Source organism: Hippocampus guttulatus, chromosome 5 (genome assembly GCF_054856545.1).
Source record: "Hippocampus guttulatus isolate MCC_2025c chromosome 5, RoL_Hgut_1.0, whole genome shotgun sequence".
Lineage (NCBI taxonomy): Eukaryota > Metazoa > Chordata > Actinopteri > Syngnathiformes > Syngnathidae > Hippocampus > Hippocampus guttulatus.
The window spans coordinates 10,604,551-10,892,908 of NC_141265.1; the positions used below are offsets into that span (position 1 = coordinate 10,604,551).

The 288,358-nt window shown below is 42.5% G+C and overlaps 3 protein-coding genes and 1 long non-coding RNA gene across 6 annotated transcripts; all 4 read left to right on the forward strand.

Annotated features, from left to right (window-relative positions):
* The first annotated feature begins 2,817 nt into the window (after nt 1-2,817).
* LOC147205020 (tetratricopeptide repeat protein 28-like) lies at nt 2,818-127,229 on the forward strand. Of its 2 annotated transcripts, XM_086111746.1 has the most exons (24): nt 2,818-3,530; nt 57,603-57,750; nt 64,369-64,641; nt 67,073-67,203; nt 91,906-92,413; nt 100,599-101,395; nt 101,498-102,042; nt 103,555-104,078; nt 108,588-108,697; nt 112,712-112,841; nt 112,938-113,156; nt 114,915-115,080; nt 117,007-117,147; nt 119,604-119,748; nt 119,860-120,039; nt 120,153-120,697; nt 121,465-121,712; nt 121,812-121,936; nt 122,014-122,245; nt 122,538-122,614; nt 123,428-123,451; nt 124,086-124,215; nt 124,306-124,413; nt 124,922-127,229. In XM_086111746.1, the coding sequence occupies exons 1-24, from the start codon at nt 3,504-3,506 to the stop codon at nt 126,517-126,519; spliced, it is 7,131 nt and encodes a 2,376-aa protein (XP_085967872.1). In that variant the 5' UTR covers nt 2,818-3,503; the 3' UTR covers nt 126,520-127,229. The 2 variants fall into 2 exon arrangements, with proteins under 2 accessions (XP_085967872.1, XP_085967873.1); XM_086111747.1 differs by lacking the exon at nt 123,428-123,451.
* Nucleotides 127,230-129,144: 1,915 nt separating this feature from the next.
* On the forward strand, nt 129,145-145,834 carry LOC147205021 (phosphatidylinositol transfer protein beta isoform-like). Its single transcript, XM_086111203.1, has 11 exons — nt 129,145-129,229; nt 131,239-131,269; nt 133,066-133,211; nt 133,459-133,550; nt 133,682-133,689; nt 133,790-133,864; nt 133,937-134,020; nt 138,355-138,432; nt 140,609-140,719; nt 140,972-141,094; nt 143,344-145,834. The coding sequence occupies exons 1-11, from the start codon at nt 129,210-129,212 to the stop codon at nt 143,389-143,391; spliced, it is 816 nt and encodes a 271-aa protein (XP_085967329.1). The 5' UTR covers nt 129,145-129,209; the 3' UTR covers nt 143,392-145,834.
* Nucleotides 145,835-151,183: 5,349 nt separating this feature from the next.
* Nucleotides 151,184-166,793, forward strand: mn1b (MN1 proto-oncogene, transcriptional regulator b). Its single transcript, XM_086111739.1, has 2 exons — nt 151,184-155,617; nt 165,391-166,793. Exons 1-2 carry the CDS (start codon nt 152,122-152,124, stop codon nt 165,609-165,611), a joined length of 3,717 nt encoding a protein of 1,238 aa, XP_085967865.1. The 5' UTR covers nt 151,184-152,121; the 3' UTR covers nt 165,612-166,793.
* Nucleotides 166,794-179,708: 12,915 nt separating this feature from the next.
* Nucleotides 179,709-189,124, forward strand: LOC147205023 (uncharacterized). Of its 2 annotated transcripts, XR_015100945.1 has the most exons (5): nt 179,709-179,985; nt 180,077-180,345; nt 180,922-181,055; nt 181,420-181,526; nt 187,264-189,124. It is a non-coding gene; the product is annotated as an uncharacterized LOC147205023 (long non-coding RNA). The 2 variants fall into 2 exon arrangements; XR_015100944.1 differs by having other exon boundaries at nt 180,077-181,055.
* The last annotated feature ends 99,234 nt before the right edge of the window (nt 189,125-288,358 follow it).

Below are 288,358 nucleotides of genomic sequence, written 5' to 3' on the forward strand. Positions count from 1 at the left end.
TATCCGCCACGGATAATACGGTTTACCTTTTTCTTCTAATATGGTAGCCGTGTATTCATAGTCTTGATTTAACAGCAGAGTATATGTCTTCAATTAAATTAAATACATCTCAAAAGGAACACAAACAATACCATGAACCTAGTGTTCCATTGTACATACTGTCTTCCAAAATCAACAGTGTTTTAATCTACCACAGATTTCCCAGCGATGCTGAACTCGTTCATGATTATGTCTATTGCTCTGTCCCAGAACCTGCTTTGCTGGACATTCCAGTGCAGAATAGCATTTCATTCAAAGTAAAAATTATATCTTCTAACTCTGGATTATAAAGATTTGCTGGATCCGATGATGACAGTTGATTATATACAAGGTAAACTAGGGAAAACTTACCCATAACTTTCAGCAGCCTTACATTTACATTGTGAGTTTTTTTTTTTGTGTGTGTGTGCTTTCTCATTGATCCGAAGCAGAGCACAGCACTTCCCTTGCCACACACACACATGGAAAAAAGACAATTTAGATAAGCATAGAACCTATTTTACCTATTTTCTGTTTAATAACTGGAAATGTTTACACAAACATTAAAACATGATCAAATGCATATGCTGTCATGAAACGAGAATGTTCTTTAGCATGTTGTTAACCTATATCTAATGTAGCCACATTGTTATGAAGAGTACTGACTTAATACCTGTGGCTGTAGGAAGAGGCATGTATTAAAACTAGTGCTGTCAGTTTAGCGCGTTATTATCGGCATTAATTTAAATCAATTTTAACGGGATTAAATTTTTTTCTCGCGAGACTAACGTGGCACATGTCACAGCGGATGTTCGGTTGCTCTATAAATAAACAAACTGGAAACAAAACAACAAGCGCGCTCCACAGGTCCACGCCCATGTCTGTTTTGCCAGCCACGGCAGCGCAAGACACCGAAAACGGATATTTAAAGAGTTCATGAATGGAAAGTTTACTTTTAAAAAGTTGTCAGATGGTTCCACTGACAAGACCAAAGTTACCTGTATGTTTTGCAATCGTAAACTGAGCTATCATCATAGCACGTCGAGTCTGAAATACCACTTAATGGCCAAGCACACAGCTGATGTGAGTACTCCTTCCCATCGTCTAAGACAGACAGCTATGGATCATTTCAAAGCGAAGAAAATGGATAACACGGCGAAGAACAAATTTGCTGAAGCCATAGCTAAATGTATGGCTACTGCATGCAAGCCTGTCAACATTGTCCACAGCTCGACTCAAGCTGAAATCATTCGCATTGTGTCTAACGACTCCACTACAGATTGCCAGCGAGAGCCTTCATTACAAGCTGTGTAGAGATTGTACGAATCGGAGAAGGCTAAGGTATACCAAGAGGGAGAAGACACTGTTTCGGGGGAGAAATAAGAGACTAGGTTGATGAGCTTCTGGTGAATAAAGAGCAGGTAGCCTGTTGAGTACGATGTTTGCCACTGACACGATTGTTACTTGTTTGGAACTATTTTGTGTGGAAGGTTACCATGTTACGTGTCCATATAAATAAAGGGGGTGGAGCGTCTCTGTGTTCGTCTGACAGTGACGGTGCGCCGAGGCACGTCGATAGTTCAGCGGTGCAGTGGTAGCGACCACTCTGAAAATAAAACGTCTCCAGTGTTGTGCGTGCCTCGAACCAAGTGTAGTCATCCGAAATGATGTCTACACAAAACCATAGAGAGACTTCCGCGCAAGAAGGACCAACAGAATCAACATAGCCTGACTGCTGTGTTCAAAGCAAACTTGAGAAAAATGAAGTATCCAACCATGGCTTAAATCCACTATAGGCTGAGTACTAGTTTACCTTAGATGTGCACTTAATAATTTAATATTGTTCTGTTTTGATTCCCTAAATGGAGCTGCTAAAGGAGCTGTTGTGTGACAAAATATTCTTTTCACTGTTGTTGATGGACAGTAATATTGTGTGAGAGATTATGTGTGAATAGCTGCTCCAAGTCAAAAATGTTCATGTAAAATTGAAAATCGAAATTGTTGTTTCAGTAAATATTTGCATTTTGCATGTAGAAAACTGATCCATGATTCCATATTGATGAGAGCATTAAAACGGGGGAAAATAGGACCAAAAAATATAAAAAGAAATTTAGAAACAATAAAAAATGTGTGAGTAATCAATATTAATTATGAGTTAATTACGACAGTTGCGTTTTAATCCCGATTAAATATTTTAATCGTTTGACAGCACTAATTAAAACCTTTTATGTTTTTTACAAGGACTCAAAATTACTGTGTACATCTCTGTTGGTTAATTTAATTTGTACACATCTTTTAAACACGGCTTTCAAAATACAATATTTGAAAAGCGAAAAAGCTCAAACTGTATTTTAACAACGACAATGTGCAACATTATATTTAATTCCATTGCTTTTTATTGTGTGTGTGTTTTAATACAATTCAGTAAAATACATTATTAATCAATTCTTATAAAATATTATTGAACATATGACAAGAATGTCATGTTTTTTTGGGGGGGGTGCTTGTAATACATTAATCGCCTTTGAATTCATTCAATGGCTTGGGGTCGTTGTTTTGAAATCCAGTTACTTGAATTACGCGCTTGTTCACGGAACGAATTAGACTCTTAAATCGAGCTACCACAATACAGTAGTTTAAAAATCACAACCAACAACAACACACAGCCCACCCCATCATTTGATTCGGCGGCACTATGACCCTGCGGTTCCTTCCTCCCCAGTGAGTAAAGAGTGAAGGGAAGGAAGTCATCAGAAAGCTCCAGTCCAGTTTGTTGCTCTTGCACGAATCAGTTGATCCTTCCAGCTCCTCACAAATTCCAGGGATTTTTTGGGGGTTCTTGTCCCCTCCTCTCTCCTGAAAATAATCTCCCCTCCCCTTGTCCTGCTTGGACTCTTTTTTTTTTGGGTTACTGTTTCTCTACGAGTACATCCGGGGGGAAAAGTATTTCTCCGCCACTGGAAAAAAAAGGAGCGAGAGAGATTGTGATGTACATTTCTGCATTTGGAGACAAACTCCCGTCTTTTGCTTGTTTTCCTTGGATTCGAGAGGACCATCTGGACGCAGTCTGACGGCGTTCCCCACTTAGGAAAACGTTTTGAAAAAGTTAAAATCGTATTTTCTTGGTGTGATCAGACGTAAATGCAACGATCATTGCGTACCTCCAGCCAAGGGAGTGGGTCAACAGCGGATCGCTGCTTTGGATTTACGCACACAAACCATCGCGCGCACCCGCTGACAACCGACAACGGTGACTCTGAATTCTTCCCCGACTACTACTGGATTTAAACCGTGTATGAGCCGCGTCAACCGCGCTGTCGAGCTCCACAAAAATTGCCGCAAACTGAGCCTGGCACATCTCATCATGCGTCGCCCTTTGGAGAAGATGTGAAGTGGCAGCAGCATGATTTGCGCCCTGAATTTCCCCCAATCTACATTCCGTTCTCCTATAATATCTTAATGCTGGCCCATTTTGGTTTACAAATATGATGAAATGGCAGCCCCGGAAGAAGGTGAGTCCGCCCCCCCACATTGTTTAGCCAATTTTGGACATCTGTGACTCACAAGTTGGAGAGATACATACCGAGTGCTAAAAAAGCTCAAGAGTGGTGAACTTTAACTACGACGTGGTTTAAATGACTATTTATATTCATAGGATTATAACAGATCTTTTTTTCTTACTTTACAGAAACAATTTACCAGGAAGCAATTTAGCAGACAGTGGACAGATGTGCAGTCAGTCTGCAATGCGTTGTCAGTACAGCACAGCACAGTAGCCGATATGCTGAACCTTTGTAAAAAAAAAAAAAAAAAATTTTTTTCTAGACCCTTTATTGACTCTCTTATCCAAATAGATGATACACTTTTATGTAGAGAGTGAAACGTCAGATGAGTTGCCACTTTTCCTGTGACACAATTGAAAGGCAAAAGAAAAAAAAGGTAACTAAATCCTTGTCAAGAAAAATGTTTTGTTGCGGCATTCTTTCGTAGCTCACACTCCATGTTATCTACCATGGAAACAATCTCAAATCATCTGGAATTTATAAAAATGTGAAGGCACTGAAATCACTGTTGTACATTTTTGCCAGAAGGGGGCGCTTGTCTGACAAGTAGTGGAGAAGGTGCGTTTAACACAAAAAGCTGCTTTTTGGGCAAATACAGTAACACACAGAGAAAAAAATCCCACCCTTCCAGGTATGCAGAGGTAGTTAGTAATTAATTTATTGTTAAGATGTGTTCAGAAACAGTTTCTGAACTTTCTCCCCATGCCTGCTTACTGTTTTTTTTTAAATATATGTACACAGACAGCTGAGACATGCTGCAGCTGATGATCTTTTGAGCACTCATGACTACTGCCAGATGCAGTGTAACTTTTACAACTGTGATGGATTATAGGTGATGACTGTTGACTCAATGTGTTTCAACTTAGTAGCTCATGCCCTCCAAAATAAGCGTGGTTGCTAATCTCAAATAAAGAGTCGTTAATGTAGATGATCTCAAAAAAAGAAAGATGAGCTCAAAAACAAGTTTTGGAAAATGCATTTTGAGCATGTGCTAATGAAGTTTACAGCTATGCAGCATATCTGCCCAAATCATCATTGGGACCCTTTTTCAGGACAAAATGCCCTTCCCCAATAAAGGAATTGTCTTGTAAGCAATGAGAGGTCAATCTTGAAATATTGCAGAAGTAACTGTAGCCTTCATATGCAGATTCTTTTCTGAAAGTGTGTACTGAGCACACACACCAAGCAACTAATCAGGAAGAAACATTGTTACATCACTGTCTTGGTGTAATGATAATTAATTAACCTGTTGGGGGCGTGTGGCACATTGTGTATGGATGAGTTTGTGGCAGCTGGTTGTTGAACATGACAAAGTAAGAAAGTTTCTACATGAAATTTAAGATTTTGTTTTGGAGGAAAATTAAGGTCTTCAGCATATTGAAGGTGTCTGACACACAGATAATGCACTCATTTTCACCAGTTGTTTAAAAAGGCACAATTATGACAAAGTGGTTAAGTCAGATGTACCATCAACTTGTCATAGAATTATGAAATAAGACCCCCAAAAAAGCCCAAACACAGTTGTGACTTTTATCTGGAATCAACATGATTTAAACATGAAGCCTATTTTAACATGCATGTCACGGAACACACAAGATACCCTGAGAACGACCATGCGCTGTAATTTTTCAGATATCCTATAAATCGTCTTTACAACAACATTAACAATGTCACGCTACATTGCCTCAAAACCAAGAACAAAATGTTCCTTCACGATAAAAAAAATGGAAAGCATCTGTTTAAATATCAAGTTTAGTCTGTCTATCACGCCACAGAGCCATTTGTCCTGTCATGCCATGTTTGTGGCACTAATTTACACCTATGCTTTGTCTCTCTAGAACAGATTCGCACAGGCTGACTCAAGCCAGTAACATTCTCTCATAGTGTAAATCTCTTCAGCATCCTGTGCCTCAACTGGGTGAGCCACTCTTGGTCACCCTACATTGTAAACAAAATAGCAGTCTTCAAAATTCTGAATCCAGCAACACTCCCATAATGTGTATAATGTGGTGTGTTTGCTTGGCTGTGTACAAGATGGTTCTTTTCCAAGGATTTCAGTGAAATTGAAAATGGGACTTCTTGCTTGCATACATTATATCTATGATAACCTTCCATGTGACTGTTTGTGGGTCTGGCCCACCTCATGGATGGATCTGAAATTTGAATGTGTTGGAGAGATGAGGCATGAATGAACTAACATGTTCTGAAAAGATGATTGAGCAATCTGTTTTTCGATTTCTGTCATGCCATTTGGTTAACACCAGAAAAATCGTTTTTATATGGTGGGGTGCAGGTTTGTGAACAAAGGCTGCAATATTTCGTTTCTGCTGCCTGCCCTGCATGAATCAATACTTTCTGAATGAAGAGCTTTTTGATTGGCTTCTCATCCAGATTTAAGTACAGCTTGTGAAGGCTGACCCTTTACGTAGCGTACAAAACCTTTATATTTTGTGTGCAAGTGCTGGGGAATGCAAAATGACCCTCTACTTTGTTGCAGTAGTGCTGCAGACGGCGCTGGGAGCGTATTAAAGACTCTAGAAAGGTAAGTCAGCGAGGCAGGGAGAGATGGTGGTGGTGCTAAAAGTCCCCTCAAATCAATTAGAGGTGCTGATAGAATCTCCCCAGGTCGCATTTCGACTGGAAAAGTGTTGGGAGGTGCAGGTTACAAACTCAACATATCTTGATTTGATCACACGAGGCAATGTGAGCTTCTAATGTGACTGATCTTTGTGCTTGGCTCTTAATTGGGTCTTAGTGCGGGACTCCTGCTGATACATTGGTTAGCGGTTACTCGCAAATGTTTTTTGTGTGAGCAGAACTTTGCTGGCCAAAGTTTGACCTGAGACTTGTTCAGCTGTGTGGTTCTGTAGTAAATTTGTAGTTGTGTAATTCTGTTTCATTTGTCATATGACTGAGCACTGATTGTTTTGTTTTTGTTCAACACCTTTATGGTTTGTATAGATTTACACATATTGTTGGAAAACCAGGAGAACATGCATTTCTGTTTTGCTTCAGGGATATTTTTAAATCACCTTTGTATACTTTCATTTACAGGAGAGGTGTGATTTCAACGCATCGTGTTTTGTCATATTTCGAAGCTAGATGAACATACCATGTGACACTGTGACCAAGTCAAAGGACAGTTTGTTTTTTGTAGTTTCCAGATACCAGATGTGTAATGGTTTCCACATTGGTGATATAAGGCCTTCTCACCTGTGTGTGACAGCATGCCACACTCATGTTTCTGAGGTCAGATGCTCTGCAAGCTCACCAACTTATTTGTGATTTATTTATGGGCTAGGTGGCCAGTAAAAAAGAAAAGAAAAAAAAAGAGGATGGCCTTTCCCTGAGGGGAAAAAAGGGATGGCATTTCACTCTGTGATGCCTAATGCCAGTGGCACCAAATCAGTTTTGGGAATATGAGATACGACAATAAAGGAACAAGTAACAAGAAGTGCTGGAAGAGAGTAGTAAGTGTCAACAGAAGTCATTTCGGGCTGAGACAAAGGTGCTCTATCGACCAAGAGGATTTTTGTACGGAATGTAACACTGTTTTATCCCCAAAGACAGCATGCTCACCTCACTCACCTCCACACGTCTGATCTGTTGCTGTGTTTACGAAAACGTCTTTCTTTCGGTTTCATCCGAATAGGAGTACAGCCGAAGTCTATTTCTTCTTTGTTTACCCCAAAACGCAAATTTTTGGACTCCACAGTAACTGTGCTTTTTCTAGACCACCACATGCACGTGTTCCCAAGCTGTAAAAGTCAAATGTCAAGGTTACCAAAGCAGTGCCTTTCAAGCAACTACTACACTCTAATGAATGATACACCCTTGTACCATTAACGCTTAGCATAGAAGATGTACTTTTCCTCCGAAGAGCGCATGCATCCCTTTTAATGGCTGACTATCCTGAAATGCAACAATGGAAGTGGTGCAGGGAAAACAGACTCAGAAGGAAATCCTGAGTGTGTAGCTGCTACAGAAACAGACTTTGTATCAAATTAAGTTCTCTGATTTCAGTGGCAGTTCTGATGAAATGTGGCTCAAATGTATAATATATACTTATATATTTTTTGCTGTGTGTGTCGGTCATAATGTGTTCATGCGGGACTGAGACTGAGACATGAATGACATGGAACAAGAGGCTTGATGCAGGGATTCAAGACAAAGACACGTAATCGCTGCACTACTGCAGACATGCAATTTCAGGTTTGATAGCAGAGTGGGGTGTGTTGGAGGCTATGGAAAAGATACATATCCAAGATATGAATTGGGAGTGTAAGAGGGAGAGGATGAGAGTAATGCAACAGGTATGATTAATGATTTGGACCGATAGGACCTGCTGTTTTTTTTAAAGATATTTTTTTTACACTGCAGAGTATTTATGGATTAGCATGTCAAGAGAAATTGGATGTGGATACATGACCGCCCCTCATGGCTTTGGTCACATGGGGGTAGGGGGGGGTGTAGTGGTGCGGCATTGGAGACTGGGCCAGGTAAGCAGGAGGGAACTGCAACTCAGCATTTCATCGAAAATGTTAGTGCCCAACTTGTGGTGCTGTTGTTCATCCCCAGCCCATTTCTCCCATTGGGAAAACTGGACAATGATGGACGACAGTGGGAAGCGCTACCTCGAGTACAAGGCCAATGCACATTATTTTACAGTACTCTACACACAAAATGCAGGTTTCTGCCTGGTGAGGTACTCTTGAGAGGTCAGTGTCAAAATACCCCAGCAGAAACAATAGATGTAATTGTGCCTGGGCCAGCCTGCTCTCATTAATCCTCATTCTTTGGAACTATATCTCACACAATGTGTGTAGAGATGGATTTTTGGATTGGGAATAGTAAACGTGAAAATTGATTTTACATGTGCAACAGTCTATTTCCATGCTCTCTTCCAAGCCTGAGAGCACCCATTTCTGATTTACCACAGTGTTCTTTTACCCTCCAGTGCCCCTGTAAGAGCAAATGCACCTATATTTGAGTTTATCGAGGTCACTGTTCCACGAGTGTGGTCAGCTGCTCAAGAGGTGCCTGCCTCTGAGAGCCTCCGTGGGGAATAAAAAACAAGATCTGACTTGATGGACCACATCAATAGGAAAACATTTCCCTGGTCTCTGAGGTGGAACTGACTTCTACTTGATTCCTTTCACTGGTTAAGCTCCTGTGGTGTGAAATCAACCTTGCACATACTGTTGCGAGTCAGAGTTTCATATACCAACCGGCCTTGTAATTTATTCGGGAAAAAAAGGGCTGTCAATGGCGCTTGAGACATATCCTTTCACCGTACGTCTCGAAAACACACATACTTTTCCCTGTTTCACAGCATTTATCGGTATAGAGCTGCCAAAACCACAGTCCTACATTCTTGTATAACTCCGACTGGACTTGGTCCAGTTGGCGGGGTACAGCATCGGCTCAGTCCTTAGTCCCTGCAGCTGTCTCCAAGTGATGTTGTGCTGGATGTTGTGACCGGCTGCTACAATGCTCTTTGAGAGTCTGTGATCCAGTTTGGATTGAGACGTGAAAAGCACCGCTAATACCACCCTGCCACCAACTGACGCCTGCTAATTCCATCACTTCTTTTGTCAGAGAAATGATTCATAAGCCCTTTTTTTGAAGGCTTAATTTTGTGCGAGTTTGACCCTGGCAAAAGCTTTAGTCACGCTTTTATTGTCTAAGATGGCACCTGTGTGTTCAATATCTAGCTCATGATTATACGAGAAATATTTATTGATGAACAAATTAAAAATTGCTGTCCCTTTCAGCCAGTTGTGAGGGATTTATTATTATTATTATTTTTGCAGTCAGTGTAGCAGACACACATTCTGGCCTCAATTAATATGTCTTCAAGGGTCATAGAAACAACCGACCCTGCAGCAAATTGTTTTAGTTCCCAGGACCGCCCCCCCCAGTGATCGGGAGCTGCCTTGCCTTAATTTGTCATGCCAGAGTTGCTAAGTTTGCTTTTTGTTTTCAACTACTTGCTATAAAATCCTGCTGAAAAAAAAAATGGCTCAGGAGTCTTCTTCGTCTGTGTCGCTCATTTCTTTCTTTTTTTGAGCAGTTGCCCATTCAAATTTGAATTCATGCTATTGATGCATGTACTTTAATATTGGACCAGTGTTTATGACTGAGCGGCCCAGCGGTCCAGTGGTTAACATGTCGACCTCGCAGTGCAAATGTGCAGGTTTTGATTCCGGCTCCCGCCTCCCTGTGTGGAGTTTGCATGTTCTCCCCATGCCAGGGTGGGTTTTCTTCGGGTACTCCGGTTTCCTCCCGCATTTCAAAAAAATGCATGGACGGTTAACGGAAAGCTCTAAATTGTAAAAGATGTGAGCGTGAGCGTGGATGATTGTTCATCTCTGTGTGCCCTGCGATTGGATGGCAACCGATTCAGGGTGTCCCCCGCCTACTGCCCGAATACAGCTGGGATAAAACTCCAGCACCCCCACCCCGACCCCGCGACCCCTGTGAGAATAAAGTGGATCAGAAATGTTTATGACTGTGAAGATATGAGGGCCAAGTGCCCTTCCATAGTCTCAGTGGGTCTGTTTCCAATGGGAGATTCATGATTCAATTTCTCCTAGCAACACAGACAGACAGGCTGTGACTGACAAGCAGGCTAAGATAGATTCAGAAATGAGCACTGAAGAACAAACCATACTATTTTCCTCTCCCGTCATTTCATACCTCTTCGATAGACATTTCACCACACTTTTAGTTGAAGCCCATAGTAAATCTTCAGTGAACTCAGCACTTCCACATTCGGTTTATGGTGGCGTGTTAATGGCAGGCTGGCACGTAAATGCGCAGTGACAATAAGGGAAACGTGTAAAAACTTTTAGTCAAAAAAGCAAGTTGATGCTGAGCATAGAGGAACGCTGCAGTGGTTGCTGGAGGAGCTATCTTCTCCTCTTTGAAAACCAAAACCTTTTGATGCCGTTCCAACCTCATAAGTAGTCACCGACCTCTGAATATACGAACCTGTTATACAACCCCAGGATATCACACATTTCGGAAGCATGCATTTGCGGATGTGATTTGAACATTAAGTCCTAAATGAATCCTCCCCGCTTCTATTCTGCATTTAGCTGCAGCATGTACACAAATGGGAACAAGATGATCATTTGAAAATATCTGCATTGTTGTTTTGCTTTACCGGTGCACCATAAAATGTCCTTCTTTTGTGTTTGTCTTGAAAATTGTTGCCTTGACAAGTGAGCAATATCTTGGTGCCAGATAATATGTGATCGATGGCAACTGCTATGTTATCATCCATCTGAGATGCTGGAATGCTGTACCTCCTATCTTGGAGTGTGAGGTTTCCCTCCTCCACGCTTCTTGGCCTTTATTCTTGTAACTTGAGGTCGGAGACCACATAAAACATTAAATTGTTCAGCAATTTGGATAGTGCTTAAATTACCACTGCGAAATTTGGAGCATCAACAACTTTTAAGTACAGTATTTGACTATTTTACAGCAGGTTTAATGGTGGCACGTAACACTACATTAATGGAAGTAATGCTTTTACTGCCATCTGATTTTTGTTGCTTTTGCGACCTGTCTACGAGATGAAGTCATGCTGAACAGAACATGTTCGCTAGTGGTCTGTCTTCTGCAAGTAAACATGGTTTGTACTCGGTTCAGCTGCTTCAGTGAGGGTTGTAATGAAAAAAGATACATAATCACTCTGCGGATCAAAAGGTCATAATTTGGCACACAGTAGTCGAATAAGTGCTTCAGGTGTGAATTTGTCCTCCTAATTTATATTTGGGAGCACGTGTTTTGACCCTCCTCTTCATTTTGCCGTTGCCAATTTTGTCCCTGTTGCGATAAAGGCTGGCATTGTTGCTGCCACCAAAGGGGTTGTATTTTTATCTTTGCTAATTTGTATGCAGGATTATACCAAGGCCACTTAACCCATTTCCACTAAACCTTTTGTGGGAGGGCGTGTACAGGCCAAGGAACAGGCTATTAAAAATTTAGGTGAGGAACTTTCCACCTTTGGGAATATTGCAGCTCATTCATGGTATACAGGCTCGTCTGGGTTTACATTTGCATGCTTTCAGTGTTTTATCGTATTGTGGCTAGCAATGAGGTCAACCGGAAGACGTAAAAAAAAAAAGGTGGGGGGGGGGGAGCAAGTGAAGAGCCAGACAAGGTCCTCCACCAATTAACAGTAATGGGCACTGTCATCGTTCCCACGGAGTTGAGAGAATATTCCCGTGAACAGTGTTTTGAACAAGCCACGTTTGAACGTGTTGCTGCTCTGTGTGAACAAAAGTCGCAGTTCACATCAGTGTTAACTTCATTTAGCCTCTCTATAGAGTTTCAAGTTATATGTTGGCATTTAACTACTGGACCTTTTGTTTTATGGTTTGGTTGATCATCCTAGTGTTTTAATATACAATGTTTGATTCTCTTGTGTTTAGAGTATGTTTTACAATAAACAAACTGAGAGAAACGTTGAGCACACTGAATCTGAAACGCTTATTTGAAAAATTGTCCTAGTCCCAGACCCATGCACACGCACACACCAGTTTGTATTGCAGGATTGTTTTACTCCACAGATACTGAACACATCCCACTTGTGGTTGCTGGGCCGTTTTGCAGCGCACTTCGTCCAATTGGCATATTCATGTTGACTGCTTTTTTATTTTAAATTTTTTTAAAATCCAATATGACTGTATGGCTTGAGCCAGCAGCAGGAACATCAAACAGTTGAAGCTTCTGAAAGTGCCGATTTTGTTGTCGCGCAGACAACAGTGACTGTAGTATTCACAGCTTTGTTCATGGAAACCTGGATCTTCCTGTTGTGATCTTAAAACTCCCGTGAATGAAGAAGATGCTTATTTGAAGCTGTTTCACCTTTTCGGTCAACCTATCTCACAATTCATTCTTCATTCCAATGCTGTGCTGCAGCTGTACCCATGCTAGGAAAGCAGCGCCGGAGGCAGTTCAAGTGGAGGCAGCCAGGATTGGTGGTTCCTCTGAAGCACATATGCATAGGATATGGGTTGTATCTCAAATGCATAGCATTTGGGTGTTGGGTTGTAAAGAAAGTCGTTGTAACAGTAGCGGTGCACTTAGTTGTCCACTTGCGAAATATACACAAACAACATTTGGAAAATGTTTGACCTTTGATCTCGCATTTATTCGGTGACCTCCATTTTTCACATTAGCTCTTGCTGCACATGCTTCATTGTCTCAATCTGAGTGCCTGTTTAAGTGCTTTCCTGTTTAGGAAATTAGCATCAAATGATCTTGTTTGAGTACCCATCTCCTCTTGCCGTTTGCGATGGTGAGTCCCAGAGGGGGTTTTGAGAAGATCTGATCTGTTGTTTGTTGAGAGGTGGAGGAATTATGAAACCCGATTAGAATATGGTTTGGCTTAATTAAGATCTTTTTTTTCTTCTCTCTCATTCCATCTATCAATGTGTAATCAAATTACAGATGGTGATTTTGCTGTTACCATCAAAGGGAAATGTAACTGGTCCCTTGAGACGGAGGGGGTTGCCATGAGATGTGATACTCCTCCCAGCTGCCCGCACACCTCCTCCACACACTGGTCTCGTCTTCTCCAAGCGGTGTTCAGGAGTTGACAGATGTCTGAGCAATCGAAAAGCTTTGTCTGTAACATTCTGCACTGTCTGAAATAGATCTAGACCGACGCAGTCCATTTTGATCGTCAAAGTGAATTCGAGACTAATGAACGTAGGACTAATAATTGGCTGATTGTATCCTTTGTAGTTTTTTTTCCAAGATGTCAAAGTCAAATGCAAAAGGTACAAAACAGTATCTTCAGCTGTGCTTCCACCAAAGCTCTCTGACAATTGCACTGTACCTACACAGCTTGCCTCAGCTTTACTCACTGTTGACTCTTTCCTTTGACTCAAGCTACATTCACACTGCAGGGCGTGATGCCCAATTCTGATTTTTTTAAATCCAATTTTTAAATAGTATATACACTCACGTTATAAAAAAACAAATGCGGCTTCCAATAAAAAAGCAACGTATCCGTTTTGTGCAAAAAGCATGACGTCCAGTGATGTGCACCCAAAAGAAAAAAAATCATGTCACGTGGCACAGAGTTTACAGAAGTAAATATGGTCCCGCGTCGAGGGCCTCATCTTATTTCATTGCCAGATTGGCAAAAAACAGGAGGTAGACATATTTTGGGCAAATTAAATGGGGAAATCTTTTCGATCTCTTCATTTAATGAAGCCAGCTACAAAAGATGACGTCATGTCATGGACCCATCCACCACAGATGACATCACGTCATTGACATCTACCAAACAGGCCGCGTTATTAAGAAATGAACAGTTGAATTAATTAATACTATCACCATGCTTCAGGTGGGATTAAATTAAAGTTAAATATAAAATCAATACTGTAAATCAGATTCATGAACGATTATTGCCATTAGTCTTCCCCCCAAGTGCTTTCCCCGCCCGTGCGGAGTGCACGTTGGGCTTTTGATGCTCTATAGGTCGGATGCATACGGATGCGTGTCCGTACTGCAGATGGACTGCATGCCTAACTGATTTATATCCAAATCCAAAGGAGAGATTCTAAAATTTTGGAATTGTACTGTTCACATGACAAAATCAGATGTGTGTGGGCAAAAACAAAAACAAAACAAAAAAAAAATCGAAATTGAGCTACAGTGTAAGCAGCCAAAATTAGGCACCACATGACCCTATTTCCAGTACGTGGGAGACTGGGTTCCAAGTGCATTAAAGTGATAGCAAATGGATGACTTAAACTGTAAACCAGAGCTTTCCAACTTTTATTGAGCCAAGGCACACATTTATGTAAGAAAAATCTCTCTGGACACGACCAAACTAAAATGTCAAAACGTTGATTAATGAAATAACGATGATCTCATCTCAATCCACTCCCAAATTGACTCTCTCAGTGTCCTGTTTGAATGGCAAGAATTGGGTACAGAAGAGCATTGAGCTGTTCTGCTGATCACAATGTGTCGCTGGCATTTGGTAGACCAGAATCCGATAACTTTACTACAAAAATCAAAGACTCAGAGACAGAGCTGCTTTTAAGCAGCTTCATTTTGCTTGTCCACAGGCGACGGCTCACATGCCAAACTTGAACATGAATTGCATTACGCTTTTGTTAAAAAGAGGAATGTTGGGGGTTCTGTCATCAAATATTTTAGCAGATCTCTGGCAATGGACTGAGAAAGTATTTCAGCTGCATGTGGACCTCAGACTTAATTATCACCAGATGGCTGAGGACCTCTCATATTAGTTTCTGTCGTCCTTCCTCCCACCGCTTCTGGCCTGTCTGGTTCCTCCAGCTCCTTTGTCTTTCTTTCAAAGCTTTCCAAGTGTTGAAAACTTTTTTTGGGGCTGACAGCATCTTTTCTTTGTGCATGTAGAACATCAGCGTGGCTCTTGCATGGCAAGCTGATTGGAAAGATCAATAGTTGGCCTTCAGCTCCAGCCGCCAGAAAGAGAACTTAAAGGCCAAAAAATGCAATTTAAGCACATTTTTCTCCTCGGAGATGACACCCATATTAGTGTCAACATTTTGCCATCCAATCTCATATCTTCTTTGCGCTCTTGCTGTCTAAATTCAAACACATCTTCGTTCCTCATCTACCTCCACATATCGTCTGTGCTCCATCTTTATGCTGGTGTCTCCGAGGAAGAAACAGCCTTTAGCTGTAAATTGGCCCATTTCTCACATTTCATTTTGAAAAGTTGCAGCAGGTAGAGATAAGTCGGCGAGAACCTGCCAGCCCAGCACATTAGTAGAACAGAATTCATTAGTGCACCTGCCTCCTTGATAGAGGAGAATGACAGTTCTCCTCTGGCAGAAATTGTGTTTTTCTGTATTGCGTTTCAAGCCCTTCAACATTTGTACACAAACAGCTTCATATTGTGGTGGTGAAAGGAAACTGGAACAAGCAGTTAACGCCGAACATTTTCCAGCGGGCTCAGTGAAAGAAAAATCTCAGGGCCCTTCACATTTTCTGCAAATGTTTAAGTCCATAAAAGCATAAAATTAGATATCTGTGAAGCATAAAATTAATTTGGAGACCTTTGTATAAGGTCAAAGGATATTTTCAAATGAAACCAGTAGCTTCTTGTTTGACGTACAATATTAATGCACAGTAAGATGTGTGGAATTAGTGTGTCCCGTCACACATGATTCCAGCTCCGGAGCCTCTGTCGGTCTCATGGGGCCCATTATGAATTTAACATATTGTTGTGGTGCCTGCGTGTAACATTTGAGACCATTTTTAAAAAACGGCGGTCACAGCGGATTTTGCTGTTGCAGTCATTTTCCTGACACCATTTTTTTTCTGTCACCACTTTTTCGTGGTCGGAGATTAGTGGGAGGCGAAGTGCAGCAGCCAATTGCAGTTTTATCTTAGTCCTACCATAGACTCCTCGCTGTCTGCAGCCCTCTCCTCAGCCCAATTTGTCACGAGATCACTCATTGAGATTGGTGTCATTTTTAGTGGGGGCTGGTGTCTGCCCTTAGAGAGGAATCACCATTGCAACTGAGATGAAAAGGGGAAATGCAGATGATCCTTAATCTCCCTTGAGCTGTCTCACCTCCTCTTGCCTTTCTTTGCCTCTTTATCTCCTGATCCCATTTCTCTTTCATTCAAGGTCCCATTGACCTCTCAATTTTTCCACCCCTTGAATGTTTTCCTTTCTGATTTTGTTTCACATGTCCGGATCTCTCTCTTGTTCCTTTTACCCATTGACTATTCACCATTTCTCACTTTGTTTTCCACTCTTTGTCCTTATATGCATTGTTTCACCTCATCTAACCCGTGTAAATATGTAGGCTAATCTGGGTTTTTATGAGATCGTGTGCTATAATTATTACTACAGGACTCCCTCTCCAGTGCAAAGACAGATTAGCATTTATTTATTCACCCTTGGCTAATTGAAAACCATTCCGGCTGGTTCCAATCAGGTGTTCTGCTCCTGTCGCAAATCGAGCCACGGCCGCTCTGATGTCCACAAACCTCTGTGCCCGCCTCCCGAAAAACCGAAAGCCCCTTTTTTAAATGGGCGCCAGTCAAAAGGCTCTCTGGGAGAGTGCTGGGAAATGAGGTTAAGTGTGCTGCTTGACCGACCTTCAATATCGCGACGCCCTCCATATCACAGTCTGACAGGCCGCAAGAGTGCGCAAAGAAAGGCTTGGAGTGGTGTAATTGCAAATTCTCTTGGAAACCAGAAAGTAGAGGAAGCATTAAAGATTCTGGCCTGACTGGTTTTCATGCATGGAAGATATGAGATCACCATGCTAGCTCTTAGCTGCCCTTCTACCCAATAAATCACAGTCACAGTGCATACATCTAATCCCTAATTCAGACTGGATGGCGGGAGAACATTCTTAACTGTGCTTGGAGAAACTATCAGCACAGAGCAGATAATTATGTATTCAGTAGGTCTTCTGCTAGTTCAGATCTCCAGAAGAGTGTCTGTGGGCTGCTATTTTTTTTCCCTCCATTCACTATCTGATCTTGTGTTGTCACTTGAGGATAGTTGAGTAGAATGTGTCGAGACTCTTTGGAAACAAAGTCCTCCGGGTTGCCTCTGGACATGTTCCGCCATCAAGAAGCTAAATTTATGCAACCCTCATCATGCCTTCAGAACAGGAAAAGAAAGATTTAATCTTTCGGATGGCGCTTAAACGAGACGGGGAAATTGACTGGAAACTTTTGCGATCATAAAAGCAAGTAGTATACCATCATGAGAACATGTTTCTTGTCTTCATGATCACTCACTCCCATTTATTATTTTTCCAATCGCAAATGTCCGACTGTTTGCTTCTCCATTTCACGGGGAAACTGGAAGATATGAGCTTGTGAATGAAAAAAAAAAGTGAATTTACACTTGATCTGAGAATAATCGGTACATTTGCTGGAGAGGCGAGTTTCTCCCAGTGCATTTCGAGAATAGCAGTACATTTGGTTGTGTGAGACAGCCACCATCTTTCATTTTCTTGCATTTTCCACCCCATTATTTCTCTGTCAAATATCAGGGGTTTTCTATTACGCGATGGTGCTCTTTGGTTTGACCGCTGTGACGTATTTCTTCTTTCCACCTTGACCTTGACACGTCTATTGATGTTATTTTTCCACAGGATGTTTTCTTTGGGCACAAACACACACAAAAGAAGTACGTCTCCTACCTTTATGCCATCGCATGACACCAAAAGGTTTGCGTCAAGGCTTCAGAAATGAGATGTACAATGGCACTGCGTCAAATAGCAGCAGGCTGAATATTAGCACTGCGTGTTTTATCAAATGTTTACAGTTTCTTTTCATTCAAAGAAAGACAGTATTTTTGCTGCAGAGGCAGAGGATGCAGGGACTGCTCCAAAGCGAACACCTGCTCCATTAATCGCACACGATGCACGTGATGTGCTTATGAGTAATCACTTGAAAAACGATAAATCCCAGGGAGGAAATGTAAATCAGTGTTTACACTATTTAGGCAAGCATCCATTTTCATGAAGTAGTCAACTATAGAGAAAAGAAGGAAAGTTGGATTTAGACTCTTTTAGCAGTGTATGAGTTGTTAGATGAAACTTCATGCTGATGTTTTCATTTTTAGATTTTTAATCAAATTTGAATCTAAACTCGAGCAGTGGATGGACAACCTTTGACTCGTATGTGTCCCTAAGATACACAGTCAGTGAAATAGTACTTCATCATTCTTCGCCATTCTTGATCAAATCTGGTCCCACCCTGTCACTTTTCACGGGTCACCTCCATTACCTTACAGAGAGGCGGGCATTCCGTCACTACTGACGGAAGAAGTTCTGTCCGTCCATCACTGACTTTCGTCCGCTTTGCTGATGATTGACGACAAACAAAGCACTGACAGAAGTGGGTTTCCGCTCATGGAAGCTCCTCAATGCTCCGTCCACCCACCGTGATGTGTGTTTACAACAATTGACATACTTCTTTATATGGCGGCAAGGGAAAAAGACCCAAGTTGCCTTCTGTATTTTCAGGAGCGATGAGCTATGAACCTTGACATGAAGAGACATGAGATGAGCTCATAGTATTCAAAGTTTTGGGCACAGTGCCTCAATTACACAACTAATTAAATGACCTAAGAAGTCAGAATATAGCTTTGAATACTAGAGACATTTTTATAGTTTTTGTGAGTTAGGTTTTACATTTCTGTTCATTTTTGGAAAGAGGGGTTAAATAGGAGATTTTGAAATAGACGTAGAACCACACTCAATTTGAGAAGTTGGCGGTGATTCACCAAATGGTGTTTGCCACCCGCCAAAGACAGAAGAACAAGATGCCGAAAAAAAAATGCATTTTGGTGTTTTAGGGGTTAAAACAGCGACAGGCTGCCACCAGTGTGCTCTCGCTGTAGTTTACATACAGTCCAGTAGCTGTGATGTGCAATGTGAAATGTATTTGAGTGTCAGCGTGTGAAAAGCTCTTTAGTACACTCCAGTTTTAATCTGTTGGACAATGGCAATTTGGTTTTGTTTTGTTTTTTCGACAGACTGATGTTTTGAAAACTGAGGGACTAGCAGACGGGTGAAATTTGCTCATCAAAGCGCGGTTCGAATAACAATTTTTTTGATTTGTTAAAAGAGCCTTCTCACTGTATCCCCAGCACATGCCGTTTTGAAATCTTCACATATTATCCAATTGGCTCTTCGCCTCTCAGACCTTTCTTGGTCTGTGGTCCCATTTCATCTGTCTGTCATCTTCATCGAACGCTATGACTGATGGGGCGTCCTGTCTGCCAAAGCTCTTACAGATGATTTGCGAGAAGGAGAATTTTCCCTTTGGCTAATTGCGCATGTGTGTTCACTGTTCTATTTTTTATATTCTTGTATTCTTAGTATGGTGTTGTTTATGTTTTGTTTTGTTTTTGAGGTAGAGTTTTTTTTCCTTGTGTAATTTCACTGAAGAACAAGTGTCTGCAGATCTGTGTCATCACCACCTCCAGACTAATTCTCAGCTCAATAGCGATCACATAAGTCGTGTAGTGAATGTTTAATGATGGTGGATGTAGAAGATTGCCGTGTACTTGTCCTGATTAAATATTTAGCGGCGTCTGACGGATGCGTACGGACACTGCTTACGCTGTGAAATGTGCGAACATAACTGTTCCAGCTGTCTTATTTGCTTGGGAATCATGGGCAACTGGGACGGCAATCGAGAAGAACGAGTGGGAGACAGACTGGGAGGTGAGAGGGGAGGTTATATTTAGTCCCGTCCTTACAAATGTGCCCTATTTCCTTGCTTTATGGCTCACGCCTGCCACGGAGGACTTGGTTTGTCCTTTTTATTACAGTGGACATTCGGCATTGCTAAAACAGAACTAAATCACATGTCAGCAGACAACTGGGAGACTTGTGCTTCGTAGTTTAACGTGATGGTGAAAGCAAATGTTGCCAATTTCTGTACACTGCTAAATGGACGATACCTTTGCCAAAAAATGGGTTTCCAGCTACTGTTAGTTGTTCTTCAAAGGAAAGATACTGAAGGTCTGGAAAATCCAGCAAGGCATCATATGTCTTGGATTCATTTTGGAAAATCAAAGTGGAAATCAAAGAACTAAATTGGTCCCAATCCATTTACCTGTCGTCTTGTCTGCAGTTTAAAAAAAGAAAGAAAAAAGATGAAGGTATATTTTGCAGTACTAGCTTGATTTGTTCTGTAGCTTGCTCTGACTGCTCAGTATATGAGTCAATGAATGTGGAAAATCTATTTTCGGCATTGTGGCTGCCTACTAGGCCGACATCAATTGCTTTTATGTTTTTTCCATGTGGATTACAAAGATCTTATGCTGCTTTTAGCATTGGCTACCGCGCAGAATTAGACAGCTCTGTTACAGAAAGACTTGGATACAAAAGAGTATTTTATATGGATTCCTTCAGCTGGATGGCTTAACAGTGTCTAGTTCTCTGTTTGTTTTAGAATCATGTATTGGTGTCACATCGAGGCGCAACCGAGTGGAGACCTCATTCATCATGACACTTAACCTTTTCTCATCCACAGCTTTCTTCATTTAACTATGTAGGGCACGCCCGTATTTGCATGGTTTGATGCTCGCATATTTATTTTTTCAATATAAAAAAAAGTAACCCCCCCCCCCCTTTTTATCTTTTTTTAAGCCAACCGCTGTTTTTCATCCCAGATCCTTATTGTCCATTTATCCCATCTTATTGAACTTTTTTCCCCTTTAATGCATTTATTTTGTGCGTTATTTCCATGTGGATTTTCGTTATTATTGGCCCGGGCCGAATAGTAGCGGACCACTTCTTAGAGTAATTTCCGGACTACTGAGCACCTGTATAAAAGCTGAAACCACTTAAAAACAAAAACAAAAAGTAAAATAATTTATATACCATGTATAGCACAGATTCAATTCAATTTAATTCAATTGTATTGATAGAGCACTTTCGAACAGCCATCGCTGCATACAAAGTGCTTTACATGGAGCAATTTAACATATACAATAAACAGTAAAACAAATCGGTAATTAAGACGGTAGAAAGCACTGAACAGTAAAACCAAGAACTAATCTAAGTCATGCTGAGTCGAATGCCAACCAAGAGAGAGGGACCAGCAACAGAAAAGGCTCGATCCCCTCTAAGCCTCAGTTTAGTTCTTGGTACTTCTAATAATGTCTGGTCCGCAGGGCTGAGGCGGCGGGCAGGTGTGCAGGGGCGGATGAGCTCAGAGAGGTAAGGTGGCGCGAGATTATTCAGAGATTTGAAAACAAATAAGAGGATCTTGAAAATAACTCTAAAATGTATGGGGAGCCAGTGAAGGGATGCCAGAGTAGGAGTTATGTGCTCCCTCTTACGAGTCCCAGCCAAGAGGCGGGCAGTGGCATTCTGAGATGTCAAACTCAAGGCCTGAGGCCCAGATCCAGCCCACCACATCATTTTACGTGACCCGTACTCCTGTTTCCTCCCACATCCCCCCAAAAAAACATGCACAAAAGGTTGATTGAATGCTCTAAATTGCGTGTGTGATTGTGAGCTCGAATGCTTGTTTGTGTGGCCTGCGATTGGCTGGCAACCAGTTCAAGGTGTGCCCCGCCTGATGCCCAAAGACACCTGAAATAGGCTCGAGAACGCCCGTGATTCTCATGAGGATAAGTGATTCAGATCATGAATGGACAGATAGGATTTCTTGTGTTGACACATATGTTCGGGGTGAAAGAGAAATGCTCCGAACGTGTCATCATTTTCACTTCTCACCAAGAATAATGTTGGCATGCGTGGGTATTTGTCAACATTTGGAACAAGGAAACGACCATTAAAAATAAACAAATAAAGACCCGATGGACATTTCCCGAAAGTGGGTTCCTGAGATGCCACACCATGTTGACAATGAAGTTTAAGAATTTAATGGGATGAATGCAGAAACCACACATGCATCACGAGGGAGAGAGGTCTCTCAATTATAATTCTGTGTATTGATGACAGTTATCAGACCATAGAATAGTACCGATAGATACTTCTCTGAGTTCAATTCATTGACAAGTTACGTACTGTCGTGCTGCGATGAGGGCACACTGTTTATAAAGCTGACAGTGCACACAATCCGGAAAACGCACCTCACAATTAGAATACGAGCCTGACTCTTAATCATTCTTCAGTAAATCAGAAAATAGCATTGCTTGCTAGAAATATGGCTTTATACTACATATGCTGTGGTGTGGCGTTGGAGGCAGGTAGAGCAAAGGCCTAACGAAGCAGCATTACCGATGTAAAAAAGTTTTCGGTTAAGATGGACACACTGCAACATTCCTAAACTGTCTCTAATTCCTGACAATGAACAATTTGTGATTGAAGACAAAGCATCCCTCTAATGAGGTAATAAGACACAGTTGGGGAGAGGATGAGGCCCAGAAATGGGTTGGCGCTTAATGACGAGAAACATGGAGCAGAGGCTGTTAAATTACAGACAACCCAAAGTGTATTAAAAGCAAACAGTAAGAAGTCCGAACACAAAAATCAACAGGACAAAAGGTGAGATTTACAGAACTGGCTCTCACGGGCCGTGTAGTTCCAAGAGCCTGACAATATGCAGAGATGAATACTTTTGTGCATTACTGTCAGAGATGATATAAAAACTCGGCAGGAGGCCAATGACTGAAAATCCACCACGAAACTTGCTTCTTTCATCATTTCATTGTGGACATGCGACTGTCTGCATGTAGAAGTCCAACTGAAGTCAGCGAGACCGTAGACGTTTCCTGCCAACCTACTGCAATGTTTATTCTGATGAGTACCTAACTCTGTAAAAAGGTGAGTCTCGATAATATCAAAATAAAACATAGACGACTTTTGAAATTATACTCCCACTTAGGTTTGAACAGATAAGGCAGATGTGTTTTACAGGAGAGACCTTACAGAATTACAGTACACTTAACACCACACATTTCATGTCTCTTGGAACTTAGCCCATTCTGAGGGGGCAGTCTTATCTCATGAAAATGATTGATTTGCCACACCTCCCACTCTAACTGCAGAATTAATGCTTTTGCTGCCATGACGGCCGGAGGCGGAGCTAAGGGATTTAACTTGTCAAGAAGCGTCTATTTGTGGAAGCAGAGACCAAAGTGTGGAATAAGCAAATATCCGTTAAGACCATAAAAGCATTTTCTCTCATAGGGGCAGCACTTAATGCACTTGCCAGGTGGTACGCCGATCTGTTTGGCTTGAAAGTGGCAAATTTTCATCCAGCGTAGTTTCCAAGTCATAGGTGGAGAAACTGGGAACGGCTCATTCACAGACACATTTCAGAAATACTCAGCTAACAAAAGATTAATTTCAAATGGCACCCCAGAAACCTAACTATGTTTAATTCAAAATTCAATTTTCTAAGATGTGTCCACTTTAACACTTAAGCCCAAAGATACGGCAATGCCGCAATACATATGCAATTTTTGAATACCTTATTTACTAAAAGCCAAGGTGGTGAAAAGGTTAACTCTCAAAGCTACAAAAGAATTGGGCTGGATGATGATTATTGTTACTGATATTGAAATCATGACTAATAAGAAACAATAATTCATTGATTTAAAAATCTAGCAAAACTCAATCACTCAAACCTAACAACATACCTTTTCATCTCTGCACATTGAACAAGTTATTCTTGAACACTCTATTCTGTCTGTTCTGTCAAGTAGAAAATAAACTTCTATATGTATATATGTATACACACAGTATATGCACATGCGCACTCACACACATACACGACAAGAATGGAATTTTTTTCTTCTTTGAATCCTTGAAAACGGAAGAACAGAAAATCGAATCAGTAACTAAGTCAAATAATAATATACTAAGGTGATAGCAAGAAAAAAAGTACCAGCTTTGTCTACTGTGCACACCTCGGCCTCTTAGAACCAATAAAGTGCTCTGTATGAATTGAGTACACACTTAGAAAGAGTACTAGTAGAAGGAGAAAGCTGCGATTGAGCTTGATTAAAATATGACTACATTTTCACAAATTCGGAAGAATGTGTGCTTTGGTATATTAACATGCGTGAATATGTTTCTACAGCGTTTGTGTGTGTGAACATTTTGAAGGAATACCACTCCCAGAGCTCCATTCTAATTTCCTGTTACCATGTCTATGGGATTTTATATTGACTTTACCATGAGCACTGGCGATGTTTAAATACACAATGTGTTGAATTGTTTTTGTTGTGTCTTTAGTTGACATCAACAACTGAGAGCACGTTTAGGGAGGGCAGAATCACATATATGTCTCACGCTTGCTGTGCAAGCAACATGGTACATTCAGGGTACCTTCATATCAGAAACTTGCAAACACACGCCGTTTGGCACATGAGTCTTTTCAATTATGTTTCTGAGATCACGAGAAGCCAAAATTGAAATCAAGATAAAATTTCGATTAATTGGCTACCCCTACAAGAGAAGCCTCCACAGAGCAATGGGTAGGATGAAACTGGGTCATGTTATATTGTCAAAGGTTAATTAATGTAAAGCCTTAGTAATGTCCCCTGCTCAAACATCGAAAACAGGATTCATCAAACATTTTGAAACTAAGAGCTCCTTCTTGGCTACTGATTAATGGAGGGCTACCAGTCTGATAGTATGCACTTTCTCACTCAAACGACCGTCATATGTTATGATTAATGATATTCAGACACTGATCACATTAGCGATTTCTCACAATAATTATGAAACAGATCAATACCAATTGGCCACACTTTATTATAGATACCTGCCAGTGTTTACATTTTGACATGATCGCTTCTGCAATATTCCTGGAGAGTGACAGTGTCTAATCACCGGTGAGCTATTTTTGGAATAGGCCCACGGGCTAATCATGTAATCCTTGAGGACTCCCTGGTGCCCCCGCGGGCACCATTTTGGTGACCCCTGATCTCAACTCATGGGGGAGACAATCCAGCTGTGATGAACGAGATGTTTGGATCACTAATCTGACAGTCTCAGATGGAATGGTGGTTGGATTGTGTTTATGTCATCATAAATACAACCAAATTGTGACCATTGTTTCGGCATATTTCAAAAGAAACCTGTGAGCTGTGTAGCTTTGAAAGACAATAGTAATCATTTAAATTTGGACTTGTGGCCATGCACAGAATACTTTCATGACTGAATGTGGATTCTTTACAAACTCCCTGAGGTTTGTGGTTGCACTATTATGATATTTTCATTGTGTGGTACTTTCACGATGTGTATGTTCTGTGTTCAAGTTGTTCAGTCGCAGCTTTTCATTAGCTGGACCATGCCAAGAACCCAGCATGCCATTTGAAAAGGGATGCTGGAGGTAAGATCCTACAGACTGCATAAATTGCTGAGACTTTGAGTGAGGACATGTTTGTTATATAACGTTCGGTATACGAATGGTGGGTGAACACTAATAGTTGAGGCTGGTAGATTGTGGTCATTTTTGTGGGAGGTTAATTTTTTTGAGCGGGTTCGTGTGTAGGCAGAACCAAAGAAATACATGTGCGTCACCTCTTTGGCATCATGACTGCTGAGCGGTCCAAATTCTGCCTCTCACCCAAAGTCAGCCAGGATAGGCTCCAGGTCACCCCTGAGCCGAATGAGCACTCTTCTCTACTGTTGTTGTAATATGTCTTTCAGACCATATTTTTTGTTGGTGGTTATGTTTTGGCCGACGTTTGGGGTACCGTTCTGAGTGATCCAGGCAGGATAAGAAGTTAAGGTACGAAGGAAGCCTTATATGTGCTTTCATGGTTTGGTGGTTTAGCTATAATCCGATTGAATACACTTGGTGAGATGGATTTGGTGGGGGGTAGCAGTCAAGTGTGAATTGGCAGGAAACCAGTGCAATCACACCTGCCACTCCATTTCGTCTGCGTCTTTTAGCTGATTACAGGCTGCAATTAAAAATTCTAATTTTATCTGATTCTCTATTATGCAGGATTTGTGCAGATTATTAGATTTTTTTTTTTTTTGGAGAGGTGGGGGCTCACATTCACCTCACATCTAAAATCTGTGAGCTTGGTATCTCAGACTGATTCCACCTACACACCTTCATGTGTGAACGTGGTATGTTTGGTTTTTGGTCAGGGAGACTGTGAAATATCGTCGAGTGAGAAAAAGCCGGTGCGCCGGGAGTCCTTCACATCGACGGTTCTTATTGAAGACAACTGATGAATATTTAGAAGCTGCATTCTCCGTAAAGAAACACATTAGCAGCAGATTTAGTGTGCCATGTCATTGACTTTGTTGTGGTTTACCCAATCAAAATGCAAGCAGGATCCTAAACAGGTAAAAAGAAGGAAGACTTTTTCAAATTAAAGGCAGCAGTTCAATGCTAGAATAAATGAGTGGCAAAAGCATTCCTCCAAAGCAATCTATAGTAGCCCATCCAACCATGAAGGAGCATACAATAGCCTGAGCAGTTTCTTCTCAGCATTAGCGGTCTTGTGTGGGATGCTGTATAATCTACCTGCCAGATTAAGATGACATGGTCATTGTCTAGAAGAGAGAATTGAATTATGGTGTGTGAAGGGGCTTTAAATAAGATTATAGGGAAAGCGCTCATCCAGTGTGCGAGTGATGTGCAAAGTCAGGGGCTTGGCGACACGCGCACGCACACACACACACACACACACACACACACTAGCTCATGCATTCATAGGTCTTAAACTGTTTTGCATACTCTTAATCACCACAATGCAATAAATGGAGGTGAACCTTTCCAAATGAGCGCACGTTGGGCTGACAGCATAAGCGTTCACTCATATTTTTTTGCATCTCAAGCGCACTATGTATAGTTTTATTATTCATAGGGTTGACTGTGTATTCTCTTCTTTTACCTGTCATTTTTACCGACTTGACTTGCTTGAGTTCCCTAACCCAACTCTATTTGGGCTAATCCTCTGGATGTGTGTTATTATTTTAACTACTCTGCAGTACACTAAGTCCATGTATCTGCTCTGTTTAACCACAGATAATCTCCTTACAAAAGGGTAAATTCTCAAGATCTTCCCTCTCCATATTTACGCTTAACCTCTCTCCTTCTATGTTCCTCCTCAGGCGACGAGTACAGAGGATCTGCATTGATATTGTCGGTATTCCATGCACATTTTTGTTGTCTGTGTGCGTGGTTGAGTGTGATGTGATCACTTCAGTTTCTGTGGATACAGTCATCCTCGACCATGTTGTGTGTGTACGTGTGTGTTTTCCCTGTGGGAAAATGATATGGAGAGAGCCTGCAGCAGCCTGCATGTATTTTATCACCATTGATCATCAGATGATAGAATACACATGCCTGAACAATAGTGATTCTATCAATGAAACATAAATGTCTTCATAATTTTATATCGGATCAGATCACAGAATGCGCATGTGTGTGTGTGTGTGTGTGTTGAGAGTGAATGGATTAGAATTAGCAGATGGAGTGTATTTGCATTAGCCACCGGGGTGCTAACACAGACGGAATCATTCTGGTGTGCAGAGCTGCCACCAGGTTTCTTCTCACTGGGGTAGAGTCAGGCTGGGACAGCCGGTGTGGAAATTAATGGGGGTTACGGACTGGTCCAGAGTCCAGCCTGTCTAAGATGATTAAGATCATCAATGTGTTAAGTGGTAACAGTGGGCTTAGTGGCTATCAGAGGTGTCTGCGTATATATACAGTATACACACTGTAATGCAATTTCTGCACTACTTTGCATGTATAGTGAACAATGTTAGTTTCTAAAATGGTTTAATTACAACGTTATCAATTCCTCATATGAAGTTAGGGATACAGGTGAACTTGACCTTCTTTAAACCTTTGAATGAATGTGTCGAACTCGGCGCTTTTTGCACACCTGGTTGTTTTCAGCTGAATGGCAAAATTCACAACAGGTGTTTGATCCATAAAATAACCAACAAAGCTCCTTGTTCTTTTACAATGGTGATGCAAAGACTCCTTCGCATTATGTGGCTGACATCATGAGACCAAGGACAACATCAAATAATTGATCAACATTAGTTTGCCGTTGCGACGTTCCAGAGGATGAAACCATGTTCTCTTAGACTCTAAGAGAACATAGAGTATCACAGAGTGTCATCAGCAGGTTGCAACAGAGATACAGAGAGACTGGAAGAGTAACAGAAAGGCTCTTTGTAAAAGAATAGCAAGCTGTGCAAAAAGCATTGAAACGTTGAACGGTTGGGCATGAGCACTCAAAGGTTTAGAGAAGGTCAAATTAAGTTCACCTGTAAAGGTTGCCGTGTATTTTATGCTCATCCTTCCTGAAAGCTGAATATTCCTATTTCTGTAGGTTTTTGTGAGAAGTGTCGGGCATGAAGCATTCGAGAAGGAAGGATGTATAATTATGAAATATGCTTGATAACTTAGCAGCTAAGTTTCTTTCTTGCACATTTTTAAACTTTTTTTTTCTTCAGTATTGCTTGGGGAGTGCAGTTTCAAGCTCTCCACAGGGGGTTGTTTCAGTGTTTTGCTAGGCGAGGCTTGTGCTGCTGCCAACCATCACATTGCCTACAAAAAATATTTTTCTTTCCTCTGTGAGATTTTTTCCCCCCCTCTCCATGTTCTTCGTTTTGAAAGTGAATATGCTTTCAAAGCAATATTTTTTGAAAAAAGTATTCACAACTCTGGCAGGATTTGTGACAAGTTTATAAAATGATTGTGGTGGAATACATCTTTTTTTGGTGGTGGGGAAGGGGGGGGGGGTTGTGGGGCGATAATTTATTGTCCTTAACTAGTATCTGCTGCAATGACTCATCAATGTTGGAGTCCAAAATGTATTTTGGAAGTTGTTGGTCACGTCTGTCCTTTTAGATCTCCTCCCCTCTGGATAATTGTGCACACTATTTAGGGGCAAACAGACTTTTTCCGACAGAGGTCAATGGGGAAACATCCTGCCAATCAAAACAACCTTTTTTGGACAAAAAAGGAAATTGCCTTGAGCCCACTTCCTCATGCGGAGTTGAAGTTCAATATGTGAGCAAATGCTGCAGCTCAGACAAAAACAACACCCACTTTATCAGGATTGTAGTCCTTTTCAGATCAGTAGTTTGGACCAAATCCACGGGTGGAAGTTCAATCACCTTGAAAGACATGTAGGGCTTTAGTTTAGGCTGCATTTCAAATATTAGGGATCCAGATTGCCCTGGCGGAGGTTTTTCTTCCGCATTTGCGTCCTGGTATTGATTTTGCGTTTCCAAATTGATATCATTAGCAGTGTTTACGAAAGCTAGAAGAATACAGTATAGATATTCTCTCACAGTTCACCTCCAACCCATACACATCAAGCATTGGTTTCAGTTTACTCTGTCTTTTGGGTTTGATACAGAAAAATGCAACACCCAACACCCGTCTGTTCCAGTAATATTTACTGTTATTGTTGTCAAAAACAAATTGGTCTTTGTAAGGTCAGACAGTCAGGACTGCTGTGATCATTACGGCTCATTAAGATCCATACAAATCAATACGTACTGCTTCCATTTGCTGAAAACTGCAAACAGAAGGTATTTGGTTTTTGCTGAGCTAATGTTACAGCAACCACAAGGCTGTGCAGGGTGAAAATAAGATTAAGATTGCAACTCGGCTAAAAGTACCATGAGCGTTTTGCAGTTAAGGCACAACTTCTTAGTGCGCTTGTTGTGGTTTACAAGTTTGCTGGGTTTTTTTGGGGCGGGGGGTATTTATTTATTTATTTTGATCTTATATTAACATTTTTTTAAAGTTTTAGTGCAAGGTTCTATTTTGCGAAAAAAAAGGATTATTTTAGAGGCAGCACGATGCTAACTGGCTAGCATGTCCGCCTCACATTGCAGAGGTCCAAGATTCGATTCCGGGCTCCTCCCTATGTGGAGTTTGCATGCCCAGGCACCCCATGCCTGCGTGCCTCTGGGTGCTCTGGTTTCCTCCCACATTCCAAAAACATGCATGCTAGGTTAATTGAACGTTCTAAATTGTCTATAGGCTTGACTACGACTTTGAATGTTATTTTGTCTTTGTGTGCCCTATGATTGGCTGGCAGCCAGTTCAGGGTGTGCCCAGCCAACGGCCCGATGACAGCTGGGTTAGGCTCCAGCACAACCGTGACCCTCGTGAGGATAAGCGGTTTCCGACAATAGATGGATGGATGATTCTTTTTGAGAACAAAAAAGTTTGGATGGCATAATCGGAGAAGCAGCTTTTCTTTTGTCCTCATTACAAGCACTCACTCTAAACTAACCTTGTCCTGGAAACTGAGAATGTCTGCTGAGCATGGATTTCACTCCTCCCCCTCCCACTTTTCTTCACGCTCCTTTACGTTTTCTACTTCTCTTTCCCACCCTCACACTGCTTGCCTCCCCATCTCAGGCCAGGCTGTTTTCCTCCTTCCTAACCCCCCCCCCCCTTTTTTTTTAACCACTTTTATTCTTTTTTTTTTCTTTCTTTTGTCCATCTTCTCTTGGTTCTCACTTTTTGTCTCTGCACCATTTCACTCTTAACCACTGAGACGGGAAATTGTGTTGCCTGCCTTTTTACTCCTGATTGTTTTCTCTCAGAGAAAGGTGGATTTTCAATTAAAGCAAGTAAGATATTCTTTATTTGTCCCACACTGGGGAAATTCACAGATTGGCATTAATTTAATAAATAATAAATAAATTAAATTGGCAGCCATTAGAAAATCAGCAACACTGAAGCACAGGCAGCCTTCACACATGCCGCTTCCATGCTGCTTCTGTCCACCCGTAGGAAAAACTTGACCTCAACCTGACGTTGGTTCATCCCAATATCAGCTTCCACTGTTATAAGGTCTCTTCTTATGTGTTAAGAGTCTGACTGACCCGAAGACCCTCAGTTTGGTCATTATCTTCATAGCTCCACAAATGCTATTTTCACACAGCAAATGATCACAGGATGAGGTGGGATGAATTGCTGCCCACGTTATGGGGGGGAGCATTTGCAATTTTGCTGAAAAGGGTAAGTGCTGGCCTTTGAAAGGGAGATAAGAAACTTGACGTGAAAATTTGATTGGAAGTGGTAGAGTAAAAGCCATGACAGCAAGGGGCTTTGAAGGGCTGCACCGTGAATGCATTCTGGGCAGTTGTCCTCATACTGTGCAAAAACACAAATAATCCAGGGCTCGGTGAAGGAGTTTGACCAGCAATAAGACAAGGCCCTCAAAACAGACACCATACAGGTTACATGTGTGATATATTCAGCGTGTGAACACCCTTTTGGCAATAACACTATACATTATTTTCAGATTGATTTGATCCTCTTCTAGTTTCGATTACCACTCACCTCATTGTCAATTTCCATCTTTCATGCATCCCAGTCTTTCCTACTGTTCTTGTGTGTGTGTGTGTGTGTGTGTGTGTGTGTGTGTGTGTGTGTGTGCGCGCGCGTGCGCAATGATTTGGCATACACAGCACAATTTGACATGTTGAGGGAAAAGATTAGATGCGGAAACACAAAATATATTCCGCATTACACTCTCATTTCCGAGCTTCAGCAATTGATTTTTATTTTTTTATTTTTAAATCACACATTGGAGTGCCTGGGCTGCCAATAGCGAAGAGGGAGGTGTGGCAAACTGCCATTATCAAGCCAAAAACTCAAATTCACACATGTAGAAATTCAGAATGAAAAGAGGATGAGCAGCAATAATCTGTTTTTGCGGACTGAAGCGTGTCGAAAGGCATTTTGAGGGGAGCAGCTGTGTATGAGTTTCTCCTCCGCTGAGGCTTATTGTCCTTTACTACATGGTGCAGCCTAAGCCTGCCCTCTGGGTCAGATTGCTCGCAAAATGCCTCGTAGCCTTTTGCAGGATTCCCCTGGTTTGAGCTTATCATTCTTGCACACATTCGGCACCGACTTTGGGAAGCATGGGCGCTGTCCCAGTGAGTTCAGACTGTGCCTTCCTGATGACCTAAATATGTATCATCATCATCATCATGCTCCCTAGATTACTAAACCATTGAAAATATCTAATTGGTTAACATGATAATAAACTGCTTAATCAGGAAGAAAGGAAAAGTTATGACATTGATTACTATGTCATTGATAAGACTGCAATAAGTGGCAGTGTTCTCAGGTGTGCAAAGCTGAGTGTAGGTTTCCCTGATTTTGTCTAGCTCAAGGCAAAATACAGGAGAACAACTATTGCTTCGGGCCACAGATGATGGTTGCAGACGCAGACAGTCGTGGAAAACTCAGTTTTTCCACACAGTGTGAATGTTGTTTGTTTTGTGTGTTGTTTATTTCACATACAGATATGGATATTTTGGAGTTCTGATTTGAATTACCCCATCAGTTAAAAAAACCCCCAACAAAACAGAGATTGCTGTATTTGGAAGCCCCATGAAGTGTTTGCAGTTCGCTGAAGCAGCCTTCACACTGCCCGCGCCTGCCTGCCTCTGAAGCTGTGGTGCGGGTTGATCATCTGGCGGGTTGCCTGTCTCGTGGTGGGAGGCTCCTGGCTCGGTATCTCCAAGTAGCGTTTTCATGGTTCATTCCTTGCCAGCCGTCTGGGCTTGCAGCCTGCAAAGGTGACTTGGTTTAGGGGCTTGAAATAATTCACTTAGTTTGTGTTCGTCTTAACGGTCAGAATAGTGGGTGTGTTTAATGCACAGCATGTTTGCGTGTTTTCAGTGAGGATTGAGAGGAAAGCATATTTAACAATAAAGATGACCTTGACCTTGAACATTTCAGTTCTGAACAGAGATTCAGAACAAATGAAGTCTGTGAACTAAGGTTCAACTGGACTCGACATTTTCCATACTGGGCTTATGTTGGGTTCCATTAGATCAGCGGTGTCAAACTCATTTTTGTCACTGGCCACATTGTAGTTACAGTTTCCTTCGGAGGGCCGTTCTGAATTTTGGGAACCCCATATAATTGTTTAATCACCTCCACATATTACATACACAGCGCACAACAAATTGATGGTTAAGTAATTTTAAAATCAGAAGTCAAGAATAATGACTGTTATTGTGGATTACATATGACAATTTGAAATTTTGGTTCAGACTTTAGCAAGCATCATGGAATTTGACATGCTTGATTTGCTTTCGTGGGCTACATAAAATGATGTGGCGGGCCAGATCTGGTCCCCGTGCCTTGACTTTGGCCTCTGTACATTAGATTGCGCAAATGGATTTAAAGTTGTAGCCTGTCTTTTTTTATGTAAGGAGAAACCAAATCTATCCATCCATCCATCCATCCATCCATCCATCCATCCATCCATCCATCCATCCATCCATCCATCCAAGTCAAAGGAAATGCCCATAACTGTGAATTTTTAGTTCGCAAAAAAGAGAATAACATAGTGAGTGGTTTATTGCTATGAGGAGGGTTTGTTTGTATGTTCACCACTTGTTTTCATGATCTTTGCGGACTTCTACTCAAAGACCAGAAACATGGAGGTTTGCGGGATTATAGATTCGAAACTGCTCCTGTGGCCATTCAGGAAAGTGCTGTCTGTCTCCATATGTCAGCCGTGTGCTTGACTAATGGACTGTCCATCTTGTATTGTGTCTCTTGCACAGAAGGGCTTGGTGCAACTTTGTCACAACCCTGTACAAGGCTAATTGATCACGCCACTGCACTCAGCACTGAGCCACACTCCTCGTCTGCTAATTTATTTACCATGACCAAACAAGTGTCTTAATCGGCTTACAATATGTCCTGGTAATATTTCACTAGCACCCTGCAAACAAATATCCCCTGAATCGAAACAAGTCCAATAGGATTGGATCCATTCATAAAATGTTGGCGTGTATCATGCTAACATCAGCCAGTTAGTGCTATCCTTTGGCATTGATGCTTTCTTAATTGTTTGTCAATTTTCCGACTTTTGTTCGCTGTCTCAATTAAGATGATAAGTGATTCGAAGCCCTGTCAGGAGAGGGAACATTAATCAGGCTTGAAAGGCATGGCGAATGATATGCCTCAGAGAGTGTGTTGGTGAAAGAGGTATCTTATGGAGCTTTCCTTCACAGAACTTTTGCATCTGCGACTTCTGTCTTTCTATACTCACAACTCAGGTTAACAAGTTATCTTCCCAGAAAAAAAGTGTTTTGTTCGCATGAATCTAGAGATTAGATTTGAAAGTTGTTGGTGTCTGAGGAATTGTCTCGTCGCTGACGTGATGCATGTTACTATTTTGTGTGACATTGTTCTCTTGTGTTGTTCTCTAACATCAGCTTTTGGTGCACCATGAAGCATGAATATTTTGCAGGTGCATAAATAGACGCCTATAACGTCTCTTTGATTCTCCTCCTACAGTTGTACGATATTGGGGGATTGAAATTGACCCTTATGGGCTTTAAAACAAAGCGCTTGTGTTTGCAAACAGATGCATAAATTACATGCTGTAGCAGCTCACAGACATGCACAGCCATAGGGTCTGAGTATATAATTTCAGAATCCATCGAGCTTCCAAAGTTTCTGGTTAAACATTCCGGGAATATCAACCTGGTGATCCATCTCTGGCCAACAAGCCAAGAAGTTGCTTCCTGTTCTCATTTCACAAGAGAACACGTGGATCACCTGGAAGTTTGTGCTCAATCCATCCTGACACTTACTTTTAGCTGACAAGAAATACAATTTCTTTTTTATATTGAAAGGCAACTATCCTGTATGTTTTTTTTTTAAGTTGAACATTCTCGACAATTTTTTTTCTAACATTTTAACTTCATGAAAGATAAACACTCTCATGCACATAATATGGAAACCATTCCAGGGATATTCCTCTTAAGCGATGAAATAATTATTCAGGGTGGAGGGAGTTTTGGACAAACCTATGATTCCGACTTAAATGGGGACACTTTTTTGATGGTTCTTTTCTGCAGCATGACCTGACCCCAATCCCATCAAATACCTTTGTACATCAGATGTACTGTAGGTGTAGAGATAGCTCCTATTTATTCTTGGAGGCAACTATTGTATGACATTTCACCGCAATACATCAATTGCTTTAAACTGATCAATTAAAAACACAAAAAAATCTTAAACCACTTTGCGGCATGTTTGGGTCACAACTTTCAACAGTAGCGCATTTTCCAAATACACATTTGCTTTGTGAAATCTCTACCAATTATGGGTGCTTCACATCATGACTGAAATGTAGATCACCCAACGATTGGATGCACACTGACTCAAAGAGTAGACAGCATATAAGGTCAAGCCTTAAACAGAAATGCAACTTACATCACAGCAGAGGAATACATGGAGAACTGTTACAACAAAATCCCAGACTTAAAATACCAGCCAGACGTTTCTAGGGAAACGTAGATTTCTGTTTACCAGTGTGACCTCGCTCTCGTGTGGTTTTATAGTTTCTGGAAAGGAAAACTTTGAATAATCTGCCAAATTCGATGATAAGTGGTTTCTGATCTGGGTCTACATGATGAAAACAATAAGGTTGTGGACTTCTAGCAGATGGACTGTTTCCCTCGCGCGAACCTCCTGCACTTTATATACTGTTGTACAAATCATAACATTTCGCTATCATAGTGCTAACTCGAGACACCTTTCTTCCCGTGAGCTTCTTGCTTAACCTGATACTTGATGCCGATGAACCATGGCTGATATAATCATAGCAGACCCTGTGTGGCTGTGATGCCAGCACATTATCAGATGGAGTAAATCAGTTTATGGATTAATCAAATGCAGACCCCGCACGTCGTAATACTGAACCCCCCTGCCTTTTCCTCTGTCTTGCCTCTTCATAACATTAAATTCAGCTGAGTTTATTCTCTGTGCACTCAGGTAGGGCTCCACCTCCAGTCTTTTTTTAAGGCTGCGATGTGTTCATACTGTATTTGCCCCCAGGTCATCTGATTGAATCAGTTCCGCAGTGTCGTGAAAAGTGTGGCACTGATGGGCGAGATATATTGTTAAAAAAAAAAAAAAGACTGTGTTTGAGGTGTGAGGGTGCTGTTTAAGTGCTGGGAAGCTCTCAAGACACATCTGGGTCTGCCCTGACACTTGAAGCATGCTTCCAAAACACCCACATAATCAAAGAGGTGGGGAGGGGGACCTGATTGCTGCAAGTTCAATTTCAAAAGAATTATGCCTCCAGCAAGCATTAATTTGATTATGTTGTGTAAATGCTCACGAGAGGGAATTTCTAAATACGAACAAAAATCATTCACATCAACTTCATGCATCTACTCACACACAGTATTGTTTTCCCATTAACACATTTCAAGTGTTAAATCAGTCATCGCCTTCCTCTCTTCCCTTAATATTAAGCATATATAAATAACGCAAAGACATGAGGAACGGAAAGAAGTATCACACATGCAGCTATCCAATTAAGTATTTTTGTAGGCACCATACATAGATAATGAAGGAAGCGGGGGCTGCTGGGAATTTGTATGACAGAACCCCCCTCACCCTCCCCTACACTACCGCTAGCAAGAGCAAGACCTCCTGGTCTTTTGTATATAGCAATAAGACGAATTAAAATCAAATGAAACCTGACCATGCTCACAAAAGACTTAAAATTTTGGTAGATTGCATTTATAACCTTTGACTCTCCTCTCAGCAGGCCTCAGCTCTCTGATACAACAAATACAGTGAAATGACAAGATGTGGGGGTTTTTTTCAGATACACTATTAGTTTTTATAGGTATTTCCTGAGACTAGCTCGGAGCGTTTCTGCATAGCTGACGTATCTGTACAGAAACAAGAGTGTCTTTGGTGCGCCGGTTCAAGGAAAACAGTGTCTTAACACTGGTTAAGACAAAGCGAAGCGATGGACACAATAAGGCAGCAGCAGCTGAGCAGATAAAACAAGTGTGAGGGGGGTGGAGCCCAGAGTGCGAGAGATGAATAACTGTGTGACAGGTGGAATGAAAAAGCTACAGCGGGTATTCGGGGAAGTGTGGTTATAGGTGGGTGTGTGGTGTGGCGTAGCCCTGTGTTTGGGTCATACATCACACTAATAAAGCAGGAGGACACAGCACAGCGCTATGCAGAGCAGGGGTTGAAAAATGTGCTGTGCTTGCAACCCGCTCGATCTGATTGAAACCCACCACTCAGGAGCTACATTTCCTCACATCCCCAAAATGCTCCTTATTAATCTTCCGTTGCCCTGTATATTCTCACTGATAATCCCCCAAAACAGACGCATGGGCACATATTAGTGCTCCACGAGAATCCAGCATGCATTTGCAAGCATGCCACTCTGCTCGAGCCTTAACATTTAATGCAGCGACATGGTGAGTAAGGTGTGACTCAATTAAATCCCATCAGGTCACCAATTTGAGAGTGTTTAATTGCTAAAAGAGGCCAATGAATATATGAGTAGAGTTGGCTCCAAAATTGGCCTACTCTCTGTCAGACTGTCAGATAGGCGTCGTGTTTATTTATGTGAGAATAGTTGAGAGGAGCCCAATAATGCAAACAATAAACACTCATATTACTGCCCTGATTCTGTCAATTAACAGTGGAGCATTATTTTCATTGTACTTGATTTATGTTTTGGCTCTCAGTGTGCATGGGCAAGTGTTGGTCAATCGTTATGTTTACTTACTCCAGAATTATAAGCATCTATGACATCAGTCATGAATGAAAAATGCTGCATGGACATTATGTGACTCTAAGTGACAAATTATTCATGATCAAATTATCTTACTCTTGCATTCAACTAACTGCTCCTCTGCAGAGTAGCCAAAGAAATAGGTAACCAAAGTGTCAAACTTGGCTCGAGTTGAGACACGATGACAGTAAAATGTAAGTAGTCTGACAATTTCATGCTCAATGCTCATTCACTACATCGTTCCAAGCTCTGGCCTTCCTTTGTGGTGTTTGTGTGTTCTTCCTGTTCCTGCATGGGTTTTCTTTGGCTATGGCGGTTTCCACCTACATTCCAAAAAACATGCATGGCAGGCTAATGCAACACTCTAAATTGTCCCGAGATGTGATTGTGAGATTCAATGGTTGTTTGTTTCTGTGTGCCCTGTGACTGGCTGGAAACCAGTACAGGGTGTAGCCCCGACTACTGCCTGGAGACAGCTGGGATAGGACCTAGCACACCCGCAACCCTCGTGAGGAAGGCGGTTCAGATGATGTAATGCATATTGCATACAAATCAATGTTGCCTTTGCAAAACAAAAAGTCATGTTAAATTTATTTATCTAGCCTTTAATCACAGAAATGTCTTAAAAGGCTTCACATGCCTACAGTTGACAAATATTAATAACATCCCCTGATATCTTGAACCTCAGGAGGGCGAGTCCCCCCCCCCCCCCCCCGAAAAATATGTCAAGGGGAAAAATGAGAAACCTTGAGAAGGGTCCGCAGATGGGGGGGAAACCCCCTTCCAGGATGACCAGGCTGCAATGGATGTCGAGTGGGTAACATTTAACACACAATATGGTGCTTATCAGCTATCAGTTAGAATAATGTAAGAGTCCATTTAATAAGATCAAACGCTGCAGGAAGACAGCGAGTCCTCTTCAAAACCTGGCCTGGTTGGTCAATGAAGAAATCTCCATCGCAGCACCTCCAAGTAGGTGGTCCACCTCAGATCTCCAGAACAGTCAATGGAGATCTTGTCCAGATCAGTTGTAGCAGAATTTGCACAGTGACGTCCAAGTGGGATAGTACCCTCTCCAGACAGATGAAGTGGCAGTCAAATAGGCCAACATGTAGTTCAACTAAATGCAGGGGTATACAAATAGGCATGAAGTCGAGTTTTAAACATTCTTGTTGAGGGAGTAGCTCACATTTCCATGAGCATGGTATTCCAGGGCCCGAATAGAAATTGTTGTAGAACCTGCACACTTTTTGGTTCTTTTGATCAGTAAGACCAGCGTGTAAAAATGTTCGCATGCGGTACTACAAAATCAATGAGCTAAGAACGTGCTAAGCCGAAGTCAATAGCAAAACCTTAAAATCTCATGTCAAGTGGACCGGGAGCCAATGCAAGTTGGCTAATATCGGGGTAATATGAACTAACTTTCTCGCACTTGTCAAGATTCTAGTTGCAGCATGTTGTATGAACTGCAGACTTTTTATCCTAGACCCAGAGAGACCAGAGAGCAATACGTTGCAATAATTGAAGCGAGACATAACAAACACATGAATTATGATTTCTGCGTCACGAGCAACTACACAAGAGCAGCAAAATAAATTTAGATAAATGAAAACGCTGATGGAGTTTTTGAGTCTGGCAGGTTATGATCAATGCCCTAAGAAGAAGCAGGAGACAGTCAATGTGATTCAATTGGTGTTCAGCCGTGATCAACTGACTGTAATATTTCAGTTCTGTGTGTGTGTGTGTGTGTATGTGGTGAGAGGTCTTAGAGTTTGCCACTTAGTGATAACCCATTCACCTCCAACGAGAATGGCTGCCATGTGCTCCAGTTGTACCCCTGGGCAAATTAATTAATGTTGAAGGCCATCTGATGAGCACACTTCCAAACACACACACAGATAATGAAGAGGAGAGCTGAGATACATCTGACGTTTTGTCCACGGTGCATTTTGTATAGATCCATCACTGTTGGCAACATCCCTCCAATTTGAGTGACCTACTCAGGACACTAAGTTCTCCTCAGAAGTAGACTGGACTTCTTTCATAAATAAGGGGCGACTTGAGGTGGTGTTGTGTGGGGGTTGGTTCGAGGTGGAGACTGCAATTGACTCGGATGCCATTTTCATTAATGTCCTATTTTATTCTTCAGCGTTGTTCATTACAGTTCAAAGGTTGGTGTGGGCCAACTTTCGCGACTGGAAATGAGGATTTCCTGGGATACAAGAGGTCCCCAGGCAGTGAACCGGGTCTTTCGAAGCCTTGTGGTATTTGACAGGGCAGCTGTAATTGCTCCTTGGAGACTGTCAGCGTCATCAAAACGAATCCTTTTTGAAAGCTTGCTCAGCTTTGAAGAAGGGTGAAAATACAGCACGGGAGGCAGCGAAGCAAGGCAAGATGTTGATTCGTTTGATGCTACTAATTTCTAGATCTGTCGACAGTCTTCCTTAGGTCTTCTGAGGCTTGATAATCTCTGCTATGTACTTTTTCCTCTCAGCGGCCCATTTTATTGCTTCAAAATCAATTTTCTTTTCATTTTTGTCAATTGTGGAAAACTGGAAAACATGAGCAAGTGTGGCCAAGCCCCCGGGTCCCTAAGGGCCCATCCAGGGACTGGCTGTCAGCTTGTGGCTGGATGTTCAAAGGCCCAGGCTGCTTTTACCTTCACTTGAAAACTGTGTTTACGGTGATTCCCAGTACCGCTTGAGTGTTACACTGTGCTGGGTCATGTGAGGGACTTGCGGGGTTTTGGGGTTTAATTTTTTAAGAACAACATGCTTGGAAAAGCAATAGTCGCATCTGCCTGTAGATTGTTTGGCGCAGCATCATCTAAAATGGGCTTTCCTTGAGGCTGTGATTAATGTACGTCTGTAATTGACCAGAGTGTCAGAAACCATTTGCTTTTGAGTGTGTAGAGCCAATGGATGTGGGTTCAAGATTGGAGGGCAGAGGCTACTACGGAAACTGTGTGCAGCATTTGTGCCTGCGTCTGCATGTGTGTGTATCAGACTACTGGATTGATGGGCGTGCAACCTTTCCACCGCCTTCGACTGACCGTCACTTATTCTCTGACACCCAAAACAAGATCATATCAATTTGTACTGAACTTGCCATCTCCACCTTGCGTAATGCAGCCCTTTAAACGATATATAATTCATTTGCGCAGCAAACCCTTTGTGTTCCACTGGTTTCAGATTATTTTCCATAAACAGTAGTGTCCATCTCGATGGATACGACCCAGTTGTTGACCCATGAAGAACTCTTGACCGATGCTGCCATGTCCTCGAGACTGGGTGCAGTGAGACGCTGGATTTTGACCGACAGGCAGGCATAGAGAGACAGACTGAGTTTGACCCAGACACACTGGAATGTAAATAAGGAGATCGACAGAGATTATACTGCCTGCTTTTTAAAATAGCCCTGGTCCTTGTCCAAGTCACACCCCCTTCAGAGGTCAAAGATGAGGGTATTTTTTTTCTTTACGTGTCATTTCTTTGGACTCGATCTTTTCAGAAGGACATTTTCTTTTTTGTTTTGTTTTATGAGGTGCCGTTTATTTACAGCAAGGCTCAAACATAGTGCGTCGGTAAAAGATCGGCCAGATTCCCCCCCGCCCCGCATTCCCGTGACGGCTGCCTTTTGCCTCCCTTCACTTCCTTATCCTTTCATTCTGTTTCTGTCCTCCCCTCTGGCTCACCTCCCTCACTCCAACATGGCCTCATGGAAATTATTCATAAATGGAAAGGGATGAAAAGTCTTGAGTTCATTGGCTCTTTTTCAAATTACGTATTCAAACCAGGGAGACAACACAGAAATAACTAGGGCACACATTTCTTCAGTGTGTTGAAAGGTTATTTGTTATTAAGGCAGCCTCAGAGTGAATTGCTTTTGCTTGTAGTACTTACATTACGTTACAGAAAGTCTTTCGATACTTATATGTCATGTCTTCGTTTATCGTAGTTGCTTGTTATTGCAACACAAGTGGAGCCTATACTACCAGAGACAAATTCCTTGTGTGTTCATAAAGATGATTCTGATTCTAATTCACCCCTGGCTTTTTTTGGCATTCACGTACTTTTTTTATTTACACCACATAGTTACTGATTGATTGATTGATTGATTGATTTACTTGCATGGAATCACAGCAGAATACTGCTCGGCATCAGGGGAGGTTACCATGACATTGGTTTGATCATGATGCTGTTATTTAAAAAACAAATCTTTAACATTTTTTCCTCGATGATTGAATTGAAAATGGTGAAAAGAATCCTTTCTGGACCATTTTCCAACTGTGTTCAGTGTACAAATAAAAAAATGCAGCGTGATTTATGGTAACATTGATTTAAAAAAAAATGAAATAGCATCATAATGAATTGAAACAAGTCATGTTCACATTTTTCAATGGAAAGTAGGGTTGAAATACTATAACAGCTGTGCGCATAATTGTCTTTCCAGAAGCTCTCCATTTATGTTGTTGTGAGAGAAAAAGAGAGGGGGCTAGATTTGCCTTCCTCGTTGTCTTTTCCCTTTCACTTAACTCTTTTGTTTTCGGTCGGTTCCATTGATGAGAATCAACTCTCCATTCTCTCCTCAAGCGAAACTAAGTGCTGCCGCGACTCTCCAAACTGTCAGCTCCAAATTGGCAGCCTGACCTTCTCTTTCTTCCTTGAGGTGTCTTTCCAAAGGCATACCTCTACCATGTGAAAAGAAATGCAATTAAGAGGTGACATAAACACTGAGCACCCGTTGTAGTCATCTCTTGGTAGAAGGAGAAGGGCATTGGGTGAGTGGGAGGAGGGTGTTTAGAGGACATGACAGCTGCCATTGTGACATGTATGCATAGATAGTGGTCTATTAATTGGGATTTGCAAAGGTGAACAGTGGACAGACAGTGGAGAATGTGACCCAGTTTCAATTAATAAGCTTTGACCTTGACAAGAAAGCTGTGTTAACCTCGTCGACTGTGTTGGCTTGCGTGACCTGATGCTTTCATTGTTGGCGGTCACAATAAAAACTTGGATGCTCAAGTAAAGTGGGGATGCAAAGTGGACAGATTTCTTAGATACTCTACATTCTTGTCTTTCACACGCTGCTGTTCAGGCAGAAAAACTAACTTGAAGACTTTGTGCTATATATGGCTTGGAATAATAACTCGGGCCTATCTGCAGATATTTCATCAATTACCCACATTGGAAACACACTCTAATTGTATTCTGATAGTACCTTGCTGCTTTTAATTCAAGAATAAGAATCTCACTGGTGGGGAATGGCTGTTTAATTGGCATTTAAGGTGGCTGACATTTGGAGCAACCCACTGAATCTGGCCAAAAGTCCGAAAGGTGTTGTGAAGAGCTGTGTAATTATTGTGGTCTCCCCAGGCAACGGGCTTAATAAGAAGAGAGAACGACTCCGCATTCTCCCCCATGCATACATCACAGACATTCATACCACTTTCATAAATAAATACCTGTGCAATATTTCATCCTGTATTTGTCATTCACTCGAATGAAACCATCAGACAGTTTTGATTTGAGTTGACATTTATTATTATTATTATTATTTTCATATTTGAGACTATTGTTGTTTGTTTGCTTGAGTTAAATCAATCTGCTTGGTTTGTGTTCTAAAAAGCCCTGCACCATGGATCCCAAAAATGTGTTTGTACAGTAGATGAATGGCTCCTTGGCCTTCTCCTTGCGGGTTGTTTAGCTTTCAGACCCCTGACAGAGGCAAAGAGACTCCCTTTGGGAAACATGAGGCACTTCAGGTTGAATGGAATTCTCCCTGTATTCTCCAAAGCTCTCTTCATCTGCAGGCCCAGGGGGAAAAAGCAGCCGAAACATTTTTTAAAATAGGATGCTTAATCCAGCAGCACTGAATGAAGGATAGTAGCGTGTGAAGTTTTTTTTTTCCTCCCACCCAAGAGAAAAAAAAACACTTGAAAAGAGGCCGGCGTAATGAGCCATCACTAGATGATATTAGAAAGTTGCTGTATAAAACAACTCTAGAAGTTTAAGGCTGAGTGCAGAATGCTATCGTAATGCCACAACATGATAAATGATGCAGGAAGGATCGTGTTGGTGGCGACTCACTATGAAACATTCAGCACAGAGATATTCTTTAGCACAGAGAACTGACACATATGAACGCAAATATGCAAGTTTGACCTTAGTTTCAGACAAATAAGAGGCACTTTGAGGCTACGGGTAAATAAAGTCTACATGTGAGAAGGATCTCTTCTCTTCATATTTTATAATTATCACAGTAAGCATGATTTAATGTTCACCCTTGGCTGCATCGTAGTTGAGTAATAGAGCATCAATCACACACAGTGGCTCCCAATGATAAGGTATGAGAGTGAATTCTCCCCACACATGCGTGCGTGTGCATGTGCCCCAGGGCTATCGGCTCAGTAAATGATGCTGGTGGGGTTGTCGACAGAGATGGGGGTCATCACTCCATAGAGAGACTGATAGGTGAGTCATATGGCCCTGCAATATGGTTGTGGTTGTGGGGGGCGTTGACCTTTTCACAAACCTTTATCACAGAAAACCCACTTTGTATTTTGATAGTTTTTTTTTTCAATCCACTGGCTTGAGCTTAACGTGTAAGGTTGAAAATAAAACGATGCCATCATCATCATTCATCAGACTAACACTCAATCTGTATGCCGTATGGAAAATGACAAATTAAACCAAGAATAACCAAACTTTTCCATTAGCCTAACGGTTGGATTGAATATAAATGATAAGTCATGCTTGGAGAGTAACACGCTTAGCTGCTACGTTAGCGTGGCAACAGTGCTAACCCAATGTGATGGATGGCACCTTGCATTGAGCGAGTGTAGATTCGTAAAACTTCACACGTTGGAGCCTTCAAAAAGGGTGCTGGTCACTGAGCTCCCAAGCCGATGATGCAGTGGTGGCGTGACTTCGAAGCCCGAGTAGACTATTACAGGCACTATTAGACCATTCCAAATCCACACATCAAAATAACAACATAATAAATAATACTATAAATCATATCGTAATATGATCGCACGGGACTACCAAGGCACGGAAAGGAGCCAGCTATGACTCTCACACACAGTGCTGGAGTGGGGAGAAATCGCTCGCCTCCAATTGTGAAACTGCTTCTTACACAAATATCTTTGTTTTATTGTAAGTTAGAAAGTAGACCCCAATGGTAAAATGTATGGAAAAAAAATTAAATATACAGTATTTGAGTAATTTTTACAAGACCGTTAACAAAACCGTTAAGGTTGGGTCTTATCGATTTTCCGATCTTTGATAATTCAGCCCCAGTGCCAGTTTATGACTGCGGCTCGGTACTCATCCCTAGTTATCACTTACTGGGACAGGACAATGATCACTTCCTGTGTACTACCAATAATATAGTAGCATTTCATTTACCGTATTTTCACGACTATAAGGCGCCATTAAAAGTCTTAAATTTTCTCCAAAATGGACAGGACGCCTTATAATGCAGAGCGTCTAGTGTATGCGCCGAGTTCCAAAGCCTGACTGAAAGCACCTCTGGCCGACACGCTGTTTATATAGAGAAAAGGCGGAGTGAGTGACGACAGGCATGCGGAAGTCCGCCAATGAGTGAAGGGTGGGCGTGTAAGAGGACTCTAAAGGCACGTCCCTAGCAGGTACCAGTCACCAATGAGTGAAGGGTGGGCGTGTAAGAGGACGCTAAAGGCACGCCCCTCGCAGGTACCAGTCGCCAATGAGTGAAGGGTGGGCGTGTAAGAGGACGCTAAAGGTACGTCCCTGACAGGTACCAGTCGCCAATGAGTGAAGGGTGGGCGTGTAAGAGGACGCTAATGGCACGCCCCTAGCAGGTACCAGTCGCGTGAGTACATTGTAAAATGGTGAAATAAAGTACAACCGAACTCAGTTTTGCTTCCGTTGCCTTTTTAAAAATGTGTTTTTAGCATGCGTGCATGCATGCCGTATGTTTAAGCTGGCGTATGTTTTACCATGCCTGGCTGCGCCCAATAATACAGTGCGTTTTGTGTATGTGTCAAATACAGAAATATCACCCCTTACTGAGACTGCGCCCAACAACACGGTGCGCCGAATGGTCGTGAAAATACGGTAAATTAAAAAAAATGCACTATAAAATCTAAAGTGATGTGAAGAACATAGTCTTTGTCAGTACCGTGCACTCATTTGGTCCATATTCATTTGCAAAATATTTTGCCACCCTTTGCCCAGAGTAATCATTAGTATCAAAGAAGGGTTTAGTATTCTTTTTGGTGCATGCCTTGACACGGAGTGGTCCTCAGCTTCTGTTGCTATTAGTGTCTCGGCCTGCGGCTGCTCAGTCACCACTTCAATGAGAGCTTTCTCTAAGCAGGACCATCTCTCTGCTGCAGCTGCCGCCCTGCTAACTCCTCCTGCCTGGGAGAGAAATACGATGCGACAGAGCATCCATAGTATTTTCTTGCCCCGCCCCGATGTCTTTGACTTTTTTACTCCACGCATAGTTTCACATCCAATTTGTCCATCGCCCAGTGACGCCTATTCCCCTAAGACCACAGCTTTTGTGGGATTGCTGGTGCCCCCTGTGATTGTGTGTCTTTATGTGGACGCTGTTATTGATTATCTGTGTGACTGGGCTGTTGCTGCTGCCATTGTCACTGCGATTCGGTGTGCTGTGTTGGGGTATGCCCGGCATATTTGAACGTGGGTGTTGCAACGAGGCAACTTGTTCACAAGCACCCAAATTCTGAAGAAAAAAGTGAGGACCCTGAAAGATGAAATTGAAGTATATTTTCGCTTGTAGAGGCATCAGTTCTTCTCCAAGTTGACGATATATACTTGTCAATTTGTGGCATGGCTCCATGCGTGTGATTTGTGCAGACACATCGGCAAACAGAAATAGCCACCTCCCCAGACTTTGGACAACTTTACCAAACTTGACAGTATGTGCTGGTTATCAGAAGCCGATGCTGATAGTTCTGTGAGCGAATGCTAATCAGTGCTAATGCCACATTTCTGCTGTCTATCTTTTAGCTGTGACATGATGAAATGATAAAGATTCTGCGGAATCTTTGACCATGGAAAAATGCCAATGTGTATATGTGGTATGTATTCCCAATTTTGATCGGACACCCCGGCAAAATTCTGATCGGCTCGCTTGCAAGCACGTTATTTGAAACGGTTCAAAGAATAAGGATTTCCTTGGTCGTGTAATTTTGCACTTGATAAGTGTGCAAGCATTTTAGACACTCAACTATTTGCATACAAACAATTTGCAGGCAACTTTTCAATTCTTGCCCCAGTTAAGATGGATCACAGTACTTTTCTAAAAGTGAATGGGTGCAGTTTCTTTCCTTCCTTCCTTCCTTCCTTCCGTCGTTGTCGTGAGGAGAACTCATACAGTACAACTGTGTCGCTCTCACAGGCAGCGTTCCTCTGTGGCCACTGTGATTAATTCCTTTTAACAAAGCAAAGCGAGTCTTGCTTGTCTGGATCACTGTGTTCTCCATCTGAGTGCGCACTCCTGTCACCATCTATTGCCAGACTTTGTATGAAATGAGAGCCACTTTCACCTTTCTCTGGTCCTAAGCTCGCCAGATCCTCAATTTTCGACACTTACGCTCCTGCTCTCTTGGGTTTTGTGTTCAGATGATTTTCTTTTTGACTGCATTCTGTAAAAACAGCTGGAAGGGGTACGGCCAGGCTCATTGATTACTGACAGCAACAAGAAGAAATTTGTCGTTGCCATAACTTCACATTGTTTTTTTGTTGTTGTTGTTGTTGTTGTTTTACAAACACATAAAACTTCCGACGGCTGGTCACTCCATGTTATAACTCAACAGGTCACTGAATCACACCGCCTGCATGGAGCTCAATATCAAGCCAGAAAATTACAGTTAACTTGATTAGAAGGCGGATACAATTAATGATGCACGGCGATGGCCAAAGAACGCTGGGGGAACTTGCTGTTTAATGAGCTAACACTGAGCCTGTGCAGATGTGCTCCACAAGCAGTCAATGTTATCAGAGGCGGGCAACTCCCTTCTGTAGAGCTCTGCCAATTAGCTGAATTATGGGACTTGGCGATCATGATTACCGTCGAAATGGTACTTGTTGCTAAGAATTGCATTAGTGCTGCTCGTTAAATTATGACAAGGGATTGTTCTTTTTTTCCTGATGTGACATATCACTCCTGTAAATTGCACTACTGTTGAGCCCAGCTGCCCAAGTGACCAATAATTCTCAGCAGGGTTGGAGAAGCGTTGAGACCTGGCTTCATTAATGAGGAAATTCAACACTAGTCCACAATAATTGTACTTTTTGCTTCTGGTTGAGAGATTTCCCTTGCGGGCCAAAGTACTGGAGCGCGTCATATATATGATAAGTAGAGGCGCCTGTCTGCATTGGATTCATTGCCCACTTAAATTGGTGCAGCATTGACTTCACATAGCGGTGAGGTGGAGAGGGAATTAACGAAATATGAACCCCCATCCAGTGTGTTGTGAATTAAAGTGCATTTATCTTGGCCTGTCTTGGGAGATTTTACAATTCACAAGCATATCAAAGCAGTGGCGCAGGTACCCCAGTAAAAAGATGCTGCTGGTGTACTAGGAGGCAAGAATGAGAAACGGGTCAGACTCAATAAAGAGCTCTGATCGCTCGGATGGCAGAAGGCATGAGAAGTCGATGAGGATGGAATAACAAGTGGCATCTCCTTCATGCATTGAGCCTTTGTCTTGTACTCACCTATTTCCGCTTGCTATAGACCTCATCCTCTCTTTTGACCCTTCGTGCTACTTCGCCTAGTGGCCTTCCTCACACAGTTCTTTTCTCTCAGCCGTTCGCTTTCTTTATCGTGAGTTCAGCTTGCATTTACCCAACCATGATTCCACACTTGCAGAATAAAACGCAGTGAGCCCCATGCCGGGCTGTTCATAAGCAGTCTCCATAACAGCAAGCTGGGAGTCTTTTGAAGTGGTGCAGGGTAGCACCGGTGAAGCCACAAAGTCAGGTCAGCCATGTTGCTGACTCTTGTTTGATGAGGCAACTCCCCGTTTGGGCCAAACCAACCTAATGAACCTAACACAAGTGCTGACATTGACAGGTGGCTCTTTGGACTGAGCGACTATTTCAGAGGGTAATGACTTTGCAGACGTCCACTTTTTGGAATCTTCACATGATGCGAGCAATACCAAACCCTCGACCTACCCACCTACTCATGTATCCGTGTATCTAACTCTTAAGCCAACTTGTTAGCACATCTGCCTCACAGTTCCGAGGTTGTGGGTGAAATAAGATAAAAACAATGGAGCGATCGATCTGTATTCTAAACATTTGTTACCGTCCGACTCAATATCAATGAGTATGTAATATTTTGCGATAGCAACGTAGTGTGTCATATATTCTGAGGGTGTGGGAGACAGCGTCCGTATGACATAACGACCAGTCATAATGCCTAATGGTGGGTCGTGAGTTTCCATGTTGAGAGCATGTGTTCCGTCGAAGTATTTACCAAGAGGAGGGTATTGAGCTGACCGTCAAAGCCAATTAAGGGAGTACAAATGAAAATGGAGGATGTGTTGCCTCAGGCCAGGAGAGTACAGTGTCAGGGCCAAGCCGTCTTTTCTGTTGTCACAGTGCGGATAAACGAATCAGTGTCGCTTATGGTCAAGTGAGGTCCAATATAAAGAAGTTGCACACCTCTATAACGTTCTTGTGTGAGTCTGCCAGTGGATTTCTATTAAAGTTTTCATGTTTCGCCTTAATCTTGTAGAGATTGTAAGCTTTGCTGCAGCCTGAAGTTTGTTCCTTTTCAGGTTCACCAGCTGGCCTTGACTGATTAAAGCTCCTTTGCTTGATTAATGCCCACTCGAGCTGATAACCAGCCCCTGTGGCTGTGGGGTTGGTGGGCAATGCTCAAGCTGAGCGGAACCAGGAAACAAGTTAAAAGGGGCATGGAAATCTGTTTAACTCTTTAACCCCTACCCCTACCCCCCATTCTTGTACCTCCAGACTCTTAAGATGCTAATAAGAATCTAAGAATGCTAGCTCCGTTCATGTGACAATTCGAGCTATAAATCACCATGGTAAAGTTTGACGTTTTTTTTTAAACTTTAGAATTAATGTGTTATACGCTAAAGGTGTATTTCTGTTTTATCTGCTGATTTGTCTCTTTTCCATTGGTATATTTCCTGTGTGCAGCCATCAGTTATGGTGGACAGTCAAGTGGCGGAAAGAAAATTTAATTTCTTCTACCAAACAGGAGTTTGTGACAGAGTGTCACTGAATGACCTCACATTTTATCGCGATTGTGATGTTTCATCTGTTTGTGATAAATGAGCAATATTGATATTGTGTTAGTCTCACTTTGACTGTCTAAATGCATGTGCACAGAGTGACACACTCACAATTATGGTCTGGACCTTCTTCAGATTTTTGTTATTTGGTAATTATTTTTCTGGAGCATCCCGGGGGCCACATGGTACAGGCACAGTGAATACAGAGTGTTCAACACAGATTCCACAGACGTAACCATGACCTTTTCCAATCTGAAGTCCTGCGCTAACCGCCAGTTTGATGAGAGCCAGCTAATCGATGCCCGGTCGCCTTGAGAGAGTACCTTCATGTCTCTAAGACCGAAATCTCAACTCGGAATACTGGCTTTTACCTGCCGCTTTTTGTCACCCCTTCACAGAATAATGAAACATTTACTATTTAATTGCCTGCTCCACAAAGAATGATCATTTTAATTTGCCCTCATTAAAGCTGTCTAATCTAATGGGCTCATTAAGGGGCATGAATGGAACCACAGTCAGCGGCCTGGACAACTCCCTCTGGGAGGAATCCATCAATGGATCATAAATATTTTATTTTGTCTTCCTACATATTGTAAGGTGCCTCAATTTGATGCGCATACGTGCTTAACGTGCACCTGTAATGTCGGAACATAAAATCTGTTTTGTCTCAACCATGCATCCTCAAATAACAGTGCACACACACACACACACACACACACACACACACACACACACACACACACACACACACACACACACACACACACACACACACACACACACACAAGATGGGGAAAGGGGCATGGAAATATATATATATATATATATATATACTGTATGTATATACAGTATATACTGTATTTCTTTATATATATATACTGTATATATATGTATATTTAATCTTCAGCAAGCACTCCTGACTTCCATATTTTGCTCTGATGCGGATGCTAACCTGCAACTTGTCAGTCCCTTGGCCAAGTTAACATATCCAAGTCATCATGGACTGAATTGTGGTCACCCTGTTGATCAAATCTAATAATTATCTAATCATTGATAATAAAGTACTAAAACATCCACTTAATACATTTAATATATCCTGTACCAAAATGATTATTTCTAATATTCTGCCTTTTTCTGCTTCATAATAGCACATTTTCTAAAAAAGCAACCCGCATCCCCTTAATCGTCTAATGAAAGTTCTCCTATAAAAATCACTATGCTGGTCACATTCTTTAGGGAGGTTATCTGCTTGGTGTCTGGGGAGTTATATGTTGGCTCACAAATGCATCCATTATAGCACAAAGATGAAAGTTTCAGTTTTGGCTCAATATTAAGGAAGCTTCTGACCACTGACCACAGACCTATGCTCTTTTGGGAAGGAGATCAGTACCTGCAGGAAGGTGGATGGAAAGTCATCGATTTGGCTGTGGAAATAGATTTAATGATGAACTGGCTCCAAATTTGTGGCATTCATTCTGTCACTTTGAATGGCAGGAGGCCCAAATCAGCACTGACTCCTTTTTCACTGTGTACTTTCTTTCTCCTTGCTAATTTGTCATGGATGGCTATTTTCATTGGATATTAAATTACCAGTGAGCAGTTGACATTTTGTGTACAGTGTTAATTCAATATTGCACCTTGAAAGTGCAGTGAAGGAGATGTGCACCAGGTCGTGGAGTTGCATCTTTAAAACCATTACGACTATTTTCTGTGTCATTTTGGAAACTCGGGAACTGTACCTTTTAGTTACAAAGCCAAGAAATGGAGGTAAGGCAATTCTTTGTTCAGTTGGACCATTAGTGTGGATCCTATGGGCTGTGTAGAAAGCTGATTGCAAGTAACGTTTGTTGCAGCTGGCTGGATTGTTGACGATGTATTGACATTTCTTTCAGCTTTTGTGTGAATGTGTGCGTGTGTGCGCATGTGCCTGTCTACGCGCAAACAATTTGTAACCTGCGGTACCGATTTGATGGTCTGATGTGGTTTCCATTAAGGTGCTGGCAGGGGTTCCATCCATATTTGTCACTCTGGTAGCAACTGCCCTGTGACTTGTCGGATACCATCTGTTTAAGGTGAATGCTAAACACACCAAAACAGTGCACAATTGAGGTTCCTACAACCTCTATTGAGTTCCACCTTTGAGAGCATCCCTTGCACTGGTTATCACAAAGCATGACCACTATCCATTCATAAACTGACTATTGCATGCCAGGGGATCTGCCAGACATTTAAAGAAACACGACAGGAACGGAGTTTCAATTTTACAAATCCATTTCTGATCGGTAACCACAAATGTCAGTTCTAGTTATCTTAATTCGAAGATGGATTTTGCAGGCTAAGTAATAATTTATGTAGACAAAAGTCAATGTTGTCAGGCAAGAAATATTCATCACAAAGAAATTATTATTTTTTAATTTTTATTTTATTTTTTTATCTGATCAAGACATTTCGGACAATTCTATTTAGTGCCCTTTAGAGATTTTAAAAAGTGAGATAAATTAATTATAATCTGCATTTAATTATTTTTTTCAACTCTTTACCAATAAATTGCCAATAAAAAGCACTCGCCCAGACGTGCAATACAAAAGATTGATACACAACAACGGCAAAAAAAATGGATTAAAACATTTCTTGTTTTTAACAGATCTATGCAGATGGATTCCTAGCCACAAACATTCCGAGACTAGTCCCAAATTCTGCCTGCAACTTTTAGTTTCGACTAGCAGAACAAATTTTGCTCATTACATTTGTCAATCTCCAAATTTGCACAGAGCAAGGTCAATAAAAGAATAGTTTTGAGCTGCAACTAAAGATTTTTTCTATAATTCATTTATCTGTCCATTTTTTGAGTAATCAACTTTTTTTATTTAATTGCAAACTCCTTCTTTTGTTGTTTTCTTTTTCAATTGAGTCGTAAAACCTATCATTTGGGCAGGGATTTGTAGACTTTTTACGGGCGTCTGGAAAGTTTCAAACAGAATTGTACCCTACAAACGTAGACTCAGGAAAGTGGATCGAACAAAAATATTTATTTACAAAAAAGGCACGAGGCCGACAAAGTATATATAATGACGCTGGGCAAGCCAGGAAGAATGCAAAGAAAACAAAAAGCGCTTGTACAAATCAATGAAAAAACACAAACACTTAAAAACACCAAAAACGATTTACTTGAATAACGAAGAACATGAGCAAAGGCAAGAGCCGAAAGAAATGGAGAAAACATAAATCAAGGCCAGAGGCAAAAACGGAACGAGGGTCATAAGAGACAGTCTTGACAAAATACACAAGAACAATGACTTGAGCAAGGCGAAATGATCCGATATCTTGACGTGAGTCCATGAGGTCCTTAAATAGTCCCAATAATTGTAATGCCAGACAGGTGCTCAACAGGAATACCGGAACGCCTCTCTTACGGTATGGGATCATGACACCGTCATACATCTTATATCTTGTTGTAACTACTCCTTTTATGATTGGCCATTGTTTTGTCAACTGTGCAAGGGGGGGAAAGCATTCTGCTTTAGGGCAAAACATGAAATGTTGATCATTATTCATTTTTATGAAAGATGTTAGACACTGAGGGATAAACAAGTGCAAATACTTCCAGACGTGCTTTCAGCGCTGAGGACACCACCGTGCCTGTCGTCTGCTCAAGATGAGCCTAAGAAGTCAGGGAGGACATATGCCGAGGCATTAATCTGTTAATAGAAAAGAAGCCTCTTACAACTTGTCTTGTGTGAAACTTCCAAAACTTAATCTTGTCAACTTTCTGTTCAGTTGCTCAAACTGCGGGCTTAATCGTGAACAACAGCGCTGCCACAAATGAAATCTTATCAAATGGAACGTGTGCAGATGTGACTGTGCCCATCCATTTTCCGATCTGCTTTTATCCTCACAAGGGTCGCGGGGGGTGCTGGAGCCTATTCCACAGCTGTCTTCGGGAAGCAAACGGGAGACATCCTAAACTGGTTTCCAGCCAATCGCAGGGCACACAGAAACGAACAACCATTCGCGCTCACCCTCACACCTAGGGACAATTTTGAGTGTTCAATCAGCCTGCCATGCATGTTTTTGGAATGTGGGAGGAAACCGGAGTACCCGGAGAAAACCCACTGAAAACATGCAAACTCCACACAGGGAGGCCGGAGCTGGAATCGAACCCGGTACCTCTGCACTGTGAGATCGACGTGCGAACCACTTGTCCACCGGGCCGCCCTATGTGCTATGTATATTATTATTATTATTATTATTATCATTGTTTATTTATTTATTTATTACACTCAAAGTCTGATGGCTTCCCACAGTGTGTAGCAAAGTGTACCAGAGCGAATTCCTTCTCATTTTTTGCATCATTTCCCTCTTCCTCCTAAGCATAAAGACATGAATATTTAAAAGTACATCAAACAAGCATTCATAAAATATTAAAAGGCTTGAGAAACAAGAAAAGCTTTTATCCTCCCTCTTATGTATATATCTTCCTGAGGCCCCCCCCTCCTCTTTCTCTCTCTCTCTCTCTCTCTCTCATCCATGAATTTTACCCACGGGTGACAAACCCTCCCCCTCAATATACTCCTTTGTGGCATGCACACATTGATGCATACAACAGGTAAAGATGAGAGGCAGGACGGCCCGAGACCTCTCAGTATATACAGTGGATGTGCTGCATGATCAAGAGTCTTGTATGGTTGGTTACGCTGCACAAAATGCACAACACATTCATGACATTTTAAGAGACCCCTATAATCTGTGGGGATTGGACCCTCAGAGAGTAGCTCTCTAAATTTGCATGCGGTTTGGGGAGATCGCTTTTGACCGGAGGATCTGAAATATTACCATTCAAAGGGCAAACACTCTCTCCTTTCTGTGCTGCCTCTCTCCGTCTGGCCAAGAGCTAGCTGTGCTAATTGCCGTAGAAACACCTCAAAGCTGCTGTGTTTTTAGAAAAGATCCTGTTAAGCATAAATTTAAAAGAAGGTTGTGCGAGGCTAATATATAGCTCCCCCCTCCTTTTTAAATTCCTGATTGCAAGAACATAACCAGTCTGTCGGCGGTATTTCAGCAGCTTTGTTCTTTTACTTTCTACTATTTGGGTGATTTTCCACTGCAGGAAGTCCGAGTAGTTGCCAGATGGCTCTAACATTTACTGGAAGGCCGCTGGTGAGGTAAATTCAAAGTGTGCCAGCTGCCAAAACGAGGACAATGTGGAGGAAGCATCAAAAGAGCAAAGTGAAGCATAACAAACTGCAACACCACATTCTTTGTTTCCTCCATGGTTCTTTTCAGATTTCTCTTTACATCAGCCTTCCTAGTTTTTCCAACAACGTATCATCACCTGCGAGGGCCACTTTAAATACATAACCTGCCCCGGATTGGGTACCGGTATTTGTTTTGAAGGGGCACCGGAAAACAACCCTTTGCAGTGGAATATCACCTTTTCCTGCTCTCAAGGCTTGCACTTGAATGTGACAATTTCAGTTTGCAGTCTTCAGTGCTTTACTCCAAATTTGACTTCACGTATGATAATGTAACTTAATTCAAAGCAATCTATGATTCATGAGATGGGTCACTTAAATTGACTCGTTGGATTCTACCAAAGTGGAAGTTATATTGCGTGTCTGCGTGCATTTCAGTGGAGCTGCATGATAGTTGAAGGCAGTGGGAGATTAATGAAAGAAAAAGCAAATCTTACATGACTACGTGGCATATTGATTCTGTCATATTTGCGGCGGCTGTTTCACTTAAGCATTCGTTCTTGTGCTTGTGTTCGCAATATTTTCATGCATTCTCCCCTTTCTGTCTGTAGCAGAGCGGAGTGTAAACGAAAAGGATGACAATTCTTGTTTGAAGCAAGCCTATTTTATGCATCTTTTTTTTTTCCTCTCCCAGTCAGGGTACGCCGCTTGAGAGAATAAAGCCAAAGACCTCTTGGAGCGCGCATTGTTGACGAAATCTAATCAAAAAGAGAAGTGCTTTTAAATGTCTCTTGTCCCCCTGGGCAGGACATTTGTTGGCGTCTCTGCTCCCACCAGTGTGTCCTGGCCAAACTCCACAGCCACCAGATGTAATTATTATTGAGCGGCTATCCTGTCCGGCGCCCCCCCCCCCCCCCCCCCCCATATAATAACAACATTTGGACAAAGATTAATGCTTTGAATCACATTTTTGTTGTCTTGCCGTTTTCAATGGAGTTGTGATGGCATATCACTTACGGAGAAATTGGTAGTCAGTGGGCAGCGCGAAAGGGCGGGGTTGCTCGGAGGGAAGTAAAATTAATTACTGCTCTCTTTAAATTCAATGTCATGTCTCATTTTCGTTAATCCCCTCGGCCCCTTTCACTCTCAGGATTTCTGACTTTCTAACAGAGAAGCTTGTAAAGACCAATGAAAAGAGTTCCTAGATGCTAATAGCAAATTAGCCTCCGTGTCACTTTTGGAGCTGTTGGATTGACAGACATTGCCAGATTGTGGACTGGTCTACTGTTGCAAGCTCAAACACCCAAAATGCAAAAGTTACAACACTTGATATGGTAAACGGTCTGATTCTTATAGCTTTATGCACAATTAATCATTTTCCCCATAGTGCTATAACAGCATGCTTCCAGCACTTTTTCACAGAGACAGTTTGCTGGAGATCGGTCGGATTTAGTGGTTTGGCTTGAAAAGACAGAGCTGGATGATGTTCAGTTTCTCTGTGCTACTGTTGGTAAACTCGTCAGACTCACTTGGCCAAGGACATGAACGTGTTTCTGCTGGTACCTTAATGAAGCAATGCGATCCCTCAAAAATCAGTGCTGTTTTATGTAGAAGCTGTAAAATTTTCCACAACATGAGTTGCGAATCCTGTCGTGACTCCCAATATGTGCCATGAACATGTCATACCTTGGTTTTCTCATAAAACTGATATATTTTGACATAACATCAAAGCTAAGGTGGGTGTTGGGCATACTATTTTGATAAATGAGATCGTAAAATAAAGTTATTAAATTGCATGACTCGTTGGTCAAATCATGTACAATTCTCATGAGAACACAAGATATTCCATCATGTGGTAGGCTTACACTGTTCCAAAAATATGCAGCCTGTCAAGCAGTTTTTATGCTCCTGAATTATTATTCTGTCAACACTATGACGAATGGAGAAATGCAGTTAAATTCTGTCTGATTCAAGAACAGAATCAAATGTCCTAGCTTATGGCACCGGTATACTCCTGAAGTGAAAAACACAGAATGTCTTCTCACTTTATAACTATATGCACTGAGAAAAATAATGTTCGCTCTAAGGCATGTATGGACATCTTTCATCGAACCTTGGATCATTCTCCTTTTTCTTTCAGTTACGTTTTTTAAAATTTTATTTTATTTTTTTAAGCAGAGCCGCAGTCTTGTCACTGTTATGGTTATGTGCCTGTCCTTGCGACAGGAAAAAAAAAAATAGAAAGCACATTTATCAAGCTAAAATAGCAATTGTTCCTGAGAAAGCAGCCAGCCTAAGTGGAGCACATGCTTTTATCTTTAATTTATAATCTAATTAACAAGAACAAAAAGCCCAGTGATGTCAGTCAGTATAATAAAAGTTGAACAAAAGGGACACGGGCGCCTGAGAACTGCTCATATGGTCATAAACAAAATAATAATGTGCACTCAGTGTGTTGGATAAAATGAAAGTTTAATGTATTGCTTGCCATAACTAAATTTTGTTACCGTCCTCTCTCTCAATAGGCATACTTCCGACAGGGTGTTGCCCTTCAGTACCTTGGTCGCCATGCCGACGCACTGGCCGCATTTGCCTCCGGACTGGCCCAAGACCCCAAGAGCCTTCAGCTACTGGTGGGCATGGTAGAAGCTGCCATGAAATCTCCTCTACGGGGTAAGAAACTCATTAGCATGTTGTTTATGTATGCCGGCATATGTCAGTCCGTGTCTCCGTGTGCTGAAAGAAGCTGTCGGTCTGTCTCACCATCGCCATAGATTTTGTCCCGCAGGTGCCAAAACGTCTGGGATGATCCTCCTCCTGTGTCAGTCAATAAGCATGTTTGGCTGACTTTACCTGTCACTATTTACTCAATGTGCGGGAAGGCCGGCTCTATCTGTCGAACCACTGACTGCCGGTGTCATGTACTGAGCCCTTGCCTCTTAGGTCTGATGCCCGCAACTTCAGCGTATCTTATTGTCAGCCTGATCACTCTCGCAGATAGCCCGTTATCTTAATGAAGATCTAACACTAATGCCATTGTGTGTGTGCTTGGCCCTGACAAAGCAGTTTCCCCAGAGCTGAGTGGATTTATAAATACTGTGCACTAGCTCAAATTTAGACTAAAATGTGTGTTTTCTGTTTATGCATCATTATCATTCAACTGCACTGACCTAACTGTGCATGAGTAATCAGCGTGAGGCGGTCTAATGAGGCCCTAAACAAACCTGGCAATGATTTCACTTCAGATGACCACTGCAGTGGAATTTAATATGCTTCAGATCTGCGTGGACTACATCCCCTCTTCCAAATTCAACTGTAAACAGCAGCTGTATCTTTTTCGGACCTTGTTTAACCATTCAAATGCACATTTAACCAGGATATCAGTGGCATGGATTGACTTTGTTTAGTTAGATTTTTTTTCCTCCCCTTCTTTTTCGTGTTTGTTCTTGTGCAAGGAAGGTATTTAGACACTTTGCCGTGAATCAAGAATGGAGTTTCCATTGAAGTGACGTCAAGTACATAGGCTCGTAACTGGAAACAAAACAAGAAAACAGCTTGGGCGCAAGCCCAGACTGAAGCATCGTGGACAAGAATGAGTCCTCCCTGTAGGGGGAGGGGGGTGGGGACCAGGGCCTTTTAATCTCCTAATTGTTTACCGTATTCCCTGCAGTTTGGCACATCCAGCTAAGGACCTCATCCAAGGTGTGTTGAAGAGATGTTCACTAGGTTGAAGGATTAAGAGCAGTGATCCTCTCCGGGAGGCTGTCGGCACACTGGGAATCTAATCAATGTTAGGCCTGTAAACAGGAAGGATAACCAGCGTTAGTTGGCCAACGTCTGCTGATATGTGAAAGATAGGCACCCGCGAGCAGCACCATGTCCTGCCTCGTTAATCCAGGACATTCCTTTTCCATGCATATTAATGGAAATGGGAAAAAAAAACATTAAAACGGTGGGACTACTTCCTTGAAAAGCACTTACCGGCAATTTAATTTTGAATACCAAAATGTGCCTCTTGTAAAAATCAGTGAAATATCCTTAATGCCTTAGGCATAATTTATGCCTTTGGCTTTCAAGTCATTTTTAATTGAACATGAAAGTTGTGCTCAGCGTTAATCATTTAATCATTCAAAGCAGTTGTAAGTGTAATCACTACACTCTCCACTATATTTTATCGGGGTTGTTTGTATTTGGCCTAGAATGAGCTAATTGTTTTTGTGTGTGTGTGTGTGTGTGTGTTCTGTTTTGTTTTTGGGTTTTTTTCTGGAAGAATGTTTATACTGAGTTGGCACACTGCTTGACTGGTTAGCATGTCTGCCTCACAGTGCAGAGGTGATGGGTTCAATTCTGGCCCTGGCCTTCCCTGTGTGTAGTTTGCATGTTCGCCCTGTGCCTGCATGGGTTTTCTCGGGGTACTCCGGTTTCCTCCCACATTCCAAAAACACGCATGCTCGGTTAATTGATCACTTGAACTCGTCCCTCTGTGTGAGTGTGAGCATGGATGGTTGTTAGTCTGTGTGTGCCCTGCGATTGGCTGGCAACCAGTTCAGAGGGTGGGATAGGCTCCAGCATGCCTTTGACCCCTGTAAGCATAAAGTGGTTCAGATGATGGATGGAATTTTAAACAGTATATATCTTTTGCCTTTCTGTTCTGTAGACATCAGAATGTTGGAGTTGTAACTTTCCCTAAGCATATTTCAAAACAACACCCCCCCCCCCCCCCCCCCCCGCATGCCTTCCACCTTGAAACAGAGATTATCAAGGCGTTTTCAAGGACTCTATATGGGCTGCTTTGATTAAGAGTTTCTTGCTTCACACTTAACATCATGTGTGTGTCTCTTAAATTCATACCCAAGCGTCATTTATAATTCAGCCCATTCTGTTTGACATGCGGGCCTTGCGTAGATCAAGGTTTCTGCTCATTATGCCAGATGCAAGCAGTTGTTGTGCTATCATGTGACTCATCTAGTGTTTTCCACAACAAAGAAATCTCACACAAGTGGAAAGTAGAGCGATCTCACCTGCAACTCTTTTCCGATAATTGAAGCAGATTTCTTTTCCCCTTAACTGTTGCTTCCATGTGGATCATAGACCAAGCTGTTGGCCATCACAGTTGTTTTACGTCTTAGAATAAAACTATAATTGCATGGATGATCCTATTCATTTAGATGGCTCAAGGCTAGAAATGGTGAAAAAGGCCCATTGACAGATACAGTAAATTGTGTTTCCCCTCAAATGTTAACAAACCATGATTCCAATGAATTGGGACCTTGCCCATCCATCCATCCATTTTCTGATCCGCTTATCCACACAAGAGTCGCGGGGTGTGCCAGAGCCTATCCCAGCTGTCTTCGGAGAGTCGGCGGCAGACACCCTGAACTGGTTGCCAGCCAACCGCAGGGCACACAGAGACAAACAACGATACATGCTCACACTCACACGTAGGGACAATTTAGAATGTTCAATCAGCCTGCCATACATGTTTTTGGAATGTGGGAGTAAAGCAAAGTACAAAGAACACCCACACCAGCACGGGGAGAACATGCAAACTCCATACAGGGAGGCCAGAGCTGCAATCGAACCTCTGCACTGTGAGGTTGACGTGCTAACCGGTCGACCACCGGGTTGTGTAAAATGTAAATAAAAACAGACTCCTTTAAAACCCATTCATGACACTCACCTGCTTCCAATTAACCTGTTAACCTGTTGAATGTTCCAAACAGGTTAATTCTTTGAGCAATGCTCAACTTTCCCAGCATTTTGTTTCCCCTGTCACAGTTTTTTTGGGGGAAGGTGTTGCAGGCATCAAATTCAAAATGACTGAATATTTGGAAAAAACAATCCAAAAAATCTTTGAGCATTCGATTCAGTGTATTCAGTTGAGTAAAGTTTGAAAAGGATTTGCAAATCATTGCATTGCCTTTTTAGTTACGTTTTACACAACTTTGGAATTTGGGTTTGTCTACGGTCTTTTCCACACAGAAGATCCCTCCACATTAACAAGTCACAAGAATGTTTCACATCAAGGCACCAACACCCACCGGGATTGATTGTTTCATTTGCCATTATAAATGATTGCCTTTTCAATGGATGCCGTGGCGTGTTTATTTCCGTCCAGCCCCCGCTTAAGTCAAATTAGAATGGCATCAGAACTGACATTGACCTGATCTAACGCACCATCCTAAACTGGTTTCGGAATTTCAAAATTACATTCAATGCTCTCCTCTAAAAAGCAACATTCGTTCCACATTTTTGTGTTTCCATTGCATTGCATACATCTTTTGTTTTAATCACAGTCACGGATGGTAAAATTACTTATGAGTCTCAATTTTATAGACAGTTTCATAAAGTTGAATTGCTTTCCAAAGTTGGATCTAATGAAAAGGAGATGCTTTTCTTCATCTTAGCTCTTATAAACTTCAAGTCAATGAACAAATCAATCGTTAATATTATTTTCATTCCTTTACTGAGTAAACTTTCTGACAAGACTGAAGTGGGTGGGGAGCACTTAATTAGAAATGTTTCATTTTACCATCACATCTTCATGCATACCCTGAGGAAATTAGTGCAAATGATCTCTGCTACCTTTTTCTACGCCGCATATTCAAACTTAGTTAAACATCCTTATGAGATTTTGACAGTCTTTCCATTCTTTGTTAATTGGGCTCATGAGAAATAGCCACTATCTTAGCTTCAAGGCGTTGAAGTGATCCTTTTGTCTCACTGCACTGATTTTCATTTGCCTAAAACAATCACCTTGAGATAACAGTAATATCTCAGTGATATCCTAATTCTCATAAATGAGCCTGCACAATACCGCACATTTGGTTACAGTGCACAAAATCAATCTTACAGAGCAAAGAAATAAAAATCCTGGATGATTTTTTTTGCCCCCACTTTATCTTGTGTCTCATTATTTTAGATGCAAGACATCCTAATGTATGTCTTGCTCTTCTACTCTATGCAGTATGTGATGCTAATGTGTGCAGAATCGTCCTTATAAAGGTTTAAAGAAATAATATTTGACTCCTTGTGTTCGCGTGTGTCGAGTTTTAGCGTCTGTCTTCATGTGAAACAATACCCTTGGGGATAGTCGTAACTACCTGTTCATGAATACAACAGTCATGACACCATTTTCCCCCCTAAAGGATTCCCTCCATGTTTAATTTATGACGCACCTCTCCGTGTCACTTCTAAAGGCAATTACAATCCATGAATAGGTTTTTATATGCAACCTCTCTCCGTAACTTGACATTCTGTCAAGTACCTCAAAGGCAATGTTCTTCAGACTCTTCAGCTGCATCTCTTTGTGTATGTGTGGAAGGTAATCTGCATCTTTGTGAGGCTCTAGGAATCTTCGGGTGTGTTCCAATAGCCTAAGTATGTTTCTTTTCCTCCCAAATACCGATGCTGAGCTGGGTATGCAATGGGAAGAGTAACACAACAAATTCGATTTTTTTTTTGCCCATATGTGACCAGATCTGATTTTTTTTTTTTTTCAAAATCACTGGTCACTTTCATACTTCGGTTTCCTCCCACATTCCAAAAACATGCATGGCAAGCTTATTGAGCACTCCAAATCGTCCCTATGCGTGAGTGTGAGCATGGATGGTTGTTCGTCTCTGTGTGCCCTGCGATTGGCTGGCAACCGGTTCGGGGTATCCCCCGCCTACTGCCCGAAGACAGCTGGGATGGGCTACAACACCCCACGCGACCCTTGTGAGGATAAAGCGGATCGGAAAATGGATGGATGGATGGTCACTTTCCTATGTGTTCCAAATGTGTATCAGATTTTTTGCAATGTGACCTCAGTTGGGACGGACAGGTTACATGTATTCGACCTATATATCAACAAAAGCCCAATATGGGATGCCTGCCATTGCGACCTTGTTGAAGTGACCTTGAGCAAAATACTGAAGCCCCAGTTGCTCCCTGATGCTGTGTCGTCAGTAGGTAGAGGAGGAAAAAGTGTTAAAGCACTTCGGGTATCTAAGGTAGAAAAACACTATGCAAGGGAAAGCCCATTTACCATCTGAGCGGGCGGAGGAGAGGGCTTGGCAATCATATGGGATTCTGCTGAGTTAAATCAGCAATGTTTAGGCAGCTAACACGTTCCGCTCTTATCTGAAACCAATTCACACATTGTTTCGAGTCGTGCATTAAATTATTACTACTTTTGGTATTAAATTATTGTGAATGCCGGGAGACGCTAAGTAACAAAGTAGTGCAGTCGGTGCAATATATTTCAATGGCATGCTTCAATTACATGATGAGTAGGTGGACGTGAAGTGAAGAGAACCGTATGTATTCCCATCGGCGCTCTCGTTGCTGATTTTACAACAAACTCACAGCCGTTAAGAGTTGCGGAAATGGGCTGTTGCAGCTCTAATGATTAAAAAGAAAGGAAAAGTGTATCGTTCAATACAGTGCACACCGAACCGTAACAAGTAGTAGAACAATTTGATACAGATAGATGCATCATTTTTTTTCTTTGCATTTATAATGGCCATCAATTATAAGTGACTTTTTGCTATTGGAGTGCTGGCTCGGTCCCCATTCACCCAAGGAATCGCGGCTATCCACTAGACGCTGCATGGCCATTATAAATAACCTTCCCACAGATCCATATGATTGTAAATATGTGTCAGTTATAAGGAATTGAAACAAAAGCTGTGTTCCTCCAAGCCACCACCCCTGATCGGCTCGTTCGATGCTGGTGTCTGCCAGAGGTCGTGCAATCTGAAGGGGCTGTGAATCCCCAATCCCATGCGGCCCAACATTGATTTATGTCATTGTGTGCATTTTCAACCTCTTCAAAGGTCACTTTATGTGTCTCTGCTCTGCATTGCTTTGCCTCCACGACATGTGGACTATTATGCATTATCTTCACCATCAACTCCACTTCAGTCTGCTGATGTCTCTCATAGTCACTTATCTTTTTGCCTACAATTGTTACAACCTCATTTTTATGATGTGCACAATACTGCAAATCTTGCAAAGTAGTAGTAGTAGTCAGGTCAGGGTCAAAGCACCTCAAAATTATTCATACATGTTATTTTTGGTTAAAGTGAAGTACCAGTGAAATCTGTCACTCGGTGAAGATACAGATTGTGCTCATGGACAAGGACCCACTACTGGAAGAATGGAAATGTTGATATGAAGCAAAGTAATACGACAGCAAGATATTGTTGTCAATCACTAAGTCAGCACACGGTTAGATTTTGTTGGTGTTTTTTTTTTTCTTTCCACATTCTACTTCTAATCCCGGTCTCACTCATGTTCCTCCTGCAGAGTCTCTAGAGCCAACTTATCAACAGCTGCAAAAGATGAAGCTGGACAAGAGTCCCTTTGTGGTGGTGTCTGTGATAGGCCAGGAGCTGCTGACAGCTGGCCACCACACAGCTTCTGTTGTAGTTCTAGAAGCAGCTTTGAAGATCGGGACGTGCAGCCTCAAGCTGCGTGGCTCTGTCTTTTCAGCGCTCAGCAGCGCCCACTGGTCACTGGGCAATACAGAGAAGAGTACCGGCTACATGCAGCAGGACTTGGAGGTGGCCAAGACCCTAGGTAAGAGGACTGGGAACTGTAGGAATTGATAAGCATTTAAATCTTCAATTGACCCAGCAGGTCCACAACATGTTTTTTTTTTTTTTTTTGCATAAAGATCTTCAACATTCCGTAGTGCATTGAACGCCTTTTTATTGCCGCGGATACTTTGTAGACCAACCCATAATAGGTGAAAATCAAAATACATATATTAAGACCATATAATCATTTTGTGTTCCGATCCGGGCTTTATGATGCAAATTCTGATCATCCATGCAGGAGATCGGCCGATACCAATCACATGGTCTAGCAGCATATTTTTCACTTTCAGAGCTGTTTTACGTAAACCCTCCCACATCCTGGAAAGACTTTTTAAAAAGGTTAAAACATTTTTCAAAAGTATTCCTTAGTGCCTGTTCTCACAACAGTCGTCCAAATCAGAATCTAGGCGTGCTCACTACAATGTTTTTAAGTTACAGTTGAAAATAAACTGAAAAATCATTTTTAAAACCAAGGGAATCATGACAGGTACATGTATTTTAACGCCAAAATGTTCAACCAGGACACATAATGTATGTTTTTCAAACGAAAATCAGCTACCTTAATGCTAACATACAGTGCAAAACGCCATAGATGAGAAAACGGAAATTAGAATAGATTTTATTGTTCATATAAACCTTCAACTGCCACATTAAGACACATGAACCAGCAACACATACAGTACAGCACTGTAAAACAGTACATCTTAATAAAAAGAGATGCGTAAGCAGAACTTAAACTTGCAAAACAGAATCAGTCATTCCAAAAAATGATCAACATGCAAACATAATTTTTTTTTTGTAATAGTAAATTACTTCCTAAGAGTACAATAACATTTTGGAGCAATTTTAGTAGGTGCACTGATAATAATATAATAGCATTTTTTTCCATTCTCCTGTTTTACTGATAATAGAGCTTAGGGAATAGCGGGGAGTTTGATTTCTTGCATAGGTGTACTTCGCCATGGTCACAAAAGCTCAGCGCCCCTTCTTCCTTATATTTCGTCATCGGTAGGTGAATTAGAAGACATTGTTCAAGCGCTTTCAGTAACTTGAAGGTAGAATAGGGCTACACAATAACTGTTAAGTAAAACTCCAATCACTTAATACTTAATAATATTCTTTTAGTTCTTAAGTTGTTTGAGTTGTTGAGCTTTAATGAATCAATGCAATGGTTTCCCCAAACATTTGAGTTGAAATAACTCACGTTTTACCTGAAACAATACTCATAGGCATTGTCTCTCTGCTTTATGGGGACGACTACCGGTACTGTTATTGGAGTGCAGTTGGGGACCTTTTCTCTTCTTAATGCTTTTAATTACGCGATATTTCTCTTCCAGTAGACCTCGGTACTGCCCATCATGTTGCAGCTTCACGTGCTACTATGTTGAAGTTGCGCAACACAAAATTCATACTTAACTGTGTCAGGTAAAAATCTAGTTAAAAAAAACCAAATAGCTGTTTTAAAAGCGGTGATATAGCAGGGATTAACCGCAATACACATTTTCACGCTGGGATGGATAGTAACATTTACAAGCAGTTCAAATCTGATTTTACTCCAAATTCACCAAATATAGCATCATTCAAATAATACAATGACAAAGTTTGAATAAATTGAAACAAAACATTTAGTTTCAGTCTGGAAAAGCTAATGATGATGAAGGCAAAACTGCTCCTAATTTAAATGGGCTTTAAAAAAGAAGGTAATACATGATTGTGTCATTTTGCATCTCACAAGCGAGGCTCTAACAGGTCAACAAGTAGAAGAGTAAACTGCATAGCTTGTGAGCTTGACACACAGCATAGCCCTGTCATTGGGTAAATATTGTACAGTTCTTATGAAACTTCTTAGACGACACAGGGTTACCTGGTAAGATTTTGTTTTGTTTTGTTTTTGAAACTTTGTGCTAGTATATGTGACACAGTTGTATTCACATTTTTGTGAGATTTTCATATTAAAATTGTTATTATCCACCCATTTGAATCTTCCCAAGCCAGATTTGGCCCCCAGGTTTTACAAAATAATCAATCAATTGCTCAATCAGCTCATACAGCTTTGTTTCACATGTGCAAAAAGAGGTCTTTGTTGAGAAGAAAACAAAGACTAACCTTGCATGACCAAGCAAAGCCTCTGCAAATGTGAAACTGTGATGCTTGGATTAATCGTGGGCATTTATACTTTGCAAAGCCTCTCTGTTAAAATGAAAAACATGTTTCCATCTAAACTTTGGGGAGGTGAGTTTAACACGACTAGCTGTCAGGGAAACCATTCTACTGTTGCGAATGTGCGCAAAGCATTTCTCCCTTTAAGGGTCACACCATGGTTGAACACTGATAACTAGAAATGTTTGGTAACACCGTCTGCTTTGTAATCACCTGCTGCCCTGAGGATAATGAATGTAATTCATCTCCAGGTGACCAAACAGGGGAATGTCGTGCTCATGGGAATTTAGGCTCGGCATTCTTCTCCAAGGGAAACTATCGTGAAGCTTTGACCAACCATCGGAATCAGCTGGTTCTCGCCATGAAGCTGAAGGACAGAGAGGTAAGACGCGCGCACGTTGTTTTCAAATTGGAAAAGCAAGCTACCTCTACAAGATAATGAGAGCTGGCAGCATTTTTTTCAGTGTCTTATCAGCTGTTTGTGTGGGATTGTACTGTACCAGGTTTTCAGCTGCAGTATTTTTTTATTATTATTATTTTTTTTTTAAGAGACCTGAAGGACACACAAATGCTGCTGCTCTATTTACTAAGAAAGAGGTATTGAGTTGGAATGAAGGTGACATTGAAGGAGGGATGCATTTCAAGGACAAGGCAATTAAAATGACCTTTTTACCTTGTAACACTGTCATGCAGATACATAGACTGCATTTATATGTTTCATGTAGCGGGAAATAAAGGTTTATTTGAGGATGTAATTCAGACAAGTGTGATGTGGAGATAGACTGGTTAGCACATCCGCCTCACAGTGCAAAGATTGTGGGTTCGAAACCAGCCCTGGCCTGCCTGTGTGGAGTTAGCAAGTGCTCCCCTAGCTTACGTGGGTTTTCTCCCGGTACTCCCTTTTCCTTCCACATTCCAAAAACATGCACGGGAAGTTAATTGAATGGTCTAAATTGTCCCAGGTGTGATTGTGAGCGCGAATGGTTGTTTGTCTCTGTGTGCCCTGCAATTGGCTGGCAACCGGTTCAGGGTGTACACCGCTTTCTGCCCGAAGACAGCTGGGATAGGCTCCAGCACGCCCCGCGACCTTTGTGAGGATAAAGTGGATCGGAAAATGGATGGATGGATAATTCAGACAAATGAAGTTTATTAGCCATTGAGAGCAAACAAAAACTGTCCTGTGACGTCCTCCATCCTGTCCTTTGGCCTGTGTGCTCATTGTCAGGAGCTGACAGGTGCTTGTATTCCAACACAATTGCCATCAGCCAAGGAGAAAAATAGCCTCCATTTCCCCTTCATTCCTTATCCTTCCGACCAGGCTGTTGAGTTTGCTTGTTTGTCCTTGCTGATATCACGAGGCATTTAAACAGTCCAGTCAAAGTCTGAACAATGCAGCAGGACAAACGTTTCAAAAATTAGATCAGAGCTCTCCTCGACAGCTCTCCACTGCACATTTTTAGGATATGTGCAGTGAGAGAAATATGATTGAGGGGAGCACGAGTTTAGAATGGGGGTTGTGTGAGTGCTGAAGTAACGTATGCAAGGCCCCTAGTCTGTGGCAGTAAACGTCTGATTTGTTATCTGCATGCACTTGTGTCGTAGCACACCAGTGTAGCCGGCATGTTGCTTCTTAGCAATCTACACACTGCCACCCCATGCTGAGATACTGCAGGAAAGGTGGTGATCATGAATCCCACAAACAGTTGAATCGTGTAATGTCCTGGTTGGCCTAGTACTTTGTACAAGCCCTCCCTCCCTTTGCTGCCCGTTCACCCGAAAGCCCCTCTAATCAGAGTCATATGTGTGTCACACCACCTGGCCTCACTCCGTACACATTGGAGCCTGGTGGATTGCTCATTACAGCTGGGTTGGTGTTTTTGTTTCTGGTGTGGACTTTTTATCTGGCCTTTTTTAGGTTGAGGTCATTTCCTAGAGGCCGGAGGTGGGATGTTGTTTCTGACTGGATTTCCAGGACATGTCTACCTTCGAGTGTAGAACAATGAGTCTGAGACCTGTGGCGCGGATTACTGTCTATTTGTGATCGAATAATTTACAGTATAATGAAAGGTTTTGGAGAATTGTGGACCTTTAAAAGAAGTCAACAATTATTTCACAAATTGTCTGACAACAGAGCCCATGGACCGACCGCATGGCTTTGCTGTGGCTTATAATTGTGGTTTAGGATCATCTTTAACTTAACTTTATTCCTCATACATGGATGGCAACTTAAATACTTGAGTGGGCTGCAATTTTCCTATTAGTGTGACTGGGGGGTCACAGAAAAAGACAAATATACTATTTTAAATGTGAACAAAATTATGTGCAAAATACATGCTCTTAAAATACTACACATTTTTTTCAATGCATGTATAAAACGCCCACTATCCTAACCTAAAGTGTATGAAGCAAACAGCAATATAACCATACACTGTATTTTTTATGAATTTCTTTTCAAGTGTAAAGGGTTCTCTTGTATTAAAATCAAACCAAAAAAAAAAAAACCTCAAGGCTGTCAGAAAATCGCTCAACAACAGCCCAACATTCATTTTGTAATTTTTTTTCATCACAAAAATCAACTCACTCAAACATTTAATTTTGAGGTACTATGTTTGTCCCGCATATCGTTCCAGATGGACAAAAATATTAGGCCTACTCGTCTTGTGCAAAGTGGTACAGACCCCGTACAAGACCCAGTGTTGGCGCAACTAAGACATGTCTGTCATCTGGTGGTGACTTGTGATATTACAGCTTAAAACTGCAGTCAAACCCTGCATATCTGCAGTTCGGCACCCGCAGAGTCATACCTTTGCAGATTTGTGATGAGTATGAATTTTGATCTGTCATTTACAATTCAAGCAAAGTGTTCGCACCTATGGGTAAAACATGTACCACTAACTTGCTTTTGTGTAATTCTACTACTGTGATACGATTCCAAATCAAGTAGTAATTCCTTACTAATACCTCAACATGGTGAGGTCACTTTAAATCAAGAAGTGTACATATCCGTGAAGTTTACATGATTCTTTTGTGGGGGCCAACAAAAGAAAGACGGAACAAGAAAGACGGGCCTAATATGGCCAACAGCACTTTAAAATGAACACTTGTAACATTGATAGTTGAGCACAAACACATCAAGAAATCAAAAAGGATGTGTGCAACGTCTAAAAAGGAAACAGGATAAGAATTCAGAAAGTAGAGGCGTGTTCAGGCTCAGAGTGCGTCCTTTGTCAGCCATGACTGCGTGCTGCGGGCCTAACCAGTGAGATCATAACTTGTGCAAAGTTAGTGTTCCTTTAAACACGCAGCCCTTTTGGAAATATTCTCGGCAGCTATCATCACAATCACACTTCCAATGACACCTTGGTCTTCAGTTTTCTTCAAGTCAACATCATTAAAAGAGGTGAATGTAAAGCAAAGCTGTAAGATTACGTTTCCTACCAAACTTCAAGTTGTCCTTCCTGTAAGCCTGTGGCGTTTTCATCTTAAATAGTAGGTTGAACAAAAGGGAGGTCACCCCCTAATTTTGGGTGTGAGTATTTAGGAGAAACTGAGCCGGGTTGACGGCAGCGCAGTCTCTAATTACGGCTCGTGTGATGTTCAAAAGACTCAACAGCTGACTCCCCCATCCCCAAATTGAAATCCAAATTGAAATGAGAAATTACAATTCGGGAAAAGTACAGGAGACAGAAACTTTCTTTTCTTGGTTCACCCTGTGTCCTACCAGCAGTCCCATTTTTAGCTTTAGAATTGTTTATATACGCTTGCTCTCAGTCCATCTGCTGTGATTATGTATGCAAACGTTGCTTCCGACAAACGGACACAGACTGTTTTATCACTGATGTTTATCTTTTGGCGAGGTTGAGGGGGCATGGATTCTGGTAAACCTCAGCTGGTATAATGACAGCGCTGAACCTCTAAATATGGAGTGAACAACAAGGCTAAAAGTGGGAGTTCCTCTTGACGGGGTCACAGTTTGTCAGTGTATGTCAACAAGCTTGTAGAGGAGAAGATCATTAAAGAGTCTTTAGGACATGAGGCTTTCATTCTTTCATTCTTTCACTGGGCTGACACTGAAGGTACTATGTGCAGTAATACTAGAAATACCAGTAAAGCACCATGAAGAAGAATAAGAAGCTGAGGATGCGTGCAAGGCTGATATTCCAAAGTATACATGGTACAGTATTCCCAGCCCACGTTGTATTATTAATGAGGCACCGCCTGCTCGGCCTAGTGGTTTAGAACACCTTTACAGCAACCCGCTTAACCATGAATCATGAGGGATGGACAGCTAGTGTCAACCAATGGGCCATGAACGCAACTGGGAAAGAAGGATTCACATGTTTACATGCTCTTTTGTGTATACACATTTTTTGTTGTAGAATTTGCACATGGAGCTTATTACATATGATTTGAGATTCCTTCTTCACAAGCAAATTGAATGTTTTGCGAAAAAAGACATTTGAATTGTTCTGCCCTGTACAGACTACGCTTGCTGATCGTCGAGTTATTACAGAAGAAACAAAAGATGAACTGTTAAGGCCGCTCTAATAATATTGGACTTATATCCAAGCACTACCGTGCAGTGTCTAAAATGAACTACTCGCTGTTGGTAAGTTAAGTAATTCATCTTTCTCATATCGGACCCTGTCTGTTTTTGTTCTCACCTTTTCATGCAATCAATGGCAATGCTGAGGGACAGATGAGATGACAAATAAAGAGTGACACACTCACAGCAGACCATTCACGTGCTGTTGGGGTGCACTACATGATTACAGATGAGAGCCACCAGACCCGTCGGTATTGCACACGATTGGCAAATAGGGATGGAAGCGCCTGCTACAAATTTCCACAGCAACACGTGGCAATGAGGAGGTCATAAAAATGTTGATCATAACTGAAATCGAAAGTCTTGTCCTTTATCCTGGCAGGTAGATTTGATGTCGCACGGTTAGAGGGATCAAGACAAAATGCCCCCACTCTTTTTTCATAGATGTTGCCTGATGATAACGGATGGATGCCGATTAAACACATTCCAGCAGAGCGCGTGTTCACATGGTTTTGATTGAACTGAATGGCAACGCAGTGTCGCCAAGTGAAACAAATGTTTGGAGTGGTCTCACTTTCAGGACACTTTTCGGGACAGCCTGCGAGTGATGCGGGGAGGAGAACTGAAGTGTCTGCTTTCAAAGTGTGAGATTAATTCATTATCTGATCTCATCGGCCCAATCCTTAGGACTCAGCAGTGAGTCATTTTCATGTGAATTCTCATCCCTCGCCTCAGGCCAGTTTAAATGTTATTCACCAATAACTGAAATACATTTGTGATTCCCTACTTCAGCTAAACCGGATAATGCCTTCTCTTCCTCTTTGTCCTCTGTCCAGCCCAGCCCTGGTCCAGAATGGCCGCAGAGCCATTTAAAGCTGCATCCCTCTCTCCGACCCAATCGATAGAAAGGCTGTCAGCAAGATGAATGGAGGGTTTAGGAAGTCCATTTTAATGAAGGAGAAAGCGAGCGAGTAAGAGAAAGATATGTACTTGGACGGGGGGGAAGAGTCACAGCTGGTAGTTATGAATAAAAGCAAGGAAAGGGTAAAGAAAAGAAGAGAGGACACTAACAAATACATATACATGTATTGAATGTGTTTAGAATTGTGAGCGTGCTGTATAATAGCATCTCCAGTCAGCGATGAATGATGTTGAGGAGAGCATTGAGTTGTTTTTGCCCTAGCTAGTGCTAATTGTAGCTCAGTAGTATTAAATGAAATGACGTGCGCCCCAAGACAAAAGCCTTTATTATTGGACTGTGGGGATTTCATCTCACTGCAAACCTCTACGTGAAATCCTCTGGTTCATGAATTATGAAATACTCTGGATCATGACTCATGTCTGTGTCTCTGTAGTTAAAAAAACAAAACAAAACATTGGTATGGGTTGGTATGTGTTGACTCTTCTGTAAAATATGTGCCTTGGCTCACCAGGTTGAAAAACCGCGACTCTCCTGAATAAAAGGTCAAAAGATTAAATTCATAAAGTCTTAATATGATACACATAGAATAAGATGTCATTATCATATTCACTATGATAGAGTAATGATACTCTCTACCTGATGATAATTCTGTGTGAAAGAGCTCAGATCATTCATGAAGTACATAACTTCCTCATGTCTTCACTCACGGGACGTGAACATAAAAAAATTGTCATCTTCTTTAGTCCAAAGACAACCCCACTGGATTTCAAATAAAATGAAAAAGATGTTGCAGACTTTCCTCTTTAACTTAAGGGGTTTTACGGTACATCCGAATCAGGTAAACACTGTAGGAATTATAACAATCGGGTGCAGGCTTAGCTCTACGGTAGCATCGAATATCCTCCAGTAAAACCAAGTTTCCGTGTGAAACCAAAACCACCTCAGTCATCAACATAGCGATTTCCAGTCAGTTGTAATTCCAACATCCGTTTTATGTACCAGAGGTCTTGCGTTGGGTGGATAAGGACTATGTGCACCTTCCACAAGTGAAGCATTTCGTACCCTAGTCTTATACACATTTGTTTTCAGGCGATCTAAAATGTTTCTTTGCGGTCTGTTTAATCGGCCTATATACCCCATATGTCATTATGCAGAAAAGACTGCATGGTAATTAGTGATTAGGAGCTGAGGGCGAAGGTTGATGGAGGAGTCAGTGGTATAGACAACAATGTCCTATGGGCACTGCCCCGGCTGAACCCTGTTTTCACTCATTGGAGCCATTTCTGGCTTTTGTCACCATGGCTTTCGACAAGTCAAATTATGCATATGGGCTATTCTTCTGAGCTCGACGATGGCATGAAAATAGAATACCACAGGTGCCTCAGCATTTCTCTTTTTCCTTTAAACCGGATGGAAAAAGTCCCTTGGCTTTCTTGTTTATTGTATTTTTTTTTCTTCAACATTTTACTAGGAGGTGAACCAGTGCTGACCACTCACCCTTTAGTTAAAAGAGACTTGCTCTTGTAAACAAGGGAATCATGAATGCCAGAGAGTTCAACATCGCTACAAGTACGTATTATATAGAGTGTCGGCACATACTGGGATGTCAAAGAAAGCCTTTATCCATTTTCAGGGAATGGCTTTTTGTAAGGCTCCTGACATTGCGCCAGGGACCGGGATTAGAGCTGCTTAGTCTGGCTCATTCCAAGCCTCCAAACAATACATATACACTAAAATATGCTTTCATTCCATTTTCTCACTCTGCCTCTCAATACTCAGTTTAGCCATTGTCCCATGTTAAGGCAGTGTCAGCATTCTTGTCCCTGTGGCACAATATTGAGTCCTTCTCCAATCTCTCTTGGATGGCAGCCCCGTTACTTTATGAGGAGGTGGGATGTGTCTTTGTGGAATGAGGTCTGAGAAAGCAATAAAATGGATTGAAAATACGAGGCCCCAAATGAGTGAAATTAAAAGTACTACATCTTAAGAGAAGACAGAGGCCTGCGGGTTCTGCCTGGATATACAGGACCACGCGCTTCACTCAATATGGTCTCAAAATAAAACTTGATACGGGCTGTTGCTGTACTCACACCAATGTCCTATCTTAAATGAAGAATGGAACCATGTGGCACCGGGACTGTGAACTATTCAGTCGTGAGACCAGAGGCGCAAAGGCTTCCCGGGTGTTTTATTGTAGCACAGTTCACTTAAAAAAATTTAGTACCTCTTGCTGGTGCTGTCATCAGATTTAATTGCAGCTTGTGACAAGCTTTGATGGAAGGGACTTGGTTCCCTAGTGGTGGCACATTTTGCTTTGCGCACACACACACACCCACACACACACACACACACACTAACACACACACACACAAGCAATTGCATTTTTTTTTAACATTTATTGTCAAATTGTGTAATGGCTTCCAAAAGCAGATCCATATTTTACCATTTTGTTTGGTGTCGTAACTAAAGTGGCATATACGGTAGTGGTGCTGTCCTTTGATGGCTCTATATGGAAATATTTTATCCTTGTGGAAAGCGATCAGCAAATAAAATTGTGTGATCAACAACAAAGTAAGGATTACAAGGTCTTTCTTGAATACAGCAAATTGGTGTGTTACAATGTGGTGTGCTGGTAATATTTTTATTTACATTGTTGATGCAGCTGCCACGGCCTGACCTCCACCTTTGCTGCAGAGGCATCAGTGGAAGTGCGATCGATACCTCGCACAAACTACAGGACTAACTACTCATGCTACTCTAATGCATACATTTCAATGATGGACATCGAGAGAGGATACTTGGATTTTATTGTTTTATTTTTTAAAGCTTTTTTTCAGCTGAAAAAAAAAGAGGAAACATTTAATTAAACATTTTCCCCATTTAGGATGTCATTGTTTATCAGGAAATCAAAACTGAGCTGTTTATGTAATGTGAAGGATATTCTCCCCCCAAGTCTGAAATACCAGCTTTATAATGTCCCTATATTTTATCTTCGCCAAAGTGGTCTCCTATCCAGTCCTGATACTCTCAACATTTACAGGCTGCTCCTCTTTTTTTTGCCACTGTTGTTAATGAGGAAGATGCTGTGCAGTGTGTGTTTTTTGTGTGTGTCTGTGTAATGATTGGAGCCACTGTGAATGTGTGCATGGGCACGTTTTCGACTTCATCACCATTCAGAGAGGCTTAGCATGATTTGAGTAGTGTGATACTCCGAAGAGTTAATGATGAGAGAAGCAGTCGCTCCACAGAGGCCAATCACACGCTACTTTCTGATGGCATGCGGAGGCTTATCTTGGTCGACGTTTTGTGTGTCTGCTCGTATGCGCTGCATTGCTTGAAATGTGTGGGAACATACATGATAGGATTTCAACAATCTTTTTTCGCATGATAGCGTCCGTACAATCGACTTGTGAACACCATTAGAGTAGATGTGATTCCATTGTATGAACGCTTGACTTATGAGGGTTTATGAACAAAGTAGATGCAATAAGTATACAGCTTCATTATGCTAGTTGGAGACTGACAGATAGCTTCAGCATTTGCTTGAGTTCAGGGCTACATGATGTGCTGTGGAGGCCGGTGGTGTTTCTCCCTTCCCTGCGCTCCAGGGGACAGTGACAGGCTTAATGACACTGTTGGGGTTACAGCATATCTCCAACTCATTTTCCAGTATGATTGGAGTTCGCTGTGGGTAGCGTTTCATCAGTGCTGAGCAGACAAAAGGGACCTTTCCAGTGTTGTCTTTGTATTTGTGCGCAGTTTGCGAAAGCCTGCAGTTCTGGAGGGATGCAAGCAATGGCTTTATTGCTGTTATATGGACTGTGTCACAATCTCACATTCTCAGAGATGATGAGTTTTGTAGGGGCTTGTCTCTAGCGTGTACTCCACTTGTTTATTGCCCGCCATATATACACAGCAATGCACTTGCTGGAAAACATTAAACAGAGGAGTCTGCACAAATGAGATTCTATGTTGAGGTCCTAGTAAAACTATGTTGCCTTTGCGAGGTACTTGATTCACAACGAAACAAATTCCTTTCCAGATTGACTTTTTGATTCAGGAAGAATCATACTATCCCTCTAGGAAAATACCAGCATTGTTTTATGTTGTTGGCTCACAATCCCAATTCTGTGATGTTTTTCTTTGCCTTGCACACTTCAAAGTTGGAATGAGTAAAGTGCAATTTTAGGTGATTGTTTTATGAAGAATTTAATACTGAATCTACAAAGCCTTCTGCCCATTGCTATAACGCTGTCCAGGTGACATTTTAGAGACTCGTTACACTTCACAATAAATTAGGCCTCATCAGTTTCAGACAACAGATGTCAAACGAGTCATGTCATGATTGCTGATGTTGGCTCCATTGTATTGCCCTCTGCTTTCCTTTCTCAATTTGACTCTCTTTGATTGGTCCCTCCAAATATGATGGGTTAAGCATATAGTATGGCAGTGAAGTCTGCATCCTGCCTTGCAATGCCAGTGCAAACATAGCCCTGATTGCTCCATTCCACCAATGTGACGAATCCAATGAAGCACGCTGGAAACCGCACTGGTGTTTTTTTCATTCTCTGGCGGCTGATATAAGATGAGCTCAATTGGTGCTTGTATTGCTGCTTTGAGGCGGCTGACTCTATTCGTCTCTCGCAAAGCATACAAAGTTTCCTCTTGCCGCTCTACAGTGGAGAGAGTCAATGAGAGCCAACTGTTCCTCCAACACTGGTAAATCCCAGAGCTTACGTTCCGTGACCTTGAGACAACTGGCATTGTCGAAACATCAGCCCTTTAAATTCTAACAATATCCCTGCATGAGGATTTGGTAAACATTTTCCTCTATCCTCTCTGCCACCCTTAACAAAACAACACGTTCACTTTGTGTATCTTCTTCTATTAGGATTTGGTGCCTTCTCTTCCCGCAGAAGACTTGAGTTAAAGTAGCAGTGACAAATGTGTGTTTGGGTTTTCTGGGCGCAGGTTACTCTAAACATACGTGCATCTCAGGTGGCTCAGACGATGTGCCAGCATAATTTGTGGTCGAGGATCTGTAACCATCACTCTTTCACTATGTCTTCTATTATGCCAAGGGCAAGAGATACAATCAGAGTCCCCGCCAGCAAGTATTTACCCCGCCTGTCAATCAGAGTCCGGTGGCGTGCGCTCGCAGCCGGAGGCAGCGCCGGCGGGTGGTCCAGTATCACCCAGAAAGCATGTCTTGAAAGCAAGCCATTATTTCCTGGTCACCCCATCTTTTTTTTTATCTGCGCCAAACCTTTCTGTACAACTTGACTTATACTTCAGCTCCTACAGGTGATCATATTCATCCTTTATTCTGCCTGTTAGCTATATTACCAGCAGAGCAACGGCAGAGCTCTGCTGCACGTGTCTGGCCTAAGAGCACATATTTTATCCTCCTGTGCAAGCATGGGCACATGCTATTTAAAATTGGGACATAGTCCACTCTCCACCTCCATGCAGGCATATAGTTCTTATATGGCACATATAAATGAATGTCACAGGGATTTAGTTCCGATCGCACTCTTCTGAGTTCAGTTCATTCATCTTAAAGCTGTGTCACAGTAGGAGCTGCTGATAGGCACCTTTTGTGCAAGCGGAGGTACTATATGTGTGTGCATATATGAATAATGTGTTTGCTTATGTAAAACCCAGCAGTGGGATCCTCTTTTCTTTGTTTGTCAATCAGAGAAATTCTCTCTCCTTGGCGATAAATTGAAGGGCTCGGTGATGGTGAAACATTTGGGTTATACAGCTATAGCTCGGACATGCCGACAGTCCATGGAGCAACGAGGTGCAAGAGCGCTTTGGTAGTGCTTCTCTTGCCTTCAAGTCACACCAAGTGCAGGTGTCTAGCACATGCTGGGTGTTACAGGTTGCCCATGTCACGGTTACTGCCCACAACAGTCGTGCCAAGCTCGTAATTACGTTTATTGAATAAAAGCACCGAGGGGAGAAGGGATTTGTGCAGTGAGCTTGAGGTAGACTGAAGTCCTTTACCTTCATGGCATGTCATTGCGAATTTACTCAAACGGCACACTACAGAGTCTGATGGCATGAGTTGGAATGGGCAATATCTTTGTTGGCTCTTTAACCTATAGGTGAGAGATGAGTTTGGTCCATGACTGGGATAGATCAGATACAGGGGCTCCTTGCTTCTTCGAACGCACGCAATTTCTGTACAACCTGAAGTGCCTCCGTTGCAAAGCAGTGGGCAGAGACGCTGTGATTGTCATGGTTTACATTAATTTGTCAATACCAAAGTTGGCAGTACGAGTATATTTACGGAAAATGTATTGACATTTGGGGTGTGCAGCTCTTTAGCTTCAGCATGGAAGAGCCTGTCCATTGAGTCAATGGACAGGCACTAGACTGTGTGTCGAGCTTCAAGTACCTCGGAGCAATTGTGTCCGATAAAGGATCAAAGCAAGAAGTCCTTGCCAGAATTGCTCAAACGACTGCAGCCCTGGCAAAACTCAGGCCCATATGGAAAGATAATAACATCAGTCTGGCATCAAAAGTGAGACTGCTGCGCTCACTTGTCACCTCAGTCTTTCTCTACGCTTGCGAAACATGGACCCTTACAGCAGAACTGCAGAGGAGAATACAGAGTATGGAGATGAGATGCTGCAGAAGACTTTTGGGTATCTCCTACACCCAACATGTCACGAATGAGGAAGTCCGTCAAAAGATCAGCCAAGCCATCGGCCCACATGATGACCTCCTATCCACTGTCATTAAGCGGAAACTGAGGTGGTACGGACATGTCACCAGATCCTCAGGCCTAGCAAAGACCATTCTGCAAGGCACCGTACAAGGTGGCAGAAGAAGAGGGAGGCAAAAGAAAAGATGGGAAGATAACATCATAGAATGGACTCACTTGAAACTCAATGAGGCAATGAGAGCTGCCGAAGACAGAGAAGGATGGAGAGAGCTGGTCAGCAGATCGTCTGTGGTGCCCCAATGACCCTCCGGGGTTACGGGATAGACGAGAGACGAGAGATGGAAGAGCTCTCCAAAGCCCAAACTTTTCAAGATAATGAAAAACAAATCATAAGCAACATCACACCGATTTCTAATAATTTGATCGGGTCATCGACTGACTCAAGCTGTATTGTGACAAATTCATTCAATCATGACTGATTTTCCGATTCAACTTGTTTTCCATTCCAGTCCTAATTGACAGGCATACGTCTCATAAATCAAAGAATGAAGGCAAAGCCCAAGAGACCTTCCATCTTAAGTTGATTATGCCACCATGAAAATGAAGAACCTCTCCCCAGGCTGACTCATGTGAATGACGAAAATAAGCAAGCTCTCTAAAATTACAGTATAGACAGAAAGACACTGTAAGCTTTGACATCAACTGTAATGTCATAAGGACAAAAGCTAGAATTGTTGAACTGACATGGGCGATATGATATATTTCCTTTCCTTTATAATGTTTATTACAGATGCAGATGACAATCTAAGTTGGAGTTCATGTTTGTACGCACTTCAATACACATAATTTGACTTTGTCAATTCATCACCCTCTTCCCTTTTTTTAAGCTCATATTTGTCTAAACACCAAGAAAGACCAGTTAAACTAAGCATTTGAAAGCAGCCCAAACTCAATTTCATGGAAATCTGGTTTCAGCATGAGTTACTGTTGCTGAATGGATTAGAGGCAGAGTGCCTCCGTTTGAACTGTGAGGTGCTGACACTGGCGTCATTTTTTTCATTGTGTCAGCATGCTCCAAGCAACAGCTCTGCTGTAGATCAATATGATCTGGCTCTCTTAAACCTTAACCTGCGTAACTTTATCTCTATTCTCCTCTCCTCTACAATCCCCATCTCTCCTCTGCTCTCCCTTCCTCTCCTTTCCAAGCTGAAAAAGTCATCTTGTCACAGGAAAAAAGGTTGAACAAAGTAGTGTAGTATGTCAGACCTGATTTGTCCAGCTGTTTGTGCTGTCAGGGACGGTGCCTCCCATCCACGGGCTGCCAAAACATCCTTGAATGACCAACTAGTGCAATGTCCTTGGATTGACTGCCCGGTTTCCTGCTGAACTCTGTCGTATGGAGTTGCGGCCTTGCAAGCTGTGCTTTATTTGCCACTGTGTCAGAATCAACTCGAAGCCATAAAAACAGCAAGTCGGATTCTCAAGGATAGGCAGGTTAAACTGCTTACTTCCTTTTATGAATTTAACTATGATTAGTTTGATGTCGGTCCAATGAGCCAGATTCTATTTAGTGGTTAGCACAGCAAGAAGGTCACTCCTTAAAATTCTAGCGTGGGATTCTTTCTTTGTGAAGGAAGCCTGCCCCTCTCGTTCTCAAGTTTACCTTATGACTTACTCATATATTCATGTTTTGGGTACTTCTTGACACTTCCATTACTTACTTATTTCTTGAGGCTTTTGATGTGGATTTCCATTGCTCTTAAGGGATAAAATGCAGAAGGAAATGGTAAATGGTCTTTCACTAGTATAGCGCTTTTCCAACTACAAGGCACTGAAAGACACTGACTTCTCATTCAATTATTCATGATACAGCATCAGGAGCAAATCGGGGTTCAGTATTTTGCTCAAGGACACTTTGACCTCGTCACAAGGGCTGGGGATCGAACCACCAACCTTCACTTTGGGAATCAACCACTCTATCACAGTGCTATGCTGCCCAAACAGTTTAGCCACATTCTTACGAAGCAGTTGAATTTAGAATGCCATTGCATGGTTTACAATGAGCGATGTAACAAATGAAGTAGAAAATGGAGGACATCCAGCATTTTCTTTCTTAATTGTTTCCTTTTGTAACATTTTTGTGCCTTTGGGGGATGTTTTTAGTGCAAGGGTACAATTTAGGGTCCATCTCGGCACTCGAAAGTGACAATTCTATATTGAACAATCAATGGCTCGGAATGTAGTGAGTGCCTTGTTAGATTTCCGTGAAGGATAGGTGCCAAAACTTTTGTCAATGGACCCTCAAAAAAATGCAGCACTCTCCCAAAGTGAGCCAAATACTACTTCTCGATGGAAACATGGAATGAGATTTCTGTTGCGTGTTCGCTCAGAGTAAATTTAGCCTCTCCTAAAGGCTATTAGTGTACAGAACTAAAGACTAAACAAGCATTATGACCCTCTTTCTGCAAGCTTAGAGACTCCAATAAAGTGGCAGGCCTTGATGTTTACCTCAGAGCCGTCCTGAAATTACTTTCAAACACCACCGTGATTTCCTTTCCTGTCACCACAAGGTCTCTAAAGAATTGATTCCCTTCTCCGGCAGACATCACACAGCTATGCCTGTGGAGATTTGACTTCGGCACAGAAATAAGCGGCAACCCTTCGAGGCTTTGCTCTGATTTAGAGTACATTAAGATCCATTCACAGTGCCCCGCTTCCCTAGTGTGCCACCACTTCAATTTTCTCCTCAACTCGAGTTTATATTCATGTGTTTATATATCAGAGGGCAGGAGGGTCTGCTTCTGTGTCAGAACAATGCTGACATCCTGTCACAGGGGACCAGTGTTGTGACAGCAGTGTGAGGTGTGAGAGGGGGTCATGTGGAGGACATGTCGCCAAGAACCCGCTCAGTTACCGTCCTGCCCTCTCTTCATTTTCCTTACCCAACATTTGACCATTTCTCTAAACACCGTCTTGTGTGAGAGAGAATATCAACATCTTGGATGGAGCACTCAAATTTTCCACCAACTCCAGTGGAGACTGTGGGATTCAGTTTGACTTTGTGGCTCTTCTGATTTCTTCCTCTCGACTGTTTGCCACCAATGGCTGCCGTACTGCCTCAAACAGGCGGAAAAAATACACAAACTGCATAAATGTGGCCACACAGACACACACACACGCAGTGGCATGAAACCCACAAGCCTTAGGATACTCTTGGAGTAAGGACATTTGAGGGAATGCATACTGGGTCTTGAGACTAACCGCAAATGATCTCCCATTTAGCCTGGCACCACTGCGTAGACTACCCACAGCTCAGACAAAAAAAGGCTTTTTCACAAGCCAAAGCTCCACGGCATCTTATGTGTATCATTAGCTAGCCCCATGCAATTCCCCCTTGCCCATTGGTGCGGCTGCATCTTGTTGCTGCTTGTACAGTAGAGGTGGGTGTGGGAGGGTCCTGGAGCAGACAACTTGGAAGCTGTCACGAGTTGCCCTTAACCGTAGTTTGACCTTTGGTGACAATCACTCCTTTTGTTAACGTGTCCTATCGAGGCTCAAGCAATTATCAAGCTTCAGGCCTTCTGGCGTCATATATCTATGAGCTGGAGGTTGCACAGGTCACAAATTAAGAAGGGGCTCCTGTAGTATCGGTATGTCATCGCTGCCAGTTAATCAGATTAGTTCTGATGATTGATTTGAGAAATTGGTTAACAGCTAGCTAATGCGATGAGCAGTTCGGTTATAAAAAGCTCTCCAAAAATAGGATATGCTCGAGGATGTTTTTTTTTTTTTTTTTTAAATCTAAGAGACGATATGACCAACAGGAATATTATCTTTGAATCAGAGAGCGTGAGTCGGCTCTTATTTGTGTGAATGTGTGTTTAAGTGAGCACTCAGCCACAGCTGTACCTACCCTCGCTTGGCAAAGCACAACATTCCCCCGCCTAAAAAACAGAAGGTTTTGATATGGCCGAGTGACTGTCATTTGGCCAATTTAATTGCGGCTCCTGTGGGATCCATATCCAAGCATCGGACCGGGAAAGAGAATGAAATATAAACCTGTAAAGCTAGATGAATATTTTATTATCTCTCTCCCCGCCCCCAGCATCCACACAGATACCAGCAACATTCCTTCGTCATACAACACCCCTTCTAGCCGTTATGATTTCATACAAGCTCATGTTGTTGGTACTGTACGAATGCACATACAGAAATGTTCGCTGAGGCTAGTTTTAGAGCATTGTTGTTCTGGTCTGTTCCGCGTTCATTACATTGATAGAGAGATGTTTCCTTTTACTGTCAAGATGCATTTGTAGCAGGGAAACCAGATGTGAGGACGGCCACAGCCCGGGGATGTATTTAGCATTCTCTCTTCTCATTCTTCAAACACAATCTCTCCCATCGCTTTTATCTGCCCCTCTTCCTCGCCCCCATTGCCCAACTCCCCCCCAACCACTCCCACTAGCGTTCACCGCCAGCTAGCTGCTCGTGCTGCTCGTGCTGCTGGAGTCTAGCTTGTTAAGGGAAACACTGGTGCATGGTTCTCCTCACCTTCCCTCTGCAGTGCCTTTTAATTAGCCAGCTGGCTTTTTCTGTGTGTGTGCATGTACTTGTGTTCCACATACATCTGTAAACTCAGATTGCGGGGACTCACCACCCATAAATCCTTAGATTTTATTTATTTATTTTTTGATAAGGTTAGACGAGTTGTGGTTAAGCTCCAGGGAAATTAATGTCAGCCATTGTAATGTCCTCTATATTGATGGAAACACGGAATTGTGTGTGCACTTCAATTAGCGGGAAAACATGGGATCGTGTGTCGTGTTTGCATGCAACACGACAGTCATTCCAGTCACATGACACATATTTGCACTGACTATATATTATATTTGTAGGCAATAGTTATCTGTTATTTATCATCTAAAAATAGTCACTCATTAATTGATCAGCATACTGTTATGTGTTTACCGTTGTCCACCCTTAGCAGACATTTCTCAAATATAGAAGCAATTGCTCCAGTTCAGGCATACATAGACACATTATGATGTTAACTATTTCAGATCAAGAGTCATTTCATTTTGGTTCACATAAAGCAAATAATAAAAACACAGAATATCATCCATGACTTCACAATAACTTTGAAAAGCTGCAGCATCCATAAGGATTTGATTGTTATTATGGTGGGGAGCTGAAAAGTTTACTCTATGGCCCTGCAACCCAGACCAAAAGGTGATACCCTCCCTGTTCATTGCCATTACATTTTATAGACTGTAAGGGGATGATATACTCAAACACTGCTGCTCGCCCTCAACCTAGTTTGCTACTCTAAACTCAACGCGCTTTACCCTTATCAACACACATGGTGATAGTAATGTAGTCTTGTCCCAAGACTATCCATGAACAATTTATTGCCATGGCAACTGCAGTTGTCCTGTGAGCGCCACTAGTCTATAATTATCACCTTGGAAGGATATCAGCACTCAGATGTCAAAAGTAAGGAGATGTTTTTTGTTTTCTTTTCCAAAGGCATTGATATATCCTGCAAGTAAAAGCATCACTGCCTAACTCGAGTTAGCCATAAATTGCTGGCCAGTGTGAGAAATAAAACACACAACGGGGACTGAGAGTCACAGAAGTCATACTATCAATAGCAGCTCTGCCGCATGACATAAGAGGGTAATTATTCTAAGTACGATTCATTACCTCTTGCACATTCTACGAAAGCAACCATTAGTCTAATGTTCTACAGCATATAAACATACTTAGAAGAGGAGTTTATGGATGAGAATGCGGAACAGATCTTAAGCCACTCTCCTTGTCAGGAATAAGAAATAGTCTTGGAGGGTTTGTGATTAACATGGCATCATCCCTCCCATGCCATCTCCTTTTGCATTTGTCCTGTCTACTCCCAGCACAACCGGTTTACCTTCGAATCAAGAGAGCCTCAGTGAAACCCCCAAACCCACCCCACCCCCACCCGCCCTCACAGGTGTAGGGGAAGAAGTATTAGCTCTAAAGTGTTGTTGTTGTTTTTTTTACACCGAGTATGTGCGCACACAGCACAGAGCGGGAGCTATGAAGTGCTGTGAACAAACCCTTAAGAGACACCATGGAAAAAATATATAACACTGATGAAAACAAAGGCGGAGTAAGATGAAAAAAAACCTACTGGTTGTTCTTTGTTGTAGGTTGTTGTATTAATTCATTAATTTTTTTTGTTTGGTTTTTTTTTTTTGTTAATGAGGATACAATGTTATTCAGAGGTTTACTTCTAACAAGTTTATGGACGAATTATACTATTTATACTTATGACAGAGAATTGTGGGGTGTGTGAAATATTTTCCTTTTCCTAGGGGTGTGGGGGGTGGTAGCAGAAAATGATTGAGAAGCATACCTTCGATAGTGTGAGTGAGTGAGTGGCCCCTACACTTAAATGGGTCAAAAATTACCCAAAGCAGAATCACTGTATTTTATGCCATTTTGGCACACGATAATCATTTGTGTTATATTCAGTAGGGCATTTTGGGCCACAAACATTTGTTTTAACGTTTGAAATGCTTTGGTTTTTAACATTTGTAACAAGGGCAATAGGATCAAGTTGAATTTGAGTTACAGGAGGATGGCCAACGTCTCCACCTGGATGAAAGTCCGAGTGCTCATTTATTGGATATTTCTGATTCAGAGTCCAGTCCTGTCGCTGCTGGCTTTTTAAATAGAATTTGAAGGACCACTTTTGTATTATTTGTAGCACACACACACACACACACACACACACACACACACACACACATACACACACACACACACACACACACACACAAACAGGTAATGTTCACTCCCAAGTTGAATTTGTGATGTGGTTTGCATCCTCCTCAGTGTTTTTTTTATTTTTTTGGGGGAGATTACATGCATTTTAATAGAGGTGGTCCCCGTAGTTGTGCATGGTCTGTGTCTGTCAAGGTAGACTCTTCATTATCTAGTCCTCCATCTGCAGTGAGAATGCAGTGTTGCAGTCTTACTTTAAAGGGGCGCTCATCAGAGCGACTCATCTGTGCTGGCAAAAGATTGTGGTCTTGCTCTCGCTGCCTATACAGCTGCACTCTGAAGTCAGGCAGATGAGGAATCCTCTATTTTCTGCTCACAAAAGCGGAAGTTTGAGTTTGAGAGAACAAGCGAGGCTTCAAAAGGTACATGTAATTGAGCAGCCTCAGATAGGCTATCTTAGAACATGAAACAGCAACAGTTTGTGACGGAGGGTAATTGCATCCCTGGGTCTGTGTAATGCCTTGTTGCGTCTTTTAACTTGAGCAAAGTGCTGAGAGTCCTTTTGTCAGCAGGTAATTGGTTGCAGACATCACCAGCAACTTGAAGTGAAGGAAATAAGGCTTGCTAGGTTTGGATACTGTTTGCACATTTTATGTGAGAAAAATAACCAATGCAGAATAGCGTTTGTCCTTGAAAGGGATTATTACTGTATTGATTTATTTCCCTTTTTAAATCAACATTGTACTTTGGTTTTCATTTATTCAAAGCATCCGAATTTCATTACGTAGCCCCAGGGCCAAGCAAAGATATGTCCCGTTCACATTGCAAGTGCATTTCTTCACATTTCACCTTGGTTGTGTATACGGCTGGGCGATATATCGTTATATTATTGTTATCGAGATATGAGCATTCTCGATATTAACATTGACATTAGGATATCAGTCACGTGACCTTGCCATGTAAAGCTCAGTGCAAACAATCACATTTCTCCTTTTAAATTTGGCGTTGATCGACAGCTAAAGCCGGCCAACGATCATCTTGCAGGAGAGTGCGGGCGAAGGAGATAGGGAGGGAGAGATAAGCACCTGCGGCTGGACAGCACACACACAAGAAATATACGTATGTGTTAGCGACAGTTACGCTCTCAAGTATAGATAGTTCACTTAGATTGTGTTTTACAACATTACGTGGCCATATTTATAATTCCACAGTTACCCGTGGATAAAATAGAGGAGCTTATTGGAAAAATGTACAAGCAGCCCGCGACTCGTTGGTACATTGATTGGGAGAGAGAAGAATTCTACAAAACTTTCCAGGTGTCACACAAAAGCTGGTCCATGTAATTTCAGAAAAAGGTTAAATTAGTACATCACACAATTCTCATTACAATAATCCATCATTTATGGCGGGGATTATGTTCCCAAAAGAACCCGTGATAATTGAAATCGGTGAAGTACTCATCTTTATTTTTTGCAATTATTATGTATACAATACTGTATTGAATGAAACCAAAGATTAAACCTTTTTTCAAGCCCATGCATTAAAAAAAAGAAAAATATAAACGTTTTCTTCCAAACAACTGACAGTTTTGACAAATACTGTACAGAACGTTTCATTGACATTGTGGGTTTTGTCATGGAGAAGATTTGGCAGGCTGTACAGCGATGAAGTGCGTAGACTGTTCTCTTTATTCTAAAGTAGTCTCAAGTCTCTTAAGACTTGGGATGCACAATACAATGCACTCATTAAAAAAAAAAAGCACAGAAAAAAAAATATGTGAAACAACGAAGCCGTGAGAGATGAACCGCGAGGGATTACTGTTTCCTGAGTAATATATATATATATATATATAAGCCTATGACTCGATGCCACATACATGGATCACTGAATGCTTGGAGTTGTATAAGGTGAACAGGACCCTAAGAGCCTTCGTTGCGAACTCGATGAGGATGTGGAAAACCACACTTGAAGCCAATGGCAAGCCACTTACCCAAGTGTCCATCAAATGTGGCATATACCAAGGTGATGCACTCTCCCCACTGCTGTTCTGCATAGGACTGAACCCCCTAAGCCAAGCAATCACCAAGACAGGCTATGGATACCGCCTCAGAAATGGAGCTACAATCAGTCACCTCCTCTACATGGATGACATAAAGCTGTATGCTAAGAGCGAAAGGGACATAGACTCCATGATCCACACAACCAAGATCTACAGCAGCGACATCGGGATGTCATTCGGGCTTGAGAAATGTAGTCGGATGGTGACTGAGAGAGGAAAGGTAGTCCGCACTGAAGGAGTCTCACTCCCTGAAGGAACAATAGCAGACATTGAGGACAGCTACAAGTACCTCGGTATACCACAAGCCAATGGCAACCTCGAACTGGCAACAAGGAAAGCCAAATACCTCCAGCGAGTGAGGCAAGTCCTAAGAAGCCAGCTCAATGGCAAGAATAAGACCCGGGCAATAAACAGCTATGCCCTGCCAGTGATCAGATACCCTGCAGGAATAATAAGGTGGCCAAAGGAAGAGATTCAGACCACGGACGTTAAGACCCGAAAGCTCCTAACCATGCATGGAGGGTTCCATCCCAAATCCAGCACCCTGAGACTGTACGCAAGCCGAAAGGAAGGAGGCCGGGGACTAGTGAGTGTGAGAGCCACTGTCCAGGATGAAACATCCAAGCTCCATGAATACACCAAGGAGAAGGCTCCAACGGATGACGTACTCAGAGAATGTCTCAGACAATGGGGAACAGAGGATAAGGCGTTGGAAGAGGGACCATCATGGGAGGACAAGCCCCTACACGGGATGTACCACCGGACCATAACTGAAGTGGCCGATCTCAAGAAGTCCTATCAGTGGCTAGAGAGGGCTGGCCTGAAGGACAGCACAGAGGCACTCATCATGGCTGCTCAGGAGCAGGCCCTGAGCACCAGAGCCATTGAGGCCCAGATATACCACACCAGACAAGACCCAAGGTGTAGGTTGTGCAAAGAGGCACCTGAGACGATCATAACTGCACATTTCTGGACTGAGATGTCCGATGTTGTTCCCGGGATCTGTTGCAACCACTCATCTAGTTTGGGGGTCACTGCCCCGAGTGCTGCATAACTATAACACCCTGCATAACTGCAGGGTGTAAGATGCTGGCAGGGAAAGCCTACATGGAACGCCATAACCAGGTGGCTGGCATAGTCTACCGAAACATCTGTGCGGAGTATGGACTGGAAACCCCAAGGTCAAAATGGGAAACACCTCCGAAGGTGGTGGAGAATGACAGAGCGAAGATCCTGTGGGACTTCCAGATCCAGACTGACAAGATGGTAATGGCGAACCAACCAGATATCGTGATCATAGATAAAGGGCAGAGGAAAGCCGTTGTAGTGGATGTAGCGGTCCCAAGTGATGGAAACATCAGAAAGAAGGAACACGAGAAACTCGAGAAATACCAAGGGCTCAGAGAGGAGCTGGCGAGAGCCTGGAAGGTAAAGGTGACAGTCGTGCCTGTGGTGGTCGGAGCACTCGGGGCAGTGACCCCCAAACTAGATGAGTGGTTGCAACAGATCCCGGGAACAACATCGGACATCTCAGTCCAGAAATGTGCAGTGCTGGGAACAGCAAGGATACTGCGCAGAACCCTCAAGCTTCCTGGCCTCTGGTAGAGGACCCGAGCTGAATGAGGGACGGACACCACCCGAGTGGGGGTGAGACGAGGACTTTTTTTATTATATATACACCGTATATAAACACAGTACAGTACATGGAACCCAAGGTAATGAGTTAAGTTTAAATAGTTCAAAAATTCAAACCAAGCATGGCCTTTTATTGACTTTCATCATGACACAGTCTATGTTACCAGTTCAAGGTTTGACAGTGACCTTCCTTGTCAGAATGAATGTCCTTTCCGGTGGCCTGAGTCCAAACTTTTCCCTGGCTGGTATGGGGTGGGTGGGAGCTGTGGAAGGAGTTGCTTTATTAGCTGGTCGTGTGAAATTAATTGAACATCTGTTCAGGCAGAGAAAGCTGACCCCAGTCGCAGCTGTTTACCCTCTGCATAAACATCTAATAAGCCTGCTCTGCTTGTGTGCCTTGGAGATGCTCACGTTAACAATTTTTTTTTTACTTGAGTGAAAGAAACCTAACATGTTCATTTGCAGGCTGTTAAGTGCATGCCATAACAGCACATTATTATGCTTAACTGCAAATATATTTTTGCCAATTAGGAGCCTGAGCAAAGTAATTTCCTTAAAATTAATAAGTATAAAAACAATAGTGGTGAGTTGGAAGTTGTGGATGAAACAAATCATAATATGGACTGAATATTACACTTGATTACAATTAAATTCATCCATCCATCCGTTATCCCAACTGCTTATCCTCACAACATAGATCAAAAATCAGTAAAATTAAAATAACTACTATAAATGCTAGTTATGATCAATTCATTTGACATAGATGAGAGAGTAGCAGACAATGATCTCGCTTGTGCCTACTGTGCTTTGGATCCTTGAGGAACAGTGAACATTTGACAAAAAGCTTCCAGGTGTAATTTTTCACGGTGCTCGTTGCCAGTCACCTTGTCGTAGTTTGCATGTTTCGTAGGTTGGTATTGAATATTGAATTCTTTGAAAACAGCCAAAGTCTCTTTGTGAACTAGGTAGTCACAGTTGTAAAAATAATAGACATGCCTGCCTAATTTTCCATGCCTGTGAGTATTCACACAAACTCCCTGAGCTTCCCTTGAACCACGGTAAGCACATGCACATGACGGCCAAATTAGTATCAGACCTGTCCAAAACCTGAGATCATAAAGATTTACATGGTGTAAATATGTTACCAAAAAATTCAAACCACCTACAGTATATATCAAAATAGAACAAATCATTGAATAGAGATTTGTAAAATGAATAAAATCAGCCCTAGTATGTGATTCTTTTTTTCACACAGGTCATTTTTAAGTATAATTAATAAAGCGTCAATGCAGTCTTTTTAAATATGGTCCACTCATAAATCATGGAAATCATGTCATTTAATAAAAGACAAAAATGTAGTCACCGAACCTCTGATACACTCAAAAGAGCCTCATTTAAGGGACGCCCACGTGTACAGTGTCACTTCAATGTATGCTTCAAACTATAGTAGAATAACTGAGTGTGCTTCCTCGGTCGTACGACTTAAACTGTAGGAAAGTGGGAATGGTGTGGTGTCCTTTTTGTAGATTCGACTGGGGTTGAAATGTAATGTGTGCGTGTGGTGTGTGACTGTGTCACACTGCGCTGAGAGGACAAGAGCACTGCCCAATTGCTCAGCGTGCAGCTTCGAGGGAAAATTCCCCTAAACTGATTGCGAGATGGACAAACAACCATTCATTATTGCATTGCAAAATAAATATTTTTGAATGAATCTTGATTGACCAAGATGACAAGGTAAAGGCTCACAGTCAGTCAGTGTACCCTATGACATAAGACATCATAAAAAGAAGAAAAAACAAAAAGAAAAAAAGAAAGAAAAAGATGGTTCTTTACAGACTCATCGACATGAAAATTCTTAAAGGATGTTAGTGCGGACAGGGTTTTTCTTTTGTGTTGACATTTTGTTGCCGAACTGCTTTCCGCAGTGCAATTTGTGCTCAAAGCAGTACTCTTGACTGTTGGATGGTGCTTGTGGAAGTGGCATGAAATGTCATTCAGAATACACAAAAGTATTTTTTCTGTTTATAGCCTCAGCATTTCTGCCAGCAGGAAGACAGTCAGCCAGTTGTCCCCCCCTGCACAGGTCTAATGTGAAGCCGAAACCCCTCGACTCACCCGCCTGATTAGAGACTTCCTTTGTTCCGGTGTCGGTGGCACACCGTGAAGTATGATTGCAGTTGGCAAACCGGAGGCTTTGAAACAAACCTACTGCTGTGCTGATATGCATCACACTTTGCCCCCATCCTTGCTTTGCAACCTCAGAGTCAAATGAGGTTTTCTTGGTCAGTTGATGTCTGAGCAGTAAGCCTTTTTCAGTGAATTTCTGAAGACTTTTTTTCTGGATTTATATTTGCTGGCACAGTTGGGAACTTTTCACAACAAAGCTAAGAAAATACTCCTAATTAAATGTGGGTGTAGTTGATTTGGCTTCTTAAAATGTTTTTGTATCTAAACCCTACTCTGTCTGTCTGTCTTTGTCTTTAGGCTGCTTCGATGGCCCTGAGCAGCTTGGGCCATGTATACACAGCCATAGGGGACTACCCAAATGCACTGGCCAGCCACAAGCAGTGTGTTCTGCTTGCTAAGCAGTCTAAAGATCAACTCTCTGAGGCACGAGAGCTGGGAAACATGGGTGCTGTCTACATCGCTATGGGAGACTTTGAGAATGCCGTCCAAAGCCACGAGCAGCACTTGGGCATCGCCAAGGACCTTGAAAATAAGCGTGAGGAAGCTCGGGCCTACAGTAACCTCGGCAGCGCCTACCACTATCACCGAAACTTTGACAAGGCCATGTCTTACCACACTCACGTGCTGGAGCTCGCCCAGGAACTGGAAGAAAAGTCCATCGAAATGAGAGCATATGCAGGCCTGGGGCATGCCGCTCGCTGCATGCAGGACCTGGAGAGGGCCAAGCAGTATCATGAACAGCAGCTGTCTATAGCTGAAGGTTTGAAAGACAGAGCCGCAGAGGGAAGAGCTTCCTCCAATCTGGGTATGTATGCGAAACACTGACTTGTAAAATAACGACAGTGATGCCTTGATTTACTTACTTAATTTAATTCATTCTGTGTCCACGCTCGTAGTTCAGAATGCTTGTATTGCAAATCATATTTCCCCATCGAAATGAATAGAAATACTGCACCATTAAGCCGTTCCAGTCGTACAAATAACATCACTACCTCTGACGTCTTGCTGCATTTTACAGTATTTGATCTTTTACATTTCGTGTCAACCGGAAACATTCTGGCGATGGCGCAGCAAAAATGACATCACAGAAACGACGGACTGGAAAGGATGAATTTGGGCAGAGCGTGGTTCCCAATCTCCTGTTCTGTAGCAAAAAATAACCATACTCTAATGACCTCTTCTGAAGAATGACTTTTTTTCTCCAGCGGTTGTGCTTCAAAACTAAAAAAATAAAATAAAAGTGTTCACAGGGTGGGGAGGCAGGAGCTAGGCATGCCCTATGACATAGGGCCTATGTCATCTCGAAGTGACGGCTCTGTTGTTGTAATGCAGAATTCCAGCCTAAGGGGGCAACAAAAGCTAAGCACTGCACCTTGAAATGCAACAGAAATTTCTCATTTACTGACAGTTCATTAAGAACATCGGCAAAATGAAATTTGATATCATTCAAGCTCCATATAAAAACAGCATTGTCAATGGCACCAGAACTGTCGGCAAGAAACAATCATTTGCTTGAAGCAAACTTCAATTCGTACTTCCTTGGAATGCCCCACACCATGAAGATTTTATCCTGGAAATGGGTAGAAGTAGTTTGTAGTTTTTGTGTAAAACTCCGTCCATCAAGCACTGAATTAATTTGTCATCATAGGATCATTGAATAACAAGGACGTTGTATCATCAAATAATTTGAACATTGCTTCACATAAAAAGGTCATTTTCAAGAGGAAAAAATAAATCTGCCCTGCCATCAAGCACCTTCCGCTGTGTTGGACTGAAACGAGAATCTAAAGATAAATGTGAACTTAGGAAATGGCATGTGCACTTAGATGCTCATTGCACAATCTCCCTCCTTGCTGATAATTATGTGCGTCATCTAACAATTACATATTTCAATTAAAAATTCATAAACTATTGTCCCTTTAGCTATCGACCAGTCCATGAGATAATTGCCGTGCCCATTTTGCTGTATTTATTGCAGCAATTACAACCTACACTGTCTGAATTATGATCGCCATCAGAGCAGCACTAACCTTGATTCTAATGGACAACCAAGAGGCTTAATAGTTCTTCCAGATGATTTAATCTTAACCTATGAGTAAAAAATGTGCGAGTGGAGAGCCGAGGTTAATCAACCAAACATAAATTGAAGCTGTGATTTGACCCGTCTAAATGGTGCACATCCCCTTCGCTGCAAAATAGTGCCGATCTTTAACGGGAGATGATCATAAATTAAAAGACAGTGGAGAGCACATTTTATGATGCCACCTACATGTGAGTTTTATGATGTCAGCTTCCAGTGTGCTGTAGGACTCCCACGATGACATCCCCAAACATCTTCTTTATGATTGGTTGCAATATTTGAGTAGTTCTAATGTTGTAATGAGTGCGGTGTTAAAGATCTCCATCTGGTGACATTGCTAAATGAGTGTGTCGTTGCAAATTTGTTGCTCAACAGAGACGGCCTCCGATGAGTAAGACCATCATGCTCATAGTGTCCCTCTGACACTCAGGAGCCCTCGCGTCCATGCAGCCAATCTGTTGATACCACTTGGCACGTTTCTGTCTCATTCCTCTCTTCACTTTTTGATGCCTCTGCCTTTCATTGTCTTCGTCTCCCGCCTCACCCCCGCTGATCGTAATCTGGAGCTGTCAAGCCACTAGTAATTGAAACTGACTTGATGAATCGCTTAATTACCTTTAATAGCTGATTCAAGTGGAGCTGAATAATGAAGATAACCGAGAATGAAGTCGAGGTTGTGAAGCTTTTGTCTGTCTAATTGTTGTGTTGTTGTTTTGAGGCAGCGTGTTGTTGTTATTCCATCGTGAATGCCCACAAGCTCGCTCGGAACACTTGAAAACCTTTTTTCTTTTACTCAGTTTGCTTAGAAGACTGGAATGATCGAATCAATTAACAAGCAGCATTCAAAACAAAACAGAAGTTTTAGAAGTGGAAAGAAAAAAAACAAAACTGCAAAATGGGCACTTTTATTTGCCCTCTCAGCTTGTTTTTGGAGTTGGCTGTGGTATGGGTTGTGCAGTGCCTGACTTGGCTCTGAGGCACACTTGTGTCGAGATTGCCATCCTTTAATATCCAACCACGATGCCCAGCGGTACCAGCAGACCTAGCTCAGCACACTCTGACCTATAAAGCATATGAACATTTTGCATTCCAGTCCCATATATTATTGAATAATTGGACGGCTTACCCACGAGTCAGCAGTATCTCATTTCTGTGATGGGACTGAAGTAGCAGGTTGCCATCGAGTTGATGCTATCAATCTGCAGAATCTAAATTTTATCACCATCCTCTTCCATTTTTAACTTCAGGAGAAAGCCATTTTTCTTCAAACACGTAAACGTGTTGTGTATTCTCATTTTGATTGATTTTCATTCCATCCTGCTATGCTATCTTTATACAGAACCTTGAAAGTGGTCACAATCCTACACTAATCACAACATATTTGTAATATTGGGTTTTCGGGTTAAATTTCACAATTAACATGAACTGCACTATAACCTTTACTTGTGAACTTTATTTGACCATCTCTAAACTTTTAAACGCACATGCTCAACTGTTCATTGTTTTAGTATTGAAAGATTGTTTTCCAAGGATGTTGACTTCTACACTTATCTGTGCCTCTGCCAGTGTCTCTGTAGCCAATTGCGACCCTGTGATGACAAATTACGACACTCTAAGCTCAGTGGCTGCTTCCCTCTAGAGCAGCCTTGTCATGGGGATGCACTATTCATAAAATGTTGGCTGTCCTCATGATTTCGTAGAGTACAAATGTATTGGCTGATTTATGGATCAAACACCTTTTGTGGGCTTTGTCATTCAGCCCTTGGTCGAGAACAGCAAGATGTGCAAAAAGCACTAAAACACAGTCTGTCTGTCCATCCGCCCGCACATTCGTCCGCATGAAAATTAGGACGGTACGGAGGACATGCCTGAGTATGCCGTGCTTGAACATTGGCAAAACAGAAATTAGACTCGTTGGAGTTTGTGCATGACATTGGCACATGAACTATAATATCTCACCTTTTGGAATATGTGTGTGTGACGTGCAGTTGGAGACCACCTTGCGCCTTCCAGTCGTGCAGCAAATCAACCTTTTTCCCCTTTCCCCTCCACTCCAGATTCCTGAGGGTTTCCTGTTTGTTTTATTCACAATCAAAAAGCAACAAACATGAACAAAATAACAGGAAGAGTTCACACCTCAAAAAAATTTGCACTGATAAACAGGGCATAACAGGAGTAATGTCTGTACTGAATTACCTTGAGACATTTTGCCATGTACCTTGTAGTGAGAACACTAATTCATTTTGCCCTTGAAAATTGGGCTCTGATGTCCACTCACCCAATTATGTAGCAGAATATTTTTATCTGCTAAAGCACCGTGATTTAGATTTTATATGTTGGCTGTGATGTTCCATTGACTGAGTGGTTATGCTAATGAATTATTAAAATGCATGAGGAATATGTTTATGCTCTCCTTCACTGAATTCAACTTTAAATATCAATCCACAGTAAAACCCGCATTATCGAATACACTAAAATGGTTTTCAGCATATCGGTGCAAATGCATGTACGTAACTATTTTAAGACTGTTCAAAGATGGGACCAAATACACGAACACCTAGACTTGCCTGGAGCACTGAGGTGTAGAGATTACTCATTTTGGGGCCTAAGCCTTTGGAAGTCAATGCATTATTAGTTTGACTAGGAGAAATAGAAGACTTTACAATGGAATTTGTCCAGCCTATTGGCTCAGACAGGATAAATTGAAGGCAAAAAGGAGCTAACCAAATACACCTAAAATGCATTTGTCTGGGATTGACAAGATCCTCAGCTTTTTATTGGGATCTATGTCAATATTAGCAACCTTTCCTTTGGTGGAGACATGATGGTGTTCTTAGAGGATGGTCTCCTCCGTTTACTGCAATATTAATCACAGGGTCACAGGCTGAAGCCTATTCCAGCAGGCGTTGTTTCACTTCTGTTTTTGAAAAATACATACATGGAACTTCTTTTCTGTTCTGCAAATATAACTAAAGACCCAAAAACACAAAATGTTTCCCTGGTCCTTGACACTGAAGTGAAGATAGATGCATTGTTTGTCAAGATGTCCAGAAGGTTCCGGACAGAATCGGACTCTATAAACGCAGACTCTGATCGATGTCCAAAAATATATGCACAAAGTACAAGTAATGACGCTGGCACAATAACCAGGGTAACAACGAGAACCAAGAGCGCTTGCAAAAGGCAGGGAGACGGTAAACATGCTTGTTGGTTCGAATATGTTGTTGGTGTTCTTTTAAGATCTTTGGAAAAAATTTCATCAAGATATACAAGACAACATGCATTCAGTGGATCCTGGATTTCATCATTAATGAGGTTTTGAAAATCTGTAGGGGCGTTAGCTAGTCCAAATGGCATTACAAGGTACTGTACTCAAATTTTCCTTATGGAGTCTTGAAGACCATCTTCCACTCATCCCCCTCACAAATTCTTACCTGGGGGTTAGCACTACAAAGATCCAACTTTGAAAAAATGGTCACAGATTGTAAGGTCACAAAAGCGGAGTCTAAAAGAGGTTGCGGGTTTTTGTTTTCAATTGTGATTTTGTTTAGACCTCTGTAATCAACACACGGGCGCAATGACTTTCTTTTTGATATAAAAGATTTTTTTCCCCCAAGGGAGATTTAGATGGCCTGATTAAACCAGTAGCGAGGGAAACAGTAATATATTCTTGCAGTGCTTCCTGTTCCAGCCGAGATACCTGGTGCAGTCTAGACGAAAGTAGAGATGCTCTGTGAATAAGGTCTTTAGCACAATCGTACGGAGGGTGTGGAGGCAAAGATTGAGCATGGTCTTTGCTAAAAAACATGGCTCAGATAATGGTATTCCTCGGGCACTTTCTTTCAACAAATTACTGAGCTGACTCTACATTCACCCTCTCTGGTAGCAGGCTATAAACAATGACAGAAGCAAAATGGACTCCAGTTTTCATTGGTTGAATGGTTCCATGCAATTGTGACTCTGGAGCCAACTCTAGCCTAAGACTCCTGGTGTCGACCTTGCGGGCATAATGAACATTTTTTCCACGGACCACCTGATGGGACTGCTCCACTCTGCTTTCCCGGGGCCTCTCCCTGATGCAGTTGTCCAGTCGGATGCCAATCAGTTCCTCAATGTCGTAGTGTTGTCATGGATAGCCAGTTCATCTTTTAAATAGGAACTCAGTCAGCGGCGAAAATATGGTGCGTAAGGCACAGTCACCCAAGCCACTTTCCATCCGTCTAACTGTACCTGTCGTTTTCAAAAATCTCCCTTATCCCCTTTTCTCTGTCAGTCAGACTGTGTCTTTCTGAGACTACGGATTTGGTGTCTTAAAACCAGAACACAACTCCACCCCTTCCTCTCTATCGCAGACCTCTTCAGGCTCTGGCATCCTCAGCTCACTACCTCCCCCCACAGATCACTTCATACAATAATATATATGTATATATGTGTATATATATATATGTGTATGTATATATATGTGCTCTTTCATACAGTAAATATTTTAATTCCTGTTCATCCCTTCACAAGTGAAGGATTCCTGAGAAGTCAAAACTATTATTTGGAATTATTAGATAAAATACTTGACACATTCACTCTCTGACCGACAATAACAACCAACACTGCCACAATTCCAACATCCTGCCTTTTGAACGTAAATGAATAAAGCAATGCCTCTGCTAAATACCTCATATCACTGGTTCCCAAACTTTTTTTTTTTGCATCCACCCCATTTTGGAAATGTATGGCATGACACAATCGTAACACTGTCTGTGTTGATCCCCATACAGCACCCCCCCCCCCACACACTCCCCAATATGTTGTTTACCAGCACCATTCTTTAAAATCCTCTTAACACAGTGTAGGCTGCAGTGCAGTGGACCTTTATAGCTGCCGAAAGAAAGACAGTGATTTACTCAGAAAACGCAGCACCATCTCTCAAAGTCCTCACTGCAGCATTTCCCCAATGTACGGCCATCTGTGTAATAGAAAGTGACAACACATCGCCATGCTTGTCTCTGCATTAGGGAGAATGTATAGGGCTCAGAATGGATTGGGTGGCATGTAGAAATGTTGATGTATTTTTTTTCTTTTTTTCTTGACTCAGTTTTTACTCAAATTGTGCAGAAATGTGGAAGAACCATTTTGTATTACAGCCAAGTATGTTTCATACACTCCGGTTTACCAATTTTGAAGATGAATTTAAAACCCAGACATTGTAAAGGCATCATATTGATTGTGACAGCATACTGTGGAGGCAATGTCTGGTAGAGGTATGGTTTTATTTACTGTAATCCCCTTATCATGCAGGGGGCCGCACCCCCTGCATCTGCCCTGACCATCTCCACAACCACACTCTCCATTGCTGCGTACAAGATTCGTTTTCAGCCGGCTGCATGGAGCATTTTTGCTGGTAATGTATCAGGAGGCATTATATTCTCCGTTTGTTCACTCAGTGTTGAGGACACCCTAACCTTGGGAGTGACTTTGACAGCTGTCAGTGTTCCTCAAAGCTGCCTGCACAGTAAATCTTAACATGCTTCACAAGCAAAAGGGAGGGTATTATTGTATGTGTGAGAAATAAGAGAAATATTTTCAAAAACACACACACACACACACATGCACGATAAATAAAATACTTTATTTTTGCAATTGAATTGTCTCACTTCTATCAGTCTTCCTTCCCTCTATTTTTTATAGTTCTTTGTATGTACAGTATATATACTGTATATATATGTGTGTGTGTGTGTGCGTGTGTGTGTATGTATATATATATCTATCTATATCTATATCTATATCTATATCTATATATATATATATATAGGCACACTGTACTATTGTACAACTTTTGTTAAAACCTTACTATTAACTTTAATTTCCAACTCCCAAACATGTTTAACATATTTACATATTTAATTGCAAATTGCAAAACATCAAACAAGGGGGTGTTTGTGTACCATGTGTTGAGGTCCTTCATGTGGCAGGGTTATAATGAAATAAATGTGAAAACACACAAGCTAATCTCAGTGGTACTTTCCTCGTCACCACCAACTGCTGAGCCCCTTTCCATCGTTCGTCACACCACCACGGCCCCCCTCCATGTTTCCAAATGATTTTGATCTCTGATATCCAGTTGGTGTCTGGACTCCCTCGTACTCTTGTAGCCTCTCAGCCGATCACAGTGCTGATACAGCACAGCCGTGATCAAACAATGTGCTGGCCCAAAAATATTTGTTGTGCAGGTGTCTTCTCTTTCCTGGAGAGTTTAGAGTTTCTCCTTGAATAGTATCACTTCTACTAGTGCTATGTTTTATTGTACTCTCACTGAATTCTGGTTGACAATGACAATGGAAGGCAAGTCAGAGAAGAGGAGCCCAGGTTCATTAGATATGCTGTAATGTGTTTTTACAATCCTGTGAGAATGATGTTGTGCATCGGCTAGTGGATCTCCGGGGGAATGTGTGCACGTGTTTGGTTATGTGTGTTTGCGGCAGATGGCTGTTATTTTTCATAGGATCATATTTTATCAGAGATAATACATGCGGCACTGGCTTCTCAATGATTATTATTATTTTTTCATATTTATCTCAATTGAAAGTTGTTTGCTGAGCTTTTCATCAACTTCAGCCACTCTTATGTTATTCTTCACCAGAATCATCTCAAACTCCTGCGAAAAAGCCGCTAATTTAAACAAAATAAATAGATAAAAACAATACTGTAAAGACACAAAAGGCAGCTTTTGATTGTACTACATTTATAATGGCTGTAATTGTACGTAAGGGTGAAGCGTAAGCAGAGACCAGATGGCACAGAGAGCATATTTTACAACCAAATGGCTTGTTTTGTCCTTGCTGACAAGGCACTTGCATTTTCTCTACTGTAATTTTACCCCTTTGGAGTCTTTAAACTTAATATTCTCTCTTCACAGGCATTATTCACCAAATGAAAGGAGACTATGAAACTGCACTTAAACTCCACAAAACACATCTGGCCATTGCTCAGGAGCTCAACGACTATGCCGCACAGGGGAGGGCTTATGGAAACATGGGTAATGCCTACAATGCCCTCGGAGTCTTTGACCATGCTGTTCGCTACCACCGCCAGGAACTGCAGATCTCCATGGAGGTCAATGACCGGGCCTCGCAAGCATCCACTCATGGAAATTTGGCTGTAGCGTACCAATCTTTGGGAGCACATGATCGGGCTTTGCAGCATTACCAGAACCATCTCAACATCGCTCGCGAGCTCCGAGACGTACAGAGTGAGGCGCGAGCCCTGGGTAACCTTGGAAACTTCCACTGCTCACGTGGCGAATTCCCTCAGGCCGTGCCCTATTATGAGCAGTACCTGCGCTTGTCCCCTGACCTCCAAGACATGGAAAGTGAAGGAAAAGTTTGTCACAATTTGGGCTATGCCCACTACTGCTTAGGCAACTTCCAGGATGCTGTCAAATACTACGAGCAGGACCTCGCTTTGGCCAAGGATCTTCATGACAAACTAAGTCAAGCCAAGGCATACTGTAATCTGGGTTTGGCCTTCAAGGCCCTGGGGGACTTTGCTAAGGCAGAGGAGTGTCAGAAATACCTGCTGTCGCTTGCTCAGTCCTTGAATAATTCACAAGCTCGCTTTAGAGCTCTTGGCAACCTGGGGGACATATTTGTCTGTAAAAAAGACGTGGCTGGAGCCATTCAGTTTTATGAGCAACAGTTGGCCTTAGCTCATCAGGTATTAAATAGAGACGCATTTTGTAAATTGTCAAATAATTCAGCAAATGCTTTCAGTGTAATTGTAATGGTTTTCATATGCTCTTTTTTTGTCCGGTTGCAGGTAAAGGAGCGCAGGATGGAGGCCTGCGCCTATGCTGCCCTCGGGGCCACCTACAGGCTTGTGCATAAATATGACAAGGCTCTGGGTTACCACACTCAAGAGCTGGAGGTCTACCAAGAACTTGCGGACATGTCCGGAGAGTGCAAAGCTCACGGTCACTTGGCAGCAGTCTACATGGCCTTGGGGAAGTACGCCATGGCCTTCAAGAGCTATGAGGAGCAGTTGGAACTGGGGCAGAGGTTGAAGGATCCTGTTGTGGAGGCACAGGTGTATGGAAATATGGGCATAACAAAAATGAATGTTGGCGTGATGGAGGAAGCTATAGGGTACCTGGAGCAACAGCTTGCTACTTTACAGCAACTGAGTGGTAATGAGGCCATCATGGACAGGGGCAGGGCCTACGGAAACCTCGGAGACTGTTATGAGGCTCTCGGTGACTTTGAGGAAGCCATCAAGTACTACGACCAGTATTTGGCAGTAGCTCAGAGTCTCAACCGTATGCAGGATCAGGAGAAGGCGTACAGAGGCTTGGGAAATGGACACAGGTGAGTCTGCTTCAATTAAAAAAGGTGTGGATCATTTCTTTTCATTTTGAGGATCAGGCTTCCATATAGTCCATAAATTAGTTGAACATCATCAAACAAATGGAAGTGTACATAACCTGGAACAAGTCAGTGTTTTATATTTACTCGAGATTTGCAAGGTATAGGTATGACTTAATAAGGTGCACTCACAAGATATGTTAAAAGGACACCCAATTTATATTTCACGTGTTAAAACATGAAAAAGCATGTTTTAACACGTGAAATATAAATGGTATCTGCAAGGTCTCAAAACAATTTAAATGTGTCCTATTTGCTGATGATACAACTTTCTACTGTTCTGGAATAAATCTGAAACAGCTCCTGACAACCGTAGAAAACGAATTAAACAATTATCAGGGGCAGTGTTTTTCTTGTATGTTATAATAAAAGTTCAAACTGGCGGAGAATGGGAGAGTGTGTGATCATCGGGGCAACTACCGTTGTTCGCTCTCAGAGATCCCTCCCGCCGATATTGAAGACAATTTTCCCTGCGTGCCGAGTCATTCCAATGCAACACAAAATTATATTCTGGAACAAAATAAACAAAAAAATCTGCAAACATACCTTTGAGGTATGTATCTGCTTTTGTTGTTGTTTCCGCTGTAGATAATTGTATTTACTGAATATATTGAAGAATTATAGGACTCATTGTTTGGATATTATTTATTTTAGAAAGCAAAGCTTTTGTGCTAGACGAGTGCCAGCTGTCTCAGCAGCTGATGTTATCTGCAAATTAAGAAGTTTTGACATCGCGTAGCTTACTGATTTCAAGTAATCTGACACCTGTGCTTTTTTTAACCTTTATCTGCCAAAGCTCACAACCAAGGAGTCTACAATGAAAATATATTTGCAAAAATGCTTGCTATTTTTTTTCTCACCTGGCAGATTGTTTTCTTCATTTGCGTTGTCAGCGACTCTGCAATCACACTTGGTGGTATCAGGAATGCGCGAGTTCAGAGGGAATGAATAATCATCACTCATAAATCCCTCTCATCTTCCACCAGTCTTCTGTCAAATACTTATAACACAACATTATTGACTCTGAAGATCTTAATTCTTGTACCTTCCCATACCCTTTGAATTGGCATTAAACAATTGCTGACATTCCTGAAACTGTGATAGCACAGTAAATGTTTGAAGCCTGTGGAAGCCAGCTAAAGGTTTAGAAGGGGATAAATACACTTCTGTCTACACACACTTAACACAATCCAGAGGGAAAACAGGCACACAACGGTAATCTTAATTCCATATCCAGTTATACAAATACCGCATTTCTCAAGATTTTTTTGTGTGAGGCAAGTGTCCCCAAAAGTAAAATACTCTATCGACACTTAATTTGATACACTTGAGTGTCTTCATATTGTACTATGTTTGTTATTGTGTATTGCATTCTTATAGTATGCATCTGCACCTTCCTATTGGTCTGTTTGTGTGCGCGAGGCTCTTTCTGACACTTTCTGTTTCTCTCGTTAGGGCAATGGGAAACCTCCAGCAGTCGCTGGTGTGCTTTGAGAAGCGGCTAGTGGTGGCTCATGAGCTGGGAGAGTGTGGAGTCAAGGCTCAGGCCTATGGTGAACTGGGCGCGCTGCACAGCCAGTTAGGCAATTATGAGCAGGCCATCTCTTGTCTGGAGCGTCAGCTGGTCATTGCTCGCGACACCCAAGATCGACTACTGGAGGGCGACGCCAGCTGTGGTCTAGGAGCCGTATACCAAGCGATGGGAGAATATGAGACAGCGCTGCGATGCCACCAGAGTGACCTTGAGATTGCGGAGGAAGCTGGAAGCACCACGCGCCAGGCTCGTGCCTATGGGAACCTGGGCCTTACATATGAGTCTCTGGGAAACTACGAGAGGGCGGTTGTGTTCCAAGAGCAGCATCTCAGTGTGGCAGCGCAGACTAATGACTTGGCTGCCAAGACGCTAGCCTATGGCAGCCTGGGGAGAACACACCACGCACTGCAGAACTATTCACAAGCTGTCATGTACCTGCAGGAAGGTGAGTGAGGCAGCGAGAACAGCACTGAGCATTGCCTTTGTTGCCTGAGCTGATGGGCTTAGAGTTTTGTGAATTCATGAATATGAAATTCACAGCCTATTTGCTGCTAAGCCTTTGCTACATTTTTATTAGGATGTGCACGTTTGTGTGGCTGTATATGTGTCTTTGTGCTTTTCTGATTATGAGCGCACGGGGGATTCAGGGTGCGTTTTATGCATCTGCCCCTGCCTCTCTTGTCGTATCGGTATTCCAGCGTTTGTGTCTGCGCAAACCTATGTGGATGCGTGCCAAAGCCTTTTTCCTGTTTACTGCCGATTGTTCTACCCACCTTTGTACTTTTCACAGAGAGTTCTTTGCAGCGAGTTGGTAAAAAATATTTTCCCACTGTGACACATTTCATGTGTCAGATTATAATGAAAAGAAAACTCCCAGTTTGGCCTCTCAAAAAATGATTATCTCAGTCAGTGCAGAGGTTGTAGCGCCCCATTTATGTGCGCTAAATATCCGCTTCTCTAGCTTTTGCACATGACTATTAAAAGACCTCTTGCTCAGGTACACCCACCGTTTTATGGGCCAAGCCCTGTTTGAATCCAAGAAAATTGCAGCTCCTATGTGGGGCAAGTCATAGCTCACCCTGCAGGGAGTGAATGCAAGGAAACCAGACTACATCTCCAGCAGCCAGAAATCGGCATTATTTGTATTATTTGGGTCTTAGCAACCCCACAGCCCCTCGGAGACCCTGCTTTTTGAAACTTAATGAAAACAAAAGCGACAGCCCGTTCTATCTCCACTCTGTCCTCCAGGTGCCCCCAATGCTGTCCTCGTATTGTTCCTCAGTCTGGCTGTGGAAACGAACTCTGCCTTCACTATACAGTACTTCATAGCCAATTATTTCTAGCCAACCTACCCTGACCACAAAGTCTGGGTTGTGCGTATGTGTGTTTACATACTAGTATTGCTAGTTTAAAGTTCTGCACTACAATGTACTTGTTAGTTTCCCCAAAAATATCAATTACAAGCAAAAAATATTAACTACAGCAAGCACTGTTTGTACAATGTAACGTCCCAAGTTAGTTTGTATACATAATCAGTGCCTGATACTGTATTCACTCACTGTTGCGGTCTTGTCAATCGAAGACATGCCGTTTGAGTTCAGCTCGGAAAACACCTGGTCTCATCTTTCGTGTCTTATATCTTATGAACAAAATGGACACATAACTCTAAAGCAATGAATTCATCAATCAGAGTTTCAGGCTCAGTTCCCCTTGGATCTATAGCCTCTTCAACACAGAGATGTCATAACATAGCTGCTTCAGAAACAACAGAATGTTCAGCTGTAGGCTGCCTTTGTCTTTTACACATTATCCATTCAGGACAACCGTCTGTGCTTTTCCACAGTGACTCAGCAACTGATGCGGAACAACGTCAATGACTCACTCCAGCCATGTGCTGCCATGTGCTGGAGTGAGTCGTGGCACAGTCTTTCCATGTTTCATTAATAGAACAACACATAATCAAACCGTAATGTGGCCCTATCGCACTAATTTTATTTTAAAGACAAGTGGAGCCTAAGTTCACCCAAATAATAGCCATAGCAGCCATGTAATTGTTTACTGCATGTAGTCCTTGTACATTTAAAACTGAAGTTTATGGATTCAAACTTCAGCATGGTCCCCAAGCACTGGTTCGTTTGGTACTGGGCCACACACATAGATTGAAAAACAATCATAGCTGCCATAGCTGTCCCAGCTGTCTTCGGGCGGTAGGCAGAGGTCACCCTGAATTGGTCGCCAGGTTACGAAAAATCTATCTTACCATGAACTGGTCCCTGGTGGCAAAAATATTGGGGACCACAATTCTACGAAATAATGCTGCCCCCACAGGCTTTTGTACCGCCGACATTTGTTGTGCACGCATGAAATTCCACGGCCTTTTCCCATGTAGTTGGAAATGATATTTGCACATAAAAGCTGTTTCGAAAGGCGGATGTGTGTGGTCCTTGGGGGCTGCAGAGATTCTCTCATCCATCTGTCAAGCCGCCTTTAACACGTTCTGTGGTTGCTCAATAGGGGTAGCCAGGCACAGCCACATCTTGGTGTCAGCCACTGCAACGTGACTGTGCCTGCGGGGCACACCGAAGGCTTGCTTGGTGACAGTGACAGACACTGAATGATACAGAGAAGGAGAACAGAGGGAACAAGAGCGTTTGGAAGGAAAGAGAGAGACTAGGAGTAAGAGAAAAGAAAGATGTCAGGCGGGCAGAGAGGCGAATCAGAGATGGGCATGAGTCATGATTCACATGTATTATTTGCCTGTCAAATGGAGACTAAAGAAAACGGAGTTGGTTGACATTCCGGCTTGATCATAAAATAACTATAACAGTGTGTGCTTGTGTGTGTGTGCGTGTGTGTGTGTGTGTGTGTGTGTGTGTGCATGTGCGTGTGTGTGTGTGTGTGTGTGTCTAGGCAGATGAAAGGCTCAGCGCTACAGTTGGGATGAATGAGGGGTGAGCCTGTCAGAGAATGAAGAGGATAATTTAGATCTGTTTCCTTTCTCTTGTTCCAGCGCTTAATGAGCCCTAAACAGTGCCGAGGCCCTGTGAGCACTGCCGCCCCAGTCGAGATGAAACAGGTAGAGGGGAGGCACAGAGATGAGAAAATGAGTCGTGGCAGTAGAGGGAAGGAAGAGCACAGCTGATGCATAGGAGAAAGAGGGCGGTCGAGGTTGTGTGGAAAGATAAGGAGAGTGGGGGTAGAGGCTTGTTGGTGGACTGAATCAGGCTTCAAAGGCTGCCGGCGAGCGTGGCCGTAGAGGAGCCATGAAGTCTACAGTTACGTGCTGTGTTGGTGAGGTTTGTGGAATAGTTTCAGGTCATGCTCTCTGTTCTTGGCTTATCTTCTCCGGCCACAGACGGTTTTCCAGTATTGCCGGGAAAACGCAGCACGAGTGTGGCTTGGCCCATTTTTTGCCAGCTCTGACCAAAAGCATGTCTAGACTATGCCATCGCATAAGCAAGCCGAAAGAATACACTTATAAGTGTGTTGAAGTGACTTCCCAAAAAGCAATAGCTTATTGCATTCTGCTGACTGTGTGCCATACATTTAACACCTTGGTGTGATGTGTGGCCCAACAAACCTCCTTCCACCTGGCGTCATTGTTCTCTGTGTGATAGCATTTTCTCCTAAGTAATTGGGCAGACGGCGGCCCGGTAGTCCAGTGGTTAGCACGTCGGCTTCACAGTGCAGAGGTACCGGGTTCGATTCCAGCTCCGGCCTCCCTGTGTGGAGTTTGCATGTTCTCCCCGGGCCTGCGTGGGTTTTCTCCGGGTACTCCGGTTTCCTCCCACATTCCAAAAACATGCGTGGCAGGCTGATTGAACACTCTAAATTGTCCCTAGGTGTGAGTGTGAGCGTGGATGGTTGTTCGTCTCTGTGTGCCCTGCGTTTGGATGGCGACCGATTCAGGGTGTCCCCCGCCTACTGCCCGGAGACAGCTGGGATAGGCTCCAGCACCCCCCGCGACCTTAGTGAGGATCAAGCGGTTCGGAAGATGAATGAATGAATAATTGGGCAGAACCAGGTATCCGGCAGGCAGGCTAAGGACACATGCAAAGATGTGACATACACATCACTGCTTGAGCTACAGGAAGTGAAAGGCAAACTGCAGGCTTGCGGGTGATTTGCCATAGTTACTGATGACGCATAGTCACCTTGCACGCTGAGCACATACTCCATTTATTTGCGTGTATGCTGATGGCTGTCAGCTTCATGAGCTCTTGCAGTCGAACAAAATATCACAAAGTACTTATATAGTACCCCTTTACGATAAGTGGGTCCTTATAAAAGAGTACGAAATCGGCACTGAGCATTTTTTTTTATCAGTTAAGACTTAATATAAACTGCTATAATTCATTAATAAATAAAAGTGTGACCCACAACTTCCAAAATTACAAGTTTTGCTTGAGTTCCACTGTTTTTATCTGTTGATTGCTATGAATGGTGGTCGTAAATTCTGAGGATTACGATGTCTTTAACTTTACAGTACTAGCATAGATAGCGATAGTTTGTTTCCCTAATAGATTAAATCTTCGTATTAGCTGTTTTTTTAAATCAAACATTATGTTTGAGGAACACCAATTGTGAAATGGTATACTTTGCTCAGGGTCCATTATTAGATATTGATGGTTTGTAAACATTTGTTGATGTGATCATGAAGCGATGTGCTTTGTTGTTTAAGCATTAGGTGTGTGTTTGTGTTTGCTGAGTCAGTTGATCCTGTGCATTGATTGGTGGACAGCCTTCCTCTGTCAATGTGTGCCTTTGAATGTTCTTGTCCCACTGTGAGTTGCAGCTTAGAAACGAGGCCAAATACTTCAACCTGTTCACGTGCTGAACATCAGCGCCACGCCACGCTCACATCTGTTCTTTCGAACGAACACGCCTGTTCGGAATAATTTTTACCTGCCTCCTCTGACGCTTGTCCTCTCACGCTTCCTTCCTTCTTTGGCAGGCTTGCGGCTTGCAGAGCAGTTAGCTCGGCGTGAAGAGGAGGCAAAGATCCGCCATCGTCTGGGGCTGTCTCTTTGGGCCAGTGGGAATCTGGAGGAAGCCCAACATCAGGTGATTTAACGAATGGTTATTCCTTCAACTACCCTGTATCTGAACCATCATCCCCTTATGCACCATATGCACCTTAGACTCTGCGAATCATACAGTAGCATTTCAAACAAGCGCTTTGGACCGCAATACTGGGTCAATTTTTATGTGGCAAAACACAGAGCTGCCAATTGTTACGGAATCACTGAGAGAATGCAAACATGTTCCGCCTGTCACACATTCAGATTATTAGGAGTATTAAAAAAGAAATCATTAGAGTGGCCACGCTGCTGTTGCTTGCCGCCGTTCCCTCTGTGCGGGCTCCCGGGAGGTGGGAAGAGCGGCCCACATCACACATACACGCATCAGACCTACACTCCGCTGTTAAACCCACTGCCCACCTGCCAGGCATGAAATATACATTTAACATCTCTTGCTGCAGTCTGTCCACATGCTACGGTTCTATTTTATTGATTTTTTTTTCCATAAGTGACTACGGGGATGTTGTTGAGCTGCTTTCATGTTCAAAATCAGTTTTGTCCAAATCTTATTTCTCATAATACCTAAAAATATGCACATGTATGTATCCCAAGATGTGTTTTACATTCTGCAGTGTGACTGTTTTCGATTTTCTCCAAAACCAAAGCGAGCTAGTGACAACAGGATCCGTGTTCTTGATTCATTCAGGCCATTTTTTTTTTCAACTACAGCAAACGTTATCCTAACTACAGATTTCCTTTCACATGTTTGCTTCACAATTGAAAAGTGACCTTTAACTACAGCCTGGTCGATAGAGTGCTTTGCCCAAGTTTACTCATACAACAAGCAGGTGCAACATGATTGGACAAACTGTCATCTTTTGCTAACCAATTATATTGTAATTGTGGATACGTGCCAGATTTTTCCTCAAAGAATCTAGTCCAACAAAACAAATGTATGCTATTATGCTCCCTTCCAAAAGTATTAGTTTAACTTTTGTTTCCTTTTACAGAAGTAGTAACATGAATAGCAATTCCAATATATTTACTATTGACTGAAAATGTTGGGTTTGAAATCAAAAGATAAATCTGGTACATGACTGCAACATTGCAGCATTTATTTCCAGGTATTCACATCTGGATCGGATGACACAATTTTGAATATATCACGTTTTGTTTGAACCTACTCTTTTATTTCTTAAGCAAACATATTAGAACATGAACATGCATTTTTATATGCATCTGTCCCATTACATTGTTTATTCATAGAGTAAATTGCACAGAGTGTCTATGCTCAGTTACATACTTGAATTTAGCCTGTGAAGATATTATTTTAATCATCATGAAAGCCAGAGAGCTGTGTATGGAAAATAAACAGTTGTGAAGCTGAGAGATCATCCAAAACCAATCAGAACCATTTCACTAGCATTGGCCATGGCCACTACAACAATGCAATGCAATTGGAATGTTCTGGAGAAGAAAACGACAACTGGAGTAGCCAGTAACACAGCTTGAGCAGGCGCTCATCCTCACATATCCGACCTGTATTTCATCAAATGCCCACAATGCATTCCGCACAGATGGGCCAAAGCGACAATGACTAACAAAAGTCTGTGCAAAGTCATTCAGAGGAACAGTGTCACTTTTATGTTTGACTTTCTTTTAATCCCACTTGAAACATGAAGCTCTAAAGTGGGCATTTGTTCCTCGTGACATATATATATATATATATTTATTTATTTTTTTTGCGTCTGTAACTCGACGTTGTGCTTTGTGCACATGCGTGTCATATCACGGACACGTTATGTTCACATTAGTAGTCACTTTTTTTTTGTAATGTGAACAAGTACATAAAAAGATCAGATCTAGTCATGCAGCGTTAACCTGGCCTTGGAGTCATGTGCATGCATTGTATTTGAATAGTCTTCAAGGTTTAAACAAATATTTGGTGTTCGGCAAGAAAATGAATCTAACAATTGACTCAAACCATGGGAATCAGGAGTCTCTCGAGTATCAAATGTCTCTCATCCATATACTGCCACATCAGATCTGATTTCTTCTTCATAGTCAGGTAAATTAGCGCGTGGGTTTAAATTTGGAATAGCTTTGTATTGGCCTCAAAAAGGGTGTTGATCAAAGTCATCGTATGCAATTAATTTTGCCGTATGCAGCAGCAAGGATAACGTTTCCAAGTCGAAGTTGTCTTCTAATTTGGATTCGGTGATTGTTCTTGAATGTGTTAGCCTCGATAAATCCCATGACCCTGACTTATAATTGATATTCATATAGCATATGTGAAGAATGAAAGCACTTGACCTCACATTCTTCATCCTATATGTAAAATCATAGGTGTGGACTTGTTGTTCACTGTGACACCCGGATTAAACTGTGATCATTTTAATCAGTACAACAATACTACTCTGACAACCACTTAACATCCATGTGTTAGAAGAGCAATGAAAATCAATAAATTGACGGTTACTTAAATTTCAGTGCTTTTCTGCAGATGAAACATTTTGCTTCCCGTTGATGTTATTTGTCTGAGAGGGACGTTTCCCGGGGGCAGGAGGTCATTTACAGAAATGACAAGAAGAGCGTGTGCATCCAACTCGCATCATTGATTCCGTATGTCACTGACATTTACATCACATGTCCAAAATAGCCACGTTGGAGTCGGTGACATTTTGGGTTTGCGTCCTTGTTGTCTGGACCACAGCCCGATAGTTCACCATAGACAAAACACATCTGGAATTGGCAGCCGCGATGTTTTGAGAAATGAGTTTCATTTTTAAAGGGGTGTCTGCAAAATCTTAAAAATGGAACTAGCACTGCAGTCATCGGCCCAGAGCCATATCAGCAGAATCACCAAGGGACTCACCGCTTCTTCTAGCACTAACGCAGCAGAGCGAATAGATTCTCAACTGATCTCTACTCCCCACTCCATCTGAGAGACTTTGCAGCATGACCTTGGGATATTCCAGATGAGCCACATTCTTTACATGTGTGCTAATAAGAATGTATCTCTCTCTCTCTCTCTCTCTCTCTCTCTCTCTCTCTCTCTCTCTCTATCCTCCCCCTCCCTCTCAAATTAAAACACTGTTGATACAAATGATTTCACCTTGAGCTGCAACCCTTTATTTACTGCAGTTGTTTGTCTTGTGTGACTGTGATCAAGCAGTGTGAGAAGAGTGCTTTAAAAGCCTTCGTGTCGGTGGGGACTCCTGGAGAGTGGCTCTGTAGCGCTCTCAGTCATCCTCCAGCATGACCATTGGCGCAGGAATAGGAAATCAATAAAGGCTTCAATGAATCGGCACTCCTAGCCAGCTTTGTTGGGCAAGGTGCAATAGTCCCCAGCACAATGCCTTTCCATCATCTCTCTGTTCTTCTAAATACAGCATTTGACACCAAATAAAGTCATCTAGTAACCACAGGGATACCAAGCAGTGTGTGGATCCTGCTCACCTTAAAAGGCCAAGATAATAGTTTGTCCTCTTCCTTGTCAATTCAAATCAGAACTGCGGAGATGCTCACTTGAGTTGCATGGCAATTCATCAACAAATTCAAGTGGCGTCCTTGTTTTAGAAAGCTGGAGAGCATGCCAGATCGAGTAGGTGTGATGCTACCACCTAGTGGAAGAATACTTTTTTTAATCAGTTCACATGTTTTTATTAACACACTGTTATGGTCGACAGAAACTTACTGCTCCCACATTTCATGATTCCTCTGGCAGCTTGGCAGTGCTGAAAATGTCTGAATTAGGAACTAGCAAATAATTCTGATAAAAAGATCTTCGTGCCCCTCTGCAGTCTTACCATCTTTTTAAATGATGTATCATCATTTTAGTATGCTCATATTTGTATAGAAATGTACAGTTTAAAATGGACCTCGAAAGTTCATTTTACCTTGGATAAGCCGTGAGCCCTGAAACTTGATCAAAACATGGGTAAATTACACACCAAGGTGAAAACACACTCAGTGACTCACAACCAGTTTTAGTTCATGTGATTTGATAGCTCATGCAATGGAATGTGGATTACAGTTATTGCTATCGTTGTTTCAGCTTTACAGGGCATCTGCACTATTCGAGACTATCAGACATGAAGCACAGCACAGCACAGACTACAAACTTTCCCTGTTTGACCTGCAAACTTCTTGCTACCAGGCTCTCCAAAGGGTCCTTGTGAGCCTAGGTACGTTTCCTCCCAACTTTGAATTCCTGTCAATAATTTAAGACTGCAATGTTTTCGATGTATTTTTTTCTGAGTACCAATGTCTGCGCACTACAGGCCACCATGATGAGGCTCTGGCTGTGGCCGAGCGAGGACGTACACGAGCTTTCGCTGACCTTTTGGTAGAAAGGCAGACGGGTCAACAGGACTCCGATCCCTACACCCCAGTAACAGTGGAGCACATTTTGGACACCGTCAACAGTCAGAGGGCATTGGTACTTTATTTTTCCATGGCTGCTGGTTACCTGTACAGCTGGCTACTAGCCCCAGGAGCAGGTAAGAACTGACTTGGCTTTGGAGTATGTTTGCTCGACGTCTATTCAGTCTATTTTTTAACCCTTTGAGGGACAGCAGTTGCTACAGTGGACGGCTTATCATGTTATCAGGTGACAGGTTGCATGAAAGGGTTAACGGCCACATTTCGCAACTGGTTTATATTTGCATTGATCCTGGCAATATACCATTTATTTTTTGATAATATTCAATCTCAGGTGAGATGTGTTCACCATGCACAAAATGGAGAAATCAGTTGGACCAAAAGTACCGGTAACTCAAGTTTGAAATCAAGTGGTTTATTTGCCCTTTCTAATTTTCTAGTGTTATTTTGAGCAATGGGTTAGTGGAGGCCAATCTTCACACCATGCAACAGCACCACCTGCCACTTCACTGTTGGGATTTGCCTCCCCACCCCTCAGGGCTTCTGCCTGTGAACCATGCTAATTGTTAGCGACAGAGCCAAACAACACTGGCAATATCTTCCCACCTGACAAAAGCTAAACACATCTCTGTTGAATCTATTTTCATCTCTTGGTTGTTGTTTTTTTCCTCACCCTGCTTTTCGTTCCCTCAGTTTTTGAACACTTTTTTCTGCAATGCATTCTCATCTCTTGTCGACTACCGGGTCACACCGACTCAGGCAGTGGCACTAAGATGTCTGATCTTTTATGAGTCGTGAAATTCCAGCGTCTTAAGCGGTCCCATTTTCTATGAGCATAATTAGTGCATGTCACATTCAGCTCTTTGCTACTGATCCTTGGTGCAAAAAGGGGGAAATAAAAGCCGTGACCCGTGTCCCATTCCACCAAGCTTTAACATTTGATCAAATCCAGCTCAGAGGCAACCCGATGAATTTTGAACCATAGCATTATTGATACAAATGAAGGTAACGCTTCAGGGACAACAGAGATCACCAAAGCACATTATGCTGCCCCAAGTTAATAGGGAACCACTTGCTCGTTAATCGGCTGTCTGTTCACTTCCTGGCATTCCCTGGTAACCAGCTGGTACACAAACATGGCGCTATCTGAAGGGGCTGCACTCACAAAAAAGGGTTACAAATGTTGTAATTACGCTGTAAATCACATCATCATAGCCTGAATGGACATGTAAATGAAAGTGTACTAGTGTCATGTGAAACGAAACACCCGCATTGACAAAAAAACGGCTTTGTACTCCAGTTCCCATCGTGTGCTGCTCCACCCTACATTACTCCTCAAAAGATAGGAAGAGCTGTCACAGTGTGGGCCAGATGGCAAAGACAGCTTACACTTATATTTTATTGAATGGAATGTGTTTTATTCATTTATCTCCGCAGATGCCCTACTGCACATATTTGCTGCAGATTCAATTTTTCTTTGTTTTATGAGAAAAAAATATTTGAGGGTTGAACGTTGGTTGAATCTATTTATTTTCTTGGTATTAGCCAATGAACTTTTCAAAAATGAGGACTGTTTTGCATAGCAAATGTCCAGGGTTATTTATTATTATCATTATTATTATTATTATTATTATTATTATTATGTTTTAACATGAATACATTTACTGGTTCATTAATTGATTATTCACCATTGATGGCTCGAGCGGATTTGGAGTAGATTTCCTAAACCCTGCGTTTGTTGGCAACCACAGCTTCCGCTATTTGCAAATTTGTTTTGTTGCTATTAAAGGGTAACTCTCTGTCTAACACTAACTCTCAGTTTGTGGTTGGTGAAAGCGACAGCTTTTATGTACCTACATAAAATGTTGTTTCCATAGGCATCTTGAAGTTCCATGAGGTGTACTTGGGTGAAGGCATATCAGACATAGGGTCTGACTTCCAGGAGGGAGGTGGCGGTGGTGGAGGCGTGGTCAGTGCCTCATCATTGGAGCAGCACATTGCCAGTGCACGAGAGGCCCTTGGAGTTGAATCATACTACAGCAGGTGAGCTTACTTTAAGGTCATTGACAGATATTGTCATCAAATGTATCGTATAAAAACTGTACAATTCAACAAGAGGATTTCCTCCATTGAGTTATAGGAAATGTGTGGGGTGTGGAAAGTGTGTTATTCCACCCCATTGCTCACTGCGATTAGACGTCTCCACTCCTAGCTTTGGTCGAATACCGTCTTTCGAGTGAGATGGAATGATGGCTCTTTCATTGGCCACTCTCTTCACAACACACAACACAGCGAAGCCGACACATTTACAAAGAAGAAGAATTCTCAAAAGGAAAAGCAAAAATCAATAAGGCAGTCAAAGCCCAAACAGACAACAGGGTTTTCTTGCAAGGAGTGTGGTAAATGTGGCAAGGTACAGTCACTATAGAGTGTAGTTTTGACCTCTTCGATCCATGGGTCTGTACTGCTTTTGACTTAAGTCACATTTCCTGCAATTGCTGTTTGAACTGCACTGACCAGGTGGCCTGCCTGACACCTGCCTCTCCACTCAACAACAGGCTGGGGGCCTCCTCCCCCATTACCAGCTCATTTATCCCTCCGATGGGAAGCAATCCCAACATGCGCTTGAATGGGCACAATATGGCAACACTTTTGAGCCCATTCATCCTCCATGGTAGAGCAAAAGATCAGCAGCGCCCTCAGTGAAACCACATCATGAATGGGATGAAGACTTGATAGAGGATGTGTGCAAAAGTGTATTGAGAGGAAAGGATGTTGCTGAAAACACACTTGTTATTCATATGTTGGAATATGTAAACTCACGTGCCGAAACTCCTGAACATTCTGATATTCAATACAAGAGCTGTTTCAAAACCCATCCCATGGAATTATAAAATTGATCTGTTTTGAGGCGGCTTGGTGGACGTCTGGTGAAGATGTCGGCCTCAGGGTGCAGAAGGTGATGGGTTCAATTCCAGGCCCTGGCATCCCTGTGTGGTGTTTGCATGTTCTCCCTATGCCTGCATGGGTTTTCTCTGGGTACTCCGGTTTCCACACGGTAGCTTAATTTTATACTCTAAATTGTACCGAGTTGTGATTGTGAGCGTGAATGGTTGTTTGTCTATGTGTGCCCTGTGATTGGCTGGAAACCAGTTCAGGGTGTTCCGCGCCTACTGTTCAAAGACAGCTGCATGGGATAGGCTCCAGCACACCCTCAACCCTTGTAAATTTGAAATGGATGGATGGATTATTTTGATTGACACCGTCAGAAAGGTACTCATTTCATACTTATTGTGGTTGCAGTGCTGTAAATCTGTTTTGCACAATACTGCAAGCTATTTCTAATATGTTTGCCATATTTTTCCTGATAGTTCACAATATTTAGACAAATCCTACACAATACTACAATATAAAGTTATATATGCTATACTGTTCAAGGAATATTTGCCTCACAGTGTCAAGCAAATCCCAACATTATTATATTTGTAAAAACCAAAATCAATAAAACTAGGTTAGGCCTCTAAATGTGTGTCGGTGGTATTTGGTTTTGCAGTATGAGCAGCTCATGTAGGTAAATCTCATGTCATATCATAATTATTCTGAGATACAGTCATAGGAGTAAAATGATATAGAGTCACACAGGGATGTTTTTTTTTTCAGATGGCCATAATTAATGGCGAGATAGCGGGTGGGGGGTGGTTGACTCACTGGCTGGATCAACATCATCAGCATTGTTATGAACGTACACCCCAGCAGGGTTTTTGCACGAAGCCAAGTGAATTTAGGCCATCTACTGTATGTGTGGGGTGAACTGTCCACATTTTTACGGCATATAAGAATAATTTTTTTCAAATATCCACAGCGGAACAATGCATGTCTTTATCCTGTCTACTTAGCGGAAGTACGGTTCTTTTGCCAAGACTGCAGTGACAAGGACTGTTTCATGTCTCTTTTGTTTTTGTTTTTTAGAGGGTGTTCAAGCAGCGAAACGGAGAGTGAAGCAGGAGATTTATTGGACCAACAATTTGAGGAGTTAAACAACAAGCTTAACTCCGTCACTGATCCTACAGGCTTCTTGCGCATGGTGTCCAGAAACAATCTTTTCAACAGGTAGGAGAATGTTGCAAACATATTTGGACATGTGTGCCATTGAGAGTACTGTAGATGGAAAGTCAGCAGACTTCAACCGAGTAAAGAAAAGAGGAATGCTGCTTTAGTTCAGAATTCACTGATTCATCTGTGGAAGGAGTCATTTCTTATTTGTTCAGTTTATGCGGAGGCAGCATGCGAATCCCTTCATTAAATAGACTGAGTAGAGCCAAACCTCTAAAGCTTCTATCATCTGTCTGTTCTGATCGGTTGGGTCCGTGTGCCTATATACTGCGCATGCCAGATATTGACACCAGTGTGTCTACGTATTTAACTGCCCTCTCTGTATTTTGGTACACATTTTTGAATGTGTAGATTCCACTGTGTTCACTGTATGGTAGTTTGCTCAAAGCATTGTTTTATCGATGCTAAGCAAGGCACTCATTCACACTGGTGCTGAATAGTAGTGTACGCTAACATATTATGGACATGAGTGAATGTGTGTCTGACTGGGTCAGATTTCCCTGTCCTCGTACTCTATTGAGCTTTTCTTTGATGAGAGGATAATTCCATCTTTAATTGAGTCTTGGTGCTCATTAAGCCCCTTTAATGGGCTCCCAGTAATAATCCACTCATTCTTGGGTGCTTCAAAAAAAAATAAAAGCCAGGGAATATGAAGACCCTTGTGCTGTGGAGCCTAAAATTGTTCTCAGCAAAAGACAAAGAGCCCTTCTCTGGGTCATTATGAACTGCACGTGCACTCCTTTTGTTGGAATGAAGGCTATCGACAGACAACATTAACCCATAATTCAGAGAAAGGTTTATAAATTATTTTAGTCAGAGCCAATCAAATGTGTAAATACCTTCGGAACTAACTCCTGACAGGCATTGATATATAGGATGGGAAAAGCTGTCTTCTCCCCAATAGGGTTAGTGTATTATTATACAATGTTCTTATTTTTTGAGGGGGCGGGGGGCACTTAATAGACCACATGTCATAAAAACGAAAAGAGACCATTTGATATCCCAAGGAGCTCTTAACATCTTATCAAATCAAACAGGAATGTGAAATGTCAAATTGAATCCGGAATTGAGCTTGCTCACTGGTCTTTGAGATGAGAAATTAATTATGCAAAAAAAAAAAAAGTGTTGTTGATTTGGGTCGTTACAAATGCTTACTTTGGGTGCTAGTTTACTTTTATGATTTTTTTTAAGCTCCAGTTTCACTTTTTTAAAGATGTTTTTTCCCCAAATTAGGTACCCTTACAAGTAAGCCATCCTCAGCATGCTCTGTCTTTTCTCTTCACTGTTTCTCTCACACTTGACACACATCTTCTCAGATTATCCCTTTCCTCTTCTCTCATTCTTCCATCCTGTCAGCCTAACAAACGATTGTTTGCTTTCCATCGAGCCTTTTGCCCAGGGCTGAAAGAGTGAGTGAGTGAGTGAGTGAGTGAGTGAGTGAGTGAGTGAGTGAGTGAGTGAGTGAGTGAGTGAGTGAGTGAGTGAGTGAGTGAGTGATGCCTTTGGGAAACTACAGTGGCTCCAGGCTCCCAGAACGGCTGACTCGATGATTTTTGGCTGGACCTTGGAAGAAAGAGCAGATGGAGGCTTGTGACAAGTGTGGCAATAAAACTTGGCCCTGTGCTCCTGCTGCACCAAAGGCTTTTTCCCCCTATGGCCATCATTAGCAACTTCCCGGTGTGTTGAGTTTTCTTGATGACACGGGGAGCCGAAGTAAAACACACCTTCTGTGAAAATTAATCGAATTAGTCATTGGTCGAGCTATGCTGCTCTGCTTTTGGAGACTATTTTCAATGGACAAATGTGAGGACAGTCTACTCTTCCTCCAAAAAAAAAAATCACCGCGAGTGGAATGTAAAGGAAGAACACTGTTGCAGACTACCAAAGCGCAATCCTGCCACCTTGTGGATTTGAATATATTTCGGGAACAGTGTGTTGTGCAACTCTTGACACACAAAAACACAAAAATCCCCATAAACTGCAGTGGAAGCCATATCTCGACACAGCAAATGGTGCTGAGGCATATGGCTGCTGTCAGTGGGGAAGACACGTCAATTGACAACTGTATAAAATATTAAAGAATGCAGATATACAACATTCATAGTTTTCTTGTTCTTCGTGCGGCTGCGTCATATGCTGTCATTTATTTTTACTGTATATGGAATAATCTTTGCTCAAATGGATGCATTTTTAATTTAAATGCACTGTTTAATTCAGTTGACTTAATGCAGTATAGACTTAGATTTGCTTTATTGTCATTCCATCAACGTTATCAGTTCACATTTAAAACTAAATTTCGATGCTTGAGCTCACAGTATCTTTTGTCTTAAAATTGTGAAAATTACAAGAACAAGGTCACCTAGTGATTAAATATTAGGTAATTAAGTTACTTAACATAATTGGATACACAGCAAGAATGATAATGTATAATCTGACATGTTGTGCTTTGGTAGGAGCTGCCAGAGCATGACCAGCCTGTTCAGTAACACCATGTCACCTGCCAAAGACGGCTGTTCTTCCCTGCCTCATCGCGCCAGCAACCTGGGGAAACCTCCTCTCAGAGCACTTTATGATTTGCTCATTGCACCTATGGAAGGGGTGAGTGTTACCTTTCTGCGTTTAGGAGCTCTGAGGCATGGAGGAGCCAACACACATCCAATATTTATTTTTCTAACTGCCGATCTGTACGCTTATCATTTTGTCCAATAGGGTTTGATGCACTCCAGTGGTCCGGTGGGCAGACACAGACAACTTGTCATGGTGCTAGAGGGAGAACTTTATCTTATCCCCTTTGCTCTGCTAAAAGGAAGTTCATCCAATGAGTATCTATATGAGCGTTTTAGCCTCATTGCTGTTCCCTCAATCCAAGGCCTCGGTTCCTGTGCAAAGGTTTTGCTTTTTATCCAGAAAGTCACAATTGACATTCATTGTCTGCATTTAATGGCATATGCCATTGTCCGAAAAACTAAGAAGTCAACCTTTTTGTCATTTCCTCACTTTAGGTTCACTACCGACGTCCTGGACCAGCTTCTTGTGGTGGGGTGTCAATGGCAGCTGTGGTGGGAAACCCTCGGTTGCCATCACCGGTGATGGACCGCTGGCTGTGGGGACCAATGCCCTCTGCAGAAGAGGAAGCTCTCATGGTAGCTGAGCTGTTAGGATGCCATCCACTTTCTGGCACTGCAGCGACAAAAGAGAGAGTCATGAGTGCTCTCACACAGGCGGAGTGTGCCCACTTTGCTACTCACATATCATGGAAATTGGCTGCTCTGGTGCTCACCCCAAACCCAGAAAACGCGCCCGGTGCAGCAAGCGCTAACGTGGGAGGGGGAACTATCGGCAGAGGTACTGGGATAAGGAGAGGAAGCAGCGGTCGAGGCAGGAAGGGATCAGTTGGAAGTGGCTACACCAACCCAGAGTCTCACCACACACAAGATGACAGCAGTGATGTGGACAGTATTTGTGACAGTCCACCCTTACAGGAGTTTCTCTTGACAGCTGCGGATATATTGGACCTTAGGCTACCTGTCAAGCTGGTGGTTCTTGGGTAGGTGAAGTACTCAGCGCAAGAAATGTAAATAGTGATAGTCTACAGTAATCCCCCGTTTTTTGTGGTTAATGGGGACCGGATCCCCCCCCCCCCCAGCCCAGGTTTTTAAATCAACAATAAAAAGATACACCTTTATTTATATCGCGTTTTCACAACAGCTGCATATGTGACTCAGCGCTTCACAGAACAGTTAACATAAAATAAAATAAAATAAACACGATGACATTCATCTTGTCATCTTAATAGGTTTAAGGTTTATTTTTTATCAGACGATGGTCTTTTTTTTTGTCGTTTTTTTGCCTGAGCTGTCGTCACTTCTTCCTTGTGACCTGTCTAAAAAATGAGGTGACCGGTGGGGAAACCTTCAAAATAAGGCTCCCCGCAACACGCCGCCACCGCCATTGAAGCCATGTGTCCCTGTTGATGGTGCCATCTCCGTGGAGGGATGAACATGCTCCCACATACCCATTGCTTCGGTGGCGGCAAGGGGTTAGAGCGCATTTAAACAAAAAAAAGTTATCATGAACACAACACTAAGCTACAGTATGCGAGACAAGGGAAAGGACGCAAAACACTTAAGCTGCAAAACTTGAAACGCAAAGTGGCGAGGCATCACTATAAATTGTTTTAAGATGAAAATATGGTAATTGACCTTGCCTAACATCGAAAAGGACATTGTATTCCATTATAGAGAGTTAAAAGAAATGGTTCAAGTTCTTCTATTGCTTTTTAATCCAACTTCTCTTTTGATTCTTTGTCATAAGCTCCTACCTCGAGTCCAGCAGCAAGGTGACAGCCGACGGTGTTGTTGGCTTGACACGGTCCTTCCTGGCTGCAGGGGCACAGTGTGTTCTTGTGTCCTTGTGGCCTGTCCCTGTGGCAGCATCAAAGGTTTTTGTTCATGCCTTCTACACCGCCCTTCTGAATGGGACCAAGGCTAGTGCTGCACTGGCAGATGCCATGAAAACTGTACAGAGCAGCAAGCAGTACTCACACCCCTCCAACTGGGCAGGTTAGTTGTAAAAATGAAAATGACAATAACTAATGAAGGAAAATAACTAAACATCTAAATACCTAATATGGTCTCATTAAAGTGTTATTTTCTGTCCAGGTTACATGCTGATCGGCAGTGATGTGAAACTTAACAGTCCCTCCTCCCTGATTGGACAAGCTTTAGCCGAGATTCTGCAGTATCCAGATCGTGCACGTGATGCCCTAAGGGTTTTACTCCACCTGGTTAGACATGGACTCACACAGTCAAGGATTTAATAAGGAAAGCCATGTTACTGATTCTACTGCTGTACTGCTTGCAGGTGGAAAAGTCTCTTCAAAGGATCCAGAATGGTCAACGGAACTCAATGTACACATCCCAGCAAAGTGTGGAGAATAAAGTTGGGGGAGTCCCTGGGTGGCAGGCTTTGTTAACTGCCGTGGGCTTCCGCCTTGACTCTGCAGGCACCGGCATCCCCGCAGCAGTTTTCTTTCCCACTGCTGACCCGGGAGACAGACTCCAACAGTGCAGTACCACTTTACAATCGCTTCTAGGTAAGCACCCCGGACAAAGTCAGTATCAGACAACCATAAGATTCAAATCAAAATGGGTTTTTGTTGTAAATTATGCAAGACTAATATGTCAGCAAAAAAAAAAATATTGATCAAATCTCTGTGGCGTGTATACTACATGAAAACAACTTTATTCCGATGTAATTAGGTGTGCACAATGCACAATTTCCAGCAAGTGAAATTTAGCATAGATGAAACCTTAAATTCCAGGCTGCAGCCTGTCCCTAATTAAGGAATCTACGATGTTGACAAAAACTGTGATCCTGCTCCTCAGGTCTGCCACCCCAAGCGCTCCAGGCTTTGTGCAAACTCATCACCGCTTCAGAGGCAGGGGAGCAGCTCATCAATCGGGTATGGACCCATCTACACTATGCTCAACATATTTTTGGTCGGCATCACACAATTTATAGATTATATATTCGTCAAGGTGATATCAGTACTGGATACACACCATTGCACAAGAACCACAAGCGTCAGTTTAATCTCTATTGAAATGTGCTAGTAAAGCCCTTCTAGCTTTACTTCAAGTGCAGGTTTTATGTGAAGTCTACTTATCTTGCAGCCAAACATGTGACACCAGAGAATAATCTTTATCCGCATTTTTGCGGAACGTGAGGTAAGAACTTGTTTTAAGACGGTAAATGGCTACCCACTTGTGGCAATAAGCTGACAAACAACAAACTCATAATAAACCCTCACGTATTAGAAACAGCTCTCTGTGTGATACAGTACAACAATAAGATATTTTCGGGCAGAAGCTGGAGCCCATCCCAGCTCTATGTGGGCAAGTGCTATTCTACACCCTGAATATGTTACCAGCCAATCACATGGCACACATGGAGACGGAACATTCACACTCACACCCACACTCACTGAGCAATGATCGATCACGCGCTGGTTGTGCAAGTGAAATCAGCTGCAGTATGTGTGCCGCTCTACTACCAGTGACTTCAAGCTTTCAAGTTTTCAAGTAATGTTTTTTTGTGTATTTGATATTATGTGTCAGTGTCTCAACCTCCAAAATATTTTTCCAGGATATGATTTTAAACACTACTGTTTCTTGGCCAATGTTGTCCTTATTGACCTGAACCCTTGTGAGCTGGCTTGTGTGCATGCAATAAAAATGCTATTCTCTCTCCCCTTCCTCTGCTGTGCAATCTGAAGGCTGTTAAAAATGTGGTGGCAATGGTAAGTGTGCCTTCACCAACCTGCAATCCATTCCACCAAACCTTTTGTAACACCATCGTAGTATGGGAGTAACTGCATGACAGTTTTTATTGTATTAATTAATACGCATGGAATGTAACATATCAACAACTTTTCCCATTGTAAACATGCATTCAGGGTATTTTGCATTGTTGGGTCATTGCTGGTCAGAGAAATTGATCAAGACGATAGAAGCAATAAAGCTATGATGTAAAAAGTTAAGTGAGGAAAGAGGCATGTGTATACTGCTCAAACAGTTACATCAGGTTGACAAAGGTGTCTCTGTTCTCAGCTAATCCCCAAACAAAACAGGCAAGGGCACATGTGCTCTGCTAAATGTTCTCTTGCCGTTAAAGCCTATTCATAGCTGATAGAAACAGATTAACACCTGCCTGTAAATACAGTAGTGGTACATTTGTGTGCATTTTATGGACGTAATGAACGTGAAATCGAGCTATTTGTTGGTAAAAATGATCTGACTTTACTAATTTTGTGGTTCAAACAAATATATAGAAATGTATCAAAACCCTGTCCTACAAAACAGCCAAGAGAATTAGACTAATCATTTTAAAGCTTCACCTTTTTTGCTCTCTGTCTTTTTCTTCATCTACCCCAGCTCCACCAGGTGCTAGTGCAGCTCCAGACGGGCGAGAAGGAACAGGACTTCTCTCTCCTGCCGATTCAGGTGTCCATTAGTGTGCAACTTTGGAGACTTCCAGGATGCCATGAGTTTTTGGCAGCCCTTGGTGAGTGAACTTGTTCCCACGTCAAGGTTCCCACATCGTATCCAATAACTTACAGATATGACATGTATTTATCGTTGCATGAACATGCAGGATTTGACCTGTGTGAGGTAGGCCAGGAAGAAGTGGTGCTAAAAACGGGCAAGCTAGCCAACCGCCGCACATTGCACTTTGCTCTGCAGTCTCTGCTGGCACTATTTGGTTTGTATTCATTATTTGGTTTGTATACATTTCATACCTGTCAACTTTTCGGAGCGCCAACCTGTATAAACTACCAAAAAAATCCTTATAAAGAGCAAAAAATCCTCATAACATACCAAAGCATTTTATGTCAAAATAACGGCAGAACCCCCCCCCCCCCCCGAAGTTTTCAATGATATTTATTGTAGATCTCCATAATACAATGTCTGGTTAATGTCTAATCATCATTCTACTTAGTGGCATTACTGTGTTCAGAGTTGTATTCCTGCATTACTTTTTTCACCAACTCCAAATCATTTGGAGTTGGTGAAAAAAAAAACGGAAATTTTCAGAATCCGTATGATTTGTGCGATACGGCCATATACGTAAGATTCACCACAAAATCTGTATGAACTATGGCTAAACCGTATGAGTTGAGAGGTATGACATTTGTCTTATTGTTTTTGTGCCATACTTGCTAAGTTGTGCCAGTTCTTGTCTCATATTTTGTCTTAATCATCTCTTACAGATTCCACAGAACTGCCAAAGCGTCTGAGTCTAGACAGCTCATCTTCCCTTGAGTCTTTGGCCTCAGCGCAGTCTGTTTCCAACCCTCTGCCAATGGGTTATTCGAGCCTTCCCTTTTCTCCACATTGCCTGGACAATCAGGCATCAGATGCCATCTCGGTCTATAGCCTCAGCTCTGTGGCCTCCTCAATGAGCTTTGCTTCCAAATCCGATTGTGACATCCTCAGCCATCGGCACCGGAGTGGTACAGCAGCACATTATGCGGCCCACAAGCACCCTCATGTTCCCCGGAGCCGCTCTTCTCCTCATGGAGCAGCGACTGCTATGTCAGCAGCCCGAGGGGAGGAGGAGGAATATGAGGGCTTCTCTATTATCAGTAGTGAACCACTCGGGAGCCATTGTGACTCTTTACCTTTACCACCAGGCCATAGCCAGCGCCACCACAGAGGAGGTAGAGGAGTTGTTACTAGGTTAAGCAGCGGGTCTGGAAGAGGTTACTCTGTGTCAGTGTCGTCAAGAGGCAGTGTCAGCACCCCCACCTCCCCAGTCAAAACATCCCTAGTTCCCAGTCCAAACTCACCGTTTCAGAAAGTCGGTAAGGTGAACAGCTCAGACACGGGAGAATCGGATCAATCCAGTACAGAGACAGACAGTACTGTGAAGTCTCAGGAGGAAAACAGTCCCCCTCTAGATCCTCAGGAGCTGGCGCAGAAGATTCTGGAGGAGACACACAGTCATTTACAGGCAGTCGGTAGTCTGCAGCGAGCCAGGGCGGAGGGTGGAACTTCAAGAGGAAATTCACCACGGAGTAGCACCTTCCGCTCCTCTGAAACGAGTGCATTCAGCCGTCCGAACAGCAGCGCTAGCGGCAGAGCTCAGTCTTCACCAAAACCCAAACCGCCCTCCCGCTCATCGTCTCTACAGAAAATAAGCTCTGGCTACAATAGTCCGGCTGTCTCAGAGTCTTCACAAAAAGACGGCAGCCACGCTTCGCCTATTTCGGACAGCCATGCACAGTTCAAGCTGAAGTACCCAAGTTCCCCATACAGTGGCCACATCTCACGTTCCCCCAGTAATGTGTCTCCCAGTTCTGGGCACCAATCCCCTGTTGGGAGTGCCCCCTCTCCTGCTCTATCCTACTCCTCTACAGGCTCCGCCACGTCGGCTGATGTACCAGATCTTGACCGATTAAGAAGAGGGGTTATTGATGAAAAAGTCCAAGCCATCCACAATCTGAAGACCTTTTGGGCGAATGCTGCTGCTCAGCAACATCTCGGACCAGTCAAAGCTGTTCATAGCTCCCCTAGTCCTCTGGCATCTGCCAGTAGAGATGTCCTGAGCCTTCTGAACCTGTCTCCACGACATTGCTCCCCCAGTGAGACCCAAGACAGCCTGGAGCTGCGGGAGCTGGGACTCCAGTCAGTGGAGAGGGGGGGTAAGAACTCCAATGGGATTCACTGCTCCAGTCCCAAGAAAGGGGCTGCATCACCTACCATTTCTACAAGCAGTAGTCCTGGTGCTCGTTCGATCAGGCTACCTGCTGGGAATGGATACAAATTCTTGTCGTCTGGAAGATTTTTTCCTTCTTCTAAGTGCTGAGACATCCCGCTCTGTATGTGGTGAAAAAGTCGGTCAGTTTTTGAGGGCCGCAATTGACCAGCCAAGCTTTACAGACAGTGAGAACAATTATTGATTTGGGGGTGTGAGGCACATGCTTGCAATTTTGTATGTGTGCCCAAAACTCTGTAAATGGCAATGGGAAACACTCAATGACCTGATACTGTGTTTGTGCGTAACTGTGTGTCAGGTAAATGTAAATGCGATTTGGTCTTTCCCCACAATACATTGTGTATGCGGACCAAGATGCCACAACCATGACTGACTTCTTCCATTTAATTTTTGTTTAAAAAAATAATGGTAATTGTTAATATTATTATTATTATTATTATTATTATTATTATTTGTTATTGTTATTAATATTATTGTTATGTTTGTAAATTAATTCCAGTGTTTCACAATCAGTATTAAGCATTTTTATATTGTTAAAAAAAACATGTACCGTGTAAAGATGGATACAGTGGAAGAAAAGATTTAATATTTTTAATTGAAGTCAAAAAGGCATTTTGCCTGATTTCTTTGTGAATTGAGTGTCTGCTCTGAAGCATGGATTCCTTTGCTATTCAATGTTAAGTATGATGTATGAATTTTTAGCCCATGATTTTTTTAAATTTTTTTTTAGATTTAACATCACGGTTTCATGACAACCACCTGTCATTTATCAGTAAACTGTTTCAATAAAAAAAACAAAAACAAAAAAAACTCACCTTTCTTCTTTGGATCTTTTAATCTGCTGCTACTCTTCTACTACCTGGATGATAACGCTCTCTGGGTGAACAAACAAACAAAATGAGGATATATACACTCACTGGACTTGGTTCAGTGTAATAAACCAGTACAATAGCTGTCTCAAATGTGTTTTTACAATATGCAGACATTGTAGACCCACTACATATTGAAAACTTTTTTAAATTTTTTTTTCTTTGACAATATTCAAAGCTGAACATTATCTAGGTAAAGCCAGGATTTGTCTGCTTTATCAGATTGTGCAAGTCTACCTAATGCTTAGAGAATGTTTACTTTTCCATTTTCTGTAGTGCTTCTCCTCGTGTGGTTCGTGGGTGAGCTGGTTGCTCACCTGGCTTTGGGCATTGGGCGGGGTACCTCCCGGACTGGTTGGAACTTGTAGTACCCAAAGATTAAACTTGTGAGCACATGCAAATTCCACATTTTAAACCCAGAGCCGGGATTTGAATCCTGATCTTCAGAACTGTGAGGCACACCGGCTAACCACTTGTTGACTGTGCTCCCCTTATTTGAAGTACAAAATGGGCTGTACTGTACTGTAGTAAACTGTGCAAATGCTGCACACTGAGTATTCTGGTAAAAATATTGGTTGTTGCTCACAAAAGCTGAAACAAAAGTTGCATATGAAGGGATCAAAACCCAAATTCTGGTGGCATACGGTTGTACCAATAAGTCTGGGAGAAGCACAACATGCACATTAAATTGGATTGGATTGGATAAACTTTATTGTCAAATGTACTGTATGTGTAACATACAGCACAGATTAAATTTCTTCCCTCTCAACATAAAACAAGAGGAGCCGCTGCGGGTGTCCGCGCCACTATCAAAAGAAAAGTTAACAAAAAAAGATTAGATAAAATAAGAGGGTGATTTTAAAGTTTCTCTTAAAAGGTACAACTCTGAGTGCTACTCAAAGATTTGTCTGTCAGATTGTCAGAAACATGAACAATGAAATGAAACTAAACATTTGACAATAAAGTTGTACTTGATACTTAACTTGATAAAGCCCATCTGGACAAAATTCACAGTGAAATTTAAACCTAAACTCGGTCAGTCACAAATCATGATACTGAGATAATATACTCTTAATGTTTGCGCGAAGTCTGTTCTTTGAGAGGCTCATAGCTCATAGAGAGGGATCATAGCGTAAAACACGCAGCCCAAAAACTAAAAAAATTGAAGTTTTCAGTAACAGTTGCAAAATAAGATGGCTGCCCTCTGGTCTATTAGTAGCCCATTCATGTACAGTATGTCGTTCAAAGGGTTGAACGAGAGTAGCTTGTTGTGTAACCAGTCAGTTCTGTGTGGAGAGTAAAGAGACATGACTTGCTTTCGTCTCGTCATTTACCACATCTCCTCAGTAGGATTATTTCATAATCATTCATTCAATTGGGCCACATATGTTATTTGTTGTGCATATTCATGGATTTACTTGTGGTAACTAAGTACGAAGACTCTGTTACTGTACTTAAGTAGATTTTTTTCAGGTATCTGTACTTGATTATTTACTTTGTTACTGTACTTAAGTAGATTTTTTTCAGGTATCTACTTGATTATTTATGTTTTTTGGTTTCCCCTCACTAAAGAAGATAAATCATTTTAACTTTACCAGAGTCTGTTTTTAACACAAATGCCTGTGCTTTAGAATTGTAGAAACTACTGAGGGATCTTTTGACCCCTCTGTTTTTGGGCCATAAAATGAAATCCAACTGTTAAATGTTTACCAAAAAAAGTGGCCTTTTCAGCAACGTGAGACTGATTTGTGGTTTCACTGGCTAACGCATATGATGAGTTAGCCATTCGGCCAATCACCGAATGCAATGGGCGGGGCTAAGTATAGTTTTTTTCCCCACACAGCTGATGACGTCGACGGCAATCAGCGGTCGCTACAGTGGTACGACGTTTTGGTCTCCGAGCTCGAAACGATGGTCCTCATCAAGGAGTAGTAAGTGTCATACTGTTGCTAAGTCTTTCTTTTGAGACTTATTTTACAACTAGATACGGTTTAATAAGAGGTTTAGATCGGGTGTGGCAGGGGTTCGCGGACTGGACACTAGCGACTAGGAAACTTTTCATCATCAGTGCGACTGACATTCACACGAGGGAAGGGTGGTGGCATTGCCCAACAACTACTTTGTGGCCTACCGGCGTCGGCAGCTGCTGCAATCTGACTGTTTGCCACATATCCGTAAAGTAACTTAATTATTAACAGCCCAGTTAATGGCTGCCGTGCGGTTCTTTGTAAAAAGAGTGTTGCTTCTCTTTTGTTAAGTAGTTGAACTTGACGCAAACAGTATATTAGCTTAAAAAAAGCGAACAGAAATCATATTTAGTAATTAGGGTGGCCAATCGACAGAGGCTTTTGAAGTTATCTCAATTTAAGTAGGACTTGATACGATGACAGTGCTACCTTTTCAGAAATATATTTCCATACACCTCTGAGAACTCGTGTGTGCGCCCATGTTGTGTTAACTAAACCTTACCGTGTCCTGTATTTAGCTAGCTGTACTACTTCGATTAGTGTTAAAACCGTTAGCAAATAGCCCCGAGCCTTAAAACTGGAGTAAACGATGCCTGTACGAACATCAAGCCCAAGGAACTCAACAATCTCAAATCATACTTTTAATTTATAATGCTTTCAGATCACTATTTGGTTGTCGATAAGTAGGACTAAGGACTTCCGCTGCCCAAGCAGATGTGTCAGTTGAACACTGAATGCTTTCCTACAGATTCGCACATTTGTCACGTTGTACTCCATAGTCCTAGCATGACTCTGTTACACACTCTATTTTGAACGAATTTTGAAGAGTCACACTGACATTTTTTTGTTCCAAATCTCGAAAGCAACACGATACAGCCTGTTAACACCCTGCATTTTTTGCAGTTTACTATATTTGCAACGCCGAATATCTAAACAAGTATCAAATGAGAATTTCTGACAACAGCTTAAATTCTCCAAAATAAGGAACGATATCAGGCATATGCCTTGTGCAATAAATAACCACTTGCATTCGATGGAATCGAATGTATTTCTAAAAAAATGAACATTTTCAAAACACAATTTTTGAGTTGCAAATACAGTATTTTTTCATAAAATGCCTTTGTTGTATCTGCGTTTCCGTGAATCAATAAAAAGTCTTAACAGGTATTGAATTCATCAATGTGGCACTACACTGAAGGTGTGCAATTCAAAATTCAGACTTGTGGGAGCGTTTGAAAAATATTTTGACTGATATGGACATTATCATATGTTCAAAACTATAAACCGCCACTGTAAAAGCCCTTAAAAAATGATTGCTTAAAAATCTGCGGTCACAATGTACTTGTGTGATATCTGGACTTGTTTAAACGAACAGAAAGCTAATATATTTGCAGGGAGCCATTACATGTCTGTTGGATGAATGGCAATGGTTATAAATGAAAATTAAACAATCCAATGAGAAAACTTGATTATAACCAAACACACTGCAGTGGTTATAACTCCCATAAATCAGTCATACCAGCAAATATTTTTAAACATCTTCCTTGAAAGCTCAACTTTAAATCTAATTTGAAAGGACACTGAAAAAAGAAATTTGTAAGAAAGTCAAATAAGAATTTAAAATAAAACACCTACAACAAACACCAGCTGTTTCTTGTGTGTTTTTGGCCTTTTAGGGGCAGTGTGGTGCCGTATATAGATGAAGTGCATGACAAAAGTCTATAAATATAACTTGTTTTTGTGGATGGGTTTCCACAGCGTTTGTGTGTGAATCTTCGTTATTTGAAGGAATATTACCCCGAAGTCCATGCTAAGGTCCTGTTAGCATGTCAATCCAGAGTCCGTCGGTTCCAAGTCTGTTCAATCGAGCTTATGCTCTGTTTGTTCATTTACCGGTATTTAAATGGATGTAGTACATGTACTTACATTATGTTTCACCTCCTGATACTCATCTCTCTCTGTGTCTTTGTTAGCCGTGTGGTTTTACCCTGTAGTGTTGAGGAGGTGAGTAATATTTTTCCTATTGTGTAATTGGCAAAAGTATCTTGTGATGTTCAAATGTATGTACTGCATTCCTTTTAATTTTGGACTGGCCCAGTGACCTAAATATACCTCTGAACTATTTCTCTTAAAATGGTTTATTTTCCCAAACAATAAAAGTAAACGTATAATTTATCAAAACAATTATCGTGGTCATTTATAATGTGCCCCTACATTCACTATTAAAAATGGAACCTTCTTCTTTTTCTCCAAAATATTTTCTTACAAGAAATATGGTACTTAGCAATTAATAATTTCCATGGTCAATTAGTTCTACTTGACTCATGGTTTTTGGAGATTCATTCATCCATCCATTATCCGAGCCGCTTATCCTCATGAGGGTCCAACTTTCATACCATATCAACATACATTAAAACCTGTTAAAACTAAGAAATAAAAGCAAAACCCTCTTGTAACTTTGACAAAGACATGAAAGGAAAGTTAGCTGCATCTCAGAAACATCTTAAAAACTCTCTTCATGTGTCTGTAAAAAGAAGTTGACCGCAGAAGATATATGGAAATGTAATTCCACCTCACCTTGGTCAGCAAGTGATGTACATGTTCGCAATGGGGAAAATATCGAGATATAGCTGAAGTTTTACTGCTGTAAAATGTGAGTCCGCTAAGTTTGACTACTTTTCTTTCCACTGGATATCTGAAAACAACTGACACAAGTCTTATCTTATTCAGCTCATGATTTAGGGCAGCGGTCCCCAACCTTTTTTGCCTCACGGACCGGTTTAATGTCAGACAATATTTTCAGCGACCGTCCTTTAGTGCTGGATAAGTACAACAAAATAATCTGATATGATCTGCATGAAAACTGTGGTCTTTTCGTAACATAATAATAAACACGAATCATGACACCAGGAACGTTCGATCTGCCGCAACACACTCTGCTCGCTATGGTAACGTTTAAATGTGTCTTCAAAATAAGATACACCGCAAATAAAAAGTGCATGAAAAATACGACTCACCATGGCCGCATATTATGCAGAGCGGGCTTGGTCTGTGGGAGTCTCCCGTTGAAATAAATCTGTATCTTAAGTCGGACTCCTGATATTGTCTTATTAAATGTAGCCTTCATTTTCTTGGAAGTCGTAGGTTCTTCTTCTGTCTCCTGGCTGGGCCTTTTCCCCTTCCCAAAGGAACTTTCCGAAGACGGTTGTTTTTTTTACTCATTTTGCTAGCTCTTAGGTTACCGCTAAAATGAAACCCATCACATGACGAGAAGCGCCGCCTTCACCTGCGTCGAGTGACATACTGTCGATGGATATAACAGAGAATCCGGTAATTTCTCAAAATAAAACATTTTTCAGATTCCAAAATGAATAAAACGGAAGTAATGTGAGTTGTAGTCTTTCTGTGCGGCCCGGCACCAAATGACCCGCGGACCGGTACCGGGTTGGGGACTGCTGATTTAGGGCACATACAGCGTTCAAGTAACTACTAACTAAATTGAGATGATTGGGAGGAAATATACAAATAAAGTGCATTTGAAAAAGTATTGAACGAGGTTTGCATTTTGCCATAATCCACAGAGAAGCTTCATGATGGTGCATACATACAATTTGTTGTCCTGAAAGCGTGTTGCATGCACATAGTTCGTCTTTAGAGTTCTCATGAAGTGTGATGACAGCCTATGTGAAGTCATCCCTGGATTCATCTTTTTGAAAATAACCTTTGCAAAGAGTCCAGCCAAATGCTTGCGACTCCACATGTGTTTGTATTGTGGAAATATTGTCATATTTGCGTTGCAGTACCAAGTCGGGCAGTTGTTTTCTGTGGCTGAAGCAAGTAAAAATGAAACCGGCGGTGGAGAAGGGATTGAAGTACTGAAAAATGAGCCCTATGAGGAACATGGCGAGAAAGGACAGTATACTCACAAAATCTACCGCCTGAAGAGGTTTGTCAAACTTAATATTGGATTGTTTTGCTCCATTTTACAGTAATTGTAGTATTTGGCCAGCTGATGGCAGCATTGTATAACTTTTTTGGGACACACAAGTGCTATTGAATGAGAAAACGTATGTACTTGACTGTTACTGTAAACAACAGTACCTATATGTACACTATGTAAACCATTATTTTAAACGTTATCTTTTCCTTTCACCTTATCCATCTATTGCCCCTTCTTCCACATCAATCCACAGTAAAGTTCCAGCATTCATTCAGCTCTTGGCACCAGAAAGTGCCTTTGTTTTTCATGAAAAAGCCTGGAACGCCTACCCCTACTGCCGAACTGGTGAGTCGCGTCTTCCAGTGGTTTTTGGCCCTTTCCACTATGCCTTCTACTGTTTTCTGAGTGATTGTCTGAATTTTTCTTTGTTGCTAATGTCATGTTTCTTCCCCCCACCCCTACCGCGACTTGGTCAGAAGTGACGGTAGGTCTCCTTTGATGGCTGAATGTTTGGTGGTTTTTGTAGAATGATGCATTATAGTTAACACTACACTGCTCCATATCAATTTTTGCATTCCTTGTAGAATGAGTATATGAAAGATAATTTTTTGATCAAGATTGAGACGTGGCATAAACCGGATCTTGGAAACCAAGAAAATGTGAGGAAATTACACTAAAATAATTTATAGCATTGTTGTATGCCTCAATTTATTTTAATGTTTTTGCTTTAGGTGCACAAACTAGATCGTTCAACTTGGCAACAAGTTGCTGTTGTGCCCATTGACATTGCTGACAGAAGTCAAGTTTCAGCTTCTGTAAGTAAAAATTAATACCATAAAAGCACTGTTTAGCACTTTCTTGTGGACACGCTTGGTTATTACATGGCCACCAATTTCTTTGGAAAGATTTATCTCATGCCAATGTACTCTTTGCACATACCGTATTTTCACGACCATTCGACGCACCGTATGGTTGGGCGCAGTCTCATTAATGGGTGCTATTTCTGTATTTTACACATAGACAAAACGCACTGTATTATTGGGCGCGATTTTAAAGTGGTAAAACATACGGCAGCTTAAACATACGGCATGCATGCGCGCACGCTAAAAACACGTTAGCTTGTAGCATACGGTAGCATGCCAAGACATACAGATACAAGCTAAAAACACGTTTTTAAAAAGGCAACGAAGCAAAACGGAGTTCCGTTGTATTTTATTTAGCCATCGTACAATGTACTCACGTTTTTCGATCAATCATCACCCAGAAATCCATCAAAGTCCTCATCCTCTGTATCAGAATTGAACAATTGTGCAAGTACCGGTAATCCATCAAAAACGCCGTGTTCCCTCTCGTTGTCAGTCACTCTCATTGCCATGTGGCTCCACAGAAATGATGCCGGCTTTGCCAAAAACTCGAACAACAGTGCAAGCAGACACGTTCGTCCAAGCAGCCACAATCCATTCGCAAATTGTGGCGTAACTCGCCCGGCGCTGCCTCTCACTCTTTGTAAAGTTGTGTTTGCCATCGATCATTCATTGTTCCCATGCCGCTCGCAACTTTACTTTGAACGCCCGGTTGATGCCGATGTCCAGCGGTTGGAGTTCTTTAGTCAAGCCTCCGGTAATAACGGCAAGCTCAGAGTTCATTTGCTTGACTTGGTTTTTCACCGCTGCTGTGTGATGGGCACGCATGCCAAAAGCATAACCGATGGCTTGAAGTTTGAACTGAGCTTCGTAGGCGTGTCTCTTTGTAGAATTTATTTTCGGGGGTTCTTAGAAACCAAAACCGAAGTTGTTTTGCAACAATGCACATAGCCACACTCTATACAGGTGTTGGTACCTGCTTGTAGCGTCACTTTAGCATCCACTTACACGCCCACCCTTCACTCATTGGCGGCCTGCTTCCCCGCATGCCTGTCACTCACGTCTGCCTTTTCTCTCTCTTTCTCTCCATAAATGTATATATACACGCCCACCCTTCACTGATTGGCCGACTTCTTTGCCGCATGCCTGTCCACAGTCACTTCCGCCTTTTCTCTATATAAACAGCGTGTCGGCTGTCAGTCAGGTTTTGGAACTCAGCGCATAGACAAGACGCTCCGCATCATAAGGCGTCCTGTCCATTTTGGAGAAAATTTTAGACTTTTAATGGCGCCTTATAGTCGTGAAAATACGGTAATCTCTCTTGTTGCTGAAATTGCTTCAGTCTTTTCCAATTTTGCTAAATTATTATTCTAAGCACCGTTATGCACATTTGACCAGAAGAATGTTCAAGGTATTGTTTGCTGACTGTTATATTGCACAATCAGCATGTATTGTATTGTAAAACTGAGGATGGGTCAAACCCAATTCTGCGAAACAGATATGAAGTTGCATCTATGCGCCAAGAGACCATTCATTTTCAAACCAAAAATGAAGAAAAATAACTTTTTAGAAAATGCATTGTGGAAGTCATTAAGCATATTTTTTTTTTTAGTCAGCTCTGCTAGAAGCTTTTCTCACCACTCAACACCAATCTATGAAGATATTTTAACAATGGAACCAATCTGATTCAAATAAGACTTTATTAACTTAGCATGGCACAGGGATTGACATGCATGCCTCACAGTTGAGAGGTTCTGGTTTGAAATCTTGGCTCACGCCTCCATGTGCTACCCATGCTGGCATCGGTTGTGCGGGAGTTAACTGAAGAATCTAAGATGCCTATGTGAGCGAATTTCTGTGTGTGTGTGTGTGCGTCTGTATATATTTATACAGTACGTGCCCTGCGATTGACTAGCAATTAGTCAGGGTGTACTGTACCCTGCCACTCTCCCAAAAACAGTTGTTACCCCAAAGATGACGAACAGTATTGAGCCATGCTCTATGGGTGTCAAACTCACTTTTGTCGCGGGCCACATTGTAGTTATGATTTCCCTTGGAGGGCCGTTATGACTGTGAATTCTGTGAAAGCATATAAATGTTGAACCACATATTACATAAACAGCGAGCAACAAATAGATGGATAACTAGTTTTGACATCAGAAGCCAAGAATAATGCATTGTTTAAACATTGGAATTATTACTTTATATATGAAAATTTAAAATTTGATTCAGACTTCAGCAAACATCATGGAACTTGACATGCTTGGATTGCTTACGCGGGCCACATAAAATAGTGTGGCCCCCAGGCCTTGACTTTGACGCCTGAGGTATAGAATAGAACAGGGGTGGGCAATTATTTTCCCGGGGGGGCCAAATGAGAAGCAGAAAATATTGTGGAGGGCCGGGCCAAAAGTTAGAAATAGAAAATAAAGAAGATAGCACAATGTCTTTGTATGCCAGTAATAATGTAACATTCTCCTCCACCATCACACTCGGCACCGGTTCTCCTCAAGGATGTGTACTGAGCCCCCTGTTGTTCACGCTCTACACATTTGACTGCTCTCCGACTCTTATTAGCGGTCCAGTTTGCGGAAAGTTTTTAACATGATAACAATCAAACCATTCTAGGAAATGTTCATTTACTCGAGCCACAAGCAATTCACTCTGAGCATGGAAATTACCAGAATCGGACTGAGTAAGAATCGCTTCCTTGTTTTTCAAAGTCTCGTAGATTTGAGTCTTTCCGACTCCAGGCGTCTCCTGAATGTTTCGTACTTTGTTACCCGCTTGGTTTAATCAGATACATATCACTTTCCCTTCCATGGTTATTACTCTCTCCCTCTTTCTTCGTCTTCCCCTCCCTCCCTGTGCTCTGCAACTTGAAGTAACTGCGCCACCTGGTGTTGAAATACCTGTCATTACAAGTCCAAACGAAATGAATGCAATCAAACCTTAATTGTGCACCAATCTTCGGCGGGCCTGATTAAAAAGACCAACGGGCCGGATCCGGCCCGCGGGCCGTAGTTTGCCCACCTCTGGAATAGAAGATGGTTGGAAGGTCCTTATATTGACTATTTTTCTATGATTGCCTCACTTCAGAAAAAAAAATATATATCTGAAGATTTTAGGTGGCTACATATTGCTGTTATTTAACTTCACATTGCCTCATTTCTGCGTGTGTGTGCGCGCGTGTGTGCGCGCGTGTGTGCACATGCGCATGTGCATGCACATAAATGTCTGTTTGCTCTGGGAAGTTAACGAGGCGGACATGTTTGTCTTTCTGGAGGAGTGTGTTGTGTCTAAGGGCCCTATCAACCCTCAGCCTCGGGCATGGCTGCAGGCCCTGGGACATACCGCCTACACCGATGAGTTTGTTAGTGTAATTACAGCTCACAGTTCTTCGTATGGCAGCATTCGACAAACGCACACGATGCACACAGGTCACACTAACACACTCTGGTTTAGTGGTGGAGTTTCTCCCTTTTTGTCTGCCACGGCACATTGATTCACAGACCTCATTAGTGCTGCACACTGCATTGTTATGGGGATCGAGCTCTCAGCATTAAAACAGTCAAATTAACGTGCGTATATTTCCCACTGAGGTTTGCACCCTCCTGTTGACTGATCGCCCTGAAAAATAGCTTTTAGCTGCTGGCACATCATGATTTATTTAAAATTGCTGGGTATTCAGTATTTTTTTTCTTTTTGCTCATCCTGTAAGTTTAACCTCACTTCTCATTACAGCTGCAATAATTCCATCACCAAATTAAATCATGTCACCAATGATACAAAATAGGTTTTGGCGAATACGTCAGCCCGATACCAGCCTTATTTCAATGTATCTGCTTCTCACGATGGCAGCCGATACCAGTCACTGCTACTAAGGCGTGCGCTTGTGGCCTTTTTACGATCAGGAATTAAAATGGCATGCATGGCTGACAGATCGTTCGTTTTTCTGGGTGATTTATATACCCTGTAAGATGCAATTACTGTAAGTGTATGTTCATATGGATATATTAATGCATACATTTCATTATTCGTGTGTTGCTACCAAAATGTATTTGCCAACTCATTTTCTGAATAGCTGATGGTGCTTTTGTCTTTTGAATTCAATCCATGTCCATCCTCTCATGCCCGTTAAGGTGATATTTCTATGAGTATATGATGTTGTAAGGTTTAGAGTCATGCTTGGAGTGCATTATACTATACTGTACTGCACTATGCTATATTATACCATTAAACAAGATGTGCTGTTTATCATACTGTGTCAGTTGTTGTCACCATAGGACTACAAGCAGGATGAGGACCCCGCCAAGTTCAAGTCAATTAAGACGGGAAGAGGACCACTTGGGCCTCTTTGGAAGGTATTTCTCGAGCATTCCACTTGGCTTTGTATTTCATCCCAAGGGTATTGGATGGGTTTGAATTTGGGCTTCTGTGGAAGTTCTTCCTCACCAAACTCACCCAAGCATGCCTTTATGGACTTTTCTTGATTTCACGTTTAATTTATATTTTCCTCACTTTCATGTTTAAGATCATCAAACAAATGTAAATATCAGACAGACAACCCAAGTGTATTTGTTCAAAGCTACGATATGTTTTGTGAAAATTTGTTTTGTGAGTTTTGTCATTGTTGTACAAACCCAATTCCGATGAAGTTGTGATCAACAGAAAACCTGTCCAATGATTTACAAATCATTTTCAACTTATATTTACCTGAATACAATACAAAAACAAGATATTTAATGTTCAAAATGACAAAATGTAAATATTTTTAGCAAATAACCATTAACTTTGAATTTTATAGCTGTAACACGTTCTTCCATTTCTTCTTTGGCTTCCATTTCTTCTTAATATGTATTAATATTAATAATAAACAAGTGGGGAAACTTAACCACAGAGTACCGGTAATTATATGCAATCAATTGTGTAATAGTTGGGTAAAAAAAGTCAAAACATCCATGACTAAATCAATCTTGATCAAGAAGACTGAGCAGCGTTTGTTTTAAAAGACTTAAAAATATAGGTTCTAAGTAAGTAAGTAAAATTGTAGCACACTTTATTGGCCTGATAAGCTGTTTTGCACCCGAGAACTAGTGTCTGTCTGTATTTATCAGGACAACACTGAGCAGGAGTGGGGCTGTAAGAATGCGAGGCTGATGAAGATAAATCACCACTTTCTCTATTCTAATTGCCTCTAATAGAAATTTCAAGTTGCCAGGGCAGATAATGGCTTTCTTCTCTCGGCTCTGTCCTCACGCTCAGTTTGTCTGCCAGTAGAGAGAGATGATCACGACCGATAGACATAAGTGCAAAAACTTTGACCGGAGGATTGTTACTCCCCTCTGAATCCTTAAATTCTGCGGTTACCTGCAGCCTTCCAAGAGTCCTTTTTTAAATAAACAGCTTTATCATTTCTGCCCTGCTCCCGCTCCCTTAGTCTTTAAACATAGGGAACTTTCCTTTGCCACCAGAAATTCTGCAGAACACAGGCTGCCAAACGGCTTTAAAACTGAATAAAGAAACACAACTTTTCATTTGTGTTTTTAATTAGATCGTTTTCCCAGCCACAGTGGACACTGAAAGAGTCTGAAAAGAATACTGTGACAACAGAGGGACAATTTTCTGCAAGGCTCACGGAGCAATAAAACTCTTGTCTATCTCTGCATGCACACATGCTTGCATATCACTTCCCTTTGTATTTCTCAAAACTTCCTCTCCTTTGAGTGGGGCACAGAGAGGGGGAGAAGAAATGTCACCCTAAGTGTTTTGATGTAGAATGCGTTTCATGTGAAGTTCTCCTTTTGCCATGACAACTTTTCTAAACCCACTGCAAATTTAGAAATGTTTCTCATTTCACTTCTCTCGCTTTTCTCCATGATGGCAGCATCAAACAGCAGCGGGATGGGGGTGACTGAGGCAGGTCTGTGGCATTTTCTCCTGGAATAGTGAGCCAGAATGAAGTGATTAATTAAACAGGTGTTCTCTGAGGCTTCTCTGGGAGTGTTCTGGGGGCGAGCAAGTCCTCGGTGTTAATAATGTAACCGGCTTTGCGCCGCCCTTATCGCATCTCCGCTTCCGTTTTATCTGCCTTCCCTGGCCACAAAGGCATGTCTGTCGGGAACGGTGTCACTGTCGGGGCGGAGGCAGAGAACTGGTCCCTTTATCCACTTTGGTCTGCAGCCGCCTCCCCCCTTTTCCCTTCTTCTCTTCAGAGGACAGCACGGAGTGCAGAATGGTTTCAGAAAGTGCGTTATACATTAAGGCACTTTTATCTGTGCGCGGCACATCTTCATATTGATAATTATTTCACTAAGCTCCACGCACAGAGCTTTATGTATTAATGACTTTTTTTTTATTAGCTCTAAACGCTGCCAAGATTGGTCCTAAATGTTATTCTCTCGGCTGTCTTTATGATCATTTTCTTATGTACAACATATGGTTACATTATTTATCCTGTTGGGCCCCTCAAGATCGATGGGTGGATGGATTGAATTAGTTCTTGAGGTTTCTTTTTGGTTTCGTTTTTTCTCTCACTAGAAAGAGCTGGGTGCCAAGACTGACTGCCCTAGAATGTGTGCCTACAAACTGGTCACAGTTAAGTTTAAATGGTTTGGCCTGCAGACTAAAGTCGAGAATTTTATCCATGAGGTTAGTGTGACCATTGTGCACAATTGACACTCAATACATTGCTGACGTTTTGACATGAATTCAGACTCTGTTGATTACTGTAGAGATTTTGTAAAATTGAAAATTTTGATGGATGTCCCCTATATTTACTTTGATTTTTGTTCAAGTCTCCAATTTGATAGATTGCCTGGATTTCTTTGAATTGCAGTATCTATAAATTTTAAAAACTGCAACACATCTCCCAGCCCTAACTTGCCCAATACCCTCTTTCAGCAAGAAAAGAGGATCTTCACCAACTTTCACCGCCAACTTTTCTGCTGGATTGACAAATGGGTGGAGCTAACAATGGATGACATTCGACAGATGGAGGCAGAGACTCAGAAGGAGCTGGATGAGGTGAGTGCACAGAGCATGTTAAACTTAAAAATGGGGGTGGACAAGTAGTATTCATATATATATATATTTTTTTTAAACGGTTAACTCAGTTTTATGTACTTCCAGTGCTGCCCTATAACCTGTTTTCACATGTGTAGCCAAAGTTGGAGAAAGTCACATGCAGTGTTATGCGTTCTACGTGAGCTAAACTACACCAGATGTTATTCTGTTCTATTGGATTTGAGAGTAAACTTGAACTTGATGCTTTTTTTGGTTAAATTGTTCACAATTTGCCAAACTGCTGCTTATTGGCAAGTGTGTCCAGTTCACTGCCAAACTGCACGTATCTCATGTTTGATTTCACAAGTCAAAGCACAAAAATAAATAAATAAATCGGTCCACCAACGGCTCGTATCTTGCAGAAACTCAGCCAGGTCACTTGTTTCTCAAAGCAGGCCATTTGGTACACAAAGACTGAGCAAAACATATATTTTATTGAGTTTCAGAGTCTGCAGAAAGAGTTGTTTTTTAAAAAATCAGGTGAATCCTTTCACCTTATTGCTCCATCAAAACGCCCATCTCATGCACGAGGGTGTATGCGGAAAAAGCAATCTCAAAGGCTGACAAAAACAAGCCTTAGACTTTGTGGAAAGAAAAGCGATTGCCCCAAGTTGGCAGCAGCTCATTGAAGATAAACAAACGTGGGGTTCCTACTAATTACAAAGCTAAATTCTATAAAATATTGATTTGTATTTTTAATTATTTGTTTTTCTTGTTTCTAAACCAGTCCGTCAAAGTATTTCTTTCCCTCAAACCCATTCGCTATGTGAAAAGGGTTGGGGACAGCTGAGTTAGGGCAGTCGCCTGATTCAATAATAATAATTCATAATCCACTTCATTTGCTTGACACTTGACAAACTCGACACTTTAATAAACTTTGGCATATCCAGGCTGCCTTACGGGTTTTCCCAATTTACTCTACTTTTCATTACTGTCTAGATGCGCAAGCAGGGAGCAGTGTGTGGCACAAAGGCTGCAGAGCAGTAGCCAGGCCAGGTAGAGGCCAGTCGCATATATTTACCTCTGGGTTCACGGTTGCTGCATTCACTCTTTTGGGTGTTGTCAAATGATGTTTTGTTCACTCTAGTGGTGTTTGTGTGTTCCTCCTCCAGATGGGTTTATACATCTGCATACATTTTTACCTCCACAAACACATGCGCATACTGTATTGTAAGCAGTCGCTTTGTTGAGCATGAGTTACGAACAGAACCCTCGATCGTGGCACCCATGATCCACAGCAAAAAATGCAAAGTCAGAGAAGGTGTTTTATTTCTGTAATTCCCAGAAACGTTACCCACTGATTTTTTCCTTTGGGACTCCTTTAAATATCTGAGAGCTTTTGGCCATACAAGGAGAAAATGGAAGAATCCAGGCTTAGGCTATACTGGCGTGGCCTAAGAGGGACAGGCTCAAACATCCCCTGCTATCTACCAGCATGTGTTTTCTATTTTCTCTTTGGGTCAGTAAACATTGGTTACGGTTGCTGGACAGAATGATAGTTGCCTGTGATGCTAGCCCATGGACTCCGCAACATGCAATGTCTTGATTGCAAAGGGTGAAGGACAACCTCAAGCCCGAACGGATGGGGCCTCCTGAACAAAACAGTCATTTGGTGCACACTGGAAATGGTTCTGTCAGAGTAGAGGAAGGAGATGGTCAAGAAGGAAGGGCCAAAGAAGCGGTTACCTTCAAAATGGCTCCTCTTCCTTCATTAACATACAAATGGAATTCTGCCTTTGAGAAGGAGTCTCTGTGTTGATTGGGTGAATGTGCACGGGGTGGGATGGTGGCTGAAGCAGGAGAGTAATCCTGATGTCGTTTCATCTCGTCTGTCCAGTCCTCAGAGCAACAGTTGATTTGAACTGTTTTTTTAATGTCTTCAGCTATCAGATTCGAACACTAATTGGCTTCCTAATGCGATCAGCCTGTGGGGGGGAGAATCTGAATATTATTTTGATTTTTTTTCCCCCTAACCTACCTCATAAACAAGATAAGGATTAAATTTTTATTTTTATTTTTTATGACTGGCCTTTTTTGTGGCGAGTGTAGAATGGAAAAAATTACAACTGAAGTTGTGCCTTATTGGAAAAAGTTCCACCTGAAACAAATTCATCAATTTATTTGAAGTTGCTCATATCCACTTACCTTCCACTTCCGCCTTCCATTTGAACATCCATTCCTTAACAAGCTCTCTCTCTCTACCCCCGTAGCTCCGCAAAAAAGGTGAAGTAAGAGGAACAAGTGCTGCAGACAAATAACGCAGCAAAGGATCTACAACTGCCAAAATAACAGCAGCAAAGGTGGCTGCTAACAGGGCTCCTTCTGTGGACTTTTTACTTCTTGTCTTCAAACATTCAGGCTGTGGATGAGGTGTTGGGGGGGGGGGGTCCTCATACAATCAATAATCATAAATCCACAAAGGAATTGATTTCTACCAACCAACACAATCTTCACTGACTTCCTTTTGATTTTGCGGCCCTCTCCGTGAAAATGAGAAAAAACGTTTTTTTGCTCAAGTTGTGTTCCACAGGAGCAAATTCACCCTCGTGAACTCGGATTGGCATGTGTTGGACCTAATCTTACCTGCTGTTTTGTTTTTAGCCCCAAAACCTCCCCAGATGATTTCTAGGTCTGTCTTTTTCACAGTTTTAGCTGTACACACTGGTTCAGCGATTTGCATTCCTCAGTATGAGTATGTGTGTGTGTCATTTTTCTTTTCCTGTTCCTCCACAACCTCCATTAAGAGATTACTATCGCCCTTTGCACCTCCGCCCATTATAATCCTCCCATCAACAGCCTACCTAACCCAAAGCACTGCATCTCAACACTGACAATCATGCCTGTGCAGGTCTTCGCACTCACTCAACGCACGCACACACGCATATGGACGGCTCATCTATACTCATCACAAACGGGCATGCACACCCTCACAGGTGCAAATGCCTTTGCAGTGACTGATCCTCTTAACGAACCTAGGCGGATCCATGCAGGCTCGATCAGACAGGTGACGTTAATTTAGCGGATGTGTTTTTCCCCTTCGTTCGCATGTCCAATAGGCTCCCTATTCTGAAGACACCAATTTATGAGTCACTTTGCATTTACAGTACTCGGTCTCCAAAAACAACCCCCGATGGTGCTAGTCCAATCGAGCATGGTGCTGCTCAGCCCACCTTTAATTTGTCCGTCCCAGAAGCCCGCCTGCCTTGTTCTGCTGCTCGAGCTGACTGTGTTCGTCTCGGTCCTCACTGTGTTTACATGAGTGCTTCGCCCAGTTAAAATCAGCGCTCCCCACAGCTTGCCTTAACCTCTGAAGCTTTTGGGCCTAATCATACCTGCTGTACCTCTGCAAGCAGCTGCTCGCTTTAGCTACCTCCTTTGTTTCTGGCTGACCATTTCACAGACACCTAAAGGCTGTATCTCACTGAGCGGCGAATGTTTGCAAGTGTGTGCAAATGTTATTTCGTCCAAAGCCGCAAACAAATTTGGCAATAATTACAATGCTCCAAAACAGTTGTTCTTGTTGCAAATAAATGTTGAACGTGTTCAAAATTTGATAGGGACAAGAAAACAGTTTTGGGAATTTCTGGCAAACATCTTTGCAACTCTTCGCAACATTGAACAAACCACAAAAAACACTACCTGCGCACATACACGCAAACATTAGCCGCTCCTTGAGAATAGGGGCTGAAAGGTCAACACTTGCTATTGCTGTAGCAGCTACTGTACTGTTTGAAGTCAGTGATTGCAGGGCTTTATTGCTCTTATTTGTCAAATGTAATTTGGTTGAATGTGTGTTAATTTTCTGAATTTCCACTGTTTGATGGACATGCCATATTAATGAGTCCTGAGTTTGTTTGTTTTTCCAACTCCACCGTGTACTTTCCGTATGGCCCTTGTAATTATGTGTTTATGGCTCTTTTTTTGAATCAATACTGGCCTAACATACACTTACGGATTGATTCCTCCGTGGAGTTTGTTTGTGCATTTGTAATTATAAAGACTAGAGACATTTGTATTGTATTCCAGATTTTTTTTGTTTCTCTTCTGATACTGAGGTCAGTCTGATCATTTCATATCCAAAGAAAGTCACTGCTTTTGTTTACATTTACCGGTATTCAGCAGTAATGAGCTGACAAAACAGGACAAGGAAGCAACGTTGAAAATTTGTATCCAAATGTATATTTTATATTTTGATGTTCCATGAACACCTGTTCCTGTTTTTCCTCTATGCTTTCAATGGAAATTGAGTATTACATTTTCAGGTTTGTGCAAAATGGTGTGTTGGAGAGCTTGCGCCTTTTGAGGATTGTACATATGAGAGATGAGCTGTTGTTCTCATTCTAGCCAAATGTCTCAGAGAAGCCTTCCTGTCAACAATACATAAAGCATACATCTTTTTGTCGCTTCTGACTCCAGCTGCGAGTCTGGCAGAAGACCCACTGGCTAAAATTATTCATTTGAGCTTAATGATCAGTCATAACACTGATAAAGGCAGGACATTTTTTAGTGGAACAACTATACTGTCTGATCCTAAATTATAAAATCTGTAACTGTAAAAATAATCAGAACCGCTTGATTTCAGATGTTTTTGAGAACATGGGATTCAATGTAGGTGTTGTGCCGTTTCTGCCTTTAAATCCTCAAGCGTTATATGAAATATGTGATCTGTATATCAAATAAATTTTGAGAAAAAAAAACTAAGTACACGAGTTTGTCATTCAGTTATGCTGCCTGCCATTAATCTCATTTCTCCCCCTCATACAGTGCAGAAATAGGTTGGGAATCACAAGGTCTTGTTTTTCAGCTCTTGTACAGTAGCACTTTTTTCATCACGTTCCTCATTGAATTTTTGTTTGTTTGTTTGTTGTTGGTACGAATAAAAACACTTCTGGAAATGTTTACGGATTTTAAAGATCGACCTAAACTTGAAGTTGCCCGCAGGTTCGAGTGGCAAAAAGTACGAGTTGCTTTTTAAATCGCAGGAAGGATTGCCCGTCTGCCAGCTGTGATATTGCCCTTTGTCATTGTTTAGAAGAACAGTCTTGTTCTTGTGAAAGGAAACCACTTATTGCTGACCTAGAACAAGCTAATCGTGTTGTTTCTAAAAGCGGAGATGGGTGCACTTGCCCACGCACCACCTGCTAAGTGGCATCTCACAATATTCTACTGTAGGCAATTATCCATCCACCCATGTGAAGCACATGAAGGAATATGGCACAAGTAAACCTGTCTTGTTTAAATAAATGGCAACAAACCATGACGGATTCTTGCTAGCTAGAATGGCTAGTTTTGCATTTGGAATGTGACCCTCCAGCACAAAACCGATGGGAAGTTGGAGCTCGAGCCCAAAAAGCTGTTTAACCTTCAAAAAAAGACACCTTCCCAGTTGGAATTTATGTGGAGTTCTTATAGCCAAAAAAAACCCAAAACCTTTTACTGAAAGGGTATAGCGCAGGGGTGGCCAACCAGTCAGAGCCTAAGAGCCAAATTTTTTATAATGTTACTGCAAAGAGCCACATGCGCACACACACACACACACTTTTTTGCCCAAAGATCGACTTTTGGAGCGACCAACCTCCCACTATCAATCCGATCGCTCACGTACAAGCATATGAACGCACACACACACACGTGCACACGCATGACCGTGCACTTGCGCACATTTGCATGCACGCCACGATGAACAAGAGCCGGAGTGCCCGAACATAAATGAAACCAAAAGTGAGAAAAACACATCTTTTTTTCCCGCATTTCTTCCTCTCACCGCTTGCGGTCGACTTGGGACCAGGCGGCTGGCTCTTGGTCGATTGCGATCGACGTATTGGGCACCCCTGCCTTAAAAACAGAGGTAATTCGTTGACTAGCTTAGCACTTAGCGCCGTTGTCTGCGGATGAGCGGTGATTCAGTTATCTGATTGGTTGCCCTCTATGTCAATCAAATAACGGGATTGCTGATTGGCTGACGTAGTACGTTCTGTGTATTAAGCACTGTTGTTTGAATGGCATCGCCGAGGCGTTTTCCACAACTGTGTGAAAGCCCGAGAGCCGCATTGAACCAGCCAAAGAGCCGCATGCGGCTCGTGAGCCGCTGGTTGGCCACCCTTGGTATAGCGGTATCTCCATGGCAAAAGTCAGAAACTAATCAGCTTTTGCTGGACAGGACAAGGAATACCATGTCTGGTATCAACAAATTTAATTGAAATATTTTGTCATTACATGCAGGAACAAAATCTGGTGGTGTTCAAAATATTCTTGTTTCTTGTTGCTAGGCTAACTCTAAAAGGCCACTTCTGATCGGTCAGAATTAATTTGCACTTGCCCAGTTTAAAATTCATACAACACATCCTGGGATAAATTGAATTCATATATTCATTCATTCATTTTTCGAACCGCTTTATCCTCACAAGGGTCGCACGGGGTGCTAGAGCCTATCCCAGATGTCTTCGGGCAGTAGGTGGGGGACTGAAAACCCACGCAAGCACGGGGAGAACATGCAAACTCCACACAGGAAGGCCGGAGCTGGAATTGAACCCGGTACCTCTGCACTGTGAAGTCGACGTGCTAACCACTCGCCTACCGGGCCGCCCGGATTCATATATAAATATATCAAATGAACAAAAAAAAATAAAAATTTGCAGGTACTTTATTCCTAATCTTTCAATTGACATATCTTCACCAAATGGTGCCCAATTTCCACATTGTGTTTATGATTGGAAAGCATTTTTAACACTAGAGCATAACATGTTTATTATGATCAACTGCATTGTTAGACCACGTGAATGTATATCCTGTTACATGAGTATTGGAGGAAGTGTCGCAGTGAAGATTCCATTCACAGTTTAGCCATGTTGTTGCACATGAACTGCCTCTGGGACCACTTTTGCCAGGGTTTTGCAGGTTTTCCTTGGCAAGGAAATTTATTTTGGGTTTACCGCACATTGACTGTGATGTCAAAAGTACTTCCTCAGCTTGGGTCAAGTTTAGCCTCAGCGATTCTCACGAGTCTTTCCTGTTGTTCTGGGTGGTGCGGAGCCTATAGATGAGGAGGAGGTTGGTGGTGGGGAAAGGTTCACTGTCGCATCCCTCCCCTCTGTACAATACAATAGTGCCTCTCTGATGACAGATGCTGCTTAACCTGCTCTGACCCGCCGAGCTGTGATGTTGCAGCTGAATGACAGGCCCAAAGAGGACACACACAAGCTCCACTCCACACTTGCCACACTACACAGGACACCGTCCACCAACGTGGAAAGGAACTGTCTCTTTGGGCAACCCCCCTGTGATAATATATGTCGATCTGAGCAAGTGCTCACCACCCTGAATTAGGACCAGAAAAGGACACCCACTTGTGCTATCTTGTCCCATTGAGTAAAATATTGAGACAAATTGAGTGCTAAATCACAGCTGAGTGGAGTCTTCGTGTGGCAGAGCGTGAAAGCCTACAGACTGTCCGTTGTTGTGACGTCGCCTAAGCGACGGCCCTGCAGCTTCATTTGTCATCACTGGAGGCTCAATCAAGGGGGACGAGACCTTGCCATCGGTTTGTCATACTTAACTTGTCTGTCTCCATTTTAAAACACTGAAGATGGAGCTCACGGAGGATTATGTGCAAGAGCATTAGAACTACAGTGGGAACAATGCCATATTCATTATGTTGATTTCCCCCTCGCTTTCCTGCAGAGTATACTTGTTTCTTGTATTGTTAATGGGGTTTTGTTATACACAAAGCTTTTATCAGCTGGAAAATGAACATGAAATGTGTTTCGAAGGGGGCTCTGCAACAGTGATGGCAGACATGTCTTAAAGTGTTTTGATATGCAAAAGCGTGTGTGTGTGTGTGTGTGTGTGTGTGTGTGTGTGTGTGTGTGTGTGTGTGTGTGTGTGTGTGTCTCTGTCTGTCTAGGTAAAAATAATGATGCTAAATCCAGCTTGGCTTTAGATATGGAGGCGGTTCTCCAGTGGCCTACTGACAAAAAAAAAACAGCAAGCTTTTTTTTTTTTTTTACTTCTCTCCTCAACACACACACACACACGAGTACCTCTTCTTTCTGGAGAAGACAGACACTTGGACCCAGGTCCCCTTAAAAACAAAGTCCCTGTCTTCTCAATCTCAGTTTCTGTCCTTCAGCAGGAAGTGATGCTAAGCATGTTCTTCACCCCAACCCCTGTACCCCTCTTCCCCTTCTCCAAAAGTCCAAATATACAGACACTTAGGCACACAACTGTGTATTGCTTCCATTACCAGCCTATGGTTAGCTTTGAAATCTCACCTCCTCAACTTCTTCCCCCAAAACGTGACCATGTGACTGATTTTTCAGGCAAGAAAGTGCAGATGAATTCTTCACTATTGAATCTAAAATTTTCCAAGCAATGCATGGGGCAGGGTCAAAGAATAAAATGATTTGATGATAAACTAGACAATTAATAAAGCTTAATTACCATTTATCCAGTTTTCTTTTCACCACAAAAATAAATTGAGACTTTTTTTTAAACAAGTGAAAATGTAATTTGTAATTAAACACAACGGAATTCCTCCTCTTACAGGAGAAAGCTATACTGTGTTTTAAATTGGAACAAAAAAAAATAATTGTCAAGCTGATCACCAGGCAAGGACGCACGTGCTACTGCCGGCTCTGTGAAAACAGCCACTGGGTGGCACTGTGTCTGTTCGGTGAAATGCCTCCCGAGTTTCTCTCTCAACACAAAAAGGCAGCTGGACACCCAAGTGTCTGAAAGCTCTCGGTCCACAATGGTGGAAATAAATAACCTTAATATAGTGTCCACATTTAACAAAATACAATACACATGTTAGTAAATAAAATCAATATTTTTTCTAGAAGTTGTTTAATCGAAACATATACAATAATATACAAACCTTGTATATGAAAAAAGGCAACACAATGTTGAATTCATCTGGTGAATCGTTTCTGGTATATTTTGGAAAATTGTTAAATCACCAGATTAGACAATCCTGAAAATGACTCCATTACCAAAATTCAATATAAAGCCAGACGCCTGCGTTTTTTAAACTTAAAAAATATATATTTTCAAGAGGCACAACGGACACAGCTATCAAGACTAGACTACTACATTTGCCAACCCATCGAGTTAGAAAAAACAAATTAAAAGCCTACAATCAAAACAATTCAGAATAATTGCAAATGATTCCATCTTTTTTTTTTGAAACACGAAAATGCATCAAAATGTCTCATGATTATTTGATTTGAGGCATCCGACCATTTTATATAACTAATTTAAAACGATTAATCATTTTGCATTAAAATTTAAATCCGATGCACACAAAGGTGGATCGACATAAACCAAAGGGCAACATATTGGAAGGATGATTGGTTCTCCTTCGTGTCAATGGCAGGTGCGAATTTGATTGGTCTCTTGGGAATGTGCCACACTTTATAATATCTACACTAACGTTTTGTTTTTGTTTTGTTTTTTGGAAGTGGTAGGCTGTCAAAATCACGTGACTTAATCACATTGTAATCCTGATGCGATCAGAATCAATCAATCGATCAGAACTAATTTTGAAAAATGTCGAGTTGTTTTTTCTTTCTGAATAGATCAGGACTTGTTTTATTGTTGATGTTTTTTTAAGACAGTTGTCATCTGAGTAAGTATATACAGACTCATGTGGACAGTGAAATGTTTCTGCTAAATGTGCCTGTATTATTACGACAATTGAAGAAATAGAATGAATTTTGATTTATGCATTATTAGAACATAACCCATTTTCCCTCTAATTTGCCCACTGCAACTCACTCAGACCCTCGTTTTAATGTCCTATATATTTTAAGGCGTCACATTAAAAGATAAATACAATTGTGGCAATAAATAGCAATTGCATATGCTCAAACAAAAACAAATTGTGAAAGTCACCCCCCGAATACTGATTGACACATAAAGGTTTACAAATGTCATCTGCTATGGAAGACCACCTTAAAAGTGTTTGTCCCGCCCCCATCCCGTCTTCAGGCCCTCTGATTGGCTGAGGAGTCATGCATGGAAGTGCTGCTGGAAATGCAAAACTTGTTGCTGGCTCCTGCGGACGCGTTGGTTCCGCACACAGCCAAAAGCGGCTAAACCGAGTGTGTGTTCCAGTCAGTGTCCTTCGAGCGCGCACACTTCAACACACGCGCCAGTATCGGAGGGTCACGTACGTTTTGGAGGGGAGCAAGGAGCCAAGAGGTGCCCCCGCTTCATCGCAGAGCGAACCTCCACCAGCAAAGTGGAGGATGCTGTCACGCCGTTCGGTGCTTGTGGAGTGCGGGTAGTGCACGCCTCGCAGCCCTGGGAGCAGGACCGGAACCGGGAACGCGTCGCTCCTGCGCTTTGGCAGGAGATTTGATTTGGAAGGTGGACTTAACATTAAGCCGGACGACTTTGTTTGCGCCTGCAGAGCAAATAATGGCATTCTGATGGACAAAACATTTTTTTTTCATCGAATCTACAAAGACAATTTTAACAATACGGTCGAAAGAGGACTTTTTCTTGATGCCGTTATGGGACTTTATACAGAAAAGGAGCCGTGGGTACTTTGACACCTGATTGGATTAATGAGTGATAGGGCTCAATTTTTGATTTATCATATTTAGTCATTTTATTTCTTAAGTGCGCTCCTCTCACTTTCGTAGAGACATGTCTTTGTGCCATGATTACGCCGTACAAATGCGCACACGAAACTTTGGCGTGTCGTGAGACAGCCGGGCGGCAAGGTAAATACAATTATTCTAAATGCATTTTCTTGATCAAACACTTTATAATGCGGGCATAAGAACAGCAGGGATGCCGTTTAAGCATATTTAGACAGTTTCCCCGCTATTTTTAAGAATTAAAAAAAGAGAACATTGTTGATTAATTCACACTTTGAAAGCAAATTGAATTTTTAGTTGACTCTGCTTTTGGGACCAGACTGCTTTACGGTCTGCCCAATAACTTGCAATCTTACTATTATGTGGGATTAAAGACAGCGTAGTATGTTTAGGCTGGAAAAGTTTGGTTCTCAGATAAATAGCAGAAACCCTGGCCAGTCAGAAAGACAGAAAAACCAACCGAGACTGAACATGGGCTCCCATTATAAAAGTACCAGTTTTCACACTGGTGGTCCACCTGGTGCTGTGGAGCCCAGCATGGGCCCGATGAGTGACCCGCAGATGCTCGGACTCAACATGAACATGAACGGCGACCAGTATGGAGGTTTTCACTCCCGGGGTCACGCCGACATGCATGCAAGCAGTGGACTTCAGCAGCAGCAAGGACCCATGCATGGATTTTTTAACAACCAGCAACCTCATCAAGGACATCCTCACGGCCATCAACCTCACCCGCACCAACATCATCCTCACTTCAGCGGGAATTTTGGAGGCCCAGAGCCAGGGTCATCATGCCTGCATGGTGCCAGGCTAATGGGCTACAATAACAATGCCATGGGACCGCAGCAGGGCTTTGGAGAAGGATTTGATCCTCTCGCTGAGGGACAGGCGGGGGATGGCTTCCCACAGCAGCAGCAGCGGCCCGGTAACATGCCTGATTTCCAACATCACGGTCCTCCCAGTGGCAGCCACGCTGTTCCTGCTCCCTGCCTCCCCCTAGACCAGTCACCTAACAGGGCAGCCTCTTTCCACGGTCTGCCATCGTCCTCCTCATCCTCCTCCGATTCTCATAGCTTGGAGAATAGACGGCTGCCCAACCAGGGAGCTGTGGAGGGCTTAGAGTATAACTTCCCCAGTGATCCCCCGTCTGGACATTTCGACGTACCCGTATTTTCCCCGTCCGAGTCCGAATCACAGTTACCACATTTTGGCCCCGGTAGGCCAGTTCCCAGTGGGAATTTTCCAGGAAACCCTGGCATGCCTCGAGCGCCGGGCATGCAGGGCATCTCCAAGGGACACCAACCTCCACCGCCTCAGCAGCCTCAACACGGAATCTTTTTTGAGCGATTTGGTAATGGCCGGAAGGTGCCCGTGGGAATGGACCCGGGGGTCAATGCGAGACATCCTCTCATGCAACAGCAACAACAGGCTGGCTTGATAGCTAGACAGAACTCATGCCCCCCTGCCCTCCCCCGACCCCCTCAGGCTGAGTCTGGCTCCAGTAATCCGAACATTCTGGACGGAGGGGTCATGATGAGTGGCCAACACAATCAGTTTGAATATCCCATTCACAGACTGGAAAATAGGGGCCTGCATCCCTACGGGGACCCCATGTTTAATATGCAACAGCCAGCTCCCCTTCCCTCCCAACAGCCCCCAAATCAGAGACTACAACACTTTGACGCTCCTTATATGAACATGGCAAAAAGGCCTAGATTTGACTTTCCTAACGCGCACAGCAGTGACGGCTGGTGCGGTGGCATGGAAAATCACCTCTCTCCCTCTTCCTATCCAGGACTGCCAGGTGAGTTCACCCCACCTGTGAATGAAGGTTTCCCACCGGGTCCACTGCAGCACACGGGGCCTGAGCAGCAGTCTTTACAGCAGCGACAGAACGCAGCCATGATGATAAAACAGATGGCTTCTCGCAACCAGCAGCAGAGGATGAGGCAGCCCAGTCTGCAGCAACTCGGTCACCACGGTGATGTGCCACCGGGCCCCCTGGGTCATGGAGGCCCAGTGGGGGGCATGCCTCAGCCCAACTTTGACAGGGAAAACGGAGGCAGGATGGCCAACGTTGATGGGCAAAATCCGCATGTAAACCAGGACAACTCCTGGTTCCAAGGGTCCCACCCTCCTGGGGAGATGATGTCACGGCGTATGGGAGGAGGGGCAGGCAATGACTCCGGGCCCCATGACATGGGTCTCCAGCAGAATGGGCCCGGGATGATGTTCAGGCCAGGTATGGGCATGCAGGAACCCATGAGATTACCCGGAGATGGACATGTACAGGCTCTCCATTCCCCTGGCTTGCACTCCCAGTTCAGCAGCAACATGGGCAACATCTCCCAGATGCAGTCGCCAGGAGCGGGAGGAGGAACGGGGCATCCGAATGCACCGGCAGAGAGGCGAGCACCCGATTTCCCCGCTCCTCCAATGGGGGCACAAGCACCATTCCCCTACGGAGGGGCAAACCGTCAAGGGCCAGCTCACAACGTCCCCCAGGGGGTGAACACCTCACCAGGGAGCTACCCTCCTCCGTCCGAGTTCCCCTCAGGCCAGCGGTCGTCTGTTAGCAAGCTTGGTGCTCTCTCTCTTGGGAATTTTAACAAAACCAGTGCTAAAGACAGCGTTTTTGGCCAGAGCTGCCTGGCGGCCCTTTCCACGGCGTGCCAGAACATGATCGCGAGCCTCGGGGCTCCCAACCTCAACGTAACATTCAACAAGAAGAACCAAAACGAGGGCAAGCGAAAACTGAGTCAGACCGAGCAGGACATTAATAGCAGCACATCTAACGGGACTGGCAGTGCTGGGCCTGAATATTTTCAGAGCAGCACTTCTCAGAACAACCAGCTGCCTGGCACTGGGAATAGCAACGCTAAGCCTGCAAGTCAAAACCAGACGGTGCAGGGGGAAGCCAGTGCCCTCTCCCCAAATTACAACATGGACGCTACCCCGTGCAGTGAGGGGAAGGCGACAACAGGGAGTGGGAGAGGGAGAGGGAGGAGAAAAAGAGACAGTGGACATGTGAGCCCTGGAATTTTTTTTTCCTCTGAAAATGGAAACCCTGTTGTGAGTCCAGGCCAGCAAACCCCTGCAGCTGGTGTTGGGGAGAGGGGTGGGGGCACGCCCCATGAGAAACACCTGCAATCACCCTCTTGGGGGAAAGGAGGTGACCTAATGTTGGGGGACCAGGCTGACCTGATGTCTTCTCTGGACAGTGGCATTCAAAGTGTCGCCAAGTCTGACGGCAGCTCGCCCCGTGTGGACTTTGCCGATGATGTCAGCGCCCACTTTGGCAACGAGGATGAGGTGTCCTCCAGCTCAGATGCAGGTGGATCCTCAGCCAATAAGTCCAACCGCAGTCCCATGATCGGCGGCTCACCTAAAATGCAAATGAATGGACAGAAAACTTTAGGCTTGGGCATTAACAATCACACTACCTCGACAGCGGACAGCTATGGACTGAGTGCTGCAACGGGCGGCAGTGGAGTGAGCCATCCAGGTACGCCAGGGGTGGAGCAGGTACGCACCCCATCCAGCACCTCCGGTCAGGACGAAATCCATCCTCTGGAGATTCTACAGGCCCAGATCCAGCTGCAAAGGCAGCAGTTCAGCATCTCGGAAGACCAGCCTCTGGCCATGAAAAACGGCAAAAAGAACGGCGATTGTCCCTCTCAGAACGGAGACAACGATCTGGCAAGCTGCAGCCCTGTCGCTGGGAAGGGTTCAATGGGCACTATTGACCTTGACACACTAATGGCAGAGCAGCACGCCACCTGGTACGTGCCCAGTGACAAGGCCATGATGGACGGGTCCGAGGATGACAAGTCCATGGGACTCTGGGAAAAAAACAAGAGCCAAAACAACAACAAAGAAGGTAAGAACTTTTTTTAAAAATTAAACTTCCTTTTGTCTTGCATCCCGCATTTCAGGAGAACGTTTCTTTCAGTAATTTGAATAATCTGCATGTTCATGTTGCGGTGAAAGAGGACAAGATGAATAATTTCTCCGTTTTAAAACCCCTACATGCATTTTAAATAATATGCCGGTTGGAAAATGTCACTCCCAATGAGAGGAAAAAAATAATCAGTTTGTCCTATGTATATGTTAATTGACAAAAATATGTAATAACGTATTAGAGCGGTCTAAAAATCCCTTTGACACCACAAAGACTTTTGCATTTCTCCCCCTGCGGTCAATTTTTTATTTATTTTTTAATAGATTTCCTCATTGTAGTGACACTTGGAAAAAAAACACCTCAAGAAAAGTAAACATTTCCCGTGGCTCTTTATCTCAGTTTTCAGGGTGAACAACTGCATTGAGAAGATTAATAGCTTTTGGAGGATGTGCGTCTCGGCGGTGGGGTTTCCCTCGCCTTGTTACGTGTTTGTTTATGTTATTGCCTTGGGATAAAACAGAGCTGCCGAAATGCAATTGGATTGAAAATTGTATGGAGAGAATTTTCCCGAATTAATGTTCCAATTAGTTTCATTTTAATTTGATTCAGGTTTTCGTAATTTAAATCTAAAACCCAACTATGCTGTATTATAGCAGCTGGAACACGTAACATAACCAAAAGAACATACACATATGAGATGACTTCTATTATGAATTGTGGTTTTATTTTTCTTATTGTGTAAAACTAGTACTGAAAATACAGCCATGCAAAACTTTGTGGCACAAGATGCAGTTTCAAGTCTCACTTAAATGTCGTCAAAACACCCAAAAGTATTTTAATTTGCAATTAATTATTTCAAGTTTTAATTGTAGAGTTTGGTGCTTTCATATGGCTCTCTTAGTTAAGACACAATTCGTTATATCACACTACTTTATTCTAGACCACAATAACAATACACTATGCAAATTTCCAATAAACATACTGTTCATAGAACAATTGATATTTGTATTTGCAGCGTATGATTGTTTTTACAATTATGCTTCTTATAATTATATAATTATAAAAGTAGACATTTGCTAGAATTGCTTCTGTTGAATTACCTTATATAGTTGTACTATAGGTTTATATATATATATATATATATAAAATATGCTTTTGCTTTTTTTAATTTTTTACACATGCTTTCTTTCCCCCCTAATAAATCAGACTGCTTATGCCATTGTCGTACGACATTTAAAAGGCTGTTAACCACCATTAACTGTAAGCACTGACAGGCTTTTGGTTGCGATGTTTCTATAATAATAATGGGAATATATAGTCATGTAATTGTATTAGCCTCTATCAACCGTGTCTTCAGCGCCTCTTTGTTCTGTTCACTGCAGGCGTAGCGAGAGGTGGGGGGGGGGGGGGCGCACAGCAAGCTGGGTCTGGATTTGGGGGATATCGTACATTGTTTCTGTGGGACTGGATGGCGGCTGGTAACACTAACGCAATAACTTGTAACCAACCAGAGGCCTAAAATGACTTCATCAAATTATATTAGCCTACATTATCATACGAGCCCCTTCTGCTATTTGTTTTGCTTGGAACTAGTTGTTTACCACTCACTTTAATGAACAGCGACTCGAGCCTTTTAATTCTCCTGATTTATTGATGTGGTCTTAAAAGGTGCACAAGCTCCGCTAATTTATGCAAACCTCAGTGAAAACAACAGTGCCGGAGGAGTGTGCGTATACGTGTGATGCAAGGCATATATTATAGATGCCCGTTTGGAGGTATTTAGATATACTGATGGATTTGCCTTTGACAGAGAGACCCAGCACTATTTGTCAGGCTGGCTTCCGCGCCCTGTTGCATGCGCACACAAATCAGTCGAAGAAGAATAGTCTTTTCTCCTCTCCTCTTCTCTCCTCCTTTCTTCCTCCCGCCACCCTCCCTGCATGGACAAGAGGCATGCGGCTCCGGGAGCGATCGATAGCGAGTTAGCACAAATCACGGCTCCTGACAGTTTTTCATTTGAGTGCTTCAGACAGCAAAGATGGAAAAAAAAAATGGTGTCGGTACATTTGGGAGGGAACGGGCAATTTGAAGATTGAATCTGATGTTGGGTTAACTTTGGAAGGAGCAATATAACGTATTCATTTAAGATAAGTCGGTGCGCATGTTGCAGTTCCTTAAGAGGCAACGTCCAACATGCTTTTGTCAATACAAAAACTATCCACCTCAACCAGTCGGTTCAGTTTTAAGTCTGCTCCTCTAGTCTGCACGTCTTTACCATAACCTGAAAGTGGCTTTGTCAAGAACGGATTATGGAAGAACGGATTAACCCTCTGATCGTGTTTTTGTATTTATTTTAGGTTGAGTAAAACATACCCATTATTTTTTTTTCGGCAGTTTGTAATACATGCCTGCATTTGTTTTCGTACTTTATTTCCCTTAGGTTTCTTCAGTGTCACATTTAAAAATGTAATTACAATTTATTCGATTGAAAAGGCACATTGTGTGCACGCTAAATTAGGTTTAGGACGAGTTTAACTCTGGAGAGCGTGAAAGATTCGGTCTATTTTCCGTTTTTTTTTTTTCAAACTTTTTTAAAACTATTTATTCCCTCCCAAGTAGTTGTTTACAGCTGTGGGCACTACAACGGAGCAATACATATAATAAACAAATTCTAATGCTTACATTATAAAGAACGGAAGTTTAAAAGAGGTGCTTTTCTTTGCCTTGCTCTATCCCAGCTGACACTGATGCACATGTTCAAGAAGGATGCGTGCTGCCTTCACAATCCACTGTGCAGGTCTTTTTTTTTTTGGGCCTCCTCCTTCTGTGACTTCTTGTGTATTTAAGTTTGAACGATGTTCCTGTTGAGCTCACCTTCATAAGCTTGAATTAAACGTCAGGCACCAAAAAGTCTTCCTCATATGATGTGTACCGTTTTGAGCACATTTTGTGATGTGTGCAGTCTTGATAACACGCAACCAGAAATGGGATGGAGGAAGTCAATGAGCTATTTTTGTTTTTCCTTCTCGCTTTTTTCACGTTTCACTTTTTTTTTTCTGTTCAACACATTTAAAATACTTCACAGCTGACCTTATTGAACAGTTCTACTCTTCACTCACAGTAATAAGTCTTTTAAAGAGCTCAGATTATGATCAAATCTCCGTCGCTCTGACTTTGACAGATTCGACAAAGGAACAGCTTGCATGTTACAATACCACCAGAATCGGCTTTAATCCACACACAAAAAAGTTGTATTGATATTTCAGCATTGAGAATGATCCTTTGGGACTCTCTCTTTTGACATTTCAGTACAACAACACCTCAGCAAACTGGGCCAGTAATTTGTATTTCCTGTTTTGAAACAGAAAAAAAAATCCCACAATAAAGTGATTGGCACTTGCTTGCATGTGGGGGGGGGGGGGGGGGGAGGGAACAGCTTGGGGCAGTGCTATGTGCTTTGCCTGTCATTACACCGTCTTTCATATTGCCTTTTTCAAGAACACACGTTGCAAAGCCTCACGCACACTTCTCTCTCCTGGAGTAGCGATAATCATTATGATAATCATAGCAATTAGCTTTGCTAGTATTGTTTCCAAAATACATAATTCATCTGCAGGCAACTCCTGCAATTTGACCTGGTTATTGACAAGTTCATTAGGAGTAGAATTGCTTGTGTTTCTCTGCAGCGAATTTCAGGACTAGGATTGCATTGAAGCAACGGTGTCCCTGTTGTGAAGAAAAAGCCCAACACTTTTTATTTTGATCTTTTTTTTAAACTGGAATTGTGTTGTGTGATTCTACGGTTAGATGAGTTATGCATCTGACGTTTTCTGATATTTTTCCTTTTGAATTTGCATGTGTGTTTGCATGTCTACGTCTGTGTGTGGGCGCGCACACGTGTGTGTGTGTGCGCGCATACGGGTATGTAGACAGCGCCACTTGATAGTGTGGATGTGTCAGCTGCAGACATAAAGTTTGATTTATTTAGACTGTGTCAAACTTACAACTCCACCCCATCGACCTGCCAGCCCTCCAAATTCCCTCTTCCTTGGCCTGGTGGAATGTGTTAACATTATTCGAGTGTGGCCAAAGGAAAAAAAGTGTTTTCTTGATTTATATATAGATCACAATTGGGGGGGGGGGGGGGGGGGGAGCATATGTTACATATGAAGTGTTTTGAAGACATTTTCATTTATAAATAAAACAATTTCCAGTGCACCGAGCCCCCGTTGAAGACGGCACATGGTGTCAGGCTGTTTACTTGTTGGATTAAAAAATAAATAAAATTAAAAAGAATACAATACAATACAATACATGCTGATTTATATAGCGCTTTCACAACAGCGACAGCTGTAACAAAGCGCTTCACAAAACAGTTAACATAAAGTAAAATAATAAACACAACACATAACATAAAACACGGACAGTCGTGCAGTCCTAACCACTTTTCCGTCACACGCTTTGAAGAAGGAGAAGCTCATCCAGCATGTTGTTTTCCCAGAGGAGAGGTGTTTGGATGAAGAAAAAAAAAGTTTCAGAGTGTGGTAAATGTTCTTGTAGGATCAGTGAGTGGGATGCATTTATCCCGGAGTTGCACAAATTGAAGTTAAAAATCAGTGATTGCCAATGTATGTGACATTCATCCAAATGTTTCTTGTTGACTGCTTGCCATACAACTGTGGCGGTTAAAAAAAAAAAAAAGAGAGAGAGAGAGAGAGAGAGAGAGAACCAGTTTAGTACAAAGCCACTGAAAGGTGTTGGGCTTATATGTCTGTGCTTGGAAAAAGGGGTGTATGTGTTCTCAGCTCTCTTGAGGTGTCAGTGTTGTCACACTGCCAGCAGTGGTTATGTTGTTTGGCGTACAGCTTGTTGTCAGGCATCTTTAATTTGTATTGAGGAATTGACAAATGACTTATGACACCTGAGCTCTTTCTCCTTGGAGAGAAAAGTGAAAGCTGATTGAGAGAAAAAGAACCGAGTGATAGTGGCAGATAAAAAGTGTCTCGCTCCCTCAAGGGAAAGCGAAGTGCTGTTTTACTCGTAACAATAAAAACAGAGCAAAAAAAATAAGTTGACTGTATAAATCATGCATTGCATTCTTGCATCATATGTGGGATTTCTGTGTTGTATTTGAAAACATTTGGAGCACTCTTGAAAATAGATGCTGCTATCTGGATATACCAGGGTTTGACGAGTTAAAAAAATTGGCAACTTTGAAAAAAGGGGTTTTCCGCAGTGTGCCGAGACAAAATAGAGACAGCGATGTCGATCAATATGTCACCGGCTTGGATGACACACTGGACAGGTCATAGACACGCTTGTGAGTTATGAAGGGCCCTCTAAATCACTTCCCATGTTCTGCTTTGTGTCTGCTTTCCTAAGCGCTACTTGTGGCCGGAGAGGTGAGTGAGTGTGTGAGTGTGTATTTGTGCTTACGTATGTATGTGTTTATATGAGAGAAGGTAACCAACGCTGAGGGCAATGCGTGTCTGGACAAGCTTCTCTTTTTAGGCTCCCTTTAAGTTGCAGGCCGGAGAACAGAAAGGAAATTCAAACCAAAATAACTTCTCCGGTCTTGTTGGAGAAATGCGCTGCCCACCCCCTTCTCCCCGAGTCTTTGTGGCGATCCTCCCTCTTCTGAGGCAAAGGTCATAGTTTGGGAGTCGGGCAGAGTTTTTTTTTGGGGGGGGGTTGCATATGCCCTCTTTTGATAACCTCAAGGTTTACTTTTCGAGATGTTCATTTAGTACATTTTGTTCTCCCTTTTAGGCGGGTTTTATCGAATGTGTAAAGTTGGAGTCCCGCGGATCTGACATGTCAGTGGCAAAAGCACTTTAAAAAAGATTTTGCTCGCCGTGATTTTTTTTTTTTTTTCTTCATGGATGGTGACGAATTCTTTGTGCTGACTAAGACAGAATTCTCACACCAGGCCATCCATGGCTCCAGTTGTTATGCTAAAGGAATCTGACCTGATGTCACACAGTGTCATAGGAGCAGAGGCCTTTGGGTGTTTTTGTCAGCGAGCGGAGCGGTCTGATTGGACCGCGTGGCGTTTCAGAGAAGATAGGGTCGCGCCCCCAGGAACGCAAGGTCAAAGGTGAAGTGTCGTCATGGAAGTAGAGCTTGGGATAGAAAGGGCAGAGCCAAGCCGCTTGAGATCCCGGAGCCTGGGAAATCAACGTGACGGCCGTGAGGAGCTCGCGCCAAAAAAAGAAGCCTTGTGAAAATCTTAACTCTCTTGCGCGCACTTTGTCTCCTCCTGCCATCTTTTTTGTTATTTCAAAGCGACAATTCATTGCATCTACTCGTTTTACATATTAACTTCAAAGACTGCTGCAGTTATTTTTAAACGTAAGCAAACATTCAGCGCAAAAATAATGGGAGAATTATCGTTTGCCTCTTCCTTTCACATTGCTTGTTGATTGTGTAGTGACATGCGAAGCTGCGTCAGCTCGTCGGATCCCAGACACACACACTCATGTCATGTACACGCTGTGTGTGTGTGTGTGTGTGTGTGTGTGTGTGTGTGTGTGAGATAAGATAAGATAAGATAAGATATCCTTTATTTGTCCCACACTGGGGAAATTTACAGCCTCCAGCAGCAAGAATGTAGGCAGAAAGAAGAAGAAAAAAGTGTGTGTGTGTGAGAGAGAGAGAGAGAAGAGAGAAAGAGAGAGAGACTCATCACACACTAAATAACTATGTCACAATTGAAGTCAAAGCGACACATTGAATTTTGTATTTGTGTAATAGCACATTGCTTTGGTAATCTTGTCTGTCTGGGATGTGTTTAAAGACAATTTAGGTGTGTTTGTCTCCTCGGGCTGAACATTTTCTCCTTTTCTTTGTTGCTTCTTGATGCTGAGCTATAGTTCCCCGCAGATTAATGGGCTCTGATTGATATTACCGTGAAAATGAAATCTGTGTTAGCCGGTGAGCAGCCATAACCACAGAGATCTTATTGGGAGCTGAGATTTCCCTGTGTGTAAAACGTCACGGTGATTTGGGATTTGGACCTGTGTGATGTAAAAATTTCACGCCATCGTTTCCAGTTTTGACCAAGTGTAACCGGTGGTGTCCGACTGCGTTGTGTTTGCGAATATTGATGACGCACAGCAGGATTTCTTGTGTTGCTTGCGTTTAATGGTCTCCATCACAAAGCCCGATGAAAATAGCCGAAAACAATGTCCTCCTCGTTTGTTATACTGATACAGCGTAGCCCTCCCCATGGAAATCAAGAGAGAAAGGCGTGAGTTCAACTTAAAAGAGGCACTGCCGCATTCATAATTGAAGTAGGGGAACACATACAAATTTTTGTTTCACCCTTTAATAATGGAGGATATAGTAAAAGAACACGTCAGATATTTATCATTTTACAGATTTGGCGTAATTATAATGCAGTAGAGTAAGTATTTCCAATTTTTTTAATGGCCCTGTTACATTGTGATGTACAAATTCACACCATCATTTCCAGTTTTGACCAAGTACACTCACTGCCAAGGATAATGTGTTTCATTTACGTGTGGCGATGGTTTTTTTTTGGGGGGGGGGTTCTCCTTCATGAAAAATCCTGCCATTTAACCATGTCATGTCATATTTTTGGGGGATGCCATCTATTCATAAATCCATTTTTGACACATCTTATCCTGTTTGGGCTCGCTGGGATTTTTAATTTGATATTTTTAGGCCTAAAGTGTTAACTCAGATGCATCTGAATTATGCGCTAATCGTACTGCATTTGTCCTGTTTTTATGAGGTGATCTATGAATTCCCAATTTTAGTGCCATAGAAATATACACATTTATGTGGAGCAACGGCTATTGGCTGATGCGGGTATGGCAGCGGCGGCAGCGGTTGCCGTGTTGTGTGTGTTTGGCCGAACGTGTTGTCAGTTTGCTGTGTGTCAGCAGTGAGCCAGGGGAACGCTTGGCTGCCTATTCAGGCCGGTGTGGACCCCGCTGTGCCCAGCTAGCATGAGCTGCCGGCGGCTGCTGGAGGGCGCTGAGACAAGGGAGTGAGAGTGGGCGGAGGGAGGCAATATGCCCGAGTCGAGGGGGCGGGGTGGGGGGCTTTGCCACGCTGAGGTGTATAACCGGACCCCCTGGCAAATGTTGGGTCTCATCAGTCGCACCTCCGACGCCGCTTTAAATCCTCATTTCTCCCTCGCCGCGTCCGCCCACTTAACATCTTGCTTCTTTGGGAAAGAGAATTTTGACAAAATCCTCTCGCAGAGTCAAACGAAACAACGGGAGGCTTGGCTGCCTGACCTTTTACCAAATCCTCCACTTTTCCAATCCAGTGGTCACAGTCCAGACAGGCTGGGGGGGGGGGGGGGGGGGCAAGCCTGTGTGTCTGCATCTCTTGGTTGTCCTTGCTGTATGGCCAGGCTAGGATTTGGCAAGGAGGTGAGAGATAAAAATGGTCAACAAAAGCCCCTACCCACCAGAAAGTCCAGTTCACGTGAGCATGCTCTTTTCCACCGTCAAGACTAAAGGATATAAAAAATCCATTCTGTTGTTATTGGACTAGTCGCTGGAGTATTTTACCTACATCGTGGAAGTAGATACAATGTCACTTCACAGTCGTCACCAACATGTGACAACGGAAATGTTTTTTTCTGTTAAAAAAAAACTCATCTTGGATATAAAAATGAAAAAAAAAGATCACAAAATTCCAGATGCCCTTCTTTGTTTTCTTTTGTGTACTGTTCCTTTCTTCTTTGGTGTTGAATGTATTAGTTTGTGTCGTACTGCCATGATACCACCGTTTTTACAGCCATTATGATCCTACAGCCCTTTTGTGCTTCCAAACTGTACGTGGTGATCAGAACCGCCGTGTCAGTGGTTAGGGCGGTGCAGCTTGCGTCGCGTATCTCAGCCTGTGTGAGGCACGTAAACTCAGCCCGTTCGGGCTGCCTTCTCTCCGCTTCTACACTCGTCTCGTCCCCGATGTTGTCTTTGTGCATGACACTGATGTGTTTCAACCAGCCACACGGTGCTAAAGTATAGGTTAGCGTGTGTGTTTGGGCAAAGGAGATGGAAGAGCAATCAGACTGGATGTCTTCACACACTTCCCCTGTGCTCTTGGCTCAAAGGAAAAATCCAAAGCACGCCGTCCCTCCATTACCTCTGTCCAAGTTGCGATGTGTCTCTCCTCCCTTCCGAGCTTCGCTTCCTCCCTGCCCCGCAGTCCGCAGCATATTGGCAGATGATATATCGTTTAGAAAGCACTTGCTGTCCTCGTCAATCTTCCCCTTGACTAAGTTTTTCATTACACGACTCAGAGTGATTTTTCTCCATATGTGCAACGTGCACCGCGGGCGTCAGCATTAACTCTCTGGCACAGCAGATTTTTTCATATGATGTATAATCAACCTGTGTATAGATTTTTCGGGAAGCTCGACGCAGCCGTTTAATATGAGCCTCCACATCTCTGTGACACCGGGTCGATACGGCGGCACGGTCATTACACCAATAAATTGGGTCAAGCAGGGTTAAAGGCCAGTTTTGTCAGTGTCCCTTGACCCCACATCAAGGGTCAGCGCAGTTTTGCTCGTGAGAGGCACTCAGACCAGAGAAGGTAGAAGTGGCGGAACACTGTTCAATTAATATCACAGTGCAGATTTCGAGTGGGATGTGTAAATGACACCGGTTTCATTAAAATTGTATTTAAATGATTCATCCGCCAGTCGCTAAATGTTGCTCATTTTGCGCAGATGTAATTAACCTTTCTCTTTCTCCACTTGCCTGCAGACTCTGAGCTGTCCCAGAGTAAGGCTGCAGTCGGGACCCCCGGGGCCAGCGGAGGAGGAGGAGGCGGGGGAGGAGGAGGAAACCACCTTCAGTGCCTGTCCGTCCACTGCACAGACGAGCTGGGGGACAGTAAGGGCAGAGGAGGGCCCGTTTCTTCGTGGCGCTCGCTCCACTCTGATATTTCCAACCGATTTGGGACATTTGTGGCGGCACTGACTTGAATGAAAAGCTGTCCCACCACAAAAGAAGAGGACAAACTAAGATCAGAGACAAATGACAAAGAATGATGATGATAAAATTTGGAAAGTGCGGGCATCTCTTGCCTGTTCAGGGAGAGAATGACTTTCACGTATAAATGGCAAACACACACACACACACACACACACACACACACACATACAAACATGTGCGCGCACACACACAAAAACACACGCACACACACCCACATATACACACGCGCATACAAATACCATTTTATTGTCAAAAACATGCAGTCACTCGCTCAGACACTGCTGGACATCACAGTGTGGGCTCTACTTAACGATGCCCGATCTGGAAAACCTCAAATCTACATGTATATTTTTTCTTTTTTTTTTTTTTGGTTTTGTTTTGCTTATTTGTTTTGTTTTAATGAAAAAATATAAACTTGTCAAACAATGATTATGAGATAGCAAATGCAGATATATTCAGTTGCCACTGGCTGTAATTGTGTAGCAGTGTTGACACGTGATGTACTTGGCAGGCTGAGGGATTTTTTTTTCTGATGTTAGTAAATATGGCCTTTTTGCTCTCCTCACGTGCACGTAGAGCTCTAATGTATATAAATATATATGAACCCATTGTAAGCAACTCTTTGCCCCAAAAATTTCATCTGACTTTCACTTATTTTGATCATTTTTGTCCTTTTTCAAATGAGCGGACTAAATGCATGAATGTATAATTTTTTTGTTGATTTTTTCTGTGCAAATACAACTATTTGCCTCCATATTCCAAGCAACTTTTTTTTTTTACTGCTGCTGTTCATTTACAGTATGTTGTAAGAAACTTCTCCTCTCATATTCATGAGCTCAACCTTGTATACAATTCAGCCAATGGGAACTGAAATGGAGGCATTTGCATTGTTGAATTGAAAAAAAATGGCTATTGGTATTGCACATGTATAATAAGATTTAAAAAAAATGCTGTGTGTTGGGCAATCTTGTAATCTTTAAATAAAGCTTCTGTTGAATTTGAATTTCTGAAACAATAGATGGAGGACTGTGACAGCAATTTATGAACTGATTTTTTGTTTACTTTTTAAAGGATAAGTAAAGTGCAGTCGTCTGTTTTCCTGCATATTGTATATATCTGTATATGTTTTATTGAGTAACTAAATAACAATAAATATGATGTTAAAGGTGGAACTTTGCTACCCGTCTATGTATTTGCCTTTAATTTTTTTTTTTACAGCAAATAAAATTGCAATGTTTCCATACCCTACAATGTTTACGTTGAGAACCATGAGCCAATGCAAATTGTCTGTCGTGTATTTCAAATGACAGCTATGACAAGGAAGTTGTGAACTGAAGCGCACCAAGTGACAGCAATGCAGGTTCTTGTAAAATATAAAGACGAGACGTGGCAAATAAGCGATGCTGTGCAATGCGCATCTTAATGGATTAAGACTCTAAGATGATTCATTCTGCGTACACTCGTTCACAACGCTTGTCTCATTTCATCCTCACATCTTTAACGACAGTCCTGCTCAACTCACGCAACTTGTAATAAATCGGAACGTTAAAAAAAAACTGTTGCCATCCGAGAAATAGGCTTTTTGCAAGATTCCATAATTAGCCCAGAGAAATATTCAAATGGGTATTTTAAGGTGAAGGCAACGTGGTAGAATAGTGGTAAACACCTCTGCCTCAGGAGATCCAGAAGTCCTTTGAGACGTTGACATGTTTGCAGTACTCCACTTTCCTCCCACATACCATAAACAAAGCTTTATGATGTTAAATACACGTTAATTGAAGATTGCGAATTTCCCGTTGGCGTGTGTATGAATGGTTGGCTTGTCTGATTGACAGGTGACCCAGCCTGAAGTCAGCTGGGAAGCAGCTCACCCTTGACCCTACTGAGGACAAGTAGTGTAGAAAATTGATGGATTTGCAGATGCTTGTGGACTGTCTAGAATTTCCTTAATTTCAAAGTGCGATGAAACAAATGCATTTTTTATTTAAGATTATTATTATTAATAATTTAAGACTATATGACAGTCTCTTGTTCTTTTCCAGATATGGAGGTCTTGGTCGCTTTATGACATTTCATTGTTACGAATGGCACACAGAAAAATGCTTTGTCCCTTTCTGAAATTGAAGCCAACCACAGGAGTGAAGGTAAGAAATTCACATTTTTCATTACTTTTTTTTTTCATTTGATTACTTTATATATCCAGCCTACAAGTGTTTGCCATACACGTATTTCTTGCAATTTCGATTTTACTACTGCTTGAGAATACGCTAATAACAGGCTCTGTTCTGACTGACTAAATTCAGTGTTGTAGGAAACCCCTGTAAATTGTAAAATATTCTGCAATCACTTACAACCTATAATATACGATATAACTCTTCCCTAACCAAGATAGTGGCGTCAACAGTCAAAAGAAAATGTTTCAAATGGGCACCCTCTCATGTAGCCAAATATGGGAACAGTATGATGCAGTTCAGTTTGCAACCATGATAGTAAAAATATTCAAGTCAAAGAGCCACACTATTTCCTCTCAATAGACTGCACGAGTACCTCATGCTTTGGCTAATGAATTATTGAAATATGCATTTACAAACAATGCCATACAAGTATCCAGTCGCCCCTTCCTTCCCCCAGCTATCTTGACTATTTGCTATCTGCATGAATACTTACTGCCAATCAATGAACCCCATGTCGTATCTCTGAGGTGGATACGTCAACGCTACCTAGCGGGGCTCACGACCAGCCTGCATCGCTGCTGTCTTGCTTTCACAAACACACATCGTAACCTCGGCTCGGTTATTTGGGTTTGCTTGACACTATAGCAGGAGCCTGCAGTGTAGAAATGATGCCCAGAGAACCTCAACGTCGACAAACAGCAGACAAAACAGGCTATGTGACTGGCATCACGTGGGAGGGAAAATGGGAGAAGAAAATGTTTTGATTTCTGAATAAATGATTTTTTTTTTTCAAGTGACACTTTATGGTTTTGAGTGTGCGCATTTTTGGGGGGTGCAATTCGGTATTATCTGCCGAGTGTTCCAGCCAAATGGCAAAAGTATTTTGTGGTTTGAATGTTGAGCTAATGCGCCAATTTGTTTCAGGTGCGGCTCAGTATCCCAACAAAGGAACAGGAAGTGGAGAAGTGATCAAAGAATCACAGAGGTGAGTTGGTGAAAATGGAGGAATGACACAATTCAAAGGCTGTGTAGTATGGAGAGAACGAGAGAATTCAAGAGGAAAATAATACAAGTGGTAATGTGCAGAAAAATTAGAGCAGAAACAAAAGATTAGAATTGTTGAATATTGATCATGACCTGGGATTGCTGATGTGTGCAGTATGGTGGGAAGAAGTTGCACTTATTATCAAATGGCCAATTTTCTGAAATTCTGGTTTATTTTCGAATTGTGGCTTTGGGCAGTAGATTATTTACATGGACAGGATTGAAGATAATTTCTTTGACTGAAACCTGGTGCTGCAACTTAGTCTACACTGAATGTATATCAGTTAAATCTTTGTTGGAATAGACTCCTTTATTCAGAGTATTCATTTGTAATTCTTTTAATCATATACTTTTTGTACTTGTAATCTTTGTGTTTGCAGCAGGCCATTTTCTGTTCCAGCATGACTGTACCTCAGTGCCAGAAGCAAGGTCCATAAAGATCAGTTTCACAGGGAAGATGTCTGACTTAAACCCGGTCACACAGTTTTGGGACAAAGTAGAGCAAGAGATTGTGAGTCAGGCCTGATTTCACTTTTCATCGTTTTTCTCTGAACTGTTCATCTGGATGATTACATCTCAGAGATACTTTGCCAACATCTTGTAGAAAGTCTTTACTCAAGAGTGGAAGCTTCAAAATGGAAAGCGATTTCATGTTATGATTTTTTTTTGGAGTCTGAGAAATGACCATATATATATATATATATATATATATATATATAATACCACTTTGTTCCATCCTTTGTGGTTGAAAGAATATCTTGCACAAACAAATTCTGCTACATTTGCTTGTACAATCAGCTCACCGTAGAAGTGTGTCCTGAAAGTGACGCCCTACCTGTCTGTCTGGTTTGACCAACCTCTTTCCTGGAAGGATGGGCATGTGCTCACAGGTTTCAACGACACGCTTGATCAAATGCAGGTTGCTGTTTTGTTGTACGTGTCGGCGCTTGCACACCTTAACGCCATTTGAGATGATGAAAGTTTGTCGTCTGCTGCGTACCGGGAGAAGCGATACCCCCTTTTTGTGAACATGCTTGCTGATTAGCCTCAGACATGCAAGACGTGGTGACAAAGAGTCCTTGGGATATTGGCTCCGGTCAAGATGTATGGTGCTGGATCTTTTCCTTCAATGGGCTCCTCTGCATGGCAGCCAGGCCCGAAGGATGGGGATGGGGGTGGGGTTGTTGGTGGACACGGTGCGGTTGCTTGAGAATTTGTGTGTTTCCCAGCCAACGCACATCCAAAGAATAACAATTTCACTCGCCATGAAGACCGTCCATGGAGCCGTGGGGGTCGTGTCCAGAAAGCTGGGCCAAACACTTTGCTCTCATGCAGCTTTCTGTGTACTCCTATAAATACATCTCCTATTTGTATAGAGAGGCGATATGCATCTTTGGGAAAATACCACAATGTTGACATAGGAGCACCCTCCACACACCCCTACCGCCCTCCCTCTACCCCACGTTCTCCCTCCAACACTTTCGAGCCGTTGTTCAACTTTTGAGACGAGAACGGTGAGCAAAAGAGAGAGCAAGAGAAGGACAGGGAAATGGAAAGAGATTGGGAGTAAAATAAGTGTCTTTTGGGGGCCTCCACGGTCTTTAAGCTACTATGGTACCCACCAGAGCCCTCACATACACTCGGCATCTAAAGGGCTTTTGTCCTGTAAAAAAGGGGGCTTGGCTAAATTGGGGGTGCTTGTGGATTGGCGGGTGGGATCGGACTTGCTGCAGTATATTTGTCTCCCACGTCTCCATCACTTTTTTATGAACTAGGTGGGGTGTCGTGCGGAGGGGCAAAAAGGGGCTCAGGTTTTTGGGGGGAGTGGGAGGTTTGGAAATCTTCCAAACATTGCCTTTTTGCTTTCAAAGAAAGCTCACTTGTGTAAATGTACGCTTTGTCCCTTGGCTTATTGTTTGAATAGCATTGTGGACTTTTTTTTTTTGTGAGCAGCTCACAGGGGCCGGTCGGGGCCACAGAGGGATGGAGGGGGCCTCTATAGTTGAATGACTCTGAGCTAGGACAACAGGGTTTCGGAAAGGTATCATTAAGGATCTGTAGCCTTAGGATCTTGGTTCCGCACAATTGCTTGCAAAACTAGTGGACAGGAGCAGGAACATCCATTGAGAAGTAAGTGTTTCCGAGTTCACAATCACAACGGCGGTAGACGCTATTTGAGTGTGCTTAATTAAGTTAATGAAGTTAAGGCCAATTGAGAGCACAAGGGTTGTGTGGACTTGTATCCCCCCCAGATGATTGGCTCATTGTTGGGCGCTCTTAGCTGATAGAAACAATATGAAAACAGCCGGACTCCAGGCCTCTATAAAGGGATTTCCTGATTGAGCTGAATGTCTGGAGTGTTTCACTGAAGTCAATTCATGACTTCCATCTGTCCTCTCCCCTCTCGCTTTCTTTCTGGCAGGGAAGCTGGCAGGTGGAAAAGAAGCCCATGCATTTGCATGTCGGGCCCATTTACATTTATACAGTCTATGGTGGCCTGTCACTCACTAATGTTAGCTCTTTTTCCTTGTGGAGTTTTAAACCAGTAGTGAAAGTAGAAATAAATAATAAAATCATGTCACATTTTTTGCTCAGTCGCATATTTTTTCACACTTTAAAAGAGTTACCAACATGTCTATGGCATATTTTAGCAAGCATACCTCAAAGATTAAGAAAGAGAGATATCTTTTTGCAGCATATTTCTTGCCAGGGGGAAATTGGCTCGTTTTATGGGGCAGATCTGTTTCATGCATTGCATCAGTGATATGAAAAGCAATTCATTGTTACACTTAAACCAAAATGAATCACGACGACATGACAGAAAGAAAGCTTTGTCAATCCCCATCCTACTGTCCTTAATTAGTTTGTAATTCTTTTGGTGTTATATATATTTTCTTTGTACTCACAGATTCATTAGCGCTTATGAAGACAGCAAGTCACTGAAATACCATTTGTGCGGCAGTGTGGCGCATGACGGCAATCTAACAATGTTATTATCGGAAGCTAATATTACTAATCTGTGCTAACACTGCAGCTCTGCTTAGCTTTTGCGGTTGCCATGACAGTCCTTCGGCAGGCACGTCCAAGTGGCTCTTCCACTCCGGAACTTGACCAGCCTCCCCAATTATGTTATTGGCTAAGAAACTTGGAATGGTTATTATGCTCATTAGTTGTGTGCAAAACAGCTTTTTCATGGACTTATTTTCATTGGTAGGCAGATAACCAAGTTGGTACGGTAATTATATTGGTTGTTAAATTACACCTTTGATGGGTGGGCAAGCACGCCAGCGCCCCAACTCTTTGGATACAAACGTTAGAAAGTTAATTATCCGTTTTATGACCCCTTTAAACTAGTCATTTTTATTAGCAGGTTTATTTAACAATTTCTGTTCACAATTATACATCATTGCGGCAACAGGTGCAAGTAGTTACGCGGACCAGAAGCAGACTTACATTCAAATTCAATGAGGATAATCCTTTGAGGAAGGATAAGTAAGGCCTAGTAAATCTCCCGCTCTCCATGTCAGGACAGTCTACCGTAGTTTCTGCTACTTGGTCTTGTGGGTTATTCTCAAGTAAATCCCCAACGTCACCGTATGGTCCACTAGCTCGCCACATGTGGTTTTCTGTGTCTGACTCCTTTGCCATCTCTTGGTATCTTGTGACCTCTTTTCTCTGATCCCGTCACTCTCGGGACTCGCATGGGGGGCTTTCTGTTGGAAGGTGATTGAGCATGGTACCCTGCTCCGACCCTGTCCTGCTTTGTATGGGGACGTGTGCCTGTGTCAGGGGCAACAATTAGTGGGGCGCGTCCCTTATCATTAATCACCAACAGTCCTGGATCTCAGTCTAGCAGAATGTTGACTTGACTTGCTTGAAATTTGGTGGCACTTTGACTTGACTTGCTTGCTGTCACGCCCCCCCCCCCCCCCCCCTCTCAACTACAGTGACTTGGGACTTGCTTGAAACTTGAAGGTTATGACTTGAGACTCGTAACTTGCACTTATGTGACTTACTCCCACCACTGCTATCACCCTCGTCATGCAGACTCTACCTAATGCTCTAAGCAGAGATGTCAAATCCAGTTCCGGAAAGTAAAAATCCTGCCACAGGTGCTTCTTCTCATGTGGCAGGCAAACGAGCTTCCCGTGAGCTGGTTTAAACACATGTTTAAACCACGAGTTCTTGACCTGCATTTGACACCTCCGATTACAACCAATGTGTGTGTAAGTGTTGTGATGGACTGCAAGCAAATGCTATGATGAAATAATTATGTTGACATTATTTTAACATTATAACAGCATTTTGTTTTTCTTTTGAGGAGGAGTGCGATTTGGAGGTTATACTGGAGCATCCTTTTTCAATGCAACAGCCAAATAATTTCCATAATCCGGAGTGACGCTGTGACCCATAAATATTCATAGTGTTCAACTCGGAACACCATCAATGGAAGCTTGTGCGTTTTTTGATTTGTGTCACTGATGAAAAATGATTTTTTTTTTGTTCATAGAAATGTAACGGAATGTCTTGAATTTCATCATTGCATATTTACTGCAGGCTCTTGCATCAAATTCTTTTGCTGTAAATTGGCTAAAATAAGTAATGTGGGTTGTGCAATGAAGTTTTGAATCCTAGTGTCGAGGCAGTATGCTTCCCATCTTGCAGCCATTTAATGAATTTACTGTCATGAATTATCGCTCTCTCTATCTAATGTACAGTATTGCACACCACAAAAAAAGGACAAGGCAGCATGCAGGGAAAGATTCAGAGTGAAAGAGGCGTGCAGAGAGTTTTACAGGACTTAAACATTCTGGGGACTGTGCCTTGCTCAAGGGCACCTTGACAGTAGCCAGCAAGTAGACGATCTTCTCTCCAGCAACGAGCCGCCATTTTCACATTTTTGTCCACCGCAGGACCCAAGCTCCCAAGCCTAAACAGATGAGCTACTGCCACCCCATTTCTCATTTCTGCAAATGCACCGTTCACACAGGGCAAATATGATCCTGACCTCCTGTGGGAAAACGCTCCCTCATTTAGCGTCCCACTCAGAGTTTCCCGATCACTACCGTGGCAGGATGTTCAATATTTGTCATCAGACGATCACGCATTGATGAAAGAAATCAATGAATGATTGGCCAGAATGAGACAGGACGGCATGCTCGTGTATCCACTTCCTCGGGATAAGAGCGGAGATAAGAAAGACACAAGGAGAGAGATTCAGATTTGTGGCTCACAAGGGGTAGAGCGGTTTCTCTCCTGGGTGCTGTACGTTTTGTAGATGGAATTGTGAGCAAAATGATGAGTGGACTTAGAGGCGGGGCAGTATCAAAGGACACAGACATCGTCTTGTTTGCTTTTTTTTTCTTTTTTGCATATGTGCATGGATATAATACATTGGATTGTTACAAATGCCTACAGTGGCACCAGATTATTTTTGCGCATTTACTTGACGCCCCCCAATACACACACACACACACACACACACACATATGCGCTTACGCGTGAATATACACATAGCAGCCATAGCTCAGTATGCTGACCATTCTCTTCTGTCTTTATTTAATGCATAATGATTTTTGGGGGTGCAGGGGGGGGCTGGTCTCTCTCTCCCTCTCTTTCTCTGTCACTCTTTGCTCTGCATGCTTTGCAATAACAAAGGAATGAAAAGCAGCCAGATGGTAGCTCATGCCTAATATAAAATCAATACTCTGCTTGGAAGAGAAGTGAGGCTGGAAAAAAAAATAGGACTCGGTGGGAGAAAAAAGAGCATTCAAATGGTGCAAATGCCAACATTGAGCTTCTGGGTCTGTTCTTATTTCTCCCTTTTTTAAATCCATTTATTCCACATGGGAACTGGGAGCACACACACATTCTCTACACACTGACCACGTGTGCTCCGGCTTCTCTCTGCAACTTCTGAGTAGGCCTTGCTGTTCTTCACAACGTGTCACTGCAAGCATGCACAGATGTCAGCACATCTGATTGGGACACAAATTGAGGGGGCTGGTGGGGTGAGGTAAGAGATAGCCTTTGAAGCAGGCATTACTAAAGGCTATTGAGAAGACATTAGGCTAATGATCATTGGTGAAGTGAATAAGCACAGAGAGAAAATGAAGGGAGGTCTGTGGGAGGGGACTGTTTAGCAGTTGCAAGGAGGTGATATGTTACAAGGTAATTTGATTGACAGCCACGTGTCAAAAGGTGGTCTGAGTGTCACTCATTGACTTGACTGGTTTAGATTCTTGGGACAAGAATTTATTTAGTTGTTTTGTAGGGACGGAAGTGATGCAAAGTAATGTGTTTACTTACTGGTAAAAGTGCCACTGTGTTTGTGTAAGGGGCAGTAAATTCCATCCCATGCTGAGGGGGCGTTCTTGCTGGGTGACAGGTACACCAGACACAGAGGGCACATTACGCTTTTAGCTGATAATTAAGGCGGGGTTATCTTAATTTGAGCTGTTACCTTCTTTCCTCGGCTGTGATTTATGAGACGCTAGCCCAGCACTGCACCCTTGCTCTGCTCCTTAACAAGACAAAGGTAGCTCATCTCTTCAAACACAACACCACCCACATAGGATCTTTGCATAGTGAAGGTGCAAAATTTGTGAATTTGACAACAAAAACAAGGTAGCCTGAACACAAGCCAAATAATTAGTTTACACGTCACATGTTAAAGGAAAGTAGATGCTTATACTCAATGTTGTTATCTAGCCAACTATACGTTAAAACTGTTCGTATGACTTGAGAGTTGAAAATCATCGCTCTCTCTCCCCATTATATGCCTATAATGAGATTTTTGATTGTCATTTTTAAATTTGTAATGACGCACAAAACTTGCCAACCAGACACTGTAGAGACAGAAGTCAATACCAAGTAATGTGTAATTTTTCAATGCACGCCATGCACACACACTTTCACACGCATTCAGTCTGCCAGTCCTGGCTGCAGCACACAGCTCTCTTTTCTGGATTATTGAACGCCGATTAGTTATAAAGAATTTGGAATTGGACAGCCCTCGGGACAAATAAAGGGTAAATACAGTACATGTAATGGTGACTTCTTATGCAGACTTCTGCAAAACCATCGCCAAAGTTGGCTTTCTTACAGGTCGTAAGGTATATTGGCCGCCGCGCTTGTATTTTTAATTAATTGTTCCTTCCCAAAAATACAAGCAGTGGGTAGCTTTCCAGTTCCCGAGGAGCCGTTTTCAAATTGATCTTCATCAAAATACATAAGTGGGGGACTGATGTCTGCCCACAGTGGCGCAGTAGCTCTCATGACTGGCCTCACTTCAGATCCTGGTGGCAATGGATGATAAAGGGGCTGAAGCTTTAACTTGCTGTTGGTTGACCTCGGAAAGAAAGAGAGAAGGGGATTGGGTTCCTGTGAGGTGGATTGACTGCAGGCAAGAGTTAACTCGATCTTCAGCTGGGCGGGGTGCAAGGGTGAAGAGGAGGCAGGGTGGTGGAGGAGAAGGGGGTTAGTGCGGCCAAACAATGCGAGCCACTGTTCTAAACCTATCACCCCCCGAGGTTACAGAGGAGAAGACATGCTGGTGCAACCTCATCTCCTCCACTCGCCTCTCATACATAAAGGCTGGGGATTTCTCGAGCGCCTCGACTCGAATGTTGTTTTTAACCAGATGGTGGGCAGGTCCTGTGGCCACCAGAGCTTTGGGCTGTGTGCTAATAATCCCACAGGTATTTTGCTGCAGGCTGGGACCTTCACACCTCCATCAAAATGGCAAAAAGAGTGTGAGCGCGCTTGCGGGTTTGGGAGCCAGGATGACGTCTTTGTCTTAGTCACTCGCTATTTTTTGCTGTTGAAACTTGTTGATCTGCATTCGGGAGATGTTTCTATGAAGCCGAATTGTCGACACCGTTGTAGGCTCACTTTAACTACACTTTTCAAAGTCGAGAGCGCAATGTATTTTAGACGACAATACGGTCATCTAATATGCAGCAATGCATGTTGGGTGAGATGTAAACGAGAGATAGGCCCCCCACTGCCGGGAGTTCACCCTTTGACCCTTCAACTTTGCAAGTCTTGTTTATGTTTCCAAAAGAGACCTCCTCCTTTCTCTTATCTGAGATTTGCAGGAAGTAAAAGCTCAAGCTTAGGGCACATGAACACATTTTCATGTTTCAAGTTACCTGAAGGCTGCATTTCCCATGTTGACCACAGTTCCCAAGTTCCACAATTTATTTCTGGACGAAATCTAATGACTCTGACACATTTGCTTATCGCGCGTGTGTAGTCATGTGAATTGACACCAAACTGACGTCTATAACATGAAGACATTTTATGGCAATCAACATCTTCTCATGTTTATTTGCGGACCTTTTATTTGGTAAAATGGACCATGATTATGTGGTTTGTAACCTTTCCTCTGTGAAATATAAACTGAAAGGCCACCACATCACAGATCACCGCACAAATTCTGGATATCCGGCGGCAGGTGGGAGGTGTTTCAACGCTACAAAAACGATGTTTACAACTCAGAGGTAGTGATTTTCGTAACAAAAAAATAACTTGCACTTGTGTGAAATACCATTAACAAAAAAAATATTATCAGGACAGGTGGGTACAGTATTTTCACTGCAGCGCATTTACATCAGTATTTATTTATTTTTTACAGTGGCATATGTGTGTGTACTTAATGAAGTTTCTGGAGAGTGCCGTTGCATGTATGGTTCAATTTCAGACCAGTTCCATTCAGATCTGCAAATGTATCTTCAAATGTTAATTTAGATGCAGATTGTTCCTTTTTACAGAGGTTCACCTTCTCAATAAAAGTGCATTAGTATGTATGAAGCCTAATCAGAGCGTGAAACCTCATCTGTCCCCGCCGCCATCCTTGAAGGCTCTTAAATTTCACCCCTGACCCTGTCACACCCTCCTCCGGGCTCCGCGAACAACAAAAGCAGGAGATTAGGGAAATCGACAGGCTAGAGGGGATTACTGTAGCCCTTTTCATCTGGCGCTGCGTACACAGTTGACACAGTCTGTCAGCAGTACTTCAACTTAATCTAAGTGCAGTTTGCTTTTTTAATTTGTGTACATATGTTAGCCATGGTACTTAACTGTAGCAAAATCCCCAAGAATAACACAATTTGTCGGCTTCATCTCCAGCTTCAGGGACTCTTCGTTTACATGCGCAACACTCAAACGTGTGAATAATTGCAATCGTGGTACCCGAGAAGGAAATATTCTCGCCGCTTTTGTTCGACGTCACGTGTTGTCTCAGTTGAGCCGTATGTTGTCTTTATTAGAAGACATCAAACAAGGATAGGAAGTGGAGATCAGCACTTAAAAAGGAATTGAAGGACGGTTTCGGTTCTTCTTTCTGCTTTTCATTGTGAGGAATGCACAACGTATCACCTATGTTTAAACAACTTCCATGCATGACCACAATGACTAACAGACTTGAAAGGTTGTGTACACTGCATCGAATATCAGGATATCCTACGTGAGAGCAAATAGTTTGTCAAACACAGTCAACAGCCCCTTCTTTAGGTAAACTTGCACAGCCTAACGAGAATAAGTACAAGAGTTGTATCAATAAATCCACCAGTCTATCCAGATACTGTATTAATGCTCTGTCCAGTAGTTCAGTGGAAATGGAACTGTACAATTAAATATCGAAGCAGGAAGACTCCAGCATCACCATAAGGGTTGTCATTGAGAGTAAAAGTTAAGGCACTGTAAATATTTTTGTTGTTTTAATTTTTTTAAGGCCAAATGTGGTTTGGTCTTGGACACCTGTGTTATTCAAATTCGGAATGTTACAATGTTTATAAAGTTTATACATTGACATCAGTTTAATGCATGAATAGATTCTATTTTTTTTCCATTATTTACTCTGGGGAAAAATGGTTTGGTAATAGAAAAAAAAAAGAAACACACACAAGTATCTGAGGTTGACTTGCAGAACGCATTGCCTTAAACTTAAGAGGTTAGGGTACAGTTCTGCACTGGCACCAAAGTGAGAGCCTTCTCTAATATTTGCGTTTTCCGACATGAGAGTCAAAATAAGACAGGCCCTAAAAGTGATATATCTGTCAGTTAAACCAGAGCGTTATGATTATGTAGAGCTGCATCTCATGATTATTTTTAGAATTAATTAATCTGTTGATTTGTTTTGCTGATCAACCGGATAAAAGACAAACATGTTTTGATTCCAAAAACCGGACATTATTTCAAACTGAGAGTGCAGAAAATTCAGAAGTGTAAGGTGATTACGATTCAGTTAGTGGTTTGGTCCATAACATGTCAGAAACAATGGTGCAAACATGTTTCTCATTGTTTTCCAAAGGAAAAGCTAAATGTCTGCAATTGGCTCATTTTGATGAAGCACAAAGATAATCAGTCAAGAAATTACGAGGATTAGGACAAATTTAGATTAAACAAGGTCAAAAGTAATCGTAAACGTAATGGATTGGTTTTCAGTTAATTGTTGCACCTCGATGGAAAGAGAGTTGTTTGCTACATTGTGCAAGTGTACCTGTTCCTAATATTGTGGTCAAAAAGAGGTGCTTCCCCAGCGAAGTAAATAATTCCTTTGACAACCACCTGCACCTCTTGAGTCCGTCTCACTTCCTTCGCTCTCCTTTGGGCCTAATCAACTGTCCTTGAATTGCCTTGGGTCTGTGAATCTGGCAGCGAGTCAAAACCACGTTCTCGACCCTCCGCTAACAGTTAAGCCGTTTAGCTCCTAATACCAACAACAAACAACGACTCTTTTCTGTGCTGGCCCTGAGCATGGAACACAGTGAGCCGCCTGTGAGACGGGCCAGACAACTCTATAATCGGACTCGACCCATCTGCCCTCTGCTCTCCCATACTGAGGAGCAGGCTGGACTCCTTGGCAGGGGACTAAGTGGGGAATGGGGCCACAGATGCCTGATGACACAGGTCCGTGCAGGGAGCTGAAGCCCGCTCGTCAGATCCACGTTCGTTTGGTCTTCAAGTTCTTTGTGGAGTCCAATCGGGTATGATGCTCTCAATGAACACGAATTTGTGGGAAGATGTGTATGCTTGTGCATTGATGAGTTTCAGGCATCCTAATTTGCTCCAGCCGAGCGAATGTGAGCAGAGGCGTCTCGGTAGATGGCTGCTGTCTATCACCACCCTCATTCTCCCACTCGTACGCTGCTGTTCTTTCACACTTGCTCCCACAATCTTGCAAGACGCTCGGGCTAATTTTAGCGCTTCTTCCCCTGGATCCCTGGATCCAGCTGGAGGTGTCTCCACACCCCTGCCTTGCTGAGAAACATCGCTCATGGTTGCATCCCCCACATACGGATCCAGCATCCCTCTGGGACCTGACAAAAGGATGTGGAAGACTTGAGGGAAGGTGGTGCACAGGTGCTATGGTAACGGGAGTCTCACTGATGGATGATTTTTATTCAGAGATGTGTTTGTTCTTTTCTGTTTTACCCTGTTCAATGGAGGAGCCATGTTCCTCACTCTGCGCAGTGAGGGGATTGGTTAAGTGCGGTCCCAGGTGGGCATTTAGCAGTTAGACACCAAATAGTGCGATGAATATTGTTTGAGGCAGCTGTCTCTCAAAAGAGCTGAAGCAACTGCACAGGCAGATAGATGCAAAATAACGAGCCACAATAGATGAATATTCTCAATTGACCGTGAGACCAAATGACACGGTTATTTTTTAGCCCCAAAGTTTCTTCACGTTTTGATTTATAACTTATTGACATTTCCTCTGGTCTAAAATTGTGATCCAAAAACAAAGCGGTGCCATGCAATTCATGTACTGTCGAATATTTTATTGTTCTATTTGATTTGACTTGCAGAGAAAGGCCATTCCACTCAAAGCTGAGTGGAAGGAACAAATTTATGCTTTCCTTGAATTCACTTCCTTTATGCTATCGCTGATCTTTAGTTTTTTTTTTTTTTTTTTTAACCGACTGGATGTGAAACCGGAAGGGTTTTGCCAGCATTAAACAATGATCTCTGTGGTCACTGTGCGTGTTGCCTTTTGAGAGGACCAGCGACAAGTTACAAAACAAACTGGGCAACATAACTTTTTGTCTGTCCATCCGGATTTGCTCTCTTGTTGTAGCTTTTAGGCCGAAGCCTCGGCATTCATTCAACTGCTCCAATATGCCTACTGGGGCATAAGCAGCGCTATCTGTGGGACATGGATTGGACCTGGCCATGGGCACACATCAGAGAAGCGAAACCCTGACAGCAGAGGTCTGAGGTTCAGATTTCTGACGCCTCCCTTCCCCCCCTTTTGCTGCTTGCTAGTTTTTTCTGCCTTTCCTGCTCTCTGCACTTCTGTTGAAAGCTCTGACTGCGCTTGTTAACATTAATCTCCATGCAAGCCGAGGCAAGATGACAGTTGTTTCTTTTGTTTTGGCCACTCTGAAATGTGTGAAAAAATGGCGGCTCGGACTGCCTGTGTGCGTGTGTGTGTGTGTGTGTGTGTGTTTATATATACTGTATGTATGTATGTATCTCTCTCTCTCTCTCTCTCTGTATATATATATATATATATATGTGTGTGTGTGTGAGATTTTGGATGGAGTGGGGATGTGATTCATCATGTGGTGGTCAGGCAGACTCAACAGGCGTAACCACAGCCAGCCACACCAGGCCATCTGAGACCATGCACGGAGACCATTTCAACACACTGCCTCCCTCCCAAACACCTCAGGGAAGCCGGTGAGGTAAAACACAAACCAGGGGCGCGCTACGCTCACGTGTGTGCGCTTGAATACTTGGACCTACTGTATGTGCATATAAGCGTAAGATGAGTGTGTGTATACGGCACGTTTCCTCGCTGCCAAATATGGACATATATTTGAGACTGCTGCATGTTACCACGTGATTTGGCGCGCACATTCTCATTTCAAAAATATGATCACAACCCCAAACGAAAAAAAATAACAGAACAAAACAGAAAACACATTTTTGCCCAAGTTTACATTTTAAAAATGGCATCACTTGGGGGATGCATGCTATACTTGGAAACTTGGTGATTTCTTATTAACAGTGCAGTGGAACCTTCAAGGTCAAAGACACAACCTAACCATTTGCTTGGATTTGTTCCGTCGGAAACAACCGCAAGACAATTGTGTATAAATACTGCATAAGCACAGTTAATAGTAACAAGAGCAACTCAGACTTAAATTTACTGACCGATGCAAAGGTAAGTCACATCTGGGGGTGAGGTACACTGTGGTCCTGCGCAATATGCCGAGGTCTCGAATGATGTCATACCTGATGGGTGGAGTGGAGTTCTGAGAGAATCTAGGCCAAATTACGCAGAGTACGACCACAGGGATGTTTGACATTAACAGTTCCACTGTGAATGCAACACAATGGTGCTCACTGTCTCACTATACATAGGCAGCTCTCACTTTCTGACCTCATGGCCGAGAGGTTCCGAGAGTGTTCAAGCTAAGTGTGGGTGGATCGGTGGTTGCGGGATGGTAGAACCCAACGCATGTGGAAGAATTGCAGCTTTATGTCTTTCTTTCCATGATTCGCCTGTGAAGAGAGTTTGTGGTGTACATGCTAGTGCGGCTGCGCCACTGCTCCATTACTCCATGTCTCTCTTTCTCCCTGTGGAATGAGCTGAAGGACATGTCACCACAACAGGGCGCTGGATAAGACAAGCCCACATCTCTCTTTTGCTCCCTCCAAACTCCATTGTTTTCCTCCCCCCCTGCACACACTCTCCCTCTTTTTTCATTCTGGCCCTGCGAGCACAAACACATAAACAAACTCAATTAGCTAATGACACTGGCCTGGTCATTGGGTGGTCCTAATTAACGTTTACTGGCTGCCTGATGTCGGCTCCCAGGCAGTGATTAATAACTATGCACCCTACCCGTGCATCCCCTCTCACTCAGACACATATTGTGTTGGAACTTGGACTCGGAGATGAGCGGTGCAGCTTTTTGCACATTTTGATGTTTTCTTATAAAAGAATCCAAATATGCCAGTTGGAGAGAGACCAAACCTGTTTTGGTTTCAAACAGTAGACAGGCACATCCGTGAGGGGAAAGCTGTGATATTATCATTAAATTCTCTGTGCTGTAAAACAGATTACAGCCTGCAGGGAGTACAGTGGAGTGGTTAGTGGCTCTGTCCAAATATTGTACATTAACAGGCCCTGTGGAGTGCTGCTGTTTGGCTTGCGAGGGGTTAACGTGTTGAATTTGGAGACTCGCTGCGTGTGACGCACCGTCTCGATTAGGGAAAGTCTAACAGGAAAGGCAGTCTAAAAAGGTCCCTGTGCAGCGAGGGTCCAAGGTACGTTTTCTTTGGCCCTTTACTCACATATTTTGCACGTTTTTCCAGTTTTCTTAACTCCAGCTCAATGGTTTTTGAATTTGCTGATTGCTCAATGGTTCCGCTTTCAATTCCGGTGCTGGAAACTCTGTCTTTTCTTCCTATTGTGTTTTTTTTTTTTTTTTTTACTTATTTGGCATGAGTCCCATTTGAACTTTTGCTGGCCCCACTCACCTGCTGCCACTCAGATGTCCTTATTTCCCACAAGTTCACCCAACCTACTGTTTATGCACAATCCCTTGAAAATGATCAGAGAATTCCGGTGATAAAATGTCATTGCACCTGACTCAAAGCCTTAGTGTGTGTGTGTGTGTGTGTGTGTGTGTGTGTGTGTGTGTGTGTGTGTGTGTGTGTGTGTATTTGTATGTGTGTGTGAACGGGGTCATTTGGGAGGGAGGACATAGCTGTGACAAGGCTTCATATGTTAATATGCTGCACATGTGGCTCGGGCTTGGGAGGGCTGCGGTGGTCAGAATGACCCCCTACCCATTTCCACCCCATCCCATTCATCCCCAATGAATGTAGCTCTCCATTCACGCTGCTTTCACAGTGGAGGGGGGTCAGTAGGGAGGAGAAGGAGCAGGAGGTGGAGGAGGGATGGCGGTCTCAGAGGGAGAGAGGTAGTCTTTCTCTTTTCCCTGGCCCAGAGAGAAGGAAAAACAATTGGGGCGCAAATGGATGCCTCTTCTTATTCCTAGTTGACTTGCTCCTCCCCCTCATTCCCTCCCTCCTCCTTGAGTCTCTGGGACATGTAGAAAGGACAGCACAGTGGAGCAGAGGGCTATTGGCTCAGAATCTGCGTAAAATCTGAATAAACAAAAAGCACAGGGTGTATCCTGTGGGTGTGTGTTTATACTGTTTATGTATATTTTTGTGTGTGCACGCTCGTCTGTGTGGTAGCTGGCCCGTCAAAGGAGAAAGCCCCCCAGTGTCCTCTGTAATTTTCATAGGTCAGAACTGACAATGGCCACTTTGATAGGGAAGCTGTGGAGATGTAAATCAGCCAAAGGAGGGGGACAAAACAACTGTCCTCCCACTGGGCCCCAAACGCTTCCAAAAAAGGGTGAATTTAGATTTAAAAGAGTGAGGGCACAAGAGAAGAAAAAGCGCACGAAAGACAACCCTTCGGCCTCGAGTTTGATGAGTGGCGGAGGTTGTGGTGTTAAATGAAACTATTTCAGGCAGTCGTCCTCATTCCTGGGAAAGTTTGGAGCATCTTCACCATTGCCTGGCACCTGGAGTGGGTCGCTGAAAAGCGGGACAATGGCACCGAAGTTGGTGGGTCCTCACAGCATGGTCCTTTTCGGGACCAAACGTGGACACGCTCCAGGCCTTTCTTAATCCCATCACGGTCGCGGCCCTGAGGCTGAAAAGACCCTCTGCAGAGGGATAGAAAGCCCCCAGCAGTCACTTTTAGAATATGCCTCTGTAGCATATGCAAATACACCCATGTGAGAATGTCTATAAAAAGTGTGAAAGACTGAAGACAAAGATGAGTGTTTGAGTGAGAGCCTTACGTTTTCAGCGTCTCACCAGAGCGAGGAATAAGTATTAGGCAAACTTGCTGCATGAAATTGAAGATTTAAACTAAAGATCACAAAGATGCCACTCAAATGCATGCGTGTCTATGAACCACACACTGACGAGGGACTCGAATGCATCCGTAAAAAAAACAATTGTACAGTAGGAATTGAACTGAAGACACAAATTAGCTTGAGAGGGGTCGTAGAACTCACATTCACACCCTCAGACTGAATCTCTCCCCCATTAAAAGACTGAAGAGACAGAAAAGTGGATTTTTGTGTTGCAAACCTGGCTCCATTAATGGTTCTGGCCACTGAGTTTGGTATGTGTGGAGGGGTTTATTTTTATTTATTTTTGGTGGGGGTGAGAGCTGCAGGGCTGTGTGATGCCTCCAAGTGTGAATGAGCAGTGAGGCGGTCAGGCAGACAGACAGTGGTCAGAGATAAGCACATGAAAGCCTCAGGGACGGCTGGTGGGAGAGAGATTGATCCATCAAAGTCTACAGACAACCTGTGTGACATTTGATGCCAAAGTCATGAAAAAAACCCACACGTGGATATCCAGAATTTCTATGGACAGTGATGCACAAAATGCAAGAGATGCTCTTTTAGGTTACCATTGATCCTACCATCAAAATGGAGGCCATTATCGCCACTACATTATTCGATTTCTATTTGCCATACTTTTGTGCTTTCAAGAGATTCTGAATTGATTCAAGTCACATGAAGTGAAGTCTTTGCAGCCAAAATTTCTGAAACCTACTTTCTGGCTGCAAATGGTGCTATTGTGTATAGCTGATACAGGACATCACGGCAGGTGAGTGTTCACGCCGCACGCCTGTGGGCTCTGGTTTTGTGGTTTAACCAATAAAATGGCGGCGATTTTGGCAGACATCACAATCAGCCAAAAATGTCTCTGAAATGCGTTGTATTTCAGCTGTCACTGATTTAAATTTAAGTCATTTGAATGTAGTATTTATATTTTATATACCAACTTTGTTGTATGACATGAAATAGGAATCGTATCAAAAAGAGGACACATTGGTGTTCGTCTCAAGACACTGATGAGCAGACAAAGCTCTGCAGGACCGGACTGTCTGCCGTATAATTGGACATATTAGCATGGTACCATGTTCTTGTTTGCATGCAGCAGGTAGCAAACAGCCTCGAGCTTTTACTGGCATTTCATGGCGGTCTGACTAAATTTTTTTTTTCTTGGCAACCCCTTTATCAGATACAGATGAACATTTTTTAAAAAATTTATGAAAGAGTGTGTATGTGTGTGTGTGTGTGTGTGTGTGTGTGTGTGTGTGTGTGTGTGTGTGTGTGACAGTAATTTACCAAACAACAAAAAATAGTAAGCTCTGGCGGATCTGGGTCTTTGTATCGATGACCATTTCATCGCAGGGGTGATGCGAGTTCGACCAATGCAGAGAATGGACTTTTCTCACAGCTCCTATGTTGTGGGATTGGCACATTAAGACACAGAGACCTCTCTGTTCCTGATATCTGAAGAAGAGGAGCAAGGAAAAGATGGCACTGAGGTGGGAGTCATGAAATAGTGGCTTTGTGTCAGAGGGTTGAAAAACAGCCCATTTAGAGCAGTCTGCCTATTAGCTGAACAAAGACAAGGGCCTGTCTCTGAAATCTGCTGCAAAGACTGCTTAGTGTGTATACTGTATCAAGAGGCAGCAACCAGTATTCTCTTTTTGGATGCAGTCCTTGCTGTACTTCACCCTCGCCAAAATCCCTGCATCTTCTTAGAAAGGACTCAGCCTTTTTCTGTGTCTGAAACTGTCCCCATCTCTTTTCTCCTCGGGCTCGTAGCCAGAATCATTATTATTAAGATTAAGATATCTTTTATTTGTCCCGCAATGGGGAAATTACAATAACAATATTGTTGTTATTGTTATTATTTTAATTTAAAATGTCTCTTTATTCAGAGGGGTGGCAATGGTGACATCATGCCTCAGGGAGGATTTGCAAGTGGTGGCCGTGTAGATAGGTAGATTTTGCTGCTTAACTCATATTCCGCAAACGCAATATGAATCAGAATTGCGTGTTTAGATGAGTTAAGGCACATAGAAATGTAATTCTCAAGAACGTTTTTGGGTTGGCTTCCCCTTTAAGACAGATTCTTTTATGAGAGTTTGCGTTTAGATCAATGCTATGTTTTTTCTTGAACTATGACGTTAATATAAATAAATGGTGGCAGAGTATGAAGGGGTCAAATGATAGTGCATCCGTGTTAAAATGGCAGAAAAGTCACAGATATTAAAATTTCCCCCTAGGTGTTTTCAGAGGTCTGGCCAGAGAAAGACAAAGGGTGGCCGTGGCCACCTTTAGCCACCATGTAGCTCCACCCCTGTTCCTTTCTTTTCTGTGTTTTCACAATAGTACAGTAAGAATTATGTCGCTAGGAATTAGACAAATTCTAAAGCCGGTGTTCTCTCCATCTCTATCATTTCCTCCCTGTTCTCCAGCTTTCATTGTCTTTAATGATTCTCCAGTTTGCCCACTTGTCGCCACACCACCACACTCCTTTGTCATTTTTTTGACATGCAATTGTTGTCTTTCAGGCCACCAGTGGAGATATCTGCAAGGGCCACAGCTGCGGCTCCATGCTCGCTTGCTGACCACTGGGCAGTTTGTTGGTGTTTGTCTCTGTTCCCATTTGTGAAGCTGAGCAACGGACAATTCCATCAGGCATGAGAGTTATTTTCTGGGCATGTTGGGTGTGTCGCATTATATTATGTCACGGTTTCACTCTGGCATGTAAAATTTCAGAAGTAGATCGCAGTGGTATTTGACGTGGCATGAACAAGGTGCAAGGGTATTCAGTGCTACGTAGTCACGTGGCTACAGGGAGTGCCTCTGAGATGAAGAGTTAGACTAGTCAGACAACAGGTGATATGCAGTACAAGCAAGACATATTCCAACAGCACAGCATGCCACAAATGAACACCTACATCGGCATGAAATGATGCCCTCTCATCATTGCGAGATGTGTTAAGTTGATGCTGGCTGCCTAAGGCATGGAGGTGGGGAGGTTTCCTGTGGTCCAGGGGAATGTGACCTTACTTGAATGCTGCCCACAGTGACTCATTGACACCTGTGTTACCGATGAACTCTGCCCTGTCAGCCTGAGGTGTGGTGTTCATCTCTCATGCATCCTAATCTTGTTGATGATCAAATGACTTGTTGCCTCTGGGTCGGTGAGTGGAAGTCATTCTATTTCCTGTTGTGATGAGGTCGGATTTCTCTTGAGCGAAGGAATGTGACGCAGTATGTCTACACTGTTTCTTGTATCAATATAATTCTCCCTGATCGTTGATGATGATTTAGTCAATGCTGGTTTTGCACAATTTATGTAAAAAGTAAAAATAAAACCAGAACAAAACGTTATCCTCACATGGTCATCACGTTGTGATCTACGTGAAATTTTAAATCCAAGATAATTAGCTACTGATTACCAATGATATATAGTATAGTATAAAAAGTTAATAGTCGGGCATTGCATACACACTTAATGTGCATAAATGTCTTAATTTGGGGCTTTGAGTAGTTAATTTGAACTACCGGTATTTTTTTCTCTCTCTCCAGGATAGAATGAATATACAACGTAAGACCTGTCACCACAATTAGTAGACTTATCGCTTGATGAATAAAATTGACACATTTTATTTCCCCAACATTTGATTAATGGTAATTTACCTGTGTGTTTCTGTCCATACGTCATCAGCAGTCACTCACACTGATTTGTTCCCTTTGCTGTCAGACACCTTGGTTCCAGCTGTCTGAGTTGGCATGCAAACAATAAAATACAGTGCAATACAAATTTATTTTAAAAGCCCTTTCTCAACAGCTGTAACAAAGCGCTCTACATAACATTCATTCCTTCATTTATTTTCCGATCCGCTTCATCCTCACAAGGGTCGCGGGGGGTGCTGGAGCCTATCCCAGCTGTCTCCGGGCAGTAGGCGGGGGACACCCTGAACCGGTTGCCAACCAATCGCAGGGCACACAGAGACGAACAACCATCCGCGCTCACACTCACACCTAGGAAACAATTTTTTTAGTGTTCAATCAACCTGCCATGCATGTTTTGGGAATGTGGGAGGAAACTGCAGTATCCGGGGAGAATGAAAGAGATGAAACAATTACTCTGAACTTTGTGTTGGAATCTCAACTTTTACCCTGTCAACTATAGGGGGGTTTGCATTTGTAATGTTTTTGTATTATTTTTGCATTTGTACTGGTTATTTCAAAAAGAGCCAAATATTGACGGCATCTAAACGTCAATGTGTCTGTAGCCGCAGAGGGTAACACTGCGCCAAACTTTTCCCCTCACTCTTCTGTGGATGCAAGTGTCCCAATACCTTTGTTCATGTGGACGATCTAATAAGATAGCAGATTTGATAGCGATCTTGGCTTGAGGTGAAACCAAATAAAACCATTGTTGACATATCCCTATCTTCTATGCCTTACTTGTGAGTAGGCGATATGAGGTCTGTGTATTCATATTTACTCCCCGTTTTTCGCCTCGGAGGGAGCCTACAGTCAAGAAATAACCTTTATTAGATGGCCATGGATAACTGCGAGTTGACTGGCACGTCATTGTTTTTCAAGCCCATGAAACACTTTCTCAGGACTGACAACTGTCCATAAATGTTCAGTATGCTCTGTCACACTCGTCGCCTCGGCCCCCATCTCCGTATTGAACATTTGCCTCAAGACATTGTTGCACTTCCGATAAGCCACAGCTCGCAACCATACAGTGCAAAGTGTAGATTTTTACAGTCTAAATGTAAATCCCTGCCAAGCAGTTGTTGTCGGAGGAAGTGCTTCTGCAATCCAAACACTGAGCTTTTTGGCACAGACTCCATCTTAATGTTTGTGGGACAGGATTGGACATAGAGTATCCAGTGGACATGGAATAGTTTAAGGAATGTTGTACCCGTGCCACGATGCTACATAATCTAAGGGCCTTTGGTCATGACATATCTAAAAAAGGACAGAAGCTGCCATCTGCCCTAAGAACAGGGGTTGGTGAGACACGATAAAGGACAGTCGGAGACTTATTTTAACTAAGTACTTAAACCCACCATCATATGAAGGAAGTAGACATATTGTGGACCTGCATTGCATTGCTTCATTCAGCAAAACTGCTCAGCCAATGTCCCTCCCCTCATTTAAATCTCATCCCCTTTTCAGACTTCCTCTTTCCTTCCTGTCGCCCATTATTTAAGTCCTGGAATGGAACTAATGCAAGGATGTACAGAGGACAATGTAGACCAAGGGGGATAGAGAAAGGGAAAGTCCGATTTTTCTCCTGATAATGGCCAAAAAGAACATCATGTTGTACTTTGCATAGCTGCCCTTTATGCTCATGGATTTTGAGATGATGTTGGGAAAGAATCAATGCCAAACATCCAGTACCAGGAATGCAAGTCCATTGGAGGAAATCTGCTGTTAGATAGTATTGGGAAATAGATTTTCCTTAGACGCCTCCCTCCCCCTCCTTCCTCCGCAAGCTTTCTCTTCAATACTCACTCATTACTTCACAGTCAACGGAGAAAAATGTAGGCAGAGAAAATCGGAATCCATCCGTGTAAAAGTGCAAGCACGTGAAGGCGTCTGATTCATTTTAAGTGGTTGTGTATGCCTCCAGGTGTTTAACCTGAGAAAGGTGTGCAATGCCCAGTCCGCATTCACATCTTTATCAACAGAAGACGTTTCCGAGAAAGATTTTTTTCTTCTTCTAAAATTCCATACCTGTGCAGACGTGTGACTTATAGGCTCACCCACATGCAGGCACATATGCACATATCTCTCATGTGTGATCCACTTGGGAATTCGGAGAAATGTGTTAGTTCTGCCACTGGCCTATCTACAGCTCTACACACAGACTTCCATCATATTCCCTTCAACTACTGTTCTTCATCCTGCATCCTTCACTATTATCTCTTCTCATTCTCCTTGGCTTCCTCGCTTTCCTCCTCCATGACTCCTCTTGGCCTTCCTATCTTCTCTGTCCTTTACTCATTTCTCTCACCCTCTCGCTCCCTGCATCCATTCACTCCTCCCGCAGACCTCTCCATCTTCTCCCTCCCTCATTGAGGGCTCTCATTCCGCAGCTCCCCCTTTTCTCTTTTTTCTCCTCCTGTCCTTCTCTGACTCTATCTTCCCCTCTTGTCTCTAATTCTTCGAGTCTGTGTTGCTTGCTTCACTCTGCAACAATAAATTTCACACAGACTGATTGTACATCTCTTTGTTCTCCTGACCAGATAATTCAATTCATTTGAGCCAGGCTCTGCATTCTGAATGACGAATGCATTGACGATACAATTAAACAGGGCATTGCATTAAACCTCTCCCGGCAAACTCCCCGACATGCACTTCACCCTAACGCGTACTCGCTTTGAACAATGTTTTTGCAGAGTCACAAGGTGAAAACCAATTGCCTGTTCTCACTTACTTTGGCCCGTTCATGGCCCTCTTCTGAGTGCAAACTTAAATACAGTTGTATTAGTCCAGTCTCCACCAAGCAGTACTGTTCTGCCCACTTTGGTATGGGAAGCAGTTTTTACAAATTCCATTGCAATTACGTGGCACAGCACGTTTTAAAATAAGATACAAATTGTTGTCTGAGTCGGCCCACGATGCAGGAGTCCAGTTGAGAACAAAACTCAGAACCTTGCAATAACTATAGACCAGGTAAATGACAAGGGAGTTGGACAAGCTAAACACTATCTCTCTCTCTCTCTCTATATATATAGATACTGTGTATCTATGTATATATATATATATATATAATGTATAGCAGTGACCCCCAAACTAGATGAGTGGTTCTCAGTCCAGAAAAGCGCAGTGCTGGGAACAGCAAGGATACTGCGCAGAACCCTCAAGCTTCCTGGCCTCTGGTAGAGGACCCGAGCTGAATGGAGGACGGACACCACCCGAGGGGTGAGACGAGGAATTTTGTATGTGTATACAGTACTGTATATATATATATATATATATATATATATATACAGTATACACATACAAAATGTGTATGGGGCGGCCCAGTGGTCCAGTGGTTAGCGCGTCGACCTCATAGTGCAGAGGTCGTGGCTCCGGCCTCCCTGTGTGGAGTTTGCATGTTCTCCCCGAGCTTGCGTGGGTTTTCTCCGGGTACTCCGGTTTCCTCCCACATTCCAAAGTCATGCATGGCAGGCTGATTGAACACTCAAAATTGTCCCTCGGTGTGAATGTGAGCGCGGATGGTTGTTCGTCTCTGTGTACCCTGCGATTGGCTGGCAACCGATTCAGGGTGTCCACCGCCTACTGCCCGAAGACAGCTGGGATAGGCTCCAGCACCCCCCGCGACCCTAGTGAGGATGAAAGCGGTTCGGAAATTGAATGAATGAATGAATAAATATATATGTATGTACTGTATATCTATACACACACACACACACACACACACACACACATGGGAGGGCAGCTCTGCCTAGCCCATGTCACAATGTGTGCCACCACGGTCTTCTTTAGTTTTTATTCAAAACCGCTTGGTTAGGGTTTAGTTTTTGTTAGTTTTAGTTTTAGTATTCAACATTTTTTTAGGTTATTTTTGGATCCATAAATCAATTCCAAGTAGTGTACAACAGTCCACAAAATTTGAATTACAATAAGTGCAGTGCATAATATCCCTTCCAAAGTTAGATGCAGCACAACCCTAGTTAAGTAAAGCGAGGATGCCTCATTTGCCGAGTTACCAGCTTCTAAAGTGTATTCGTTGCTTAAATTTCTGTTGAGAAATATTAAATCAGGTTTTTATTTTTTTTGGATATATATATATATACACACACACACACACACAGCATAATATATATATAGCTCAGTTGGTAAGGCATCGGTTTTGGCATACGGGAGACGGTGGTTCGAATCCCGGCTGGGGCAAAAAATGAGCACATAACACCATCCAGTGTGGGTCCTTGGGCAAGATCCTTCACGCTAATGCCTACCTCATACAATGATGAGAGACAGTAAAATGAATGACATGCCGGCTGAGTCATTTCCAATGAATGAAATGCTGAGCGAGGCAGCAACTGACCTGAAAGCTAAGATCATGGCGAGAATGAAAGCTGGGCAACCTAGAAACCGATTACAACGGCTCTGTGAAGTACCACCTGAAAGTCTGTGAATGCAGCACTGAGGGCAAGTCCTAAGAAGCCAGCTCAATGGCAAGAATAAGACCCGGGCAATAAACAGCTATGCCCTGCCAGTGATCAGATACCCTGCAGGAATAATAAGGTGGATTCAGACCACGGACGTTAAGATCCGAAAGCTCCTAACCATGCACGGAGGGTTCCATCCCAAATCCAGCACCCTGAGACTGTACGCAAGCCGAAAGGAAGGAGGCCGGGGACTAGTGAGTGTGAGAGCCACTGTCCAGGATGAAACATCCAAGCTCCATGAATACATCAAGGAGAAGGCTCCAACGGATGACGTACTCAGAGAATGTCTCAGACAATGGGGAACAGAAGATGAGGCGCTGGAAGAGGGACCATCATGGGAGGACAAGCCCCTACACGGGATGTACCACTGGACCATAACTGAAGTGGCCGATCTCAAGAAGTCCCATCAGTGGCTAGAGAGGGCTGGCCTGAAGGACAGCACAGAGGCACTCATCCTGGCTGCTCAGGAGCAGGCCCTGAGCACCAGAGCCATTGAGGCCCAGATATACCACACCAGACAAGACCCAAGGTGTAGGTTGTGCAAAGAGGCACCTGAGACGATCCAACACATAACTGCAGGGTGTAAGATGATGGCAGGGAAAGCCTACATGGAACGCCATAACCAGGTGGCTGGCATAGTCTACCGAAACATCTGTGCGGAGTATGGACTGGAAACCCCAAGGTCAAAATGGGAAACACCTCCGAAGGTGGTGGAGAATGACAGAGCGAAGATCCTGTGGGACTTCCAGATCCAGACTGACAAGATGGTAATGGCGAACCAACCAGATATCGTGATCATAGATAAAGGGCAGAGGAAAGCCGTTGTAGTGGATGTAGCGGTGCCAAGTGATGGGAACATCAGAAAGAAGGAACACGAGAAACTCGAGAAATACCAAGGGCTCCGAGAGGAGCTGGAGAGAGCCTGGAAGGTAAAGATGACAGTCGTGCCTGTGGTGGTCGGAGCACTCGGGGCAGTGACTCCCAAACTAGATGAGTGGTGGCAACAGATCCCGGGAACAACATCGGACATCTCAGTCCAGAAATGTGCAGTGCTGGGAACAGCAAGGATACGGCGCAGAACCCTCAAGCTTCCTGGCCTCTGGTAGAGGACCCGAGCTGAATGAGGGACGGACACCACCCGAGGGGGTGTGAGACGAGGAATTTTTTAAATTTTTTTTTTTATATACACTGTACATATATAATTTTTTTCTTTCATATACTGTACTTTGTATGAACCAAAAAAGGAAAGCATTTTTCATTACCCAGCGTTACATTTCAAGCTAACTAAAATGAAAAAAGCAGGGGACCCATTGGAGCCAAAAGTCAAACATGCAAACTTGTTGCCTCGGAGTGGTGTCACTTGGTGGCTCTTTTTTATTGGCTGCTGCTTGATGTCGCTTCTGTGTGACACACAATAAGATCACAACTTTTTTTTTCTTTAACTTTATTGAACAAGTCAGAATACAATTCTCAGCAAACAGAAAACAAAAAGAACATGCTACCAATACATACACATTACAAACGTTAAACCCAGACTGTTCCAATGTCTGAGAATAGAAAAATGAAGTGCCTAGTATAAACATCCTTCACTTCATGGAGGTCTTTTTCCACTTTCTTTTGGGGCTGACCATACAGTTTGGGCATTTCTGTCATACTAAACAGTATGTACGGAGGCCAGACGTCATCAACATGTGTTACTGTGATTGGGCGGTCAGATCCAAAGCTGGACATTTTGGAAAAATCATAGACTCTGTTGAATGAATGTGGAAACACATTGGAAATAATGATTTACCGGTACCAATTAAATCCATAATTAGTGAACGGCGGATCTTGGTTGGAGAAGTGTTTGTATTGGGTTCACAGTAAAACATACAGTGGTGACCTTGCAGTGCTTTGAGCCTTTGGTGGGTGGTTTTAGCCATCTCCTCCATCTATCTCTGTGTCAGTAACTTCCTGTGGTGTGATTAATGTTTGCCCAACAACATCCGGTCTGCCTACTCTACTCTCACTTTTTGCTGTCAAGACACGATGGTATGTATGTATGTATGCATGTATGCAGGTATGAGGGTCAGTCACTGATCTGCATTTTTTAGCAGTATTTGAATGTTTGATCATCAAAAGCCTCTGGGATCAGGTTTGGAGTGATATGTCAGGATTATGATCAAGGCCAAGGGAGGGGTAAGAAGAGATACGAGAGCGAGACGTGTGAAGAAAGTCTAACCGGAATTCGGTAAATGTTTTCATTTCTTTCCTTTAAGCGTATAAGAAAGAGATTTACACCGCGCTGCGCATTGTACCCGGGCTGAGCACCCACTTTAAATGCTGTGGGATTGTGGGGAGGCAGAAGGTGATTAATGTGGCGTGTGTAAACAAAGCCCTTCAAACAAAAGCGAGAGTGTAAAGAATAGAGATAAGGCTCGACTCCAGTCAAGTTTGGCATCATCCCTCTTCCACTAACGACCTCTACTGTCGCTCAGTGATGGCGAGGGCAACAAGGATGGGGAAGGCGAGGTGGGGGCACTTCAAATCGAAAGAAAAAGACTAAAAGGAGCCCTGACACGCACATTCATTCTTTAATGAAAGAGATAATTGTGAGTGGAACCAACCTGTCTTCATTCTTTGAATAAATAAAAATGCATGACCTGTCCGCAATATGGACAAGGCCATTACTGATTTAATTTGAATAGACCCCTTGTTATTGTGCCTTGTTGAGGTTGAAATGAATTGGTTGGAGATAATTTCAAGCCTCCTTTGAGGGGGGGAGGGGGGTGAAATGTCATTTGCAAAATGTGTCAGATACAGTACAGTATATGTGGTCAAAAGCGGTTGTAGTATACATTTAGACTCACAGCAGCAGGTACAAAGATGACACATCATTCAAACAAAAATGAACACATCAATGAAAAAAAAACCACACGGTAAATCCTGTGAATAACATGTAAAAACACTTTTTTTTCTTTGTATTGGGGTATAATTTGGATTTGCTGGTATATACTTGTATATATATATTTTTTTTTATCAGTGTTTATTATCAGAGAATTATGAATGAATAACAATGTAAAACATACCAATAAAGTCTAAATGCTTTTAAATCCAGGTTAATCACGACCGATATGCTCTTTTCCCATACCTATGATAAAGATCTCGCAAAGCATTTTTAAAATCATATTTTCAAAAATCTTGCTCTTCCACTGGATGGAGTTTTAGATATCTTCGTCAGCTATTTGTTATTTATATGCCTTTAAATCTCTTTACTCCTGTTTGTAACTGCTATTAGATGTATTTTAATGACAGTATGTGAAGAATATTGAGTTACGTGTTGAATGAAATGTGTCCCAAAAATTATTTTAACTCCTAGATACTGTCTAGGTGCTGGTAGACATCTAAACAATATCTTATTTTTTCCTTATATTATTGAGCCCTCTGCATAATGTCACCCTTCAATTTTGGATTATTATTATTTTTTTGTAAAATATGGGAGATTCACAGGATTTTGCAGTATATCAATCTTAACTGATCGACTGACCATCTATCATTTAAAAAAAAAATATACCACTTGTCTCCATTTGGGTGGTGGCAAACTGCAACCTATTTCTGTTTAATTCAGGCTGCACCGCTTGCCAGTCAATTGCAGGACACGTAGACAAACAACCATTCCTATTCACATTCACAACACTCGACAATTTAGAGCTTTCAATGAACCTAAGAGGCATCTTTTTAGGATGTGGGTAAAAACTGGAGTAACCTGCGAAAATGCCGCACTAAGATTGAAACTCACATCTCCTGGCTGAGGCGCAATGGAAATATGGACGAGGCGCAAACAAATGAAAGAGCCACATGGAAATCAACAGTATCAGCTGGAAGCATGTTCATTTACACTCCCTTTTGTAATGGTGTCATGGCCTTGCTTGAGCTAATATATTTGACAAAAGTGGTCCAACGAAACAGATTGATTTCTTCCAATGATGTAAACACGCCTTGACCAAGACAGACTGTCTTAGGCATGTTCACTGCCGATTTATGAATTACACCCTTTCAACCTGTAGCAGAGCCTTGTGTTTATTTAATGAGATAATGGAGGGGAAGGCATATGTCCTCCCAAGAAATACTTGAGATAAGCTAAGTTCCACTCCCCACTTGCTCCATCCAACCCCCTATCTATAGGGCAGGCGGGGTCATACCATAATGTCATAATGTATCCCCCACCACATAGTAATGGTACTATCATTGGAAACACATCATGTCACACTTAATCCCCAGAATGCTTACTATGACGCTTGGAGGGGAAAATAAATTCTGGTCGAGATTGAAATGAAGAGGATGAACAAGTCAGGAGTTTTCTTGTCGACTGAACACGGTCAGGTTGTCACTTGGTTCTCCATTTCCCAAACTTCTTGTGAAGTCGCGTCAACTGTGGCAGGTTCAACAGTGGGTCAAGGAGAGAGGCCAGCAGCCATCTTATCATCCACAATCGTAAAACGCATCCTGAAGGAAAGGACCGACTGCTTGTGTGCATCCATGCATCTATTAGGTCAGTGCTGAGCAATGCTGTGCACGCGAGTAATCCGCTGCACACCAGCTGTACTCCAGTGCGATAGATTGTTACAACATAATCACTTTGAGGATCAAAATTGTTTGACCGAGATCTTATATTAGTGCGCATTACATTGTGGATGTTGTCCTGTTTGCCGTGCTGCTGCACAGTTTGGGAAAATACAAATGTGCTGACTTGACTGGCTTTATGGTAATGAATATGTATTCCCCCCTCTTGTCACAGTGTTTACATTTAACACGTCATATTGTCATGGTGTATGTCAGTGAGCTCCATTTGAGCGAATGCACCAGCCCTACGTTCACCCAGTCCACTGTACACTGCTCCCTTGTATCCTAGCAACTCCCCCTGAGCCTGCGGCGGGCTGTTACCTTTCTGTCTGGACCCGTGATTTCTCCCAGTTGGAGTGAGGTTACATTCATGTGTGATGTGTATTTGAAAGCCCCCCCGCCTTCCCAACCCTCCCGGTCCTCCTTCCCTTTTGCCTCCACCCTTGTCCGCTGGTGCTGCAGGGAGGTTACGTGCAGCCGAGGCCTTGCTGTCAAAAAGCATCGGTTCAGATTCCTATTTACCCTCACCCCCAAAGGCAGTGGCTATTTGAAACAGGGAGAACTTGAAAGGGTGGGATCACAACAACTGATCAGTGGAGGTGCTCTAACAAGAGAATCCTATTGGAGGTGGTCCAGGGATGAGATAGAATGAATTAAAAAAGAAAGAAAGAAAGAGTGGGTGGAACCAGAACAGAAGGAAGTGAAATGTTTTGTCAAGAAAAAAGGGAAACACAGATTGAAAAAAAAATGGTGCAAAGCCACCAGCTTTTCTGAATGTTGTTGATGGCTCCAATAGAAGAGGTGGGGGAACAGTAGCAGTCTGAACCAAGTCATGCATTTTAACACTCTGCTGGAGCAGGAATGTAGCAGCGTACTCCACGGCAATGGACGTTTTCAACACTTCATTCACACCGAAGAGCCACTTCAATAATTCATCAGTCAGTCCGGGCTCACTGCCCGTGTGCAGCAAGCTAACAGTTTTCAACAGCTTTCAAAGCTCCATGGTTCCCAATCATGTCCACGCAGGCACGTGCAAAGCCACATTCTAGATGTTCAGATTGACTTGAAAAGCTTTTTCCAAGTTATTTGGGAAAGTCACAAACACCATCGTTCAAGTGAAGATGCTTTCCATACACAGCGTTTGGTCAAAAAACCCCCCAAAAACCTGATGTAATACTGTTACAACAAATGCGATGCACATTTTCTATGCTTGAATTGCAGGGATTTGCTGGTATCTAATAGCAGCCCACTGTGACCCTTAAATAACCCTTGATATGACTACTCAGCAGCCAGAGATGTGTTCCTCGAGCCGGTCCTTGGCCTCGAGGACCGGCTCGAGGACCGAGGGGCGGTCCTTGGTCCTCGGCCTTGGCCTCGGAGTCAAGTCCTTGGTCCTTGGCCTTGGCCTCGGGAGTCAAGTCCTTGGCCTTGGCCTTGGCCTCGGATTGCCGGTCCTCGGACACAATGAGGGATTAGAGCCTCGAAACACTTGTATAAGGACCGCAAAAATTACGAACGAATCTAATAAATAGAAAAAAATAAATAAAAATAAACGAATCCAAGGAAACCCATATTGATGGTTGAACTCTGACGCTTTAAGAGGGGCGGGTCTGCCACTGACAGGTAACAGTTAGTGCAACGTATAAAGAGTGGCATCACAGTTAGTTTCAATCACGGTTTGTGACCATGTATACTACGGCGTTTTTAGCCGAAAAAAACGACGATCTATAGTAAGGCATTTTTAGCCCCCAAAAAACGACCATGTATAGTAAGGAATTTTTAGCATAAAAAAACGACCATGTATAGTAAGGCATTTTTGGCCGAAAAAAACCCGAACATGTATAGTAAGGCATTTTTAGCCGAAAAAAAATGACCATGTATAACAACCATGTATAGTAAGGCGTTTTTAGCCGAAAAAAACGACCATGTATAGTAAGGCGTTTTTGGCCGAAAAAAACCCGACCATGGATAGTAAGGTGTTTGAACCCCAAAAAACGACCATGTATAGTAAGGCGTTTTTCAACGAAAAAAACGACCATGTATAGTAAGGCATTTTTGGCCAGAAAAATAACGACCTTGTATATATAGTAGGGCATTTTTAGCCCCAAAAAAACGACCATGTATAGTAAGGCATTTTTAGCGTAAAAAACGACCATGTATAGTAAGGAATTTTTAGGGTAAAAAACGACCATGTATAGTAAGGCATTTTTGGCCACCAAAAAACGACCATGTATATAAGCTGATTTTAGCCGAAAAAAACGACAATGTATAGCAAGGCGTTTTGACCCGAAAAAAAACAACCATGTATAGTAAGGCATTTTTGGCCGAAAAAAAACGACCATGTATATAGTAAGGCATTTTTAGCCCCCAAAAAACGACCATGTATAGTAAGGAATTTTTAGCGTCAAAAACGACCATGTATAGTGAGGCATTATAGGCCGAAAAAAAACGACCATGTATAGTAAGGCATTTTTAGCCCGAAAAAAAAAAGACCATAAGGCGTAAGGCGTTTTTAGCCGAAAAAAAAACGACCATGTATAGCACGGCGTTTTTGGCCAAAAAAACGACCATGTATAGCACGGTGTTTTTAGCCGAAAAAAATGACCATGTATAGTAAGGCGTTTTTAGCTGAAAAAAATGACCATGTATAGTAAGGCGTTTTTAGCAAAAAAAAAAAGAAACGACCATGTATAGTAAGGCGATTTTGGCCGAAAAAAAATGACCATGGATAGTAAGGCGTTTTTGGCCGAAAAAAAAACGACCATGTATAGTAAGGCATTTTTGGCCGAAAAAACGACCATGTATAGTAAGGCGTTTTTAGCCCAAAAAAAACGACCATGTATAGTAAGGCATTTTTGGCAGAAAAAAACCGACCATGTATAGTAAGGCGCTTTTAGCTTCAAAAACGACCATGTATAGTCAGGCATTTTTAGCCTAAAAAAAAAGACCATGTATAGTAAGGCGTTTTTAGCCAGAAAAAAATTGACCATGTATAGTAAGGCGTTTTTAGCCGAAAAAAACGACCATGTATATTAAGGCGTTTTTAGCCGAAAAAAAACGACCATGTATAGTTATAGGCGTTTTTAGCCGGAAAAAACGACCATGTATAGTAAGGCATTTTTAGCCCAAAAAAACGACCATGTATAGTAAGGCGTGTTTGGCCGAAAAAAAAAGGACCATGTATAGTAAGGCGTTTTTAGCCGAAAAAACCGACCATGTATAGCACGGCGTTCTTAGCCGAAAAAAAAAAAAAGAGCATGTAAGGCATTTTTGGCCCCAAAAAAAACGACCATGTATAGTAAGGCGTTTTTGGCCGAAAAAAACCCGACCATGGATAGTAAGGTGTTTGAACCCCAAAAAACGACCATGTATAGTAAGGCGTTTTTCAACGAAAAAAACGACCATGTATAGTAAGGCATTTTTGGCCAGAAAAAAACGACCTTGTATATATAGTAGGGCATTTTTAGCCCCAAAAAAACGACCATGTATAGTAAGGCATTTTTAGCCCCCAAAAAACGACCATGTATAGTAAGGAATTTTTGGTGTAAAAAATGACCATGTATAGAAAGGCATTTTTAGCCCCAAAAAAACCACCATGTATAGTAAGGCATTTTTGGCCCCCAAAAAACGACCATGTATATAAGCAGATTTTAGCCGAAAAAAACGACAATGTATAGCAAGGCGTTTTGACCCGAAAAAAAAAGACCATGTATAGTAAGGCATTTTTGGCCGAAAAAAACCCGACCATGTATATAGTAAGGCATTTTTAGCCCCCAAAAAACGACCATGTATAGTAAGGAATTTTTAGCGTCAAAAACGACCATGTATAGTGAGGCATTATAGGCCGAAAAAAACGACCATGTATAGTAAGGCATTTTTAGCCCGAAAAAAAAAAGACCATGTACAGTAAGGCGTTTTTAGCCGAAAAAAAACGACCATGTATAGCACGGCGTTTTTGGCCAAAAAAACGACAATGTATAGTAAGGCGTTTTTAGCCGAAAAAAATGACCATGTATAGTAAGGCGTTTTTAGCAAAAAAAAACGACCATGTATAGTAAGGCGTTTTTAGCCGGTAAAAAAAGACCATGTATAGTAAGGCGTTTTTAGCCCAAAAAAAAAACGACCATGTATACTACGGCGTTTTTAGCCGAAAAAAACGACAATGTATAGTAAGGCATTTTTAGCCCCCAAAAAACGACCATGTATAGTAAGGAATTTTTAGCATAAAAAAACGACCATGTATAGTAAGGCATTTTTGGCCGAAAAAACGACCATGTATAGTAAGGCGTTTTTAGCCCAAAAAAAACGACCATGTATAGTAAGGCATTTTTGGCAGAAAAAAAACGACCATGTATAGTAAGGCGCTTTTAGCTTCAAAAACGACCATGTATAGTCAGGCATTTTTAGCCTAAAAAAAAAGACCATGTATAGTAAGGCGTTTTTGGCCAGAAAAAAATTGACCATGTATAGTAAGGCGTTTTTAGCCGAAAAAAACAACCATGTATATTAAGGCGTTTTTAGCCGAAAAAAAACGACCATGTATAGTTATAGGCGTTTTTAGCCGGAAAAAACGACCATGTATAGTAAGGCGTTTTTAGCCCAAAAAAACGACCATGTATAGTAAGGCATTTTTAGGCGAAAAAAACGACCATATATAGCACGGCGTTTTTAGCCGGAAAAAAACGACCATGTATCGTAAGGCATTTTTAGCCCAAAAAAACGACCATGTATAGTAAGGCGTGTTTGGCCGAAAAAAAAACGACCATGTATAGTAAGGCGTTTTTAGCCGAAAAAACCGACCATGTATAGCAAGGCGTTCTTAGCCGAAAAAAAAAAAAGAGCATGTAAGGCATTTTTAGCCCCAAAAAAAACGACCATGGCGTACATGGTCTTTTTTTTTTCGTCCAAAAACGCCTTACGATACATGGTCATTTTTTTTGGGCTAGAAACGTCTTACTATACATGGTCGTTTTTTTTGGGCTAAAAATGCCTTACTATACATGGTCGTTTTTTTCGGCTAAAAACGCCTTACTATACATGGTCATTTTTTTCGGCTAAAAACGCCTTAGTATACATGATTGTTTTTTTTCGGCTAAAAACGCCTTACTATACATGGTCGTTTTTTTCGGCTAAAAACGCCTAACTATACATGATCGTTTTTTTTCGGCTAAAAACGCCTTACTACACATGGTCATTTTTGACGCTAAAAATTCCTGACTATACATGGTCGTTTTTTGGGGGCTAAAAATGCCTTACTATACATGTTCGTTTTTTTTGGGCTAAAAACTTCTTACTGTACATGGTCGTTTTTTTTCGGCTAAAAACGCCGTGCTATATATGGTATTTTTTTTCGGCTAAAAACGACTTACTATACACGGTCGTTTTTTTCGGCTAAAAATGCCTTACTATACTTAGTCGTTTTTTTCGGCCAAAAACGGCTAACTATCCATGGTCATTTTTTTCGGCTAAAAACGGCTTACTATACATGGTCATTTTTTGACGCTAAAAATTCCTCACTATACATGGTCGTTTTTGGGGGCTAAAAATGCCTTACTATACATGGTCGTTTTTTTGGGCTAAAAACGCCTTACTATACATGGTCGTTATTTCCGGCTAAAAACGCCTAACTATACATGGTCGTTTTTTTCGGCTAAAACGCCTTACTATACATGGTCGGGTTTTTTTTTTAGGCTATAAATGCCTGACTATACATGGTCGTTTTTGACTCTAAACATTCCTTACTATACATGGTCGTTTTTTGGGGGCTAAAAATGCCTTACTATACATGGTCGTTTTTTTCGGCTAAAAACGCCTTACTATACATGGTCGGGGTTTTTTTGGCCAAAAATGCCTTCCTATACACAGTCGTTTTTTTCGGCTAAAAATGCCTTACTATACTTGGTCGTTTTTTTCGGCCAAAAACGGCTAACTATACATGGTCATTTTTTTCGGCTAAAAATGGCTTACTATACATGGTCATTTTTTCACGCTAAAAATTCCTCACTATACATGGTAGTTTTTTGGGGGCTAAAAATGCCTTACTATACATGGTCGTTTTTTTTGGCTAAAAACGCCTTACTATACATGGTCGTTATTTCCGGCTAAAAACGCCTAACTATACATGGTCGTTTTTTTCGGCTAAAACGCCTTACTATACATGGTCGTTTTTTTTTTTTAGGCTATAAATGCCTGACTATACATGGTCGTTTTTGACTCTAAACATTCCTTACTAATATACATGGTCGTTTTTTGGGGGCTAAAAATGCCTTACTATACATGGTCGTTTTTTTCGGCTAAAAACGCCTTACTATACATGGTCGTTTTTTTTTTGGCCAAAAATGCCTTCCTATACATGGTCGGTTTTTTTTCGGCTAAAAACGACTTACTATCCATGGTCGTTTTTTTTTCGGCTAAAAACGCCTTACGATACATGGTCTTTTTTTTGGGCCAAAAACGCAAAAATCCTGTTGTGACTTAGATGGCTGATGACATTTCAGGAAATGTCCTGTTGTGATTGAGATGGTCAGATGACATATCCCCTTTCTCCGACAGGAACAGGTGGAGAAGATCGAAGCCAAGAAAGCTGCACAAGAGCAAGAAATGACAACACAGAGAGAATTAAGAGTATCATGACTTTTAATGGGCGGCCCGGTAGTCCAGTGGTTAGCACGTCGGCTTCACAGTGCAGAGGCACCGGGTTCGATTCCAGCTCCGGCCTCCCTGTGTGGAGTTTGCATGTTCTCCCCGGGCCTGCGTGGGTTTTCTCCGGGTGCTCCGGTTTCCTCCCACATTCCAAAAACATGCATGTCAGGCTGATTGGACGCTCTAAATTCTCCCTAGGTGTGAGTGTGGGCGTGGATGGTTGTTCGTCTCTGTGTGCCCTGCGATTGGCTGGCAACTGATTCAGGGTGTCCCCCGCCTACTGCCCGGAGATGGCTGGGATAGGCTCCAGCACCCCCCGCGACCCTAGTGAGGATCAAGCGGTTCGGAAATTGGATGGATGGATGACTTTTAATGTGTTGTGTTGATTTTTTATTGTTTTTATTAAAACAAAAAAAAAAGGAAAAAAAAGTGTTTTATGCTTTCATTTATACATTTGAGTGTGAAGTTTGGCTGGCTCCTAGGCCCACTGGTTCGTGCGTTGGAGTGTGAACGCAGAGGTCCAGGGACAAATCCTCCGGCCTGTCGCTCTTGCGTGTTCTCTTCTTGCTGGCATGGGTGCTGTCCGTCCACCCTCCCATCCATTTTCTCATCCCCTTGTACTCACAAGGGTCGGGGTCGGGGGGCTGTGCTGGAGCCTCCCCGGCTGTCTTCGGGCCATCGGCAGAGGGGAGGGGGCACCCTCACCCGGCTGACAGCCAATCAAGAAAACCATTTGCACCGTTTTCTTTCGGCTAAAAACGCCTTACATGGTCGTTTTTTTTCCGCCAAAATGCCTTACTATATACCTGGTCGGGTTTTTGGGCTAAAAATGCCTTACTATACATGGTCATTTTTTTTCGGCTAAAAACGCCGTGCTATACATGGTCTTTTTTTTCGGCTAAAAACGCCTTACTATACATGGTCGTTTTTTTCGGCCAAAAACGCCGTGCTATACAGTACATGGTCGTTTTTTTCATCTTAAAACGCCTTACTATACATGGTCATTTTTTTTCGGCTAAAAACGCCGTGCTATACATGGTCTTTATTTTCGGCTAAAAACGCCTTACTATCCATGGTCATCTTTTTTTCGGCCAAAATCGCCTTACTATACAGTACATGGTCGTTTTTTTCGGCTAAAAACAGCTAACTATACATGGTTGTTTTTTCGGCTAAAAACGCTGTGCTATACATGGTCATTTTTTTTCGTTTTAAAACGCCTTACTATACATGGTCGTTTTTTGGGGTTCAAACGCCTTACTATATACTTGGTCGTTTTTTTGGGGCTAAAAATGCCTTACTATACATGGTCGTTTTTTTTTAGGCTAAAAATGCCTGACTATACATGGTCGTTTTTGACTCTAAACATTCCTTACTATACATGGTCGTTTCTTGGGGGCTAAAAATGCCTTACTATACATCGTCGTTTTGTTTTGGCTAAAAACGCCTAACTATACATGGTCGTTTTTTTCGGCTAAAAACGCCTTACTATACATGGTCGTTTTTTGGGGGCTAAAAATGCCTTACCATAAATGGTCGTTTTTTTTCGGCCAAAAATGCCTGACTATACATGGTCGTTTTTGACACTAAAAATTCCTTACTATACACGGTCGTTTTTTGGGGGCTAAAAATGCCTTACTATACATGGTCGTTTTTTTCGGCTAAAAACGACGTAATACCCATGGTCATTTTTTTTGGGATAAAAACGCCGTGCTATACATGGTCGTTTTTTTTCGGCTAAAAGCGCCTTAATATACATGGCCTTTTTTTCTGCCAAAAATGCCTTACTATACATGGTCATTTTTTTGGGCTAAAAACGCCTTACTATACATGGTCGTTTTTTTTCCGGCCAAAAACGCTTTACTATACATGGTCGTTCTTTTCGGCTAAAAACGCCTTACTATACATGGTCGTTTTTTTCGGCTGAAAACGGCTTCCTATACATGGTCGTTTTTTTCGTCTAAAAACGCCTTACTATACATGGTCTTTTTTTTCAGCCAAAAATGCCTTACTATACATGGTCATTTTTTTTAGGCTAAAAATGCCTGAAAATTTGTCGTTTTTGACTCTAAACATTCTTTACTATACATGGTCGTTTTTTGGGGGCTAAAAATGCCTTACTATACATGGTGGTTTTTTTGGGCTAGAAACGTCTTACTATACATGGTCGTTTTTTTTTGGCCAAAAATGCCTTCCTATACATGGTTGGGTTTTTTTCGGCTAAAAACACCTTCCTATACATGGTCGTTTTTTTCGTCTAAAAACGCCTTACTATACATGGTCGTTTTTTTTCAGCCAAAAACGCCTTACTATATACATGGTCGTTTTTTTGGGGCTAAAAATGCCTTACTATACATGCTCGTTTTTTTTAGGCTAACAATGCCTGACTATACATGGTCGTTTTTGACTCTAAACATTCCTTACTATACATGGTAGTTTTTTTTTTTCGGCCAAAAACGCCTTACTATACATGGTCGTTTTGTTTCGGCTAAAAACGCCTTACTATACATGGTCGTTTTTTTTGGGCCAAAAATGCCTTCCTGTACATGGTCGTCTTTTTTTGTCGGCGAAAAACGACTTATTATCTATGGTTGTTTTTTTTGGCCAAAAACGCAAAAATCCTGTTGTGACTTCGATGGCTGATGACATTTCAGGAAATGTCCTGTTGTGATTGATATGGTCAGATGACATATCCCCTTTCTCCGACAGGAACAGGTGGAGAAGATCGAAGCCAAGAAAGCTGCACAAGAGCAAGAAATGACAACACAGAGAGAATTAAGAATATCATGACTTTTAATGTGTTGTGTTGATCTTTAATTTTTTTTTAATTAAAAAAAAAAAAAGTGTTTTATGCTTCATTTATACATATGAGTGTAGCGCTGGGCTGGCTCCGTGGCCCACTGGTTCGTCCGTTGGAGTGCGAATGCAGAGGTCCAGGGTTCAAATCCAGCTCCGACCTGTCGCTCTTGCGTGTTCTCTTCTTGCTGGCATGGGTGCTGTCCGTCCACCCTCCCATCCATTTTCTCATCCCCTTGTACTCACAAGGGTCGGGGTCGGGGGGTGTGCTGGAGCCTCCCCCGGCTGTCTTCGGGCCATCAGCAGAGGGGAAGGGGCACCCTCACCCGGCTGACAGCCAATCAAGAAAACCATTTGCACCGTTTTTTTTCGGCTAAAAACGGCTTACGATACATGGTGGGTTTTTTCGGCCAAAAATGCCTTACTATATACATGGTCGTTTTTTTCGGCTAAAAACGCCGTGCTATACCTGGTCTTTTTTTTCGGCTAAAAACGCCTTAGTATCCATGGTCATTTTTTTTCGGAAAAAATCGCCTTACTATACAGTACATGGTCGTTTTTTCGGCTAAAAACGCCTTACTTTACATGGTCATTTTTTTCCGGCTAAAAACGCCCTGCCATGGTCTTTTTTTTCGGCTAAAAACGCCTTACTATCCATGGTAATTTTTTTTTTTCGGCCAAAATCGCCTTACTATATATACATGGTCTTTTTTTTTCGGCTAAAAACGCCGTGCTGTACATGGTCTTTTTTTTCGGCTAAACATTCCTTATTATACATGGTCGTTTTTTGGGGGCTAAAAATGCCTTCCTATACATGGTGGTTTTTTTGGGCTAAAAACGTCTTACTATATATGGTCGTTTTTTTTTTTGGCCAAAAATGCCTTCCTATACATGGTCGTTTTTTTTTTCGGCTTAAAACACCTTCCTATACATGGTCGTTTTTTTGGGGCTAAAAATGTCTTACTATACATGGTCTTTTTTTTTTCAGCCAAAAATGCCTTACTATCTACATGGTCGTTTTTTTGGGGCTAAAAATGCCTTACTATACATGGTCGTTTTTTTGGGGCTAAAAATGTCTTACTCTACATGGTCGTTTTTTTTGGCCAAAAACGCCGTGCTATACATGGTCGTTTTTTTCGGCTCAAAAGGCCTTACTGTACATGGTCATTTTTTTTCGGCTAAAAACGCCGTGCTATACATGGTCTTTTTTTTCGGCTAAAAACGCCTTAGTATCCATGGTCATTTTTTTTCGGCCAAAATCGCCTTACTATACAGTACATGGTCGTTTTTTTCGGCTAAAAACGCCTAACTATACATGGTCGTTTTTTCCGGCTAAAAACGACTTACTATACATGGTAATTTTTTTTCCGGCTAAAAACACCGAGCTATACATGGTCGTTTTTTTTCGGCCAAAAATGCCGTACTACACATGGTCGTTTTTGACGCTAAAAATTCCTTACTATACATGGTCGTTTTTTGGGGGCTAAAAATGCCTTACTATACATGGTCATTTTTTTTCAGCTAAAAACGCCGTAGTATACATGGTCGTTTATTTTGGGCTAAAAACGCCTTACTATACATGGTCGTTTTTTGGGGGGGGTTAAAATGCCTTACTATACATGGTGGTTTTTTTCGGCTCAAAAGGCCTTACTATACATGGTCATTTTTTTTCGGCTAAAAACGCCGTGCTATACATGGTCTTTTTTTTCAGCTAAAAGCGCCTTAGTATCCATGGTCATTTTTTTTCGGCCAAAATCGCCTTACTATACAGTACATGGTCATTTTTTTCGGCTAAAAACGCCTAACTATACATGGTCGTTTTTTCGGCTAAAAACGACTTACTATACATGGTCATTTTTTTTCCGGCTAAAAAAACCGAGCTATACATGGTCTTTTTTTTGGGCTAAAAATGCCTTACTATCCATGGTCATTTTTTTCCCGTCCAAAATCGCCTTACTATACATGGTCGCTTTTTTTTGCTAAAAACGCCTTACTATACATGGTCGTTTTTTGGGGGGGTTAAAATGCCTTACTATACATGGTGGTTTTTTTCGGCTCAAAAGGCCTTACTATACATGGTCATTTTTTTTCGGCTAAAAACGCCGTGCTATACATGGTCTTTTTTTCGGCTAAAAACGCCTTAGTATCCATGGTCATTTTTTTTCGGCCAAAATCGCCTTACTATACATACATGGTCATTTTTTTCGGCTAAAAACGCCTAACTATACATGGTCGTTTTTTCGGCTAAAAACGCCGTAGTATACATGGTCGTTTATTTTGGGCTAAAAACGCCTTACTATACATGGTCGTTTTTTGGGGGGGTTAAAATGCCTTACTATACATGGTGGTTTTTTTCGGCTCAAAAGGCCTTACTATACATGGTCATTTTTTTTCGGCTTAAAAACGCCGTGCTATACATGGTCTTTTTTTTCGGCTAAAAACGCCTTAGTATCCATGGTCATTTTTTTTCGGCCAAAATCGCCTTACTATACAGTACATGGTCATTTTTTTCGGCTAAAAACGCCTAACTATACATGGTCGTTTTTCCGGCTAAAAACGACTTACTATACATGGTAATTTTTTTTCCGGCTAAAAACACCGAGCTATACATGGTCTTTTTTTTGGGCTAAAAATGCCTTACTATACATGGTCGCTTTTTTTTGCTAAAAACGCCTTACTATACATTGTCGTTTTTTTCGGCTAAAAACGCCGTGCTGTACATGGTCTTTTTTTTCGGCTAAAAACGCCGTGCTATACATGGTCTTTTTTTTTCGGCTAAAAACGCCTTACTATCCATGGTCATTTTTTTTCTGCCAAAAATGCCTTACTATACATGGTCATTTTTTTGGGCTAAAAACGCCTTATTATACATGGTCGTTTTTTTTGGCCAAAAACGCCGTGCTATACATGGTCGTTTTTTTTCGGCTAAAAACGCCTGACTATACATGGTCGTTTTTTTCGGCTCAAAACGCCTTACTATACATGGTCATTTTTTTTTCGGCTAAAAACGCCTTACTATCCACGGTCATTTTTTTTCGGCCAAAAATGCCTTACTGTACATGGTCGTTTTTTTCGACTAAAAACGCCTTACTATACATGGTCATCTTTTTTCGGCTAAAAACGCCGTGCTGTACACGGTCTTTTTTTTCGGCTAAAAACGGCTTACGATACATGGTCATTTTTTTCGGCTCAAGATGCCTTACTATACATGGTCGTTTTTTTCGGCAAAAAACGCCTTACTATACATGGATTTTTTTTTCGTTGAAAAACGCCTTACTATACACGGTCGTTTTTTGGGGTTCAAACGCCTTACTATCCATGGTCGTTTTTTTTCCGGCTAAAAACGGCTTACTAAACATGGTCGTTTTTTTCGGCTAAAAACGCCTTACTACAAATGGTCATGTTTTTTGGCTAAAAATGGCTGACTATATACATGGTAGTTTTTTTCGGCTAAAAACGCCTTGCTATACATGGTCATTTTTTTCGGCTAATATCAGCTTATATACATGGCCTTTTTTTTTTTTGCTAAAAGCGCCTTACGATACGTGGTCCTTTTTTTTCGGCTAAAAACGCCTTACTATACATGGTCGTTTTTTTTTTCGGCTAAGAACACCGTGCTATACACGGTCGTTTTTTTCGGCTAAAAACACCTTACTATACATGGTCGTTTTTTTTCCGGCCAAAAACGCCTTACTATACATGGTCGTTTTTTTCGGCTAAAAACACCTTACTATACATGGTCGTTTTTTTCCCGGCCAAAAACGCCTTACTATACATGGTATTTTTTTGGGGGCTAAAAATGCCTTACTATACATCGTGGTTTTTTTCGGCTAAAAACGCCGTAGTATACATGGTCGTTTTTTTGGGGCTAAAAACGCCTTACTGTTCATTCGACTCGCTGCCCTGGGACTCGCTGCTGGTAAACTGTAAAATTTTCACTGCAGAGATTACCGCTTTTTCTGCACTCAGTGATTTACTTCTATGCAAAGTCATTTCTCAACTTGTCTTCCGTGCCATGTCATGCCTGTTGAGTGTTGATTTACTTCACATTAAGAAACTACTGCACTAAAACATTAATTCATAAATGTACAGTATATCATATGCTTTTTTGTTTTTGTCAGTATAAATAACACGTACCCTGACTGTTCTACTCTTTGAATAAAAACACTTCATTCAAGCGTTAGGGAGTGCAAGGGGTTATGATGGAGGGGTGTTGCAAATCATGAAGACCTGCCAAGTGGTATGATAGCATTGTTTTATACATGTCCTCGGCTAGGCCTCAGCTACAAAATCAGTCCTTGGTCCCTGGCCTTGGAGGGAAGTCCTTGGTCCTTGGCCTTGGCCTCGGAAAATTTCTCAGGTCCTTAGCCTTGGCCTTGCCTCGGAAAGTTTTCCAAGTCCTTGGCCTTGGCCTTGGCCTCGGAGTCAAGTCCTTGGCCTTGGCCTTGGCCTCGGGTTGCCGGTCCTTGGACACAACACTGTCAGCAGCACAGTGCTCACAGTCTGAAAGGGAGGCCTTAGAGGGATTTCTGGCGGGGCAGTATTCAGCCCAGTTTGGAAAAGTGAGGTCATGGGAGTGTTTTTCTTCATTATGTACAGTATGAGTGTTTATGTGCCTGTGTGTCTTTGTAAGTGTGCGTGCGGGCTTTCGTGTGCATGTTGTATTTTTCATTGTGCCGGGGGGGGATATGGGTTGTGAAAGGCTAATTTGGGTTTAAGGGCACTCGGCCCTTGCCAGGCGCACCAACCCGTCTCATATGCCACCATCTCCATCAACACGTGTACTAAAATGAAACCAGCCTCACTGTCATTCCCCTCTTCAGCACGGCCATGCATTCATCAGTGAATTTAGTGATGGGACACACTTTACAGCCTATTCACAGCCTCATTGAACGGCTCATTACCTCGGATACCTTGCAATTAACCATTTATTTTGCTTGATACCTCATTATGCGTTGCTGTTCTATCCATTTTAAAAATGCTCCCCCGAATGTCAAATTAAATGCCAGACAGCAAACGAAAATATCTTAATCCTCATACTTTTCGAGACGTGAGATATTCTGAACCAGTGACACCCTTTGCCTTTTAAGGAGGCACAAGGAATATTCCTGCTTTCCTTGCTTTGTTTTAACAGCTCACTGGTGCCATTTTAACTCTAAATTCCTCCGATTTCTTTGTTGTTTAAACAGTTGCTCCTGATTAGGGTTCAGTAAGAAGCCTTGAGAAAAGGACAGAGGGTTGGCGGAGGGGCCGTGGAAGCATCAATGACACAAATAGCTTTCCACTCTTTTCCCCACTTTTCTTTCTTTCCCTCCTTACTTATACTCTGCTGTTTCCACCCTTTTCCATCTGCAATTTGACCTCTGCTATTCTTCACTATGATTCCTGTGTGTTCAAAGGCGGCAGGATGTCAGTAATTGGAAGGGATGTGATGGAACGGGGGGCCCTCCTTGGAGCTTTCCTCCCACCCCTCATTCCCCCCCAGCACAAGAGAGGTCAGGGAGAGCCTGTCTTGCGCTGACATGCACGCTTGGACGGCAGCATCCAGCCACAACAGGCCTGAGGCGGCATGATCAGCAGTAGTTCTGTCAAAAGAGGAGCAAGCCTGCATAGAGAGGATCTGGAGCTGTTTGGTGTCAACCGTCCACTGATTCCTCTTCTGATATCTGCTGTGTTCAACATAACGCCGAAGCTCCTTTACTGGTATTCAAAATTACAGAGGCATCTACAGGAATTGAATGTGGTGGCAGATATGGAGTTTGCCTTCCTTTTGCACTTCCAATAGCTTCCACTCTTCAGACTGTGCAACATTTTGGATTGTGTGAATCTGGGAGGAGGTCACAGACTTACATTCTCTATTGTAGGGAAGGTGTTTGCTGGGGTTGAGGTCAAGGCTCAATTGCTTCCACAGCAAACTCATCCAAGGTTTCCTTTCCGTACCTTGTTTCGTGCACTGGGGCACAGTTAAGTTGGAACAGTACAGGGTCTTGCATAAACTGCCCTTGAGTCCAAAATGTCATGAAAAGATGAAGAATTAACATGCAGAGGGGAGCTAAGTGGTCTATTTTTATCCAGTGGCCCATCCATTTTCATTGGGCGCGAGCTGTAGTTTATTCCAGGTGACTTTGGGCGAGAGGACTGGACTGGTTGCCAGCCAGTCAGTGGGCACAGATTGTCAAACCTCCTTCACACTCACATTCACACTTTCGGAATTTTTCAACTCTAATAAGCTCTGATCAAATTGCTGTGAAAACTCAGACTTGCCATCTCACGCTGGTTTAAACCGCAGAGGTTTGTGGAGGTGAGGGCTTAAGAGGCTACTTTTCCCACATCGGTTTTAAATTAAGGTGCCTGGACTGCATTAACATCAATGGGACCACTGTCATCGTCATACTGGATCCATACACAGCCAGACCCATTCATACATGTGCACTGTATGCATTCAAACATGCACTGACAGGAAGGCAGCCTGACGCCTCACCACATCTATGTGAATACAAAAGTATGTACATGAGGAAAAAAAAAGGAGGAGTCATGCGGGTGTGTATAGTTGTGTATTTGTGACTGAAGACGCAAATTACACACAGACACAAATATAGAGGGAGACTGTCGCTGCCCTCAGCGTATGTCATCTTGAGCAGTGCACTGCGGTTGAAGGCTGCCCTGGTGTAGGATGGGGCTTATTTAGGGAAACACCCAGCTGACACATCAGCCCTGGCAAGCCATGACACAGAGCTGCCACTGCTCCCCTAAAAAAAAAAAAGAAAAAGAAAAAAACACCTGGGGCTTTTGTCTGTCTGTGCCATGTGGGATTACACTGGATTAAACCACACAGCCCAGCCATTCTCTCCAAAAAGAAGAAGAAGAAAAAAAAAAACATTACCAACGTGCCCAAAAATGTGTCATTTCAACAAGGGAAAGGCAAAGAGAAGAGGCGATGCAGACGCCGTCCGCTGTTAGCGTCATGTTAGGTCCAAGTGGCTTGTTGTCTTGGTCTTGCCTCTGGGTTGTGCCACGATCTGAGACCTGTCCCCAGGGACATTCGACCTCCTGCTGAGTTCACACATCAATTCCCCGTACTCCAAAACATGATCCAAAACCCCCTCCCAAATTTTTCACACCCCTCTCAAAATTCACCCAAATCGGAGTGACTCCTCCTCTCTGTCCGTCACCTCGTATTATTCGATTTTTTTGAATACGTTTGGGGAAATTGACAGTTTCACAAACACAAAGAAAATTGTCAGATTACTTACTGGTTGTTGTCCCCCCCCCACTTACTGGACAGAACATTTAATTATTTTCCACAACAGTGCCTGTGAAATTCGAATGAAATCATTTTCAAAAGCCTTCAATAGGCTATCTGACTAAATTAGCACCTACCTTAGTAATAGAAAACCCTCATACACTCACCTGCCACAACATGAAGTAGACATTCACGTTCTTAGAACCAATTCAAGATCTGTCTCTGAAATTCAGTGCATACAATGTGAACGTCATTTTGTGCAAGAGACAAACCTCAGACTGCGAGGCAGTTGCGCTACAATCTCCGATCTCTGTAGTTATTATCATTCTAATTAAGAATATTAAATATACTATAGAGGATGCAGCATCTTATCTGTAAGGCTTTGGAAACTGAGGGTCACTGTTTGAATGAGAGTGGTAAAAAAAATGGCATGTGGTCGTTGGAGAGGTGCCAGTATGTATTTAATGCACTGAAGTAATGCAGCCAGGGGCACATGCAGAAAAACAACTACCGGTATTCACGTTTACACTTTGGGACGATTTAGAATCTCCAATTTTCCTTACATGAGGCAAGTGTAGAAAGCAGAGATTCAAAGCCAGAATCTCCCAATTGCGAGGCAGTTAGCACGACTGCCTATCTGACAGTGCTGCCCTTTTACATTGTAATTTGGATTTGTTTGTTGTTTAAAATTGCAGTACATAACATTTGAATTGAGTATTAACTTTCATGGTCAACCGATGTTGAAGCTACGGAAACATGGTCACATAGTTGCTCCATATTTCCAAGAAAGTGATTTCTAGCCGATTATTTTGATGCATAGATTCATGACCAGGTGGAATGGAAAGCAGCGGGACCGTGAAGTGTGAATGAGAGACAGTTTGAGGCGAGTCGTGATGGTGAGGTCAGAGTATATATCTACCTGCCAGTCTCGTGGAGAGGCTGTCAGTTGCGTCTTGCTGCCAGCATCCAGCAGAGCTTTTGAGAGACTTCAAGTGGAACATCACCTGACTGTGAAGCTCTCACCTTACACTGTAATGAACAGCCACTGGAAACCAATCTCCTTTCCTCCTGTTCGAGCAGTATCATTTCATCTTGATTGTTTATCAGTTGACCAAAACATACACAGGTGAATAAGGGATGATACATCTGTTTGAAATCAATCTTTGTGCTCTTGATGAAGACTCAAGTGGAGAACAGTATTCATGACCTGAGCAGGCAAAAGAAACGCAGGCACATTACAGGAAGGGAAATGTTATTAGAATCCAGATACCTGAGCTGGCAACCTGAACCCAAGAGAAAGAGAAAACCTCATCCCAGGGGAGAATGCGGGGGCTAGTACGGATGACTCGGACCCATGTGAAAGACAGAAGACAATCGGATGAGGTTTCACTTCAATAAATAGTTGAGCCCTGTGGTTGCTCACCTTTTTTGGGATACTAAGCTGCCCCGCAAATCACCAGAGCAAATGAGGCCATCTTTCTGATTATTCCATAATGTGGTACCTATGTGTTTCAAAAAGAATATGAAAAAAAGTTTCAGAATCTGCACTGCGGGCTGGTATTCAATGCCTGCCCATTCCTTTGTTATCTCCTCTTAACTGGAAAGCAGTCAGTGAAGTGGAAGGAATGTGAGGTATTTCCAGGGTCTGACAGGGGAGTGTGTGTGCGTGTGTGTCTGTCTGTGTGAGTGCGGGTGTGTGTGCGCGGTAGACGGTTGAGAAGGTAATCCTCCATCACACCCCAAAACAGCATGATGCTTCCAAACACACATAAAGAAAGCTTACCCGGCATTCAGGTCCACCAACCCCCACCCCCACCCACAGACTCTTGCACACAGACAAACCCGGACTGACGTAACAAAGCAGGAGGGGGAAAAAAAGGTGATTATAAAAATCGTAATTAGTTTCCAGGGATTACCAGTGTGCAGATTTGATGAGTGGAGAAAACACAAACAGCTTGAAAGCGTGATTATCACACTGCACAGGTATAAAATTGGGGTTAATACACGAGATGAAACAAACGCCTTAAAAGTCCGCAACCTCCGTCCGCCTGCCAGAAGATTCTGGCAGCGGCAGAATAACGAGGACTGAAAAATGTTGTTATTCAAGAGGCATATTTAATCATACTCGGTTTTATGCATCTCCGTACATCTTCAAAATAAAATATGATGAATTGCACACACAGATGAATCCCCTACTACAAATGTAAAAAAAAAATGCAATCTTAGTTTTCAATGATAAGTTTTAGTTTTATTTTCTTTCATCAACATCGTGCCGCTTGCACTCCCCTCTCCGTCCACCCATTCTCCTTCGCCAAGTTAATGCTGTGAATGGAAACTGACTTTTTGATCGCGTCTGTGCTTGCAGCAAGATTCAGATATTAGGTGGCTCATTTGGTAAGCTCATTGGCTGCTATCACATTTCAGGTCAATGACCCCAATGACCAGACAGCAGCACATAGCAGGGATGAACGTGCAGGAGAAATGAACACCAGCACAATTTGTTCATTGGCTGGCTGCTGGGACGTCTGGACGGGATGACGGACAGATGGAAGGACATATTGACGGATGGATTCTAGCCGTCTGCTTAAGGCAGGTCTCACCAAAACACTCTTTTGATTTGTACGAGTAAGGGTCGGAAGTTCAAAAACAGGGGTTGATAATTTCACAGTGCAGTTTGACAAGAGAAAGGAATAAATTATTTTCCTGCAAAAAGACTGAGGAAAGATTAGTTTATTTCTCACCCAGATCTTAGTAGCTAAAAGGAGATAAACGTTCATTCGGATTTATAATTTATCGTTTCCAAGGCGGAGCTTCTCAAACTCCTGTCTCCGCTTTTAACTGGTCCATATGCGCATCTGAATGTGTGATTGAGGGGATATTGGAATAAGCATTCCGTTTTACATAACACTTGTACCAGTCAAAAAATAAATATAACAAATGACAAACGCAATACTACCACGCTACAAAAAGTGCGGAAAAGGATTTGAGGATTCAAGAGTGAGGCATTTAATCCTGAATTCAACTTTTCATAAGCTGTCACAAATGTGGGAATCAAAAAGATGAATTTCCTGCTCAAAATTGTTGGCACGTACAATTCAATTGTAAGCTGAAAAGTTGTCTTTGTGAAGACAAAGCTCTCACAGAGCCTCTCGTGTACGCCTCAAGTGTTGGTGAATCCGACCTCATGTCATTGTGCTGACATGTTGCTTAATTGCGCAACAACAACCTGGAAGTCAGGGAAAGAAGTGATTTATTGAGGGATTTTGTTTGTTGCTCTCAGTTACATAGTTGTCAATCGCTTTACTCACTGGGTTGTCTGCCTGCTGAATATTAACTGGTACATAAGAGAGGAATTTATTCTGGGCTAAAATAAAGGCAACCACGGCTCCGCTTGTGTTGTTAAAAATATGTTTGCCTTTATCAAATAGTTGCGCAATGATGCAAAGACGTTTCTAAAAATGAGAATTCACATTGATGATAATTGAATCATCAAATATTAATGTCAATGCAAATAAGAATATAATAGTAAGCGGTGCAAGGTAGACACTCAATAATTACAAATACTTTGGAAAATACTCAGGCAAGGCTACAAAAGTGATGTGAGCACAAAAGAATGCTTCTTCATCGATGCCCACTTCTTGCGTGTGTCTGAATGTTTCAGGCATTATTCACTTGCATTGAATAGTGAGTGAAAAAGGCTCGGTCGGGTGAACTGAAGTCGGCTTTTTCCACATGAAAACCAAAATGTGACGGGTTCCTGGTTGACCTGTTTTTGTTTTTGGGTTCAGGAGTTGTAGAGTAAAACTGACAACAAGCAAATAAACGGATAGAACAGCACAAGCATAACTAATGCCAATGTCACAGACCAAGTGAAGTGGTACCTTCATGAAAACAGGTGACATGTAATTTCTTCAAAACGTTTTTCTCATCCTGTAAGAAATAGTTCAAATAAAATTATTTAGGACTTTCTTTTCTGGATTCTTCTCCCTTCTTCTTTTGCTAGTTATTGGCAGTTTGCAAACAACTTTTGGTCTGCAACTGCACATTAAAGCCACCCACACTGGAGTATGTTCCTGCTGTGAATTTATACTACAGACGACCGGTACCTTTTTTTTTTTGTCTGTTTGACCCACCTGTTATTTGGGTATATTTTATCCTGTAATTTTTGGACAGATTCCTAATTGTATTACACCTCTGTGGCTCATCAAACGTAACAGTACCACTGTGGTTTTGCCCAAGTCTGCTCATTATTTAGTCTTGGAAACACTAAGATTTTTTTTTTCAGTCAACCAATGCACCGTTCTTTATAATGCTTACTGCAACCGTAATTTTGTCTCTTCTTTTCGACATACAGTAGTTGAATCGCTCTCCTTCTATCGCTCCGCCTTTCTCTCTCCTTGGATCATTAGCATGTTGCTGATGGGGGTCGGTCATCCATTGAGCGGTACAGGGAGGTTTGGCCCGGGCTGTAGCGGGCCTGTCAGGGCAGGTCATTAAGAAAACGACAGGTCGGGGAATACACAGACAAGGTTGATTGGTTTCCTGCAGCCGTCAGCAGAGCCCCGCAGCATCTTTTGACCCTGTGAGCCCCATCTATCCTGCGCGCATGCACACACACACACCTGCACAAGAGCAAACACGCACACACACACACACACACACACACACACACACACACACAATACATTTGTCTACAAACAAACAAACAGAAAGTCTGTTTATGTAGTACAAACACACGTCCTTGCACGCACCTCAAATGCTAAAGTTTTGGAGAGGAATGCGTTGTTGTTTTTTTGTCACAATTCACTAGAACAGCAATTGTTGTGCAGAACCAAAAAGCCCAGACTTGACTTCGTCTCAAAGCTTGTCTTTCTTGAAGCGAAAAGTCTTCATAAATCAACAAGAAATGATATCGCGGTTCCACGCTTGGAGTCAGCGCTGTAGCAACAGACCAAAATGAACCCTGTGAAGTTAACCGCGGTTTTCTTCAAAGGTCACGTGTTCGGATTTGAATACATGGGCAACGGAACATTCCGCCGTGCGCACAAAGATGGAATGCGGCACAGCATCCGTCCCTGTTGTCTGATGCAGTGTGAATGTCAAACCCACAGGCAGTGACGCGTGGCGTCTTTCCACCTCACCATGCTTCCCGTCCCCCTACCCTAGCTGACCCTCCAACCTCAAGCAACCGCGGCTTACCTGATGAAAAAGTCTGCTGCCTGGGGCCTCTTTGTTCCAAATAAGCCCTACATTAATGTTACTTCAAATGTCAAAGCCAGGGTTGTTAGTGCAAGTGTGTGTGTGGTCATTGTGTTTTGGGGTAACTTGTGTCACTGATGCATCCCTCCTGTTTCATCCCTTAGTGTAATCAGATGCATTAATGTGTAAAAATGTCATTTAGCACAACACATCCCACTGCAGGCTGCTTCGTAGAGGCTGATAGACAGATAGAGTTTGAATGACAGGCTCCGGCTGTGGCCTGTCGGGGAGTGCCAAAGATACACCAGCAATTCTTTATGCGTGGGCTCAATCACGAAGCCAGTTTCCTTCTTGTGGAAAAGGACTGCAGTGATAACATTCCCACATAAATGGCACTCCAGAACACAACAACAACAAGAAAGGCGATACACAAACTATACGGTGACTTTTCATGCACACTATAATTGCTAATGGGACCTGTCTTTGGGGTGAAGTGGTGTTAACCTCTGATCAACCCGAGGGCAACCACTTATAGTCCAGATAGAATTCATTACATTGCAGCCACTTCATCATCAACATCTGACCGACTAATTTCATCGCCGTGACAATGAAAAACACAAAGGCAACGGAAGCCGCAAAAGGCATTCAATGTATGACGTTTTTTTTTTCCTGATGTATTTATTTTAAATGTGTGATACACTCCAAATGTTTACGGATGGAATACACGCACGGAGAATATTGTGGGGACCCATCGGAAATGAAAGAAAAAAAAACGCATAGCCACCAAAGTAACTTGAAACTGACGAGACTATAATTTGCCAAAATGCATACTAACGAGCCATAAAAGCAACTCTCAGAAGGTCCTTTGGACAGATGAAACAGAAGCTTTTTGCAATGGCATCGAAATGCAGCAAACAAAGAAACACACACCGACTGCCAAACACGCAGGAGGCTGTGTTCTGGGTGCTGCTTGTTTGCATCTGCCACCGGGAGTCTTGAATCTGAGTCGTGGACAATCACATGTCAAGTTATCCTTGGAGTGAAATGTGCTGCTCAAAATTTTGGACTCAGCTGCAAGTCCTAGGTTCTCCACCTGGATAATTATCCAAAACACGCAGCCAAAAATATCGGAGAGTACCAAAGAAGGAAACATTATCCTACCCTGAACAGACCTGATCTACATCTTATGGAACATTCGTGGAAGGAGCTGAAACATGACACCCTTCAAACCCAAGGCAGCTGGAGGAGTTAGATCACGAGGGGTTGGCCAAAATAAGATAATGTGTGTAAGTACTGATACACAAAGAAGTCTTTATTTATTTATGTATTTATTTTTAACAGACCTCACACATAAGGATAGAAAATCAGGCATTTAAGTTTTTTGATCCTGTTGCGTGTGGTGTGCTCTGTTAATCTCAACACAGAACGCCACACACACAAAATTACTCCAGCACCAGACTAGAATTCAGTCCTCTGAGTCAGGCATTCGAGTGATTACATGTGATCTGACAAACCCGAAGACGAGCAGACACCTCCGGGTATAAGCCGATGTTTGCCGAGTGTTTCCAAAGAGGACCGGAGGCGGGAGCGTTTAAAATGCCGATGTCGGCAAGTAATGATTTGCTTTGGAAAATATTCCCGCCATCTATGGGGACTACACGTTCATACAGAAAAAAACCCCATCACAGCCACGGCATACGGATACTTAGTGTCACAGAGTATTACAGCCATTCTTTTATTGCGCTGATTGCCTCGAAAGCAGGCATGTCCAGCTCCGGGCCTGGAGGGCCACCATTCTGTCTGTTTTCCATCTCTCCCGGCTGCAACACACTTGCTTCAGATGGTCAGCTCATCGGCCAGCTCTGAAGCAGCATTAATAAGATAAGATAAGAAAACCGTTATTAGTCTCACAATGGAGAAATTCCCAATTCACAGCAGCAAAGTTATGAAAGGAAGAAGTAGAAGAACATAATATAGGAGCTGCTGTAAATGTAGCCACTCTCGCGGCGTCAGCTTGAAGTCAAAATAACAAAATAATACAACACAACACATAAGACACATACAGTCATGCAATCTTAACAAGTTAGAACCATCCTGATGATTTGAATTAGGTGTGTTGCTCCTGGGAGAGCTGGTCAACAGGCAGGACAGCAGCCCTTGAGGACCAATTTTGGACACCCCTGCTCTAAAGTTTCTGGAACAAAACATTACGCTTAGGATCATTTTTTTGTCCAGACAAGTTTTGTGGCTTTTCTTCAAGTCATTTGGACCACAAAAATAAAGCAGTGTCTGATTTTCATTTGTCAATGGACCTTTTGCACGACAGAGTATTCAGCATTTGGGATGGAAATGTCGAATGGCATGCCCATTTCTCCTGTCAATATGCTACGAGTTATTTGATGCTATCTGAGTAATACGTAAATGTCCTTTGCTGGTCAAAGGGCGACAACCTGAGGTTTGGTATACTGTATTCAATAGTTTAGTGCCAGTACTATTCGAGGTTGGAGCGTCAATAAAAAGTGTTTTGCTTTTCAAAGAGGAGGAGATAGATTGCTTTTGCTGGCACGTTGCTGTATTCATCGTCAACTCTGTTTTGAGTTTAAACACATTTCTCATGTTGTCACAATGCTGATGGACGTTAATTAACATGCTGCCTTACACCAAACTTTGCCATCTGTATGCAGGCTCAATTTTCACTATTGATTACAACTTTGTCAGTTTCAAGTTCTTTCAGTAACCACTGTCTTTTTTTTAAAGTTAGTTTTCAGAAAGATAGCAACAATTTTTTCCATTTATCTATTTTGTTGTTTGTGCTAACGGTATTGATCCCACTTCACTATTCCACTGATGTCAGCGAAATGGTTATTAACACACTCTGGCTACCATAACATGGCAAAGCAGACCAGGCGGCAATTAAGATGTTATCACATGACAAACCAGAGGGAGAAAGCGTGTGAAAGACGCACACTGCAGCACATTTCCAAGACTTCTTATGATTAAAAATGGCAATTTAAGTCCATTTCGGTCACATTCACTCAAGCGCTTTCTCCATCTTGCCTCGCTTATTTCTTTCCTTTTCTCAGTCATGAACAGCACTTGTACTTGTTGATGACAACTTTCATAGATGAACCACTTAGGGCTGTCACCATCGAATATTTTTAAAATCAATGATTCTATCCATTATTCCATCGATTAATGGAATAATTCGATAAAATATTATTTTGCATTAAAGTGTATTACACCCCCCCTTACAACTATTTTTGTTGTTTATTTGGTTTTGTTTAGTGATTTAAAAATAATGAGACAAAATTAAGCAATAGGACACGAGAGGGATTGAGGTTGTACAGTACTCACCAACCTGATTCAGTAACTGGTTCTGTCATTATTTTCCAAAGTAAAAGAGGATGTTAGCAAATGTCTTCACAAACGACGACAGAAATCAGAGAACAAGGCGCTGAAATCAGAGGAGTTGGACAATTTTAAGTCAAACGATGCCTCGAAACAATTAGCTGAACATTCAAATAGATGTAGATTCATTTGGCAATCGATTTTTTGGTTGATAAATCGATTCATTTTGACACCTCAAGAACCAGTGAACAAATATCTAAATGACCAGTCATCTCCGTGTGGCAGCTTAAACTACTTATCAGCATTTTTGTCAATTAATATAGTCTTTTTGCATCGACAGTACATTACTGTAGACGCGTGTGCGTGTGCGTGTGCGTGTGGTTGTCGGGCCAAGCAGCGAGACGGGGGCAGGTGAACGATAGCAACTCTAATTAACAGGGTGGTGGCTCCTGTGCTGTGGAGTTCCAGAGATGAGTCGTCAGGGACTCAAGGTGCCTGGCTCAGTGGAGAAGACACAGAAAACAGCTTTAATTGCTGTGGGTTATTTATAGAAACGCACCTCTTTCAAGGTTAGTGGGTTAAATCTGCTCAGTCCTCTGCGGGGACCGTCACGTTTAGTGGTGACAAACAGACTGCTGCCAAAAAAGCTGCCCCACCTTCCTATCCCTCTGGAGTCATATAACCACATGTACAAATACATAATGAAAGTGCTTCTATTTGTGGAAGTGCTTTCGGAAGGTATTGCAGCATTTCCCACACATCGACGTGACGTGAGAGACAAGAGAAGTCATGAACACAGAAGGAACCTCACCAAAAGTTCAGCACTACATCTTTGATTAAACAGTGATCATTTTGGCAACATGAGCAACGCAGCGCCCGCAGAAGCGCCACGTGCGTACACCCGTCATCACGCCAACACACTCCAACGAGTGTGTTCTTGTTTGCCTTCCCATACAGTATAGAAGCAGGACACTCAATGGGTTCTTCCTGGGACATTTGCCACACCACTAAAAGTTTCATGAACATTTTGTGAACCCTTGCTAAATAACGCATCAACTACAATCATTCAGTGTCGTTCTCTCTCATTTTATTTAAAAAAAATAAACTATTTTGTTTCTAATCGATTACGGCACAATTTTATGAATCGCGACATTCGGCAAATTGGTAAGGTGGGGATGTTATCCCTCAGTTGAAACCCTCATTGGAGGCATCTTCATCTGCCGTCCAATCCTCCCGAGGGCCCCTACTTCTCCATTTCATTAGTTTGTCAGCCTGCACGAAGGATTGTGCATTAGGCCTTTAATTTAGTGGATAGCCAGAGGCGGCCTGTGCTGCCTCGTGTGACTCTCAGCTCCAACAGACTGGAATCTAACTAGGATCAGCTAAGCTAAACTTAATGCAGCCACACACACGCACGCGCGCACGCAATCACTCAGACACACACGCACACACACACAAACACACGCACACACACACACACACACACTGCAGTCGTGCCAGAGAATTCTGATGGTGTTTTTTTTTCCTCGATGGTAGTAATGAACTTTGACTCGGCGAACAAAAAGGAAGAAGAGAACAGAGTGAAAATAAGATTAAATGATTCAAGGCTAAAAGGCCATGCAGTAGAAATGCCCATTAGTTCAACATGACATGCATGGAACTCAGCATTATCACAGAGACAAAAAGACACATCGAAAGTACATTCAACTATTACCAGCCCATTGACTGAACTTTGAGTCATCTCGAAATGCAGCACGCCGTGTGCCCGATTTATTAAGACCTCGAATAGTAGGTGCCAAATGGCATGAATACTTACTCAGATCGTGTTTATGACAAGTTTTGCGCTTTATGTCGCGCTGATGGTTGTCACCACGAAATATTTTGGAGAGCGCCACAAGCGCAAAATGAAGTTATGCAATTTGAAGTGTTAGTGGACGACAAACATACCGAGTTACACAAAAAAAAATATTTGGCTTCAAGAATATTGGTGAAGACTGTAACCACTTAAAGGCCACATTTTCTTTGGTTTAAATCGTCCTGTGTATTTTGCATTTAAAACCTGGGACAACACACCCAAAAAACTGCTCACGAAGCCAGCAGAATTTGTCATACGCGGTCTGCTGAAATGACCCAGACGCAAGGAAATGCAGAGATGAAAGATGTTTGGTTAGAGATGGCTGGCTCCATCCAGGACATGTTATAGATCTATCATTCAGAAGCTGAAAAATTTAATAATACACAATACGTCACAATATCCATCCATCCATCCATCCATCTTCTACCGCTTATCCGGGGCCGGGTCGCGGGGGCAACAGCTTTAGCAGGGAAGCCCAGACTTCCCTCTCTCTAGCTACTTCTTCCAGCTCTCCCCGGGGGATCCCGAGGCGTTCCCAGGCCAGCTGGGTGACAGTCACTCCAGCGTGTCCTGGGTCTTCCTCGGGGTCTCCTCCCGGTGGGACATGCCCGGAACACCTCACCAGGGAGGCGTTCAGGAGGCATCCGAATCAGATGCCCAAGCCACCTCATCTGGCTCCTCTCGATGTGGAGGAGAAGCGGCTCGACTCTGAGCCCCTCCCGGATGACCGAGCTTCTCATCTTATCTCTAAGGGAGGGCCCGGACACCCTGCGGAGAAAACTCATTTCGGCTGCTTGTATCCGGGATCTCGTTCTTTCGGTCACGACCCATAGCTCGTGACCATAGATGAGGGTTGGAACGTAGATCGACCGGTAAATTGAGAGCTTCGCCCTTTGGCTCAGCTCCTTCTTCACCACGACAGACCGATACAACGTCCGCATCACAGCAGACGCTGCACCGATCCGCCTGTCGATCTCTCGCTCCCTCCTGCCCTCACTCGTGAACAAGACCCCAAGATACTTAAACTCCTCCACTTGGGGCAAGATCTCTCCCCCGACCTGGAGGGGGCACTCCACCCTTTTCCGACTGAGGACCATGATTTCAGATTTGGAGGTGCTGATTTTCATCCCAACCGCTTCACACTCGGCTGCGAAACGCTCCAGTGAGAGTTGGAGAGCCCTGTTTGAAGGAGCTAACAGCACCACATCATCTGCAAAAAGCAGGGATGCAATACTGAGGCCACCAAAACGGACGCCCTCAACGCTTCGGCTGCGCCTAGAAATTCTGTCCATAAAGATTATGAACAGAATCGGCGACAAAGGGCTGCCTTGGCGGAGTCCTACCCTCATTGGAAACGATTCCGACTTACTGCCGGCAATGCGAACCAAACTCTGACATCGGTGGTATAGTGACCGAATAGCCCGTATCAGGGGGTTCGGTACCCCATACCCACGAAGCACCCCCCACAGAACTCCCCGAGGGACACGGTCAAACGCCTTCTCCAAGTCCACAAAACACATGTAGACTGGTTGGGCGAATTCCCACATACCCTCGAGGACCCTGCTAAGGGTGTAGAGCTGGTCCACTGTTCCACGGCCGGGACGAAAACCACACTGCTCCTCCTCAATCTGAGGCTCGACTTCCTGACGGACCCTCCTCTCCAGCACCCCTGAATAGACCTTACCAGGGAGGCTGAGGAGTGTGATCCCTCTGTAGTTGGAACACACCCTCCGGTCCCCCTTTTTAAAAAGAGGGACTACCACCCCGGTCTGCCAATCCAGAGGCACTCTCCCCGTTGACCACGCGATGTTGCAGAGGCGTGTCAACCAGGACAGCCCCACAACATCCAGAGCCTTGAGGAACTCCGGGCGGATCTCATCCACTCCTGGGGCCTTGCCACCGAGGAGCTTTTTAACCACATCGGTGACTTCAACCACAGAGATAGGAGAGCCCACCTCAGGGTCCTCAGACTCTGCTTCCTCCAAGGAAGACGTGTTGGTGGAGTTGAGGAGGTCTTCGAAGTACTCTGCCCACCGGTTCACAACGTCCCGAGTCGAAGTCAGCAGTGCCCCATCCCCACTGTACACAGTGTTAGTGGTGCACTGCTTCCCCCTCCTGAGACGTCGGATGGTGGACCAGAATTTCCTCGAAGCCGTCCGGAAGTCGGCTTCCATGGCCTCACCGAACTCTTCCCACGCTCGGGTTTTTGCCTCGGCGACCACCGAAGCTGCGTTCCGCTTGGCCAGTCGATACCCGTCAGCTGCCTCTGGGGTCCCACAGGCCATAAAGGCTCGATAGGACTCCTTCTTCAGCTTGACGGCATCCCTTACTGCTGGTGTCCACCAGCGAGTACGGGGGTTGCCGCCACGACAGGCACCAACCACCTTACGGCCACAACTCAGATTGGCCGCCTCAACAATAGAGGCACGGAACATGGTCCACTCGGGCTCAATGTCCCCCGCCTCCCCCGGAACGTGGGAAAAGCTCTGTCGGAGGTGGGAGTTGAAACTCCTTCTGACAGGGGATTCCGCCAGACGCTCCCAACAAACCCTCGCAATACGTTTGGGTCTGCCAGGACGGACCGGCATCTTCCCCCACCAGCGGAGCCTACTCACCACCAGGTGGTGATCAGTTGACAGCTCCGCCCCTCTCTTCACCCGAGTGTCCAGAACATGCGGCCGCAAATCCGATGATACAACTACAAAGTCGATCATCGAACTGCGGCCTAGGGTGTCCTGGTGCCAAGTGCACATATGGACACCCTTATGTTTGAACAAGGTGTTCGTTATGGACAATCCGTGGCGAGCACAGAAGTCCAATAACAAAACACCACTCGAGTTCTGATCAGGGGGGCCGTTCCTCCCAATCACGCCCCTCCAGGTCTCACTGTCATTGCCCACGTGAGCATTGAAGTCCCCCAGCAGAACAAGGGAGTCCCCAGCAGGAGTACTCTCCAGCACACCCTCCAAGGACTCCAAAAAGGGTGGGTATGCTGAGCTGCTGTTTGGTGCATATGCACAAACAACAGTCAGGACCCGTCCACCCACCCGAAGGCGGAGGGAGGCAACCCTCTCGTCTACCGGTGTGAACCCCAATGTACAGGCACTGAGCCGGGGGGCAATGAGCATGCCCACACCTGCTCTGTGCCTCTCACCATGAGCAACTCCAGAGTGGAAGAGAGTCCAACCTCTCTCGAGAGAACTAGTACCAGAACCCAGGCTGTGTGTGGAGGCAAGTCCGACTATATCCAGTCGGAACTTCTCTACCTCACACACCAGCTCGGGCTCCTTCCCTGCCAGAGAGGTGACATTCCATGTCCCAAGAGCTAGCTTCTGCAGCCGAGGATCGGACCGCCAGGGTCCCCGCCTTTGGCTGCCGCCCAGCTCGCATTGCACCCGACCCCTTTGACCCCTCCCACGGGTGGTGAGACCATGAGAAGTACGTCACAATAATCTTTGTTTATAGCATTTTAAAATGTTCACGAGAGGTTAAGTTTCATCTCTTCTCATGATGGTTATTCACAGCGGTGCCTCTTTGCACCTGCCTTTCAGGTGCAGTTTTTAAATGTGCATAATCAGCGCATCGCAATTTCTCTAAAATGTGCTAAATCACATCGGTTGTGCCAAATAAATGTACAGTATATGCACCTATCCCTCCCACAATGTGCAAAATGAACTGCAGGTTCGCAGCAATTTAGCACATTTGGCAGGTGGAATTCTGGGTCTGCCTGCCGGGTAGATCAGCTTCCACCACGAGCAATCAAATTTGCACCCTTTTCTGCACACTCAAACCTTTAGTAAAACAGGTCCTACTGTATGTGCTTCTATGGCAACAGGAAAAAAAACAATTTACCACCTCGCACCTGCCTCATGGCCGTAGCTGACCTGAGGCACAGCACACATGGCAGTGATGGGAGCAACACTTTTAGCACACAACATTGCAATATTTGAGCAGTCTCACATCACAAACACTTAACAAAACAGAGAGTCCATCAATAGTGACAAAGTCCACACACCTCATGCAATCCATGACAAATGAGGGTTGCGATGAACGAGTATTTTCAAAATCAATTTATCTGTCAATTAGTATTAATGCATGAATCAGAAAAAAAACCATTTCAGAAAACAGGCAAAAACATTGAGCATTGTTTTCCAAAGTAAAAGCAAATGTTTGCAAATGTCTTATTTTGATTGAAAAGAAAGATCATCAGTCTACTTTCATTGAGGATAACAAAAATTCATATAATTCTGAGGATGTTAAATTATAAACAGCCACCATTAAACCCTCAAATAAAGTTCTGATCTTCTAGCAGGCTTTTTCTGACAATTCTATCGTCACACCTTACAGCTCAAGCAATGGTCCGTAGCACTGGTCCACTTGCGCAAAGGTATCAGTCGATTGAAAGGTACAAAAGAATTTCCAAGGCATTAGATACATGCATGCCATGGAACAAAAGAAAAGACAGTTAGCGCCAGCGACGTCTGGTCATGGCTGGTGAGGCACTGACATTAGAGTCAGATTGACACATTTATGAGCCAAACCCGGCAGCCTGACATAAAAAAAAAGGTCAAAACAAAATGAAACAACGATATACTCTACATATTGACCACATTAAATAGGATTGATTTACATTCAAAATTCAGTCAAGTTTCCTTCCATACTTTTTTCCTCAGCTTTCCTGTGAAAGTCAAGTTGGTTTTCAGCATGGTGACATGTTTTTGGGAAAGTGAGGACAGTGTGGGTGGACGTTAAGCACAGCGACAACTGTAAGCCGCTGAAACAAACAACAGTCGCGCACATGTACACGTGAGCCTTGCAAAGTTGCAATTATAAAGACACAACCATGTGCGTCAGTGTGAATGCTCTCCACCCACACAGACACTGGGACACATTTACGTGCAACAAAGGGTGCTCCTTCTTTCCTGACCCCCTGCACATGCACTCGCGCATGCAGACGCACTCTGAGTCACACTGACTTTTAACCCTCAAGCTCTCCACAGTTTTGCTCACCCCTCCTAGCTCCAAGGCGTCTCCCTTACTTCTGGGATGAGAGGGAGGCTAAAGAGGGTGCAGAGGGTTTTAGTAGAAATGAGGGCCCATCTTTTGTTTCCTGCTACAACATGCATTTCATGGGGAGGCCTGGCTTCTGACCCTGCCGATCACACACTGCGTTGAGGCTTGCAGCTCCGAGGGAAAGCCCATCTGTGGCATCCATCAGTGCTGCGCTCTCCTGCTGAGGTTCTGTCAGGAGCCGGAGGGGGTGGTGGCGGAGGAAGGGAGGCTTTATGGGGGGGCACGATAAGGGGAGGCTAGGGGGATGAGATTTGTTCAAGAATGGGGATAAGGAAGCGGCGGGGGCGAAATCAGTCTCCGATATCACAGTTAAGGAGCACAAGCTTGCCCTAAATTCAATGTCGCACTTAGGAGAAGCAGGGACAAATGGGTGCACGTGTATGGGGAATCATACGGAGTGCAAAAGTCTCAGAAGCGGGACTATGTTGGACTTTTCCACATTTGTACCATGAGATCAGGAGCAGTGGTGACGATTAATTACATGCTGGTTGCATAATTAAATTGCAATATTGCATAATGCTGCACGAGCACTGTGCCAACAATTGTATTCCATTATTTGTACTGCATGCAAGTGATCCCTGGTGCACACAAAGGAGCTGCCACACATGCAAATGGATACAGACGAAACAATGCTTTTTTTTTTTTCTCGGAGCGTACAAGGGGGCCTTTCAAATACCAGAAGGCCAGGTAAAAGCTACTAAGGGTGCAACTGAAAGACACCAGATGTTGTTCTCAGCCTCCCCTCTGCCACTGTATTCTCTCTGAAGCCTCTCTCAGTTGTTGCACTTACCCGAGGCACTACAGAGAGATGAAAAAAAAAAGCATTGGTTTGAAGGTCAGTTTAAATAAAAATACTTCAGCAAGTATGACAGGCAGGTTGCACTCTGGATAAATGTGGTGCTCCAATGCCAGCAAGCTGCAACTGATTGATTGACTTGCAAGATGTCACGGACAGGCGGGGGAAGTAAGGAGAGGCGGAAAGACAAGGCAATGGAGGAGAAGCTGGCTATTGTTGTATGTGTATTTATTGTTGCAGAGATGATATGCGCACACTCTCATGCGTGCACACGAGCACAGTATACTGAATGCTGGCCAGCTCTGGCCTGGTTCTGGTCAGTAGCCTGTGGCCACGGCGGGCGCAGGAGTCAGCTGTCAGTCTGTGATGGATTGATGCAGACACCCCACGCCTCCATCCCGGCACGCTCATACCCACCCTCCCTCCACCCCGCCCGCTACAGCAGCTGGCCCATGCCTGGTGGGCATGTTTGAGAGGAGACGAATTAAGGAGGGGTGGGAATGGGGAGCCGTCCTCCATCTTGACTGTGGCCTGTATTAGTGCATGCCTTCCTGTCACCCTCACTCAGCCACTGCGTTGGCTACATATGAGTTAGCCGTGTTCGCTATACAAGACTATGACTGCTCCATCTCTTCATCTGGCCTTCTGCCAGCAATCAGCTGGAGGTCTGTCTGTGCCGGCTGTCTTATTCATTGTGGACTTACTCACTGCCATCATTTTTTGTGATTAGGTGATTATGTAAAGGCATCCTGTACCATTGGCATACATCCCATCACATTCAAATTCTCGTGTCCCCGTCAAACGTAAAAAAAAAACATTAAAAAAAAACACGGATACAATGGAACCCCACTTTACATATGAACTGGTTCAATTACCTCTGTTCCCAAACTCAACTCGACTCAACTGTATTTATAGAGCACTTTAAAAACAACAACCACTATACACCAAAGACTGGGCAAAGAGAATTAATAAAACAACAAGAAATAATTTAATAACAAAGATAGTAGTAAGCACAAAAAAGTAAAACTCAAAATCAAGTGTCATGCTGAGTCAAAAGCCAAAGAATAAAAATGATGGGCAGCGAGGGGGCTTGCCGAACATTCAGTGGGAGGTCACTCCAAAGAGAGAGACCAGCAACGGAAAAGGCTTGTTTCCCTCTGAGCCTCCGCTTAGTTCTTGGTGCCTCTAATAGAGTCTGGTCCACAGACCCGAGGCACCGGGCAGGTGCGTAGGGGCAGAGGAGCTCAGAGAGGTTAAGGTGGGGCCAGAACATTTAAAGATTTGAAAACAAATAATAGGAACTTAAAAAGAACTCTAAAATGTATAGGGAACCAGTGAAGGGATGCCAGAGTAGGATTTATATGCTCCTTCTTACGAGTGCCGGTCAAGAGGCGGGCAGCAGCATTCTGGATCAACTGGAGACGCTTAATGAAGGGTTCGCTGGCTCCAAAGTAAAGTGCATTACAGTCATGGCCACAGAAGGCTTGGTTGGATGGACTTGTTTTTCAGGCCTTGCACACATCATTGTCTCTTAGCACCACAAATTGAACGTATCTTTGTTTGTTTTGCTTTAAATTAGCCCTAAATATGGCCACAAAGAAAGTGAAAACTGCTAACGATAATGTTATTTGGAAGGCTAAATTTGTGTATCTGTTGAAAGAGGGTAATTTAATTTGTTTAGCGAAAACTACTCCAATAATGGTGATAATAATAATAATAATAATCATCATCATCATCATAACAATAAATTAAGAATAAAACATGATGATAATGATAATACTAAATAAATTTCAAATAATAAATCCACTTTTGTATTACACTTTTCTTAACACCTAAACCTAAAAGCCTTGGTGGATTCAGCGGGGTTGGTAAAGCAGTCCCTTTGCGGAAGCTAGCTCGCAGCTCAAGTCATTTACCAGGAGAAAGTAGTTCTGAATGCACTCGCGATACGCGAATGAAGATTTTGGGTGGGGCCTGCTTTGCTTTATTTAAAACTGAGATGCTTCATGACACTTTGGTTTGAATATGTGACAGGATGGAGGCGATTCGCAAAAGCTGTGTTTCTTTGAGAAGCCAGAAAGATTACGGTGTCAGAAAAGGCAGTGGAGGGATTAAACCTTAAAACCAAGGTTTGTTGTCATACTAGAACTGACCAACCCAACATGTGGCCCGCAAACCCCATGCGGGCCTTTGCCAAGTTTCATGAGACTCTTAAAGCCCTTTTCACTCTGAACTTGCAGTGAAGCGATTAAATTAGATACTATTGTGTAGCATTGCCAACGTGACCTCAGAAAGCTTTCCCAACAGAAGAGGGGCTGGCGAGCTACTTGCTGCCATTTTTAACAACTTATTTACAGGTAATGGCATGAGGACAATGGATGGAGTCTTGACAAATACAGTGCATGTATTGTTTCCTTTAGCTTCTTCTTAAAATGAGCAAATACTGGGCTTTCTTTCATAAAGTTGCATTTTGTCGAGGTGCGGGCTTCTCATCTAAGCCAGTGCAAAGGCTCACTTTTTTACTTCCTGGTTGGCTGCTACGTCAGCACTCCCAAATATCAATGCCGCGTCCGCAGAAAATGAGGTCTGAAAGATGCATTTACTGCACAACGTGTGGAACTTCAACCATCCATCCATCCATTTTCTGAACCGCTTTATCCTCACAAGGGTCGCAAGGCATGCTGGAGCCTATCCCAGCTGTCTTCGGGCAATAGGCGGGGGACACGCTGGACCGTTTGCCAGCCAGTCGCAGGGCACACAGAGACCAACAACCCTCCGCGCTCACACTCACACCTCGAGACAATTTAGAGTGTTCAATCAGCCTGCCATGCATGTTTTTGGAATGTGGGAGGAAACCGGAGTGCCCGGAGAAAACCCACGCAGGCACAAGGAGAACATGCAAAATCCACACAGGAAGGCCGGAGCTGGACTCGAACCCGGTACCTCCGCACTGTGAGGTCGACGCGCTAACCACTGGACCACCGGGCCTCCTAAGGGTGGCCTCCTAACGTAATGAGAAAAAAACCCCAAAGAAACAAAAACTGGAAAAAGGGCACGTGAGGAGTCCTCCTTGAACTTGCCGCCACTGCTGCCATTTCCTCCTACTCCTCTTCTTCGCCTCACTCACCCAACAGAGAAACTGAGGGCAATCAAGCAGACACAGCAAGGACATGTCACAGGCAACATGATAAAATATCATGCACCTCTCACACTCAGACATCATACGGAACACAGCAAAAATGTCACCCCAAGCTCCCTTGGCCTCCAACAGCAAAAGATCTGACACTTGACAGTGCCATAAATATAGTGCCAGACCAACTTTTTAACTTGGCATGCACATGTGGAATTTCAATGGAGCCTTGAGACAATGGCCGTTTTGCGGTCATATTCGATGATAGCAGAAAGCTGGTCTCTACCTGTCCGAGCATCATTACACCTTGAGCACCAAAGGACAGTGCTCCTACCACAATAGTGTTGTTTGGCGATGGCAGTTTAAAATATTCAATAACTGTCATGTGTTTTTGGAATGCAGAAGGAAGCCAGGGTAACTGCAAGCTCAGAACTGTGTGTCAGGTGTGCACACGTATCACTTCTCTACCATGCGCACAACTTTAGTATAAAATTCTAAAGAAAATTGGCTCAAAAGACAGTGACGAGTGAACAACAGTTAACATATGGGTTTAATCCTTCAATAGCACTTTGGTGTAGCATTTACCAATAATTAAAAAATAAATAAAACATAAACAGCTTCATCATATTTGAAATTTGTATCCAAAGCCTTTATTTTGTATCTACACCAATGTGACCTCTGTGCGGCTATATTTCTGTCTGTCCTTTCCTGCATCTCCACCTCCACTGTCTCACTCCTTTTTCTTTGGCCTGTGTGAAGTGTAATTGAAGGAGCAGTCTTCATATGGCCCGCAGGCATGGAGGGGACATTGTGTGCGCTGTGGCGGCAAATTGCTCTCCTTGCCTCTGCGAGTCTATACCTCTCCTTCACTTCTCCTCTCTCCTCCTTCTCGTCATACTACTGCCTATATATTCTCACCACTTTATTAGTCGCTTCTCTTTATCGCCCGCCCCCCAACTCCTTTCCACCACATCACCACTGCCTTCTTCTTTCCATCCATCCTCAGCTCTGGTACTTCAAAAAGACTTTGCTTACATGACATGAGAATATTGTGTTTTATTTTGAGTATTGATACTTCATTAGAAAAAGCTGTGAGAAGATAAGAGGGAGAATACATCATTTTGTAAAATACCAATTCTCAACTGTAGTCGCTTCTAGTGAAAGTTCATGACTTTACACCTCCCTCGAATTGCAATGATCAAAGATAGGGGCCACACATTCTCTCACCATGTTGCTGTTATTTTCTGAATATGTCCCATCCATCACAAGACCACACCAGTAAACATTTTGTCCGGCAACAATGCTTGAAAGTTGTTTCTGTAAAATTTCTGCAGTTGAAAAAGCCGCTGACGGCACATGCCAGAAGAGAAAACAAGGCGTTGGTGGGTGGGGAGAGAGCACACTCCCACTTGGATAATGCAAGTGACAGAAGATCTTTAATAGTGGATGTGAAAAGTCTCCAATATCAAGTGCGATTTGAGCGGCCTGTCTGGAGAGAAAAATAAACAATCACAAAAGGGCCAGTGAGAATGAGCGAGATGGATTGAGGATGGAAAAAAAACCTGAGGGAGGGAAAACAGGGAATGGGGAGAGTGGTGGTATACGGGCCGAGACGAAGACGTGCATGCTTCATTAAGTGAGGAAGTAATCCTGGCTAATTAAGGCTCTCCACGACAGCACTGTCAAGGATGACTGATCCTTCAAATGGCACCGCTCTCTACTGACTGACAGCGAGCCTGCTCTCACCGTCTTCCAAGGTGTGAACTTTTGTACTTCTTCGCACAGTTTTCCAACCTCATCACCAAATCAAATCGTTGTCCTTTGTTGCTGTATCTTAATCCCCTTTCAAAACGGAAAGGGACAGTGTAAACGTGTGTGTCTGCTTTGTGTGTGTACGTTTGTCGTAATTGCTACAGTACCTGGGCAAAATACGAAAGGAAATCAGTACATGGAAGGCAAAGCCCATTGATTGCTTGACTAATTAATCAGCTGCATTGGCTTCATGTGGATCCAGCCTTATTGAGTGGAGGCCTGGCTCGGGGCCCTTTATGAGTCCATAATGATTCTTCAGCCCGCAGGGTCAGGGGCTCATCTAGCCTTCATCATGGCTCTGGAAAAAAAAACAACTAAGCAATGTGTGTAGGAACTCATACAGTTGTTAAACTTATGGCAAAAACTAGTGTAACATCAATGCACCATTTCAAGCATTATAAATGCAACATTTGGAATGCAAACGTTTTTTTTAACCTTTATTCGCGTGCAGCTTCATTCATGAGCCCTAACTACACACCAAACAAGTACACGTGTGCGCTGACTCTTACTATTCACAGAGAAGCAATGTTATTAAGGTCTTCCTGCAGTAGAGTTCACATGAAACAACAATCTGAGCTGAAACCACAGTGTGCAGAGGCCATGCCAGGTGACCCAGACACTCAGACTTTGTTGCAGTGTCCTGCCTGACAATCAAACCTTGCCTGCTCCTACCCGGCCAGCGTGACACTCTAAGCTCAGCCCATCCCAAAATGGGGTACAACATCGATGTGCTTGTTAACATGCCTATAAAAGTCCCGTTTGCATTTCAGTCGAGTTGTTGCTCTGTCTCGACTCCGCAGAGCTCACGTGAGCGAGCACCCAGACATTGCAGACTATTTTAGATCAATGGCAGAATGCCACAACAGGTGTTTGTCTGCACAACATGTTATTGTGTATACTCATTATTGGTCATTAAATATCAGGTACAATTATATTATACTATGCAATTATATTATACTATACAATTACATTATACTATAATGGCTGCCTTAATATTTTTTTCATGAACTAAATTATTTTGTTTACATGCAGGTAGTTCCCTCAGAGTAGTGACGAATATATAAAACAATGTTGTGGATTATTCTCACTAAAATGTCAGTGGGACTTCATTTAATAATTCTAAAAATAATTCATGGTTCAAATACAAGTGTCTTTTCAATGTGTATTTCGTAATTCAGCTTCAGGCCCTGCTTCAAAGCAGCATAAACGATTTGCCTTTTTTTAATTGCCGTGCATTGCCTTGGCAGCTCCAATGTTAGCAAAACAAAATGCAATGTACACCTATCGAATGTATCTTGGGAAACTTGTTGAATGTCATTGATTAAGGCATGTTGCCAGGTTACTGATCTTAATGGCTACGTAGCAATTTCACAACAGCCGTCTGTGGGCTGTTGTATTGCTACTGCTGCTACTGCTGAGATGGACACCAGCGGGCCTTCTCCCCTTCAATCCCGTAAGCTCTCTCAGTAAGCTCCCTGGTTCCCTCGGGTGGCTGGACCGGAGTTTCAACACTAAGACCCAAGCAATAAAAGTTTACAGTCTCGTAAAAAGGACTCACGCAGACCAGCTCTCTAAAGATAACGCTAAATACACAGTGATTACAGTCTATGGTCAGTAGGTTGGAACTTGGAACAGCATTGCGATGATTTGCTGGAGTTTGTTCTGTAGCGTAATACATAATGAGAATGATTTCTTTTTAGGACTGCAATAGTGCGTTTGTGCACTGGCACGCGCGGGTGTATCCGCATGTATCTTTTGCATTGCTGGGTTAACCGCACCTTTCCAATGTGAGCAAGTTGTACAAACATGCCTTACCTACAACTTTATTCCTAATTGCTACTTTACTCATTGGCCATGGTGCACGTTGGAATGTGACTAACGGTGCACAATTGCTAAATAAGTTCACCGTTGAGAATTTGTGGTTAATCGTGAGGTTACAGATCCTTTGATTTACAGTGTACAACTTCGCAGGATTGCCTTGTGTGTGTGTGTGTGTGTGTGTGTGTGCACGCACACGCATGTGTGGGAGAGTGATTGTGTTTTACAGGCATAAGCACGCATCGGGCCATTTTTAACCGCAGTCACAAGACGCCAGTATAAGGTTAGAAAAGAGATGAGCCTCTGCTCTCAGAATAGTCCCTAGGAGGCCATGAGGCCCCCACCACTCACCCTGACTTGCATTCCAGTTGGCAGACACACAGTTGTCGGGTCAGAGATGGTTTCTGTATGGCGAGGGACGAGACGATATGAAGGGGTGGGTGAGTGAGGGGTTCGATGGGGGGGTTGTTGCGCTACATTTTACCACAGACAACTGCACTCCATTTGGCACAGCCCTATATGGAGATGAGAAATGGGACTGTAATGTGAGATTTTTATTTACTTTTTTACAAGCGCAATAGAACCAGAATCTCTTCTAGCGATATTTTTGGGGACTATAGTTTCATTTACTCCCAATTCTGTTTGGCACAGTACCGTATGGACTGGACCCAAATCTGGTGGTGTTTCCGTTGACAAGTCTTGGCATAATGATGATGGTTGCATTCTTTGCATGCTCATTCACACCTACGGCCAATTTAGAGAACTCAATAAACACGTGCTTTTGGACTGCATTAGTTGCTGTGAGTTAGTCATGAAAATTCACTTGTCTCTTTTAAATTACAATAACTGTGCCTGACACAAATACCGAGCCATGGATAAGAGACATGACACAGTAAACAAGGGGTGTCAATGGAAGATGTTGACTCAGATGTGAAAAGTACCCACACTTAAATGGTACGGAACACTAATTGTGATACCTTGTGCCAAAGTGGGAAACCTTGACAATTATGTACAGTGCTGCAACATGGCCCCTCATATTTGATTCAAGCATCAAAGCATCAAAACATGACTTCTGTACTCTTCTATAAACCAGGTGAAATGTGGAGCCTTCTTGATTACGATAGTAGCAGTGACTGCTGCTTTCTCCACCTACAGTTTTCAGCTACTCTGACAATTCCACCCATCGACACTTCACTCACAAGCCGGCTCCTGTGACCTCTGGGCCACTGCCACCACCCCTGACTACAAGTGTTACAGCCACTCAGTTCAGAGACTAGCTGTGTATATGGAGATTGAGCACTGATCTGTTTTTCCCCAGCGGGAATGGGTATATGGAGTGGTATGGAAGTGTTGTATGGACTCTGTCTTTTATTTTCAACACCCTACTCCCAGGTGGTGACAGCCCAGTGCTAAGTGCGGTAATAGCCAATTGATTTTGGTCTCTTTTTTTGTTGGTGGCTGGACATAAATCAAAGTGTCTGTCAAGACTTCAGTGTAGTTGGTGGGGGCGGGAGGGTGGATGTGCATGTGTGTGTGTGTGTGTGTGTGTGTGTGTGTGCGTGTGTGTGTGTGTATGTATATGTGTGTGGTTGAGGGGAGGGGTGTGTGGATGTTGGTCAGGGTTCTGTTTGGACTGGAAGAGTGTCAACAATTAATCCAGCCTCTGATCTGCAGGCCACCATTCTCTGACCCTCAGGCGCAATCCAAATAAGACAGCAGCATCACCGATAAGCTAAAATCAACAAAGTTCGTGTCCCTATTTATCTATTGGGTTACGTGGCCCCAGAACTGAATATAAAAACGAAATTTCACGTTTGAACTGTGAGCTTGTTAATTCATAAAAAATTGCAACACAATATTCTCAGCATGTTCATCAAATTTCTCATTTTTGAGAAACACCAGGATGAATTACATGAAAATTAGGATGAATCATGGAAAATATGTGAGAAACACCAGTACTGTGCTAATCCTTTTATTTCTGTTATCGTAAATAAGGACAGTGCTTCCATCTAAACAAAGCACAGAAGGCAGGAGTTCAGCAGGTAGTGATGGGCTTGAGGGGGGGGGGGCGTTCTGAGGCGGCCTGGTGGTCTCCTGGGATACCCTCCAGCTCTCAAGCCCCCTACTGGACTGCTTACCCCATACGCTCTGCCTAACATAGCAGTCGCCAGATCGTGGCTGGGACAATGGGCTTCGCACTGCACAGTATGCGACCAGCTGCGGCCATTCCAATGCGGACCTCATGGGAGTGTAGCAAGAGGAAAAGGTTGGATGGTGTGTTTTGTGTCACGTCTGAGTCTTGAACAGGCATCTGCCAGATTACTTCGGGGCCTGACCTGCTCATTATTCCTGAAATGGTTCTGTGTGGCACTAACCTGTTAACCCAGACCTGGCTGACACCGGTACCTCCTCCTCCATGAAAGAGATTATCTGTTCCCTGCAATGAACACAGGACTGAGATGAGGAGTGGAGGGGGTAAGAAGGGGAGTATGTTTTTGAAACAGTTACAATCTGTTTGGATTAGGCCCATTGCCGAAGACACATGGAAATGATGGGCAGCCAGGACGAAGGGAGGAGAGGACTTGGTTGGGGGAGAAATGTAGAATAGGGGAAGAGAGACAGATGGGGAAGAAAGGTGGCGGTGGAGGGGTTGAGTAGAGGCAATGGGGGAGGTGAAGAGAGTAGAGAGGTCGGAGACTGGAATCTCAGGATCTAAGGCTCTTTTGGCTTGATGGTTCCCAGATGTTGTGGACCCTCCTCACCCCACCTTCCCCCACCGTGTTCCTCTGCCGTGATGAATACACAGGAGCCCAGTGAGCCGTGCGGGACAGATGGGTCAGTGGATGTGTGGAGATGGGCCTCCTGTGGACTGGGGAAATGGGAGGTGAGAGACATTCTCTTCTCCCAACAGCCACAGGCCAGACAGAGCACGCCTGCCTATGTTTTGCCATCTTCTCGTCATCCTTTGCAATCTCACTGGAGACCGCTTGCATGTTGAGTGTGCACAAATGTGTGCATAATGTGCATCTAGGCACACACTATGTACTTATGAACTTGTACACATATGCAATGACTTCAAAGGTCTGCTTCAGATTTGCATGGACTGAAGATATTATTGGTTGGAGATGCCACATAATCGTGTTCAGGAAAATTATTTTCTATATTCACTTCATTAGGTACAACAGTATCATTTGTCATCAGAAGAGTCTTCAAAATAACAGAAAAGAGTACCTGTCATACAGGAAGCTACCTTGAAGGGGAATATACTTGCTGGTGCAGTAAAGGCTACGTTGATGTACCCACAGAGCTGAGTTTTCTGGACAATCTCCTCAGCTGTACTCCATGGTGAGCTGGATACTTCCCAGGGTTCTTATCCCAAATTGGTGTGTCAAAGCTGTGTGTCTTAAAATACTTGGTGGAGCTGTTTATTGCTGTTGAGCCCTTAATTGTGACTTGATGTTAAAGCGTTCACTCACATACTGGTGCTTTCTGGAGTGAGGAGTTAAGTTGGGGAGATTTCACAGATGCCTTCACTTAATTTGTGGTCATGCTCGCTGGAGACATTCTATCTCTCAGGGGGAAGCCGCATATCCTCCTGTGGATGACATGGAGGAGAGCGTATGGATGACCATTACAGAAGACCTGACGATGGGAATATGGTTCTGCCCACGTGATGTTAAATTGAGGTGGGGGAGTCTTTATAATCAGGATTCCACAGCTGCTTCATGTCACTCCTTGACCCTCTGCCCCAGCACCCTCCCACCCCTCCAAATAAAAAGTCTAGACTGAACTCCGTGTCCCTCCACCTCATAGAGACAGACAAAACAGCACAAGAGATAGATGAAGTTGAACTTTCTCTTCCCTGAAAGTATTCTCTTCAAGGATTTCTTTTTTTTAGACTTTCCTTTCTGGCGAGACACTGTGCCTATTATGGCCATCAATAAATAAAGCATGGCAATAGCGCAACCAAAGAAATAGATATCACACTATTACTTATTTAACCACTCTGATCAATTATTTATTGTTTATTCCAAATGATCTTTCGTGTGAGTTTACATTTTCAGTTGGGTATCCCTTGTGAATAAAACCAGTAGCATAAGATTTTGGATAGCCAACATGGATGATTTCATGACAGGGGTTGGGGGGAAACAAATCCTTGATGATCATGTTACTGACATCAAAGAAAAAGTACACCAAAGTCTAAAGCCAAACAGTATCAAACATCAACTTAAAGAGACACACACACACAAACGCAGACTCTTCCTCTCTCATACTCTACCTTGCTCACTCTTTTTCTAAGAAACACATCAGGTCCAGGGAGAGAAATAAATTATGTGTTTTGCCGCTTTTTGAAGTCCTCTCGCGTCAACACCAATAAATGCCAAAGCATGGTCCGCCTCCCCGCTCCTAAATAAAGTAATTATTACCCCTGGCGTGACTTGGTCATGTGCACTGTAGCAACACTGCGCCTGGGCAAGGCTGCAAGCCTGAGGTCAGCAACGAGCGTAGGCAATGGGGAACAAGTGGAGCATATGTCCTCTAATGAAGTCAAGACCTTGAGTATGTCTAAGCTGAATGATTTACACTGATGCTGAGGGACCTCAGAGCATTCATCGGTCAACAAGTGTAGATCCATCCAGTCAGCCATCCAGCCATCCAGCCATCCAGCCATTTTCGAGGTAATCACTAGGGTCTAGATCAGGGGTGTCAAACTCATTTCATATTGTGGGCCGCATACGGCCTCGGTCGATGTCAAGTGGGCCAGACCATTAAAATTATACCATACTCTGCTATAAATAACCAAAATATGTCTCTCCTTTGTTTTGATATAGCGAAGCACAAGTACATGAGGAAAATGTTGAAATGTACCCACATTTCATTTACCAAACATTTCATAAAACACCTTAGATTTCCTTTGACAAATGTGCAATTTAATTTTATCATTCACATATATGCAGTGCAACTGATCCCACTGATTGTACAAAGGCACAAAACTTGAACAATTAGTATTTAAAAATATAGTCATGCATTTTAAGATTAAACAAGATTTATAAAGAAAGGATTTTTTAAAACCATTTACACACGTGCATATGAAATCTAAATGTAACCCCCACCTACACTTTACAAACGAAAGAGAAAACAATGACTAGCGGTTAATAGATGAATTGCATCTTAATAAAAATATTCATTTTGTGTCTTTTATGCTTTTTTTTCATTTTTAAATTATCCCGTGGGCCTGATCGACCCCCCTCGGGGGCCGGTTCCGGCCCGCGGGCCGTATGTTTGACACCCCTGGTCTAGATCGAGTGATTTTGATTGTGGTTGGAAGAGAAGTATAAGCACAAAACACTGTGTTGGTTTGTTTACGAGGCATCGCACCTGCATGTGACACAAATCACCAAATCAATGACAACTCGCCACACTCACACAAGTGCAGACGTATCGCTTTGCTGGTAAGTTATCCGTGTCCCAGTTGAGTACCGGCCATGAGGAGGATCGTAGTAAAAAAAAAAAAAAAAAAAAAAGCCAGGCAACCATCGCACATCCCTGGTCGTACTTGGAAGAGTTATTCTAAAATAACAAATTCAAAATGTGCTGCAAATTTTACGAACCCAAGTGCCACCGAATTTTGGCTTTCAAAAATTTGCCCTCAAATTTGAGAAAGCATATCAAGGGGTATCAACGGTGTGATTCGATTTCAGACCAATATTATGAGTTGATTTCGATATGTGGTACCTAATAATGTACTAGTGCCACATGTACTGTGTTTGCTCTGGCTGGGTACTTTGCAAGATCTGCCATGGTTTGCTGGCTAGCACCAGGCTGTGATTCATTGCAAGCGTGTTTGGTGGGCTGTATGTGATGTTTGAAATTTGACACACACCAAATCTGAATTTATAAATATCTGCTATTGTCACTTGTCGCACTTTATGCAATATTCGTAACACAAAGTACATTTGGACAGTTTTGTCATCTAACATCTGTGGTCCTCACACATCCCAAGTTTGGATGCACATTTACCTACTGATAAAGGTTAGTGACGACACGCCATCAAAGTTAGACTTTGCGGATCATTGCAATACTGAACTACTGCCGGTAGTCATTATATTTTCCGCCCCATGAAAAACACGCTCATGCCAAGTAGCACACCTGGCACTTAAATGTATTTGCCTTGTAGCCCTATGAAGTGTGATTGTTTTTTGTTTTTTTTTAATGGGCATATATGCAGATGAAACAGGGATTCTTCAATCTTATACAACATCCTAATCACTATGGGCCTGCCCTTTATAAAAATGATTTTGGGGGGAGGTAAAAAACCCGTGTGATGCGGTCCAAGCTTTTGCTTTCAAGGGTGGGGTGGATTCATGTTATTAATTATTCCATGAACGCAAGATTATTCAGAAAACCATGTTTATACTATCAGGATATATAGATCATATGGAAAAGAAAATGTTTGACTTGACTTCAGTGCATATTTTTCTTATTGCTTTACTTTTACTTTTATACTTAGAGTACATTTAAAACCATTCCCTCATACTTTTAAAATCTGTAATTGATGCTCTACTTAATTTTTTAAAATCCCAATAGCTATACGTCTACTTGAGTAAAGAACGTACATACTGTTGAAACCTCAGTTTGCAAGCGGTCTCAATTTTATTTTATTTTATTTTTTTTGATGATTGCATTATGCTTCCCCTTGCTGATGAAAATAGAAATATGTTTGTCTGTGGTAACACACTCTGAGGACCCGCACTTGCGCTAATACATACAGTAACATTTAAAACAACAACAGTGGAACACAGTGCTGTTGTTGCATATAATATACGTTGCCTAACATAGTGTGATAACAGGGAAGACCTGGAAAGGAAAAGCAACTTTCGAAGGCAACATTTCCATTCATTTCTCTGCTGGAAGGGAGCATTTTAACAATATTATCATCTGTTTGTGAAACGTTTTCAAAAATGCATGCAAACAAAAATGCTTGCTTTATTAGATTGTTCTCATCCAAAGGTGACGCCTGAGCAGTCTAGATGAAATCGTTTAATTAATTTTGAAAGAAGTTTTCATTACATTGTACTTTTAGATTCATTTCTGAATTGTAAACCAGAAGAAGTGGTGTTCAATATGATTTCGCCTACATTTTTAAAAATAGATTTTTGTTGTTGATTTAATTCATACAATATTCTCCTATCATTTACCGTTTCACACACTTTTTCTGATTCTCCATTGAAAATACAATTACAATACAATGTACAATACAATACAAGACATTGTTTAAGACCTCCTCTCCTTCTGTTCCCTGACACATGCCTGTTTGGCTGCCGCAGTCGGAAGAATGTATAACCTGAGTGTGTAAAACAGTCTTTTACAGCATTGTAAAGATTTACTATTGAAGTAAATAATGGTGAGAGAACAGGGCTTTTAAATGGAACCCAATCAATATGTCAGGGGAGACCGCAGTAGAGGACAAGGCTGTGTCTGACGCCGCACATGAGCAGATCAGTGAGAGGCTCACTGGTATATACAAGGAGGAACTCTCATTTCCTCAGTTAAAAAAAAAAACTCTTGTGTGTTGTGAATGATATACTGTCAGGTAAAATACAACACCAACCAGACAAGTGTTACTGTTTTCAGGTTCTTGGAGGATGATCTGTAGGCTATCTTACATAATCAGTGATGCAGAGAAGGGAAAGGAAGGACAATTTTTTTTAAAAAAAGGTCTGAAATGGGATGCTTGTTTTCTTTCTGATGGCCTGCAGGAGGTGACTCTGATGGATGCAAAAAGATTGCATGAAAAGTACGAAAATTACGATTATTCCTTGCCTCGTGAGCATTTCCACATTGTTTTTTTTTTTTTTTTTAAATGTCAGTCTCCACTTTTTATTCATTTTCAATATGACCTTGGAAAAGACAGTTAGTCACAGTATAGGCATGAAAGGGGATCCTGGTTGAATTAGAAAGAAAAAAAACCTATTGGCCATTTTAAAGCAGCACAGGCTTTGATTCCTCTTGAGAACTGCATTGACAGAAAAGAAGGCAATCATTGAGGCCAATACTTTTTCCTTAATGGCCATACACAGTTCCATAATTGTTTTGTTTTTTTTTGACCCAGAGCAAAAATAGAAAAAGTGAAAAATGCAAATTTTACACTGTCACCATCCTCATAGTTTTATGTAGATAGTACGCCAATGCACATGCAGACACATGTAAATTAAGTGTATTGTTCTCTCACATGGATTTATGCATGCCCACGTGTACCGGTACAGTTAAATTCAGACATGTAATATATTTCCATCTCAGTGAAAGCGACATTACACACACACACACACACACACGCACACGCACACGCACACACACACACGCACACGCACACGCACACGCACACACACACACACACACACACACACACACACACACACACACACACACACACACACACACACACACACACACACACACCTCCGCTGCACGAGCAATAAATCGCAGAACCCATCTAACAAGTTCATTTCCGGAGGCCAGAGAGGATGGGCCTGCTGACTTTAAAGTCAGCAGCCTTGTGAGGATCAATGGCAAGAGACGAGGACTGAGGAATTGAGCTGAGATCCAAAATCAATCAGCAATTTAATCACTTCTGGAGAGGGTGACATAAAAACAAAAGGCAGGGGAGAATTCTGCAGCTTTCTTGACTGGAAAATAAAGCAATAAAGCAACGCCTTGATTTAACATTTTGACATATACTGTAGTAACCACTTCTCCGTTTTATTGAAACGTTTCTTTCTGAGGAGAAATGCTCCCATGGGATCAGATCTATTTTCAGTCTCAAGATCATACAACTCTTGTTTTTTTGCACACTCTTTGGCTTGATTTACACAGCAGGTCTAAGTACCTAATTTTGAATGTGTGTCAGTCTATATATCTACTGTATATCTATTTAGGTATAGACATATTTATGTATTTTTTTAATGGTCATTTTACATATACATTTGAAATGACTTACATCTCATATCATAGTGTTTACAACAACACGTCGATGCATAAGGCAAAATACATACGTACATTTGCTCAATTGCAGGAACATTTGTGTGCTCGGAAAACGTAGATGTGGCGCATGCTGAAGAGGAACGATTTTCGGTCAATGTCCGAGTCTTCGAATTGACACTATTGAACAAGCAAGCCTTATCTGAAAAAAAATAAAATAAAATCGTGACAACTTCTGGCCGCAGAATCAATTGTATGGATTCTCGGAAGAGAAAAAGGTCAGCTAGAGAAATCGAACACATAAAAGAACTCTTCAAATGAGTTTGATCAAAGCAATAGACTCAATAAAAAATGGAGTGTGTTTAAAAAAGTGTTGTTGCATCCTTGTTAATTCCAGGGGTTTTTTTTGTGTAGTACAGCATAATGCATAATTATGTATGACGCTAAATTATATTAATATAAATTGCTTAATGTGTTTGTCCCCATTTTCTGCAATTGCACTATTTGTATACAGTATGAATTTACTTACATCTATAGTATATTTGCATCCGTGCCAGACTGGTGGGCTGTAACTGGCAGATTCCTGCAGAACTCAAGCGTTGCCGAAACTTAGCAACAGGAGCCAGGGGCCTCCTTCCCTCGAGAGGTTAGCTGGCAAGACACATTCATTACCAGCCCAGAATCTTGGGCTGGATTAAAAATTCATGCTGTTTACAACCCCCCCCCCCCCACCCCCCCTCCACCGTATTAAAGTATACGCACCCTTCTAAATAATGGCTCCACCAAACCGTGAGCAGATCGCTGATATCTCCAATGAGACCGCTGGTTGTGTAAGAATCAGTGTGTGTCTGAAATCTACTGGATGGAAAATGGCGGCTGTTGTGTATTCACTATGTACCCTCACACCCTCATAGTGATATAAATAATGATACTGTTTACTGCAGCGGGGAGTGAAAACAACCTGAGGGCACTCGCATAAGGACACGGTTCCCTCAAAGTCCTGTACTTTGTCATGTCATTTACACCCATAATAAAGGAGCAGCTCTAGTCAACGTGCTGCAAATGTGTCCGTACTTGGCATAAACCGGATTTTTGTGCAGTCTGTGACCCTGACTGTGTGTGGGTCACTGGCACCTGCCTGCGTGCCCTTCTGTTGCCTGATTTGTTGGTGAAGGGGCCATGCTTTTAAGCTCCATTCAGTGTTAATTAGCATATTCTGCAGTGATCATTATATCAGGTTCCTGTGGTTACGTCTGATTGCATTGTCCCTGTTGGGGAGGGGGAGATTTACCAATAGGGGAGTGCCACACACAGAGGCAACACGGTCACAAACACACTTCTTTGACAGGCCCACACACTCAAGCACATAAGTAAGTAGACACTGATGTCTTACACACGGATATAAAAACATACAGACCACATGGGTGCACTTACGGTATAATTACCACGTCAATAGGCAGCGGTGTGATAAACACGATAATGAAACGGTGAGAATCATAACGGTGCACAGCAAAGTACTGACATGCACAAGTCCACCGTTCCCACTCGGCTGCACCGCATCCCCTGAATGGCCCAGCAAACAGGTGCAAGGTCAAACCACGATGCCAATAATAGATGCTCCTCATCATTCTCAGAAATAGTTCTCACAGAGCCACTAAATGTTTCAGCAAGCTTGTGTGCTGTTTGTGTTGGTGTGACGCGGATGAGGTGAGAGGCCATGTGTGCGGAGGTCAGACAGACTCCTGTGTGTGCCCAGCAACTGAACTTTGATTTGTCTTCTCTATCGGAGCGCAGAAAACAACAGAGGGAATTTACAGCACATTGTTGTACTCTTTCAACCTGGCGTTTCCTTTGATTTATTCATGTTAACACATGAGGCCACAGTGGTGCATGCGGTTAGCACATCTGGTGCAAAGATATGGATCGGATGTGTGGCAGGTTTACAAGTTTTCACTCTTGTTTATGTGCTCAATGTATGGCCCGCGGTCCAAAAACACATATGCTAGGTTAACCCTTTCATGCACCTTTATTACCGATTTGACTTGACTTGACTTGACTTGACTTGACCAATAATGATAACCTGTAACCTGATAACATGATAGATTGTCCACTGAGGTAACCGCTGTCCCCGAAAGGTTTGAGGTGAGGAACTTGACTGCCAACATGAATGGTTGCGTTTTATGTCCCTTTGGCTCCCAGGTGATCAGTTGAGTGTGTACCCCAGGGCAGCTGACCTTGAACTAACTGATGCCATCATCCGACTAAGCTGTATGGAAAATGGATGGGCGACAATGATGGGTGACATGCACGTAAAATATTGCTTCTATGATGCTCCTAAAATGTTCCTTGTTTGGACTCAAGTAAGATACGCTGTTTGAACATTGCGGTGGAAAAATAGTTGTGATTCCTGAGGGGTCATGGCCAAGAGCACAGAGTGGATGCTTCATGTTGATTTTGAAGCGCCCCCCACCACCATCATCACTGGCACCTGTTTTTCTGTATGCGACCCTAATGTGGGCCTGGTTCGAATTTCAGCATGTCGTTTCTAAAGTTCACCAACTGTCATCTCCCAGCTGTGGCATCCCGTGGCATGAAACGGTGACTGACTGACAGGATGCTACGTTCCACCATCATGTAAAGTTTGAATTGGATATCATGGACTGGACAGGTGTACCTCAAATCATCTGGTATCAGGTTGGTGTTTTTCCATTTTTCAAAGAGAAATTTTTCATGCTCCTTAAGAACCCCACATATCACATTTTTATGATTATTGTTATAATGCGGTTTGTCCCATGGCGTATTGTTGTGACATGAAACAGCCTTGAAAGGCCAAGTCAAGAACATGTGAATAGCTTCGAAGGAACGAGTTTTCGTTAGACACGGGCCTCGGGCAAAGGCAAAAAGACTCCGTGAAATGCACAACATAAAGGAGGATGTAATTGAAGCCCTGGGTTGGTGTTACAGTCCGTGAGAGAAAACACTGTTATGTGGTACTAATTTATTTTGCAAAGCAGTGCTCATGTTAATCCAATTTAGGATTGAAGAATGGCCTGCAGAAATCATTTACTTAAGCATGTCCATCTGTAGTCACTCTTTGACACTTGATCTGGCATTGTGGATTGGGACTGTTTTATATTGATATGGTAGTCCTCACCACAAATAAAATGAAACGTCAACTGTCTTCAACTTTCTTTTTGTTCTCCCCCTTCTTGCTCACAGCTTTTTATCATCCGTCCCTAAATGCGAGGGACGAAAAGAGACAATACACAATGGTGCCCTGGTTTATGGACAAAAAAGAATCGCGGTATTGATCAGGGTCATGGCTGCATTCACACCAATGCACCTCTCAATAGATCAGCCATGCTATCGAAGCTTATCTGCCAGCCATCACTTGTCACCTATACGGCTCCACCAAACACCCTTCAAATTAGTTCTCCTCACCTCAGGTTGGTACAATACTCAACTAGATCAGACTTGTGTTTCCAACAAAGACTGTTTAGGCAGCATGCTAGTAGTTGCCTCGGCTATCAGAACAAAGTCACACAATAGCAGCACATACTGTACCAGTGGAAGGAAACTTAATTCTACAAAGAGGAATGTGATACAATAGATCAAGAGTAACAATATGAGGAATTTGGCTATACCTTACAGGGGGGAAAAGGTTGCTTTTTGTTGTTTTTTTAACATTCCTCCCATTCCATCTCGAATACCACACAGAAGAGACAGTTCTCCATATGTACCATACCCCTGTGTTTGGTAGCCAAACAATACTTGGCCTTACAGTCATACAGTTGAGCAGTTACTGTACCCTTTAGCACCTTTAAAAGAATGAAAATTATTCATTATACCAAACTGAACTGTTTGTTAGAAACAAAGGTGTGCCGTAACATTTCTAACATGACCAGTTTTGACAAACAAAAAGTTCTTTGACAGAACAGCCAAATACAGTGCATCGGTCTGAACACAAATCTTCTCTTCCAAATCATACCTGCACAATATATTATTAGTTGTTATGCTACTCACCAAGGCTGAACACTTAAGTTTGGTGTGCCTCTAGAAACTACACTGAAAAAAATTCTATTAATTGAAGATAGATCTGTACCATCCATGCAGGCTGAATGAGTTTTAACATGCTCTAAAAACCAAGTCATTGTCATTGATTAATAAAGCACATATTCATGAATAATAGTGTGGCAGAATCTTGGGTGCAGGCAAAGCTCGATCATTCAAAGCCAAGGTCGACTAGTTGCATTTTAGAGAGTTGGATGTGCCATATACCAGAAACAGTTGGTCTTGTTACGAGATAAAATATGAGGTCATCTAGTCATGTTTCCTCAAAATGTGTTATATTCATGTTCAGCGCATATCACATAAATAGTTTGGACCGATTTGAGCTTCAGCACCCAACCCAACACCTTCAAATCCAAAGACACATTTTCGGCGTCAATGTGTGGGTGTGGCAACAATCCTGATTCGCTCACTCCCACCAACCATAGATTGGCGGACACCTCGGCAGGAGCGATGACTGAATCATAACGTGACTTTCTGTACTGAAGCAGAGCCAAAAGCATCTTTCATTGCCTACCTGACTGAAGGATGAGCTGGTTGATTTGACAAGTGTCACGCATGCGCACACATCCACGCATACAGACACACGCACACACAGTATTTAAGTCTGAAGTATGCATTTAAACACGTGCGTGAAAGAAGCAGGACATGCAATGTTTGTTTGACCTCATACAGATTAAATTTGCCATTTTATCAGTTGCATGCCCAAAGCCAGCCTTGAGCTCTCTGAGGTCTGGACCTCTGTAATTATTTTCCAATGTCATTCAGATGTTGTATGTGAAGGGGCAGACAGATACACGATGCGACTCATGCATGCGATATACTCGTACCCACCTGCTATTCAACGGTTAGTGCAACCTGTGCCCACAACTTCGTTGAGCTGTACTCTGCTCAGAACACACTCTGACTCAGAGTGTGTTCTGAGTCCGACTCAGACTGAGTCAGACTTGTCTGAACGTAACAGTGACTTAAAAGAGTTTGTAATGTAAAATTTAACTGAACTGGTGACCCGCACACACCCAACATCACAAAGTTCTAGTATAGTTCTCACTGGATCTCATTCTTCATTGTGCAGGTGTAATGGTGTGGCTGCTGAGTGGCTCTGGCATACACATTCTATGGCTACTTCCTTCTGAGGACATTAAATTGCTTGTAGGGAATAATGTGTTGTGTTTGACAGCAGTGATGCTATCTTGCAGCGTATCAGAATCTTAAGTCATGGAACTTGGCTGGCTGCTGTAAATGAAAAGTCAACAACAATCAATCCTCGATTAATGAAGACCACATTTTTAACACGCATTTAATGCTTGAAAAAGTACATGATGTTTCACTCCAACCCAGCAGAATTTGTGACATCCTGTAGCACTGGGGCAGCTTTCAGTGCCCCGGTAGTTGAGGGAATTAATTTCCTCACTCGTGGGGGCACCCGAGATGAGCTCCTTCACTCATTCATTCCCATTGCTTTTTCTGTAATTGGTGCTAGTGGAATCTAACATCATGCACAGTTTGCATTCTTGAATACTCGCCCAAAGCAGCTTATCCCCCCCACCCCAAAAAAAGTGCAACATACTAATTTAACGTGACTGCACTGGCTACCTCTAGAAAGTAAGAGTAAACACAATTACTATGCATCATTAGTACCCAAAATCGCTTTGAGAGTTTAAGGCAGCCATACAACAGAAGTTGTACTCTCACAGGATTTCAACCCGTGTTAGAGGAAGTGATTCTAATGACTCATTCTGGAGTCACGCTAAAATTCACAGTAGCCATTACTCGGGTCCCTCGTCATCTGAACAAATAATATGTGTTTCATTAAAAAGATCCAAATGTATTTGGATAACCATGAACAAGTTGAATGTTATTGTACCGAAGAAGAGCAAACACTACCAACAACCATCTGTGTTGACAATCACGAAGCGCTTGAATAGTCTATTTATGTAAAGTTACTTTGTATGCTGACAAATGTGAACCATATTTTTATGATGTGAGGTCTCCTGTATGACATGCACTTTAACAATAAGATGTTTGCAGAAAATATCACCCTGGCTAGTGTTGTGTTTGTCTTTTCAGGCCCCACAGGGATGGAGGCCACGACACAATCGAGGAGCTCTGTATGTGTCTGCTCATGTACAACATGCCCTTGGACATGCATGCACAGCCAGCAGCCACTGTCTCATGCCTGACTGAGCCTGTTGGTGGGCCCTGCACTGGGAAGGTTACTGGCTGCTGCCTGTAAATCAGGCAGGAAATGGTTTTAAAGTCACCCATTTGGCAGTAAGAGTGTTCAACAGGTATTTGACTTTATAAGTGAAAGAGTCAAGCGGCTCTTTTGACGCATTGGCCAACCGAGCTTCTTAAACATTTAAATGGGCTGTTGTACGTTGGTGGATGTGTGACAGGAATCACTGCAAAAGAACACAAATATGAAAGGAACAAGCACTGAAAAAAAAGACTCACCGTTGCTATCATTGCTCATTAGAACGTCTCTATTTGTACACATCAATCACCAGCATACTGTCACGCAAAATCTACTTCTTGTGATGTCCAACATTTAGCATTGGTTTGTTAATTTGGGTTTAATTATATTGTTTTTTTAAAAAAGTATTTATTTATTTATTTTTACAGTGCCGTATTTTCCGGATTCTAAACCACTATGTTTTTACCCCGCTTTAAACTTTGCGGCTTTAATGTGATGCAGTTTATTTATGAATTTTTACTGACTAGCTTCCAAGCCATCAATAGATATACTCATAGCCACATCTGACCAATGAAATTACCGAAAATGTCACAGTGGACCAATGAAACGGTCCCGAGTCTTCCCTCATACTGAATATTCATCAGCCATTTGTTGTTGGAGTCTGCATGCTGGCTGCTTGAATTGCAAAGATCTGTATGTGTACCTTTACGCGGCTCTGTAGGAGGGAATATAGAGGACATTGTAGATAGTAGCGGAAAAATCAGCATCTTGAGTTTAATGAGCATAGGGAACGAGTGCCATAAATCCAGCCATCTCTGCAGTGCAACCGCTGTCTCACTATTTTTTTGGTGACTGACTTCTACCATCAATGGCAACTGTCCACGAGTGCTAACGGCTAGCCACGAAAGACAGCATTTCTGGCCATGGACTGACATCACCTTCCAAACACGAAACAAACGGCTTTCCAAAGTCTTTAATTGACCTCAATTCACTCAAGAGTGACTCACAAAGCTTCTGGGATGCCACCGTGTAACTAGCTTTTTTCGGCGTTGTTTGTGGAAAAAAAAGAGCATCTACTGGTGCTTAAGTATTGAAAAAAAAAGATCTCTGCGTGACCTCTTTCTTTGCAAACATTAGAAGTTATTATGTGGAGACCCACAGCTATCTATACAAAGTGGTTTGATTTGTTTGTACAAATGGGTTTTTAGGGCTAAATTTATCTGTTGCCGCTTTTAATTAGATGCATTTGTAAATTACAGTAATTTATATAAAATAATTGATCTGTATGAGTGTACTAGAAAGTCAGACCTAAGGCTTTTTATGTTTAGAAAAGTATTCTAAAATATTATTTGCTGGTAACAAGTCATTGGGTGTATTCCACCTCACGCCCCGAGTAAGCTGGGATAAGCAAAGGAGGACAAATGCTATATAAAAATGCATGAATGGATGGGAAAAGAAAATGTGACATCACATCAGCTACATTCCGACAGTACATTTTTATTTAGGCCTTGAAACCCAAGCAGACTTAACAATTTACCTGTAATGATGTCATTCTGTTAAACATATTTTTCCAGGAGACGTGGAAGCTTCTCCTTAAATACCCCACTCTTGCCTGTGGTGTGTGACATTGATATTTGCATAGCTCTCAACATAGTCTTGGTGCAGTGTCAGGCACCGCTTGAATGGCAGATGGGAAGAGTACCTGGGTTAACAAGTGCATGGCAATAACCCACAGTCACATAGCCTGTCAGTCACAAAAAAATGGAATGACAGATTGCTTCGTGGCCCACTGAACCGTCGGGACAATGTGGAATTTGACTTTCAGGTTTAAAGAGCAATGAAGGGCACTAGTTTAGAATTGCTTCTTTCTTACCGCGCCTGGTACATTTCTGCAGATTATGGCAGAGGTTGTCAGCGGAACAAACACACCCTGGGTTGTATCTGGATTTCATCACCACTGAACAATTCTGCTTCCAATTAACTCGTTGAGAGAGAGCTAAGTGAGACAAGAGCTCTTTAAAGTGAGAGCTGTCGCAATCACTGTTTAAATGCAGATTTTTAAAAGCAATGGCGAAGGGTCATACTACATCAAAACCACCAGGACTTGTATATAATGAGAGCTGAAGTCACTGGTTTATCTCTCAGCCGCTCTCATGGTAGAGGGTGTACATTTAGCTAGCATTTAATTAGATGCCGTTTGGCAGCAGAGTGTGAGGCTAGTTGGATCATCCAGTTCCCAGCAGTTTTGATGAGACGTAGCCGAATCCAATTCTGTACAATGCCAAGATTTCTCGAAAACAAACCAAGCTGTCCAACCTGGTAACATTAGGTAATTAATGAGAATCACTAATTGGAAGGGGCACATTATGTCAAAGGCTACTGCTGCTTTCTAACAGGATTGAAGTGACAGGATCCTATCAAACAGGTTTCCATTCCTTGGTCGCGGCGTGTTTTGGGTAGTCATTAGCAGCCCAAAGTACTGGCAAGTACCCCGGTGCGACGCATGATAGTAGAGCTCCATTCATTTGATACCTTAGCTCCCACACTCCCCTCAACTCCTTTCAATCCCCACCATTACAGCCATTTACCTAATTGGATAAAACGACTCCTGGATGGAAGCCAACGGGGTTTTATAGTCAGTGTTTGCGATTCGGATGTTTGATTATAAGCTCTCTTTGATAATTACTCCCAGTTTGCTAGCGGCCAGCCGGGCCAGCTCTCTCTATCGCCTCCTTGCCGTGTTGTGTGCTGCGGTCGTGTGAGCCCAAAATCAACCAGCGGGCTGTAAAAGGTACCGCAGCACGCCTTCTGGGCTCAACATCACAGGCGTGTCTCGAGCCCAGTTTACCAAGGCTAATTAACCCTAATTCGAGGTAATGGCATGATCAAGTATATGCTATTATCACAAATCCCCACTCACCCTCCTCTTTCTCACTGCTAGTTCCTCAAAGGTTAGCATTGCCCAGCTTTGCTGTGCTTCTGCTGATTGTTCTCTACTTGTTTCTACTTCCTACGCATTCCTTTCCTTATTCCCATCTGTTCATTTAAGTGCAGACTGGTCTACGCGCATGCATTCGAGGCACATTTAATGCATCAAGGATTCATGACTATAACTGAGAGAGATAGCTAGCCTCACCTGTAATGGCCCTGAGGGGGTCCTTGAAGCTGATGTGGTTATCAGTGCGCTGAGTGCGGAGGAGACATAATCCATTCTGTGGCCCATGGGGGTCTTTCATCGACCTTCCCTGTTTGGAAACAGTCTTTCCTATGGTCTGTCCCAGTCCTGTGATATAGCCCATCCTCAGCAACCCTCTAGCCTCCTGATATGGTTGCGCTCCATTAGGTCCTGTCTGGATATGGTTATGGACATGAGACTAGAGGGCATTGGCTGGCATTCCTAGAAGGTACAATCCCAAGGTCAAAGTTACTTCAGTGGAAAGAGCAGGCACACTACAGTGAAAAAAGTTTGGGTTGATGTATTCAACGTTATTTCTTCAAGTGGTTGCACGAAATAAAATCATCTGGATTCAGATACATTTTTGGAGTAGACTATTCATCTACTTAAAGTAGATTTACATCTATTTAAAAAATTGCATTTGGATTCACATCATGCTATTAAACAAATTGAGTGAAATCAACACACCATTTTTTTTCAGTGTACCTTTTTAATATTCAGTCTAAGGTCGTTCCCAACTTTTGATTTGCTCATTGAATTAGAATTTCATGTTTTTATATATAAGTTGCAAAACAGCTCCAAAACAAAAATTGACTAACTACCGACATATGAATTTCTTTCGCTGAAAAATATTTTTAAAAATAAGGTTTGTTTTAATGAAATAATCTTAATATCAATCTTAAAGGCATGAAGGCTTGTACTTCACTTTCTGTCACTATAGAAGATGTGCCTGGATGCATGCCTGCGTACACACACACACACACACACACACACACACACACACACACACACACACACACACACACACACACACACACACACACGCACACACACACAAGATTACCATTGTTCTAACCCTTTTATTTTATTTCCATCCCCATCCTGCTTGCTCTTTGGCAGCCTGCATGCAAATGTGGTGGTTAATGAGCAGAAAAAGGCATTGAGGAAGTGGGGGGAGAGGGAGAGAGATGATTTCTATGCTCTGAACAATCAAAAGAGCAACACTCCCTCATTCTTTGTACTTTTCTTTGGTTTGTTTGTATCCGTGTGTGTGTGTGTGTGTGTGTGTGTGTGTGTGTGTGTGTGTGTGCGTGCGTGGGGAAGGTGCAGGGGCGGGAGGTGTTGCTGTCATGTGTCTGACAGATATTGAAGATAATTGTCCGCTTTCTTCGCCTTGCCTGCGTAATTCCATCGCTGCTGCAGTGCCGTCAACACTCACCTGGGCACAGGAGGAGGGAGAGGCAGATGTGGGAGGGGGCTGCGGAGCATGGGGGATGTTGGGAGCATTTTCGACTTACTGCTGTTAATGAAATCCATCGAATTCATCCAGGTTTTACCCCATGTGAAGATGTCTATTCAGAAACAGATTGAGTTTGGAGGAAGGTACGAAAAGACAAAAGTTACCATGGAGTCTGAATGTCCCTCTGTGAGTGAAACTCTCCGCATGTTGATGTGCCAAAGAGCCAGAGAGGCAGAACCAGTGCCTCATTGGGTGGAATATTTTAGAATGATACAAACCCACAAGAGGATTATTCTGGCATCTGCGCACCTGGATGGAGAGCATCAACTATTATTGAGATGGAGATGTTTGGATTGGTCTTGGCTACATTTTGGAGTTATGCAATGTATAGACAGGATTCTAGTGTGTTGGTATCCTGGTGTCCTGTACTGTTTTTATGTGTTGGATTAACTATTACTACTACGTCCTGACTGTGGGACATTTCACCAGTGTGTACAATGAAATGTGTGAGAAATATTTCTTGAAGCGACCATGCTTAATACAAAAAGTAATCTATTTTAGCTGAATAATTTATGATTCAACAGCTCCAAAAGAATCTCACAATCAATACTTATGTAGGGAACAGCACAGTTGTTAGCATGTGGTTAGTAGATCTACCTCACTGCAAGGAGGTGAATCACTTCACATTCGATAACATAAATAACGCTCACTGAACTAAGTCGGGTGGAATACACTGAGTTTTCACAACACTTGCTGATCTTTTTGAGGGAACTCATGTATGATGGCTTTTTGGGGCAACTTCAAACGGGTAAACAACCCCAAAATTCAACATTATACACTGGAGGGGGGGGGGCATCCTTTGGATTTACTTTGAACATTTACACCAGTTGTACATTATTAAAATCTGGTAAACTGATGTAATTATCCAGTGTTTTCCTTGAAAACAAACAAAAGATAAATATTAGTTTAATACATGTAATACTTACCGGTAAATGTAATTTAATTATAATTTAATGTATATAAATGACATAATAATCAACCAGTTCAGGGGGTACACCCCGCCTACAGTCCAAAGACAGCTGCGATAGGCTCCAGCATGTCTCTGACTCTCATGAGGATCTGCAGCTCAGATAATGGATGGTGGATATAATAAGTAAATACAATAAGTAGTCTTGCATACTTAACGGAGGAAAATATCTCACTGTCTGACTGTGGATCTGCATTTTCCCCCCAAAACAATTCTAGGAACAATGGGCAGAAAGAAACAGAAAGAAGGCTTTTCTCTTTTCCTTCCAAAAGGTTTCACACCTCCCCACCACTTTTAGGCAATAATGAAAACACAGGAATGTGTAGCCAAATCAAACAATGGTGAGTCCCATTGCTAAGGATAGTCTAGAAGGACTGGGCTGGCCTCCAGAACTGCGGTCACTGGAAACATTGGTGAATGTTGGGTGTGCTATACAAGTAGCAAATTTTCTACCTCCTCCCACAGTGACACACTGCTCACACACGGACACACAAACAGTGGTTGTAGAACGACTGTTGATCACACTCAGTAGATACGTCACACCTGACTCCGTAATCCTCTCGGTGGGGTTGCTTGTCCATATGGAGGTCAGACTTTGACCATGATAGTGTGTGAGAAGGCCGTGTGTCTGTCCAGGGCTCCATTCAATCAATTGGCTGCAAGTTCATCCTCTAATTAGTGCAGTGGGTGCCCCTTGCCTTCTCTCAGTAACTTATCAATAACACACTTCCACTTGTTCCCCAGGAGCCATAAATCTTTGGTGCTGAGCCTCCTTCGGTCTCCAAGTAAACGACCTAGAGGAAGCCTGGACGCATGTGTTAACAATCGCTGACAGGTCTGCGCCCTCCCCTCTGAAGACCGTTGCATGAAGGAACGTGTTTACGTTTTCTTGTTACTGCATTGACTTAACAGCATTGCTTCCTCCTTGAGCTACCTCCTCTCTGTTTCTCTTTCGCTCCTTGTCTGTCCGACTGTCCTAGTCCACCCTCTGTGGCGCTCTGCTTTTTTTCTTTACACACTTTTTTCTCTGTCTCTCTGTTTTTGTCAGATGGATGGTCTAGGATTATGTCTAGTATAGAGAGATAACCTATAGGCCATGGATCATGAAGGGATTTGGAAAATGGATTGTGCCCGCCCCGCCCCCTATAAAGTTAACATGGAGGAGCTGCTCGATTTATCACCTTCGAGAAAGTGTGATATCAGGGATAGACTAACATGGTTTCAATACTCGAAAATCATCATTCAAATACAAATCTAATACTTGCACAATAGGTCTGTGACTATTCCACACAGCTCACCATGTCTTCACAGGGCACACTGGTTTACCCAAGCTTTAAAAAAATGATGTGCTTCACCACACCTCTTCCTAAATATTTGTAGTGGTTGAGGGCGGTAAAGAGGAAAAAGAAAAAGAAAAAGACAAATATGTCTCCTTTATCTTTAAATGTACCTTAACAACCATTTTAAGAGTGTCTGTTCATCAATTTAATTATTCTATGACCATCTGTATGTGGTATTCCTCGGAACCAAAGTAACACAGTCAAGAAGTGGCGTGCTACATAAGTTACAGCGCAGGGTCGTTAAGTGCTGAGACACATCGTCCATAAAAGTTAACTTTCTGGCATGTGCCTCAGCACCAAAACTGTTTGCTGGGAATTTCGGAAAAAATTCCAAGAATTGGATGGAATGTTGTAAAGCCTCCACCCCATTAAAAAAAAAAAAAAAACTATGAGATGAAAAGATTTTTTTCAAGAAGGTGCCATACAACACCTGTGACCCCTGACTTCACACGTCAATATTGTTTATGAGAGTGTCTGTTGGTGCCATCTTAAATTTTGTGCATAACAGTTCTCTAAACAGCAAATGGGAACAGTCTTAGTTTGCGAGCTGAAAAAGCAACACGACTTCCTCTTGATATTTTTTAAATCGCCACCGTGCAGATTAATATAATTACAGGGGTCACTACTGCGGGCATGTGCATTGGTATTTTTGTTCTTCTTTACATGAGTTTTTACAGGTTGAGCAGTTCCAGCATCCAAGTGATGTTCTCCAGACACATCTCAATGTGCTGTCCCACAGTTCAGAGCTCTCATGGCAATCAAGCCAAACACGATGCGGCAATCCCATTACCTACTCGTCTTTTGCTGTCTCCTCACTGCTGTATTGTGAGAGAACCCTGCTTTGACTGGACAATTTGAGCAAGGTGACATCCAAAGTGTCCAGTATGGTATGCTTCTGTCGCACCATTTACAACTGAAATGAGTAATCCATCCATCCATCCAGTTTCTAATCTGCTTATCCTCACAAGGGTCGCGGGCGTGCTCGAACCTATCCCAGCTGTCTTCAGGCAGTAGGCGGGGGACACCCTGAACTGGTTGCCAGCCAATTCACTCACACTCACACCTAGGGACAATTTAGAGTGTTCCATTCATAGTTTTGGAATGTGGGAGGAAACTGGAGTAGCTGGAGAAAAGCCACGCAGGCACATGGAGAATATGCAAACTCCACACAAGAAAGCCAGCGCCAGAATCAAACCCTTGCACCTCTGCACTGTGAGACAGACGTACTAACCAGTCAACCACCGTGCCATCTGAAATGAGTGATAGCATGCTTCAATTCACTTCATGTCGAGGTGCAGTGAATACAATAATAGAGGTTATATGCTGTGTACAAAAAACACAGACATAATATTTTCATTACAGCATGTTTTATTCAGACATGTAATGTCACTCAATTAAAATCATAAAGTCTTGAAGCCCTACAATTTAAAGACAGATGAACACACTTTCACATGGCCCCTCATGTACCATAGATTATATGAGTCTTTCTAGAATTGGAGATCATGTTTTGTGGCCAAACCTCACCATGAAATTTTAAATAATCCATGCACAAAATATAGAAACATGTGCTTGATGTAAATAATAAACAGTATAATTGTCCTCAGATACAATGTAACTGTAGCGACAATTAAAGTTATTTCTGGACTACAGAGCACACTCGATTAAGAGCCGTAGCAGTTAATTTTAGCCAGCACACCAAATTTGCACATATACTGTCCGCTTCATATGAGCTGCGGGTTTCCACATTATAACACGGGAGACTATATTTGCAAAGAAAGAGGTCACAAAGATGGATTTTTAGCTTTTTGTTGCAGTTTACCTTGAAATCATTTTTTTTACCTCAGACATACAGTATTTTAAATAATAGTAATTATGCTTTGAAGTTGTTTCTCTCAACATACAACCAACCCTTTTACTAAAACCCTTGTAGCCATCATGCAGGAGAGAAAAAAAAGTCAAACCAATGCAACCCGTTACTCATATTATCAGACAAAAGACATGCATATCAAATGTTTTATTTATTTATTTTAAATTGTGTAGCCAAGTATGTTCTCAACCAGTTAGCCGAGCGGTTAACACAGATCGTATGTACGCCTGATAAGAAACTTCAGTAATAGCATTGATTTTTAATCCTGTTACTGCCGTTAGAATTGTAAAATTTGTCAGAGCATTTTACTTTCTTTGATAAATTGTAAAGGATTTATATCAGGCTTGTCTCGCCATCTTTCTCAGTCTTGACCTTTGGCTGAATGGATGCACCTACTGATGGCAGCAAATGGAAAGTAATGAGTAAACCCCAAGTTTCAAACTTCAACTCCACCATAGCAGAATTGTATTTTGGTGTTAATGATTGGTTAATATGCAACCACAGCCATCATCGGCACATCACAAGGATCACAAAGCTTTCACTGTTTTTTCATGACTATACATAATTTTTTTTTTCTTCAGTGAAGAAAAATGTAAAATGAGTATTGATTAGTTCCCATTCCCCGGTGACTTCTCCATAACCAACTCAGAGATCCAACTGATCTGATGAGAAGATATGTGCTGGATTTGACAATCACTAACCCCACCTTGAAGTTTTCAATTTATTCTTTCAGGGGGCAAACTTGTGGCTATCCACCGAAAATTGGGGTCCTCTAAGAGAAAAAAAAATGCAAATATTTTCCAGTTTGCTATGCCATAGAAACTTAAAGTTGTACTTTTGTAAAATGATACTCTTGGCTGTTTCGTAGTTGTGTCCTTCTGTTGTAGCAACACTGGCGTGTCTATTTCAGAGAAAAAATATGTGTAGCAGTTTGAATGTGCAGCGTGTCTCTATGCGTGTGTGTGGGCGAGGATGCTGTAGTGTGCATGCTCCAGCAATGTGCAACACATTAGGTCCTGGCAGTCCCTCCACATACATAAGTTTGATTCATATGTGTGTTAGCCTTCCAAAACTGGTTTTCACTACATAGTTTGCCAAAGATGACTCAATTTCGTACTCAGGATTCTCTGTGCGAGGGACTCACTGAAGGTAATCTTTTTAGAGTAAGGCAATGTCCACATGCATAGAGGTATTTCTGAAAACGATTCCCCCTGCTTTTGGGGTAAACATTATTTTGATTCGCACGTGACATTTGAAAAAAGGAAAAAAAATAAAAAATCCATCTTTCCACAAGAATGTATTTGTAGGCTGCAAGCCACAATTTGATCTTTATTTTTCAAAAGTCTGAAAAATGGAATTTGGTCGCAGGCAATTAGTCCATGATGTCAGGATAATTTTTTTGGTACAGTGCAAGGGCCCACAAACTTTTTTTGCGTCATGGACCTGTGACATATTTTGGCCGATTGGCACAGACACAAATAAAAACAAATTACGCGATTAAAAATACAACTCACCATTAAATTGAATGTTTTTGTTGTAATTAGTGGGAGCCCTTAACATGTTCCTTTCATGAGCTACCTCTTAACTTATGTGTGCCATTGCATAACATATTGTGAGGGATTAAAACAGATGCAGGTAGCCACCAGTTCAAAAGATGCAATAAGGCAAATACGTGTATGTGAAATGTATAGGAGTCGATGTGTGTGAGTGTGTGTGTGTGTGTGTGTGTGTGTGTGTGTGTGTGTGTGTGTGTGTGTGTGTGTGTGTGTGTGTGAAGCTCTTTGGAAAGTCATCGTACGATGTAGACACACTGATAGATAATGCATCTGGAGTCTGGAGACTCTGATGCGGGCCCTCATATCTCTGGGGTTGAAGTCAACGAGGTAATTAAAAAATGTCGTCCGTGGCAAGGCCCAATTGATGAATGCGATCTGCCTGGAGTTTTCTAAAGGTTCTGGATGTTGGTGGGATGTCCTGGTTGACATTCCTCTGCAACAATGTGTGGATGTCTGTGCCTCTGGAAGGGCTAGGCCTCAAGGGTATGTTCCAACTACAGGGGGATCATACTCCTCGGCCTCCCTGGTAATGTCTCTTCAGGGGGTCTGAAGGGGAGGATCCATTCGTAAATCAAGTCTCAGATTTTGGAAGAGCAGTGTTATTTTCATCCTATGTGTGGAACAGTGGACCAGCTCTACACCCGCTGCAGGGTCCTCGAGGGTGTATGGGAGTTTGCCTAACTTGTCCACATGTGCTTTGTGAATTTTAAAGAATGTGCTCTACCATGTCCCCCGTGGGCTCTTGTGGAGAGAGTTTGGTCCGTATTGCCTAGTCAGATTTGTTTCACGTCAGATTTGGAGTCCACCAAAGCTGCCTTTTGTCTCCAAGTTTGGGCTCGGACCCTTCCCTGAGTGGAGGAGCTCAGGTTTCTTGGAATAATATGGGAAGAATGAAGCGAGGGGTGAACAGGCAGATCAATGCAATGGACACTGTGTTGGACTGGTGAAGAAAGTGCTGAGCCGAACGATGAAGCTACCAAATTGGTAGTCGATCTATGGTCCTCCCCTGACCTATTGTCACGAGCTGTGGGTTATGACTGAAAGAACAAGATCAATGATTCAAGTGGCCTTAATCAATTTCCTCCGCAGGGTGTCTGGGCTCTTCCTTATAGATAGGATGAGAAGCTTCGGCATCCAGGAGGGAATCTGAATGCAGTCACTGTTCTCCAATATTGTGTACATTGAGAAGAGCCATATGAGCTGGCTCAGCAGTCTGGTTAGGATGCCTCCTGGGGAGGTTTTCAGACATGTTCTACTGGGAGGAAGCCACAGGGACCACCCAAGATACACTGGAAAGACTGTCTCCTGGTTTGCCAGGGAATGCCTTGGGATCTGCCCAGAAGAGCAGGAAGTGACTGGGGTCAGGAAAGTCCAGGCTTCCTAGCTATAGCTGCTGCACCCACGACCCACCCTGGATAAGCGGAAGAGTCTTTGGCATGCATTTTTAAAAAAATAAATTGTTTAGTTTGCTAAAATGATGTAAAAAATGTTGTTTTCTTCGCTTGAAACTCATTTTATTCGATTTTTGACCCCAAATATCTATTCTTTGACACCAAATTTGTCATTTTCACAATAAGAGAAGCAAAGATATGGGCCGCTAAGGTAGTCTGGGCGGCCATTTTTAAAAAGGTGCATTTTAGGTACGAGCTATCTCACTTAGTATATATTTATTTGTATGACCCGAAGGTACTTCCAGTTTAAAGAGGAAATTTGCATCATGAATTGAAGTCAAAAGTCGCAAAACCTCTCTACTATTACGGGACATAACATTTTGGTGACGAAGATGGAGATTCGCTCTGCGCTCCTTCCTTTTGTGCATAGCCACCAATCCCATTTTCCTGCTCCACAAAGCATTATAGTCTGGTGGATCATCATTCACTAGAATGATAGTAGCAGGTGTGAAGGTCGAAAAAATTGGTCAGTTGGAAGACAAGATGCATAAAACGTGGTGAGAGATTAGTCTACACATTAATGCAGACTAGTAAAATGGACTCATCGAGTAGTAGTCAATCGCCAATAGCAATCATTTGTGCCTTTATGAAAGAGTAAAACATGTGACATAAACAGGTTTCATGGGACTGGAACAATATACTGTACTAAATTCAAACATGGAATAATCCAACTGAATGCTAGTATGAAAATCACAAGCCAAACAAAAATTAAATAGATATTGTAGTTCATTTTATACTGTACCGAGCTTTTGAGTTTCAAAACATACTAGCAGTACGCCTCCATATGATGTTTGATATTTTCAATGATTCAGCTTTTGTATTGCCTTTTTTTCTTTTTAGCCTTTGTGTTTTGTAAGAAAATAGCATCTGCGCTGGCCTCTCGGAGTGTGCTGTCCATCAGAACATTATTGTGCACTTCGGTTATTCAAGGTCGGCATGGTAACTGCCACTATTTCTTGGGGGTCCAGAGGCATTTGGACCGCATATTTTACATGTTGAATTTAACTCCCAGAAAAATGAAGAGGTTCAGTGGTTTAAAAAGTTCAAGTGGAGCAGCAGATTTTAGAGTGTGCATGAGTAAATCCAAACTGTCCTATGCCTTCTCTAGTTTCGGATTATGATTATGGCTTCCGCGCGTGATAACGCATAACAAGATATGGATTTGGAAACTGACTTGGGAAAAACATTTGATGTATCAAACCGCTGAGGTGCCCCTCTGAAATTTTTTTCTCAACTGACATAGCCAAATGTGGGTACTTTTCAAATTGTTCGCGATGACTGAAATCCAGAATGTAGCTACACATCCCTGGAGTAGTTGTTGCTTTTTACTTTATCTGCAGAGTATGTCACTCAGAGAAGAGAGTGAAATATGGAACTTGACAAAAGCTAAAAATAGAACTTGAATTGTCTCCAGCTTTGATGGTGGCACATGTTAAACACATTTCTCCCAAATTCGAGATGTCTGAAGTAAAAATTACATCATTTTCTATTAACATCAGTTAGACACACCCCGGTCCCGCTATCCAAGAGGACACCGCCACCCTGACACAAAGCTCTTTTGACAATCCTCATAGAAATGTGATGATAGAACATCATGGCACTGCCTGCCAGGTCAATAGAGGGGCACGATAATTGACCTCTGTCATAAAATGCAAAGAATGATGCATACCACTGCAAATTGCGCATAGTGTAGCCATGTGCGGATTTGGGGAGTGACAATATAGTCCCTGAATGCATTTGATGATGTTTTACCCTTTGCAACTGTACTCACGATTCTACCCACTAGTAAAGCGGTTCTGCAAAACTGAATACCACCATAGGGTACTATATCACAGCCTCGGGTTCCAAGCCGCAACAAGCCCAGCTGTGGCCGCCCCGAGCCAGCAAGGCTTTGTGTGACCTAAACAATGTCATAAGCATTGACCTATATTTACAGGCTATTTTCCAAGATTTGTTCAATGAAATTGTGTTCAGGCGGGTGGCACGGTGGTCGACTGGTAAGCACGTCCACCTCACAGTACATAGGTCGTAGGTTTGAATCCAGCCCCAGCCTTCCTGTGTGAGTCGACATGTACTCCCCGTGCCTGTGTGGGTTTTCTGCAGGTGCTCCCGTTTCCTCCCACATTCCAAAAACATGCATGGTCGGTTGATTGAATGCTCCAAATCGTCCCTCTGTGTCATTGTGAGTAGGAATGGTTGTTTGTCTATGTGTCCCCTGCCGGCTGGCAACCAGATCAAGGTGTACCCCGCCTGCTGTCCAAAGACAGCTGGAAGAGGCTCCAGCACGCCCGTAACACAGTGCGCCACTGGCTAAGTCAATACCACAGTGGGAAAAGAGTCCTGTGGATTTACTTAATTCCAACAGTTTCCCATGTTTTCCTCAAATATAAACAAATGATGTGTTAGTTGAACACATTTTAATCATATGCAGCTGATAATCAAGAACTTGCTTCCCCCGCAATGCAGATAGGTGACGTAAACCACTGCCTGTTGCTCATTTGAGAATATGCAGCTATAAATGAAACCCATAAGCACATAGGGCTTCTAGAATCCGTGGTTTAAGGGTGCTGAGATCCAAGCTAGGCAAGATATTTTTTATTTATTAATTTGTTTTCAACAAAACTTCATTCCCACATTTATGAAAGAGAAGTGTGACCTCAGTGGAGTACACCATATTCTAGAAGACAACTCCAGCCTCAATTGAAAGGATGAGGGGAAAACCTACAGCAAATTACTGACACCTAGGAAAGGGCAATATCCCCAAATAAACTGTCCAGAATGACCAGGACGACAGAGGCTGATGTACAAATCAAAGAAACAAGTTTATTAATTCAATAATAAAAGCTACCACAGGAGGAGTCTGCTGTAGAGGATTTACCACATAAAGTTTGATAGGCTGCAGTGCAGGACAACGGGCAAAGCCTAGTAGTGATAGGGCTACCCGGGGTGAGCTACTGATGGCCGGGCCTAGTCAAGAGGCTTAAGGCTTGTAGGAGGCACGCAATACATTCCTTAGTCCACAACACACAAACTAATAATGCAAAAACCAAATAATCAAACGATAGGTACGGGCGTAGTGAATTCAAATAAAACAAACCAGAGATCAAAGATGCAACCAATCAGATGTAGGCTAAAGCCTGTATGCCGACAACTCTCACACTATTGCAAATGGCCCAAAGAAATACAATGCGTCTTTTTTTTTTTTGAGGGGGGTGTGGCACAAGTCACAATGGGAAAAACAGTGATAAATAGTGCACCTTATCTTGCACTCCTCCCTGTGGGCAGGATTAGTAAAAAGCAACACAATTCAACAAATACATCAGAAATATACATTACAACATCTGAAAATATACATGTTCAAAATAAAGTTCAATGCCTTTTAAAAACCAGGCTTACTAGCGAGTACTGGAGACTGGATAGACTGACAGGGTAACTGGAAGCTATAGGAATAGTAAATGTTTGAATGAACCAGATGGACTTGAATGGAGCAACCATGTATAAAATTCAAACATGTTCCCCATACCTGAAACCATTACTAGTGATAACAAATCACACAGTGCACTTCAGGGCTGCAGCCAGAACCACAAAGACAAGCCAAAAAACATGATATCAGGTAGGCAGTGTATGTACACAAAACTCCAAACTTTTACCAGGGTATTGGGTTTCTGGTTCACACAATAAAAGGGGTATGTATCTGCATTGTTATTAAAATGCAGGAGTTGCGAACATAAAACAACACTCGTAAAAACAAAATCAGCACCCACCCAGTAGCTCGGAGGGGACAAAATGGAAGGCCACAGGCTCCCTCTACTATTGATAGTCTCCCCAGGGCCCTAAAGGCCTGCCGCACCTTGGGAAGGTGAGGAGGATATAGCTGCTCTCTAACTTTTTCCGTAATTCCCCCCACACCCCCTGCCCCTTCATCACCCATTTACCATTGATGTTCATGGAAAATGTCCATAGAATGTGAATCAGCATTTTAGGAAATAATTTGGAGGGGTTTGTGGGATTTTTTTTCCATCGCATTTGAATGGCCATAAATTATCCATCCATCCATCCATTTTCTGATCCACTTATCCTCAAAAGGGTCGCAGGGGATACCGGAGCCAATCCCAGCTGTCTGCAGGCAGTAGGTCGAGTACCCCGAACTGGTTGCCAGCCAATCGCAGGGCACACATTGACGAAAAACCATCTGCGCTCACACTCGCACCTCGGAACCATTTGGAGAGTTCCATTCACCTGCCATGCATGTTTTTGGAATGATGGAGGAAACCACATGCAGGCGCGGCGAGAACATGCAAACTCCACACTGGAAGGCCAGAGCCGGAATCAAACCCTGCACTTGTGCACTGTGATGCCGACGCGATAACCAGTCGACCACTGGGCCGCCCGGCACAAATGATACTTTGTTTTAATTATTATTGTTACCAAGTCAAGTCTTTATTGTCAAATATGCTCTATGTGCAACATACAGCACAGAAGATTTTTTTTCCCTCTCAACCACAATGCATCCACAGGAGAGAGAGGAGCCGCTGCGGGTTCCCGCGCCGCAATCAACACAACAGTTAACATAAAATGACAAAATAATACCACACAACACATAAGACAACAGTCATGCAATCCTAACCACTTTTTCTGCACACACTGTGATTCTCTCCTCTTTCATCTATAAGTGCTTCAAACAACAAAGTGTCCTTTCACCAGTGGATCAGAGATGTCATGATGAAAATGTGCACACGTTTGATACACGCTAAATTTGAAAGCAAACAAGAAGCTATAGCGTCCATTGATGAAAAAAGAGATTGGCTCACATCTCCTGTCCCATGTAAATCCGCTTCAATTCCAAGCGGCGACTCCCAGTTCCACATACGCATCTGCGCTGACGCTCCTTTCTTCTCATCGTCGGCTCCACAAGCCATCCATCCATTCAGCCGCAGACTGTCCAAAAGCACCGACATTTCCGCGGAACCAAACAGGGCTGTGAAAAATGCTGCCCATTACAGGCTTTTTATCATGATTCATTTTCACTATTCATGGGCCGTTTGAGTCTCTAACCCCTGCAAATAGCAGCGGTTGACTGAAAACAAAATGTGCTTTTAGGACATAACACATAGGTACAGAGAGTCGCTAATTAATGAAGGATACCGAACAATGACAGCTGTTCAAATGATTTAGAGAGTTGTCCACCAATAAACAGTATAGTGACCAGTAGTGCTATTCAGTACAGATAAAATTAGTCACTTGGAAAACATAAGCTTCTATGTTGGCCCACTGAGACTTTTGTGTGAGGTCAAGTGACATTCTGACTCTGTTTGATTGTAAAATGGAGTCAAACTCTCATGGTTACATTAGAGTGGCAAAACCGACTCACATGGCAGCCTGCAAGTCATTCCGATGAACCAAAGCAAATAGAATGTGTCAACAATAATAGATAGCAAGAGCGGAAACTGAGGCAAAGCCTCACGAGCACCATCTTTTGGACGTTCTCTGTATGTGAAGAGTCACGAAAAAATGGGAGGTAAAATGTAATTACGTTCAATTTTAGTTCTATCGTCTGTGCTTTCCATTGATTTTCTTTTTCAATCCAATAACAATCAATCATTTCTCCATTAAAATAGCTGGATGTGCGTATTTCCTACGGAGGATGAGCAGGAAGTGAAGCGAAGCACCGCAGGCTTGGAGTCTCAGCTTACCATTGCCGACTCAGGCAGTCTGCGCATACACTTACACAAGCGATGTTGCTGTTACTCTTTCTCTGGCCAATAAAAGTTTTCTCACACATGTACCGCACATGATGGAATTCAACGGTCTCTGGGATATTTTTCATGAGTGAGTGTGACATATTTAATCAATCTTACGACCAGAAAAGCGAGTTAAACTGCACAGTGACACAGCCAGCATGTTGCAGTGTTGCGCTCCATTGCCACGATGGGAAGAAGAAGCCAATTGACATCGATACGCACAAGAGCAAGCCTCGACTGGTTGGGGACGAGCAGACTTTGTCTCCATTTTGAAATCCCTGATGATCTTTTCCATTCACTTGTGCTGAGGTAACTATTTGGCTCCAATAAATTAATAACTCATCAAATTCTTTACCGATTTTGACATGGATTGGGTTATTAAAAACATCAGACATGCAGTTATGATGTCAGTCAACTACCAGTGGGTAATTTTATCATTGGAGCTTGCATAACATATTCAATTTTAAGGGAAGATCAAATGCTCTTTTGACTTAAAATTATCTATATAAAAAAAAAAAACAATGAACTTGACCTTGTATTAAATATCCCTTTATTTTTGTTGTCACATTATTAAACAGTGTTGTATCAATTGAAACATAATGAAAAGATTTGAAAATAAGTATTGAGAAATTCAATTTTGACCTCATTTGGAAAAACATAGATAGACTAATGTTTTATTTTGGCTTCCGATTTTTATATCTGACTCCACAGAGGTGGTGCCCCACCAATCATGAACGTCACCACACGTCACAGATAGATACCCCCTCAGCATAATGAAGTAAAAATAACATTGCTTCCGTCAGAAATACAGTATGTTGTATGAAAACCACTCTGACAATTTATCCCAAAAGTTTGTAACGAATTAAAATTAAATTACCCACCTCCGATGCCAATGTTACCTTCCTCATTTGCTGTGCCACATTTTTTTGGGCGCGCCAGTATTATTCTCCACAGTTTCCACTTTGCTGTCTGCTCTCAATAAAATTAGTCTCGTTACGGCAACCACCAACCACATTTCTACAAGTAAATGAGTACAAGAGACATTGCTTTCCTCTCCTTTGTTGTTTCTTTCAATATAAAATGTTTTTGTGCTTTCCTGCATTATAATAAATAAATAAATAAACGAAATTCCAAAATTAGCCAAGCATGCAAAAGAGGAGTCAGCTACAACATTTTAGGGACAAACAAATCTGCTCCACTCATGTGCAGCTTTCGTACTGTACTGACTGTTGACCACAGTTGCTCTCCACACACTTAAAGATGAACAAACAAACTCGAGTTTTCTTGAAACGGATACAATTGGTGCTAACATCCTAGTTACCATTTTATTGGATAAACATCGAAAATTGCGAAGATTTTTTTTCTTTCTAAGTGTGTGTTTCTTTCTTGCCGTTATATAGTTGCATTCGTAGTCTTAAAAGGGATACAGCTATTGCACAGATAAGTAGTCACTGTATTATAAAAAATAAAAATAAAAATTTCTTTCTAGTTTGTGTCTGGTGTGCCAAGCCAGCATGTATCAAGCTCTACGCCATGCTGTCTCTGAAAGCCATGTAGGACCAAGTAGGAAATTACTTCCGGACCTTTTCTTCTCTGTCCTAATTGTTTAGTCACCCCCCCCCCCCCCCCTCTCTCTCCACCACCCTCTGCATTTTTCTACACATTTAAGTGAGGGAACAAAGACATACATATAAAAGTTTCAGGTGCCACTCTCCCTGTCAAGGTGGATAGTCGTCATCAGGGTGGAAGCTGGATTTGAATGCGAGAGCAGGATGGTCACCACTGCAGACATACGGAGGAGTGGGACAAAGGACAATGGAGGTGATCTATCCCTCTGAGGATATCATCGGGCTAAAATGGAGAGGGGCCGCAGCGCTTTGGCTCGGAGGTCATTGTTTAGCATGCAAGTGATCCCTTTGTCGAACACCAAACCATATCAAGACAACTTGAAGGGAAGTGTCAGAGTCAGCATTAAACGGGGCACCTTGTTTCAAGGTGCTGATATGGAATGAAAACAGGTGCCTACTTGTCCTGATTTTCACCTACAGTTAGATTGCTGCTTGAAAACGCCGCTCAGAAAAGATTGCGCGTGTGCACAAGCAAGGTGTACCTTAATTAAATTCAGTATTGATTTGGGCAAAATAGACTTTATACATCATTCATGATCTCTATCAATCACACCTTGCAAAGTTTTCCAAAGCAGTTTGCTTTTGAGGACCAGAAAAAGTCCAAGCGGAGCAATAATTACTTTGAAGAGATTGTTTTATCGTCTTTCCTTTAGCCTTTTCTCGAGCTAGAGCAGACTTATTTGTCAAAGACAATGTTCATTGAAAGAACCGCTTAATTTGAAATTGATTGAGACTTACCCCGTTGGTTAACGTGGGGGCAAAGTCTTTTCTGGGGAATTTAAGAGACAGGTCACCTTTGATGGTGCGAGAAGAGTTTGCCCGCCAAGAGATAAAGCTGCATTTGTCACTGTTAAACACTCATTCCAACGCTAGTGCCATCCCCTTTGTGTGGTTGGCTGGATGTGAGAAAAATGCTGGAGGGTGGATGCAGACAAAAAGCAAAGAAAATAAACACAGGACATGGTAGCCTGACACAGGAAACCCAGTGAATGCTGGGAGTGAGCGGTGAACCATACTTCCTGTAGGACAGCACAATGGTAAGCGCTGGCCCCAGATTCCTAAAAGAGTCTGCAGTCACAGGGAAGGGCAGCCTGTGTCCTCCGGTCTAAGCCTGATAAGAACAGAGATAGAAATGGCATTTTTGACTTTTGGGAAAAACAAAACATCCTGATGTTGCCTTGGATACTGATTTCATTTCGGCATTTGTTCCAGCGTTAGGTCAGGTGGCCAACCGTCTCCAAGTTTGTCTTGTCGGTTTCTGGGACTTGCAAGCAAACACTTGCAATTGATTGGGAAACAAATTTAATTTCTCCATCCTGTCCGGCAGAAATGAAACCCAACACAAAATGTCCTCTTTCATATTCATACTTTTTCTTGAACATTTCTTCAATCCGGCTGCTTTTCCTGCTGACAGGTGTCCAGTGGAAGTAGGCAAATGGAGAAGAAAAAATGTGGCTCTTTTGTGGTGTGAAATGTATCACTCTGAAAAAGTAACAGTAAGAAGGTGGCCAGAATACATGTCTTTTTTTTTTTCCGGCACAGCTGGCATCATATTCTTTAGTCCTTTTGAATATTACAGCGCTTGACAATCCGTGGTGTACCTCACCTCTGACCGGAAGTCAGCTCGGATCGGATTCAACTGACGTGCAAATGAGGACAAGTGGAATAGAAAAGGAATAGATGGATGGATTATTGAATATTTAGACATTTGTTTTGGTTGGTGAATATCAATGTTTGTTGAGGATTTTGAACATTTGCCAGTATATCATTTTAAATGCTACATTTCATGTCTGTAGTTTAGACCTTTACCTTCCTCGAGTAAGTCATAGCGTTTTTCATACATAACTTTTTTCTGTTCTTTAATTTACAGTACCAACAATATACAGTCTGAAGCTTTTTGGCCCCCTGTGATATTTAGTGATGCCATTTTTAGTACTGTAAGTTGATTGAAAGGAAAAAGAAAAAAAGGCAAAAGGTATGTGCTAAATAGTAATAATTTCATGTTATTTCATTGACCACAATATGAAATGGACATAAGCACAAATTTGGTGAATGAGTGTGATTTTCCTAAAAGCGTTTTCAAGGTACCGTAGCGTGTTAATGGTAGAGAGATGAAACTACTGTCTAGGCAGAATCTAATTTTAAAGCTCAATGGAACCGGTGACAGCATCAGTAGAATGTGCAACCTCTTCCTTGATACACATGCATTTCAACTTACAGGAATTGCGGGTGTTATTTCTTCAAAGCACATCTCCGTACCCAGAAGTGAAAACAACGAAATGAAATATCTGTGCTTATTATCAGCCTATTTTGTTTTGTTGTTGACCTCATTGCATGTGTTTGTATTCACGGCCAGTTCCTGCGGACCCTCCCGGTCAAACGCATGCATGCGAGCTCGCCCACACCTATCTGCTGCATTGTCCATTCAATGTGATTATCGCTGACCCACACCGCCTCCTGTCTCCGGGGCTCACATGAACCAGGGCTTCCTTCAAGGAAGGAAACGTTCATTACCCACAGGCCGCTGTCACACGACAAGCCTGTCGAGACCAAAAAGAGCAAGTTTGGGACTTTTGCCCGCTCTCCCTGGATGTCATTGAACTCTCACCAAGGAATCCAAATGAAGCAGCCTCACAGCGTCCCACAAAAAGTAATCCACTTTGGCAGGCACCTCACCTCCTGATAGCTCCTCAATCCATCTCCCTGCACATTCTCTCGCTCCGTCATGCACACCAACACATGCACAGCAGTTGAGTGGTGCTCCTACCAGGGAGATCATTTATCTCAATATGCACTGATGATAGTTTATCAGAGGCTCCAGTGTCAAGTGAGGGTGGGAGCTGGAAGTGGATTTTGTAAAGAGGCTCAATGAGGAACTAGGTGAGTCCAGCATAGAAACTTTACAGGACCAACTGCCCCCTCTGGATTATCTAATTGACAGGCCAATTACACCGGGGAACACCATTTTGGTTGAGTTCAGTTAATGTTTTAAACACATTTTTGGGTGCGGAATCAGAAACTGGTCTGTTTTTCTGTATCAGATCAGATTTTTGAGCAAAAGGATCCCTGTTTTCAGAAGACGATTATGAAATAAATGTGAATGTATGTAAATAAAAGACTAAATTGGAATAGTTACAACCTTTGAAATCTAAAAAAAAACCCACCATCAAACGAAATAGAACTTAAAATGTTATGCCCATGGTGACAAGGTTAAGAGAAAAGCCATCACGAATCATCTTAATTCCTATTATGCTAGTTTTTTGTTTGCAGATATTAGTAGTACGGCCCTATTGGGAGCTGCATACACCTCTCACCGCACTGTCTCAATTGTGACTGCACAAACACATCGCCACAACGCTGTGGATGAGTCCAATTGTGATCAGCTCTTCTACAGTTTTACGACCACTAATCAATGCAGTTTTGCTTATCTGGAGGGTAAACTGTGGATTAAAAAAACAAACAAAAAAAAAACTTGCCTACCATCGGGCCGCCGAATACAACAAAAAATGTTTTCAAATTGTTCTCTATGCAGTTTTAGAGTACAATTTACACTTTTGCACACTTCAAATGAAGGAGACTACACTGTCTAAAGAAATGATCAACATGCAAGCATTTTTAAAGTTGATTACAGTTGATAGTGCCAAGTAATGGCTGTGTCTTTATAACATGCTCCTAAAAACGATTCATTTTTTTCTAATAACATGTAATACCTAACCCCTTTAACACTGAAAGGAAGCTCTTTTAGTAGTATTTCTTCCCCACTTTGACCTATCCATTTGTGACAACAATAACAATGAGTCTTCTCTCATTCATAGTATGTAGTGTATAGTACAATTGCTGTGGTTGCTATGCAACCCACATGTCAGACAATCTCATTACTGGCCCTTAGACACTCTCTCTCTCTCTCTCTCTTAAGGAATCACCACTTGTCATTATGATTTCCCTGCTCTCTTTCCCAACGATTCCTCCCTCTTTATCTCTTGCTCCTCTCTCCGTCATACTCCTCCCTCAAAGGTCAGATGTCCTCCATGGTGGGGAGAGAAAGGCTGCAAAAGTGTTGTAGTCTATTCAGAAACCCTCCCTTCCCACACCCCTCTGCCTATTGCACCCCCCAATCGTTCTGTTCCTCAGTGTAAGCTGCAAAGAAAGATGCCAGAAAAGAGAAGCAAGAGGAGAGTCTTGAGTCTGCTTTTCTTAGCACACTTTCAAATGTTTTTTTTAATGCCCTGTTCTTTCCTGAAAGCTTTCCTTTATGTGGAAACTAGCTCATTGAAATAATGGCTCACAGAAAGTTGTCCGGAGTGGATTTCTTTAGGCAGGAAGGTTTCAGTTCGCCATCACCACTTACTTATGCAAACATGGAAAGTAGAAGTGTATAATATTAATTACACAGTAGTGTCTGAGTATATCTTCTTGGAGTGAGGTCACAAATAAAATAAAGTTGCTCTGATGTTGAATAAACATTTATTTATGTACTTGCTGTATGAACAGGTATTTCTCTGAGGTCAACCTGTAATTCTACTTTAATTGCCACTACCAAGGTGGCAATTAAAGATTACATACGTGCATTTTATTCGTTTTCAAATCACAAATCCAAAAATATCCAAACAGATCCCAAGGATAATAAATTACAGTAAATTTGTCCCTTTCTTTTCAAATTGTGTTTCAATGAGCTAGTTTTGAAGGGGAAGTCCTGTGTCATATGAGCAATATAAGCAAGCGAGCGCTCACAAATTCCAACGGGCCAATGACAAGTACGGATTTCGTTATCATCCCGACTGAGTCTGAGCCCCCACAACGACAGCATTGATTATATTTTCCCCATGGAGTCAGCACTTGATCTCAGAGCTCCAGGGCCGGGTAATAATTCAATATCAATATGTATCGCGATAGACATGTGGAGAAGGCGCAGCTGAACTAACGAAAAGGAAGTGTGTGCACGCATGCGCTGGACAAACTAAAGTATGGCTTCAGTTCATTCAAATAAATTACCAGTTGACTCAGGACAACTCTTGCGATGAAATTATATGGTGCATACTATCCAGATTAAACACTTCCAGCTGGATACGTGGCGTGGAAGTAAATGAGTTCCCGGTCTTTGACATGCTCGCTGTCTCTCAGCATTGCACACAAGTCACAATCAGGCAAGTAAAACATAAATTGACTTTGGCAATGATGGACCTGCTAAAAAGGTAAAGTAGTCCGATGACGGTTGGTCAACCGTAATGCATGTGGTCCAACAGAGTATTCATTCGCTACATTTACATTGACTGCAGGTGGATTTCAGTGTATCGACGATACCGCTTTGGGGTAGCACCTTGCGCAAAGAAACATTTACGTTGCACTGCTGGAAAAGCAACTGAATATTACACGACATTACAATTTACACGGAAACCATGTATATTTGTTTTACTCGCAGATATTTGGAACGGTATTTTTTCTCTTAAGAGTGGTTCTTCATTTCATTTGATCGTTAATCAATAACCACCTTTTCTCATTTGAGAAAAACTGCCAGAAAATATAATGCAAAAGCTATGTAATACAAATGCTGCTGTTTATGTGCATGACTAATTACTTCGATCAAAATTAAAGAGGGAAAAAAGGGGACAGCAAAATACACAGATGACCCCTTTCTCTTCAAACTTCAAATCATCTACAATCTGATGACACTTGGAGTACCCCCATTTTGGTTCCGGCTTGACTGTGCAGCGGTGCACAAAGTAAGGGCCGTTAAGGGAAGGTTGGGTGAGTTGTACATGAAAGAAGTTGAGTGCTTGGGCCTCAAGCCCATCAAGCACCTTTGGCATGAACGGAAATTGCGTCTAACGGCTTTGGCTAACCTTACAAATGTTCTCGCTTGCGTTCTCAAAAAAGCCTGAAAGTCTTTCCAAAAGTGTGTGGAAGCTGTTCCAGCTGCAAATTGATGAGCGATTGACTTCCATTTTCCCATCCTGGATGTGTAATGGCCAGGTATCTAAATACTAATACAGTGACCAAAATGGCAGAGTACAGACCGTACTTCCTTCGCTGTATGGGAAACAGTCTTTTATTCTCTGTATGTTACAAAGGGACAGTGGGTAGTCGACAGATCTATAAGCCCTGTTGCTCCATCACACATTGATCCATGTGGGGCTCTATTCAACTGCATTGACCACACAATTGATCTCTGCCTCTCTGCTGTGGTAAACATTTTACTCGGCTTGCCTCCATCCTGATCGATACCCTTCTTTTAATAATGTATCGCATCGATCATTTTGGCCCCAGAGTAAATTGATCAATTATTTAAATCTTCTTTCCGTGTGTGTGTGTGTGTGCGTGTGTGTGTGTGTGTGTGCGTGTGTATGTGATATATAGATATTGAATCTATGATGTATAGATATATTTTGAATATGATAATCATGCCACCTGGGTGTGACAATGAAAATCAAGCAAGTTTTCTCATTAGAAAGGCAAACACTCAAACTAATAATTTCATTTATCCATCCATCCAACCATTTTCTGATCCGCTTATCCTCGCATGGGTCGCGGGCCATGCTGGAGCCTATCCCAGCTGTCTTCGGGCAGTAAGCGGGAGACACCCTGAACCAGTTGCCAGCCAATCGCAGGGCACACAGAGACAAACAACCATCCACGCTCACACTCACACCGAGGGACAATTTAGAGTGTTCGATCTGCCTGCCATCCACGTTTTGGAATGTGGGAGGAAACCGGAGTACCTGCAGAAAACCCACGCAGGCACGGGGAGAACATGCAAATTCCACACAGGAAGGCCGGGCCGGAATCGAACCCTGCACCTCTGCGCTGTGAGGCCAACGTGCGAAGCAGCCGATCACTGTGCCACCCTATTTCATTGATTGTTTTTTGTTGATGTTTTATGCAATGGCAACTTTATTTCTTGTGTGTGGTTGGCCCAAAGAAGTGATAGATTTGTTTCTATACGCTTGAAAAACAAAACCAAAAAAAAGTTTGAAAGTAGTAAAGGCGTCAGGTCAATAAATATAGCAACACTATCAACACTGTGTCAGTCTGTCACACCAATAGCCAAAAAGCATGTTGAATTAAAGTATGAATGGAGCATGTATTAGATACTGATGTCAAAGAGTGCTTTGCAAATAAAAATTAGGAGATTCTGCTTCTACAAATCAAGTCAAGTCTTGATTTGTAGAGATAATGACACAAATTTCCACATGATAAGACTGAGTATGTCTGCAATGGAACAATATACACACACACACACACGAAATCCCTTGTCGCTATGCTGATGATCACACATAAACATATTCCTTCCTGGCCACTTTGCTTTGATCGTTTTGTGTTGCTACCCTCATCTCCATTTGGGAATGGATGATTTCCTGTGCAATCAGTAGATGATCCAATATCGTGTTGAACATTAAGTCGTTAGAGTAACATCCTCAAACTCCAAGTCCTACCTGCAGTCTGTGAGATGTTCAGTGACACAACAGGAGCCTTAAGCACCCCCCGCCCACACAGTGGTGTTTCAAGACAAGGTTCAGGATTGTTTGGTTCAGTGTTTTTTTTTTAATCTTGCAAATTTTTTTCTTTTCCAATTCATAGCTGTTGCCAGAATGCATCATCCCCATTATCATATTTCACATTGCAAGTAAAGCATGCCACCACAGTAAATTCTACAGTACATAGCTGTGTCAAATGTGATCACATTGCTCAGTTTTGAGTGACTTGTAATTTGTAGTTGAATTCTGTCGTGTAGCTAAAAATGGTCGATACAATAACTTGCTATATTGCATGCGGTGTTGTACTGAAGCTGACTACATAAATAAGGAAGAGTAGCCTATAAAAGTAAGCATATTATCATTTGCTGATTTGATTAAGTACTGAACAAAAATGAGAACAATGCATTTGCAAAGGAGCTTCTTAACCTTTTCTCAGTGATGACAAGAAAGATGGTGAGACTCACATGAAGTTGAATTCCGGTAAATTATAAAGTTCGCAATCTAGAACATTGCTTTGCAAGACTTTCAGTGGTGTTTTCTATTTTGGCCATGACCTGAGTTCATTGCAAACATTTTTCATGCGTGCACATTGCATTTAAAACCACAGGCCCAGCTTTTGTAATAAAGAGTATTGTAGAACATGTTCCATAAATAAAATTCAAGGTTTCCTGACAATCGTTCTGGGCTCTATTCATTTACGGAGTGAGGAGCACTGTATGTGTTGACTGATGCACGCTGAATAAACTGATTTGGAATTTTGCACTGATTAAGTATTTGACTACAGTTAATAAAAGCCTGAATACTCTCAATTCAAAAGTCAGGAGTTTGTCAAGGACTTCTTATATATGTCCAATAAAGTATTCAAGGATTTTTACACACAATCCCATCAAGTTTGCATTTCAGAAAAAGGCCAAAATCCCTTTATTAGATAAACAGTTGTAGGCTGTACTTAATTAGTCATTAAAACATAAGATTTGTGACTTTGTTTGCAAACTTGAGAGTTTTTTTTGCACACACTGCTGTGTACTATTGTGTGTCTATAAAGAGACCGCTAATTGTAAAGGATGTGGCAGGTTAAGATAAGGTTATCTGGATGCAGTGAAACGTCTGAGAGAGAAGGCAAGAGGGCGCAGACGGAATTAGATGGCTTAGAAGAGCCATATTTGGGCCACGGTGCTATTTCCAGATAGCCCTTGGTGAGCCTCATCCCCTTCCCCTGGCATAGCTCCCCTTTCATGGTCACCCTCACCCCCAGCTGACACTGCTGCTTTGCAGCAGGACAGCTGATAGTGCCACAGGCTGTCACTCACATGCTAACTGACTGGCCACTGCAGGCCTGAGATAGTCCCACAGAGTATCTGCCTGTCATTCGCAGTGGGGGGGGGGGGGGGGGGGGGGGGGGGGTAAAAAAGCATGATAAAATGCAACAATATATGCACTGTTATATGGGAGTGTCTCTTCTGAGGTGCAAAACGGTGTCCTCTGATTGGGGGTCTCATACTCAATTCATCTCTTCAGTTTGAAGTGGCTGAGACTTAGCCTCAACTTTTCCATTTTGCCGTCTCTCTTATAGCTTTTTCTGACATGTAGGTTAAATGATTCCCACCGTGACGTTAGGGAAGAAGTCCCATTGTATGTAATTTTTCAGAAGTGGATGTGGTGAGAAAGTCAATCCCCCCAAAATCCGGCACTCGATTCACGCCATCAAAATCCTCCATTAGCCAAGCATTAAAAACAAATTAACTCTTCTCAGTTGAATGGCTTGTCAGGGAAGTGTGGGAAAATCCTCCATTAGGCAGGAGTTAAGTGCCTATTGGAAAGCCGGGGATGGAATTCTGCCTAATAACGGAATAGTCAACCATTGGAACACCAGTTGAATGGAGGAGAAGTGCTAATTAAGAGAAGAAAGTGTCAACTTACAGACGAGTCCGTTAAAGCGGATGTGAAGTTTCATCTCACTGGCATTTTCAGATTTTCCAAAGATGACAGGCTTGTTTGTGATTCCCCATTTGCCTGAATGAGAAAGAGATTTATTTACTTTTGCATGGTGGCGACAGCATCTGCACATATAAATAATGACTCTGTACTGCGCCCAGAGGGCGCAACGGTTTAGGCTGGCTCTTCTCCGAAAAGGACATACCATAAGCCATACAATAAAAGACGCTGCTTTCAAACTATTTGGGTGTTAGGTCTCAGATGAACAAAGCCAATTTAAACCGAAGAACCAGTCGTCTCTGCCTCGAAAACACGGAGCATTTTCACATTTCCAAGCTGTGAAAAGTGAGCGGGATGGCGAAACAGCGTCATGGACCGAACCGGGCAGAGACTCAAAATAAACTTGCACAGGCTTGGCTGAGCATGGGCTCCATCTCTATTTATCTTAGTGAGAGTGAGCATGGGAGCCCTATGATGAAATATAAAAAAGGGAGGAAAAAATGACACAAAATTGAACAGCCCAGTGTATTTGGTTAGCGTTGCCGTGGTTACAGAGTGCATGGATGCAGATAAACAGCACGTTGAGTACTCGGAGAGGAATGCGGCCCTTCTCCCTGCGGTTTGGAGAGGAGGTTAACACTTCTCTCTCTAAACAGCTTCACCACTCGACCACATGTGGGATTGTGAGGGGATCAGCGGAGGAGATTGCTCTTTAATTACACACTAAAAGGATGAAAACCTCTGGGTAGGCATGGCTGGCTGAGAAAACAGAGCGAGTGTAACAATCACGAAAAGAGAAAGCATCCTCACATGAACAAATGGTGCAAAGAGGAGTTTCGTTTTTCTCTATTTATATTAAATGTCAAAATAATAACTCGGAGCTGGCAAGAGAGCAGGTTGGAACACTGGCAAAGAGAAAGTAGGTGAGGAGAAAAAAGGCAAGATGCTAAAGAGAAGCCAGTTTGGGGAGCGATAGTGGCTGCGGCTTACTGATAAGAGGCTTCTCCTCCAACAGAAGCTGTGTGCTTTGCCCCATGAGCAGCCATACCTACAAGTACATGAACGGCCTTCGACAGGGTCAGAAGTGGGAGCCGGCCGCTTAGGCAATGATGACCGATTGAAAAGTATTGTCATTGAAGAGCGCACGTATGACGGGAGGCCCGGCGTGACTGATTGTCTCCTTGTCTTTATCGCGAGACCAACATCTGAGTGCAAAATCAAACTGTAGGACTGCATACTGTCGGAGTGCATACTTATTAAATTCATGCGCGGGGTGGGATGGGTGTCAATGTATAGTAGCATTAGTGCTGGGCAGGGAGTTTAGTATAGACAAGGCAAAAAGCTTTGTATGTCAGATGAGTCTGCATTATGTTGTTTATGCTGTTTGTGGCAAATCCTTGCATGTGTTGTTTTTCTTACGTCGAGTTCTGTTTTTAATTGCCCTTTGTTGTCAGTCGGCGTAACTGCAGTGTAATTTTCCCGAAATTCTTTCACATAAAATTATGGGGATCGTGGTTTTGTTTCCACATTTGACACTTTTATTAATTTGTCTATGAACAGTGCTTGGAGGTGACCAAATTTACACGAATGCATTTGGTATCGCGGCCTTTTCGTTTTGGAATGTTCAGTCGTGTGCTGCATTTAATTAGGAAAATAATGTGCATAAATGAGAACATTATTCTTGTAATGATTCATTCAGGGTGTTCAGCCACGTCATCCTAATTTACCACTCCAACAACCGAGTGGGTGTCATGTACCCATGCCAATTTTTCATTGAGCCCTGTGAACTTTGCCTGACAACAAGTGGCCATGCAAAACAGTGCTGTAACCACACGAAATAATTTAGGCAGTTCTTTTCATTCAGTCTGCATGGCTGTTGAATTGTAAGGTTAAGATTTAACTTAGGAGGATTTGCCATGTCGATATGCACAGAACTCGGGAGATGAGATCTCGGGAGAACCGAGCGGAGGTATTGCAAAATAAGCAACTCAATAAGTCGCACATATGTCCTCAGTATCCCTTGCACGCAACAAACAGCGCGGGTGGGCGTTAACAATTGCACTGTGTGATATTTGTACAGTATTTGATTAATAATCAGTTACATGAACATTTCATGGTCATCTGAGTCCTTTTAAGTTAGGCATGCGAGAAAGTTCATTTTGGTTGTTGCTGTTTGCAATTTCCAATGTCAAAAAGTACAGTTATTAATGTGATGCTTTTTGTAGTCAAAATAAAACGCGTAGCAACGCTTCCGGTGCATGTGTATGTGATTTGTATTGTTTACTTTTCTTTTGTGAGCTGCTTATGCTGACGCTTATGATTATTTAGGTCATAAATGAAGTGAGTGAAGAAACTTTCATAGTTTCATCTTTAGCCCCACAACAGAACAGTATGCTTGCTCCCACCATTTGATTTATTTCATTTTTTTATTCCATTGAGATTGCTCTTCCAGGTTTACACATCATAGAACACATGTATTAAATAGTGTAAGATTGTGTGTGTTATATGTCACACCCATGCCTGAAGCAACTTGTGCACACGAGATACGTCATGTGGTGCAATATGGGCGAGCTTGACTGAAACACACAAATCTTCCTCCTCGTCCGCCTTCCGCTAGATCACACTGGAACTTCTCTGTGAAGTAGGGGCTAATAATATTTGGAGACCATGTACAATGCATTTCAATCTTAACGTACATGTGTATCGTGATCGGAAACGACATTCTGTTCTATGGGCTACACCCTCCCAGTGTGATTGATATCTATTATGCAATTTACAAACTATGTGTGCATATTGTATCTTGTTTACATCATCTCCTGGGTTCCATATTTATGTGATTAATAACATTGCGATCACAAGATAAATGTGATTCACAAAAAAACAACAACAACAAACAAATCTCAAACAGTCACAGAAAAATGTATATCTTCAATCAGTCTACTACATACTCAAACAGATTGAGAATATGAGTGCAGAAAATCCAGGCTTGTAAAAAAGGAGTGCAATTTTAGACCTGCTCCGTTTGTAATTTGCCTTGAGACTTTTGAAGTGATTCGGCGCTCTACAAATAAAATGCCTTTAAACACTTAACGGCCATAAATAACCAATTGCTTAACATCTGCGATATAGAAGGCATTCAAAAGATGAACGGCAATATAGTGATGGGTTCACTGTATTGTATTCAAGCCTTAGTAGACATTGTTTACGTCAGCTCAAGTGTGCGTCATGCCAGAATAAACAGTTCTTCCGGAATTCTAAAAATCACTGTACTGCTTCATGTCAGAACATCCAACTTACTTTTCTAGTTTAATGGCTATTTTTACCCTGTCCTCTCATTGCTTGCCGTGTTGTCCTCCTGATACTTATCACCTCACCGTGCTTCCATCCTCCTGTGTCACACAAACCACATTTCTCCCCAGATGCTGCAAAGGGTGCCCTAAGCGCCAACATTTTTAATGGTCCCCACAGGCCTGGCCCACAGTACCACATGAGTGGCTTTATGGAACTTATTATAGTGTTTACCCACTGGCACTTAGTCTGCCCACACGTGTCCATGTGCAGCGAGGCTCTGCAACCCTGACTTCTGAGTTTAATGTTATGGTTAACGTTATAGCTCTGTCTCCTTGCACAATCGTTAACTCTGTGACCATTTTATGGGGTATTAATTGAGTTGTAATTTTGACTCAATGAAACCATGTAACAGTTTAATGCCATTTTAACTCAGGATCTAATTGAAAACAGGCACTTAGCTTCCCAAGCTTGTCGCATGTTCAGTGTGACGTACACTTTTTGTTCACAGTGCTTTTTTAATTTTTTTTAAATTTGTTACAATCCACATTCAACCTGTGAGAATGGGAATCTGTATTTTATCCAAACAAGAACACTCACAAAATAATTAAAGGGGAGAAGCACATACATGCACATGTGTTGAAGGAGCTGGTCAAAAACAACTTTGGATGGTACTGCAGACTGATCACATTACCTCATTTCACATATATTCAAGAGGCCTGCAACCTGATACGCATGCAATTGTTATTTTAAATCACCACCCGGGAAAGCTAGATCCAAGGTTTACATGACACATACTCATGGGAGAAGGGGGGGCTCACACAGGGTATACCACAGGGACAGGTGGTGTGTTATGAATGATCAAGTTTTTAGGGAAAAAAGACCAAAGGTTGTTTCATTGAAGCTAGTCTTATCTTCAATTTTTAAATGTATATGTTGATCCAGCAGTCAACATGTTCTGCTTGGTCTCAGTTAAAAAATAAATGCTGTATGATCACAACAAATCCACCCCACATGCGTTTAATGACAAGTAATAATTCCATCCATCTATCCATTTTCTGATCCGCTTTATCCTCACAAGGGTCGCGGGCGTGCTAGAGCCTATCCCAGCTGTCTTCGGGCAGTAGGCGGGGTACATCCTGAACTGGTTGCCAGCCAATCGCAGGGCACACGTAGACAAACAACCACTCATGCTCACAATCACACCTTGGAACAATTTAGTGTTCCATTAACCTGCCACGCATGTTTTTGGAATAGGGGAGGAAACCAGAGTACCTGGAGAAAAGCCACGCAGGGATGGGGAGAACCTACACTTGTAACCTTCCAAACCTTTATATCACAGGTGTCAAACTCAACGTCCGGGGACCAGATCAGCCCCACCACATCATTTTATGTGGCCCGCGAAGACGCAATTCCAAGGTGGCCCGTGACAAAAATGAATTTGACACACCTGCTTTATATGATCGCAAGGACCATTGTAGTTTTCCCCATCTGCCATTGCGATATTTATAAATAATCACCCAACTTGTCCAGCCTGCACATGTACTTTGCATCTCATTATGTTCTTTCATTTGGACAGAATATTAACTGACAACCGCGAGTTTTATCACTGCACTCTATTGTATATCCTTCAGCTGGTATTCTGCCAGCATGGCTGCATATATAATAGATGCACGCGGGGATCAGTCACATGGTAGCCGGAATGCTATTGATGCCATGTCAGATGCAACCATCTCTTTTCGAAAGAAGGTGGTCAGAGTGGTAGTATATTCTAAGGACACTTTTTCTACACAATATGGAGAAACATTTATAATAAAATGTTGAATTCAGTATTCATTGCCAACAGAATGGCAAATGGGAGTGAGAGGGGCAGCTTCTACCCCTTGCCATCCTGTAAAACCGCCTTTGCGGATAATGTCTGCAATTTATGGTATCGAAAAATAATTTATGTGTTAATGGGAAAATATCAGTTCATCAAATACCTCTGAGCTCTTAATATTCTTAGGGGCATGATCCGGTCTTTAATGATGTGTGTGTCTGTGAGGGGGTTCTGTCATTCAAGGGCATTGGTATTCAATCATCTGCATGACAAATTCACTAGAAGCTGCTAAATTAAAAGACATCTATGGCAAACATGGATGCTTAAATGGGCCCTTACATTCCACCTGCATGATGGGTAATCCAAAAGGTCGAGTATAAATCTATTGAGTCACTTGTTAAGGAACAAACCACCATTCACACGAGCCACAACCGCAATGCTGATGTTGCACCTCGTTGGGCTGTTCAATGTCACAGAGACAGAAAGGTGTAAAAATAATTTTACGCATGTCACGGAGGCACCAACGGTGTTGCATTAATGTTCACGGAACAGTCTGATCCGCACAGCGGCTAATTCAAAATGTTATTACTGACACATTTTTGTATGATGACTATGAATTCACATAAGCTGGTGCTTGTGAGAACGATTGATATTTCTGTAAAAGAGGCTTTTAATATAGTTTAAGCTGCGAGGTGTTCAAGGTATGAACAATAACTCGCGGGAGTCAGAGCGACACATTCACATGCATAAAAAAAAACGGATGAAAATATGTATATGCAAACAGAGACAGATGTGTGTGGAAATGAAATATACGGACAGACACACACACACACACACACACACTGGAATATTTGACACCTTTCAACAGGAACATAATGTCATCTGAGATTTCTTCAAGTACTGCAGCAAGACGAACTCACGCTCACATTCATTTTTAAAATTACTTTAATTTCGCCTCTTCCATCCCATTGACTCTTTTCAGATCACTGAGCCATGGCAACTATAGTAATGTACTTACTGTGCAATTCACATAATCCATAAGCATTAAACTTTATTTCATGATCTACTTTATTGAGCCAGGCTCATTAGCCTGATGTAGGATGAATGTTTTGCTGATATTACTGAAGTTTCTTTCCCACCGCTTTTTATTTTGAAATATCTCTGCCCCATGCAGCGCTCTTATTTAAATGGCATTAGTTATTTCTTCTATGTAGTTTCCCTGACTTCTAATCAATGTGTCACCTACTTTGAAGACATGAGTAATCCTACCACTGACACATACCTGTGTATTACACGACAAACATATTGCCACGCTTAATCGTCACACAAGTGCAAACAAAGGATGGCAATCATAACACACGGACCAAGAGCAGCAGTCTCTCCATGTTGCATATGACAGAAAATGTGCCTGAAAGATAATGATTTGCAGATATTAAATGTTTCTTCAACTGCTGTTGTCTGTGAGTAAACATGGCAATGTAGGCTCGCTGCTGAAAGCCTGTTCCCTTAAATGTTGCGAGAAATACATTACAACTGGTGCAGAGCCAAAATAAGTTATTTCTGGCTGGATAAGCACGAGAGGTGGGGGGGGGGGGGGGTATCAGAAGCAGTGAAAAGAATCTACATTAAGCAGAGATATCTGTTAATTAAATCTGTCCCTTCCTGATCCCTATCTGTAACACGTAACCTACACCGCCACTGCTTCTGCTGCCACCGAATGAACACGCACTTGCGCACACGCACACACGCACACACATGCACTCACACACAAACATAAATCTTCATACCCCCGTTTTCTCTTTCTATCATCCCATCAGCTATTGCAGACAGGAAAGGAAACATTTCCTCGTGTGCAGGCAACACAGGTAGAATACTTTTCCACATGGGTGACACTGACACTGACGGCTGTAATCTTAACATTTTACATGATATAATATCTAATACCTTCACTTTCCATCCACTGTCCGTGGACAAAGGCGATTGATCCGTGCCATAGTGTGGCCTCCGAGTCCTAAGAGAGTGCATGTTGTTTTCTCTTCCTCTACTTGATAATCCAGGATATCATTAAAACTGAACATTAACATGAAAAAAAAAACACAACACACAGCAGCCAAATCCAATTTTTGTAAATATAAATTTGTCACGCTATGTATTGAATTTCTATTGATGGATGTTTATGATCTGACAAGAAACTACATAGGAAGATGGCAAAATACTTTAAGAATATGTGCAGAAAAATGGAAAAAAATATTTACCTTTATATAGTTATTCAGATCTCTGACAATTTTGAGGGAAATTGAATCATTTGCACCATTCTAAAGGATCTCAAAGTGTATACAAGAACAGAGGTAGGTGCAC

Bases quoted from the DNA above. Each gene is read 5' to 3' on its own strand.
- LOC147205020 (XM_086111746.1), top strand. From the start codon at position 3,504: ATGATGAAATGGCAGCCCCGGAAGAAG. The intron at 124,216-124,305 runs GTGAGTGAACTT...ATGAACATGCAG, and splicing joins TGAGTTTTTGGCAGCCCTTG to GATTTGACCTGTGTGAGGTA. The intron at 124,414-124,921 runs GTTTGTATTCAT...CATCTCTTACAG, and splicing joins GTCTCTGCTGGCACTATTTG to ATTCCACAGAACTGCCAAAG.
- mn1b (XM_086111739.1), top strand. From the start codon at position 152,122: ATGTTTAGGCTGGAAAAGTTTGGTTCTCAGATAAATAGCAGAAACCCT. The intron at 155,618-165,390 runs GTAAGAACTTTT...ACTTGCCTGCAG, and splicing joins CCAAAACAACAACAAAGAAG to ACTCTGAGCTGTCCCAGAGT.
- LOC147205021 (XM_086111203.1), top strand. From the start codon at position 129,210: ATGGTCCTCATCAAGGAGTA. The intron at 138,433-140,608 runs GTATTTCTCGAG...TTCTCTCACTAG, and splicing joins CACTTGGGCCTCTTTGGAAG to AAAGAGCTGGGTGCCAAGAC. The intron at 140,720-140,971 runs GTTAGTGTGACC...ACCCTCTTTCAG, and splicing joins TCGAGAATTTTATCCATGAG to CAAGAAAAGAGGATCTTCAC.